Source organism: Aphelocoma coerulescens, chromosome 1 (genome assembly GCF_041296385.1).
Source record: "Aphelocoma coerulescens isolate FSJ_1873_10779 chromosome 1, UR_Acoe_1.0, whole genome shotgun sequence".
Taxonomy (NCBI): Eukaryota; Metazoa; Chordata; class Aves; order Passeriformes; family Corvidae; genus Aphelocoma; species Aphelocoma coerulescens.
Window position 1 is genome coordinate 62,665,453 of NC_091013.1, and position 288,358 is coordinate 62,953,810.

The 288,358-nt window shown below is 38.7% G+C and overlaps 2 protein-coding genes across 7 annotated transcripts; both read left to right on the plus strand.

Moving 5' to 3' along the window:
• Window positions 1-1,336: 1,336 nt before the first annotated feature.
• DGKH (diacylglycerol kinase eta) lies at window positions 1,337-164,361 on the plus strand. Of its 2 annotated transcripts, XM_069009793.1 has the most exons (31): window positions 1,337-1,414; window positions 7,796-7,981; window positions 85,354-85,464; window positions 87,656-87,736; window positions 103,831-103,935; window positions 104,263-104,395; window positions 111,082-111,188; window positions 112,290-112,415; window positions 113,577-113,679; window positions 115,388-115,550; window positions 117,961-118,069; window positions 118,374-118,513; window positions 120,039-120,123; window positions 122,492-122,577; window positions 123,992-124,091; window positions 125,342-125,615; window positions 126,065-126,193; window positions 129,617-129,751; window positions 131,536-131,653; window positions 132,098-132,208; window positions 132,365-132,461; window positions 134,937-135,044; window positions 137,963-138,076; window positions 138,367-138,501; window positions 139,619-139,785; window positions 140,922-141,027; window positions 141,707-141,799; window positions 146,019-146,138; window positions 146,538-146,646; window positions 148,031-148,161; window positions 153,914-164,361. In XM_069009793.1, the coding sequence occupies exons 1-31, from the start codon at window positions 1,358-1,360 to the stop codon at window positions 154,001-154,003; spliced, it is 3,729 nt and encodes a 1,242-aa protein (XP_068865894.1). In that variant the 5' UTR covers window positions 1,337-1,357; the 3' UTR covers window positions 154,004-164,361. The 2 variants fall into 2 exon arrangements, with proteins under 2 accessions (XP_068865894.1, XP_068865898.1); XM_069009797.1 differs by lacking the exon at window positions 148,031-148,161.
• Window positions 164,362-179,757: 15,396 nt separating this feature from the next.
• On the plus strand, window positions 179,758-224,687 carry AKAP11 (A-kinase anchoring protein 11). Of its 5 annotated transcripts, none has more exons than XM_069009850.1 (12): window positions 179,758-179,839; window positions 188,909-189,016; window positions 194,662-194,778; window positions 198,262-198,309; window positions 199,711-199,845; window positions 200,677-200,941; window positions 201,393-206,043; window positions 208,376-208,531; window positions 212,336-212,449; window positions 213,155-213,201; window positions 215,603-215,763; window positions 220,290-224,687. In XM_069009850.1, exons 2-12 carry the CDS (start codon window positions 188,957-188,959, stop codon window positions 220,434-220,436), a joined length of 5,901 nt encoding a protein of 1,966 aa, XP_068865951.1. In that variant the 5' UTR covers window positions 179,758-179,839; window positions 188,909-188,956; the 3' UTR covers window positions 220,437-224,687. The 5 variants fall into 5 exon arrangements, with proteins under 5 accessions (XP_068865951.1, XP_068865921.1, XP_068865934.1 ...); XM_069009820.1 differs by having other exon boundaries at window positions 212,366-212,449; XM_069009833.1 differs by lacking the exon at window positions 212,336-212,449.
• Window positions 224,688-288,358: the final 63,671 nt, after the last annotated feature.

The following is a 288,358-nucleotide window of genomic DNA, read 5'->3' on the forward strand; positions in this document are numbered from 1 at the left end:
AAATTCCTTCATTGTTTCTTGTGAAATACGATTTCTTTTCCATCTTTGCACTTACCACATAGATGATCTGAAGATAACTTTTTGTAATCAAACATGGTAGCTGCAAATTCAAAAGGGCAGACTGAAAGTGAAGGACACCATTATTCTGGATGGTGACTAAGCTTCATTTTTTCTCTCTCTCCTCCAGTCCTACTTTTTCACATATCCTGCAATTCCACAACAACAAGGAGAAACAAATGAGTGAAAGTGTTGAGTTCAGAGGAGATACAACATCCACTTGAAGAGTTGTAATGCTTTGGCTGGTGTTCAAGGGGATGCTGGTAGTAAACTGAGAAGGCTAGACTATACACACTGTGTATTAATAAAAGGTGTAATGGAGGGCAGAGAAATCTTGCTACTCCATAAGGTAGGCGTGGTGGCCCTGGGAATTAGAACCCCCTGTGTCAGACATGGCCTGCACATCCGTGCTCTCTGTTCCACAGTGGTTATGCCGTGTCCCAGCTCCCGGGAGTTTGTCTTAACGCGACCGTGGAACCACCCGGCGCCGCTGCGGGGGAACGAGGCACAGTTTAACACTCAATTTAACATCCAAAGGGTGTTAAAAGCCCAGTACTGCGCTCTCGGAGCCTTCGCGGAGGAGTGGGGCCAGAGGGCTGTCCCAACACCAGGACCTTGACCTTGGCCCCCTCCTGGCTCGGCTCGGGGCAGGGTAATGCGGGAGCAGCAATGCTCCCTCCGGGGCACCCCGCAACACGCAGCCGGGCCCGTCGGGGCCGCAGACCCCGCACTCCGGCCCCGCACCGAGGCCAGCGGGGCCAGCCTGGGGGCCAGGGGAGCCGGCGTGTCCCGGCGGGCCAGGAGCGGCTCCCGGGGCACCGAGGGGCTTTCCCCCCGCGCCGCGGGGCGCATCCTCGCCCGCCAGCCCCGCCGCGACGCCGATAGCAGGAGCGGCCGTAAACCGGCTTACGCCCAAGGCGATTTGCCCGTGATCCGCTGGGCTTCCCGGGCGGGAGGGGGCCGGGCGTGCGGGGCGCCCGGGACAGCGGCGGGCGGGCGTGCGGGGGGCGGCGATGATGTGAGCGGCGCGGCAGCTGCAGGCCGGCTCCCCCGGGAGCCGGGGCTGAGCCCGGTGGCCGTGGGAGGGAAAGGAGCCGGGCGGGGAGGGAGGAGGGGGCCTGGACAGGGCCGGGGGAGAAAAGGGAGGAGCGGGGCCGGGGGGGGGAGAGGACGAGCGGCGCCGGGGAAGCGTTGCCAGCCGGAGCAGCGGCAGCGGCGGGCGGGAGGTGCAGCCCGGCGGACCCAGCTCCGCTGCCCGTGGGCGCTCTCCCCGCGGAGGTTGAGGACCTGCTGCGGGGTGATGGAGGAGCATGGGTACCCTTCCTATAGCGCCCGCAGCCCCGCCTGGGAGGAGCTGGTAGGTACATGCGTGCCTTACACAGGCGTTTCCTACCCTTTTTCCTGCCTGTATTTTTCAGCCGGGGAGTCGGGCTATCATCCTCATCTGTGCCCTCCAGCCCCCCTCTTCCCTTCTTCCGAGCCCGCTCCATGCTAGAGCCCGGCCGCCGGCGCTCGTACCCTCCCCGCGGGGAGCGGGGGGTGGGAGCCTTTCGCCCCCGCCGTGTCTGGCCATTTGCTGACGAGGTCGTCCCTCTGGGAGACGGGGAGTTCATTGCCCGTTCTGAGTTTCACTGCCCGGGTGGAAAGCCTAGGATTAGCACCGAGAGCCTTGCCTTCAACTTTGCCGAGGGGGGTGGGTTGGATGTTGACACCATTAAACGCCTTCTCTTAGCACAGCAAAAGCAACGTGTCCGAGCAGAATTGGGGGGCAGTTTCCAGAAAGAGACACACACTTTTCTCCCTTTCTTCTTCCGTAGCTAGGCTGGAAATTGCTTCCACCGGGGCGGCAAAGCGGGACGGGGCTGGGGGTACACTGCTGCCACCATGGTCTGTGGGGTGTGGGGAAAGCGCGTTCCTTTGGGCCGCTACCAAGGGAGAGGAGTGCCCAAACTGGCCAGAAGGAAAGCTGCGCTGCGGTGCCTTTGCGGTTTGTTTAAGCAACTCGAAGACCCTCCTTCCAACCAAAGGAAATCATGTCACCGGCATCCTCAGCAGGCGATAAAATCAGATTTCCCTTTTCAGGGCAGTCTGCTCCCGCTCCTGGGCTTTTCTCCATTGTGCAAACACACACACGCACACATCAGGCGGGGAGGGCTAAAAATAGGCTTTGGGTAGTTGCTTGGGAGATTTCAGGCTATCTAAGAGGTCAAGGCTAGGCTGCGTCTGGCCCTGAACTTGGCGAGGCGACATGAAGCATGGATCCGTGCCACTGCCAAGCTCCCCTTTAGATGGCTGTACCATGTTTTGGTAACTCGTTTCGTTGTTCCAGGTTTTACTTGTAAACTCAGTTTTAAAGAGCAGATGGGGGAGACCCACACTTTGTGTGGCTTGGTGTGCTCACTCTCGGGAAAGCAGCAGCTGAGCCCTGGAGATACCCACAACGAATTAAGTTCACTCCCTTCCTTGTTAGGGTTTGTAGCCCTCACGAATATATTTTTACTATCCTCATTTTTGTTGTTAAGTTGAGCATCCCCCTTCGCTGCCCTCTGCAGTCCTCAAACCCTGAAACTGTTGCCGGAGATGCAGCTGTGATAGGGAAAACAGCTGTATGTGTGTGTTCCGGTAACATGGAGCTAACATTGAAAGGATCAGGGAAGGGAAACCCGAGATTTTTGCCTGAAGAGATGAAGACATCGTGGGAGGAAGGCAGCGAAGTCAATTCCTGCGAATGCGTTGTCCTATTAAACAGTGACATTTAAATTGCTGCCGTCATCCAAAACTCAGCTGAAACTCGGGAGGCAGATGGATTGCAGCCCCTCTCCACTTGGAAATGCAGAGTCCTGGCTGAAGCAACCAAGCCCGTTTCCTTCTGTATGCAGGGCTTAGATAAACAAGGAACACATCTTTTTATTTTTTTTCTCCATTTCCCCCTCCCCCAGTAAGGGCCAGGATTTGGGTCATGTTTATAATTTCACTGCTGCATTTGTTAGACAGTACATCCATGAATGCAGTTTTAAGGTTAACCACTGCACCGATTTCCTTTACAAGACTCTAATTTCAGCTGATCCACTCAATCCTTTACCCGGTAACCTGCTGGTAAAATACATGGTCTTTGTGGCAAGAGCCACATCGTTCTTTCCATCTGCTCATAAGCAGGCTTTTTATGATAATGGGGGCAAAGGGAGATTTAGGTGAAGAACTGAATGATGAAAGGGAAAAAAATAGTACACAAACCTCTCTCCCCTGCTCTTAAAACACAGAACAAAGAACAGAAGGATAGGGAAAACGATTTATTGCAGGTTTTGAATCTGTGCAAGTTAATAATCTATGTAAATTGTCAGATTATTGAGAAGTGCTCTTCCTATAGTTGTTCTGAGAAATGAGTGATGGACATTAAATGCAGCCACAAGTCCTTTGCCTATTGGGGTTGGACTTGTCTGTGTACTACTGCAAATTTCTATGAAATCCTTTCCTTAACTCACAGGGCACTTTTTAATGGAAAAACTCTTCCTGAATCCAGTAAGAGTTGTGTAAGACCCCATGACCGAGCTAAGTAAAAGTGACTTAAAATGTCAGGCTCACCCTGCATTCTTCCAAGAGAGGTTTGGTGCCTTTGTAGTAAAAATGTGCATAACACGACTTGCAAAGCTCTAGACTCAACTTTCATATCTTATATGAGATTTGAGTCTTGGCTTTACCTTTCTCTTGAAATGCATACATAAGTTCTAACACATTTGCAAAGCATCAGTCTATTTTTATGACCTGCACTGGTTTGGACCTTTTCACTCTGAAGCACACAAAATACTTTAATAATTTCCTTAACATTGCAGCCTACAGGTTACAGGATTCCCTTAGCTAATACCAACCCAGCCACAAGTGATGTAGTTACTTTCTTTATCAGTGGTGTGGATACATGTTGTTATATTCTGGCTTCCTCTTTGCTAAGTAAGGAAGTCAAGAAAGAATAGTATCGCTAACTCAATCTGCAGAGGGAGTTCAGACAGGCAAATCTGAAATGAACTTGTTCAGAGAGGTGAGCCCAGTTAAAAAACATAGTTATCACTAACCACCAAAATTAGGAAAGATTCAATAAAATCTTTTAAACATGATAAATAGTGCACTGTTAACCTGAGACACTATTGATTTAAATTCCCTCAGAACAACTTTCTGAGGTGAAGGATAGAAAAGTTTTACACTTTAGTTTATAGATACCAAAGTGACTTAGGAAAACAGAGGCAAGTATGCTTGTTACAAAGGGAATCAGTTTTAGGACTGGAATCAAATAGTGCAGTAATCTGTATTATAAAATATAATCTCCATTGCAGCTAGAGTGCATGTGTATTTGGATTTTTTTCTACATTGCATATGCATTTTAGCAACACATATCCTATTATTGGGACTCATTTTGGTTGAGTTAAAATGTTATCACAGTGTATATATGTATATTAAATGTATACAATATCACAGTGTAAATATGTATGTATATATTGAATATAAAGGTCAGCTCATCAGCTGATATTAACTGCAGTAGCACAAATGATGTCAGCAGTGCTGTGTTTTATCAGCTGAGTATCTTCTTTTAAATGCCAACCTTTCTTTATGCTTTCTACTCCCTTGCTTTAGTTAGGAAATTTAAGATCATTACTAAGAAGTGTGGAACTCTTAAGTGAAAGACACAGCGCATGCACATATTGTATGTGTTCTTAAGGGCTGCATATAGTTGCACACATTGTTCAAGAGCCCAGCTTGCACAAGTCCAGTGGTACCATTTGTGCCACAGTATTCGTAGCTGCGGGTCACTCAGCTGAAACGTGCTATCTGATATTTCTCATATTGAGTCCAACATCGATCACCTGGGAGAAATTCAGCTGTGAGATGAAGGGATAGAAGCCAAGTTGCAAGTCCTTATTGAGGTGAACTTCATGGCTACCTTAGGCAGCTTTATCTGAGTAAAGGCTGGACCTGGACCCTGATTATCTGTTAATACCTTTGAAAAGAAGAACAAGCGGAAATGGTGAGATCTTTAAAACTGTCTTTGTGCCTGGGCAATGTATATGTTTGTAGAAACAACCTTCTGTGCTAACATGAATGAGTAACTCATGTATTTTCAACAATGCTTAACACTTACTTGGTTTCTCCATTTTGGAGACCTCTGTAAACATTAGACCACTGCAGACTTTAGAGCCTGTAATTTCACAGAATCCACTATGTACTTCACAGAAACAATGTTCTCATATTCTCACTGAACTGTTCTTGTGGGACATTAACTATCATTTGCAGATTTATGTTATTGCTACTAAAATCTTCACATTACATAAGCTGAGAAAATATTCCTAGTACTTTTTTTTCCCCCATAGCACTCTAAAGTTTACCAATATATGATGAAACAGACTTGCTTGGTATTGAAAGGCTAGTGCCTTCTTTCCTAGTAACCACACTTTTATGTTTGGACAGTCAGGAGTGAGGAAGATCACAATGGGGTAGCCCAGGTGAAGATGCATGATGCCCTCTGCACAGTGCAGAAAGTGTGCAGCAACCAGTGCTCATAGTTAAACTTCAGAAGTGAACAGAAGCTGGAGAATTGTATTTATTCTAACAGTAACTACTATTGTTCAGCCAGCACTGTTTAATTCAGTTGAGTTAAATGTAGTCAGTCTTGCTTGTGTTCCGGTAGCACCAAGTGCTCCTCAAATCACAGTTACTATTAGGTGCAATACATGTTAGCATTAATTAGGAAACTATGTCTTGTTGTCCCCTTGTGATATTCAAGTGACATTTACCTTCAAAAGAATTAAGGAATTACAGCAAGACATGTTCTGGCACAATTTGCTATTCCCAAAATTAAGATGGGGAAGAGGAAGAAAGCAGGGTGGAAAGACAAAGTGTCCATAAACAATGCTCTTAACTATCTTTCTTCCTAGATGTGCCCTAAATTAACTCACTGAGAGCAATGCATACTTGCACCTGCTCAAGTTTGATCCCATGTTTTGAAAAAAGGTGAACTCCCTCTCAGGTGAAGAGTGAGGTAAGACAGAATTAGTCCTTAGTTCTTAATTAGAATTTAGTTCCTTAGCTGTGAAAGGACTAATTAGTCCTTTCACAATTCTTTTGAGATGTGGTATTAATTATATGATTTAGGCCTCATTAATATTTTAATAGGGCATGCAGGTAATTTGACCAAATTCCTTTAAAATATAACTTATTAGATAGTTCAAAATTTTAAATGTTACTTTAGATATTTTTAAAAATATAACCTCTAGATTTGGTCCTATGTGGAGGTGGGTAGTAGAAGTATATTTGAAGTATCTGGTGCAGGAACACAGAACTGAGCCACAAGAACTCCAAGGCTTCATGGAAATATTTGCTTACCCCTACACTACTACTAATAAAAAATCCCAATAAAAGAAATGGGACACTCTGGACTATATGAAATTCAGACTGTGGCAAGGTATCTGCAGTGTAGGATAGGTTGTACAGTTGTTTACTTTTCCTCAATAAATGTTTTGCATTTAGGTACTCTGGCATTATATTGGCATGTTAAGAGATGTCAGTTCCCTTTCTGGAAATATAAATAGCATTGTGGGAATATGGAAGCCACAAGTATTGATTACTTTCTTATTTTTAATCCGGTCCACGCAGCTAGGAGTTGTGTGTTTTATTTAGTATTGCTGTGCTTTAAACACTTATTTTGAACACTGACTACATACAAGCCACAATAATTTCGAAGTCCCACAATTCAGAACATGTGGTGACATTTCGAGATTGTGTGAGCTGCCAGAATCTGAGATGAAAAGGGAAAAGTGACCCTTTCTTTCCCCAGAAGTAAGGGCTGCTCTTTCACAAAGACAAAAATGAATAGAATAGTAAGAAAATTAAGCTATTAGGAGAAAACCGCTGGAAAGCAATAGATGCATTCACTAAAACTGTCCAGCGCTTTGGCGCTAATGGATAGTTACCATGGGGTTGACTGGCTGGAGGAATAGCATACAGATAAGGAGTCCGTCGCATCAGGTGCCATCCGTCCAGTCCCGAAGAGACATCCTGCGCTCCCAGGGGAGAGCGGCAGAGCCCTCGGCCGGGACGGGGCAGCGGCTGGGCACGCCACCCACGCCCGCAGCCGCCCGGTTTCGCTGTCCTTGCGTTCAGAACTCGGCATTCGCCCCTTCCGAGGGTCACCGGGTGGCACGGCGCGCACGGGGGGTCCCACCCTCCGGCCACGCCGGGACATCCGAAGAAGCACGGGCAGGTGCGGGGGCGCCGGGCGCCCTCCCCGCTCCCCGTCGCTTGTTTCGCCGCCAGGACTCGCCCCGGCGCTCACCTGAGGGGCGGGCACTCTCCTGCCCGGGGCAGCCCGGCCGGCACCGCCACCGGCGCCCCCTGCAGCCGGCCGCCGCCCCGGGCCGCTCCCCGTCGGCAGGGGCGCAGGGGGCCGGGCCCGTCCGCCCGGCTCCGCCCGCCGGCGGTGGCCGTGCCCCGGTCTCCACGAGCGGGCGGAGGCGGCCGGCGCGGCCCAGGACCCTCGCCCGTGGGAGGGGGCGGCGGAAGATGGCGGCCGGGTGGGCCGCCCCGCTCTGCTCAGCTCCGCCGGAGCCCCGGCCGCCACCGCCCCCGTCCCCGCCCTCCCGCACCGCCTCTTTCCCCACCCTCCCGCACCGCCTCCTCCTCCTCCTCCTCCCCGGGGAGGGGAGCGGCAGCGGCTGCCCTGGCTGAGCCGGGCTCGTGTGCTTTCTCTCGGTAGGAGTCCGGGAAGATGGCCGGGGCCGAGTCGGGGATGAGCGGCGCCGGGATCCCGCAGCAGCCCCAGCCCCAACCCCCGGCGGCGGCGGCGGGGCCGGCGGACGAGTCGTCGGACAGCGAAGGGGAGCACGAGGGCCCCCAGAAACTCATCCGGAAAGTGTCCACTTCGGGCCAGATCCGCAGCAAGGTAAGGGGGGCAGGAGCCGGCCAGCCCCGCCACCTTCACAGCCGGTTTTTCCATCCCCATCCCAAAGCGGGGCTAGCCCGGAGCCGGGGACGGCCGCTGCATCTCGCCCGCATCCCCGGGAGTGGCGGCGGGGGGGGGGGGGGGGGGGTGAGACAGCCGTGCCTCTTCCTTCCTTTCCTCTCCCCTCCTCCCCGTCCAGCTGTTGCGGCCACATCTGTCCCCGGCTGGCAGGAAGAGCCCCCCGGGGCGGCGGGGCTCCGCTTGGCCGGAGGGGAAGCTGCCTGCCCGGCAGCCGCCCTGCCCTGCCGGGCGTCCTGGGTGTGGGGGAAGCGGCGGGCTGCTTCCCTCCCTCCCTCCTTCCCTCCGGCTCCTCTTCCTCGGCGGCGGGCACCGCTGCCGCGGGGATCCCGCCCTGCCACCCCGCGGCGAGGGTGGGCTGGCTCAGCGAGCCCTTCCTCACCACTTTCCCTACCCGCCACCCACCCTTCCTAGTTCACCCTCGGTCCCGGGGGCCGCCGCCGTGCTCCCCGCCGGAGCGGCAGGCACCGAGCCCGCGGTGGCACGTCGGGCTCCCCTTCGGCAGCGGGAGTGCCGCCAAGGAGGGAAAGGCGGCTTCCACTTTGAAAGGCACCTCGCGGAAAGAGAAGTAAACTTCTATACATCCTCGCTCGTGGCACTGGATGCGTCAAGCAGCTGTCAAAATTTTAGGTTAATGCAGTTTTTTGGCTGTCTCGGGCTGTCGAAGTTGTCCCAGTGGAATTAACTTTTTTCATGGATGGTGTATTTATTTAAATTTTTTCCCCTGTAAAATCAACAACCAGGCATTTAAAAGCATAAAAATAATGAAACAGACTTACTTTCTGTGTAGAAGGATCCCATGACTTTCTACATAGTGTGGTCTACAGTCGGTGCTGGGGTCTGCACAAAACCCCATTGGGGAGAGCTTATTGATGCAATGACATCAAGATCAGGATTTTTCCTGGAGCTATCTGTTTTGAAGGGCAAAGTGACTTTATGCAGGCCCGGACTGATCACAACTTAGGGTTTGATTTCTGCACAATAAGTCATGTGGCATTGTTTCCTTTACCGAGCGTCCATTAAAGTTAGTAGTTTGTGAAGTCCTGTTGGGTTGGTGCTGTTCTTCCCTTGGGCTTTTGCTCCATGCACTACGTGCAAAAGGCAGCCACCTTTAAACAGAAAGCGTGATTGTTAAACAGTAATGTTATTCCGTTTTGTGAGGTGGAAAGCAGTTTTTTCCTGAAACCTCCTGAACAAGATGTGTCATTCCATTTTATTGCTAAATGTTAATTTTGCATTTGCAGATGTTAGGCCTGTCTGAAAGGTTACTATAGTAAATAATGATACAACTGTTGCATTGTGTTGGAAACATAGTCCTACACAAACTTTCGGCTTTAATGCCCTTCTGTGTGGCAGTCTTCAGAACGTTTTAAAAGTTACAGAATATGATGCCTTTATTAGCTGTAGTGGTATTAAGTGCATTTGACTTTGCTCTCATAGAGGTTGATACTTGAAGAAGGAAAACATGCCTATTGTGAATGTTATCGACACAGGTTTGTGAGATTGAGATCCCAGCCAATTCTTGCCAACTGTTACAGATGGGTGGGATATTCTGTATTTGAAGGCTGTGAATGAATGCTAAGCTGGGATCGCCTGAAGATCTAAGACAGCTCTGCAAGTCTTGCTTTTGCTTATCTTAGCTTGAGTCCCAGTTCTATTTCTGTGAATCAGATATATATAGGGAAAACTGACTGCTGACATAATTAAAGTCAAAATGTTTCTTTACTGGTTGCAATTTACAATACTTTGCAACTCCGAATATACACATCTTTCTTTCCATTTAATTAAAAGTGATATATCATTGTTAAAGATGAGACTCATGTTAAATAATTCAGTAGCACTTTATTTTATAACTCACAATGCATTATTTAAAAGTAGCTATATTTAGACAGACAACTCCCATTTAGTTTAAGGGTGTTGTATGTTTGCTGTTGTAGTAGTTGGTGATCAGTGGTTACATGAAACCACTAGAGCAAGGAACATCAGGGAGCTGCTCTTTTACCCAGCTAGTCCCTTTCATTCAAATTAGATTTGTTAAGCTTCACTTACTTAGTGGATGTGTTTGTAAGCTAAGGTTTTAATTAACTGGATTGGGTTTGTCTTACATCTAAGAATAGACTTTTGAAAGAACCCAAAGCATGTATATTACATTTATCATTGATGCTTGTGGGCCATTTAGGACTGTGCTATTTTTCTCCAGAGGTTGCTTATTTACTTACTTGAAGCATTTCAGCAACGTGGTATTGATTCCTTAGCTCAGAACTATACCCAAAAGTCTCTGGTGGTAATTGTTTTTATTTTACTTAAGGAAGATGTTATTTTTAGATGTTTTGGTACAGTTGATCATTTGTGAAAGCTACCATATGGTGATACTTTGCAGATAGAATCACTCAGGAGGGGATTTTTTTAAAGTGTGTATGACAAGATATAGGAAACCTTTCAATAGCACAAACGTAAGCCTAAAAACTTCTAACATCTGTAGTGCTCAAAGGAAGTTTTTAATCTTTGCTCTTTTCTTCCTGAATAAAAACAATTAATTACTTAGCTGGGGGCAGGGGATGAAAAAGAGAATGAGAAAATGAAAAATGAGAATACTATATTGGCAGATGTAATTACACCAAAGTTTATTACTTGTTTATGATACGCTAATGACTGGTTCACAGTTCTATTTAGGAGCCTGTTGTCCAGCTTTGCCATAGCTTATCCTCATTGGATAGCAACTTCCTTGGCAAACTGTTTACTTGATTTCAGTGGAACTACTTTTACAGTCAGTTGCTAGGAGAAACAGATTGGTGATATGGCCGGACATAATTGTAGCTTCTGTAATAGGTGTAGTTTTAGTTTATGCATATCTATCCCTCACATTTTTAGAGTACTTTTAAGGCATGTCTGCATCAAAGTGTGGCCACTGTTAATTACCCCAAACAGAAAATTTGAAGATGAACATATGTTGGTGCCTGCCAACTCGAGGAGGGAACAAGTTGTGGTGTAAAGGACTAAACTATTCTTTGGGCCTACATGTTGTTTGTCACTAGCCACTGTTTGCTAAAGCCCCATACTTGGCTGTAGAGTGGTGCTGTAGCAGTAGGTACCTTTAGGGGAATGAGGACCTAAACTGATTAGTGCTTCTGTGAGATTAAAGCTAGCATCTTTAAACCTCATCTGGGAAGCTTTTTGCATCTGTGGAGTTTGTGTGTGTTCCATGGAGACAACGCTAGTGAATAAATAGGTGACAGGTACCCTGTGAAGTTTGAGCACTTTTGAGCCAAAATCCCTAATGGAAACAATTCTTGGTTTTGTAATGTCTACACATCTTTCCCCCTCATTTTGGGAGACCTGAATATTTAGTACATAAAAAGTGTCTCAGTAAAAAAAACCATTCTAAGAATATACATTTTGGTTTTATGAGAACTTTGGAAAACTGTAGTCAGACAGTTTTGAAGTAGTATATATGATGATACTGGGTTACAAACAGGGTTATATTGGAGATTGAAGTAATGGAAAGTTTTCCATGCGTGTGTTAAATTTGGTTTCTTCATTTTTAAAGATGCTGGTTAAGGCAGGCAGAGTCAGTGCCTTCCTTAAACAGATGACTTCAGTTCTTGGGGCTACAGCCTGAAAACTGCCTGTCATCAGCTGGCTTCTAGTTGCTTTAAAGTTAATCACTCTAGTGCAAAGTACATTCCTTAAAAAGATGGCCTTGCTTCAGTTCTTTATAGCAGGAACATGTTGAGAATGGAAGGTTCAAATTAGAGCTCACACTTTTTCTCTTTAAATTCTTCTCACCTTGAGGATCAGCACAAGATTAATAAATGAAATAATCCCTGGATACTTGGAAGTAGAGTTGTCAGAGGAGCACAGTTACAGTTCCCACTTTTGTCTTGAGTACTCTGCAAAAAAACTGGATATGAAGAATAGCACTTTTATCACTGATCTGGCTTCCTATTTTAATGGGTCCATGTCCAGTTAATGCAAAAGCTCTGTTGGATATGTGTTTTGCTCTCAAATATGCATTGGGTATCTGGCCTGTGTTTATTTTTGGATGAAGCAGACATTCTGGAGCAGAAAATATAAATTAGGAAATGCAAGAAAATGTGGTGTATTGAGCAAGATAAATACACTTGTAAGGTATGTGGGACAAAGCTTTCTTCCTCTCTTTCACCCCCAGTGGTTTTTGTTAGTAATGAAATTGCTGTAACATGGGAGATTTTCAGAAGCATGAGTGTGTTATAATTAGTGGAGATAATATGATGTTGTTTAGTTAAATGGAAAGAGTTGTTACTTGAATTTTCTTATCTGAGTTATTAATATATTTTTTTAGAGATCCTAAATCATTATGGAGTAATAAAAGTAAATTAATTAAATTCCCCACTGTGGTTTTATTTGCCTTAGCGGGTAACACCAGCCATTTAGGAACTGAGCCTTCAAAAAGTTTCTAACCTTTTCCATATGGTGACATTTGACAGTGCCAAGTCCAAGCAGTCACTTCCTGTTTGTTTCTGGTATACATTTCTCTCAGATTACCATAGCTTGTTAATTCACCTAAAAGTAAGTGCTGTGAGTGATACCAGTGTTCAACTGCATGAGCATCATTCTTTGCAATGTAATCTGCTTTTCCTCGTTTTGATGTTTCCCAATTTACTCTGTTAAGTAGTGGTTCATTCCTTTCTGGTTAAGGAAACATAATTTTTTTATGCATCAGAAGTTCTCAGGAAAATGCCACGGTAGCAAAGTTTACCCCAGTGGAGATCCTTTATATGCATTAGTATTGTGTGAATCTGCACAGCTTCAAAATGCATTGTAATTTGTAATGTATTCTGCAACTGCAGTAATATGAATATTGTCACTAGCGAGGAAGTGCACAGCAATCATCCTCAAGTTCTTGGCACCTGGTAGTGTTCACAGAACAGACTGAAGGGTGCTGCATGCTGCAGGATATCTGTCTTCAGCATTCATATTTTCCATAATTTTCATTCTGCAATTAAATTGATTGTACTGTGTATCCATCCTTAGTAAAACATCTCAGCAGCTTTTTTTTCCCACAACTGTTGTAAAATCTGGCAAATTTGTTTCTCTCACCACATCCCGGGGACTTTAACCTATTTTTAAAGTGAAATATTCATTAATGTGTATTCCTGATACATGCAACATGCATATGTATGCACAGGGCAATATATTTGAGTTTTCATATACATATATATATATTATTCAGTTCTAGAGTATGCCTTGACAAAACATACAAGTTTTTAGCATGAAATGGTGTGCAATATTTGTTGCTTCTCATAAGTGCTGTGTGTCTACATAAGCTTTCAAAATAGAGTCCATTAAAGGAAAAATTCAGCCAAAGACATGATAGTTTGGGGAAGTTAAAAATGACTGAACACACTATGTAGAAGTAAGCAGGGTTAGAATGGAAAGAGTTACACTATTTAAGGCCCAGTGGTCATTACCACTCCAAATTCTGACACATGTTTGTATAAAACTGAAATGAAATGTGCTAAGGCATTTTAGTGATGCATTTATTGGCAAAGCTAAAATTGCTAGCTAAGAACCAGAAAGGAAGAGTTTGTAACATTTTGTTACAAAGGGTTTTGTAACAGCAGGTATTTGTAAGCAGGTCTTCGAAGAATGTTGCTTTTGGTGGTGTTTTTTTTTTTGTTTGTTTTTTTTTTTTTTTTTTTTTTTTCTGGAATCTTTAAAGTATTAGTGCTATTTTGTGCTGTGAGATAACATGAATTACCTTTTTTTTTTTTTCTCCACCAGCCAACTGGGTGAGCTGTGAAGGTGGAAAAAAGATAATCACACTTTCATCTTTAATACAAGATTTTGATTATTTTATGTTTTGTTCCAAGGAGCTGGAGAATGCTTTTTTTGTGAAAAAGATCAGGTTTATTTTGTACTTTAAGGAGAATTTATGTTTTTTTAAGAAGCACAAGAAGAGACTTAGTCAGGAATAGATGACAACTGGGAATCCCTTTCTGAAATACCTTATCTTGTGAACTTCATGTGCGGAGTCCTGGAGACACATAATAGCCATGCCAGAGCTCAAGAAAGGACTATTCTATAGCCTGTTCTTTATCCATGTAAGGCTATATAGATTATTGGCAAACATTTTGAATTGTTTCCAGCAGTTACGTCAGAATGCAGGATGCAAGACTGTTGTATGACTGCTGTATGACTACTGGATGACTAGCTGGACTAGCCAAATTAGTTTGGATATCTAAAGCAGAATACCTAGAATTACAGTGGTTTTGTATTTGAAGTAGTGATTAAAAGAACAGTCTGTCTGGCTATCACAAAGCCTTTTTCTAGATGGAAGTATTGAAATTCTCTTGACTAGCTGAAGACAATAAAAGGCAGCTTAGACCAATGTTCTTGCTCCGGAATACTCCAAAAGGCTATACATATATTTTTTAAAAAAACAAAGTTCCTCTCATTTTCTTTTGACTCTGACCAGCCATGCTTGTGGAAAGGAACCTATAGAAGAACATACATAGTTTGTAGACCTCAAAATCTTAGCAAAGCAAGAAGGTAATGTGTGGATTCATTGAAGCTCAGAATATGGAGCTTTGGGTATAAAAGAATGCTCTGTAGTCATGCTGTTTTGGTTGTTTTCCTCTGACAGGGTTAGTTAAGACATAGTTTGATGTCTTGTGAGAGTACTTCAGTAGCTTACTTGCAAAGGAACCACAAGACCAGTATTTTGTTCTGGTTGGCCATTAAATTTTTGAGATTTTTTTGTTTGTAAAGTAGGGGGAAATGATGTCAATAACTTTAAGAAGTTGTTGGCAGCATGGCTAGTTTTGTTTGGTGCTTTTTCAGTCTTATACTTCGGTATCTGAACTTTGTCTTTATTAAGAGAAAGAACTCTTTCTTTCACCTTTGTATTTGCCACTTTTTTACATTACTGTTTTATCCTTTCCCTTCCAGCCTTGAAAAAATCAATTGTGTTTTCCAAAATCTTTTAATAACCTAAGAACAGGCTACAAAGTGCTAAAGAACTACTACTAAGGTGCAGTAACTGTAGCTGTATAATACTAAGTTCAAGCCATGGCTCTCAATTTGCTAGTAATGGCAAAAAAAAAAAAAAAAAAAGCCTGCCTTGGGGACATCCATAAATTATATTTTCCATATCATACTGAAAAGAAACCTCATTCTTTCTTAATGCAAACACTGTATTTATTGCAGCAAGCAAGCTTAATGCTGACCCAAAATAAATATTATTTCATTGATATGCTAAAAATAAGACCACTACATTAGATGCTATTTAAAATGAATTAAGAGATTTGTTTTAGTACACCATTTGTACACATACTGAAACACTTCAGTCATTCTGTACACTTTTATGTGATTAATTACTTCTTAAAGTTAAGCTGGTGCTTAAGTGCTCATCGGATGTGGGCCATAAAAATTTTGTACATAAAGTCAGATCATAGTTGACTTAAAAAACTTCTACCATGTAGGAATTATCATGATATATTGCACAATTATGAAGAAAGAGCAAATAATTTATTTTTTTAGCCAAGTTTTGTGTTTGAATAATATCCCTGTTTAGGAATATTTCACCACTTAGATACTGAAAGCACATTAACAAAACCTGAGCTGTACTCTTGGGAGAGTTAGCATTATTGTAATGAATTCAGCAAGCTTTTACATTTGATGAGAATTTGTTTATTAGATGGGTAGCATCAGATTTATGATGATCTGGACAATTAATTTCCTTGCCTTTAAGCGCTTGGGGTTTGCAAATTGTGTGAGATCGCACTACTTTCTTGTCACTTAGCAACCTGAATAGGGTTTTGAAACTCAGTAGTAGCTTGTGGGTGGCAAGTCTCCCTATATATTTTCTGGGTGGGAAGCAACAGGAGCACATCTGTGGGCAGCCACCAGGAGGATGTGCGTCCAGCACTCGCCAGGGTGTTTCTAGATGTGCTCGCTGAGGAGAACCGGCTGTGTCCTCAGTGTCGTTTTGCACTTCTGGCATAGTTCCATGCTGGGAAGATCTGCTGAGGTTTTTCATGCCTGCAGAGATTTAAGTGGTTCTAAAGGACTGTCATGCTGCTCTGGTCAGTTATGTCCTGTTGTGTGGTTGCTTAAATTTAGTAACTGAGTTTGAATGGCTTCAGTTTGACTGCTGGTAGTCCTTACTGCTGCTGTGATACTCTGGAGTGAGAGGAAGGTCAGCAGCTTCTCTGCTTGTGAGACGGGTAGCTTGTTCTGGTTCAGCTAAGGATGTTGGAAAGGATAAGCATGGCTATCCAGAAGTCCCAGACGTCCATCAGGCAGCGACTTTTCCTCCCTGTGCGCACTCTCTGTTGACCGTGAGGATGGGCACATACTTCTGTGTTTGTTTTAATGCTCCCATAGAGACATCTTGCTTTGTGTTCTCTCCCTCCTTTCCTGCCTGCTGCTGTCACAGTTTCTTCAGGAATTTGAACAGAGAAAGGGTGACATCCCTTTTCCTTTTAATCTATGCCTCTGCAATATTTCTCCCAATAGTTCCCATAAGGAGAGGAACTGCCAAAGACCATGAAGTTTGTTGGGCGTGTAGTCTTGGAGAGGGTGCAGATATGAGTTTTCTCCTTTTAATAGCTTCACCCTTCACTGCCTTCTCTTGCAGTGGTACTGATCAATCCTGGGAGCAGATGGTTCACTGTGGAGCTATTGACTTGACAATTAATGCACTCTTTTTGCTGATTTTTCAGCTATTGTCATTTTTTGCCTGGAGCGTCAGGGAGCTTCACATGAGTTACTCTCTAGACAAATATTGATTGGCCTCAGTCGCAGAGACCTATTAAAGTGAATAAAAGAGAGCACAAAGGGTAAAAGGGGGTTTGTGAGTCAAGGATCTGAAAGAATATGGTGGTGATCAGGGTGTAAACAGTAATTTTTTTATTGTATATAATGATACATTTATAATATGTGGATTCTGCCTGGGATGAATGCAGATGGGATGCAGACCTGCAGTGGGGAGCTAGTGTGATTTACTTGGGTGTGAGATGAAGAACCAATGTTTCTGATTAAATCTGAACTTTTAAGGAAGTAAAAAATATTTTCCCCTTACACAGCTTCTCATAACAGACAAAAACAGGAATGACTTTCAGACCATCTACCTGATGTTGTTGAACTTGATTTTCTTTCCCCTGAGTGAAGTTGTTTAAGCAAACCTTCATATAACCTAACCTAGAAGTTTGCATTTATGAGGATTTTATAGAAGGAATTCAGAATTTAGGAAAACTTCTTCGTGTAGCTCAGTTGACTGCATCTTAGGTTTTTTTGTGTGTTTTGTTTGTCTTTTTATTTTTATTTTTTTTTTTTTGGTATGACTGAATGTTGGGCTAATAAACATGATTCTGTGGTGCTTCTGTAAGCAAAGAAAGAACTTTTACCTGTACAGAGTCCACTGGTTAACGTTCTGTAGAGAGAACATTGACCAAAGGTAATGTGCAGGTAAGATAAAATTTATACCTGAGCTGGTTTACTGCTTAGGCTGGTGGTCTGCAACCCTCCCTGATCTGCTGGCAAATAATCTTTCAGAAATTTAAAGGCAGATTGCACAGGTTAGGGTCTGTGCATGTATCCTGTCTACTAGATGGCAAATTTTTCTCTTGCCCAACTTGGTAATTCTATAAAAGGCATTAAAAATACTTCAGGCTTCAGAGGGTTGTCAGGTTTCTATCTATGCCTCTGATGCTGAATTGCAAGACTCTGTTCTGCTGCTTCTTCAGCATTTCAAAGGAACTGAAGATACTAGTAAGTACAGAACTTCTGACGAGCTCCTGTCAAAAGCAAGCTATTAAATGTGCTGGCAATGTCAAGCTGTATGTTTAAAGACCCATCAGTGCTTTTGTGTATTATCTCATGTTACCTGCTGTTGCCAGGTAAATGCAACTGCAGTGAATAGCTTTTTTTTTTTTTTTAAAGAATACATAATTTTTATTCCAGCTTCCTTAAACTTTGCATTTTTCCATAGTTTTGATCATATGTATGCTCCAGATGATCTTACTTCTTGCATAGAGACCAGTATTTAGAGCCCAGTTATACTTTGCATGTGTGCGTGTGCATGCTAACCAATGCTTTATATTTTTTTTTGCTTACACTGTTCTAGGTAAAAAAAAAGAAATAACTTTTTTCATATGATTGCTGTGTGCACCACTGAGGAGGAGATAAAAGGAGTTAACATCATAGGCTCTACTCCTTCATCAGCTGGGGATCTGCTGCCAACAGTTTTGCAAAGGGCTCATATTTCAAATTACCCTTTGAGATTTTGATAAGTCTGTGTCCCTGAGAGGTTGTCTCACAGTGAGGTGTTGGAAATGACAGGGAAATCTTATATTTTCTATTTGAGTAAAAAGAAATAAAAATATGTCAGAGACAGGGCAAGAGGCGTATGAGCTTCTGCTGAATTTTGTTACAGATGATTATATCTTTTCTTTAAAATATACCCCAAGGTTATATGTAGCTGATCTACAGTTTAAATTACTGTGTGTAGGTGTGAGAGGTTATAGAGAGGGACTTTTTATAGAAAAAAATATTTATTAATGTTGTTACAGGATCATGATAGTAATCTGGGTTGGAAGACATTTTGGGAGGTCATCTGTCCCACCCCCATGGTCAGAGCAGGGACATTTTTCAAGGCAACATTTTGTTGCCCAGAACCATGTTTCTCTGAATGTCTTACAGATCACTAGAATATGGTTCCTGATTTGTTTTAAATTAAGCATTCTCTCTTCCTTTTACACAACTGTTGAGGATAACCTGTGTCTGCTGAGGAAGATTTGTCAGTATTTAAAGGCCTGATTAAATACTTTCAGGAGCAAACCACCCCCTCTCCCCCCCCCCCAAAAAAAAAAAAAACAACCTAACCAAACCACCATGAGAAAACTTCATAGTACAACTTTAAGAAAGGTCTTAAAAAGGGAAGTGCCTTTCTTCTCCCCTCCCATACCTTATAACATGGGGCAGGAGTGAAATGATGTGGTTGCTGTCTATTTATAGATTCAGTAATGTGCCAGTGTATACTTATACCTAATTAGGAGTATTCTAAATAACTTGTTGTTTGCTTTACAGATACAGCTATATGATTGCAGATCAATGGCATGGAATTATGTCATGCCTTATCAAGGTCTAAAGTCTTTCTCCTCTCTCTAAATTAAACCTCCCTGTCCTGATTGCTTTTTTTGAAAAGTCTCCCTACTATGGCTGTGATTTATTTGCTGTGAGACTGTTTGTATGCTGATTTAGTTAATATTTGAAAGCTAGAATTTGAAGAGGGACTCAGGGCACAGGGGAGCTGGGATGTGCTATAAAAGGAAATTGCAAGAATTTAAATGATTGCCCCTTTTATTTTTTTGGTTTGTTTATTTGTTTGTTTCTGGTGTCATTCTGTATCCCATTTGATGACCTAGGATGTGACAGAGGTGCAGTTGATCAAGATGCAGTTGAAGGTGCCTACATGGAACTACCCCATCTTCACCGTTTTTCCGGCATCACTGGGTCTGGCCATGGAGGTGAATATTCACCTCTTTGAGGTGGTGACAGATGACTTGGAAGTCATGAGTATGGTACAAAAAAAGGCCCATATAAATGCAGCAAAAAAACGTGTGGCACAGGGACTTGATAAAATGTAGACTTCTTGACTTCTTGGCCATTCATGTTCTGGTTATGCTTTTAATGCTTTCCCTCTGGTACATTGTTTATCATGGAAATTATTATAAAGCTTTTCAATATGTGCAGTTTAGTTGATAGACTATGTCTCCTGTTTGAGCCCAAGCTTCATCTTTCATTTTATTTAACCTTCAACCACATAAACTTTGTCGGTTGTTGCTAACACCACGAGTCAGTTTTACCACAGCATATGATGATGGAGAAATAGTGATTCCAGCTCTTCTCCCCAAGGGGTTAAGTAATACTAAACCTGTGATTCTTGGTGTGCGCAAAATTTTGTCATGTACGGAAAAGCACTTTGGTTTTTTTTCTTTCATTGGAGAGATATGTAGTATAATTTAAACAAGAAGAAGTTTATACTAAGCTGTGTGACAAAAATATGCAGTATCCACAGAAAAAAAAAAAGTAGTTGGTAGCACTGAATTTTGCTTGAAAAATATGATCAATGATTAGGGCCTAAGAATGTATGCAAGGTTGTATTAGAAACATATCTAACAGAACTTTTGTTCTTTAGGTAGTACACAGTTTATAAAATTATTATTCATCTTGACAGTTACAAAAAGGAAAAATGTTCTGACACCTAAGGTTTAATGGTGGCTTTTGTTTTAATTGCTAAATTGCCTTATTCTTAGGTGGAAAGTTTGAAAATCTCTAGCAGTATCTTATAGTAGACTTAGTTTTTCTGTTCTTTAGAGCCTCCTAAATTTCATCTGCACTTAATTTTTACTCTAGGGAGTGGAGCTTACATAGGGAATTTCTATACATGCTATCCAAAAATTGCTTCATCTCAAAGTTGGTTTTTTTTTGCAATTAAGAGCATCATAGCATGTCTGTTAAAACTATCTGCTTTCATATATCGGCAATAAAACTAATTCCAAACTGAATCAAGAATGTGGTCTTGCATGTTTTATTGCTCAGAGTTAATATATAGTGAACGCTCATTTGAGAGTATTCAGGAATAAATGCTGCTCATCATTGCAGTCTCTTGGCAACCTGTGTCGGGTTCATTGCATGTAGGCAAGCAGCTGCCTGAGCATTGGTGGGAGGTTTTTATCTTTGTTATTTTCACAAGTTGCATAGAGGAGAGTTTGATTTGAAATGTCAGCATCCTGAGATATGAATAATGGGGATAGATATTCTTAACGTTCCTAAAAGCTTCAATGTAAAAGAGTGCAGGATGCAAGGGTCACTCTGCACATTTCATCAGTGCAGTTGAAATGGAATTTAATGTGTGGAACAGCTTCCTTTTGAAGGTAGATCAAAGCAGAGGCAGAGGATTGTTTGCAAACAAGAAAGTAATGTAAGAACAGATTTTTTGGAGCAATGTCTTGGAGACCTGGAAGTACACATCCCAGCAAGTGCTTAACTTGAGTATCTGTTTCAGTGACCTTTAAATCTTTTGTTTGGGCCTCTACATAGCCATAATGTTGCCAATGAACAAGACCATTCTTACAGCTTCTAAGGGTGCCTTCATGTGTGATCACTGCCAACAGAAGCTTAAGTGAAGGCTTAGTGAAGGAGAGAGTATTCGGTGCGTCAGCAAGGAAGGACGTTATACTTAAATCACTCATGTGTAAGCTCCTGCTTTGGGCAGGGGACCAGACACACAGAAAAAAGGAGTATCTGTGGAGTAGAAGTGAGAGTGAGAAGTGTGATTTTAGTGCTTCGTGAAGAGCTCTTAGTATGCACCTAACCTGTGCTCATAGTAAGCAGATCACACGTAAAATTCTATAGCAAATAGGAAGCAGGATTTAAGTGCCTGTAGATTTTGCTGGCCACTGCACATGTGTGCCTAGAAATACCATGGGGTGGCTTGCTCAGGACAATGACCTTTGGGAGTTCCCTCTCCAGTACCATATCAGGTACTGCATCTTGTAATGGCTTTGTGACAGCTTTTCTCCCAGAAGAGAGGTGCTTACAGGACAGCCTTAATTCTGTGGGTGGATCTTAAAAGGGACTATATTGCCTTGAGGGTAGTGTTTAGCCTCTAAAATTTTTTGTTTTTTTTCTGCAGTCTGTATCTTCTGAGACACTCCTTGTTTGTTTTCCTTATTTTCTTCAGGTTGGTGTTTTCCATGAATTTAGCATATTTCTAATTGCTGCTGTTGGAGGCCAAATAGTAAAATCCAACTACCCCTTTCCATCTTCCAGGAGTGAAATGATGATGTTCTAAGCTTTTATATGGGCTCTGAGGATAAGAACTTATTTTAATTTTTAAAACATTTATTCCCCTAATCATTTGCTACACAAACAGAGAAAGTGTAGTAGGCTAGTGGGATGAAAGGACTGGGATGTAGATTCAAGTTACTGGAAAGCCTTTTGTAACTATTAAGAAATTCTCATTTTGCCAGGCATGTGGTTCTGAAATGTATATTGTGATGCTATAATTATCTGTACTTAAGACTTGAAAGTTTATCTGTCAAACTAGAAAGGCCAATTTTTTTTTTCTCTTTTCTTTTTTTCACTTTTTTTTTTTTTTTCTTCTCTCAAATGAGCTTGGGGATTCTTCAGAAAACATTTTAATTCCTGAAGAAGGAGGTTATAACTCATAAGTTGGGATGACTACTATATAATCTATTGAACACTCGTTTAAAATGCCTTTTGATTATTTTCTTTAGTCAAATTGTGTACCAGTTAGTCATTATGTCAAATGCCTGTTTGACAGGCCTGTGTAAAACTGTTGGTTACAGTGGTGGGAAGAGGGGAGATACCTGCCGTGAGTGAGCTGTTTGAAGTTGTCTTATGTTCTTGTGGCTTGTCTTTTCTAAAACAACTGGATAGCTTCAAAGGGCTTGTGCTGCAGTGGACACCAGGGTAGGGTGTTGGGCCATAGTGATGATTAGACATGGCAGAACACCAATCAACAGCTGGCATGAACATTGTGGCCTGTGGCGAAAGCAGCAGTGTAGGAATCTGTGCTCAGTCAGGATCTGTGCTCTGCCTGCTCATCAAATGGAGGCTCTCTCTTCCAACTTTGTTGAAACAACCAGCCTTTTTGGGGTTTAAGTGGATGCTCTCACCTTTCTTTTTTACAGCATGTACTTCACGACTATTTTTCCACTGAAACTATGCATCTGCATGTGGCGGTGATGATGATGATGATTATTTTTATTGTATCATGCTTTACCACTTTAGCTGATAACATCAAGGAGGTGCCTCTCTGGAGGAGAGCAATGCTGCATTGAGGTGCCTTAGGTAGCCCTAAATGAACTGCTTGCCTTCTGGATCCAGTGGAGCCCTCCTGGGCTTTGTTCCTAACAGAGCTAATTAGTTGGGGTATTACATCATGCTAAAGCAGTTATTTTGCTTCCAGTTCCAATGTGCTTCATTTAGCGATAGCTCACATATCTCTGCAAAATACAGTGTTGTATTGTTTAGGCCTGTCCAAAATACTTAGAAGGAGAGATTTATAATGGGTGGTGAGTTCTGCTTCCTTATTTCTTTGGTGTTTGCACAGTGGTGAATTAGCTCTTCAGTTTGGGGGGATTACTTCTGTACTGCTTGCAGGCCTCTTTTCTACTCCTCTTCTTTTCTTGTTTGTCTTTGTTTGCATCACCACCAAACTCACCTTTCTGCATCCTAACCAGCCTTTGATGTTTTGCTCCCTCGCTCAAAGTAATGATTGCCCTAAGAGCTATTAATGCCTGCCTTCCCTTCTCTCTGTGCTTATTTTAGAAGTGTGGTATCTGAAAGATTACATGAGGAGGGAGAGGGTATTGTGTGCTTCTGCTTGACCTGGAGAGGAGAATCCAAAGACTTGCATGTTCTGTGTAGGAACGGTATTTGCCTTTTCCTACCTGCATGGTACAATGAAGTACTACTAAGCGATGTGCAGCAACACTTCAGAAGCATCCTGGTAGTCACCTTACTTCATTCAGGATCTGAGGTCAGTGGAAGTGGAAAATGGCAGGGGGGTTGGGTCTAGATAATCTTTAAAGTCCCCTCCAACCCAAGCCATTCTATGACTCTACGATTGAATGAAGAACTGTCTCCTGTTTTCAGCCTCTTCATTTTTTTTGTAATCTGTGTCCCCAGAAAATAGTTAGTGTAAAGCTGAAGCAGAAGGACATTCAAAGTGCCCTAGTCCAAGTAAAAATGCAGACACTTTGAGATGGTCTAATCAAGATCAGAACTTCCCTGGTACAGAATTTTCCAATGTGTGTTTGTTGTCTTTTTTTTTTGTTTGTTTTGTTTTTAATTGTCCATTGAACTAAGAAATACAGTTATTGTAGCTAACAATACTGTTATAATACACACTGACAAAATCCAGATAACTCGAAGTTGGTCTGACACTTGATCCTTTACTCATACTATTGTTCCATAATATTTTTTCCTCCATGACATCATGAACTATAAAAGTGCCAACATTTTTTTTTAACTGCTAAGCCTTTTCTTCCTTCATGCTATAACCTTTATGTTTAAAAATAGCTTTTTTCTTTTTTCTTTGTTTTTCTTTAATTTTTTAAAAATTTAGTGTACATTTCAAGAGGAACGTGGCAGCCATGTGAGAATGTTTAACATCAGTGATGGCTTTACCATCCTGTATTCCAAGCAGTTGTCACATGCACTTATCTGCAGGGGTACAATGACATTTTTCTCAGCAGCTGTATCCATGACAACAACTGGGAAGGTCCATGCCTCCCCTTTAGTTTTCAGAAGATGTGAGTTCTTACCTTCCTAATGAAAGGCCCAGAAGCAAAAGCTGTGTAATTTTAATTGCGGCATATTCTCTTTAGTCATTCGATGATGACCACTCCCAAGCGTTTTAGTATCAAGAAAGTATCAAATTAAAACACGTGTACCCACATGTACAGAGAAGAGCAAGTGTCTGTTTCATGACCTGCTAAAACCAAGGAGGATTTGTAGAAGTATTTGAGAAATGAGGGTACTCAGGAAGTTTATTTTATTTTCAGTATGGAAATCTGTACAAGGTATGTAATTTAAACAGTTAAGTTCAGAGATATGCAGAAGAGTGTGTCATTATGAAAGGCATTTTTGTATCACAACAGAACTGTTCTCCCTGTTTGCCTGATAATCACAGTTATTCCCAAGTAGCGCACTGTCTGTCTGTCAATGTCATCTTTAAATCCAGTGAACAGTATGTGAAGTGGTACAGAAGTAGTAGTTGGGTCAGCTCTTCAAGAACACACAGCATCCAGCAAATCCAAAGTGATTTATTTACTTGCCTAAATGGGAGTTGTTGGTACTGAATGCTTTTGAAAATTTGAGAGTGTTTAACATGAACAGAGAAGAAATTGGAGAATAAAACAAAGGGCCTGGGTAACTTTATTTTGCCTTAAACATAAATCTGAGTTCAAGGATAAGGCTAATATTCACATCCTGCTAATATATGGGCTGCCAAAATGAAGTAATGTCTTAGGAGATGAGATTTTGATTGCTGTGAAAATGAAGGTATAAGGCTTATTGCTTTGGGAGACTTAACATCCGTTTTGACACCTCTTCATGTACTTTGCTGTTCTCACAAGTAGTTTCTGGACCTCCAAGAAGAGCCAAATTATATCAGGTTTTCAGATCACTTATTGCTTTAGGAAACAAACACTATGACAGATGGTAGAAGTATTTAAATTGATTTATTCATAGTTACCTGTACAAATAATGTCTATTTTTTTCTCAGATGAATGGGAGTGTGGGAAGCAGGATAGAAGACAGCTTGCTTACTGTTTTCTGCGTCTTGCTTCCTGGTGAGGAGTGGGGAGGGGAATTGGTACCTTTAGTTTTTGGTAAATTGCAGGAGAACAGGGAAGCCATAGAAGTGATGGAATGAGATGGAAGGGCTTCTGAAGAACACGTGCAATTGAGGAAAGCCCTGACAATTGCCTATGTACAAAGAAATTTACCCTTACCTCTTTTGAGGTAGTTAAGGAGAGGTTTGCATGTAAAGCTTTTAAATGTTTCACTTGGTAGTTCTGAATTTTCACTATTTTTAGGTTTATTATATGTAATAATGCAGTATTATTTCAGGGTTCAGGGTTGTTTTGTGCCTTTTGCTATGTTCACCTGCAGGAAAAGGAGGTGGAGGCTGGCTGGCTAATGATTCTGTTATGCCACCAAACCTCGGTTCTTGACTGTTTAGGCGAAGATCAACAGCTTTTCCATTCCCAGCCAAGAAGAAGAGGCAGCTATGACAAACTCAGGAATCCCAAAGGACAACCTGGATCCTCCTCTAGAGAGAAATCATTCCCCAAAAGAGAGAACAGCATGTCTGGAGAGGCTGTTACAAAGCCATTACGTGGAAAATCTGCCTGTTTACCCATCAGGGCATACACAAGCCTGACTTACCTGATGATTTGTGAGAGAAGTTGGAGGCAAGATAGAAGCCCTTGGGAAGGGAAGAGAGAGCCAGATTTACATGGGTTTTGGAGTGGAATAGAGAGAGGTGTTTTCTGCCTCATTATGAAGCTTCTGAACTGTTCCATGAGAGGAAGATCAAAAGACTTCTTGCTGGAAGGGATGTTGGGATGATGTCTGTTTTGTTTTGAGCTCCCAGACTACCAGCAAAAGACTGCTGTAGATCTGCCCCAGTGATTCAAACTCCAAACCTTTAATCTTTTCTTGTGAACAGCTTCTTGTCAACTTTAGTGAATGAAGTAAATGGAAGATCTTAATCTTGGCAAATTCATGGATATGATAGAGAATATGACCCTCTTATCCTTGCAGGAAATGAAGAAAGCCTTGGAAACCAATTAATTGGAAAAGCAATTAAAAAGAGATCACTTCTGTTACATGAGCATAGTTGCCTCTAAGAGAACTTTGATTTTGCAAACAAAGGTAGCATGGTAAGAACTGGCTGTCCTTTTTGAAATCTCAGTTGCTTGAGTAGTTTATTATTGTGGGACTTACGAAATGTCCGTAGTCCTGGTTATGTGTCCGTGGACAGCTTCTCCTGTTGGAAGTGTTTAACCAGAAGAAAAGAATGTACAGTAAGTGTCGACGACTTTTCAGTAAGATGACCCCAGAGAATGACCTTTGGATTGTAGCACGTTGGCTGGGCATCTGCCAAGCATTTAAGGTTCCTCTCTGCTTCTCAGCTATGAGTGGCATGGCTGGAGGGGTCAGCTTCCCTTTCCTGGGGGGAACTGACAGGCAGCACCTGCCACAGTGAGTCAGCAGGGCAGGGCTGGCATTGGCCATGGCATTCTCACACCTGTCAGGAGCGGATGCCAGCCAACCTTTGACAGTGTCAAAGGAAATTACGATTCACGGAACAGTGGCACACTCCGCAATTGGTATTTTACTGCTGTGCCCTGAGTTAGTGCCCTAGGAATCTCTTCCCATCCCAGTGTTATTGGGAGCACTGTGCTTGCTTCTGTTCCACAGCTCCTTTTCCTTTTAGCCTCTGCATTTGTTACATCATTTCATTTCAAACGATGTTTGGTTTATGGTGAATGCATACCTGATGGAACTACTCATTTGAGTTCTTGGTCTCTATGCCAATAAACAATATACCTTGGCAGCACCCAGCATTTTTTCCCAGTGAATGTGTCAATGGTTTCAGGGACTGGATGGCAGTAAAAACTCATGGATAACCTTGGAATAGGTGTATTTTTAAGGATTGCTCCACTTCGTTGTTTTTTTTTTTTCCCCTTTGTAGCTTTTTGTCCAACAAATTTATCGACACCAGAACCATAGGTTTTCTGAGGTAAAACTGTATGGAGCCATAATTCAGCTGTTCAATGAACTTCTTAGTTTCAAACCTCAATATTACTTCAGTGAATCAATTTATCAAGAGAACAGGCTATTTCACTAGAAAGATCTGAAAGAGGGATAATTAACTCTGTAGCTGGTTCTGTCTGTCTGTCTTTTGTCCAATGGCGTCTGGAAGCAACTTAATAGAATATAAAGTATTTAAAATTTCATTATCTAAAATTGCTTTCCTTAATTCCATTCACTTTACATGTTGTAACACTGAATTAGTGTATATTCTGTTTGGAGCTGCTAATGAACTACATTCTATTTACCTGGTTACTCCTAGGCTTCTCTAATAAAGTCATGAACTAATAACCTTCAGAGTTGAGGTACAGCAGATGTATCTGGAAAGGTGTCTGGTAATAACGGTAATAATAAACAAAACAGATCATTATCTGTTTTGTTACAGATAACTAACAGTGTTACAGTGGAAAAAGAGTCTAAATTACGGTGGTTTTATTTTGTTTGATTTTGGTTTGCCTTTTTTTTTTGGTGTGTTTTTGGGGTTTTTTTGAGCAAAAGAGAGTCTTATTTTTTGATATCAATATAATTTTCCAGCTAAATTGTCTTGCCACTTATGTTCACACTGTCCACATATCATGCCCATGCAACATTTACTAAGAAGGCTTTTCTGAATAATTGCTTCATAAATACAAATATTAATACCTCTTTCATTAGAGAATTCATACTTTTGATCGTGCTTTGCCTTCAAGAAATTGCTTCATGATGCAAATAAATATAGATAATATCTGTCATCTGAAATGCTTTTAACCATCAGTCTGAATATAAAACTGTAGTGCTTTTTGAGGTGAAAATAGATTGTCATAAAAGCTATATGAAAAATTAATTAAAAAACTGTTCTGCTAAACCAAATTATTTTAGATAAAAGTTGTTCAGTACAAGTAACATAAGGTAATAGAGAAATGTAGCTTTTGTGTTGTGAATGTAATTATCTCTTTTTTATAATCTCTAGAAGGAGTAGTTAAGATGGAATTCATGTCTCTTCATTTCACTACAAAGGTTAGTCATCTACCACACACCCTTTAAAGCCAGTGGAAAGAAAAAGATGCTTCTCCAAAGCAATTACTCTCATTTCCAATCCCCATCCTTTGGGCATCCCTTTTCTTTTTCATCACTTTCTATAATCTGACCAGCTTCTACTTTTTCTGTCAGTAATGGGACTTGCTAACATGGAGCCTGATGGATGTCAGGGATTTTTGTAGGATATTGCTTCTTCCCTTATCTGTCTTCACAGTAATTTAGTTTGGGTGTGTACTAGCCGTTCTGGGGTGTATTCATTCTCTTCTGCTGTAATGTACATAACTGCTCCAGGTAGTTGGAGATTATCTATTCTGCTTCCAAAAAGGTGACAGGTTTGGTGCTCAGCAGGAAGGGAGCTACCAAGTCCTACCTAGCTTTTAGGTCACCTCTTAAAGTGCTGTATTAATTACCTTAGAAGAGCTGGTTAAATAAGGAACTGAACAAGGTAGCTGTGTATTTGGATAGCAAGTGCAATTCAATCACAAATAACTTTCTGAATGCTCACAGTCAGGATTTCACTCCCTATTCAAGGCAAATCTCACAGATCTAATCTTTCTCATGCCCTTTCCCACTAAATGAAAATGGCTTTTGATAGGGTAGTTCTACCAGTTAAGACTGCTGTGTAGAAGTACAGTGTCAAGTGTTTTGTGATTTATTTTGTTCATATCTTCATAGAAGGTATGAATCAAAATAGCATGGGAAAGAGAATTGCATTTTCATTTACTAAGTATATCAGTGAATTGAATTTACATGAGACTTAGGAGCTCAGCTGATTTCTGCAGAGGCAAGCGCTGTATATTAGGAATTAAAATTGTTGTTTGCAAAACAAGGAAAATTTATCTTGTAAAGAACACCTAAGCCATTATACTTTCCTTATGTATAAGTAAATAGATAGTATGTGTAGAAGAGGCACATTTAATGAGAACAAAGGCAAGTGCCATTCACTGGTGATGGAATATAAATAACTGATTTTTCTTTATTAGAAGGTTGCTTTAATCAACTCCTGGTTTAGACAAGAAGATATATGATTTTTTTTTTTTATATAGGCACTAGTTAAAGATATTAATAGAAGCTTTTAGGATGTGTAGACAAGTTATGGTGTTATGTCAAGTCGTTGAGGTGACCTGGGAAGGCGGAGGGCTTTTGTTCAGTAAATATTACAGTATTTTCACTTCTTCATGTTGCTTCCATGCTTTTTCTTACCCATCCTTTACTCCAATGCTTTTGGACTTCAGTCACTTGTGTTGTTCCATCCACCCTCCTTTTTTCTTCCTATATGTCATTATCTCCCCTCTTCTTTTGGGTTCCCACCTGTGTCACTTGTGCCTTTTATATTCCAGTCCTTAAATTACCCATGGGGTGGAGGTCATCCATTGCAAGAAGGCTTTTGTGTGAACATGAAAGGTGCTGGGAGATGAGCAGAAATGCTTTCTTTTCTCTGTTTCATCTACCTTCTTCACAACCCCCCCATCTCTTACCTGACCCTGGGCAGGCAGCGAGGAGGCAGGAGTGGCTGCTCCCTCCTTCAAGCTCTTGGATGGTTTCGTCTCATGTTTCCCTCCAGTTTGAACCACGCCAATGCTGATAAGAAATGCAGATGTTTAAAAATATCTCAAATAGCTGAAAATATTTGGAGTGTAGCTTTCTATTTACTCCTAGATGGAAATTCTCTTTTCCTTCAAAGTGTTGTGCTCATGGAACATCCCAAACTGGAAGCTCAAAATATTGCTTTATATAGCAACATTTCGCTCTGCAGTTTAACCAATCGAGTGAATTCTTTCTATATTAGATTATGCGGGAGTAATAAATCTGGCTGAGGGCAGTAGCTTACAAAAACCTTGAGAGGCAGAATAGCCACAGTACATACTTGAAATCTTCTATTTTGCAGATTTGTGGGAAAACTCCTGGGAAATAAGAGTTAGACTTTTGGTTTTGTCGAAGACATAGTTCTAGAGAATCAGTGAAGCAGTAAGTATTGTAAGAATATTAAGCTTGTTAACTCTTAAGTGTGTATCTGTAAAACCAGATTTCTCTATAAAGGCAAATGTGTCATAGAATGATAGATTTTAACAGAGCTAATATCAGCAGTAACATTTAAGTTCAGTAAACTTGTGCAGTGAGCATAATTTCTTCTAAAATGGATGTGTTTTATAATCATCACTACGTTGGAGGAAATCACACTGATATTAGTATTTCTCAGCTCTTCTGGTCTTATGTCTATTAATGCTTTATCTTTTGTTTAATTGTAATTTTTTATTATATTTTTTTATTAATCTACAGCTGTCTGTCTTTCTCTGTAATACATGCCATTATCTGTAACTGGTTTATCTTAGTAATATGCAGTGGATATTTTGTTATTTGTGTAGCACGAGTCTTCTTACATTTTCTTGAACTGCAGGTATATAAATTTCACTTACCTGAAACTATTTTACCCTCTTCCTCATGGTATTTTCTTCTCAAACTTTTCATACTCAACAACAACAGCAAAGATCCAGAATATTGCTGTGCAGAAGTCAAACTTATTTCTTTGTGTTGCTGCTGGAGGTACAAAAATATTATCCTAGTTTTATTTTGATCCCAATTTTTATGAAGATGAAAATTATTAGTGATGAATGTTTAGTGTAAAACATTGCATAATGCGTTATTACAAGAGAAATGCTCCATGGTTTGTGGCTGCCTTCATACTAATTTTCTTAATTATTATGTCAATTTAAAAAAATACATTTTGACAACAGCTAGATCATCAGCTTTCTCCTGAATCTTTTTACACAAAAGTCAGATACTTTAAATCTTTCTTTATTGAAATAACTGTGTACTTGACATTGTTGGAACAGGTATTTAAAACCTGTCAAGGAGAGTATTATACTGTGTTGCTGAATACTTACTGATGTGTACTTGTAGATAAATTGGTAATTTAAAATTCTTTATTTTCAAAGCACAAGGAAGCAAGATAAGTTGCCTGTTGAACACACAGCTGCATTCTTCTTTTATCTAAGTTACTTTTAAATGTGACAACTAAATGTCAGCTTTTAGCATTGTATAGTATTAAACAATTAAATAATTTTGGTTTATTGATGTTTCTATTATTATGCATATTCCACTGTCTGTGTTGCTATGAAGCAGGCATGTGCTCTGAATATCACCATCATCAAAAATATCTTCTTTAAATTGTTCATTTCATTAAAGAGTTCTAGTAAAAAACTGTAAAATACTAAACATAAGATAATATCAAAGAAAAAAAATTTCCCATCTCAGTCTTGACTAAGTTTCTCATGTAAGTACTACAAGAAATACTGTAAAAATGGGAAGCCCATTTGGAAACAGTGAAGTATCCCCACAGGAGAAGGATTTTGGTTTATATTATCATATCTTGTTATGTATTATAGATGAAAAGAAAGACTTCCAAAAGATTAAGGCAGATTAAGTACATGGTTGATGCTGTGATGTTTACATGTGATGGAAGATCATCCACTGTGATGGAAGATCAGCTTGCTAGGATGTAGAGTGAAAATGGTAGATAAGGAAACAAAGGAAAATCCTGAAATGAATCCGTCAAAAAAGTTCACAAGTAAATGCATTTCATTGTTTGCAGGAGATTTCGGTTAACTCAAACTTGTATCAAAGCTATGAAAACCATCAAGTTCCTTCTCCTGGTCCTGTGTTTGATACATCTGCCTTTCTAAAGAAGTTATGCCAGTGTTGTTAACTAATGAGGTTAAATTACTTGCTAATATATTTGAAAATTCTGTCTAGTTTTTTCTCATCTCAGCTTCACTGAAGAGCATATTTTATCAGCAAGCTTACAATTTTTCCCTGTTTTGGACAGAGTTTTGCAAAACCTTTAGGAATTGCACTTTATTCTGATTTCAAGTGAGGTTTTGCAAGTTCTTTTTCTTTCTTGTCTTCATTGCAATGTTTTTCACTCAAACTACTAGGACGGTGAAGCCATACTGATTCCATTAACTATTGGTATCTGCATTCAGAGATGGATCATAGACTCATACACCATTCTGAGTTTGTAGGAACTCTCAAATTAATGCCTCCTTATATGCTTTGCTTTGATGCGTTTTGCTTTGCTTTTCTTAAAATTTTATTTTATTTTGGTGTTGCCATTTGCTTCTCTTAATTATGCTGGTGCAGTTTTATGGTTTTCTCTGTACATGAGATCTTTGACATGAACTGATCTGAAAATAACTTAAAAATTAATTTTTTTTTTAACCTCAATTATTTCATTGATCCAGGCTGAATCATCATAGTTGACAGAGGGGTGGAATACAGGTCAGTATGTGGGTGATGGAGAATGGGTAAGAGAGTTTGCATGCAGGAGCCAACCAGTTGTGCAATCAAGTTAAGTTTCCTACCTTTTCAGGAGAAAGAGGAAGATGCCTCTGAAGGCCTCCAGAGGGAGATCCTGTCCACCTCAGTTGAAGTGCCTCAAGTTTAAAGGGGATTCCAAATAAAGCTTATAGTATAATTAAGATTACCAGTAAATTCCATACCGGCTGCTGCATCTCCATAATTAAAAATGTCTAAAATTAAATGGATTAATTTCCCATTAAAAAAAACTATTTAAATTTCCAAGTTATAATAATTATTTTTATTTTAACCTTGTGATGCTAGATTCCATCATTTCACTCCTGAGTTCAGATATTCCTGTTTATAAACATAAAATTCCATGTCCCTAAATATATGTGAAACAGGGAATATGTTTTATTTTTCATCTGTGCTCTATGTCAATATCCAGATTGCTGTTGAAGGAAATAAACTTTAAAGTAAGGCAAACCAGCTAAAAATAGGACCCACTAATACACAGCTCATCCAAGTAGAACATGTGGAAAACTTCTGTTGAGCATGCTGTAGATTAATTTTACAAAAAAAAAAAAAAGTTAGACTGAGGATAAACACAGCTTTTTAACAGAGGAGGGGAGCTACGTCAGTCTATTAGTTTAAAACCAGCAAGGAAATGGGGAAAGGAAGAGGGAGGTTTGTGCAGCCTGCGTGGTGAGCTTGGTCTGGCTCAGAAATAACTGGGGAAAAAAATTGGGAAGCAGAACCAACTGAGAAGAAAGCTGGGATGTCCTCTTAGGGTGTGTCTGTATATCCATTGTTCTCATGCCATGTCAACCCAATGGTGAACTTAGAGTATGTCCAGTTGAGTGATTGGAATTTGGGAAATAAATTGGAGATTTCATGGTGCCTTTCAACTGCACCATCAGAACAAATACTTTAATTCTGGTTTTTATGTTTTTTGCACACACATTTTTTAATCCTTTTTTTTTTTTTCTGTTGAAGCAAATGTTTTCATCTAGATAGTAGAGCATTTTCTACCCACTGGTTTTAAGTATTTCATTGGATTATTAAGTCTAATTAAAAAGGTCAGATAAAGGAGAAACAATCTGTTTTGAAATGAGATGGGGGAAAAAGATATTAGCAAAAAAAGTAAATACATTTTGTTGGAAAGGCAGAAGATTAGAGGGAATGAGTAAGAGAGAAAGGCATGATCTGTGCTACCAGTGTTGGTTGCTATAACTGAGCAAGTTGGAACAGACCTGCAGCGTACCAGGAAGTGAAGACCAATTATTTGTAGCGCATGAATTGTGTGGGAAGGAGAATAAAGTCCAATCTTTCTGCTTCATTTAACCCAAGTGCTGAAATTTCTACAAAGGCCTGGTTTAACTACCATCCTGGTCTATCACTAGAGCAAGGATGAGGTTAAAATTTCCATCAAAATAAGGTAGTATTTTGGCAATAGAGTAGATTCCAGTGTCTTGAATTGTGTTGTTAATTTAAATCACATTTTAATAAGCGTACCTCCTTATTTTGGGCCTCTCGGTAGTGTAATGTTTCTTCATCACAAGGTTCAGTTCTGCTTTTAGAAATACGAACGGTTCCTGCAATACGAGAAGCATAGAACCCCAGAATGGTTTGGGTTGGAAGGCACCTTAAAGATCATCAGTTCCAACCCCCCTGCCCTGGGCAGGCACACTTTCCACTAGACCAGGTTGTTCAAAGCTCCATCTAACCTGGCCTTGAAGACTTCCAGGGATGGGGCATCCACAGTTGCTCTGGGCAGCTGTACTGAGCAGCTGCACTGGACAGAGGTAAGAGTCCAGAGCAGGGCCAACAGGTTGATGTCTGTTCTGTGCTGAGGAGCCCAGAGCTGGATGCAGTATGAAAAAAGAGAAGAATTTTTGCCAACAGTTTTCATATCTTTGATTTTTTCAGAAAACTACTTTTGAAGAAGTTTTCATTTATACATTTTTATAGGATATTGACCTGTTATTCAGGGGAACAATTCAGCTTGTATGGGACATAAAACAGAGAGAAAAAATTATTTTCTAATTGAGAAAAAGATGCAGATTAGATGACTGTTAGGCATCAAGCAGATGACATTTGGGAACTGGGATATTTTATTTCCTATGAGATTTTTTTTTTAAGTTTAAAACCTGTCCTAACCAGATTACCAAGTAATGTTTCCTTATTCATCCAAAGGAGGACTGCATGCATGAGACCATATATAGAGTAACCGTACCTAAAATTCATATTGCACTGAAGCATTTTACAGTGTATGAAATTCTGATGCACAGAACTGAGCCAGTTGATTGTGCTGATCAATAAAAACATGAGATATGAATTGCTTGAGAAAGACTTGAGTGTTTACAATTTGTAGAAAAAAAAGTGATGAATGCAAGGAAAAAGCAGTAACTTGTAGGAAAGAGTCGGTCACTCTGGAGACAGGCAGCTCTTGCCATTTGTTGTGATTACTCTGTTTTAATAATTATAACTCACGTTAATCCAGAAACCAGATGTTAAGCTGATGAGAACAAATCCATTGTTATGTTTTGCCAGTTCTATTGTGAATTTTTAGTTCTACTTCAGTAAATAGTCCCAGTGCAGTCAGTGGAAACCCTGGGGTAAGAGTCAAATGAAGCCCCCAGACTCTGCTCAACTTCCCTCAGTGCATTACACAGCTGAATGAAACTCTGCATCAGTGAAACGGTGGTGATAACCCTTCTGTCTCCCAACAGAGTGGGAGCACAGCTGAAGTACATCAGATGGGATGGTCTAGTGAATTGGAGATAAATTGGTACTGCACCCAAATCTACTGCTTGGTTTCATTAAAAAAAATAGTTTATTTCTACTGTTCTTTGACTTGTCTACTTCACCTACTGTCTGTAGTGGGTGATGCACTTTATGATGAAAAGTAGGGGGTCAGCACCTGACGTGGATTAAAAAGCCTGTGTTGTCAAGAAAAAGGAAATTTAAAAAGATGGGGTGAGGAGTGAGATGTAAGGGTAGAATCTGAGAGCTTATTTTTTTTGAGGTGTAAGTAACAGTTAAAGCTGATGTTCCTTGTTTTGAAAGCACTTTCATTTTTGAGGTTTTTCTCATATGTTTTAATTGCTTTAGAAAATTTAGGAGTTGAATCAAATAATACAGTAAAGCAATTGTTAGAGATGTAAAGAGGCCAGTGAGTAATCCCTGTAAGTCAAAAAAGGTAGAGTTCTTTCGTTGCTTTAATTAAGTTTCAGATATTCACTTTCATAAATTTCTAAGCTATGGCCTATGAATTAATTAGTGCTTTTGGGGACTTTGGAGACAGGAATACAGTGTAGTAGCTCTCCTCATTTCCATGCTTGTCAGTATTGAGCAGCAGTGTGAAAAAGAGGACTAGAAATGAGTGGTTAATGTGCTCTGCTGTGGAAACAGGCCACAGTCCAAATTAAATTAATCACATTTTATTTTTCTATGTATGTATGTATGTATGTATTTATTTATTTACTATCTGGTTCTCTTCAGTCAAACTTGACCTTATTCCTGGGATGGAAATTTTGAGGAAGAGACGTGACTGAGATTTTGTCTGTGTGTGCATATATGTAAATACATTTATATACATATTCACATATACAGAAATATATACAAAATATGCATAGCTGTGCTGCTTTTGGCTGGGATAGAGTGTTTTTTGGACACCCAGTGTGGAGCTTGAAGGGTTTGAGATGACAACAGATTTGGTAGGAGTGTGCTAGATTGACTTTATATCTGTTATTGCTGTTTAGCTATCAATTGGCAGGCTTCTATGTTGGGGCTTGCTGGTCTGTTAGAATCTAGTGCTCATTAGTTGCTGCTTTTTGCAGTGACTGTCGTGGTTTACCTCCAGCCAACAACTGAGCACCGTGCAGCTGCTCGCACTCCTCTCCGGTGGAATTTGGAAGAGAATGAGAAGGCTAAACGTGAAGAAAACTCATGGGTTGAGACAAAAAGAGTTTAATAGGTGAAGTGAAAGGTGCATGCAAACAAAGCAGAACAAGGAATTCATTCACCACTTCCCACGGGCAGGCAGATTTTCAGCCATCTCCAGGAAAGTAGGGCTCCATCAAGTGTAGTGGTCACTTAACACCATCATTCTGAATTTCTGCCCCTTTCTCCTTCTTCCCCCAGGTTTCTATGCTGAGTGTGACACTGTAGAGAGCATCCAAAGGATGGCAACAAAAGTGGAGAGCCTTGAGGGGTGGCTGAGGTCACTTGGTCTGTTCAGCCTGGAAAAGACTGAGGGGGAGGCCTCATGGCAGTCTACAGCTTCCTTGTGAGGGGAAGAGGAGGGGCAGGCACTGATCTCTTCTCCCTGGTGACCACTGACAGGACCTGAGGCAATGGCCTGAAGTTGTGTCAGGGGAGGTTTAGGCTGGATATCAGGAAAAGGTTCTTCACCCAGAGGGTGGTTGGGCACTAGAACAGGCTCTCCAGGGAAGTGGTCACAGCCTTGACAGAGGCTGACAGAGACCAATTGGACAATGCTCTCAGGCACCTGGTGTGACTCTTGGGGATGTCCTGTGCAGGGCTGGGAATTGGACTCAATGATCCTTGAGTGTCCTTTCCAGCTCAGCATATTTCTGTGATTTTGTTATATGCTATGGGATACCCCTTTGGCCAGTTGGGGTCACCTCTCCGGGCTGTGTCCCCTCTCAGCTCCTTGTGCACCCTCAGCCCACTCTCTGTTGGGGGTGGGGTGAGAGGCAGAAAAGGCCTTTATGCAGTGTCAGTACTGCCCAGCTGTAACAAACACATCCCTGTGTTAATATTGTTTTCAGAAAAAAACTAAGGCGTAGCACCTTCCTAGCTACTGTGAAGGACATTAACTTTATCTCAGCCCAAACCAGCACATTCGTTTTTATAGATATTTATTTTTTGAGCTTTTTTTATATTATATGCATACATGGAGCCTTTTATACACATATAGACTGTACACAGACTGTACACATACATATATCTGCGCATGATAAATGTATGTATTAGGCATGCATGGAAATCTTTAGGGAATTTAGAGGTGTTAGGCGTTTTTGACATGTTTTTCCAGCAGAGAAGCATGTGAGGATTTTTTTGTTCTTCGTTTTCCCCACTCTTCTTTTTCACCCCAAAAAGTCATTGAGATGAATTGACATGTGGTGGCATCCCTGCTTTATCTCAAAGAGGAGAAAATTGTTTGGACATTAATGTTGGTTGGAAAGGCCATGTCTTCATTACAGTTTTTAAACAGATGTGTAATTGCTGGATAGGGTTGACTGCTTTCTGTCAGTATTCTGTGAGTCACTACAGTTGAAAGTTGACAGTATCTTCTGGATCATGGTTGTTTTCTAATTATCCATTTCCAGCATCTTGCCTTTAATTTAATTAGCTTTTTTTGTGTGTGTGTGTTGTAAATACTGAGTTATTAGAGGTATAACTGTCCCCTTAGTTTCTGAATTTTACTTGTAGATGTATATATCTTGTACATAAGAATCTGCTTAGGTACTATTCAATAATAAACAATTTTCCATCTGTTTTTGGGGTTGAATAGCGAGTTACATATGAGAACTGAAGGCTAGCTTTTCCTTTGAGTCTGGAAGGGAGAGAGTAAACAGAATGATGGTTTTAAATGATCTTACTGCATTAACTGGGATCCTGTCAGTTTGTTGTAAGAAAATATTAAAAACATTAAAGTGGGTCTGAGGGCAAATGCCTTTTCTTAAACAAACTGCTGATGAATACAGATATGAGATCCAGTGATGGAATCAGTTAAGAAGTATAATCAGACTTATAAATGGACATTTCCTTTTCATGTATTGACTTGATTGGTTATCTCCAATAATTTTAAGACATATGTTTGAGAAATAAGTCTTCAGTGCAGTATTTTTGTGAGGTCATTAGTGCAATGCTCCTTATAGTCCATACTAATCTTCATAGTTTAGCAATGTGCCTGCTTTCCATCTAAAACACCTTTACCTCCAGCCCACAGTTCTTTTCAAAACCAGCTGTGTGCTGAGTTAAAAGTTATGTAAACCTTGGTTTGATCTCTGGCTCAGATTTAATCTTAAATTCATTGTGCAGTGTATTCTGGGTGGTGTGAGAAGATAATTTGTGTTGTATAATTTTTATCCTGTCAAGTTTATTGTGCTCATAGTCTACTGAATGGTACTGCTCATATTCTACTTTGATTTTGCTTCTTTATTTTGCTCATAATCTACCTTGATAACTATTAGAGGGGAAAAACCCCAAACTTTTAAAAACTTGGTTTTATCTTTACCTGTTTTGGTTTGCTCAGTTAAGAACTGTAAGGCAGTGTGTACACTTCTAGCATTAGTCAGAGATATTAAACAAAAGTTTAATAGGTGGTCTGTTTCGCTGTTATCTGCTGTATTAATTTTGTCTTCTGTGTTACATTTGTATGTGTACAGCAGCAGGTACTTTCACCTAACAACTGGTAGGTAGCATCTGGAGGAGTCATCCATATAATACTAATGTTATCTTTTCTTCTCTAAGAAAAAATACATATTTAAATTGCTAGAATATTCAAACAGACTTATTTTCAAAATTAATTTCTTCTCACTGATGCTTGTGATTATTCTGCACAACATTCCTTTGATCTGAATGTTTTTTTAATGTCAAATTGATGTTTTGTAGAAAAGCTGCTTGTAAATACAGAATGACATAAAAATGTAAATTCTTGAATGTTAGAAAAAGCTATTTTTAAAACTCTGCTTTAATGTTTCGGTGATTTACTTTAAGGAACAAACAGTTCATTTTTAAACATCCTGCTAGATGCAACTTTTACCAAATGAGCTGGACTGAGATTTTTTATGTGTCTCTTCATTGCTGTCATATACTGGATGTCTGGATACCTTCCCTTTTGAGCATACAACTGTATTTCCAGCGTGTGTGAAAGCTGTCAGATTTCTTAAACTTGCCTGCAGTGATCTGAAGCACGAGATTAAAGGTTGACTGTCCCCAACAGAAGGAGTACTTGACATTCTTGGCTTTATTAGACATATGACTGTACATTTTGAAAAGAGTTAAATTGCATTGCTTTATATAGTCAATCCATCAGCTCATTTACTTGGCCCATGTAATATTTCTAATGATGAGAAAGTGCAAGAAATCAGAGGATGTATTTTTAACCATTGACCAAGTTAATCTTAGATTTCCAGCTCTTCAGAATTATTGTTGAGATATTTAGAGCTGTTTTCTTTTTTCTTAAAAATAATTCAGATCTATTTGATTTAACCACTGAAGCATATATAAAAAACCTTAAAATAATTTTTTTTCAGGTAGTTGTTTATGTATTTTTGTGGACGACTATTATATTCTCCCCTTCCTGTTTTCATTGTCTTTAACCACCAAATGTGGGCATTGATACAGTCACTCCCTTCTGGAAGTGTAGAGACCTCAGATAAAAACAACTTGCAGTTGTTAGCAATCTGCTGAGGCCTGACCACTAAGATACCTACAAATACTATTTTCAACTACTTCAATCCCAGTCTTAATACACTTTATCAAAGAAGCAGAATGTGAGAAATAAGTGGTTTGAGTCTGATCTTTCCTATGGATAATTTTCCTTATTCATTTTCAAAGGGAGGAAGTAGCCAGTCAACCTAGAAGCAAAGGAGAAATGAACATGTGTAATGTACATGCAAAAATCCCAGGAGTCAGAAATATAATGATGAATACCTAAAGTGGAGAGTAATAAATAAAGCCTAGATCTTTTTATTTATTTATCACTGTTTTGCAGTGACTCTAATCCCTGCATTGGGTGCATCATCAATCTATTTGGCAATTTGTATGCAGACAGAATTCTGCAAAAACAAGTCATCTGCTTGGATTTTCACTGTCAGGACTGGCTTTCATTTGCCCTGATCAAAACAAATCCTGAAGTTTGCTGTAACCTAACCTCTGGATCTAAATGTTACATTTATAATTAGCTTTTGTGTTTGTGAGTTGGGTTGGGGGTGGTGATGAGGATGGCTTGAGTTGGGTTGGGGGTGGTGATGAGGATGGCTTGTGTTTGATTGTTTGTTGTTTGCTTTTTAAATTTTATTTAACTAAGATATGGTATTTTTCATGCAGAGACTCCAACTGACATTTGGTAAACATGAATATCAGGGGGTGGAAAATAGATATTGGAGTTTGTAACTCAGAGAGAATTGGCAAAGAAAAGTAAACAGAATAAAAAAGGCAAAGTAGAAATGAGTCTAGACCAGCAAAAGTGACAGTCACAGCTAATTTTCATCTTTCCTGATATTGAGCCAGTCACTTCCACTTAATAATCAGCAGAGAGAAATGGGCACCATTAGGGTGATGTCTGGTCTGGTTTAGATACTTCAGGATAAAACACATCATATGTTTGTATTATATAAATATATCAAAGAATAGATTATAAATATATATATATAAAAAATATATAAGATATATTATAAATATATCAAAGAAAAGGGTTTTCTAACCTTTTCCTCACGGTCTACCCAGGCAGGCTAGGGGGAGTGGTTGGGACAGATCCCTCTGTGCTGCCTCCTACCTGCATCAACTTTTGCAAGGAGAACAAAAGCTTATCAAGAGAGGTGCTTTGTCCACACAGTCCAAGTGTAAGGTCCTGCACCTGCGTCGGGGCAGCCCCAGATATGAGTATGGACTGGGAGAAGAAGTCACTGAGAGTGGGTCTGCAGAGAAGGACTTGGAGATTGTTGTGGGTGAAAAGCTGGAAATGAGATGCTGGTAATGAGCCAACAGTGTGCACTTGCAGCCCAGAAGGCCAACCACATCCTGGGCTGCATCAAAAGCAGCGTGGCCAGCAAGTCGAGAGAGGTGATTCTCCCTCTCCTCTGCCCTTATGAGACCCTGCCTGGAGTGCTACATCCAGCTCTGGGGTCCTCAGCACAAAGTTGTGCACCTCTTAGAGTGGATTGAGAGGAGGGCCACTAAGATGGAAAACCTTCCCTACAACAGGGCAGGCTGTGAGAGCTAGGGTTGTTCAGAATGGAGAAGAGAAGGCTCCAAGGAGACTTTATTGAAGCCTTACAGTAACTCAAGGGGGCCTATAAAATGGAGAGAGAGGGACTTTTTATACAGGCAGAGAGTGACAGGACAAGAGGCAATGGTTTTAAATGAAAGAGGGCAGGTTTAGATTAGATGTTAGAAAGACATGTGGATGGTGAGGCAGTGGCACAGGTTGTCCAGAAAAGTTGTGGATGCCCCATGGCATATTCAAGGCCATATAGGACGGGGCTTTGAGCAACCTGATCTAGTGGAAGGTGTCCCTGCCCATGGCAGTGGGATTGGAACTAAATGGTCTTTAAGGTCCCTTCCAACCCACTCCATTCTATGATTTTTATTATATTGCTTCAAGTCAGGGCTGTGGTACAATCACAGGTAGGATTCTGAATTGCAAAGGAAGCAGCCTAATGACTCACAAAATGAAACTCATTAGAGGAAAAAGTTTTATAGCTTTCAACAATAGGGAGAAGTCTAATGAAGTGATGACAGAGGGTGAAATAACATTTTCCAGCTTCGTTGTGTTAGTAGAGTTCATCCCATCCTTCCAAAAGAGGATCCAGCTGTACTCTTCAGTACGTGTTGAAAGCACAGTTAAGCATCACCTAGTTTTTTTTCTTGGGTGTATTAGTCTAGAGAAAGAGTCTGTGTCTCTTTTATGACTGAATATTCTATTGACTAAATTATTTCTGTGCTTGATGTAAAGAATGAGAGGTGATTTCCCCTTGCATAGTGTTTGATAGATTTTCTTTCCCATACCACTGCTGGGGAATATTTATGAGAGGGATAATGGACATACTAGTCCCCTTTTTTTGTCTCCACCATTACATGTGGGCCGCTGATTGCCACAGGGGGAACAGCTATGTAGCATTTCTCCACATTGTGTCTGTGTCCAGCTGTGTCACTTCTGTGCTCTTCAATTCCTGTTGCGTGGAATCATAGAATGGTGTGTGTTGAAAGGGACCTTAAAGATCATCTGGCTCCAACCCCCCTGCCATGTGCAGGGACACCTTCCACCAGACCAGGTTGCTTGGGGCCCCATCCAACCTGGCCTTCAACACTTCCAGGAATGGGGCATCAGCAGCTTCTTTGGGCAACCTGTTCTAGTGCCTCACCACCCTCCCAGTAAAGAATATCTTCCTCATATCTCATCTCAACCTATTCTCTTTCTGTTTAAAGCCATTCTCCCTTGTCCTATTCAATTGGATATTCAACATCCCCAATTTATTTTTAGGGACAGCTGAGATCTTGATCACAGTTCTCAAAGACTTTAATAGACCAAGTCATAGTGGTATCAGAGACTGCCTTCTGTCTATGTTTAGCAAAGTAAGTTTAATTCTAGTAGCTAATCAGACATTGGAGGCAAAGTGCTTGAATTTGTAGAGGAGTTCTCTAGGAATTCTCCTAGAGGAGCTTCTAGGCTAAAGATGTGCATTTTGTCCTTGTGCCACGATATGACTAGATGTGCAGAGGAACACAAATCCCTCTTGAGTCATTAGCAACAGTGCTGTCTGTTTTAGGACAGTCTAATCCTGTAATTGACATTTCAGAGCAATGAATTCCTTCCAATTCAGAGCCAAATCAAACCTGTTGAAAACATTTAAATAATGAAAGTTTTGAAGAAAGATGCCTCTGTGTGGATGTTTTGTAATGCCAAGAGAATGATTTGACAGGATTACTTAAAAGTCATTTTTGAAACAATTACACACTCATTTTTTGAAACAATTAATCATCATCCTGTATAGTCCACGTTTTCTGGTGAAGAAGGGATGTTGCTTTTTTACTGTGTTTAGTATTTTGGACACAAGAACAAGGACATTTCAGTGTCACATGTTACATAAAGTTTGGAGACTTTGACTGTGTGTGACACCTCCCTCCCTTCCCCCTTTCCCTCCCTCCACCCCCCTCCCCCCCCGTCAAGCTGTTTGAAGCTGCATTGTAGAATATTTTCCATAGAAACCTCCATGGAGATGTCTTTGTGCACTTTTCTTTGTAGTTCAACACTTGGGATCAAAATTTTGCTGGTTGGCAGTGGCAGTGGGTGCACTTTTAGTAGCTACCAGTTCAGAGATTGTGTTTCTCTCATAGGTGCTTCTCTCTGCTTTTCCTGCCTTATCTTTGGGGGGAAAATATCAACCATATGCAAGAGTGATACAGCCTCAGGCAACCTTATTTTAATTGCATGTACTTGGTAGACCAGGAACAGTATGAGATGGGAAAGGAAGAAATTAGGTCAACATTGCACAGATGTGGAAGTATCATTTCACTGAGGTGAATTTGGGATTTGCACATTATGTGACTGCTGCTTTCTGATGAACTACACTTTTAATTATTTTTAAGGGCATTAAGGGTCTGCAGTTGATGTCCTTTTTTTCTAGTCTATGTTTTTTAACAATTTTCATTAAAAAAGATTTTTGTACCTCTATTAAGTCTATTATTTACTGCAGGGCTTTGGAAATCAGCAGAGATAACTGCAAAGCCAAAAAAAGTGCTTTTTCTTTGTTGCTTGAAATCCTAGAGTGTTTTTTTTAGCTGAGTTACAAAAGATTGAAAACAGATACTCTTTTTCTCTTGTTGCTTTTGTTGTCTGCAAAATTTTGGCAGCTTGTCAAAACACTGCCTGAGCTCAAATATTCTTATCAAAATCTGGTCCCACACCTTCTGTCAGCAGCGTACGGTGCTTTACTGGGAAGGAGGGAGGAAATAGTAGCACTTGGAAGAAGAAAGTTGTATCACTTCTCCAAGAAGGGCAGGGCTTTTTATTTATTTTATTTCACAATACATGGTTAACAGATGGACAGGACTAAGAAAGTTTGGTAAGAGTGATGGCAAGACGCTGGGGCTGTAGTCTGAAAGAGCCACGTCTGTAGGGAAGCCAGAGATTACAAGGATAGGAAGGCTGATCTTATGAATTGTGATAATGAGATGAGTGATATGTAGAGGAGGCTGTATATGAACCTCCCTTCCTCTTTAAAGGATTAGCTAAAACAGCTTTAGGATGGATGGCCACTAAAATTGCAAGTTCTCTGCTTTTTGGATGCTATTTATGCCAAAATTGGACTCTTGCCATTTCTTCTGAGGTACATGGGAACATTACAACATAAGTCCCTCAGTGAGCTACGGGAATCAGCAATCTGTAAATTTGTGACTGGAGACAAGTTCTGAAGTTCTGTCCCCAGCTCCATCAGTGATTCAGTGCCCTTAATTATACAAGAAAAAAGGTATGTTCTTATTCCACAGGGAAGAAGATAACATGCACTGATGCTTGAATGATGCAATGGTGAAAACTGTCTTATTAAAAGGAAATTAACAATTCTGAAGTCAACAGGAAGACTGGGTAGCATAGTATCCCCAAATGATCAGGATAAAAATGAATACATGATTTTCTTACTCTTTGAGCAGCTTATATCCTTTTCACTGTCTCACCTGCCTGGAGTTGAGGCTTCACTGGAAAGAAATAGTGTATCATTTTGTAATTGCAGTTCTGTAAAAATATTTTTGTCATTTATGGAGCTAAATAGCAATTGTTCAGCCAAACTATTCTGCTTCAGTTAGTTTCTTAGTGCTTGACTTTGTCACTTAAAAAATTGCTCAGTGAATGTAACGTGACAATATTTTTGAAATAAAGATAGAGCCAGTATAAATACTTGTTTCTTTGCTTCTCTTTTTTCCCCTTATAATTGCAAAATGCTTCTCATGGTCCAAATTGTAACATTTGTGTTTCTACTGCTGATTGTATAATTAGAGCTTTTAATTTCCTGTAAGAAAAGTGGGAGTGGATTTTTATTTAAGCTTTTTTTTAAAAAATTGTTTTGTGTAAATAGTAAAGTGCTACAGAGTATAATTAGATGTCTCTGCTGGCCTGTCTTATTTCAGGAGATAGCTTCTCTGTTTGGTTTTGGTGTTGTATTAAGTCTGGCTAGAAGTGGATATTTTGCAGGCTGCAAGGGGATTGTAGCAAACTTTCTCTCAGGCTTCTTTCAGCTGAAGCTCTTTACCAAGAAATTCTAGCAATAATTTTAGTAAGAAAAATTTCTATTTATAGCGCAGCTCTCTCTATTCACATGTTTTGGGGGTTTTTTGTTGTTAAGTTCCTAGAGAGCTCTAGGAATGAACGGAAAGTACATCTACCAAAGTCTTCCTTAAACAGACTTTTTATCTTCTGCTTATTCTGCAAAGAAGACATTACCTGTTTTTAGGCAGTCTTCTCCTAATGGTGTGAGCAACTTCCTGTTATAAACTCATGACCTCCTCACACTGTTTAGTGGAGAATGGGGCTGATATTCAGGATTTTCCAGTGTGTGCCCTGTATTGTAGGGTTGATCCTCCTCTTCTGTATTTTTAGTTGATTCTTAGAAAAGAAGTCTTTTGCTTAGCAAAAGAAAATAAAAGAAAATTTCCATGGAAGAGAAAAGATAATAAATACTTGAAATCATGCTTTGATTTAATCACTTTCTGGTCTCCCAGTGAAATGTCTGCTTGGAACATTGCACTGTGAAGAATTTTTTTGTGAGGCAGTTCTCCAAGCTGTACGTGGATATCCAAACCTCTTCAGCTGCTGAGCCACCATTTATTTTTTGACTAGACTAAATTTGTTTATAAACATCTTGGAATTTGGTTACTTACTGTATAATAAGAATTAGCCCTTTGCCTGGAGATGCAGAGGGGGGAGAATATTGTCTTCATGTCATTTTAATCTGATTTAAAATAGAATTTGATTCTTTAGATATGCACTTGTCCATGGCATCTTAACTGAATATTGGAAGACTTGTTCATTATAAGAAAGTGAGAGAGCACTTAATGTCTTTCTTTTTAATGGTTTTCATGTAATGAGTTCTCATCTGTGCAGCGTTCAAATTCTTTCAGTTCTCTTGGCTGAGTTAGAACTTTCTTTCAGTAGAAATTTGGGCACTTTGTAGCTGACAAACTACAGAGTGTGGATATGGGAAAGGAAAATGAAAGATGGAATAGAAAGGTTTCAAATTTTGCAGTTTGGCAACCAAGAGAACTGGCCCTTTGGAACTAAACCTTTGATAGCATCACTGAGCCACAGAAAAAAAAGTGTATTAATGAAATATGTTTGCCATTAGGGTGATGTCTTAAAACTTAATTTTGTTTAGCAATATTCTGCATTTTCTTCCTTTCCTTAAACACTTGACCCCTTTGTGCAGATGGCTGAATCAGCAAAATTTAAGTAACTGTAATCTGTTGGGTAGACTTAATTCAATTTTATCAGGTCTTTTAGAAGAAAATTATTTGGTTTTGTGACCAAAGGTTCAGGAAGATCTGCTTCACGAGAGCACAACATTTTTTTGGTACTTAACATGATCCAGGGTACAGGCTTCAGACTTTAAATATCAGTTGCATGTCTTAAATTGGTTATACATGACATACATACATGAAACTTTAGTCAATAAACTAAAGCACAACTTTCTAAAGATGTACCTTATTTTGTCAAAATTGCAGGACCAGACATTATGTGCAAATTAGCTCTACTTCTAACTCTAACCCGAGTAACTACTCGAAATATCATTCATTTTAAAATCTGGTGTCTTGTGGCTTGGCTTGTCGTCTGCCAATAGGAGAAGACTCCAAGGAAAATCATTTAAATCGCAGGTGAGATACCAAACATTGTTGATGTAATACAGTAAGTCTCTGTCTCTTAACAATCAGCTGTACATAGCAGGTGAATAGGATCATGCCAGCTCTTCAGTTCCTTCTTTTAGTGCTTAAAATCCTAAAATTCTTTTACAATCTCTGCAGGCACAGCTTATACCTTGTGTTCTCAGTCGAATCTGTAGAATGACACATCCTCTAGTGTATTTTGTTTATACTTGCTGTTGACATTTCAGTATTTGCTTGAAAATCTGTTCATATACCTGCTAATACTGGCTATTGTGAGAGCCCATTTTTCAGTTATGACCTTTGAAGTCTTAGAGTAACCCATATGAACTTTTTAAAAGTCACGTTTCCATTTCTGTTTTCCCCAAGCAAAGTTTCCCAGCCACTTTTACAATCATGCAAAACTAACTTCTTGTCTTGTGGTGAGCATGTCATGAGGGATTGTCAAAATGTTTTAGAACATGTTGCTTTTCTGTACCCATGGGTTTTGTATTTTTCTGAATTTTACTAAGAAAAATAATTTGACCATTATTCTTTGGTTCTTCTTTTACCCTCTTTTTAGCAACAGGGATGATGTTTTTCTCCTTGGTCTTCCTGAGGGATATTTCCTCCCTGGCTTCTCAGGGTTATTGCTGATCTTCTGTCATGAATTTTGTCATATCGCAAACAAACGTTAAAAGCAGATGTCTTTTGCCCCTTGTTTTTGGGATGGTGCGTGAAGGGATTTGGAGTCTTTACTTCTGCAGCCGCTGCTTGCCAGCTTTAATTTTCCTTTCTCCCCCTTCTCCAGCATGAGAAATCTTAATCTCTCTGGAGCAAAATAGGATCTACAGGGTTTTTGGTTTTTTTTCCTCATTGCAGTTTTTTTATCATGTATTAATTTTGTTTTAATGACTAGCTGCAAATAGGAAAAAAAATATCCAGTGGAAAAGCTTTCCATTTGAAGCAGAGTCTTGGTTAGAATTAGATTAAATGATGAAATGATTGTTCTTTAATGGCCCAACAATTTCAGGAATAAATGTCATGTTGCAAAAAATAACCTCTTTAGTGTCCTTTGGTTATGTTGAGGTTATAAGCTCATTTGCCTATGTCTCTGTAGTCTGCAAGTCAGTGTCAGCAGAGATAGCAAGTACAGGCCGTAATTACTGGTTTGTGGCAGGATGCTGAGTGTGAAAATAACTGGGTGTCATTGAAGAGGTTAGATTAACTGTTAGAGCTGACAAGATATAATTGCTTATGAGCCACTTTCTTTAACAATGAACATTGTGTTACTTGAGGCTGTTTCTTCTTAGCATAGTCTCTGTGTCTGGCTGTAGAACTGGATTTAATTAGAGCTTGAAACAGCTGAGAATTAAGTGCTCATTTATTTTTAGCCAGGATAAATATTAACTAAAAGAGATTTTTCCTCAGAATTATAAGAATAAAGGGCAATGTCAGAAAAATATTTGAAAAGGGAGATACTGGTAGCTTAATTGAGTTTGAAACTAAGGACGTCATAGTGTATATACATATATAGAATGTCTTTTAATTGATTTCACCTTGATAGTGCTGACCACAGAAATTATCACAGTTCAACACGATTTTCTAGATTGTGTCAGTATGTAGACTCGAAATAGGCCTTTTCAGTTGTCTGCTCTTGCATGGCAATCTGGGGTTCTTGGTAGTAAAGTTTAAGCCTCACATTGTCATAGCTGCCTTGCTAAGTGCAGGTTTTGGTATATCAGGGCTGCTGGTAGATGCCAGCAAAGTTCTGAGATTTTGAAGTTTTGACAGACGACATATACAAAGAGGACCCAGTTAATTTTGCATATTGTTCTGGACCAGATTTTATGATTACTAGCAATGCCTGTTTCTCCTTTGTTGTTTCCTTTTGTGGGTTAGTAGTCAATTTGCTACACTTCATAGGGGCTTGATTTCTTCTGAGAGATCAGTCACTGTGATGGCTCTCTTTGGGCATCCAGAATCTGTGAAGGTTTTGTGCCCATCTTGTGCTAGTGTCTTTGTACCAAAACTTGTGCAATGGGAAAGAACTACTGAAGGAAGCTATAAGCCCTTCCCATATTAGGAGTGGTGGCCAGAAATAGCTCACAACACAGATCCCTGTCTAGCTGGGTGCTACAAGAATTGTTCTGGAAGGTTGTTATGCTTTTTTCGTAGACCTGGGATGACTATGCCTGGCCAACAACATGAAAACTTCACCACACAGCCACATCCTATTTTGTATTTGGCATTAATTTGGTGGGTATACAATGCTTGAAACATTTCCTGTGATAGTCTGGAGTATGTAAGAAAGTTCGTGATGTCCAGCCCACACTCCATGGTCCAAATACAAATAAGCCTTGTGTTTTGATAAAAATGTACTATGGCAAGAAGTTTTGTCACTCCTTCTTGAGTTGATTGATTTTTATATGATGTTTTACAGACTGGTGAGCTAATGGTAAACATTTTTATATGTTATTTGCATTAATGTTTTATTCTATGGAATGTACCTATTTTGTTGAAAATCCGCTTTCTACTGGATTTTGAAGAAAATTTGTCAGTGCTTTTCAGAGCAAAACATCAATTTTGGACTTAGCCCTTTTTTCCTCAGTCTTTGGAACAACCAGTGAATCCAGAAACATCTTAAAAATTTTTCTTGGAGACCTTTGGAATGGGTTCAGGTCTGAAAGACTCCTTGGCCTGGTTTTACCTTTTCTTTCTTGCTCTGATCGATCTCTTCATCTCTCTGTATGTCGACTGTATCTTCCATTGTTGTATGTCATGGAGAAGTTAGTTAGGTCTTGAACCAGTTTTAGGAGAATTGTAGAGCCACAGAGTGATTTGGTTTGAATTGGAAGGGACCTTCTAAAGCTCACCTAGGTCCAACCCCCCTGCAATAAGCAGGGACTTCTCTCACTAGAGTGGGTTGCTCAAAGTCCCATCCAACCTGACCTTGAGCACTTACAGGGATGGGGCATCCACAGCTTCTTTGGGCAACCTGTGGCAGTGTCTCATCACCCTCATTGTAAAAAATTTCTTCTTCATTTCTAATCTAAGTCTACCCTTTTGTAATTTAAAATCATTATCCGATGTCCCACAATTTTTTTCAATACAACTTCATCAAAACTATATCTGACCCCCAATTTGTTTTGCTTTTGGGCTCAAAGAAAATAATAAAAGAAAGTGAAATCACTGAAGTCTAAAGTCCCAGTGTCTGAACTTGTAGACAACTTAATACAGATTAATACAAAACAGCATTTCAAAACAATATAGTTGAACTTGAGCAATCCTGTGCTCAGTTAAGTTTAAATTTGGTTCATTTTAATATATTTTATCTTAGTAAAAATACTGGTCTGAACAGAACATATGCATTCTAAACTAGTACACATCCTTGGCAAGATCCAAATTAGGGTTTACTTTGCACCTTAAATGAGATGTCACCTTTAAAAAAAGTCAATCTATGCTCAAGACATCAATGTAGCATATGTTGGCTGGTAGAGGAAGAACCTAGAGTGCGTAAAAAGCCACCAGGTCTGAAAAGTTGCCAGAAATTAATCTCCTCAATGCTGATTTTAACTAGGCAGCTGCAAGACTTGTGCACTGAGAACCAGAACAGCAGGGACTGGCAGAAAACTTGCAGTTCATCAGTGGATGCTGCTTTGGAGTTCTACTCTTAGTGAGTAGGTAGTCCTGAAAATGTGAGATGACTTTCACAGATACAAGAAACACTTTCCCAGAAACCTGATAGTGCCTTAGAAATACAGAAACAGGCTACCCATTAGTGCTTTAAGGCAGACAAAGAGCGTGAGACTTTTCACCTTGACATGTCTAATTTACTTTCCGTGTGCTTCTGATGAATAGCTGACCTGGTTAATGTTGATAGGTGGAAATTCAGAGCTACTGGATTGAGGAAGTCTGCATTGTTATCAAAGGATACTTTTCTTTCCTGGTCACAAGCTAGAGTACCATACAGAAAGTTTAACTGTTAGGATATTAAAGCTGAGCTTTCCAATTCTATTGGCACCATCGGCATGTCTTTTCCTGGGAAAGAATTTCAAGGTGAAATTTTTGAATGGTTTACATTTCCTTTGTAGTGACAAAATTATTCTTCTATAGCCTTTTGGTGAGGACACATGGGTGGGAGAAAAATGCTGCAGCTTAGTTGAGGAATTAGGATGGAATGTGCATTTGGAAAACTGAAAAGTGAACTAAGGTATTTGATGGCCACACTCTGATCTACCTTTCCCTGCATGCCTTCTGCTTTTTATGTTCTGTTTCATTAAGATTTTTCTGAGAGCAAGGAATCCAAGCCTGTGGATATTGGGAAAGATGGGTAGCATAATGAGCTGTTTAATGAATGTTTTGAGAGCCAAAGGGATTCTTCCTTAGGATCACTTGCCAGGAAACATCTTGCTTTGCTTGTGTGTGAAGCCTTATTGGCAACATTGCCTATGCTGGTGTGTGCACTGTGCAATGTTAGAAAGCTTGACGAGAGATTTACAAAGTCCTTCAGAACTGCTCCAGCCTGGGTTGCTTCCAAAGGAGACAGTCCTTTAGGAAGAGACTGCTCCAGCATAGGTCTCCCATGGGGTCACAAGTCTTGCCAGCAAACCTGGTCCAGCATGAGCTCCTCTCTCCATGAGGCCACAGGTCCTGCCTAGAGCCTGCACAAGTGTGGGCTTCCCACTGGATCACAGGACATCGACCTGCTCTGGTGTGGGGTCCTCCACAGGCTGCAGGTGGATCTCTGCTCCCCTGGGGACCTCCATGAGCTGCAGGGGCACAGCTGCCTCACCATGGTCTGCTCCAGGGGCTGAAGGGGAATCTCTGCTCTGGCTCCTGGAGCACCTTCTCCCTCTCCTTCTTCAGTGACCTGGGTGTGTTTGCAGGGCTCTTCCCCCACATTCTCACTCCTCTCTTCTGGGGAGTTCAAGCTAATGTTGCATCCATGATGACCTAATACAATGCATAAATTCTGTAGCTTTTATAATATTCAGGTAAAAAGCTAGGCTGTCCAGCTAGTCAGAAGAACATCGAGCCTAACAGTTGGAGGATATGACAAATAGCCAATCATTTCTTTAGGACAGCTAGACATAAATACTTGCTTTGCTGAAGTTGTTGGTGAAGGGGCTTCTGTGCCAAAATACACTTTCAAAATCATTATAACAATGTGTAAAAATTCAAATATTTTATAGTAAAAATCCTGTAAATTCAAATGACTGTACTGCAGGTTAAGTTGAGTGATTGCACTTTTGAAGTGTAGATAACCCTTTAATTTAAGGGGTATGTACTACTGGGAAAACCCCTAAGTCAGATACTTGATTTGATGCTTTGCTTTGGATTAAAACTCTGAGATTCTGTCTATCTGAGCTTTGTCCCATATATTACCTACATTAGATTGTCTGTCCTTGTTAAAATTTTTAAATTTCTGTTTAGATTTGAGCAGCTTTGCAGGTAATAATCTAAACAGTCTCAGAACATTCTTTCTGGGGGTCCTGAGGCTAAAATTGTGCTCTTCATCTAAACAGTTCAGGTGAAAATTGTCTGCTTTGTGTAAAATTTTTTTAAACATGAACAGAAAGGTTGTTTATTTAGAAATAAACTGTGTATTGTACTCTAGAATGTCTAGAAAGTTATACTTTCTCGCTTGTGTAAAGTAAAGCAATGCTCCCACATGGGTAGGCTATGTAGTAAATTAAGAAGCTGTTATCATATGTGCAAGCATTGAACTGATTTCCAGAACACAGAAGTATAAAACAACTTTATTAAATTATTTAGGAAGGTATATGAAAAATATTTAATAGGGCAAGATATGATTTAACACTGTATTAAATTCGTCATGCCATAGAGTGTGTTCATTTCTCATCTGATGTGAATGCTCTTTAAAAGAGCTCTTTTAAATGTTCAATAGACTGCAGTATATATTTATATTGCATAGGAATTGTTTGAAACTTCTGCCAATAACATCTGCCTGTCTTGCATTCTGGATATTAGAATGTCTCCCATGGCTATTGTATCTGAATGAATCATCAAAATAGCTAAATTTATCTTTTTCCTGTTCTATGAATAAAAAAGTATTTTTGCTATTTTTAACTCTAAAATGAAGGTATAAAAGAGAAGTGAAAAGTTACTTAATGCAATTATCAAGAAGCTTATACCATATGGGACCCGAGTTCCTGTTCCTGAATCATAAGTCATGCCTTTGCCACACTGGTCTTTACAGGCTCCTTACACAGTTTTGTAAAATTCATATTTTTTCAGTACTGTTTATATTCCATAAGAGGTCTGTAGTCATTAATTTACTTTCAGTTTTGACATGAGATTGGGCAGTGTATAAATTGTTTCCATCCACTCTGTCTTTCAGGTTCCTCTTTTGTGAGGTGACATTATGAAAAGCCACTGGAGCCTCTAAATTGACTCAAACACAGTTGTATGTGTGAGCATTTGGAAGAGGTGTGAGGTGTTATTTTTAGAAATATTGTGATAAAGACAAGTGCAGAATATAAAAACAAGTGCAGAATATAGAAACTATTTGCACAGTCTCTTTTTGAAATTTTTGTTCCTTAAGACCAAATGCCATGGAATAACAACTTTTGACATTCTTATGTTCTTGGATCAGATCTGATTCTACTGAGAATAACTTTTACATAAATATGTCAGCATTTTATTATCTACAACACAAGTGAAAGCAAGATGGCACAGTCCTAAAGGGTATCACTGGCAGAAATGTTAATGAAATAAAAACATAACAGTAATTTTGTTTCCTAATTATTTATGATTGACTTTTGGCCTTGGTTGCTTGCTGTTTAGAAGGAAGTTTGAGAAACATATTTCAGAAGATAGATACAATTTTTTCCTTCTTAAGAGTGTATACATGTAAACTGCTATTAAATATGCAGTGTAGTAGGTCTATTGTCTCCATCTCTGTTTAAAGAAAGAGGTAAAAAAGAAGAGTTTTTTTGAAATGCAATTATTTTTGCATTTCTTTATTTGTCTAGTGTATGGAACTTCCTTTTTATTTGGTTCTTGCAGACTACAAACAATTTAACAAGCACCATTTGCCAACCAGTAACTTTCCAAAGAAAATGTTTGCAACATTGTCTGAAACAGCTGTTCCTAACCCAGAAAACCATATGATTTTAGTCTGTTGCATTGTTTTTTTGTAATAAAAAAGAAATCATTCTGACTTTAGGTCACAAGAAAGTGAGATGTGACAAGCTGTTCTGGGCTAGTCTAAAGTACAGTAGGCAGCAGGTGGAGTAGCACAGATGGTTAATTCTTCATGAGTGTCTGAGTTAACATGAAGTTCTGGAGTGCTCCCAAATTTGCATCTAAGTGGGGTATGCAGAAATGGAGATTTTTCTGTTCATACACTTGAGCTGAGAATAGGAATGTGGGAAGATGAGATAGGATACTGTGAATAGCTGTGTATGTCCTGGGATGAAAAGGTGTTTAAAAGGGAAGCTGAACTGTGAATTCTTTGGGAACGCAGCCTTCCTCCTCCCATTGAAAAAAAAAAAAGGAATTTTTGCTATTGACTTGGAGAGGACCTTGAATCAGATCTGAGCATAACAGATTGCTGTGTCTGCCTTTGGGAGTGCTGTATCACTGCAGAAAAGGAAGAAGCTGTGTTTCCAGTTAGGAGTTCATGCTGGAAAAAAAGAGGAATTTGGCAGCTATACTCAGAATTGTTTCCCTGTTCATGACAGTAGTATCCAGATGTATAAAACAGGGTGTCATGTGCTTTTGTTGTGTCTTAAACAGATCTAATCCTCTCATTGTCATTAAATAGCTCTGTTACTCAGGGAAGCATCTATTTAGGATTGTCTGCAGCCTAGATATTAGTGTTGAACTGGTAGAAGGGGGTTGTGGGGTTTTTTGCCATAGTTCATTTTAAATAAAGAAAAATTTCAGCACCCAAAGTACTTGTAGAGATTAAAAGGGACTTGAGAAGTCAAAACTCATGTGCTAAAATCAGATTATTAATTGGTGAATGAGTATCGAATATAGCATTGAACATTCAAAACTAGTTATTTTTGGGTACTGGCGGTTATTTTAACGTAAGTGGCATGTTGACAGTGTAAGAACAATAGCCACAGGAAACTCAAAATGTACAGATGTAAAGCTGGTATGCTAATTCACAAGTTTTTGTGGTCTAAGTACGTCTATAAAACTATATTTTTATTTAATTCTGGAAGTAAAGCTGTGCTTTTTGTTTTTGATAGAACACTTTCTGGGGAAGTATCTTGTTGACTCATGGAGTCATGCTGATTTTTCAGAAGCCCTTTGGACATTGCTATGTATTTTTTGCCAAGTAGTGCACCTTCAGCTTTGCTGTAGGCAGTTGCTTCAAGACTAAACAGTTTGTAGTGAAGTTCCTCCCTTCAAAAGGAACATACAGCTTTGGGCCTCCTGCAGCTGAAGAATGGAGTGCAATCATGGGTTTCTTGCCTCATTGGACAACACATTAAACTGTGACCTACTGGACCATCAATGCTTTTGTATGTCCCTCAATATGAGTGCTAGTGATGGCTCTTCAGTGCTTTCCTGGGGGTATGTTCGTAGGCTTTGAGCAAATTTATGCTGATAACACCTGCCAGGTCAGACACTTCCAGGATATTATGGGAATCCCAAGCCTGCTTGGATATGTGCATCTGGACCAGGCAGACGTGGCGTAATGTGGGCACTTGTAAAATCAGGGCTGTAGCCCCCTATACTTCACCATTTGGAAGCTGAGGAGTCTGAAGAACCAGGTGGTGAGGGGTTTTATTCAATCTTATTTTTGGACCTTAAATAGAACTTATTTTGTCCCAAACCAGAAAAATTAGCTTCTTATTCCATCAGCTGAAATGTCTGTGGAGGGTATTTGTCAGCCATCAGGATCATGCTCTGGTTTGGTTTTGGTTTTCTTGGGAGAAAATCTCTCACTTTTTGGGTGCTTTTCACCCAAAGGCGCAATGTCTATGAGAAAGCTTTGCTTCCGTATGCCCCCCTTCATTCTTGATGGACATGAGGAGAGCAGAGACACTTCTTAAAACTTGGGTTGGACAATGTGTTTTAATGAACATAGATTTTAGAAATGTTTGGCATATAGGATAAGAGGATTTGAAAGCTATAAGGATGTGCTCCTTATTTATCTTCAGTGCCGATTGGTGTGGTTGTACTTTCGAAAGTGCAAAAACAGTATCTGCATCTGTTGTGGTACTTAGACATATGTTAAAGTAGCAGCTATAATTTCAATTTCTGCAGAAGTCTATTCCTTTGCCTCTTATGCTTCTGTAGTAGCACAGAGTGTTTTAGGAAAAAGCAATAAACAAATAACTTTGGAACATAACCTCCAGTATGGTCTAATTTGTTAGGAAACCCTTTATTTTGCTTGTCCCCATTAATTGGTCTTGTACTGTGATGAACAATCAGACATCATTGGGATGGGTGGAAGTGCAGATGTTTGCATCCTTCTGTATAACTTGTTTTAATTTTGATAACATATTTGTTCAGGCTGTTGCTCACCTGTAGGTTGAAATCTTTTATAACATTCAAGTTCTCTAGAATAATCTAGAATAATATCTTCTGTGGTTTTACTATATGGAAAAGTATTACAAGGATATCTTGAAGTTATGTTCATGGCTGAAAGTCAGCAGTTTTACTGAAATGTTTCATATTTAGGAAGCATATGTACGTGAGGTTTGTCTTAAAGTGTGTTTTACGCTTGTACTGTTGGTAGTGTGATTGTATGAATGTTGCTTTTGCCCTTGGGTGGTTTTTTTGAGGAGTTATTAATGCTCCTTCTTTCTTCTATGTCCCCATGTTTTTTAGTTGGTCACTTACCTTCCAGACCTATGAGGAAATCCAGTATCATGCCTGTTGCTATTTTTTTCCCCCTTAGAGAGATACATGTATGTAAGGTATGTAGCCTGTATACTGCTGCTAATATGTAGTTTCTGATGAAGAAAAGCTAGCTTTTCTTTTGATTATTTTTGACATTTATCCCTGTCTATGATCTTTGCTGAATGGGATTGTGCTTCTTGTCAAATGCTGTGGCTATTCACTGATGTAATGTTTCTAGATATGTCTGTATGGGACAACTAGAATTTCTGGAAGAAGTGTCCTCAGTGATGTGCCTGATTATTAAGCTCTGTTTTGTTAAATATTACTTTTTTCTGTATATTTCCTTATTGAAGTAATTTGTGTCAAAAATTTAACTCTTTTGCTGCCCTCACTTTTATTGGTACAACCATAAAAATGAAAGGTCCATATTAAACACTGAATTTTTGCAATAGGTTCTGTTGTATCTTTTTTTCATACTTGGATTTTCCAGGGCAGAGTAAGAGGGATCAATAACTTCTAGTTTATCACTTGAGAATGGCACATCAGTGTAATCAGAAACATGATTATGTGAATCATGAGCATTAAATAGACTTGAGATGTGCTTAGGGATTTGAGGGGGAGGTGCGTTTTTTTTTTTTTTTTTTTTTTTTTTTTTTTTTTTTTTTTGTTTTGTTTTTGTTTTTTTTTTTTTAGTTTTGCCTTTTTTCACTTTACCTTTGGCATTTTGGCTCTTAGCCATGTCAGAATTTTGCCCACTAGGAAACCTCTCTACATCACTAGTGACAGATTGTTTTTGTTTTGGAGTATTTACACATGCTGTGCATTCTTTGGGAGCTCAGTATTTATGATTCCCTTTACGGAGCCACGTTCTGTTCATGCTTACCCGCGCGTGCACCTTCGGTTAACAGGGCAGTGGGAGTGGCACAGCTGCAGAGGAGGAATGGTTTTTGTAAAGTGAAGAAGTGGAGGTTTTGGCAGCTGCTTTTGGTTCTTGCCTGCCAGCCTTCATCTTTAACCCTACGCTAGGCATGAACTCTGCTCTTTCTCCTAACCATGCAGGGGGGGTTTTCTTGCTCCCTGTATCCAGTGTTAGCTGAATTTGTAAATGTGTATAAGCAAACACTTCCAAACCCTCTGTTGAAAAGCTTGCTATTAAGCTTTAAGCATTACTAATGCATGTGTTAAAATGCCAGCTGTCCATAAGCAGTGGGTGTTTTCATGGGAATGAAAAAATCCTGCTTCTAAGAAATGTACAGTAGAGTCTCTGCCACTTGACTGTGGACAGAGTGGTGTTTTCCTGGCGAAGTTTGCTCTTCTTGAGTAACGAAGTTCAAAGCTTCATCTCACTTCTGACTGATCAGTTGAGGGGATATAGGTATGAGACATGCACATTGTCCCCCTTGTGGAAGTGTGACAGAGATTAGGAGTGGATATTTTATGGGTACTAAACAAATATAATATGACCTGTGCACTTCACTACTGATTTTTTTGTTTTGTTTTGGGGCTTTTTTGAGAAAGAAATTGCTCCACTTAAACTCAGAGCTTAAATAAATCCTCCCACAATGGGTCACATTTTAGCCTTGGCCTCTGTTTCCTGTGGCTGTGATGCTTAGAGATGTAAGGTTGAGTTATTCCATCATCTTGACATAGCCCTGTACTGCTGGCTATTATCCAGAAACCTTAAAGAAATATTTTTTCTCCTAAAAATAACTTGATTTTTAATTTTTTTTTTCCATGCAGAGATGTGATAATACAATCTGGTTGAGGCCAGATTGCATGTTGCCTGAATAAATTAGGTTTGGTATAGCATTGCTTAGCCCCATTTTTCTTGTACTGTGAGCTAATATTTTTTTGTTGTATACTTCAGAGTTGAACTGACTAAATGGTCTTGAAAGAACCCCTTATAACTTGGTGTTTCATGGCATGAAAAAAATTAAAATTTTACTTTTGATTGCAATTTTAATTGTGTTAAACATTTATAGCAGCTATTGAATGTGTTGGCTGGCCATTTAGAAGTGTTCTGAGGTGCCTGTTCTCTCTACAAAAGTTCACCTCCCACCACCAAAGTGAGTAGGTTATGGAATCTTGCCAGCGAGAAATCTTAAGGGAAAAACACAGTGTTCAGAAAATGCTGCTGTATTTGGAATCCTAGGACTTGTTCTAAAAATAAACTTAATTGAAAAGATTTGTTTTCTTTTCTAATGTGGTTTACATCACTGTTTTATTAATATTTAAATAACAGAATGTCGTAACCCGGAGTACAGAAATACTTCTGTACAGAGCTCCCACCAGAATCTTGGAAACCTTAGATGAAGCATTATGATGTTTATTTTGCCACTGGCAATTTTCTTGGTTTAATGTTGCAGTACAAAGGAAGATGAAACTCTGGGCTTTCTCCAGAATAAAAACCAGATGATTAATGGGTTAAAAAGGAAAGTAATTAATTTTACTAATTCAATGTGCATAGTTGTGAATAAGGCTTTATTTGCCAGGATTTACTTTTGAGAATCTCTGGAAATTACTTGGAAATTTTTTTTTTTTGCTTGAACCAAGCCTTACAACCTGACAAGAAGCTGAATATAGATTATGCAAATTTTGATAAATTATACTTTTTTGTTTGCAATTATTTTACTGTATTAAACACAAATTGCCTAGCTTCCTATCTGTTTCCAAATAATTATTGTTTTTCAGTACTTTGAAGTGAAATAATTGGATTGATGCAAAGTTCAATGACTGGCTTGTAAATGAAAATCAATTTTTCCGAAGGAAAACATTATTTTTAGTAACTTTGGAGTTGCAGCTTCAACTGAAAGCTCCTAGCAGACTGGCCTCTCTTCCAGTGGCTACCTATATTACTGTGTATCTGTTTAGTGTATTGATTTACTTTTCCTTTTCCCCCTGCTGTATTATCCTCCCATAACTTGCTATGCTTATTGTAAATGTGATCATGACAAAAATAGGCGCTTGATAAATTCAGATGCAATGATTCTAAGGTCAGTTTGACATTATCAGGAGCTTACTTATGAACAGGTTTATGACATAGGTTTTATCTTACAAAGCTTGAGTGGGAGTACAGAGCAATTTGGGGACTAGCCAGGGATTTCAATTTGTCTCTTGAGTATTAAAGTAACAGTAAAGTGGTGAGCAGTGGTGCTTTATAGTCATTCTTCAAACAGTTACTCTGTATGTGTGTACAGAAGTTTCAGTTTTGTTATTATTTGATAATTCAGTGTATAAACTTGAGGATTTTCTCTGAATCATTTTTAGCTATGTGAGGAAATTAGAGTAGACTAAAAATGATGGCAAAAGTGAAAGCTTTTCTTAAGGCCGAAAGAAATAACGTTAATTACTCTTTCTGAAGTAAATCATTACTTGAATGTGATAAAAATGGACCATTTGCAGACTGTAGATTTGTTTCAGCTCCAGGCATCTACCGTTGACTGTTCTATTTGAAGCGATGTTGAATGAAGTTGAGGCAAAACTTTTAATGGACTTTTTTCCCCATAAACACTCAGCTGTAATTCTGCTGATGTTAATGGAAGTTATGCCACCCTATTATATTTTAAAGACATTTTATCAGAGGTTTAAAATATTGAATTATGTAACTTGGCAATGTGACTTACAAGCAGATGGAGACAGAAAGTAAACCAGACTGCAGTCACCTCTACTTAAAAGGTATATTTTCATTTTCAGCTGGCCAGTGCTTCAGATGAGCTGCTATTTTTAGCAAAATATAGTAAAATATAGCTGTTTTCCAGAGATCTTATCTCTTCCTTCTCTTCCTGTGTAAGATTACTTAGGTGGAATCAATTAGATGATGCCCTTTCTTTTTCTTTTCATGCTCCCCCTCTTATGCTGTGTAGAAATTTCCCTGTCCTCTCCTGTTCATCTGCCTATTTTGAAGAGGGATCAATATGCATGATAGACAATGAGGAATGTTCTTCCTCTGATTTTTCATCTCATCCCCTCCCTAAAAACAGAATTTCTCTGCTTTTTGCAGCAGTAGGGTATATGTGCAGCTCCTTAAACTTGCCATGAAGTTGTCTACCACTTCTTGAAATTTCCAGGAAATTCCTCAAACTTCCCATAAAGTTGTCCATGGGTGGCTATTTTTGTCCCAGTTGCCACTTAGGATTTTTTGTTGAGTGGTTTGAACCTACTGACCCCAGATGAAGACAGGTGCCACAAAGAGAAGATATTCTTTTTTTGTGGAAAAAAAACCCCATCTGGTCTCCCAATGTCACTTGCCAAGAAGATGGAGATGTGGCTTCTCTGTGTGTAGGTACACCTGGAGCATAGAGGATTTTTGTAAGCATTAGGTGTATCACTTGTGCTCATGAACTCACACTCCTGTGTCCATATGAAAACTTCTTTTTCCATAGTTCAGCAACACTGTAAACTGTTTTCCGTGTTCACCATGTATGAATTTTACTTCAGCTTTTTAGTATGGATGTAAATGTTCAAAAGGCTGTATTTCCTTAGGAAACTATTATAACATTATTTTTTTATGGTTTTCTGATGAAGGATATTGTTAAGTTGAAGTAAAAACAATGAAATGCAGTTTCTGAAGATTTATTGAAGTAATAATCTGGCATAAAGCATCTGATTAGTGCAGGCATGGGGTGAAAGTTTCATTTGAAATTGTGATAAAAATGCACACATTGCATCCAAACTTTTCCAGTTTTTAAAAGGTTATTGAATTCTAATGTGCTCTATTTCACAAGTGGAAAGGAGTAATTAACTGAAGTGAAACACTTGTGTTTTTCAATGAAAAATAGGAAGAAGCATTAGAGCTTTCAGAATTTTCGGTGTGCTTTTGTACTCATTTTCCAAATAATGTTTTCTTGCTGATTCTAAATTAGGGGTTGGTTATTTGTTTTTAATTTAAAATGGCCTGATGGGTTGAAATTAGCCAAGTTACACAGAATTGCTATTGATTTCCTGGTTTCATAAGCCTACCAGGAAGGTTGTGAGAGGTCATGCTGCCGGGGAGAGCGTGGCTGCAGTTTGGGTGTGCTCTGGCTGAACTAATCAGAAAAAAAATGTTTATAAAGCAGGGAGTGGTTCTGTGTTAGTTTTTGCATGAGGAGAGGGACTACTTGCATCTATATTTCTGTTTTCTAAGGCAATGGGAGAAGGGTCAGTGAATCAGGTTATTTAGTGTCTCTTGCATTGCAATATGACTTTCATTTATAGGCACCTATAATATCTCTTTTTAGGTCCCTGTAGTGCCATAGGCACATAGTTTTATGAAATTTGCAGAAGCAGTTTTAGGTACCTGCTGTTCCACATATTTTTTTACAAGTAATGTAGCAATTAGAGGAAGTGATAAGTCTTTAAATGTAGTTCAATCCTATTCTTGTCTTTACTGTAATACTTTCAGCAAACTTCATGAAAAGCCCTCTGTGAGTGGGGATGTACTTGGACTTGTCTACTGCTTTTCCCTTGGAATCAGGAAATCCTTTTGAAGAGAGGGAAGATGGATAACCTAGGAATATATTCTTTCAGCTGTGAAAGGTAGATCTAGCTCTCTTGTGGATCAGAGATGGAGGAAGTGATTTAGCAAAGCAGCTGTCAACCCCTAATTTTATTGTGTAGATGGAGATGCAAATTTCTGATGGCAGTAAATAGAATATACTGATTTGTATATTCCACTGTTAGACACATGACACGTCAGTGGAAAAAACCCTGTTCTCTACATGTTTGAAGGCTTTTACTAACTAGTGCAGGAGTTTACATTATTGGGGTAACTGAGAAACAAGAGCAGAAAAATTGCACAAAGTCCAGTTTCGTTAGATGCCCCAGAATATGGAAATTATACGCAAACAAGATACTGACATTACACACTGATGGCTGTATCGCACATCTACTTCCTTCTGAAATTATGTTTGTTACAAACCCCACACACTTCTCATAATGTTTTTAGATTTTTTTTTTTATTACAAAATTTATCTTCCATTAGACTTTGTCAAACAGGACTGTCTTGTGATATGAGTAGTCCCACTTTTAGAACAATTGATCATAAAATATTTTAAACCAGCAATGAATAATCATTTATTTTGGTAAACTGTGGGTCATTTAACATTCTTTTTTAAACACATGGTAGTGTTCTGTGTTAGAAAAACACAGAAGGAGGTGTAAGAATAATATATCTGCTTTTGGAGAGCATGCCTATAAAGCTGGGTCTTCTAATAAGCAAAAAGTAGTGCTTTCCTCTATGAGTTATGATAATTTGGTTTGTATCCATTGCAGGATGCATTGAAAATAACCTGGCACACTGTAAAACGCAAGGAGATCAAAGGCTGTGTACAAAGGCTAAATAATGACTTCCTTGCCTTCTCTGATGGCAGAGGTGTTGTCCTCTCCTCAATGTCTACAATACATGTCATGGGAAATGCTGGTGTGAGAAGATGTCAGTTCGGAAGGCAGTCCAGGGTTACTAAATGAATCAGTAAGGGAGGGTTTTTGAATTGGGAAAGTTGATCCCAGTAGTTGTTTTCTAAAAAACCCCCAGTATTTCTCTACACCAAGATACATAACTGGAAATGCTTAAGTTTTTTAGATTTGTTTCAAAATTACTCCTGCCCAACCAATGAACAGTGTAATCACATCAATGCTCAGTTTGCTGGTCTAGGGTACTTTGTGCTCTGAGTCAGTTTATTTTTTAAAACAGGTATATTATTTCTGAGCAAGAGGAATACTTTTGCCACTATATTAAATAATGTAGTTAATTCAGAAGTATTTTTTATCTCTGTGGAAGAGTACAGTCTGCACTAGCATTTTATGGAGCTTATTTCAATGTTCTCACGTTAAATGCATCACATTTCTTAAAGATTTGTGGACAGTTGATATTGGAGTTGTGGTCCCAGAAATGGAATGTGAAGGTCTTTAAACTGGATACTGGCTCAAACTAATTAAAACCATTTCAAGCTATTTATAACTGAAACCACTCTGGCTATTTATAATTGTCAAGTGAGTGGAGTATACAGTCTGGTAATTCTTTACCATAGATTTAATTTGTCAAATTTGACAGTTCAAATAACCATTTCGGACCTGATTCCTTCAAGGGAAGGGTTGGACAAGTGCTCTTAGGGAATTCTTCAGCCAGTGTCTGCACATCTGCACAGAGGTTTGGGATCTGTGAAACCCAAGGGAAACTTCTGTCATTGTGAGGAAGGGATCAGAGGGTGATTGTTTTTTCATCAGGAACTTAAACAAACTATCAAAAACCACCAAAATCTTTCTAGTACAGTTTGTTAAAATTATTTCCTAGTACAGTTTATAATGCTTCAGACAACTGATGTAACTTACACTGGCAAAAATTCAGTTTGCTAATATACGTGTGACTTTCACAGCGTTTGTGAAAGTCTGTTGTCATACAGACACGTGTCATTACAGCTCTACTTCTTTCCTGTGTAACTAAAGTTGAGTGGTTTTAAAAGTGCTATTTTAAAACCTTGGTGGAAATTGTCAGTAGATTTTTCTTCTGTTCCTTTTCTTTCTTCTGGGTTTTGAATGCTTCCTGCTATAGCACCTACGAGTTCACAGCCCTCATGTGCTCCCAACTGGCAGCTAATTTTCAGCTCTTGAGCAATCGGTAACAGAAAGTTTCACACTGGTATCTTTAGAGGGGAGAAGAGGTGGTGTAAGAAGTGCATGCATTGGCCCCATAACCACTGCCTGTTCTCCACCATTCCAAATTTTGTGTTCTTTACCTTTCCTTGGTTCTATAAATTTTAATTTTCTCACCTACTGGGTTTGTTTTAAATATTTAAAAATATGTAAATATATTAAATATATTAATTATTTTATTATAGTCTTTCAGGTTCTTTAAGAGAGCTTCACACTCATGAGGATATTGTTTAAACAGTGCACTAACCACTTCATAGTCTCCAGACTGCTTAGCACAGGCAGGTGTATCATGCCTCTGATTTTTGCTCTAGCAATATAACATATGGCTCAAGAAGTCTTTGTGTGATGACCGTTTCCAGGCAGAATTTCACATCTTTCCTACTTCTCATAATGTGGCTGATAGTCTATGCTGGTGTACCCCTGGGAGGTATGAGGAAATTGCAACAGAAAGATAAGAAATTCGACTGTTTCCCACATGCAGCATTTAAATATATTAACAACTGAGAATTTTGTGCCTTCCTTTTGGATCATTTGTGAATGAAGATGTGAAAAGAGTTTTGAAATTGTAGCAAGGCTGGCCAATGCCTGCACTTAGGGCAATTCCAGTAAAGGCTATGTGACTCCCTAGTGCCCTTAAGAGTCAAGTTTTGGGTTCTTTCTTGATCTGGCTGGGCATGTCCTGGGTTACCTACCAACCAAATGGAATTGCCTTCTCCCAGCCTTAAGACCTAAATGGCTTCTGCTGTGCAGAGATGGCTTTGCTGCATTTATTACACTCCAGGGAAGCAGCTCTTGCCACTCTCAGTGAGGTTTGAAGCATGAAGGTTGACAGATTTAGATAAAATGTAGAAGGTAAGCCCTTGGCATTTGCGTAGACTCTTGATCTGAGTTGTTTCTAACAGCCTGAAGCAGAGTAAGACACTACCCTTACTTTCAGCAGGCAACACTGAAGCTTTCAGTGGTAGATCCAGGCTAAGATTTTCTTTTTTAACTTCTTAAATGCCTTTTTTTTTCTGCAAGAAACCTCTCATGAAGTTGGGAGAGCAACCTTAGGATCTTTGGCATAATTTATTAGGATCTTTTGGGATTTTGAAATGGTCATTTTGTATGAAAAAAATAAGGTATGTTGTTTTATTTTTTTTTCCTGAGCCAGAACACTAGATTCCCGAGCAATAGCATGTATTGATTTACAGATGTAATGATATCTATGTTTTAGCTAATGTATTTTGTGATCAGGGTCTTTTTTAGTAGAATTATACTCCTAAGAAGATGCATTAAAACGATTTCATATCAGTCATATGGAAGACCCAGCTTGACTCATTTATCTAGCATTAAGCAAGGATATCCAATATGACATGGGAAGTGAGATCACAGAAGTTCATTAAAAAGTAATGGAATGTCTTCTTGGTTGATTTACAAGAGTGGGCTGTAACACGAAAAATTCTACTTACAGAAGCAGCTTCATGATTTGAGTGGGTTATTGCATAAAATACAAGCAGAGTAACTGGATGTGGGAAGTGAGTCAATTCAGTAGTTTGAGAATGAGATTAGGATTTCGGTCCACTGTTCTGTTGGTGCTGACTCACTGTGACCTTACGCAAGTCAGTGAAGTTTTCTACGTATCAGCAGCTCAGCCTAAAAATATGCTATTCTACTCACTTTCTTTGCCTGCAAGCTTTGACTGTTGCAAGAGAAAGGGCAGAAGCACTTTAAAAATTATAAGAAATTCTCAAATCTTGTCATGTTCTTAAAACACTCTGTAGTTTCTCTAAATTGCATTTTCCTGTCTTATTACCATTTTGCAATGTCTTCTTCTGCTGCACTGTGGTAATTTTATAAAGGGAAAGAATTGTCTCTTTGCCTTATTTTACAATTAAGTAACTGTTTCATAAAATAATTAGCAAACACACAAACTAAAAACAAGAATAGCTATTTAATCCCCTTTGATAATATTTAACACAGACATTTCAGTTAGCATGTTATTTGGGCCAGAACAAACTGCTCAGCCTCATCTGGCTTATGGGGAGGTTATTAACTTAATAAGTTAGTTCCTAAGTGATATTATATTATATTATTTAATATTAATTGATATAATATTATGTTAAAACGTAAAATCATTCAGATAAAGTGAGATTACATTATATTTAACCAGGCAGTTGAAATTCCCAATTAAAAACCTCTCCTTTTTCAGAGAGAGTTAATGTGGCAAATAAGTTTTGTGCTTTTGAATTTTGTTGGTAACTGCTGCTACCCTCATTTGTCCACATCCAGTTTTTGTCATGAGATACCTTGCCCCATTCTGAGCTTTTTTGTTTCTTCCGGTGTTGATTTAATGAATCATTCTGACAGCAAAGAAGAAGTTCTTTAGCTGGGGATTAAGGCAAACAGGAATGTGATGCTTTTGCTTGGGGGTAAGAGTGACTGCACATTGGCTACTTCTCGGCGGTTACGCTTTTGTGTCAAACACTCCCATAATGTGCACCAACTTTCAAGTCTGGGCAAGCCCTTAACAATACTTCTTTCAATTTTAGTACAAATGCTGCCTGTTCACAGATTGTAGGAAGGCAGGAGTTTGACTTTGCAACATATTACTTGCGAAAGCATTGGAGAAAAATGGTTGGAGAGGAGCAAGTCTGTGGGCTATAGCTCAGCTTGGCTTGGCAACTTAAAGACTCCTTTCTTTTCCTGGCTGTATTCTCTTGGCAAGCTCTGACTGTAAAACAATGCTATCAAATGCATTTGGGGCCCCTATATGTGTAAAAATAATATGTATTTGCAATATATTCTATTATATATTAAAAATAGAATATATGAGAGTAAAGCAATAGAAAGTCTGTGAATCAATGTAGCTGAATAGCAACAAAAGATATGGCACAACCAATTTGTTACAATGCTTAGCTGAGCTGTATCCTCTATGTACTTAGAGCTATTTATACAGCAAGGAACCACTTTCACCTTTTTTTTTCTCTATTACGTTGTGTGCAGTACAAATCTAATAAATATTTATATCCTTATCTTAAAAAGGCAAGTGACTTTCACAAGACTAACTCTTTTGAGTTATTTATGATACTGGCTGATAAAACTAAGAGAAGAAAATATTGACCCTATTTTACAGACACACACAAAAAAAGAAATTAACTTGTCTTTTAATAACAGCAAAACCTGAGCATCTTCTTTCATGTATAGAAAATTCAAAAATATATGTACCACAGATAACTTAGCAACTTGCCTGAGCAAAAATGTTTGCACTTCTGTAATTTAGCAATTGAAAATGTCAACTTTCAGTAAATGACTGCCAAAGCTCTTCTATGTATGTTCTCGCTAAACGTTAATTTGAGACTGTTCTGGTTTTCTACAACAAAACCTGTGTAGAATGAAAGGATAATTTACATTTCTTCCTTGAGTCTCACAAATTTCAGATTTTGATGCTGCAGTTGGCCACGTGTATGTGTGTTCTGTAGTTAAAGTATTTATGCTATGAAGACTCAAAAACCCACTGCAGAAATGCACTTATTTCACCCAAGCCACGGTGCTCGCGCTGCTGAGGGCCGCTGGGCTGCACCTGAGCATTGCATCACACTGCTACCCCCGCGTGGTCATTTGCTGTAGAACAATTTCTATGAAAAGAAATTAAAGTTCTTGTCGATTACTTTAACTTAAAAGGCAGGGATAATTTTTAAAGGGACACTGTGTTTTTTGTTTTATCTTAATATTTGTTTAAGACATTAGATGGAGAGTGTTGGGAAACTGTAAAACTCAGCATGTGTTCTCCTTTTAGCTTAATAGTGTGACAAAATGTTGCTTAGGAAGTTGCTATAAAAAATACCTTTTCCAACAGTTTTTATTGCTTCGTTAGAGAAACAATATCTGGAAATTATAGGTATAGATTCTAAAGTAATTTTAATAAGCTGTAAAACATAAACCAGAATGTGTACAAACAACATTGACATGAGATTTCATTGGTATCAGCTATTTTTTATTAAAGTACTAGGCACGGTATTTGCTCTCAACGTAGTTTTTATGTGCAGAAACATTGTATGCATTGGAAGGGTCTGTGACATTCTGCTATGTGAAAGATTGGAGTAAAGAACAAGAGTACTCAGAAAGAGACTTCAAAAATGTTCAATGTTTCCTAGTCATTTCTTGCTCTCACTATGTGTAATAAATTTTGAAATAATTGCAATGTATTTTTTGAAACAGTGCAGAAAACTTCTGCTTTGTGGTGATTTGTTGCTTCATAATGATATACTTTAGAACTTATAAAGGATTAAATATTTTTTGTGCATGTTAATGGTGTTCCTTTTAAGTCCAAATCATCACTGTCATATTTAAATTTAAATCTTGTCAAAATTTGACTGCTGACAAGTAGTACTAAGTTTGGTAGTGGAGCTGTCTTTGTGCCTTGCATTGTAAGTGAACTCATTTGGTTATTGGGATTTGTATAGTCTCACCTATATGTGGGTCCCATGGAAAGGTGATATTTTGTTCTTTTCTCTAAATTCTTTCCATGCTATCTCCATCCTCATTATTAATGCAATTATAGAAGGTAATTTCTAGGATTAATTATGGTTTTTCTCAGCCATTGAGACCTGAACTAAATCTGCTGCATTTTGCATGTAAAAATTAGCATCGTGTACTCTGCCAGGGCACTTTGTGGAGAGGGATTTTTCTTCTGTCAGTTTCAAAAACCTGTCTTGATCTTCATTAAATACCAAAAGGTGGTCAGTGGTCATCATTTAATATTCATATCCTGATCTGTAGATAAGAATACATGAATCATACTTAAGAGACAGGAAAAAAAATCTGTATTTATATTATCCAACAATTGTTCTGAAATAAACAGTGCTTTCCACTTTTTCATTTTTTCCCCAGTTTTTACTGTTCGTATGTCCATTTATACTCTAATTGGACTCAGCTCATAGATTATTATTTTCCATACTAGAGGAATGTTAGTGGAATTTTAACATTGGTTGTATTTTTACTTTTTTTGTGGAACTTCTTCAGAGAACTGGTTAGAGCCAGTTATCCTTAGAACAGGAATGTTTTACCTTGATATAAAGTACATCTCCTCACTACTGGTAAGCAGTATCCTGTTTAACACTGGGGGGCTTGCTTATCCAGAAAGATGTCGCTCCTCTCGATCGTGCATGTTCTCTCTGTGGTTCAATATTGGTCTTGTTTGCTTATTGAAAATGTTTCTAGGTAGGTGAGTTAAACAGCTCAACTGAATTGTATGATTTCAGGGACACCATGTGTTCAATAAAAAATTTATGCAGGGACTCCAAAGTATAGTTTTTTTCAATCATTTATTATTCATAATGAATATTATTGTTCATATGAATAGCTCTTGATTATTCATTGCATATCTGAATGGTTGCTGTAAATTGGAGGATGTAGGCTCACACTGCAAGAGACCCTTGTTGATCTGTGTGTGGCTTTTTCCATCATTATCAATGATGCTCGACTTAATAATCTTTTTCTTACTTGCCCTTCTGTTGTGCCAGTTCTGCCTTAAGAATCCTCTTTCTCATTTCACTCATATCACACCACCTTTGTTTTTCCATTTAACTGTCTATGTCTCCTTTTGTCATTCAAACAGTAATACAACTTTTGTTGCTTCTTAGTTTAAAACTAAAATCCTTCCTCAGGGTGTTTTAGTAAGTCCTTTTCATATCTGGGTTGTTTAAAGTTGCTCTTTGGAGTGCTAACACCTTGTTTTGTGCCCTGGACCAGATTCAGCCCATTTTTGGTCCAAATATGAATTGCATCAAAAGGATACTTCAGTCACAGTAGGAGCATCTTGCCTTCATCTTTGGTGTTTAAGGCAGCAGAAAGTAAAACTACTATAAAACTTCTTTAAAAAAAACCACTAACCAGCAAAGAAAACATTTCCCTGCCTTCAGTCACTGTGCTTTATGTATCAGAATATTAATTTTTAGTTATATTTTTCATTAACCTATCACCCCATTAAAGTTGATTCTTAAATAGAGAGAGGATTATAAGTAATAGCAAAAAACAAAAAGGTCTGTATTGGAACTGTAAAAATTGCGACAGTAACCAGCCTGACTAGCAAGTTACAAAGTGTACAGATGGCTTAATTGTTTGAGAAGCATCTCTTTAGTGTAAAAAAAAAAGGGGGGGGGGAAGAAAAGGAGTATTAATCACATTTATTCCCAGACTTCTTGCTGGTAATAAGACCATATCAGGAATCTGATTGGAAGAGTTGAGTGGTAAGTTCAGGTGATTACTCAGGTGACTCAGAAATTGACTCTCAATATGGGTGCTTAGACTTTGTTGTCACCTCTCTTTCATCTAGGTCCTTGTGATCAGCACCTCTACCTACTGTCTGCAAGCAATTAATAAACTCACAGTACCCTTGTGCAAAGGACATTTTCAACTAGTCTTTTTTTCTTAAAATATTCCACTTAAAGGGGTTTTCTAACAAGAAAAGCATTAAAAAAAGTAGCTAGAATTATTTTTCTTGGAATTAGGATAGCATAAGACCACAATTACCTAGTCTAGTCTTTAGAGCCTGGCTAATTTAAAGGAGATTGAAGATCATCCTGCAGTTTTAAAATTTTCATCATACAGCTTAGATCTGATTAATGTATTTTTAATTGTTTTTAGCTGGTTTCCTATGGCTTTCTCTGCATGTGGAGAAAGTTCTAATGTATCTCAGCCTCCAGTGCAAAGATAATGGGATGCTCTGGCTCAGAAGTTTTGGTGGGTTTGGTGCTTGGGAGACCTGCCCTGCCTTTATGCTCCAAATTACTGGTCCCAAGACATATCTGTTGTGCATGTCATGTTGTACATGTCAGTCATTGCAGCATCTGGGGGTATTGTCTCAGCTCAGACTTAACTACTGTGGGCTGCTTGACCTGAAACAGTCCACAGTGGCTGCACCCTCCCTTCCATGACTGTCACAGCGTAGGAGACAGCATGAGCAAGATTTTCTAGGGTGTATCTTGCAAAGTCCTCCAGCTCTTGTCAGGGGGAAAAGGCAGCAACTCCAGACGTCCCTTAAGTACTTAATGCTTCGAAATGGGATGAATCTCAGAAGCTTATTGTACCTGTATTAAACATAAGTAAGCAATTATGAGGATAAAAGTATTTTAAGCAGAAGAGAGTAGATACCAAAGAAACATGATCAGGGAATATAAGAGGAAATCTGATCAACCATATCTATTTTTAAAAAAATATTTTCCATGCTTTTCACATTTATGTGAAGGGCCAGTAAAATAAATAGGACACTTGATCCGCATTCCAGAGGAAAGTAAAGCTTCTCACTCATAAATGCTGTTAAAGATGGTACTTCATTGAGAGGTTTCACAGAGCATAATCATGTTTACCTCTAGGGCTGTATGTTAAGCTTAATCTTAGTACATAACAGGATAGAAGACTTCCTTAACATACATCCATTGTGAAAACCATTTGCAATTTTCCATATTTGTTCTGTTTAAAAATACTTCTAGATGTAAGTTTGGTTTGGGCATTGATTGGTTGATTGTAAATTGCTATGGTCAAAAAGCAGAACAACCTTATTACTCATTTAATAGCTGTGTGTTCATATTATTTTCTCCTGCTGAAAAGTTAGTGTGATTTTAACAAAAGAGTGTACCAAGTTAAGAACAGTAACAATTGTCCTATTGAGTGCTTTGTCATTACAAAGTACTTAGCAACAGCCTTTGAGTTAATTTATTGATATTTTACCTCTGTATCATTGTCCTACCAAAGCACTTTAAAGTGCAACAAGAAAAGTTTACACGAGGCAATCCATTTTAGTGGTAGAGAACTCTGTAACCGAGGGCTTTACAAACATCTTAGGAAAATGTCTTCTGGGAATCATTCAAGGATAGCTGAAAAAGGCAGATGAAGACTTCATTCAAATAGAAAGAAAAGAAGGACGATGTATTTTTTTTAATGACAGGTCATGTGAAAACTCAGATTTTAGAGCCGCCATTATTCTGTCTAGGGATTCCGTGACTGCAAACTGACCATGTGAAGATTGTCTCTACAGAAGCAATGAAGGCAGGCTTATGAGATGCAGCCTCTTTACTGTTTGTGTGTTTCTGGCTTCTGATGCAGATGTTGGATGACACTGGGCCAGAAAAAGTTTCAAATAATAAAATGGGACACCTGAATGAGATGATAAATAGTTTGTTCTGGCAAATTTGTATAAAGTTAGCTTTACCTCGGAGGAGAATGTGTACTAAAAGATCTCTCTATGCCTCTTTTGGTCCTTTATGAGCCTTTGATTTTGTTAGTGGGAATGGAGAATACGCTATTAAACAAAGATTTCAGAATACTTTTAAAGTTTTATTGAAGCTGAAGTAGAATTTGCCTTTTTTAGCTCCCCTAGAAAGTAGCTGTTGCATCACAATCTGAAAGCAAGCACACTGTGAAACACATAAATGCTCTTGCCTTCAAGGTGCCAAATCCTCTTATAGGATGGATATACAAAGTGACAGGTTTTATAAAACCAAAAACTTCTTTATCTAGAAAGTACTTTCCTCAATAGGAAAAACCCCCAACACCTATAGTCAAGTTCTATTCTAGCACATTTATCACATGTTTCTAGTTTTACTTGGGTTTATATTAGGGCTATTTTGTTAATAGCAATTTAAAATTTTTAAATGGAAAAAAATTCCCATTAACCTGTTTAAAGGCAAAATTCATATTTAACAGCTCAACTCGTGAAAGGAGAAAAGTGAGTAACTACTGTATTTTTTGTATTTTAGCAATAAGAGCTGTTGAACAGCAAGCTGAATGGGATGTGCTATTCTACTGTATGATGCAGGAGTCTTAGAAAAGCTTCCCCAGTGTTCAGGCATGATTTACCTTTGGTATGTCCATGCTGTGTCTGGTTACCTCCTTCTCCTTCCTGTGCCCAGAAATATGTTTCGAGGGGATCCACTTTCTGATTTTCCTGTGGATTGAAGTGAAGTATTATGTTGTATTCACAGCTCAAGGGTTTGGACACGGAGTAAGAGCTGGAGCCTACATAGAGCCAGAGAAGAGGGTTCCTTGATGGATAGACAAGCATGAGCTGCAGTGTATAAAACTCTGAGAAATACTGATCTGCCCCATTCTGGTCAGAGCTGTTTGTTTTTGAAGAAGTAGCTTTACTGTGTTTTCTGAATGAGAGAAAATAGCATGTACATGAATGGGCCTGGTCACAAAGGGAATGTGAATTCAACAGTAATTTCAGGCTCTTATGCCCCATCAGTAAACAGAAGGGAAGGGAGGGTCTGGTGTATGTTATTCTTCTGCTTTCCAGTCTGGTTGTCTCAGAAGAGCAAATTTCTTCCACTCATTGTAATGTGAGAATTCTGTTTTCACCAAGGTTGCTGCTAATGATTTGGGAAGGACAATAAGGTTTTATCATCAGAATCACTAGAAACAGCTGAAACCCTGTCCTTGATTAAAAGCACCTTGCTGTTTTGAGGAATTCATAGGATTACAGAATGGTTTGGGTTGGAAGGGACCTTCAAGATCATCTAGTTCCAACGCCCCTGCCATGGGCAGAGTCACCTTCCATTAGACCAGGCTGCTCAAAGCCCCATCCAATCTGGCCTTGGACACTGCCAGGGATGGGGAATCTACAGCTTCTTTGGGCAACCTGTTCCAGTGTCTCACCACCCTCCCAGTAAAGAATTTCTTCCTTGTATCTACTCTAAATCTACCCTGTTTCAGTTTCAAGCCATTCCCCCTTGTCAGCCATGTCCTGACACTTCATGGCCTTGTAAAAAGTACCTCTTTCATACTCTTTAAATACTGAAACTCATTAGGTCTGGTAATAAGCTATTTCCTAAATTTAGAATGGTTCAGTAGGTATATGTGTAATGTTTATATGTAGCTGCATAAACAAGTGAAAGTATCAGCATAATGTCTCTGGTTACAGAAGACTGTTAGTGGCCTGGAAGTAAATTTCAGATCTGTTTGGCACTTATTTAGTACTACATCACAAACTTTAATTTTCTCCAGAATATACCAAACTATAAAATACTTACCTACTAAATTTAATAACTCCAAAAGTAATTACTCCAAATGTAATAACTCCAAAAAGTACAGTAACTGGGACTGGAATTTCTGGTGCCAATTTGGCCTCCAGACATTGTCTAGAACTTTTAGATTTTCACAGAAGAAAATCTGCATTGGGAAAAAATTGTGCAAGGTGTAGGTTCCTCAGTAAAATTTGTAAGGAATTCTAGGAAAAGCAGTCTTAGAAAAAAGTGTGGTTTTGCTGCAAGGGCTTTCACATTTAGAACTAACAGAAATTAAAGACAGAGAGTCAGAATCTGGCTGTTTGTGATAGTACTACAGTTTTAAGAGCAGTATGTTGGATGGGTGAACAGGACCTTAAAAAGGAATACATAAAAAGGAAGCGTACAAAAAGTGGAAACAACGACAAGTGATCCAGAAGGAATTTAGAGAAGCAGTCATGTGGAGTGGGATTAGGAAAGCCAAAGCCCATCTGCAGTGGAATCTAGCAAGGGATGTGAAGACCAGAAGAAGGTCTTCCATAGGTACTGGCAGAAGGAAGAAGACCAGGCGGGGCAAACTCGTAGCTGTTGCTGAATGAGGCAGGGAACCTGATGATGGAGGACATGGAAGATACTCAATGCCTTCTTCACCCTCATCTTTACTCTTCACACTAGCCCTCTGCAATCCCAGGTGCTTGAGACCAGCTGGAAAGTGGTGGAAGGTGAAGGAACATCAAGTTTGGGAACACTTAAACTACATGAACACTGGTCCTTCTGGGCTACACACCTAAGTGCTAAGGGAGCTGCTTGATGGCATTGCAAGGCCATTCTCCATTACCTTTCCACGGTCATAGTCACTAGGAGAGGTTCCTGAGGACTGGAAGAAAGCAAATGTCACTCATATTCAAGAAAAGGAAGAAGGAGGATCTGGGGAAGTACAGACCAGTCTGCCTCATCTCTATTACTTGGAAGGTGATGGAGCAAAATGTGTGGTGATTAGTGGCACAAAATCCAATTAGAGGTCAGTCACTGGTTTACCCTTGGGGTTGTTACTGGGGACAGTGCTGTGTAACATCTCCATTAAGGCCAGGGTGATAATGCAGAATGTATCTGCAGAGTGTATGGACAATACAAAATGAGGAAAAAGGTCTGATGTCCCAGATTGCAGTGCTCCCATTCAGGGAGGGTCAGCCTGTAGGAGTGGACCAACAGAAACCTCATGAAGTTCAGTAAAGGCAATGTCCTGAATCTGATGAGGAAGAGTCCCATCCCACTGTAGCAGTGGACAGGCTGGGGGCTGACTGGTTGGAAAGAAGTATGGCAGAGGAGGGTCATGGGGCAATGAAGACCAACAGTATGCTGGGCTGCATTGGGAGTATTGCCAGCAGGTCAAGGGAGGTGACCTTCTACTCATCCCTGGTGAGGACACACCCAGTGCTGTGCCCAGTTCTGGGCTGCTCAGTACAAGAGAGACATGGACATGCTGGAGAGAGTCCAGTGACAGGCCACAAAGGGGATTAAGAGGCCAGAGCATCTTTGATATGACAAGAGGCTGAGAGATCTGTGACTGCTTATACTGAAGAAGAGAAGGCTGAAGGGGATCATATGAACATATACAAATATCTGAGGAGGGTAAGGGAAACAGTCAAACTCAGTGGTACCCAGTGACAGGACAAGAGGCAATGGGCACAAATTTAAATACAGAACCACAACATTTAAACACAAGAAAAAACCCTATTTTTGACTTTTTTTCCTCCCTCCCTCTTTTGAGGGTGGTTGAACGCTCAAACAGGTTGAACATTTGCCCAGGAAAGTTGTGGAATCTCTGTCCTTGGAGATACTCAAAATTCTACTGAACATAGATATCCTTGGGTGAACTGCTACAGATGACTCTGCGTTAATGTCTTTTATTTTCACTCTTATTACTTCTGAAGTTCCTATCTTTCAAAAAGCCATTTATGAACATTTTCGATTAAAATGAAATGCCACCTCTAGTGAGATGCTCAGTAAAATGTAAGAAATCACAACAAGACTCATGTAGAGAAGAATAAAGATTTTTTTTCAGAGTGGAGATCATAGAACACATAGTAACTGATTTGCCTCAGGTCACACATAAAATCTATAGTCAAACCGGGATTAGATTTCCAGTCTCTGGAGTAGCTACTCGGTATTTCTGCTTTCTCTAAATATTTTTGATGATAAGCAAAAAGATTTTTCACTATCTGTAATAAATTAGCTCTGCTAAGTGCTGGCTGCTGGACATTATCAGTCTTTTCTGTGTGGTGTATTTCACTAGTATAATTTTACTGTCATCTCTAAAATTAGATTTCCAGCTTTCTCACTTAAGAATTATTTTTTTCATAGTGGGAAGTATATTGGTATTTGTCTCCATATATAGAGGTAAGTGAGAGAGCCTTACATTTGAGTTATTAGGCAATTAAAGGTTTTGTTGACTTAGCTATTCTAGAAGTAGAGTGTTAAGCTAAGACTGGTACTGGGAGAATAGTAGAAAATGTAACTCAAAACATGATTAATATGTATGCAGGACTTCAGGTACCATAGAGTAAACCAAAATTAGGACCAATATAGACTTCCAGTGGAGTGCAGCCACTGAATTAGATTAAAGTAGATAGTCTCTGTATCTGTGGGCATCAGTAACACTATAAAAATTCAGGGTATTCAATTAACAAACTTCTCTGTTTCTAATTCTAAACATAACAGGATTTTGCAGATCACAGGGCTACCGTGTCTGTGAAACTGGTGTCAATTATCTCTGTGGACTTGAGTACTGAGAAAGATACCTACTGCAATGACCAATCACTGTGTAACAATGACTGGTAATTTAGAAAAAGTTAAGGAGTGAATGGTTGGGATGGTATTCTTTGATTTTTCATCTCATCAAAGAAGTGATAAAGATGCTAAGAACTTACTTCTTTAAACCACATTTGTGTGATACTGAAAATTCCTGAAACTGTATCTTTACAATGTGTACGTTCTGGACTAAATGAAGCCTGTAGGTCCCTTCCAACTGGACTGCTCTATTCTATTCTACAGCTCTTCTTGGCCTTGTGTGACTTTTGTTGCTAAAAGCTCTTTCTCTTTCCTAACTTGATCAGTGAAATTCAGATAGAAGTGTGGAAAAAGCCTGCAAGAAGGAAATGAGTTGTTCCCCAGCTTTCCCTGAAGAGCTGCAAGCTCTAAATGACTCTGTGGAGGCTCCTCTCTATCGAGTGTAGCTCTTAGGAAGTCTGACAGCATAACTGGAATTAGTTTAAAGATTACCAAAATGGCAAGAATGAAAACTGCAAGAATTGAAGCACAGAAGGTTTGTTATGGCAAGCTTAACTTCGGGTTTGTTTTCAAGAAGGGATCACTTAAAAGTTTGTAGTGGTGTTTAGGTTTTTTAATTACATGATGCCTTTGTAATTTCCTCAAGTAATTGATCAACTATTATTTGCATATTAACAGTGGACAGAATTAGAGGAAGTTTGCTCTTTTCTGTGGAAGTGTATTGGGATTTTTTTTCTGTATCTTGCTGTATGAGGTGGCAAAATGGTTTCTTTTGGACATACACTGCATATACTTTACAGATTGGCAAGTGTGTTGGGTGCTCCTCCCCTCCAGTTGAGAGAGAGTCTAAATTACTCTGGTAAAGGAAAAAGTCTTTCCAGCTGAGTACTTTGACTCTTTATTATGGGTTTTATTTTTAATATTTTTTATTCCTGAAATATTTACCATGTATATTCTTCTGTCTCAAAACCAGTTAGGCTTAGTTGGTTTAAATATCTCTGCTCAGAGCATGTGTAATTTAAAAGGAACAGCTACTGAAGTTCCAAATGGTAGCAGTGAAATACTGCTCAAAGTTAGCTGAGCTGTGCTACAGCACCAAGACTTTTAAATCTTTGGCAGCTAGTTGCAATCCTATGAAGTGTTTTATCCTTTTTCAGTGTATTGCAGCTGTTTCATGCCCTGATTAATGAGAACAGAGTGAGAGCAACATGTTGTACAAGTGGAAATTAGGAGTTTAAATACTTGAACTGCACATTAAGTTTCTTCTCCATTCTCAATCTAGTATCAACTTTATATCTAAAATAGGTTTTGTTCGTTTTTTTTTTTTTTAATTCCCAGTGTAATATTTTATCCTAATATGGCAATATCTTACTCATTTTTGATATGTGCTACAAGCCCTATTTTTAAATCAGTCTGCTTAATTGCATTTCACATTGCTACTAAGATATTAGTATTATGGCAATTTCTCTGTAATTTCATATTTACTTCATGTCTTACTACATTACCATCTATTCCAATTAGATGAAGCTGAAAGCTTTTTGTTTTATTATTTATTTTAACAATAGTAGTGCAAAAATCTGTTTCCTTAGCGTAGACTGGAAGGGATCATGAAGGGAGAATGAGGTTGAGGAAGAAGGGCACTGCCTAAGCTGTATAATTGCATTTATTTGTATTACAGTTTCACTTGGGCTAGAATTCATCCGCATAAATGACTCCAAAAATATGGAGTATAACTTTGAAGAAACATACTGCTTATTATTACACAGAAATTGTGATGCTTAATCACAAGTTAGTGTTTTGGTGGGGTATGTGGCTGGCTTTCCTTCTGAGATTTTGGAAAGCTGTTTTCTCAAACTAGCTAGTGTGGTTTTTTTCTTCAGTAGGACAGGGATAACTGTCATTGACAGTGACAGACCGAGCATGTGCAACTTGCTGCATTTTGTGATGTCTGTCACTGATGTAACCTGGGGATGTGTTAGCAGCAGCAGCCTGGGGCATCTCAGTTGAGGCAAGTCTGGTGCTTTAGACACCCCAGGATACAGTTCCACTTGTTCCACTGAGCTACCAGTTCTTGGTGGTACTTGTTTTATTGTCTTGATATTAAAGCAATGTTACCTTGTCAACATACTGATTTTCAAATTTATTTTGATGCTTTTTAGCTGTTTAAATTCACAGATTCTTTGTTTGGTTTTAATTTTCAAATGTTAGTCTCCTTTCACTGTGAACAGGAATATTCAATAAAAATGTAACCTTGCAGTAAGATGCTGATGAAGTTTTTATTCTTGGTAGATAAAATCTATTTTTATTTTGACATAACTAATGAAAAATCTGTCAGCCTAAGTGACAGTAATGGAAGCTGCTATACAGAGATTGTCAAGAAAATCACAGGCTTGGAGTTCCCTAGTCATAATTATAATATAAATCAAGTGTTTGATTGTCACATTTTTAATAATAAAAATAATTTTCAATCCACTGAACACATTGAATATTTTAAGGGGCTCTGAGTTAATATGAGCTGTGAGATTTTACCTTGTAAAGTAATGAAGGCAATGTCTGCCTAAAGCCATACCTATGCAGATGGTGAAAATGTTCCAAACTGTCCATAATACTGCAGAGAGGGTTGGTTGTATTTTGGTACTCAACTTGGCAAAGTCATAGGAATAGGAAGTATTACAGGAGAGAGTTAATATCAAAGAGAATCATCATGTCATCTCTCTCTCTCTTTTTTTTCTTCTTTTCTTTAATTGCCTGGTCTGTCAACAATCCGAATACTAATTGTTTTGGTAAATGAGGGCCTAGGCCCACTTGCAAATACAAACATCAGGATTGAGAGCAGAAGAGATGCTGTCTACATAGCAGGAGAAATTCAACCTGTGAAATTTTTTGCTAGATCGCACAATGATCCACTTTCAGCAGTGGAATAGAAAAGGCTGTTCAGGAGCAGCATGTGAGTCTGGTGGCCATTCGTTCTCCTAGTACTTCCTCATGGCAAATTAAAGGGACCACGTACAGATACACTGTTCTTAAATTTGTCTGTTCCTTTTTTTTGCACTTGCTGATGCTGTCTGCCTGTACAATCTCTTGTGACAGCAAGCTTCATAAAATCACTGCTTGCTATGTAAGGATGTGCTACTTTTTATCTTTGTTAAGCTGATCTTGATACAGTTTTGTCACATTCCTCCTTGTTATAATATTGTGGGCTTTGGTGAGCTATAGTTCTGCAGTCACCTTATTTTCCTTAATGCTTTTTAAAACATTTTTCATATTGCCCTCTTGGTCTTCTGCTCTTCAATCTCTCTTGTTGTGAGGCAGCTACTGTTCTGTGAATCATTTGTGTTGCTCCTAACCCTGTTTCTTGAGTTAGAGAGAGCAGATCTGTCTGGTACAATGGTGTTGTAGAGCAGCAAAATTAAATTCTGTCTTGATTTGTTGCTTTTCTTAGTGATAGTCAAAATTTTATGGAATTTCTGGCTGTGATTGAGCTCAGAGAGCTGTGATCTGGCTCCCAGATCTCTTCTTTGCACAAAGCTGATGTGAGAATGTTAATGAGGTTTAGATTTTTCCTTGAAGCATCTTTCAGTTCACATGCCCCTTTTCCCAATTAAGTTCTAATAACATTTCTTCATTATCCTTTGGTGGGAAGCCTCATCAAAGGCTTTCTTAAAATCCAGGTCTGCAGGATCTTAATTTGTGTGCCTGCTTTCCTCTACACATCCTGAACTCATGGTAGGCAGCAGAGCAGTATTTTCCTTTACAAAAGGAATACTCTGTTGACTTTTTCCGGTTGGATATGTATGCGCACAGCAATATTCTTTTGTATGGACTCTACTGTTTTACCATGAGTAGCATCAGTGGTCCTTTTGGGACCTTCAAGGCTCCCAGGTCAATGCCACCTGGTGCACTTAGTGATTTGGCTGGTGTAGTACTTCCCATATGTGCCCTCCATGTTGACGAAGCCGTTCTGATGTTGTGGACAACATGCTGTGTGAGATACCATCTCATTATCCTCACTGGTAAAGACAGATGCTGAGGATTTGATGAGCTTCTTTCCTATGACCTTTTTTATCCTTGAATACCCTTTTCATACTTCTGTTGGAAAATGATCTGCCAACCAGCTAGCTGTGTTTCATCTTAAAAGTTTCATGAACATTTTAGTCTCAGCATGAGCATCTGTTGCAAGGTTATCTTAAAATTCTTCTTCATGCTTTTAATTTCCTGTTTGCATTTGACTGCCCTGTTATATGGCCTTTCCTGTTTTCATTTTCATCCTCCTCACTTTCAGAAATTTCCTCATGTTCTTTTTTTCACTCTCCTGACACATTTTGAGCAGCATGTCCACTTATTTACATGAAAAGAAGTAGAGGGTAGACTTTTATCTTTCATTATTTAGTGTTTTAGTTTGTAGTTGCCAATAATGGGTGCATAATCAGTTTATTATTTTTGAAATTTAGAATATTTTCTCCTTTCTTTCTGTCTTTCTAGCAGAAGTAAAAAATTTACCTCTGCAGAAATGTGAGGGTTTACAAAGTGAATGAATTAGAATACGGCAATGTGGCTGGCTTCCTTTGAAATAAAAACCATTTGACTTTTCAGGTGTTATATACTGGACATTTTTAAATCTGCTGATATAAAAATGGATGTTTTTCATTTTTAGTGATCCAAATACCCACAAATCAATTTTTTTTTTTTTGTCATTGAAATTTTGGAGATGCAGAGTTGCATTTGACATTCTTGGATAATTGAACACATACGTACTCCTTAATTTTATGAAAAATGGCTGTAATTTTTATAATTAGATTTCTTCTGGAAAATATATCACAGTGGAACACTGTGATGTTGTGACTGTAATGTTGTCAATCATTTTCCTTTACTAATGGCTAAAATGGTAAAGATTATTAGGGATTTGATTCTATTCTGTTCTGATACTAGTCCCATACTTCTGGAGGGACACTGTATTAGATGATACGAGATGCAGTATGGGGAAGTTCAGAGGTTTTGGCAAGCTGATGAGATGTGATTCTGTAAAAGTGAGAAGTAGCGTGGGATTGTGGGATCTGTACTTCTTGTTTCTCTTAAATTATAGTAGGAAAGTAGTTAATATAATTGGAGTGGTTATTGCTTATACTTCAGATTTAATGTCCAGCTGAGATGAATTATAAAAAGGCTTCTCAGAACAGTGAGATCTTGGAGCACTGTCTCAGTTGACATGGGGAGAAGAAAAGGAACCGAGTACTTTCTTAAGGTGTAGTTATAGCCTGATCAATGCTTTTGAAAAACTTAGCATGACCTGTGTGTAGGCAATAATGAGGACCCAAACTCAACAACCTGGGAGGTCCCTTCCAATCTTAAATGACTGGAAATGCTCTAACTTGGGTATAGACTCAGGAAAGCGTTATTAGCAGATTACTTAATGACTCAATTGGCAGGTGGAATTTTAAACATTTTAGAGTCTAAATTGAGTTAATTAAGGGTATTGGGCTAAATCTTTGTGCTCAGTTTTGATGCCTGCAGCCGTGGATTTTTCTATTTAAAATGCTCAAACCTCAGCCCAATATAGATATTTGTGGTAAAATATAAATTTAATGTGTGCACTTCGTTAAGTGCTTCTACTTGGGTAAATGTTTACAAGATTTTTTGAAAATTTTGATGCAAAAATAAATTCTGTAGAGCCCGAAAGGTTATCTACTGCCAGCTTAATTTAATTTCAAGTTCGAAGTTAATTTCAAATGGCTGACTTGCAAAATAGATTTAATTTTGAAGGTATTGGTTTGATATTAGGGATATTGTTTAAGGAGTGAGTAGAAATAGGAGACAATGGTTTAGTAGGCATAAAAATGACAAGAAAGAGTTCACTAATTCCTTAGTGAGTAATAGCTCAAGGTTTAGGGAGCTTTATGTTTTTTTAACAGAGTTGTAAATTCCCAAAAGTATTCAGCATAATATGTGTTCTGTGTCTCCTTGTACACCCAGTGTGTTTTAGGGAGTATGGATTTCCTTCCATTTTGGACATTTTCCCAGTAAGTCAGTGTCTGTCGTGAATGTGGAGTACCATTTCCTTGGAACTGAATTTCTCTGGTCTTGATATCTTCTGACACACGTCATCTACTCCCATCCTTGTGATGAGCTTCCAAAATCTCAGAGAGTGATATGAAGCACAGGTGCTTCATGGCTACAACAGACAGCTTTGAAGAAGTGCTTGTATTTACTAACTGATTAAATCTATTTATATCATGGAAAACTTGCTTATCTAGGTGTCTGATCAGAAAATTGCAAACTGTCTTAAAATAGTGTATGGTGAGCAGACCCTTTCCACTGGGAATTGCTACCCCTCAGCTTGAGCAGGAGGGCTGGCTGAATCCACTGGTCCAGGTTGTTGGCATGTGAAGCAAACTGTGACAAATCTAAACTTTCAGCTACGAGGTTCAATCTGAAAGAGTCGCTTTTTTGAGAGCATTAATTCAACTGCTTTGTGGTCGATGGACCACATTTTTGATTTGTGACATTAGGACTATCTAAATGGAGGGTGCAATCTCTGGGCATAACAGCAATGTTTCTCATTTCAAGGAAGTGGTAGGAACAGTAAAGTGCTCTCTGCTTTTTCTGTGTTTTTATTACTTGCATTAAAGTTAAGGAGAATTTCATATCTGATAATAGAAGTTGTTTATGAACTTTAGGTCAGGTCTTGGTTAGGTTTCTAGAAGTTCTAGAATAACTACAAATGATGTTTGTATCACATTGTCTAGAAATTGTATTATAAGATTCTCATCATGTTATTATATTACAAATTGGAAATATTCTGAAAAGAGTAATTTTGGAATACAATATCCAAAAGTACTTGCTTTTTCTCATCCCTCTTGTGTGCTTCAAAAATGAAGAAAAATTTTTTTGAGATTCATGAAATTAGTATGCTGTGTTCATGTAGTTTTGTCTGATTAAGTAAAGAATTTCTGTAATCGGATGAATCCCACACACAGCGGTGAAAACAGCATACACCTTTAAAATACACTAATTTGTCTCTTACTCATTGCAAAAATGGGCTATATATAGACAGGGTTCAGTCTGCAGTGGAAAGGTTTGGATCAGCGAGTCATTTTTTGCCTAAAAATATTTGCATGGTAAAAATATCCCTATCTGTTATTGTTCTCACACTTTCCAGATAATAATTATATCTAATGGTTAGCTGATTTCATGCTGAAGGCTTCAGCTCATCAACACACTCAAAGTCTTGCATTATACTGGATTATTCCCTCTATTTTGAAGAAATTCATGTGCCTGAATCAGAGACATTTAAGTACCTTGTTGAATTACTGTCTGTATGGAAATTGTTTTTCTCCTCAAAATAATCAGTTTTGGAACTGGAAATTACCTTCTATTGATGGTTTTAGTGTTTTTTTCTAAGTTGTGCCACCATCAGCTGTTGCTCACTTTAATGTTTGTGACTCTGCAGCTATCCAGACAATTGAATTATTTTGTGTGTATCTTCAGAATAATTATATGTCTCTTGACTGCCTTTTCAGTTTACATGTAAAATTAGCATTTTGCCAACATTGTCATTGTTTAAAAAATAGCAATGCAAAATCTGGTAGTCCAAAGAATTAGTCTCTTTTTAATGTAAATAAATAAAAGTTTAAATTCACAGTTATATGAGGTGTAACATAAATTTTAAAAAGCAAAACTTTAATCTATGTGTGTAGCTATTTCTACATGTATTTACCTTGGTTTCTGTATTTTAATATTTTTCAGACAAGTATAAAAGAAGGATTACTACTGAAGCAAACCAGCTCTTTTCAGAGGTGGAAAAAGCGCTATTTCAAACTTCGAGGTCGTACCCTTTACTATGCTAAGGATTCAAAGGTAATTCTATGCTATTAGTGTCTAAAGCCATTTTCTTGTGACTTCAATTTTGTTTAGGTTTATAAGTTCAGTAATAATAATAATAATGTAATGATTTCTTCATGGTTGTTTTATGTAAAAACTGCTGTATATAGGATGTAGTGTGTTAAATCAACTTCAAGGAAGATTAGTAATTTCTCTTGTTTTTTTTGATGAAGTTTGTCACAGTTATTTTAACCTTTTTGACTATTCAGACAAATAATAAAGTAATTTTAACGAGTTGTGGAGTTTTTTTGTGGCTCTCAGACAGTCAAAACCAGTAAAAACTGGATAAGGCTTAGAAGTTATCCCTAAGACCAAATTCTCTTAAAACTCTTCCACTCTGATGCCCATAGTAATAGTTATGTGAAATCAAGATAGGCTGATTTTCTGCCAAAACTGATATATAAGGGAAAAAGCTGTTTCCCTTCAACTGAATTTTTTGGTGGGAGAATTGGGGATGGGCAGTGAGGAATACTTCTCTTGTCTTTGAAAGGTTTTTCCTTCCTCTCCCCCAAGGCCACGGCCAAGAGCATTTTGTCTTGTTGGGCTGACTCAGACTGTGCTGTTTCATAGCTGTGGGTGTTACTTTCCTTTACCCTGTGGGGTTGTAGCATCTCATGGGAGGCGTAGGTGAGGTGCTTCAGGTCTCCATCATCTTCTATAGCTTGGCTTTCTCAACAAAACTCTGTCAGTAAAGGCACAGAGACCTCTCTGGAGCTGTAAGACTGTAGCTGCACAGTGCACAGTTGTGTGGCTATAATGAATCAAGGGAGCCCAGCACTACAGTACCTCTGTTGTCAAACCTCTCTGCACTTGGTGCTACCATGAGCAGTTTACATCAAGGATAAACATTGCAAATAAGAGCTCTGAGAAGGACAACCTCAAATCACAAATATGATGCTGAGATGTTTTGAAAATGTGAGCCTACCATGTTAGATGAGGAATATGGGGTATTTGCACACCTTTGGATCTGTGTTGGTCTCACCCCAACAAGGTCTGTGCCCTTGCTATCTTGGGAGCCACAGAACTGTTGTAGAATGTCCAGAGGAGGAGCACAAAGATGATCAGCCGGCTGGAGCACCTCTCTTATGAAGACAGGCTGAGAGATCTGGGACCTTATGGCAGCCTTCTAGTATCTAAAAAGGGTCCAAGGGAGCTGGAGAGGGGCTTTTTACAAGGGCATGTGGTGGTAGGACATAGGGGGAATGACTTTTAGCTGAAAGAGGAGAGATTTGGACATTAGGTAGGAAGATACTCTTTACTGTGATGGTGGTGAGACACTGGCACAGGCTGCTCAGAGAAGCTGTGGATACCCCACCCCTGGAAACATTCAAGGCCAGGTTGGATGGAGCTCTGAGCAACTTGGACCATAGCAGGGGGTTTGGAGCTAGATGATCTTTAGGGTCCCTTCCAACTAAAACCATTCTGTGATTCTATGGTAAAGATGAGAGAAGAAGGTCTTATGAGTAGGCAAATTGTGCCAATACTCTAATGCTGAATCCAGACATGCTGAAACTCCCCCAACATCGATTCTCCTTCCTGTGGCATGGAAGAGGAAATACATGGTAGGACTAAAAAAATAGGTATTTTTGTTAGGCTGTTCTTCTGTGCTACAAAACCATGAGCATAACAGAACTTAACTGATCCTTTGCCAGAGGCGAGCATTTAGAGTAGACATGTATTTCTCTTGTTGGAACATCAAACAAAGGAGTGGAAGGGATCCCTTCAGGTCTTTGAGATACATCTTCTCATATGGATACTATATCATAGCTACATGACTTTAGAGTTCCATCCTAAAACTAAATAATTAGTTTACATTTTGCTGTGTGTGAATCTCTCTCCTCTGACACCACATTTATACTACACACGACACTCTAAAGCTTCATCTGTGTAAAAAAAACCCCTTATTTTAAAAGACATTTTAAAGCAATGTAATTATGGGGCCTTTAGATATAATCATGTACCACTTCGATAGCAAGTAGAACTGTGTTTAGAGGCCAGCTATGAAATTTTATCACATCATCATTGTGTTCTATTTTTTCCACTACTTTTATTTTCTATTTTTATTTTTGTTTTCATAGACACAATGACATTAAAGCACATTTTGTAAGCCTACCTGAAACTAGACTCATACTTAATTTAATGCTTCTATGTTCTTTTCCCTTCACAGTCTCTAATATTTGATGAAGTTGACCTGTCAGATGCCAGTGTAGCTGAATCAAGCACAAAAAATGTCAACAACAGCTTCACGGTATGGAAAAATTTAAATACTGTTTTTGAAAGCTGTGGATAGACTGTTACTAAGAAAATCAAGAGTCTTCTCAATTGCTTATTTTCCTCTGTTTGGAAATAAAATGTCTTTTTTTGGAAATGGTTTAGCATATGAGAACAATGCCACATCAGCTATAGAACATTTTATTTCAGTGAGAAGAAATGTCAGATGACACTTGCTTCAAAAGATGATGATACAAGGCCTTAAAAATACAAGAAAATTCAGTATCAGTACTTTCTTAGTACTTATTAGTACAGCTTGGGTTTGTGCTGTAGTTTCTCTCTAAGGTGACATGCTGAATTAAATCAAATGTAATTGTGTTTTTGTTTTAATTTTCCTAATCATAACATTTTTCATTTCCTCTCATATTGAAATGCATTTTATTTTTTCCACTGCCAATCATACCCATGTATGTTTCCAAGTCATGTGGAAAAGCTGTCCCTACAGTTGCACCTTGGCTCTGATAATGCTGTAAAAAACGTGTTCATAAATCCCCATTCCTGCAAGTTCACAGGTGTGTTTTGCATACACAAATGGTCTTCCATTTATTGTTCAGCTGTCTGTTATAACCAAGTGATAATGTCTGACACAATTCCTCTGCTGAGTCTTAACATCTGGAAAAAAAATTTTGAATATGAACTAGTTATGAGTAAGACCAAGGGTGAAGTTATCCTTTTGAAGGTCTCGAGATGTCCCGCTGACTGTAATGGCATCATTTTTCTTAACCTGCATGTCCCTTTTTTCTCTATTAAAATGTTGCTTTTTCATTTTCCTGATGTTTTTAATTCCACCGGTGAACATTATTAGTCCATTTTACCAGTCTTGTTTTTTCTTCTCCAGAGCAGTCAAATGCAAGCCTCATGAGAGTTTCATAGTTCTTGCTTGCTGTGGTACTTCCCAGGCAGCTGCACAAGCAGTCAGAGCACTTCAAAGATGTGCTCCTGTTGGCCATGACAGTCCAGTGTGTTGTGTCAATCTAAGCTGCTCTATGGACTAAGAACACAATTAAAAAGCCTGCTTTGATGGAAGGTCTCAGATGAAGTGGTGGCTGTGTAAGGTACCAGCCTGTCTTTTGGAAAGGTTCTTTCTGTTGCCTAGAAGTTCTGCTTATTCAGAAAAGTGAGATACTTGGGCTCTTCCCTGGTTTTTGGTTTTATTTGGATTTTTTTGGACTCGTTCAGTATTTGGTGTTTTGGTATCCTTTATAATCCTTTAGGCCCATTCAGCATCTCATTCTTCATCAAAAGCATGTTTTGCTTCTAGGATCAAGACTTCTGGGGAAGACAGTAGTGAAAAAAGAAATCTCTGGCTACAGCTTTAACAGCTTCAGAGACACTGTTTATTTTCATGTCCTGAGTACTTTAGGGCAAGCAGTGTTTTCTCTAAGGAGTCTTCAAATTAATTTTGAAAAATTATTTGGATGTAAAGCTCTCCTGGATTGAAGAGTCATCTGATTTGACTGTGAAATATGGTAATAGTCGTCATCTTGCTTAATCTTTTGGCTTCTTTCTTTGTGTTTGCCTAACCCAGTCTCCCAGCAACACAGCTTTGTGAAGTGAGACATCTCTGACCTTGCCTGCACTGGGTTGGACTCAGGGACTGGGGGTGGAGTGGGTGGTTAGATCTCCAGCAATACTCCTTATAAATAAAAGGAAACATTTCTTTTTGCTTTTTTATTTTCTTCCATCTTAAAAAGGTAATTCTGCCTCTCTTAAAATGGTGAGTATTTTTATTTAAGTTTTAAGTGATCTGTAAGCATTCTCTTTGTTAAAAAAAACCAAAAAATAATCTTTAGCCTTCTCAAGTTATTGTAATCCTCTTGTTTCTTTGTCCCAGTAGATAATGTTTTTAACACAAAGTGACGCAGATGAAATATACAACAAATGACAATTTTTCTGGGAAAACACACCTTTAAAAATTTATATATTTTTTTTCTTTAAAAATTGTTTTGTCATTTCATTTAAATCCCACCCTCTCCCCTCAATTTCCCACCCCCAACTTGTAGAAGTTACTGTTTTGCTGTCTTTTGCCCTTTCTAGTTTGTCTGTTTGAAGGCAGAGGTGTGTGTGTCAAGTATTTCCATGCTCTTTTTTTGGATAAAATTCAAGTCCTAAAATTAGTCATAACACACAGATTTAAAGTTGAGTTTATTTGTAATGCACAAGCTTGCAGAATATTTTATGTAACTAAATACCACTGTTTGTTCACTGGAATTACTCTTCCTATCTTTCTGCAAACAAGTTGAGGTTAAAGGGAAAGTTGAGGTACATAATATCTGCTAATTAAAATGCAAAGCCGATAAATCAGCTCATTTGTTTCATTTTTTTCTTACTGCTGATGATATTACCTTTCAATGAACAATCAACTCACTTCTAGCAATTGGTTTCTAGTGCACAAGCTTGCCTTTTAAGACATTATAGGTATTTTGTAGCTTTGAGCATCCTTACCTAGAGGTTAATAGGTAACCTAGACGGAAAGGTGTCCCTCGACTTCAGAGCCTTTACCTAAGACACTCAAGGCCAGATTCTTCCTATTGCCTTGTTAGGTACCAGTCTCCCAAGTCTGTGGGAAGAGAGAGAAGAGATTTAAGCAGCCAATTCAGCCCATGAGAGATTTGCACCACCCTCTCCATCAGCCACATCAGGAGCTCATGGGGGGTTTTTGCTCAGCCCATGGGCTGAGTTCAGTGGTGTGGGTGAAGGCTGACTCCTTGTAATGATATTGGGTACTCTGCTGAACAAGTTTTTCCCCAGCATTTTGCTTCTGCCTCAGAGGGTGTTTTATGTTGTCTCTGCACAGCCAGAGGAGTGTAGTTGCTCAGCATGTTACCTCTTTGGGGAGGCTCCCAGGATGAATCAGTCTCCCACCCTTATTGCACAGAAGCAGATGGGGCAGTGACCAGTTCTGCTGAGAGCTGTAATTCCTTGTTCATTTTGGTTTGCAGGGATGGAAGATGGCTTGTTGATACCTAGAGTGCATTTAGGAAAACCTCTTTATTGTTCTCAGAACAAGACTTGAGACCAAATGAGGCTGAAGAGTGCTCTCTGGCTTGCAAGCGTGGGCTTTTAGAGCAGTGATGGTGTGCTTTTGTTCTAACACATATAAGGAATGGGATTTTTAAATACTAAAAGGATTCTTGAACAGGCCTATTCAGATAATGTTGCCTTAAGGCAACAAAGGTGATTATGGATTGTGATTTCAAAGGAAATTATCTTCGGTGAACTTTGGGTCGAAGTTTCTACCTCTGCCTTGCTTTTGATGATGAAGAACTGATGCACATTGCTGAGCAAAAATAATCTGTAGATATTAAGCATGCTGCCTCTCAGTAGTTGAGCCACATGGTTGTACAAAATTCCCTGGGTTACTATAAGCCTATGCTGGAGTCTCATGTTAAATGCACAGGCATCATGTGATAGCACGTGTATTTTAATCCATCCAAACTTTTGTTTGAAACTTTTAATTCAGTTATGGTTTTTTTGATGGTAAATGTGGTGGAAGACAATAATTTTATGGGAAAATACTGGCTTTCAGGCAGTACTTTGTATAGCTGGCTTTATCTAATTGCATTTAAGAGTAACAGAGGAAATAATTTCACTGTCATTCTGGAAGGTGTCCTCCAGGAATATGGGAGTTAACATACTACATGATATTCAGGGTGGGGATTCAGCTTCTCCTAACTTCTGTGTGGGACTCAGTGATGGGTTTATAGGCCCCTAAATGTAGGTATCTAAAAGAAAATTAATAGGTCTTTAAAGCAGATTTCTGTAATTGCTCAGTTCAGTTTAAGACTCCAGTGACTATTAACTACTTCTCCCTTAGCTACAATAGGAGCTTTGTCATACAGGGCACCTAAAACATAGGCACTTGCTTTCAGCTTTCTGAATCAGGTGCTGAATCAAGTGCTTTTTGTTGAATATGCATCTTCTGAAAGTTGTCATCTTGAGAGGGAGGAAGCTGCAGTAGGCAGATCTGCTATCCTGGAAAGCCTACTGCGATTTTCAGTAATTAGAAACTGGCTGGAAAGGAGACTTTATGTTCCAGCTAATAACACTGATTACTAGGATTCTGGATATGCTTGCAGAAATGTCTAACATAATAGATTTTTGCTGATTTATTGGTTTTAGCAATGCTTTAGACCATATAGACCACAGGGTCTTGATTATTTATTGTGTGAAAAAAATACTTCCTTGGAGAACTTTTAAAGTGCTGGGCTTCAATAAAGTTTTCTCACCTAGTGTTATGATGCAAAGGCAGTAGAAACTTATAAACCATCTGGCTTTATTATTTTGTATTTTTTATTACCTCCATTTGATTTGACTGTTTTCCAAGGTAAATAATCTTTGTCAACATTCTTCTATACTCTTGCCTATTCTTGCTGTTGTCCTAATTGTTATTCTGCAGCATCATCTTGTAGGTGAAGTGACATGCTTGACACTCAGGGAAGCCCAAGTCACAGACATCTGGGATTATTTTATAAATTAACACTCATTTACATTCCTTATGGACCCCATGTTTTGTCTGTTTTCTGCAGTGGCATATTGTGCATTTTTGTGTCCCCTACATTGATAAGATCCTTCTTCTATTAATTTGGAGCTGTCTGTAATTCATAAATATTTCATCTATTCTTCTGTGGTATGTATTTCTTTGTTTTTACCAGTACTGAAATTTTTCAAGTTACTGTACTTTCTACTTAATACATTGCTTGGCTCACTTTGAAGTGCCTTAGAGATCAAGGGGGGGAACTGAGTAATCAAAATTTTGTGCTGTCTGCAAATATTTCTGTATCTCTGCTTTACACTTCTCTTCCAGTTTAGGAATCACACCATAAAATTTTGTTGGAGAATAATAAGCTGCTTATTATCTATTAAACTTTTTTTCATATTACAAATTCTTCTTATTCCTTCTTACTTTTATACATCCCTTAGTTTTTCATCTCATTGCATGATGGTGAATAAAATAATTGGTCTTTCAGTTCAACGTTTCAATTAAACATGATTATGGATCAGCCTGATGTTTTAGCTTTTCTGAACAGAAGTACTTAATTTTGTTCAAATTAATCCTTTAATTAATTAATCCCCTTATGGGTTAATTTTTTAAAGTATTATGTTAAAAAAAACCCAAAGAAAACATGAATGGCATTTCATTAAAGTTAGTCCCTGAATGTATTTTTGTTACAAAAAATTAAATAGTTTTTTCTCTGATTTCCACTTCTTTGGTCAGACTTACAAGTTCACTTGGACTGTAAAACAGGCGATTAGCTTAATATATTTTTAAAGAACAATAACAAATCTTTATGCAGCTGTCTGTGGTTTTATTGATATTCTGTAAATTTGGATACATTTTGTAAAAACTAAATATTTATACATGCTGATTTTCCTTGGACATATTATTTTGAGATGATTAGGGTTTTTTATAGGTTAGTGAAGCCAAATATTCTATTGGAGCAACTGTGCTTCAAATGTGGTTAAAGTATATTGTTTTCTTCTAGTTTATATTGTTTTCTTACAGACCTCTGATTACCTTATTTCCTATCCGTAGTTCTGAATGTTGCGTATCCTGTGTCTTGGTTGGGGATGTAAAGTTTATTGGCATATAATTTGTGTGGAACCAGCTCAAAGGATAAACTAATTCTTTTCACCTTTGAATCCTCTTGTACAGCTGCTGTTTTTAATGGGAGGTGGCCCAGTTGTACTGGAAGCCTAATTCTTACAATGTGTCAGGATTTCAAGTTGAATATTGCAAGCAGTCCTGAAAAGCATATTGCTTTTAGCAGTTTATTTCAGTCCTGCTGCTTCTGACAGCAGTCAGCTCTGTGCTCATCATGGAGATTATCTGCTTCTAATTGATTTGAGGGAACTAACTTTTAATATTCACTCTGGGCTTGGGAGACAGAATGCATTGCCAGAGTTTTGCAGTGTGTTTCAGAGACAGTTTTAATTTCTCTGGACTTGGACATACTTTGCTTCCTTTCTTGCCACTCTGATTTTTTCAGAGTTGTTATTGAGTCTTTTCTTCAGGGACTACAAAAATTTCAGGGAATGTGAGAACTGCTTAACCTCCCTCAAGCCACATCAGGAAGAAATGAGAAGAGCCTTTTCCCAAAAGAGTTTAAAACCCTTCATTGTCAGGTTTGGGCACTCCAGTATTCTGTCTTTTCAAATATTACAGGCAAAGAGTGGTATTCCTAAAGCTGGGAATAATTATCCTAAAACTTGGGTTTTTTTTTCTTTATTTAAATAATCTAACATCAATTTTATTACTGACTCTTGATCTGTCCAAAGTTCAGGGACCTGAGCTTTATTTAAATGCAGAAAGCTTATGAATGCTAGTGGAGGTATTTCTCTGTTGCTGTCTTGCATGTTTACAAAATCCAATTTACTGCAGTTCCATCTGAGTGAACATCAGGAGATGGTTTCTTAGCTGATAGCCTCAAGCCTCTTTCAGATGCTCTTCTGCCTCAGTCTGGTTTAGTTTTTTTCCAAAGGGCTGCTCACCTAAAAGTTACACAAGCATTTTCTGTTCTTTCTGCTGCTTTTCTTTCACTGTCTTTCTTACTTCTTCAGTTTGGCGAAATCATCTTGCTACTCCTGTGTTGGTAGTCTCCTAGGATCATGGGGTCAGCAACTACCTTCAAAGATCCAAACTTCAGGTGAATTCCCCTGGTTTCAGCTATTGCTAAGCCAAACATTACCTTGTTTGTAGCCTGGATAGATTAATCTTTCTGGTTTGCTCTGTAGGAATACTCTGGAACACAGCTATCTGCAATTTTTTTCCTTTGTAAAAATATATTTTGAGTAAATGTCTATATATAATCTGTGTTGATGTTCCCTTGAAGGGAGACACTCTAGCTTGACTTCTCCCTTTAATAAACCACAGGGACATAAAAGGAATGGGTTTGTGTTTGGAACCTTTCTGTTGTATATCCTTTAGATCTGCAAGAATCTCTTGGGTTTGGGTATGTTTTGAAATTTCCTGTGCATTCCAGTTGTGTGCTGATGTTGTTAACAGTATATACTGAAGATACTAGAGTTCAAACACATTTGCTGAAGTCTACTTTAAGTACTTTCCTCTGTGAGCTGAATCCCAGTCTCAGAGGCATTGTATTTTAAATTTTGCCCTTGGTGTTATCAGAAGGGTCAGTGCATGGCACTGTTTCAGGATGAGGGAATGGCATATCCAGACATTCCCCTTGCCCTGCTGGCAGTGTAGAGCAGGGCTGACAGGTCCTGCAGTGATCTGCAAAGGTCCTGGGGCCTCTTGTCTCCGGGAGGTAGACCATGGCTGGAAATGGCTCAGGTTCCTGTGCTGGCTTCACCGGCATGACTCAGCTTTGCACAAGGAGCTAACTCTTGGAATGGATTTAGTTTTTCCTTGGTTGTGAACTATCTGCTGTTTCATACAGATGGTGATTAGCCTCTAAGTGATGGAGGCTTTTTGATGCTCCCAGCCTGAGCAATACCCAAACCACAGAAAGAGAGGGGAAGTGCTTTGAATTCCATTTTGTTCAATTTTCCACTCAAGGTTGGTGGATTTTTGGTTGATTTTTTTTTTCTTTTTCCTATATTCAGGCAGCTTAGAAGTAAGACAAAAACTGAAATAGCAAATTAATATGCTGAGGAAAAGAAAAATTAGACAAAAGCAATTAGTGTGCACTTGTGATGCATTTAGGGTTTTTTCCTCCATTTAGCACTTGCTTATTTCCCCCCACCTCCCATCCTCTGACAGTGACAAGAAAATGTAATGAAGCTGAGAGCTCTTTGGGTGCGACTTCCAAGTTTTAAGCTCCCTATATCTGACTTGATGCACTGACTGCTTTTCCCTAGAGTGTCTGGAGATGTTGAAGTTTTAAGTTTCATTATGAAAAAGCAATAAAGCATTTCAGCTGTGATGCTAAAAATCCATAGATAATTTGCTTGAGATTGATCTGTTACAAGGAAGTTGAACACTTTTCAGAAGAGGGAAAAAAGGGGGATGCTTAAAAATGTGACCATTCTGGACTATATTGTACATTTTGATTCTAGTTACATTTTCCTGGAGCTTGTTTTCCACACATTTCATGCTTAGCAGAAATTTTTCAAAAACAGATTGCAGAAAATTTTTCTTTTTCACTGGTGAACCATTTGGGATGTGTGGAGAATAAGCACTGAGGATTGCCAGATTTCATTCTTCCTGCACTTTCACACTTAACCTATTCTCTGATGTTTCTTTCTCTTTGTGCTTTAAAAGTGGTTAAAATACCTAGATAAACCTCAGAAAGTATCCCTCACTGCAGTTCCCGTTTACCAAATAATTTTATAAATAAATAACTGGTGTAAACTTTGCAAAAAATTTCCTGTTTCTAGTGAACAAGGATCCCTGGCTTCAGGCAGCTGGACGATGTTTAAACAAGAATCTGTTATTACAGACAAAAAAATAAATAGTCCTTTTCTGGTTTATTTTGTGTAACTTTGCACCTGATTCCATTAAACATATAACTACATGTTTTCCTTAAAGCACAGAAAGCCATCCCATCTGATAGATGTAGTGAGCTGGTGAGACCAGAGCTAAGGGCACAGCAGTGTGAAGTAATGTGCTTAACAAATCTTTATGTAAGGACTTTAAAGAAACATGCAGGCCTTGAACTATATATAGCAGTTTCCACTTCACATTTACAAGAATGCTTTATTGGTTTTATTATATTTAAATGCTGATTTAAAATAAATTTCTAATTCTTTGGTCCAAATTCATGGAACTTTCCTACCCTGCTTCTTGTAACTGTGTCTTTATATAAAGTTATACTTCTGCAGGAATAATGTTCTGTTAGCAGTTGGTTGATGTTGAATACATGAGGTCGATTTGGGAAACTGGATTTCTGACAAAGCAACCTTTGCTGGATACTTTTGCAGTTCAAAGCTGGACAAGTAGCTGGATGACTTAATTTACTTGGATTCTGTTTTCACAGAATCATGGAGTTATTTGGAGTTTGGAAGGGAACTCTGAAGGTCATCTGGTCCACCACCTTTGTTGAAGCAGGGCCACCTAGTCCAGGCTGCCCAGGATCATGTGTAGGTGGCTTTTCAGTATCTCCAAGGACAGAGACTTCACAACTGCTGTGAGCAGCCTGTGCCAGTGCTCAGTGACCCTCACTATAAAACACTGTTTCCTGATACTCACAGAGAGCCTCTGTGTGTGCCCATTACCTACTAACTTTTCACTGGGCACCACTGGAGAGAACCCGGCTCTGTCATCTCTGCACCTTCCCTTCAGGGATTTACATATATAAGATCCCTCTGAACCTTCTCCTGGCTAAAGAGTTATAGGTCCCTCAGGCTCTGCTCACATATCACATACTCCAGTCCCTTCACTGGAATGTCTACAGTATGTCCATGTCTCTCTTGTACTGAGGAACACAGAACCGGACACAGCACTCCAGGGGAGGCCTCACCAGCGCTGAGTAGAGGGGCAGGTTCACTCCCTGGACCTGCAGCCCAGGATGCCACTGGCCTACTTTGCTGCAAGGGCATGGAGCTGGCTTATGCTCCATCTATTGTGTAGCAGCGCCCCAGGTCCTTTTCTGCCAAGTTCCTTTCCAGCTGGGTGGCCCCCAGGGTGCACTGATGCCTGGGTTTTTCCTTCCCAGGTGCAGGACTTGGGATTTCTCCTTGTTGAACTTAATGAGTTACAGTCAGCTTATTTCTCTAGCCTGTTGAAGTCCCTCTGGATGGCTGTGTGACCCTAGGATGTATCAGCCACTCCTTCCCAGTTTTCTATCATCAGTAAACCTACAGCGGATATACTCTGCCACATCATCCAGATCATTAAACAAGCCTGGATACAGTATTGTCTCATGGGGTACACTGCTAGTTACTGGCCTTCAGCCATGCTCTGTGCCACTGATCACCACCCTCTGGGCCCAGCCATGCAACCAGTTTTCAATGCACCTCACAGTCTGCTCATCCAGCCTATACTTCATCAGCTTCTCTAGGAGGATCTTAAGGGATAGTGCTGAAAGCCTGACTATAGGCAAGGTGAACAATATCCACCGTTGTTGCTTCATCTATCAGGCCAGTCATTTCATCAGAGGTTGGTTGAACATGACTTCCCCTTGGTGAATGAATCCATGCTGACTATTCCCAACTACTTTCTTGTCCATGTGCCTGATTGTATTCTGGGAGATGCTCCTTCATTTTTGCTCAGTGTGGTGTAAAATAAGCCACCTAAATTACCCAGGCTGGATTCTACTGCAGACTGAAGTCCTTTTACCTTTTTCAGTGATGTAATGGTTTTTGTTCTGTCTTTTAGCTAAGCTCACTGGTTCTGGTGTTGTACTGGTACAGGAGATGCTGTGTGGGACTAACCTTTTTCTTTTTACTCCTAGGAGTTTTTACTGTGGGAGCCAAAACCACACATTACATCAATATTTGTGAGCTTGGGAACAGTGAAATAGGAGAAGGCCAGGAAAAAGAGGGAAGCAACATTTTAGTGGAGAAGACAGAGCTAATTGTTCTGATTATAAATTATCTGTTGTACTCAGGCAAATATAATAACCATTTATTAACCACCTTACTTTTAAATCCTCCACTCTCTTTGTAATTTATACTTTTGCCTGACTTGACTCATCATGAAAAATAATAGCGACGACTCACTATAAAACACCAACTAACTACACCTTTTAGAGTGACGGCACTGTTATAATTTATAATTTACTGGATACTTTAGTATCCAGAAACCAAGAAATTATGACTACTATAGAAAGCTGTCCAGCTGTTAGCACTGTGATTTTTACAGACAAGTTCTGGTAGTTGTGGGACCATCAATGACCCCAGCAGTCTACTCTGATAGTGGTGCATTCACCTGCCACACTCATACAGACCCACCTGCACAAGGACAGGGGAATGGAGGGGCAGACAGAGAGCAAGGGAGGCATAGCGTGTTATCCTAGTATTTTCCAGGGCTGACTTGGCAACATCTATAAGCCCAGAGAAGTTAGAAAGCATTTATTTATGCTCCTGCCCCAGGCATTGAATATGGTCCCCAAGAAGAGAGTTGGGGTGCTCTCTCTGTATCATCCTCTCTTCATTATTTCCAAAAAGATATTTTAAAACTACATGTCCAAAGAGCAGGAAAACCATTTCCCCACCCCTTTGAGAGTCTAAGTGATACTCCTACATTACTAATTTAATTCAAGTTCAGCCATACAAAGTGCTATTAGTGTAATGCCTGATAATAGTTCAGAGTAGCAGAAGGTGCTTTAATGCAAATATCATGTTGCAGGAAGCAGAGTGCTTTACAATAGCTGCTATGTTGATACTTAGGTATAGACCACTGTTCTCTTGATTAGCAAACACTGTGTCTGCATTTTGAATTGGTAAAAGAAACCAGAATTGGAGACACCAAGCTTTGGGAACTGTATTTTCTTATATATTGCTGATAGTAAAAAAGTAGATAAAAATTAGACAATAGGCTTTAATTGAACTCTTTGTGATTTTATTTTACAGATCATAAGTCTAAACCCACTGGGCTGAAGGCATATAGAATGATACTGGTTAAGTTATTGCCACTGAAAGAAGAAAGGGCTTTCAAATTTACTCTGAATTTGATGACAATTCTATTGCGTTTCAAGGTGTTAAGCTTGTTCCTAATTAGTGTTGTCCGAAAGAAAAGTTGCAGTAGTGGCCCCAAAATTAACTGTAGAAATGTCATCCAAGTAGTTTCAAGATGTGTACATACATATATAGATATGTGGGTATTTGTATATTTTTAGAAGCCAAATTATTGCAGTGTTTGTGTGAAAATCCCAATTTAAGGCAAGACCTGTGTGGTGGCAGGGTGAACAGTGGTCTCTTGTTCTATCCTTCATTCCCCACTCAAAAAAGCCCCCTACTTTTCTGAACAGAACAGGAACATTATTGCAGTAATGGGTAATTGCAGTTCCTGTTCAGAAATTCTTTATTCCCTGGGATGTTTTAGGGTTTGTGTTGGTTATCTTCAACTTTTAAGACTGTATATGCTCATTCTTTCCCAATGCCTACTGCATCAAAAGAGTTTTTAATTCCAACTACCTCTATTTCATTACTTTCTAATATACTGCAGTATCTGCTTTTGGTAAGTCTCTTTTCCAAAATCAGCAATGACTTCTTGGCTACTTGACAATGATGAAAATTCTCAAAGGATCTTAATCTTATTTATTTTTTAAGACCTTTTGACTGTCTTCATCTTTCTTGATTTGTCTCTTGCTTTGTCAGCATGTGAACCATTGGCACCTGAGTTCCTTCAAAACTTAGGAGTTTTCTTATTCTTATGTTACCTCAGTGGTCTTCCAGCGGTTCCTGTAAAACTTCCTTTGCATTGTATTATACAGCTTCTTTCTTTCTTCTTGTATGTTGAGAGTTGAGCATATTCAGAGTGATATACAAATAGTAATATTTGGAGCAGCGAAGATTAAAAAAGCAATATGTAATTGAAGAAAAGATGCTGACTTGGGCCAGTAGAAGAGAATATACAGGAGTCTGAATATGAATACATGCAATGAGATAAGTTTACTTGTCAAATCCGAATTTACATGGCAGGAAAATTGTTTAAGGTCAATTACATCCATTTAATTTTTATTATGTCTGTATACAGGTTCAGCAGTCTTTAATGAATGAACTTTAAACATCCCAGTTAGTTAATAATAGCATTGTGTAAGCATTCAGAAGAAAGCATACTGTCTGTATAAATGCAAATAAGACGGTTTAGGAAGCCATTCTCAGTTTAAGAAAAGCAGGAGAAGTTATACTGAGTTAGCGTAAAGCTCATAAAACCATGTTGAATCAAAGAATGAGAATAATAGTAGCAGATACTAAAGAAAGAAGTCAAAACATCAGAGAATATACAGTGATTCTTACCCTTGAGTCACTTCCCAACATTGACTCGTTGGATTTTTGAGGACCCGATAAGTTGAAGATTTCAGACATTGTCTTTTATAGTATATGATGCATTATTTGTGATGAATTTTTCAAATGCTTTTTTGGACATTTTTACTTTTCCTCTCCTCAGCATCCTTTGGAATATGTTTCAAGCCTAAATAATGCTTTGCATTTAGGGAAAAACACTTCTTGTTTGCTAACAGTTTCCTTGGTTCCCCAAGTTCTTATGTTACATGAAATATCTAAAAAGTAATGAGAGTACATTTTCTCCATGATTTTGTAGACTTGTGGATACAGAAATGCTGTTGGTGGGAAGTTTTCCTGCTTCTTTCTAAGCCCATGGGATACTTTTCTCTCTCATGAGGATGTTTGCTGAGTTCTGAGGGCTATGAACACCTGCAACCTTGTAGAGCTATGTTTGTGGTACCGTGGAGAAGTATTTTGACAATGGATGTTTTGGGATTCTGGCCAGTTACCCCAGGGGGTGGCTGATCCTTTGTCCAATTAGACTGTGAAGAGGGAGGTCTGTAGAGGAGTTTGTAAAATAATTAAATAAATCAATATTGCTGCACAATTCCTGCCTGCTGGATCTCTCTCCTCTCCTCCCTACAGCTGTGGGATACAGTCATATAGACTGAAATAGATGAGAAGCTAAATGGGTTTCTTAGTTCTTATTTTATGTTATGTTATGTTATTTGAAAAATTCCAAGCCTTGTTGATACTTCTTGCATATAATGCATTTTGTCTTTTGTCATGGTGTTTTTTATCAGGTACCTTCTTGAAGTTTGTTGTTGCAAATATGTAAATCAAAGAGAATATGTAGCTTAATCATATCACAGATGCTATATTTACAAATATGTATGTCTTCCAACTTCTCACTTTATTTTTGTAGCACTAATAATAATTGATCCTACATTTGTGTGATTGACAGAATCCAATTTAGCTGTTAGACTGTTACAATGCAGTGAACTTCATTAAGTTTGTTGCACTCTGATTTTAGTAAGAAGCTGGAATGTATGAATTTCTGGTATGCTCATGTGCATTGGTTAGCAGTGTTTGGTGATGTGATTTGATTGCCAATAAATGGGTGTGCAGTGCCTTTTGAGATGAGGTTTGGTGTCCCACCTTGGTTATTTATAGCTACTGTTCTGGTCCTCTGTCATACTTACCCCCCACCAAAACTTTGGATACTCTTTTGGAAGGGTGTCTTCATTGGCACTAGGTAACTAGGTGTGACTAGTTAGTAACTAAACCAGGGCCTTAATTTTGGAGGGGGAGGGTGAAGGGATGCACAGTGGATTTCTGTGACCAGCAGTATTGAAGACATGAGTAATATATATAAATATTACTTGAAAAGATCAAGATTAGTCATGAGTTTTCAGCAATAAATGCAGCTGTTGTTGCTTAATGACATTTCACAATATCTGGTTACAGGTTAGAATCAGTAATAACTGGCAGAAGGATGGACGCAATGTGCCAAGTCTTGGGTGGATTTATCACTATTTAATCTGTATTATAATCTCATGCTATATAACAGGAAATAATCTGTGGTTTGTATTTGCCCAAATAAGATTTCTGCATCCACTTAAACCTGGAAATTTCAGTAGAATGCTGACTGTTGTTGGAGCCAGCATTATATTATGATTTAATGACTTTTCTTGGCTTCATTGGATGACCTGACCTAGAAAAACGTTTTGAAGTAATAAAGCGTCTGTTTGGCTCCAAACTAATGAGAGAAGCATTGCTCTTTGCATAAACTGTTCTTTAGGAAAAGCCATGGAGAGCTACTAATAAACCTTACTAAATAGCTTAAGTGAGATTGAAGGAACAGAAAACAAAGAAACCGTTCCCTTCCATGTGAAGTGAGTACATCAAAAAAAAAAAAAAAAAAAAAGGCAAAGGCAAGCCCAAAGGGTTTTTGCCTCCCCTCCATGTGACTTGCAGCCTGCTGCACTTCAGTTACGTCGCCTCTGAGATATGTTAAAGTGCAGCTCAGTTTAATGAAGGAGTGGATAGGACAAATCAAGGCTAGAGACAATTTACAGCAGGGATTGGGTAAGTAACTGCTGCTGTTTACCAATATTGTGCAAATGTTGTAATGTCTAGCTTGTAGCATTTAAAAGAATACTCAGAATTATCATTTTTTGTAGGTCCTTTCTCTATTTTATTTAAGTAATTTGCAAGTGTTGGTGGTACATACTATGCAATAGACTAGTGCATAATACTGATACAGGATTTAATTTTATTTTTCAGACTTTCTACAACAAAACAAATAACTTTCCTTATTTTCTTGTACTTGTTTTAAATTCTTTGCTATGTAAGTAACTGCTTTGTCTATTTTAATGCAGTGCTCAAAATAATTTCAGTGGGAGTTAGCTGATAGTTTCTGCTGCCTTCCTGTTGATTATTTTTCTACTGTTTAGGGAGAGGGGAGAGCAGCTTGTATTCTTGAATCTCCTTGGTACAATATTTTCAGATTTCTAGACTCCAGCTCCAGACCACTGAAAAATTCCCAGCATCAACTTGTTCCAGGAATTCATTCAATTGTCCTAGTAGGATATGATTCAAACTGTTTGCTTTCGTTCTCTGTGCCTTTTTATAAAGATTTGTATGTGTTCTTATACTGAGTTGATATAGTTGGATATAAAAAGTGCTCTATTAAATTTTTGTATGTATAAATTTGTGCAAATATAATATCAATATACAAGATAGAGAAATATTATGGCAGCTTTTGTGGTTGTTTAAGACTTCCAGGCTTTTGATTTTGGTATGTTTTAGTCTCTAGCAATTGGAATGGACCTTGCAGTTGCTATGATGGTGTTATGAAATAGAATTGCAGTTTTAGTAAATTAGTAATTTCCTGAATGGTTGTTTTAGCAGTTTCAGTGCCTGCCATTTTGGCATTTAAATCTCAGTGCATAGACAAAGAGCTGAGAAGGGGTAATGATCAATGTAGATTCCAGAGACCTATACCAAAGCCGGATTTGAATCTTGGGAACTGTAAAAGGAAAAGCAAACTCTTTTGTTGTTGGTAGTGCATTAAAGAAAATATTTTTAAGTGTTTAATCTCTTGTCTTGTAGGGCGTGCCATCCTTTTGCATCATCTCACAGGAAAGAGTACATAAATATCATAGTCTATCATGATTTTTACTATCTGGATTAATCAGGACGTGTTATCTTTTTCAGATAATCACTCCATTTAGGAGGCTAATATTGTGTGCCGAGAACAGAAAAGAAATGGAGGACTGGATAAGCTCCCTGAAGTCCGTTCAGTCCAGAGAACACTATGAGGTAAGCTTTCATCCCTCTTGGTGCAACCTGTTCTAGCCCAACAGATCAAGCTACAGGACACAGAACTGGACTATTCACCCTCCTCAGTGTGAAAAGTGCGTCTAATGTCGGAGTGAAGCTTCACATTAAGAACTTCACTAGCAAAATGAGAGCTTATTATCACACTTTGGTTTAGAATTTTGGAGGGAGAGCAAGCTAAATACCCTTTGGAAAATCCTTTTGGTGAGCATTGCACTGTCGTCCCCTGTAGTATGGAAGCGTACGTAATGTCAGTCACTGTAGCTGTGTTCTGTACTTGCAAATTTGTCTTAACTTCTCCTTTACTAGACCGCACAGTTTAATGTGGAACATTTCTCAGGGATGCATAACTGGTACGCCTGCTCCCACGCCCGACCCACCTTCTGCAACGTGTGCAGAGAGAGCCTCTCTGGAGTCACTTCTCACGGCCTGTCCTGTGAAGGTAAAACAATGCTTTCTTCCCCTTGGTTATCATGCTATGTGTGTAGACAGATGGCTGCAAGTTCAGTACAAGTAATGATCCTGAAAACAATGAGTAACAAAAGAGCCTGAAGGGAGAAATCTCTTCGTGAGAGCGACCCTCCTCCGGGAGGAGGGACTGCTAATGGTCTGCCTCACCTTCCTGTTGCTCCAGGTGCCTTTTTCAATAGAACACCTTTTTCTGTTGCAGCACCCAGTTTGGAGTGTTAAGAAAAGATAGGATTTATTTGATTTGCACATCAAAAATGTGGAAAAATAGTCTTACTGGTTTGCAGAACCAGCATTTCTGAGAAAAAAATCATGATGGTATTTTCTGCCCCAAATCTAAAAACATTCTTAACATTGAAAAAAGTGTTGTGACCCTTCCCCTCCAGTTCTTTGCTCTATTGCTGCTGCCTGATCCTGCAGTACACACTGATTTGTTGCTTTAAAAATTCTCTCATGCTGTGAGGGGGTAGATATGTAGATGCCTGCATTTTGATAGTTGAACAGGGGAAATCCAGCACAAAGGAAAAGGAAGTGTGGCTAAGACTTTAGCATTTAGATTATCTGGAGAAATGATACTTCATGAACAAATAATTATGGTATGTCTGAAACAGCTTGTTTCTTTTTTTCCTGAAAGTTCTGTGGAAAAGTGGTAACAAGTCTGCTTGTGTTAGAATCCAGCAGAAAATAAAGCATATCTTAGGAGAGATATGAAACGTAGAGATACTTAATTACTAAAATAGCTGACTGCCCAGAAAAGAGTTACAGTTACACCATTCATAATTTGATTTCTTTGGATGTATGTAACCCAACTGCAAATGGATTGCTGTTATTGATGCTGTTAGAGTACTTGAGGTCTGAGCATAATAATGTGTGTTAAGGAAATCTTACAAAGGAAACATTAACCCACTGTCCTGAATTGTCCATACTTTTAATGTAGCTAATGGTGCAGTTTCCAAGGACAGGACAAACCCGTTTTGTAGAAATTAGAAGTAGCATGGTTAATTCCAACTTCTCTGGTGTATATTTTCTACTGTGTATAAGTCCTTTGGACGGTTTTAAGGCAATTATGGTATTCTCAATGTCTGATATTGGCAGATGAAATTATCATGTGCTTAACTAAAATGCAGTTGTATTGCCTCTGTGTACAAATACAGTTACTTTCCTTTAGGCAAAAGAAAGGAACTAGTTTCATAAAGAATTTATCCATTCATGAGTTAATATTATAGCTATTTTAAAAGGCTGTTTAATAAGAATTATTAGTGTATGATTATCAGTGTTAATCTCTGCAGTTCACCATTTTATGTTTTTTCAGTGTCTAATTTTACATCTAAGTATGTTTTTAATATACAGAGTGTTGGCATTAACTCTACATTAGGGAAGTTTCCATAATTTCCAGATTTGGAGTTTGTCACCTTTCTGCATAACTTATGACAAACTAACACAACATTTATCCACATTTCTGTGTCAGTTAATCTTTCAGCAGTTTTTACAAATAGCTTCTGAAAGCTGTTCAGATTTGCTTTTGCTTTTCCACAGTTTCATAATCGTGTATGACCTGGAATGTTTTATACGTAGATACTATGACATTCTTTTGTCTATTAATAAGTTTACCTCCTCTTACTTCTTAGGTACTATTTTTGATCTATTTTCTTTTTTTTTTTTTTTTTAGTTAAAGAAGATCTTTAGTTATATATCTAATTTAAACTGCTCAACATTTCACTCTTTTACTGGAATACTTCATACTTTGTCCACAATTATGTATACATGTTAAAAAACATATTAATCATCCTTAATTTCTTCATCTAAAAACTGCATTTTGGTTTGATACTTGCTTCTGCCATGTGCACTTCTAATGCATTTAATAATTTATATTATATTTATAATATATAATATTAATAAATATTATAATATTTATATTATATTAATAATTTTTATATATATATATATCTTTAGCTTATCTGTGTTAGCAGTATATATGGTTTGAGAGGACAATCTAGGAAGTTTGGAGTCTTAAAATTCCCCAGACTTGTTCTGTGTTGCTTTTTCCCATTACATAATTTAAAAAACCTGTTTAAATATTCATGCCTGGCATCTCAAACCTTCAGCACTGCTTTACACTGGGAATCCATTTATATCTATACTAAATTCAATTATTTGTGTGGTCATTGATCCCAGGCTACTCTGTTATGCCTTGTACTGAGAAGCAGGAGAGGCTCCTTCTCAAAAGATAATTGAGCTCTTCCTCCTGTTAGTGGTTTGGGTTACTGACACACCAAGTTGTCTTGAAACTAGCCTAGAGTCTTTGTGGTCTGATTCTTGACTGTTAACTATAGGTAAAAATAAACCCCATTGCTGGTATCTTGCAGCTTTTGATAGTTCAGTTGTCCTGTAACATCTAATTCTCTGAGAACTGCTGTTTGTCAGGAGCCCTGCACAACTGTTTTTTTTACGTCTGACCACAAATCAAGCCGTGTTTCTTTTGGAGATGATGGGTGACATTTTTTTTCAGGGCACCTTCGTTCCCAGCAGCCTTTGTCAAAGGTTGGCCAAATTAATTCCAGGCCACCATGAAGATATTCTAAGTCTGGGAAACCAGTGTAGAAAAAGAGGGTGGTCTAATGCCTTTTCTAGGTAAAAAAACTACTGTGAACTTCCATCTTTTTAGAAGTCAAAGAATTGATATGTATGTCAATCTTAAGATGTAAGTTATAACAAACCATACTTCATTCTTGCTGCTGCTCAAAAAACAACTGATTTGTAATAAAAATTGATCATACTCTCCTTTGAGATGCAATGCTATTCTTCCCATGGGTTCTTTCTTTTGTGTCTTCTCAAAAGATAATCTACTTTTCCAATGTTGTTTGTGTGTTGTGTTGCTCTAGCTAGCACTAAAGGACTGACCTCTGCCAATGTTTATCCACAGTCTTTACTAGGACAGAGTAATTATGATCTTTTTGCCTTGCTTTAGAAATTATTCCAAACTAGCTGAATCAAGGAAGGGTTTTGGTTTTTATGCTCCTCAGAGTTTAGCTTCAGCATGGAAGAAGCCTAAAGAATGGTATATCATTATCTACAGAAACTCTTCCAGAGCTCTCTAACATCAGTTACTCTGTATTAATACTGCATTTCTATCTAAGTCATTTCCAGTGGAACACTGTCTTTATGATTATTCTCAAAAATTTATTTCTTCATGTAGCATTTGTTTATCTTGATTGTTGAATATCAAGTATAGCTAATAAGTGGGAGAAAGCCTCTCTCTTAAACTGCATTCTCCTGCGATGAATTGCACTAACAAACAATGTTGTAAGAGCACTCTAGGATCATGAAGTCAATCAGTAAGAAAATACTGGGTTTAAATTACCTCTGCAAATGCACTTTGTGCACTTAGTCTTCTTCCATTATGATTGTGGGGTTTTGCCCACAAAACCCAGTTGTTCTTACCCATTGCCCAGGGAATTGTTGGATTGTACGGGTACTACTTGCACAGTCATTGTCTCTGATACTTTTGCCACATTTTTGGCTTGGTCTGGAGAATGAAGAGTGAATGAAGCAGTCAGAAGGACAAGGGATGTTTTTTGTTAAAGAATGAAGGAGTAATAGAAAACTGTTCTGTGGCTTTATATCACATGTACCTTTCTGTGATGCTGGGGAAAACATTTATATAAGATTTTTTAATCAAATCAGTAGTTGTGCATTGTTTATAACCTGCAATCTGTATCACAGAAATGCTGTTTTCTATAACTGCAAAAATTACTTGAAGCTGTTCTGAAGTCCTTGATAGTTTGAAGATATACAGTATTGAAAAAATGTCTTCATGGTAGTAGTATTATTACTGGCTGTAATAACATCAACAGCAACAACAACAACAATAATAATGACAATAATAATAATAATTTTAAAAGGCCATGAAGAAATTCATATTGGTGTCTAAAAAGCACTATTTCATTAGCTATTGGTCGATAAGGAAAACACCTGTTGAAAATTATTACGAAGCAGAGTATGGCACAGCCCCATACTAATCAGGAACCATCCATTGCATGCAGTGACTGATGGTCCAGTTCTCTAAAAGCATATGGTCATACAACCAAACCCTTCACACCTGCATTCAGAAACTATATTGCAGTGTTAAGTTTCCTGAGTCACTTAACTTTTCTCGTATTTTAGCTTTTGTTGGAGGAGCAATGGCAGTTGATGTCTAGCTGTGTGTCTGCATGTTTTCCAAAAGACTTCAGATACCAGACTGATTCATGAATGGGATTCAGTGTAATCTGAGACAAAAAACCAGGGGATAGTGGTAACTAATACTGAGATTTGATTTAAATTTTTCCTTTCTTTTCTTGCAAGTTACATCTGTGTCTTAAGGTTATTGTTGTTGGTAATGTTTAATGCTCAGACCAACATAAATCTTGTTTTTGTGGTACTGAGGTTGCAGGGGGGTGACCCAAAGAGTCTGATCTGAGATTTGGTAGGTAGGTTATTTACAGTACTTACAAATCAGACATTATCTGTCACTTGCCATCTATAGTGTAGCTTGCTGCAGCTCTTCAGAGCCTGGGATTGAATTTGTCCTTGCCTTGTTGCGAGAGAAGTTGAGTACAGGGTTCCTAAGATCAAGCTGAATCATAGCTCAGTAGGACTTGAACGTTCTATTACTTTGTTATCACTTTGTAATTTGCAATTTCTTAATCCCCCTCATCTCTGATTTGTTGTATTTTGATCTGTGTGGCAAAGCAAGTGCATATGATTTATGAGTAGGAAGCTGAATTCAGTGGCATATCTTCTCTGAAACATTCAAATGGTGAAAACTGCTCATGGTCCATCACTTGAAAACGCAGACTTTATTTCTGTGCTTCTGTGAGAGCTGGGTTCTGTAGATGCTCAGGACCAGCTTAGGTTGGCAAACACACAATGTGATGTTGAGCTGTTTAGAAAAAGTGATTCTACCCTGTTAGCTGAAAGTTATGGGATATTTGCACACTTTGGATCTGTGTTGGTCTTGCTCCAACAGGTCCATGCCCTTCTTAGGTTGGGGGCCATTGACGTATTGGAGTGAGTCCATATGAGTGCCATGGAGATGATCAGAGGGCTGAACCACCTCTCCAGTGAGAAAAGGCTGAGAGAGTCGGGATTGTTCAGCCTGGAAAAAAAGAAGGCTTTGGAGTGATGTAATTGCGGCCTTCCAGTATCTGGAGGGAGCCTACAAGAAAGATGGAGAGAGACTTTTTACAATGACATGGAGGGACAGGACAAGGGGAAATATGGCTTCAAACTGAGAGTAGCTGAGATTAGATAGTAGGAAAAAATTCTTTGCTGTGACAATGGTGAGACACTGGTTGCCCAGAGAAGTCATGAAGACTCCATCCCTGGAATTGTTCAAGGCCAGACGGGATGGAAATCTGAGAAACCTGGTCTAGTAAAAGACATCCCAGTCCACATCAGAGGGGCTTGGAGCTAAATGATCTTTAAATGTCCATTTCAACCCAAATAATTCTATGATTTTATGAATGATGCTTTTTGAAATGACTGGTAGAGTTACTGTAAAAGCAATGAAACTTTTTGTTGTTTCCTTCTCTTTCTTTCTAGAAAGTAAGAAAGTGAGAGCTGAGCACTTAGTTTCATGCATCTCCCAGAACACTGAGGATTGCTCTCAAACTCAGATGTTGCTTACATAGTCTCAATTCACTTTTTAAATTATCTGGCAATGGGTCAGTGGAATTAAAATGGGAAATCTATTATTCACAAGACATTTTGTACTATGGCTTAATGTTTTTTAATGGTAGATAAGCGATGGGCCAAAGCCTTGATAATTTCCTGTCAAATATTTGTTTGAAAAGAGGCTACTACTTCTGATCTGCTGGCTACTTCTCATAAACCTTTAATGGTCTTTGCCAAAATAATTTATATAATGCACTCTAAATAGAATTACATCATGCACTTCCAGTAGAAGAAATACCCACAGTTGGGCGCGTCAGTCTGTTTGGTCTAATATGTTATCATTAGCTAGGCATATTAATTGAGTTGAACAAAATTCAAATAGTTATTAGGTTGTCAAAATGTCTGCCTGTACTACATGCTTGTGCTGGGTATTCCAGTTAGTGGACTTCTGAAAAAGAACAAAAAGTAAGGTTTTTCCTGATTTAAGTTCTTGGAAAATTCTGTAATCCCTGGTATCCTGAATAAAAATATCACCACATAAAAATATCACTTTCTCACCTTCTGAGAAAAATAGGCCCAGCATGTTGCTGCAAAGGCATCTTTTGAGCAAAGAAACAGAGTTCCTGATTCAAAATACTTCTGTAAAACACTCTCCCATCACTTCTTGCAAATTTAAACCAGGTATCTGAGTTAAGTTACTGGAGGAATGGAAAAGGCAAACCCATAGTTAAAGATACATTGTACCTTGCACATGAATAAATGGGGACCAATGTGGATTTCAGGGCATGCTTAGTGTGGGCTACAGCTTAGCAGTTAAACCTAGTTTAGAGACTTAAAGCACGAGTGATTATGAGCTGAATTTTCTTTGTTGTTTTGTGTCGTGTGCAACACTAAGTGACACGTACTTGACTCTTTTATGGGGTATCTGTGTTTAATTTTTTAAAAGGTGTGTATCACTGAAGTACAACACATAACACAGGATATATGTTTATCTGTGTCTTGCAGTGTGTAAGTTTAAAGCACATAAAAGGTGTGCTGTCCGAGCAACAAATAACTGCAAATGGACTACATTAGCCTCGATTGGAAAAGACATCATTGAAGATGAAGATGGTGTAAGTACTATTCATGTTTCCAGTCTTTTCCAAAGCTGTTTCTTTTTTGTGGAAAAAAGAAAAAAAAGACCAACCATAGAAATATTGCCATGTGATCCATTGAAGTCAATGGTAGGTGGCTATTTTCCTGAACACTTTTCAAAGATTAACATGGTATTGAGAACAAAAGTTGTATTCCTATCCCACAACACAAGTCTAGCAACTGCAAGCACTAGATTGCAGATGTGTTACAAGATTTTAAAGGCCACATGTGGAGAAACTCTGCAGCTGGAGAATTGCTCCCAGAAGTTCCTAGTGCTCTGAAGCAAAGATAGTATTTTGCACTGTTGCCATGCTGTATTTGCAATCTTTTTTTTGCCCTCATTACATAGAGCTGTTTCCCAGGAAGCCTGTTTGGAATTCACTGAAATGGGAGGGGTTTTTAGCGATGAAAGCAGGAATTTTAAAATTAGCAGGAGAAACAACAAAAGCTTTTGTGAGGTTGATTGTGATAAACGGACTATTTTTACAAACACAACTATGTATGAACCACTGGTGTGAAGATACTTGCTAGAAGGCTTGTTCTAAGTTGTACACCTGCGTGTCCTGAGTTGGCCATGGTATTAGTGGGACAAAGAGTGCACTGAGAAAAGCTTTGCACTGCATTTGGGACTGCTTTATAGAGCTGTGACTTACCAGCCATGGTGAGTGGGTAAGTGAAGCAACAGAAGTGTTCTGCTGTCCTGCCTATTCGTATGAATTTTAGGTATATTTAATTGGTTTGTGTCATGTAGTCAACATAACTGAGTGGGAACTTGTTTATATGATGGAGTCTCTGGACTTAACTGCCCCGTTGTGTTATAGTTAGTTTCTACCATGAGTGAGACGTCTCCCTTCTTCAGGGGTCACGTTTTCTGCCTAGCATGTGGAACACCAAAGTAGTCCATTCATTGCTGTTGCCTTGTGAGCATCAGTGCCCCTTATCCTGGCTGACTAGCATACTTGCTTCTTTGATGAAAGGGTACAGCTCTGAGAAATAGTTGAAATCCACCTATATTTGAGAGACAGAAGCCTTTAATTTATCTTTCTGGGTATTTAACTTTAATGACTCCTTCTCCACAGATAGCTATGCCTCACCAGTGGTTAGAGGGAAACCTGCCGGTCAGTGCCAAGTGCGCAGTCTGCGACAAGACTTGTGGCAGTGTTCTACGCCTGCAAGATTGGAAGTGCCTTTGGTGTAAAGCTATGGTAGGTGCACTGAACCACATCCAAGCAGCTCGCATTTTGACAGCTTTATTGCTTACCAGTATTTTTGTTTTGTCATTTCACAACCTGCTTTTGGATTAAGTAGGAGCAGGCAGCTTCTGCAAACTCAGGTCTCTCTAGCATTCAGAATTTCTGATGACTGTCCTACTTGCACGGTTAATTTTTAATACACCCACAGATGCAGTTTTTCTTTAATAGGTGTTGTCATCCAATGTGTTTTCTCTGCTTTCTCCTAGCTGATAACTGAATTTTCAGATGCCTGTTCCTTATACCTAATAATCATATGTTACTTTCTTGCATTTTTATTGTAGCTATTGCTCTATTAATATTTTAGTAATATGTTACATTAATATTTATTAATGTATTAGCATGTTTATTTCTGCAAAAGCTTGACTTTCTCTTCTTCAGGGCAATCTTTCGGTTACTGATTGAAATTCTTTAGCATACTACTGCCATTTCCCCAATATATAGTTTTCTTTTAATTTTATCAACTTGTCTAATAAGATGGGTTTTTTATGCATGTCAGCAGTTTATTTACTGTCGAAGGTTCTGGCATATAGGTGTCCAGGGCTCTGTGTGTAAGCAGTAGGAAGTGATTGGCATCTCCAGAGGTGACTTGAAATTTAGGTGAATTGAAGCCACCTGTGCATGTGCCTCACTTTCCAATATCCATAGAAGAGACCTCTACAACATGGAATTTATGGGATCCAACTTTGGCAGATGGGTCTGGCTTGGTAGGTGTGCTAGCTTTAATGCAAATACGTCTTCCAGAAATGTCTTCCAGAACAGCCCAGTGGACCAGGCAGGTACAGAGTTGGTGTTCTGCTTGCTGCAACAAGCACAGATGCTGGCTGCTGGGAACTTGGTTCTTCGTTCCTTGTGGATGGGGGCAAGCGATTCCCTTGAAAGAATGAGTCATATCTGCTCTTGGGGTAGCTGAAGTTCTCCAAAATAATGTTTTGTTGAATTAGTAATAATCCTCTGTGGTTGAACATTTGGGATTTTTTCCTAGTCTCATTCCTTTTCCCTCTACACCTAAATGTTATATATCAATCCATTATTGTTACACAGATAACATAGTATCAGTTGTGTTTTCACCTCAAAATTCCACTGAAGGAAAATATTTTTTTGTTTTTTTTGTAGGTTCACACGGCCTGTAAAGATCTGTACCCTCGTAAATGTCCACTTGGCCAATGTAAGGTATCGATCATCCCTCCAACAGCACTAAACAGTATAGACTCCGATGGTACGTAGTACTCTAGTGGGTTCAGTGGTACCTCTGGGCTTCCAGTGCCTATTGAGATCCATACAAATAAACAAAGCTAAAATCCTTCTGCCGAGCAGGGGAATGCAGTCTGCAAATTTAGAGAGAAGTATAATTTTCTGTGTAGGTTTTTCTAGAATTATTTAACTGTCATGTTTTAAAAATGTTTTTTAAAGTTGCCCCAGTAGAACTTTTCTTCCATTTTACTTATGACCCTTAGAAACATTTCAAGTAAATGATCACAGTCCTCAGATGAAGGGGACTGATGCCTGCCTGACATACACCACTCCTGTGAGTTCTCAGATTTTGGATAATTTTGCATTATGCAGAGATAAGGTTGCTAAACATCTCAGAGCCTACAGCTACTTTACCAGGCTTAAGAGAGGAATTGCTTCCATAGCTTCTCTAATTTATGTTTTTTAAAATACAAGCAGTGTAAGAATCCTGCAACACACAGCTAAAAACCCAGCAAATGCTCAAAACTCAGAGGTGCTTTCTGGTGGTTCAGGATGAAGACACATCAGCAGTGGGAGACCGTAATTCCAGGCAGAGAGTGGACTTTAAAATGAAGTAATCATGAAATCTTAACTGCTTTAATTTTATAGTTTGTGTTGATGGCAAACATAGACCAACAACTTTAATGTAATTCAATGAATTTTGTTACATGATGTTTGTAAAAGTGATTGTGTATGCTGTATATATTCACTCTATTTACTTGCTTTGTGGTGTCTTAGACATCATGTAGTCATTTATTATTCATGCTAGGAAGATTTTTCAATATGTGAAATTATTTTTCTTGGCATTTAAATTAATTAATCAAACCTTATTTGAAATTAGACATTATGATAATGTGGAATTAAATTAGCATCCTTTAATGCCAATTTTTTATTTGTAGCTTTAATATTTTTTTAGTAATTGAAAACAACAGAATCATTTTAATACTGCCAGAGACAAATGTCAAAACCTATACATGTGAGGTCTGATTTTGAAGTGTTGCTGGGAAACCATTACCTCCATGGACTGGTTGTGTCAGTGACAACAGTGCCCATTAGTGCTTCTGACTAAGGACCTTGTAGAAATCCTACTGTAATTAGTTAAGACCTGAATTTGCTTTAATAAGTTGTGAATCACAGCTGAAGGTCTTCTGTTGTTCTGTTATACTTAATAGTATAACCTCAGTCTGAAAAGAAGGCTCTTATGCAAAGTCTCACCTGGGAGGAACTGAGTACAAGTAATTTTTAAAATCCGAGTACTCTTAGAAAGCTCATATAGACGTGGATGATCCAGCTCAAGCCAGTAAAGTTAAAGCAAAATAAGATTGAAAACCAAACACTTGTAACTGATATATATATTGAGTTATGTGATAATAAACTATGAAGATGAGATTTAAGAAGTATTCTAAAAGGTTAATAAATTTTCACTGTTAAAAAACAATAAAGCTATTGTCTTCAGGATTTTACTAAATCTAGGCACTGAAAATACCAGAAACAAACAAAAAAAATGAACTGGAAATTCTTGTGCAATTATGTTTTCCTTGCAGGACTAATACTCAGTTTAGCATTTACATTATGCATGATAAAATGTACTCCTTTTGTCCTTCATCCCTTTCTTCCTCTTTCCCATGATTTCTTTTTGTGTTGTTCATATTAGAAAACCTTATTTATTTCATTCTTTCTAACTATGTTTACAGGTTTCTGGAAAGCCACATGCCCGCCATCCTGTGCCAGTCCTCTTTTAGTTTTTGTTAACTCAAAGAGTGGAGACAATCAGGGAGTAAAGTTTCTTCGTCGATTCAAACAGTCGTTAAATCCAGCTCAGGTCTTCGATTTAATGAATGGAGGACCTCACTTAGGGTAATGATCTTGGAAATCTTGAGCAAGCCCTTCTAAAAGGGAATTTAGTGCAAAGTGTAGTGTTGTGTTCCCCTTGTTTTATAGTGTTATATCCCTTTGTTGCTATAATTCTATCACCAATATCTACTCTGACTTCCTAATTAAAATCTAAGAGGCAACAGAATCTCAAGATAAATTCCGGTGGGTGAAGGGATTGTAGGATAACATTTTCCTTCTAGAAAAGCTTGACAATTCAAAACCAAAAGCTCTTGGCTAGCTTTGACTTCTGTTAACTGGTAAGGCTCAGAACTGTTATAAATGTATAGATGTTTTCCTGAATCACAGGAACTTTGATTTTGCCTTTATGCACTGTTGCCCATGTGCTTTCCTTCCATTTCAAATGCATAATTCAGATATTCCTCTGACCTTTTTGTGTATAGCTATGGAATAAAATTGTTGTCTAAATGTGCTCTGTATCTTTTTAAATTCTGAACACAAGTGTCAGCAGGGGGGTGTGCAGTGGGTAATGGACAAGTACATGAAAAAATTTTCATCTTCAAAGTACATCCAAAATATGGTTTAGGCAACATATGCAGATGGTCAAGAAAATGACCATCCCACAGAATTTGGAGCAAGAACACAGTTAAAACCACCGGGCATTTCTCCCCAAAATCTGAGGGTTGATTGTTGGAGAGATAGGGAAGGAATTTGCATAATGGTGGCCACAACCCAAGCATCTTTGCACATTCATGAAGATTAAATTCATGCCCATTTTTCTGTTCTCCATTAATTCCACTCAGATATAGTGATGTGGTTAAATGGCCTAATAGTACCAGTCATAGCAACTAGAAGCACTAATTTTTGTACTCTTTAAGATGCAGAATTATACTTAATGATAAAAATGTAGATTAAACAAATTCACAAATATTCAGTTCAAACAGTGTGCAAATAGTACAAATATAATTGAATACAGCTGTGGATTATAATAATTAGTACTGTGTACTGGACATGTCATATTAACTCTTTGAGCTGTAATATTCCTTTCATTATAACCCCGATTATATGAGCTCAATCTAAGTCACTTTTAGCTAGCATTTTGTATGTGTAATTATAATGGCATATTTGTCTTGTTGATGAGAAAGTCTTTGAAAGGAGACAGTCTGAAAAATATTTTTGCAAGCTCTCTTCCTTCGGATAGCTGTACCATGGCTGAAGAGGCTCACTTTGATTTCGTACAGTAATTGCAGTTCATGTTGGTTGCTTTTAAGTACTCCTCCCGAACAGTTTCCAAGGAGAGGTCCCTAGCAGTTATTCCATCAGGTCACACTGATGTCTTTTTTTTTCTTTAGTTGATCTAAAAAGCAGAGGTGCATTCCATAAGTGTTTTTCTAGGGGTTTAGGATAGGATAAATTGTTTGGTATCAACATTTTTTTCCCTTAAATATCTGCTTCTTTTTTTCTGAATAGGTATGTGCCCATCATATTGAAGTGATATTATTTTCTTTAGAAAAAGTATAAATGCTTCAAAAATTTGTGATCCTGATATGTTGCTTGTTAGAAATGGTTCATAAATTATACATATTCTGGAAAATAACATGCGTTAGAAATAAATATCTTTGTTTTAATACTTTAAGAATTTATACTTTCCAATTCTTTTATTTTCTTTTCTTTTTCTTTTTTTTTTTAGTTTAAGTCCCTGTTGTTTTTACATCTTGGCTGTTTCTGCACATCTCACTCCCATTTCCTCTGTGTCTCACCTTTCTGCTTTTCCTGTCTCTCTTGTCCTCCTTTTCTGTACTGTCCAAGTATTGTGTCCTGGAGGTGTTAAAAGTCTGAGAGAACGAGAAGAAAAGCCATAGGAAGTGAGAGCAGCATACGACTTTAAGGATATAATATGAAATACTTGTATTATTTGTCTTATATTGTTGTGATCACCTTATGTTTAAGAATTGCCCTCAATGGTCTTTATATTTAGTTAGCCCTGTGTTGACAAAAGCCCACCCGTATTGTGGAGCACATCCTGTCATTGTGTCTTAACCTCTTCTCGTTTAAAATTCCCAGTGGTGTGTTATGCTTCTGGCTGAAGTGAGAAGCATAGAGCAGTTGCAATTTTATCACTTAAATTTTTGTTTTCTTTTTAAATATTAATAAAATCTATAAAATCAGACTTCTAAAATCCTGAAAACAATATCAAGGGAATTTTTTAAAGAAAAACTTGGCATGTTATTTATCAGAAATGTCAGTGTAAGTGGAATATACAGCGACAGATGGGCTGCAGATAGGTTAATTAAGTAGATGTTTGTATCCACATACCCTGGAAAAATAAAAGGATCATAAAGATGCTGTGCACACTATTTTCCTGTAACAATTGCTAATGAAGGTCACTGCCCTCTTGCTAATGGACATAACTAGCTCTGCATTTTCTCTGCAGTTTGCGGTTATTTCAGAAGTTTGACAACTTCAGGATTCTTGTGTGTGGTGGCGATGGAAGCGTGGGTTGGGTCTTGTCAGAAATTGATAAGCTCAGCTTGCACAAGCAGGCAAGTGTGTATATTTATTTTCCTTGCCTAGACTGACTATGCCTAATTTTGTGTGCTTACCTTTTCTTTGACTTGGTTCTTTGTTGTATCTCTTTCTATGGGCCAAACGTAATAGTTACTCTTTAATGAAAGTTCTCACTGTTATAAACAGGATGAGTGGTATCGAAACAGCACAATTTGACTTACAGGCTTTAGACATCAGCTATAAAATTAACATTTGTTGATTGAAATAACAAGCATTTGTAACCATTTGTATTTTCTTTCTAGTTTTCAATAGTAGATTTGTTCCTGTGTTGTGTTTCAGTGTCAGCTAGGAGTGTTACCCCTTGGTACTGGAAATGACCTTGCTCGTGTCCTTGGTTGGGGAGGATCCTGTGATGATGACACACAGCTTCCCCAGATTTTGGAAAAACTAGAACGAGCCAGCACAAAAATGTTAGACAGGTAAACCTAAATGTGCATATATATGACTTACCATGAGATTTATATTGTATTTATTTGGGTTTCTGATGGCCTAAAATCCACCTTAGAGACTTGGTGTTCACTGGGTTTGTTTTTTGAGTGCAGGTCATAATCATAAAGGAAGCTGCAATCGTAATGGGGACAGCTCTTTAGACTGCTTTTTAAACTAAAGAGTCAAAAGGATAAGTGGTTGATGGAACTGGGAAGTGTGCTGTCCAAACACGTTCAAAAGTTGACAGTTTATTGCATGACTGAAGGAGCTGTTACAAGAAGTTGTGAGCATTAAGAAATTGTGTAGATTCAAAAATGGTTTGAGCAATTTTATGGACTCCGTGCATAATTATTAAACACCATTAGTGGTAGCATCTTTATTTAGAAAACACCTGAGCTCTTTGTCCTTGGATGTGGAGAAAACTCACTTTGCGTGCTTTCACTCTTTCCTAAGGCATCTGCTCTTGACAAGATGCTGGGCTAATTGGATCCATAACTAATATTTCTGTTTGAGGCATTTGCTTAGTCAAAAAAATGAAATCTTCCCACTCCTTGTGTTATGTAGTTTTCATCCATAAAGGAAAGCAGAAATCCCCATTTAAAAAAAAAGTCAGAGATGATGATGGTCATGTTGTTCCAATGGAAGTCTAGCACTGCTTTTGAGAGGAGTATTTCTTATGCTGTTCCTTTCTCTCAGTTCCTTTTTCTCTTCTTGCCCTAGTTACAAACACTTGAATGTCATCATAAGAGATTTTACTTTAAGTTATTTTTGTGAAATAGAGGGAAAAAGTCCTCTTTTATTTTATGCTTTTCTGCAGACTACTTGATTGCTTTACAGCAAAGTATGTAGAGAAATGCTTGTTACTGATCCTCAGATTCTGAAGAACTTATAGATTAGCTCATGTTTCCCTTTTTCTGTAGTGGAAACATGCTCTGTTTTGTTTTTTGATCTAATTTCAGCAGACTTGCTCCCAAGGCCCATCTGCAATGATTACTTGTTCTTTTCAGTGGGCTTTGAAGGATGTTGTTTCTATTAGTGGTTTCATACTATCTATGCTGTCAAATGCTGTCCTGTACCAGAGAAAAAAAATATATATGTCAGGGAAGACACTTCATCATTTGCTTTGTTTTCATGCCTGACTCCACTAGTTGAGATGGAAAGCTAATGCCACCTTAAAGCTTTTTCTCTAGGAAGATGTCTAGTTTCCTTGGACTTCTGCTGTATGTTTGCACAAATTCTTTTATAGTCTGCATGTTTTTTCCAGAAAATCCTTATTGCCTATATTGAATGTCCCACGATTTTTTCACAAATGAGACTGATAATTAAATCACTAAAAAATAATCTCAGCAATAAAACCTTTAATCTTAATTATTTCACCCATATAGTTTACAATTACAAATTAAGCTGCTTTTTTAATATATATAAATATTCTGTGGTGTGACAATGAATTTTCTTTTTGCTAATATATTGGAGAGAAAGTAAAACTAACAGTCTGGAAACTTATGTTTCTTTCAGGTGGAGTATAATGTCATATGAACTGAAATTACCAGCAAAGCCTTCTATTCTTCCAGTGACTGCAGAAGAGTCAGAGGAGTGCCAGGTGCACTTTTAGTTTTGTTTTGTTGTTTCATGTACTTAACTTGGAGCTTCTGGGATGAAAATAGCTATAACTGAAGCATTTGTGTGAAAAATAGATGTTTTATGATCTGCTAACTGAATTAGGGCCTGTTCATACTGTGCATCTCAAGTAAGTAAGGTTTCCCATTCTGTATTATTTACCTAGAAGTAATGAAGGTAAGGAGTCTCCAGCAAAGCTGTCGGAAAAATTTCTTCCTGAATATATATGTATATTTTAATATGTATTAGAAAGTGTATTTATATAACATGTTAGACAAGAATGTAATCTAGTGTCATGTTATTATGTAATATAGTAATGCTATGTATTTTAGGTAATTCTTATATATGAGTATATAGTATATATAATTTTGTGTATAATAGTATAATTTAGTGCTATGTTACTGTATAATATTATATATACTATGATAATATATGTAAATATTTAAAATACATTTTTTAATATATAAAAGCAAATGTCTGCTATGTTGAGTTTGGATTAAGCATTGAAACAAAGTCCCCAGCATTCTGCAGACACGGGTTGTATTCCTAAAGAAAGAGAGAATCTTTTTGCAGCTTGAGTTTGATCAGGTCATATGACCAAACTTTCTCTTTGTTCTTTTAGAGAGCTCAAAATCCTAAGTATCATCAAAGTAAAGCTTAGTCTGTCTTCCAGACTAGATTTGTGCTTGTACTAGCTGATGAGGTTTCAATTTTGAGAGCGGGAGATGCTTTAATCAAATTAATTGGCATGAAAAGTCTGACTGAAAATGAGAAAATAATATATTCCCAAGAAAGTTAAGGCATATCAACTGTAGCTCAAAAGTACTTGAGAAGCCATAATTAATCAGCAGTCTCTTGAACAATTTAATAATTCAGGATCTTTTAATTGGCAAGGAGGTTATAACCTTTGATGGATTGCTGGATATAGAGATGGAAAAAGGCTGGGATTTTAAGGGGGTTGCTTTGCACACAGTTCTACTTCTGTTGTCAGCAATGCAGATCAAGGCTTTATCATCTATCATCTCTAATTTTTCAAGGCAGTTAAAATTTTCAAGTGTGCCTTCATCGTAATTTTGTTCTAGTTATTTCTGTCTTGGAAATTTTTTTTAGCCCCTTCTGAAAATGGAAGGAACTGCTTGCTCATAGAAAACTTCTTTTTTGGAAAATGTATTCTGTAGGCTATATTACCTGTCATTACTTGGGTTGGACAAAACCATTTGCTTTTGAGTATCATGTTCAATCTCTATTTCAATGTGTTTTTTACATTGCTTACTAAGTTAGGATATTTCAGAAAAAATAATAATTAACCTTACAGTAGATATTGGATTATATCACAGTTTGAAAAGCAAATGGAAGTACACATCTGATTATTTTTTTTTCCCTTCTCTCCTCCAGTAGTTTCAAGAGACTAATGCCATTTGGTTTCCAGAAATCTTGTACTGGTGTTTGAAAAACAGTAGTTCATTCTTACAGATCAGATGTTTATGTTTTGTTTTCTCCTTTGAAATGAAAACTGATTCAATGTCAGAGTCCTAAAGTGAAGGCTGGGTTTTTAGGAAAAAAACTGAAGTGGTATATCTGCGTTCTCAGAATCAAAGACAAAAGCGTGCTAAGAGATTTTAAGTGATTCTTAAAGGAAGCTGTCAGAACTGCATTTATTTTTAGATTTAGATTTGGAATTTGATTAGAATTTGCTTTTAAAATTGAGATCTGGATCCACAGCTACGTTGAGATAGGATGTGGTATGTGAGGATGAATTTTTGATCCATTCCAAATATTCTCCTGAATATTTCATAATTTGTAGTTTTTAATGCTCTTGTAAAGACTAAGCCCTAAATGGTTTGCTCCTTGAGGATTGGTTTTGATAACATTATACCAATTTGGCAGCCTTTGTCAGTTGTGGTTCTTGGGGAGTAAGAGGCCACCTGACAGTAAAGTGAAAATTCCAGGTTATAACTGCAAACTTTAGGTTTATTCTTATTGACCAATTTGTTTGAGGAAAGCTTCGCTTATTTTAGAAGTAAAAGATATTAGATTATAATACTGTAGGTTGTTATAAATCTGAGAAGGTAAATTTTTTCTGCCTCACAGACTGATTTTAGCCTAGAAATAACTTACTCTTTTCTCTGGAGGAGGAAAAGAGCTGTGGATCAAGTTCTCAGAGGCAGTCTTACTTTGAAGATTAAAAATCAGGTACATAAAATACAGTATGCAGGTAGAGTCTGCATTGCCAGCCACTTGGCCTTGTATTAGATCTGAAATGGAAATCCTGCTATTTTTGAGGTGTTTAAACTCACTACTTGGTGTTAAACTGCTGGAATGTGTGGAAATTGAAGTCTCTTTTTTTTCAGATATCTGCTTATGAGGATTCAGTTGCTGCTCATCTTGCAAAAATTCTCAATTCTGATCAGCATTCAGTTGTCATATCATCTGCCAAGTGAGTCAATCAGTTTTATATACAATGTGGGGGATAAATTCCCTGTGTAACATCATCACCATAATAGCCTTCTGTCTAAGCCTGATTTTCTTATGGATGGCCAACTGGCTTGGCTTAATATATCTTGATTTATATTTTTCAGAGTGGATGTTCTTTTCTGCAAAATTTTTAGATGATTCAGTTGTAATGGATGGCTCAATACTAAATTTAAAAAATAATCACACAGTATCAATATAAATTGATTTTAAATCATTCCAAATACAAAACTTATGGTTAGTAATGCAAAGATGTGATCTACTTCACACTGCATTTCTTCAGGCTTTTTTTGTAATGCATATATTTAGACGACAAACAACTCCACCAGTGTGAAGCAGAACTTCAGCTTAGGTAGCTTTATTGTAGCCCTGTCTGTATCAGTTCAATCAATAGTGATCTAAGACAGCAGTGGGATTTTCTCCCCAAACTGAAACATTTCAAAATGAGAGAAATTTGGCAAATCATGGACATCATCTGAAATCAGAACTGTTCTGTGTATACCATCTCTCCAAAAAAACCCTATGTTTTGTGATATGCAAAAGACCTGTCATAGAATCTTTAAAAATACATCTGAATATCATTACATCTTTCTTTTTCTCCTAAAAGCAAGTTAACGAAATTTCATTTTTAAGCTATACAGAGCACATGTGGAAAATGACACTGCAGGATATTATTAACTGCCGATTCTAAATTGGTTCTGTACCATGTTAAATCTGTTTAATTTCTGTCAGAAACATGTCAACCAAATGAACAGTACTAAGCAATTATACTCACCTCATTAGTAAGTTTGCTGTCTATCTGCAGTGCAGGTAACAAGAACCTGCAAGTCTTTTTCTGATTTACACAGTGAAAATTCATTGCAGCCACTGTAGTTTGCACAGATATGCTTCAGGGTCGGTTCAAAAGCACGAGCTGTGCAATGGGATGTGTGTGGCCATATGCTTTCATCTAAGAAGGGCTCCATTAAAGTCAGTAGATTTTCTCCATGGTTTCTAAGCTCCAGCTTTGCATGGGAATTTGCATGACTGTGTTTGAAGTTACCAAAATGAATGCAAGTTTGCTAAGTCCTCTCACAGGGAAGGTGTACAAGCAAGGGATTTGATAAAATCAGTCATGTTTATTTCGGATAAGAGGCTGAGATACAGTGTATGCCAAGGCTTAAGTGAAAGAGTTTTGGTTTCAAAGCTTATCACCTCAATTTTGGAAGCTATGGAAAAGAGTGTCGTCTGATTTACAAGTATGATCACAGACTTCAGTTTCCAATAAGAATAATTTATAGCAGTGTACATATAAATAAAATGCCATAAGAATTTAATATTCAAAACATATCTATTTTATTTGATTTGATTTCTTCCCTCTCCTTTTTTTTTATGTGAAGAGTATTATGTGAAACTGTAAAGGACTTTGTTGCCAAAATAGGGAAGACTTACGAAAAACCAGTGGAAAATGCAGAGGAAGCTGATGCCATGGCCATTAAAGTAAGACTATGACTATGTTCAGGTTTAAAGTTGTTGGGTTCTTAAAGTTTATAGCTCATGGATGTTTAATTTTCACATTGCTCTAGGATGCCCAGTTTGGCTTTAATTTCAACCAGTGACTTTAAAATTCTCTCTTCTTATTGCATAGAGTAATTATTTCCAAACCATCTTTAAACTCTGAGATCTGTTTATACTTTCTTTCTTCATAAAGGATAAAGTTCATGGTAGCATACATATAGATAAATGGATTTTTTTTTGCGTTGGTTCTGCTTCTAGGGATTAAGTTAGCTACGGGGAAACAATGGGATAATGAAGAGTATACTGTGAGAAAGAAGGGGATACAGACCACAATTTTAAAAATAGTAGTTTAAGCAGCAAAATATAGAGATCATGTTGCAAAAACATTGGGAAAGAAAAACAACAGAAGGATTTTGTATGAGACACAAAATTTACATGAGCTGAAAAGAAGAAACAATCCCTGACAATCCCAGAGTCGGAAAAAGGACTTTCTAAGTGGCAATTTGTGGTTCGTGTTTCTATCCAGGGCACATTTTAGAAAATTAGTTTTTCTTTTTAACTGTCCACAGCCAGAGAGTATTTTCTTTCTCTTAGGCACAGAAAATCCCTTCTTTTCTACTGTACCTAGGGATAACAACTGCTTAGTGTTGGGTAGAAGCATTTGACAGCATCTGATTCTGGCTTGAGCTGCTTGCTCTGTGACAGCTCACTTGCTTAAATGTACAGCTGTATTGCAAAAACAACCCCATGTGTCTCAGTCTAACAGCTGGGCATGTCTCCATAGATACCTCTCAAAATTGGCATACTGAACACCCATGTGTGGGCAAATCTCTGGTGGTTTTCTGTGCTGCAAGTCATTGGGAGAGGGGTAGGATGTAATCCATAACCTAGTTGTGGGACAGGCTGAGTTTATCACGGAGTGTTACCTGAATCTGAGTGTAGGGGGTTTGCTCTAATCTCTAATCTGCTAGAGTGTCACAGGGTCTGCAGAAAGCCCATGCAGGCCTACTCATAATCTGATATTCCAAAATGTTGAACCTTGGTTTGGGTTTTACGTAAGGAATTACATAGACACTAAAGACACCTAGAGTTTCAAATATAATCTGGTACCGTATTTCCTGAAAATATTCACATGTTCACTATTGAATTTTTTTTTTTTTTTTTTTTTTTTTTTTTTTTTTTTTTTTTTTTTTTTTATGTGTGTGTGTGCACTCTTTTCCACTTTGTCTTAGTGCTCAGAGTTAAATGAGAAGCTGGACCTATTGCTCCAGGCTCTTCACACAGAAGCCCAGGCTGCTCCCATTCTCCCAGACATTGCTCCCCCTATTGTGGAAGAAGAACCAGAGGAGTTTTCAAGTGAAGAATCCTTGTCTGAAAGTAAAGAGCAATTAGTGGAGTGTGTCTCAAAGTCTTCCCAGAAACTCTTCAAACCAAGGGAACAGTTAATGCTCCGAGCAAACAGCTTGAAGAAGGCTGTGAGGCAGATCATTGAACAAGCAGAAAAAGGTGCACATCAGCATTTTGATCCAGACTGGTAGAATAGGATAGGATAATGATGTTTGTTTGTTTGTTTCCTTGTTAAACTGGAATAAGTTTTCATTATAAAATTTGATTTCTACATTCTTACATAGATAAAATTATTGTGCTTATTACAAGCTGCAAAGAAAAGAAATGCAGCTTGTTTGAATATTGATGTCTGCAGGTGTGAGTACTTATGGATGTACGTTTGCACATATAAAAGTGCATTTCTTTTAACTGTTAGCCTCCACAAAATGAAAATTTCTGACAGCAAATCTTTATCAACTGGCAAAGGATTGACTGACTCTTTCACTGAATTGACAATAGAACTCTTTTGTTAATATTTTTAAACTAAAAGCTACAAAAAAGTGCTAATTTTGATGTATGCAGTTTTTCTTTAGAAACCTTGAAACTTTGTCTTTGCTCTTAATGAACAGTTGTGGATGAGCAGAATGCTCATAGTGAAGAACAAGTGAACCAGTCTCCAGTAGAATACAGCAAAGAATTGGATGAATCCAAAGAAGAGGAAAAAGAGGAAGATACAAAGGAACTTGAGTCCCCATCAAGTGAGTCAATTAGGAATAAAATAGAAATATGCTATCTCCTTATAGTTGTATTTGGAGCATAATTGGCTCCATTCTTAAGATTACTTGCACTACTATAATATAAAAATAATTTGTGGAAACTACTCACAAATTGTAATAGATTTGGATAAATAAAAGTTAAGGGGAAAATGAGGGAAATAACAGATAAACAGTCTTTTGGAATGTATTTACAAGGCTGAGAAGGCACTTGTTGGGGAGAGAAGTGCCTGAATTTAATGCAGTGTTTACACTCACCTTTCTACATGAACCTGAGCAAAAGCTAGAGTCTAGGCGATGGTGGCAGTATAATGTCTCAGTTGTAGACTGAGATTCTCAAGCTACATAGTACTTTTAGGAAAGCTGCTTCTTAGTGTAGGTGGATATTTCAGTCTTTCCCATGTTACTGAAGGACAGCTTTTGAGGATTTTAGTGTGGGTTAGGGTAACAAAAGGAGATGCAAATCCCAAAATGCTGTTCTCATTTTGCTCCAAGAAGTTTCTCATCAACTATCTAGAGGATGGGCTTTGCTGCCCACCAGCTACCACTGTTTCTCTGTGACTCACAGATCATCTTGTGACCTCACCCACAGTGCATCACTATCCTCACAAGGCTCTTCTCTGAAGCTGGTGCCTGTGTTGGTAGCTCCTACCTTGGAAATAAGACTTTAGGCTTTTGGGGCTTCTGTTGACCCGGGATCTCACGTTTTCTCCAGAAACACATCAGGCTTTCTCCAGTGATTGTCTCTTCACTGGTTCCTTTTAGTTTCTCTTGGTTATAGGAATTAATTTATTTGGTTGTCCTTTTTCAAAAGTTGCTCATAGAGGATGCTGGCCCTACAGAATACCCAATCCTACTGCCATAGCTGTATAATAAAGATATACACGTCTAGAAATTTATTAAGCTCCTTGTTTCTTGATGGTATAATTTCTGCATCTAATGGGGAGCTGTATTATTCTTATATGTGTGGAATAGAGTGCATATTAATGCTGTCACTGGACGATAGATGTTTAGGGACAGAGCATGAAACATTAATTCAATTATCTGCTCTAAAACATCAGTTTTACTCATTAGGGATGTGTTGTTTTTATCAGAGCATTCACAGCAAAAGTTTATCTTTATTGCAGTTATTCCCATGAGTCTCATCTGTCAAATAAAGAGCAGCTGCTCTGCTGATTTTCCTATTTAATACAACTGCCTTGTTTGCAAGTACAGAGAGAACAGACTGTGTGAACAGTGTTGTGAATTTTTCAGTAGTATTATGAAAAATGAATGTTAATTTTGTTCTGAGTATTATATTTTACCCTCAGAGGATCTTCCTGGTCATTTGATGAAGATAATGTTTTTCCATATGTTAATATCTTCATCTAAATATTTAATGACTCTTGTTAGATATCACTTGCCGTTTTTATTCCTTTTTATTTTTTGACATTATTACGGTGTTTTGTCATGCACAGATACAAATAATTGAGTTGTATTGCAATCATGCAATATCACTTTTGTGATAAGTGCTATGGCTGTCATGCAGGTGTTAAAGTCCCAAGGAGCTGTTAGTCCACTTGATCAGCCCTTTCATATAAAACAATCCAGAAAAATTCACCCACTTTTCTTTGTCCTGTGTATAATAATTTCTGTTTGATTTCAGCAAGTCAGCCAGAAAGATGTATAATCTTACTCCTGGGATACAAGAAAGTGAAGAATTTGCTATTGCATTTACTGTTCTCTGCCAGATTATCATAATTTAAAAAAAACCCTGTGAATGTGCAAATCCTGGCCTGAAGTGATTTGAACACAATGTCTAAACCCTTGTTCTAGTTATTCCTTTTGTCTCTAGATTTTCCCATTCAACATTTTCTTTCCATTAGTGTCCTCATACAGTACACCCACATTCCTCTCAGGCTAAGCTATGATAGACATGACCTGATTTGTCCCAATCCTGCCACTGAAAATGATGTATTCTATCCTTCCCACCCCATTCCTGGTGCTGTTTCCCCACCGTTGTCTTGGTGCTAGTCCTACTAATTCTATTTTTGCTGGATTAGTTTTTATGTTTTGAGAGGAAAAATCAGAGCATCTTGAAATAATTTCATTTTTTTGTTCTGAGCTTCTTCAGATGGTCAAGGTTGAAGTTGTCCTAAGCTGAAGTAGTTTTAACATGTGACATAATTTGGAGCAGAGGTAGCCAAGAAGTGTCTGTCTGTGACCATCTGTTGTGTGAGAGCTTTCTACATGAACATGGAAATGCTATAACAAAGCATTTGGTAATACCCAACTTTTTTTCTTTGGGGCACCAGTTTCTGGCTTTGTCTGAGGGGGCTGAATTGCACAGAGATTGACTTCCCCAGGATAAAGCAGGCACTGGCATACTCTCTCAGGCTGCATGAAACAAGTTCTGCCAAGAAAGTAAATTACAGCTCCTGTGGTCAGCCCTCTGCAAAGCCCATCCTTCTTCATCGCCTCTGGAGGCAGCCAAAGAACAACTGGCCTCACTGAGCTACTGGTTACTCTTTGTGAATATCTTCTCTTTCTTCTTGATTTTCTTCCCTTTCCTTTTCCTGAGCCTTTGTCAATAACAGTTACATCAGCTACCAAACATTGCTGTCTGTCAAGGTTTCACTGATCCATCTTCCAGAAAATTTTAATAAATAAGTTAATTATTTGGGAAATTGCTGGTTTTTTGTTTTCTGGTTTTTTTCTGTGAAAAAAGATGATGGAAAACTGATGACCCCCACTATCTCTCTAAATGTAGAAGACAAAGGTGAACATGGCTTTTTTCCTTCCCTTGCAGTTTTCAGTTTTGCTGTAAATAAAGATGTCAGTTTTCTCTAATGTTTTCAGAAATCTGATGCAGGCATGGGGGTCATTTTAGCTGCTTGAAGAAAATTTTGTGGGTGTTGATGAGACAGGTATTCTAACCTACAGGCCATGGAATTATCTGTATTAAAATTGTTATAAATAGTAATATACTATGTAATATATCTATATTTATAAGTAAAGATAGATTAAATTTAAGTTGTTTTATTATTTCAGTAATATGTTTATCAGAAGCTTACTGCACCATTAAATACTATTGCATTTAAAGGTGGATACAATATGTTTTATGAATATATTTACATTTAATACGTGTAATACTTTTGCTGGTAGCTTGAAGTGTGAGTTGGGAACTCCTCATGTTGAGTGCCATGCACACTTGCTCATTTTAATTTGAGTTCGTCACTTGATCTGTTTCTGAGTTTTCTTCCCATATTTAGAAGAAAAACTGTGGTGGGAGGGGGAAGGACTATTGTCATGGAGTGGTAACAGATTAAATTAATGCTTTTGATGCATTTTCTGGGCTGTAAAAACTATGTGGTTGGTAATGTTATAATAGGTCTGATTAGTGTTGTTACTTCTGTTTTTTCTGCACAGCTAAAACTGCACCAAGGTCTCCTGATAGGCGCACAAGCCGAGGTATCCATTCTCAGACAGGTTCTTTCTCTGCTCCAGCTTTAGCAGCAAGCAAGGAAAACCTCCCAGTACTTAACACGAGGATTATCTGCCCAGGTAATTATGATTTTGAAATCTGCTGTTCCTACCTTACTTTAATATGATCTTCCAGTCTCCTGCTTGCTGTCAAATAATGACTTTTACTTCATGCCCTGAATTTGTTTGAACCAACATACACGTCTTTGTGTTGTATTATATAGGAAGAAATGCATAATAGTGTAGAAGATTTCTGATCATTTGGCAGAACACCAGAGGTAGCATAAGTGTTGCATTTGATTCCAGAGGGTGAAAAGTAAAATTCAGAATCACAGAACTGCGGAGTGGTTTGGGTCAGAAGGGACCTCCAAAGATCATCTAGTACAGCCCTCTGTCATGAGCATTGGCATCTTTCACTAGATCAGGTTGCTCAAAAAAGCATTCAGCCTGACCTTGGACACTTCCAGTGGTGGGGCTTGTACAGCTCCCCTGGCCAACTTCTTCCTGTGTCTCACTACCCTCATCACAGACATTTTCCTCTTTTGTCCCATCTAAATGTGCTGTCTTTTTGTTTAAAACCATTGCCCTTTCTCCTGTCACTGCAGGCCCTGGTGAAAAGTCTCTCAGTCTTTCTTATAAACCTGCTCTATATTTTGAAAGGGCACAATAAATTCTCCCTGGAGCCTTCTCCACTCCAAGCTGAACAACTCCAGCTCTCTCAGCCTGTCTTCACAGGAGAGGTGCTCCAGCGTCTGATCATCTTTATGGTCCTCTGTGGACTCGTTATGTCCTTCTTATGTTGGGGCCCCCAGAGCTGGACACAGCACTCCAGGTGGGATCTCACCAGAGCAGGGCAGAGGGGCAGAATCCCTTCCCTTTCCCTCCTGGCCATGCTGCTTTTGATGCAGGTCAGGATGCATTTAGGTTTGTGGGCCACAAGCTCACATTGCCAGGTCACATCCAATTTTACATCCATAGGTACACCCAAAACCTTCTATCATTTCTCCTAATCAATGGATTAGGATGAAGGGGCTGAGAGACAAAGCTGTGTAAAGTTCAACCCTCTGAATAAGAGCTGTCTGTGGACATCTCTCTGGAACTGGATAACTGAAACCACACAAAGCTGCTCTATAAAACAGTTGGAAAAAAAAATCTGTTCTGCTCCAAATGTAATAAATACTAGAGAGCACTAGTAAAACGCTGTTTTAATTAACTTTATTAGTATAGCTAAAACACAGTGGAACCGAGCTTACATTTTTTCTTTAGGCAAATTTAAGTGAAAGCTTTTAGTATTTTGCTTTGTTTACATGCATTACAGAGTATTTTGTTGAGTGAAATTGATATTAGTCAAAGCAGGCATGCTGAGGCCATGACCTTTCCACAAATTAAGTTAAGCTACAGCTCTGCCAGTTGTAAAAATGGCAGAATAAAGAATATTTCTTATGAATACTTCCAAAGGATAGGACAAAAGAAAAATCATGAACAGTTAGGAGATGAAGATTAAACTGAATGAAAACCTCTAACAGTCTTTTTGGATGCTAGGTCACCAATTTGGTTACTATACCAGCCAGTGAGTGTTGGCCTGAAACCCTAAATTTTCTTCAATTTTTTCTTTTTCAATGGTGGTATCTGAAGAGAGCTACCACAATGTGGCGTAGCTGCCTTTCTGCTTAAGGAAGCCAGAGACCTGAAAAGATAAACAATATAGGTAAAAATTGAGATAGAATCCCAATCATTCCCTGTACATATTTAATGAATTTTGTTTCCCAGTATGTGGCTTATATTACATGTTTGTCTATTTATCAAATAAATTTTTTTTTTTTATTATGTTCTGTTTTGTTTTGTTTATTTTCTTTTTTAATCAGGTTTAAGGGCTGGTCTAGCTGCTTCCATTGCAGGAAGTTCAATTATTAGCAAAATGTTGCTAGCAAACATCGATCCTTTTGGTGCTACACCATTTATTGACCCGGATCCAGATTCCTTGTAAGAAATGTTTTTTCTTCCAAATGTACTGTTTTGCTTTACTTTGCTTTCCTTAACGGCATCCTTCTTATGTTTTTGTAGTCTCTTATTATTTTGCATGATGAAGTTCTTGTTTGCTGTCATTTGGCAGTAGACCTCAATGTCTGAAAACAAGCTGGATTGTGCTGGTTAGGTTATGAATAGTGCAAATTTTTTGCAGCAGCTGAAAATAAGGGGAGAGATTTTTTCTCTTATTGCTTCCTCACCAGGAGGGGGAGGACAGTAGTCTTTCAGAGCTGGGTTTTTCAGCCCAAACCAGTTTACTCAGGAAGATTCAGAGGAAAGATCTCTTGAATTGTCTTAGTTCGTATTCCATTCTGGGACCAATCACAGTCTTGGTCAAAGATGTTTGTGTGTCCAGGTTCTGTACAAATGTACACCTAATTTTGTCTGTTCCTCTAACAGGGAGGGATATTCAGAAAAATGTGTCATGAACAACTATTTTGGTATTGGATTAGATGCAAAAATTTCACTAGAATTTAATAACAAGCGAGAAGAGCACCCTGAAAAGTGCAGGTAATCTAAATGTCAGTAACAGAGCCAAGATGTTTCCATTCTTTTCTTTTCCTTACTTCTTTGTATGAATTTCTTAATTTCTTTTCTTCTTCTACAAGTACAAGACACAATAATGTGTATATGTCAATAAGTGAATCTTGTTTTGCCTCCTTTCAGAAGTCGGACGAAAAATATGATGTGGTATGGAGTTCTTGGCACAAAAGAGCTACTGCAGAGAACTTACAAGAACTTAGAACAAAAAGTTCAACTTGAGGTAAATTTTATTTATGAAGGGAGTTGCTTGCACAATGTGTAGTGAAGAATTAGTGCTTGTTTTTGAAACCTGTTAGTGTTCTTGTGTCAACCCAAGCTGACCTCAAAGGCACTGTGTAAAAGATGTGCTATGTGAAAGTTGGTTCTCCAAGTCATGTTTTTGAGTAAAATGTCAGTACTTTAAAATCACAAAATACCCAGAATTATGTTTCTTGTAATTACTGGGTTGAAAAAAAAAATAAATTGTATAGTTAGGATATATTTCTTAATATTCACTGCATCAAAAGAGAGACCAGGTTTTAAGGGCAACAACAGAAATGACCATAAAATAAGAAGAAAAGAGATAAGGAGTCTTAATCTTTCAGGTTGAATTTAAAGTATCTGAAAGCTACACATATAGGGAGAGCACATAAATAGTAAAAAATTCCTGGCAAAAGAGAGGAGATTCTGAATATGCATCACAAGAAGCCCAGCTGCACCAGTAGGGACTTTCTCTAGTAGTCACACAAAAGAAGCACAGTGTTATTACAGCAACAACAAATTACATGTCTAAACATAGTTATTCTTCAGCTTTTAAGTTCTAACATAAAATCTAAGTCTTCCACCTGGTACTAGGAACTTAAAGGAGATATAAATGATTCCCAAATGCAGAAAAAGACTACAAGATGGTTACTGTGATTTTCACCCAAAGAATATCTAAGGTGGATTTTGACAGAGAACATATATAATTTCTCTTTTTATTTCATGCTAAGTATTTCATATAGAAGTTTATTATATTTGTATGAGGGTAATTTTTTAAGTTGAAAGAATAATTTTAGGTTACTGGAGCTCTTTCTCACTTTGAGATTTAGGAGGATTTTGTCTGGTAGCAGCAGATTGCTGTTAGCTAAGGATTGAGTAATTATCAAGGAATTATGCAGTAGTTAGCAAATATAATGACGGGAAAGAACGTTATGTATACTGCAGATTGAATTCTAATTTAAGGATCTTTTGAATTGGATTCAAATAAGATTCAATAATACTGCTGACCTTTACAAAATTATTTATCAGTATTTCTGGAAGTAAAAATTTCATATTTACTGTTGCCTTGCACAATATTACGTATATTGTGCCTACATATTCAGGCATTAGAGGCAGACCTTTACTATAACACAAATGGCTGTGCAGCATCTATTAATATCACACCATATTTTGGATACTGTCACATCTTGATTAAAATGTTACAGTGTGTCTTGTTCCTAAGATTAAATCACAAAAAGAGAACACTAAGCACGTTCTGGAAATAATTTGCATCTCTTTCTCCTCCTGATAAAGGTGCTACAGATTTTGTCCTTATTTCTTTAGATTTTCTATTTCATTTGTATAATTTTAATATCCTTCTGTGGGACTGGTAGTGTGAAGTAATCCAGCAATCTTCATTAAAGGCAGCTTGACCTGCAACTTCATGGTCCATAAAGTGACACCTGGGTCCGGAATTTACCACCTTGTGTTTCTAATTTGCTTCAATTCTATGCCTGTGGCACTGCTGGAGGATTTGACTTTTGACTCCCAGTGGAATGGTTTGAGATCATTGGGCTCCCCTCTGCAGGCAGTTGTACTGCTGTAAGTCAAGAGTGATTTCACTGATGTCCGTAAATTTACTCTTGACCAAAAGTGAGATTGACTTATGTCATCCCAAGATTGTGTTGAGTAGGACATGGAGTTGTTTATGGGTTTTGGGAGATAAAGAAGTAAGAAAGAAGGACTGAATGGTCAGACATAAGACCGACCTCTTATCTGCAAAATCTACAACTCCCATCCACAGCCAGGGTGACACCTGTGGGGCCAGTCCTAGATTTGTCTTTGCACTTTTGGAGGAGACTGAAATTATTTTTACAGGAAGTCAGCAATACATGCAAACACTGACATCTAACCACATGTTTGTGACTATGCCAGAAATATTCTTGGATATTCCTGACACAACCCCCACCGCCCCTGGCCTTAAATGGACTTGACTAAATAACAAGTCTGTTGCAATTTTGGGAATGCTGACATAGGATGGAAGACTAGTTACTGACTGTATAAATGAATCTTTTTGTTATGTCCTTGGCAACGTTACTGTGTGCACTCAGGGAGATTGATTTTTTTCTGCAAAAAGATTTTTAATCCTTGATGGTCTGACTATGGTCTAGGTGCATAAGAAATTTCCTAACAAGGGATGTGAAAATGTTTCTTTCAAGACTCATTGAACACCAGTGCTGTAGATACTACAGCATGTAGATCTACATATTTTTTAGCTCTGCAAAAATCAGTGCTAAGATTGGAAAGAAGAGGTTCGTTTTACAGGTGCTTCTTTGCATGCAGGGAGTAGTCTTGTGTCAGACCTCTTAATGACTTTGCTCTCCCCTGCCAGCTCTGTTGAAGCTTTGTGTGCTACAAATGGCTGATTACTTTTGTCATATTATTTATGTACTGAAGGAGCTTTTATCCATTACAGTGTGATGGACAGTACATCCCCCTTCCAAGCCTGCAGGGCATAGCTGTGTTAAACATTCCCAGCTACGCTGGTGGGACTAATTTCTGGGGTGGAACCAAAGAAGATGATGTAAGTAGCATTTAAGAGACTTAACCTTCTGGGCAAAGCCAGCAATAAATATAGTGAACTGCTTTCCTCACTTGATTTTAATAGTACTAGCATATAGATTGGATAACAACTTTTATTTGAGAAGGCTGTTTCAGTTCAAAATGTATTGTCTTGCTGTTTTTTTTTTTTACTGAAAATATATTCCATGATGTTTTACTGTCCATTGTCTTCTGTCATGTCCATTCTAGCAGAAATGTTCATAATAAAGCATAATTATTTTGTTTTTTAAATGGTTCTATGAATATTTTTAGAAACTAATTTTATAAACAGAGACACAAATAATTTCTCTCTAAATTGTTTTACAGACGCCTGTAAATAAGGTTTCTGAAAGCATAGATTCCTCTGTTTGCCATAGTCTAACAACAAGCAAGGTAGACAGGATAATCATTCAAAGTTTATACCTTAATTTTCTTCCTGTTCTTCAAACAGCTTTGCTGTGAGGGATGGTGTTTCAGAAAATGAAGACTGATGCATTTAGTGACTGATAATTTAGTGGGGGTAGTAAACTGGTTTTTGAATATTTTTTTCAATGAACCTTTAAAATACTTTAAGATACCTTTTCCCCCTTCTTTCTTTCCCAAGAAAAGTTTAGTTTCTTCCTAACTCCTAAGAAACATTTCACCACATGGATACCTAAATGCCTTACAACCTGGAACAGTGTTACTGCCTCTATCCACTTCAGTCACAGTGCACCAACTGTAATTACGAGCAGATTATCCTAATCTGCATGTCCTGATTTAGTGTGTGATGTCTGAATCACCTAAAACTGTAGTTGCAAACTGGCTTGTGATTTTAGTGTAGACAATCCATTATTTTTTTGCCAAAAAGTTTTGGGTTTCTAGTGAGTTGTTATCCTTTCATTTTTTAATACACACATACATATATATAATATACATAATTTAATATATTACAAAATCTATTATATATAATTGCCTGTTTATATTATAATACATATATAATTGCATACATATATGTATGTTTTATACATGTGTGTATATATATAGGCACACATATAAAAGTGAAAAAAGAATTTTAGACATGTTTTAGTGTCCTTTTCTTATTTTTGGTATGTGACAGAGGATGGAAATTTTGTTTATATCTGGCAATGGATATCTAAAATTTTTTATGTATACTCCATGTTCATAGTCATACCTTGAAAACTGCTCTAATATCTGCTCAGCCCCTGTTCAGGAGTTTATTTTTCTCCCTGGACTGCTTCAGTGAGAGAGAAGATCTGTCCTAGCTTTCATACTGGTATACAGCAAATGTGTAAGTCCTGGAGCAGTTTTACTGATATTATTAGTCTTCTAGTGAGCAGATGTGGCAGCAGAATGACATTTTTGTTCTGGACAGAGATGGGAGCATAATTTACTGCTTTAGTTCAGTCTTGAGTGACTCTTCATCAAAAGGTGGTGGTGGTGGTGGTCTGAAGTGCTGCTGGTTTTTCTTGTCTGGACAAATGAAAGATGTTGCCTTGACAGCTGTGATTATTGCTGAAACATTAGCAGTGAGCCAGGCAGGGCATCTGTACCCTGACTGGCTTGAGCAAGACTTGTTAAGGCATGTTATTTTGGTGTCCAGAAGACAGGCTGGAAACATGACCTGCAACAGGAAAGAAGTAAATTTGAATGTTGATCCATAGAGACTGGTTTGCCTTTAAAGGAAAAAAAAGGAGGAAAAAAGAGATTGGTTTTCAGTACAGATATTACTGGTGGAGAGACACAGAAGAAGACTGTGTTGTGTTTTTCCTGCCCTTTTGCTGAAATGGCAACACAGAGTAAATGAAATTTTACAACTACTTTTTCTTAACACATGCCAGAACTAGCCCTGTAAATGTCAGTTACTGGATCAAGAACTCTCCACACTTTTTCTCATGGAATAACATAATCACCATCTTGGTTCTTTTCAAGATGTTCATATGCTCATGCAAAAAATGGAAAAAATTCCATGGAAACTGCAAAAAAAAGTCAGATGGAGAAACTGGGATTTTCTCATCTGGTCTCAGGTGTTTCTGATGCAGCTTGCTCTGCCTAAGGTGCCAAGTGAGGGAGTCCAAGTACTGCTCAGAGACACGCTCTCCCTACCCATTAAACTCTTCCTGGAGTGATTTCTCCTGTTGATTTTTCACCCTCATTGCTCCCTATTGCATATCAAGATGAAATGGCCAAGCTCCCAGTGACCTTAGTGTGGTATCACCCACCAGACCCAGCTGAAGTCCAGCCTGAGATCTGTCCTGTGGCTGAATTCCCTGGCAGGACACCAGGTGGCAAGACTTCCTGCACTTTATGTGAGCGTGTGGAAATTCAGCACCTTGGCTGCACAGGAGGACATGTGTTCCATACAGAAGTGGTTTTCCTATTTACAGTGGATAATTATACACAGCACAAACAAGATTGTCTTCAGTATCAAAGCTGTGTTAAACAAAGTACAGCGTGGACTTGGATGTTGGTTTCCAGAGAATTCACTATACAAACATAGAAGCGCTTCTGAGAAGAAAAAGACAGAAAATTACTTCTCTTACCTTCAAGAACCTCTTAGATATTAAGTACATTAACCAAGCAGAGATTTGAATTGGCCTTTCATCTTGTCTTGAAAAACATTTTTTAATCTGCATGCTGAAACATGCCATCCTTCCTATATAAGGATATATGCCTTGTAATTCAGATATTTTAAATGCTATCAGCATTGCTGTTTTAAATAATATTTGCCTGTTGTCTGTGGTATCTTACTCATGTGACTTTGGAGAGACAGTGTAGTTATTGTATAATAAAGTTAGAGCATTTAAATGTTGGAAACAAATCTGTAAATGAATCTGTGTTTCATTGCAATCTAAGCACTGGATTTGCCATCAAAAATGGAATACTTTCTTTTCCTCACAGATATTTGGAGCTCCATCGTTTGATGATAAAATCTTAGAAGTTGTTGCTGTATTTGGCAGCATGCAGATGGCAGTGTCCAGAGTCATCAAACTGCAGCACCACAGGATAGCTCAGGTTTGTTGCTTACTTGCCAGCATGCAGGATAGTTGGGCAGCAGTTTGGGATTCTGGCAAGTAGCAGGACTCTTGATGACCGCCTCTCTATACATTAATAAAGTGCTGACATTGTTTGGTTTTTAGTGGGTAACAAATTGTCTTCAATGATGAATGAAGTATAGGAGGGCTTAATTCCTGAGACAGTTCTGGAGAGAAGCCACAGCTCCTCGTAATCAACAGATTACAGGTGGCCTGTCAGTCTCACCAGTATTTATTGCCCTGTAAAATAACGTGTTTGTTCTTTTCCAGTGTCGGTCAGTAAAGATCACCATACTTGGTGATGAAGGGGTTCCAGTGCAAGTCGATGGAGAGGCGTGGATCCAGCCCCCGGGAGTTATTAAGATCATACATAAAAACAGAGCTCAGATGCTAACACGAGACAGAGTATGTTGCAGAAAGAGCTACCACTGATAACATTGGTTTCTGTAATAATTTGTTTCAGTTACAGTGTGAACAAAACAGTGCTTACAAAAATGTTTTATAACTATTTATATAATTCATACAGTTAGTTACAGTTGTATAATTTCTATAATGAGCCGGATAGAGAATTATTCTTTTGTGTAAGTGGCAAAGATTTGTTAATTTTTATTGGGTTTATTTATAGTGCTGTTCCTATATTCTTATTAATATATAGTAAGAATGGTCAACATTTTTTCTATTCCTTCCTTTCTGCCCTCCTCCCTCCCTCCCTTCCTCCCCTTCTACTGCTGCTTTCTTTTTCTCTAGGTGTGTTATACCAGTCACATACTGGAAGTTTTAGCTCAGTTGGATAAATAGCAAAGTTCTACACTGTCCATTTTCCAGAATAGCTTTCTGCAGATTTCTCTCCTGTATCTCTCTGTCCTACTAATCCCCCTCTCCCCCATGAGCCAGTCTCAGACAGAAGAGACACAAACAGAACCTAGTCGCAAAGCCACTGGAGAGTTCACACTTGTCTAGGATTATTGTGTGAAAGGTACAACTGCCCCTCAGTTCTCCATCCACTAACTGGATCTTGGATTTAGGGTGGAGTTAATGGAATTTGAACTCTATTTTAGTAAATTTGTTTTTTTTCTCCACCATTTTTAATATTAGAATCCTGTGTCAGTTTTGGATTTCAATCTTGCTATCCACACAAAATGTGCTTGCATTAGGGAATCACAAAATTCTGGAATTACTGGGGTTGGAAAAGACCTCTGAGATCATTGAGTCCAACCATTATCACTGTCTTTGTGTTCTTATTGGTTTGGAAGACACATTTTTAGGATAAAAGGGCAGAGATGGAGCAAAAAGCTTTCAGAAGTGATTTATTCTCTGTACTAAATTAAAAAAATTTTGAATGTAAAGTTATTATTTAATCAGGTTGTATTATTTATATAAAATTAAATCATGCAGTTGTTTATTTGTTAATTTTAACTAAAATAATTATAATTTAAATTTATGTAAAATGTAAAACTAAAATTTTTAATGAGTAAGAATACTCCAAGTACTGTGAATTGAATGTGTAATTCATTTTGATTAGGCCTTTGAAAACACCCTGAAGTCTTGGGAGGACAAACAGAAGTATGATTCCTGCAAACCTGTCATTCGATCTCCCTTGTACCCTCAGCAAGCTGTTGAGTTGGCCACAGAAGAAGAAGTTGCACAGATCCAGCTGTGCTCACAAGCTGCAGAAGAACTTATTACCAGGTACAGTAAAATTAATAAATTGGATTGGCAACCTAGACAACAAGACTGAATTATTGATGCAAATTCACACATACACTTAGAAGTGTACATTTTCCCTGGTTTTAGATTGTTTTGTTGCCACTACATCAGTTGTTTTTTTCCAATTTAAAAATTTTATTTTCTTTTTAAGACTCAACTTCTTTTTGTGTGCTTTTCCTATGTATTTTTTAAAATTTTATTTATGTGTTTTTCTGTTGTTTTTTTCCTTTTTTTGTGTGTGAAAACCAACTTTCTGAAGTAGCAACAGAAATGGAAAACTGGAAAGCTTCTTTGCAAAAATTGAAGCTTCTCTTTCTATGAAAAAACAAAAATACAATTATTGGAAAAAACCCTTTGGAAGTCAACTCTAGAAGTCAACAGGATGGACACTTCAGTCATTCATATGAGCTGAGATAAAGAAAAGCTTTTTTTTTTAAATCAGACCATTTTATAATGCTGCTATTCATTTTATCATAACAACAAATTATCTTTAGCATCAAAATCACCAAAAATATAAGAAAGGAAGAGTACATACTCTATACTGCAGACATAGAAGAATAATTTAGTTTACCAATTACCCAAAGTGAAGTTTAGCCAAGGCAGCTTAAAACCTTTACTGTTCTTGAGATGATCTGGAGGTTGTAGTTACAACTGGACCTCCCACAATCTTAAATGATTGCAGAAAATTTTCATGCCAAATCTGAAGGATATGCCTTGTGAAATAGGTGTAAATGTTTTTAGGATAATTTCAGGTAAGTTAGTGTAATGTGCTAGATTTTTCCTCTGTAATTTATTTGAATTAATAGAGCAACATTTTTTGGTCCTTTTTTTTTTTTTTTTTTTTTTTTGTATAGCATTAGTGTTCTAAAACAAATAAATGTATCTCAATATTTGTACCATCATAAATAATCTGTGTGATGGATATAATTTATATGAGGTGCTCTATTGCTTGAAGAGATGCTTGACTTTCAATTTTTGTTAAAAAGGACTATATTTTTCTAAGAGTGTTTTGTGAAACACATCTTTGTGTACTTTGTCATCTGATGAAGTTGTGTACTCAAGTATTATTCTTTAAAGAAATTAAGAAATATTATTCTCCTTTTAAAATGTTTTTGTAGGATCTGTGAAGCTGCAAAAGTACATGGCCTCTTGGAGCAGGAGCTTGCTCATGCTGTTAATGCATGTTCACATGCATTAAATAAAGCCAACCCAAGGTTTCCTGAGGTAAGGAAGAACAGAGATTTATGTATAAGTAAATAAGCTATAACAAGGGTGCACAAGCTTGTAGCTTGGGGGCTGTATTATAATTCCTGTCTGTGGATGCATTCACAGACATTTTCAGGCTTAATTGCTATCTAAGAGCTATATAGAGAAGGCAAAGGGGCTGAGGGGAAATGAGTTTCCTGGTTCCTCTCTTCACACTAGATAAATCTGGGTGTTTTTAGGGATTGGACCCAGAAAAGATTAATTAGGTAGAGGCTGTCCATATCTAACCTAAATTGACACATGGTAAACATATTAGTTGACATTTGCTTCTTTAAGTATGGTTAGTAGCTTACTTCTGCTAAGGATAAGGTGAAAATTTGGAATCGACAGTCATTGTAAATGAGATTCACAACTTTTCTGCTGGCCTTTGTCATATGTGGATTGATATGGTGGCTGGTCACTTGATGATCTTCAGGATTGTGTTACTGTTATTCTAAATGAAGTTGAGGAAAAGACAGAAGATAGATACCACATTTTTGGTTTCTATTCTCAGTGCTGAACAGGTTGTCAGTTTAAAGCTAAACTGATGTATTTCTCCTAGGAGAAGGCACTTAAGAGCTGTGCTGTAAACCGAGAGTACTTACTCTCAGTCTGACTTGCATCACTTCAAAGAATGTTTATGCTTCTTATTCCCCAGAGCCTTACCAGAAACACTGCCATGGAGATTGCTGTCAATGTGAAGGCCTTACACAACGAAACAGAATCTCTGCTAGTAGGAAGAGTTTCTTTGGTAAGGTCACAAAACACATGGTTTTATTCCTTCATTCACATTATCTGTGATTTGTTCATTGCTGATTTTTGTAAATTGGTGCCAAAGTGAGGACACGCTGCAAAAAGATCTATAAGGCTGATAGGAGGAGATTACACTGGAGGATTTTGTGGTTGGATGAGAATGAGTTTTGAAATCTTGTGCTAGGCTGGCATCCATCTTGCCTTGCTTCAGACAGCTAAGTCATTGCTTGGACTCTTGTTAATAGTCAGAGGAGAGAAGTAAGTATCCTTGTGAGGCTGATCCACACTCAGCTGTCTTGGAGGCCTATGTTAGAAAAAGATGATTTATCTTCTAGAGATGTAGCATTTAAGAGAACTTCTGTTGCACTATTATGTGATTATCTTCAGAGTTTGAGGAGAGCCTGGGGTGAGAGCTATTTAGACTCATACACTCAGCTTCTACAGATATAATCTGGGCAAGTAAATATCACTCTTTAATACCTGTCAGGAGGTATTTTATAATCTTTAACTGGTAAGTGTTTAGTAAACCCCTACTAGTACTTGAAGACTTTGCATCTTCTTTGGCAAGTGTTTCTGTGCCTAAAATGATGAAGATTTCTCAACAATTGTATCTGGATGTATAATTAGAAAACTTCTGTAATGACACTGTGAAGAAGAGAAAGATGTCAGGTTTTCTATGCAGGTCCAGTTTTACATTAAGAAGATACTCAGTAGGAGCAGTTACATTTTCTTTAGATTCAAAAGCATATTTATTACTAACTTGTTTATTTAAATGTTGTAATTAAAAATGTATATTAATAGGAATATTTTCCTTTAGCTGAGTTAGGGTATGAAACTTACTGCAGGTTCACATACCTTTTTAAACAAGTGATAAATGGTATGAGTCTATTTTAGAGTAACCAAAAGTGAATATAGTCTAAAGGCTAATAATCATTTAAGTTATAGAAATAGTCAAAGATTAGGTTCACGTTTTATTTTCCAGTTTTTCAAAGGGAAAATTAGTTCGTTAGATGTTTTTGTCCAAGTAAAGGAAAAAAAATCTGCTGGTATTTTTTTCAAATTGCTATTGCTAATTCCATATATTTCAGGTTTAGTGGGGAATTAAAATAAAATTTTTAATTACAAAAATTAAAATAATTTTGGAAAAGGAATTAGAAGAAAAAATTTAAGTTGGTGATGCCATACTAGGACTGGTGATATTTATTGAGACAGTCTGGAAATAATGTTATTATGGAACCCTTCCCATGGAAACATTACCTTTTCTGCAGCAGGTTGTGATCTCATTGTGTTGTTGAACTGGGCCCTTGTTCAGGCTCCAAAGCTTGATTTCAGTAATTTTTCCATTTCTGAATTTTTACATGTTGTACTTGAATTTTTACATGTTGTACTTCTGCTTCTCATTATGGTTGTGCAAATATCTTCACAAGGCTACATCAAGCCCTTTTTTTAATAAAAGGGCTGTTTGGAACATACCAAGATAATATTCCAGAGGTGTCCATTATGCTCATTTGACATCAAGCTCCCTTAGAACAGTATTTCACAGTCACAGTACAAGGCACTCTGGTTAACCTTATTGCCACGTATTTTATAAGTGCTGAGGCTGCCTGTATGTTGGTCCCTCATTCTGCTAAAACAGAGACAGATGAAGTGTAAGATGTTGCTTGATGCATCGGCCGCTCCCATCATAAACTGTTCTCCTAAGGATCTTTCTTCTCTGACGACAGACATTCTTTCTCTCAGATCTCTTCACTTCTCCCTCATCCCTCTTTCCTATGATCAAAGCTCTTGAGAGCAGTAAAATCATGTCTTTGTTGCTTATAATACTTGGTTTAACCTCAACCAGCAACTAAGCTAGGACACTTGGAAAGCTGCTGCTTCAGTTGCCATTTACTGGCTATTGAGTTTTGCTGTTACAGCTCCTCAGGAAAAGAAAAAACTTTAAATGCATATAAAACAAGTCTGTGATTCCTGCCGCTTCCTGTAAGAACTGTGATCAACAAAGTTCATACAACAGTATGAGCATTAGATCACAACGAATGGTAAAATACAATTTTTAGTGAACTGATAATATCATAAGGTCACAGAATGATTTGAGGTGGATGGGACCTTAAGGATCTTCTGGTTTCAACTCCCCTTTCATGGACAGGGACAACTTCTATGAGACCAGGCTGCTCAAGATGGGACAATGAAGCTGACTTGTGGAATCTCACAGATGCTTATGGCTAGAATACAGTTTGCAAAATTTAAAAATGCTATCTTTTATCTAGATAATTTCCAAATGCACTGTTTCCATTTCTTAATTTTAAAAAGCATTCCAGTCTGAAACAGGGCACAGTTTTCAAATGTATTAAGGGAAAAGTATGATAGAATGTTTCATTCCAACTGAATAAAGTTATCTGAACTCACTGAAATAAAATATTTTCATATCAAAAATTTAAATAGGGAAGGATTTAAAAAATGTTTTATTTTTATTTCATCATTCATAGTGTGAATTTTTATCTTGGAAATACGATTTTCCAAGATGTTGTAGGAGGAGAATTTGCCCTGAATTGCTAATTCTTTCTGTACCAAAATTATTATTTTGGCTTTATTTCAGGAGCACCATCAGATGAGCATTTTTTTTCCCCAGGCAAAACATTCTCCTCTGAGAATCAAGCAATTAGATACGTACTTGTTGAGAGAGACTGAATTCTTTGCTTCGTTCATTTATAGAAAATAGATGACTTGAGTAATTTCTCAGAATTGAAAACACAAGAAAAGTTGTAACTTCTTCAAAGAAAAGTGGCTCTTTCCCTGTGCTCCAAATTAACTGAACTGTTCGCATGGAAAAAAAAAAGACAAGACGAAAGATCAAAGTCTGCTTAAGGACACCTGATTCTCTGAGCTTTAGCAGAGAAAATAACATGACAGCAAAGGGAGCTTATATTTCCAGTATCCCTATACTAGACAGTAAGATCTTACCAAAGATGGTCTCTTCTTTGAAAGATGGGAACAGATGCAAACTACTGAAGCAAAGGAAAGAAGTTTTTGTTAGGTAGGATAAATTAATGGGGTTTGTAATTTATCATCAAACTCCAAGAATGTCAAAATATTCTTCTGGCACTGGAGATCCAAGATTTTCTTAAAACTCCATTTAAAAAATGCATTCACTAGGATGTAACAGAACTAGATTCTTTCAGAAGGATATTCTTCACTGCTTTGGGACTACTTTTACTTTAAAGAGAGAAATAGATGTTCAGATTGCTTTATTAATGATTCCAAGCAACTTGGTCTAGGATTCAACTCTTTTCCTCAAAATGGTATTTCAGCAATCCCATATATGCTCAAAACATATTTTCAGAGGATCAGCTGCCTGCCTTACCTCTTCCACACAGGTTCACTCACACAACAGCTGCAGAACAATTTTCAGACTGGAGTTTTAAAGGAAATAGGTATCTCTGTAGGGTTCTCAAAGTCTTAATAGAGCCAAATTAACGTAGGTCATGAAGTCCCAATGTTTTTAAACAGCCACCCCTTTCTTTTCCTCTTTGATCTTTACTGATGTCCTTGTCTTCTTGTCTCCTGCCAGGGAGTCCTTCCCACCCTCAGCCAGCAGCAGTGCCTATTGGTCCCTGTCTCACCTATTTAGAATGGGAAGTGCAGGTATCAGACCACCACTGGAAGACCTTTGGGAAAGGAGCATCTTCAACAAGATCCATTTCCTCTTACTTGAACATGAGAGAGTGATCTACCATCTGAACACATTTGCAAAAAATAACTAAGGCTTACTACCATCTACTCAATTTTTTTACACCACTTTTCGTACAAAGATTTTCCAGATGCTTGCTCTTCTCAGCAGGTTTTCTCTCCCTTGTGTTGGTAGTTTCCATTTCTAGTGTGTCCTCATGGTGGTGTTTTCAAGTAACTCTTGCTCCGTAAAGACTCGGGAGAGTAGTGAAGGATGACAGAGATTGACAGCTATGTCCAACTGGTCTGCACCAAAAGTCTCAGCTATCTTAGTCATCCCTTTGTGATTGGGACCATACTAAATGTAGTGTCAGGGTGGTCTTACACATCTCTGAAGGAAAGTCTAATTTTGGAAGATTATTTGTTCTTCACCATTTGTTGACACTCACCATGAAGTAGTTATCTGTGTGTGTGGTAACAAGGTATCTAGATTTAAATGTTAAATCTCAATGAAACTAAAAGTCTTATTTTTCTGGCCTGTTTATGAACAGCAGTTAGAAGCTCCCCATGAAGAACTGTTGTCTGATGCTTTGCACAGTGTGGAAATAGAGTTGAGAAAACTTGCTGAGATTCCTTGGCTTTATTATGTTTTTCAACCAAATGATGATGAGGTAAGTTTGATTAATACATCCTGATTTTTATTGAACTTAGTTTTCTTTTGAAACGGAAAATTAAGTTACAGCCTTTCATGATCTGGTGAGGAACTTTCAGTAGTGATGCTGGATCATTTCTGTCTGTGAACAAACTTCTAAGCTTAGGGCTTTTTTTTGGTGTTTTGTTCCCTTTTGTGAATGTAAAGGTTTTGACTGATAAATGAATAAATGAAACATGTATATTTAATTTATATTTAATAATTCAAACATGTATAGAGTTAAATCCTGACATTATTCTTTACACAAGTAAATTTGGGTCTTGCTTTTTGAGATTAACTATGAATTAACATCACAAGTATATTATTTAACTGTTGTTTTCTCTTAATTAAAGGTAACTATGCCTCTTTTGTCATGCAGGATCCCCCTCTGGATTATGCTAAAAGAAACAACAGAAGTACAGTGTTTCGTATCGTGCCAAAGTTTAAAAAAGAAAAAGTTCAGAAACATAAGACCAGCCCTCAGCCTGGTATGTGTTTTGAAATTGCAAGAAAAGTAGTAGTATTTGCAGAAAATGTGATTTAATGGGATTTTTTGGTAAGGGGTGACATGACTTACCTAAGACAAAGTAAAAGTGAAAAGCAGCTGAGCTAACTGGCATCTTCATTAGGATAAATATTCCTTTCAGTGCATTTAGAAAGCATTCAATAGGACCCCAATACTTCCAAGTGAACCAAAGAACTACTGTGAAAATACTTAGAAGTTTTATCATGCAACAGGATCTGTGTCTTTGCTGGTGGTTACATTTGATTTACTCATAGGCATACAAGCCATGGGTAAACACATTGTTTCCCTGTGAAGATCCAATTCAGGTTTTTCAGGTTAGTTTTAGGTGTGAAATAGTTTTTAGCACACTGGTTTAATTAACCAGTTATTCTTAAATTTTGGATGGGTTATATGCTCAATAAACGAGACAGATCAAACAAAAAATCATGATAGTCAATACTGATTTTTTAATTAGAAGTTGAACAAACTCCACTCTCCTCTCTTCCCATTTTTTATTTGTGAACTTACTTCCTTAAGATTATGTCCAGGAGGTAATCAGTGATTAGATGGTCTTAAAACTGTTTCTACATCTTTATTTTTCAAGTGAACTGTTGATCACAATCTGCAAAATCTTGCAGTTGTTGATCAGATGTAAGTTTCAGATAAGATGTCAGATTTCTCTTCGTTTTAAAGTGAAGCGATTAGCATTGAATGAAGTTGCAAAATTATAGCAATAAGTAGCAAAACTTTTTTTTTAATATGTGTGGTCTTAATAGGACTAATGTGGGCAACTAACCTTAGAGAACAATGTTTTACAGAGAGCTTCTTAATGGCCTTTGTAACAGTAGCTTAAAGAGTACTTTTTGTCTTAAGAATACTAGAATCTGTTAATTAAAACTGGACTTGCTTGCTGCCATTGCTATATTTGAGGTATGGTTGCTATTTTAATTTTACAAAGGTAATTAGTTTTTGAAGGCTTCTCCTCTCCTTGGATGACTACTAATAAATTAATGGCATAAAGCTGAACAACATTAGACTTTGCGTCACTGATCCTAAGCTGGTTTAATGTGAATTTATTGGGACATGAGGTTTTAAAGGCTTTAATGAAGAAACAGGAGTAAAGCTGAAAGCATGGCTGCAAAGCAAAGAACCCCAACTTTGTTTAGATACTTTCTCATGTTAACTGCTAACCTGTAACCTGCATGTAAAAAAGGAAATTGTCAGTTTTTGTGGAAAAGACACCTCTAACCTTTCCCTTTGCTAGCACGGCAATTCTACTCTGTTTTCCACTCTCTTTGGCCTAACCTTTGCTTGTGATGCATTTGAGCATGTAGAAATTAAGGGGGTTTTGCTCTTAACTTTGGTAGTTCAAAAATGGGGCACAGATGAAGTTGCTGCTTGGCTGGATCTGCTCAGTTTGGGAGAGTACAAAGAAATCTTCATCAGCCATGACATCCGAGGCTCTGAGCTTTTACATCTGGAAAGGCGAGATCTTAAGGTATTTCCTTTGTGCTACTTTTCTGCTATTGACCATTTTCTTTGAAACAACAACAACAAACTTTTCTTCTTTCCCTGCACTTGTCATTGCTTGTAGCTTGGCTTACACTGTGCAAATATGCAATAAACTAATATGCGCTGTCCTTGGGCCTGACTTTCTGAAGTGCTGACTTGAACTCATAACCAAGAATATCTGTGTTATCCAAAATTTCCTTCTTTTTTTTTTTCCACTTTATGTAGAATAATACTGTTGCAGTTTATGTCAGAAGGCATAGGAGAAGCACATTTGATACCTTACTGGCATCTGTGTAATATAATGTTTTCTTCAAGAGTTCACTGTTTCCTTTAAACATGGTCAGTATGGATCATAATAATTTTGAATCTATTTCTTGCAAAGGCTGATCTACTCCACATGATTTATTGTGTATATATTGGATATGGTGGATATGAGAGAGAAAAGAAGCTTAATAAATTGCAGCATTGGGCTTACATGGCGTTGGTGTTTGTGTGTCAAAATAGGTTTTCTCATCCCTGGCCGACCTCTGATTTTGGCTGCATAAATTCTTAAAAAAGAGTATTTTATTTTGACTCCAAAATTGTAAAACTTTTCTCCGCTGAGGTCAGATAGATAAGTTTTGCAGGGAGAAATGTTATCCAGCAGTTTCAGGCTGTTATTTAAGCTTGCTGGTCCTTTTCAGGAATGACTTAAGTGCATCCATTATATGTAATAGCAGCTATATCCTTGGGGATTCATTACATTACTTTTTCCAGGAACTAGGTAGTAATGAGTTCTTGGTAATGTGTTTTGCAACTGCTTTCAGCACATAGGAGAGGAAATAGGATATTGTATAAATTGCAAACATTTACATTTAGAGTGCAAGTCATTGCTCTAGCCACAGTGCAGTAGTCTCCAGGTAGAGGCAATATTTTCATACAAATGTGTTATTTTATGTAAAGTTTTTTTATACAGTGTGAAATCCTGGTGTTATAAGGTAGTGCTTGCATTGTGTGGCTGTTGCAGTAGAAAGCTGTTTCTGAAAACAGCTGTGTTTGAGATAATCTGTTTGGCTGGTGTGTATTATTTTACTCTTTGGTATTAGATTGCCTAAGCTTCTTCCCATGGAAGTTAAATTCCTTTCTTTCAGAGTAGTTCTGGACAGAGAGGGACAGCTTCAGGACAGTCCCTCCCTGCAAAAATTTAGAAATAGAAGAATGTCCAAGCAATCCACCACAGTGTTCCAGTGATGGATGTTGCAAGTCCCTGTTCTGAATGGGTGCTGCACAATCTTAAAATTCAACTGAGAAACTCAGCATCACACAATGCATAGGTTTGCTAAGATGTTAAGAAAATTTTAAAAGTCCAACTCGTTGGAATAAATGATGGGTGGGTAAGATCAGTGTTAAACTAGACATGGCTTCTGGCCATGCCTTATTTCTTATAGGTACCAATTTGACTGCATGCCCAGAGGACTGGCACTTAAACCAGGTAAATATCTGCAGCAGGATAATTATCAACCCGTTATCCCTGTTGCTAAGGCTCATGCTGATTCAGTGTAAATAAAACCCCATCACAAAGGTCTATACCATGAAATATCTGAAGGCTTGTCTTAGAGGGCCTACAGAGAGCCTGCTGTCTCCTCTACTAGTGCTGCCTGAAGACACGTAGGACAAGGAGTTGCTCTACAGAGGTTGCCAAGGGCATGTCCTGAGCTAACCAAAATCTTGCTCTGGAATCACCCCATGTGCTTGTTAGCAGATGCTGAGAGCTTCCAAATCAGTGCTGTTCGTAAGCTAGGCCAGGCTCTTGGCTGGGCATGGCTTGTGCTCTGTGTAAGTGCACTGAAGTTAAATAGCAGAGTTTAGTGCTCATCCTGCTGATTGTGTGCAGGTCTCTGCAGGGAGCCAATCAAAGATAGCTCAGGCAGCCTGCATTTTGCTGCCAGCGACCTGAATTGGTGCCAAGATGTGGTACTTGGGAAACGAGTAACATGTCACAAGCTGCCCTGTGAATCTTTCCTCCTTTTGGCTATCGAGATGTGCAGATGAGCCTTCAGTGCTCTTGCAGGCTATAATCTGTCTACAGCCTCTCCTCCACTGCCAGGCCTGTGCTTCCTGACAAGCTAAATGGGGTTACCATTGATTCATGAGCTCTTAACTCATGTGCAATAGATTTACCTCTATTACCTTTCATGTCTGCAGAAGGAAACATTGCTGCCTGTTTTAATTGAATCCTCTGGGCCCACCTTTCTTTCTGTGGTCAAAAGTAGAGATAAAAAGCAATATGGAAAAGGATTTGATGAAACACTTTTCCTTTGCACACATTGCTGGAACAGATTGATATGCTGACAGAAGAATCGGGCACCTCTAATTAAATTTCTGCATAGCTTGTGAATCCCATTCTCAGGGAGCTCTGTGTGGTGACTGGCTAATGAAGAACCAGAATGCCTCTTTCCACTCAGTCCTTGCAGTAATGCCCTTTCTACAGCCTCCTATGCCTGATTTAATTTTAAGGGGATCTTAGAAATTTACACCCATATGATTTTCCTTTGTTTGAAGAATGGCTGGGCAGTGAATTGTGAATTTTTCTGTGGAAACTGTAGAAAGAAGGCTTGGTGTGACTTTTATTTAACTTTATTTTACAAGCAAACTTGTTGAAAACTAGACTGATTTTTCTGAAATAAATACTGGCCTTCTTAGCACTGATAACCATGTTTCTATGAATGCAACTTAGTCAGAACTGCAACACATTTTGTAGAACGAGGGGATGATGTCACCTTAAAACTCCATAGCAATGTTGCTTTCCTTGGAGAAAGGGTTTCCATGCCACAGATCAGCTTGATAAGCAGTGCCAGTCAAGCTAAAATCTGTGCTGAGGACTATGACGCTTCATCCTGTGTTTTGCAGTAGCATGTTTTGAAAAGTTTTTTTCATGGAAAAGGTTTTGTAAGACTTGTTAGACTTCAGACATACTAGATGGGGATGTAAGTAAGGTAGATTTCTCATTTAGAAGATGTTATTGTTAAGGAGTGTTTATGTAACTTGTTTGCTAGTGGTGGTACATTTGGCCAAAAAATGGCCAGGAAATGGCACAGTGGTTAGGGAGAGCAGGAGAGGTGATGCTGTAGTTCTAAGGCTGTAGCTGGGAAAAAAGAAAGGCTATTTTTTTTCTTCAGACTCTGGATAGAGTCTCTTCTTCAAAACCGTATTTTAGTCAAATTGAGGTTTTTTATTAGATATCAAATATATATGAACAGATTATGTAGAGAATGATGAAATCCATGCATACACAAAAATGCAGAGACATTTGAGAATCTTCTTCTTTGATGGATGATTTGCTGATGTAGCAGATCCTTTTAGTCTGAGATGAGAGAATTTCAGCAAACTTCTGTGCACGAGCAGTAAACTGAGAATACTAGATAGCATCTAGTATCAGAATAGTATAAATTCTGGTTTCCACCAAACAAAAACTATTATAAAAGCATAAAAATTCAGAGTTTCTGGTTGGGGATTTTTCCCCCTGAAGTGTAGCAGAAAGTGGTCCCCCAAATTTTTTGATGAGGCTCTGAGACTTGCTGTTCTGATATGAGTTACAGCAACTTCAGCTGGAACAGAAATAAACCCAAAATCTCTTGCCTCTAAATCAAAGGTGTTGTGAAATGCTTTACAAAGGCTGGTGGGAAAAGTGGCTGAGTTTTATGGGAATTTCGTAGTATGTTTCTTTCCTTTGATTTTGAAGTCTGGCAGCATCTCACTATGTTGTTTATCCAACAGAAGTTCTACTCATGAAAAAATATTTTTTCTGAAGAATTTGTAAGTTCTTTAAATTGTCAGGTTTATTGTGGTTTGGAAAGTGTCCTTATGGGTTTTCCCTTATGTAGAATTTCTTCCACATAGCAACTAGGCTATTTCATTGGTTTCAGTAGTCATGTGTGGTTTTGATTTACTTGAAAATTAAGTTTAACATAAAAAGAACAGTATTACAGAAATGTAAAATTATAAATATTACTGTCATTTTAGGATGAATTTGACTACTACCTACATTAACTCTCTTAACTTAAAACTTATTACTACATTTGTTTATAAGAGAGATGACTATTAGAGAAAATAAAATATAAATTGGATGTGATGTGGAAAATCAGGAGTTTTTTTCAGGTAGGTTTATGAACAGCACTTGATTTGGGAACTCTTGTGGACAAATCTTGAACTCCTTAATGCTGACACCTTTGTGCCAAAGTTCTGTGAAGGACGATGATCTATTTATAGTGCTGATAGTTTTCAACTGAAGAAACAACCAAGTATTTTTTCTCTCTAACGTAACCAGAATTCAGTCTTGACTCTGAAAATTAAACCATCTGTTTAATCTTGGCTGTGCTACCTTTATAATAAAATAATTAATTAATGCCCATTTTACCACCTCTTTCTTTCAAAATTAAATACATGCTAACTTTTTATAGTAATATGGAATACAGATTTTCTGAGGTCTCTGTAGAAATGTAGATACAGTCTGCGTAGAGTACGTACAGAATAATATATATGGTTTCATTTTCCACTCTGTATGAGAAAATTTTTTTCAAGCTGCCTAATTACACTCCTTTCTTTTTGATGTCTTTGTAGTGGAAAAATCTTCCTATTAAAATGAAATGGTTTCTATTTCAGAAAAATAGTGAAACTTTTCTAAGTTTTTTTTTTTTTTTTGTTATTTAGCCACAATCTATTTATATAAGGATTTTTGTACAACTAAGTAGTGTTTGACTCTGCTGATTGCTCAACACATGCATTTTAAAGACTTTTTCATAGCTGGGTTTTACAGATAAGGGAAGCAGATTTCCACCAAACTGAAGTGAAAATTCATTAGTGTGGTGGGGGATCATTAGCACAGCTGGGCATCCCATTGTGCTTCTCTGATCATTGGACCAGTCAAAATTGAAAAAGGATGCTGCTAAAGCTATTACTAATACTGGGAGAAGTTTGCTACGAAAAATTCTTGTCTGTTGTTGCATATAGACATGGGTCTGGAAACCAATAATGGAAACATTTCAGCTGATGTGAATGATTTAGTGGTGGCTACAAGGAGATTTACTCTTGTGCTTTTTATATTTTCCTTTGGGATATGACGATCATGTTTCTGAGAATTTTTCTTCCAGCTCTCTAATCAGGAACATCCATGCTAGGAGATGTAACCTTTTTGGAATGAAAAACAAATGCTTACTCTTTCTATTGCTCTCTAAAGGGAAGTTGTCCTACATGCCTGTAGCCATTACATCCACTTTCCCTTGAGAAACTGGGGATATGTGTGTTTGTTGATTAAAGCAGACATCATAGGGCCTCAGATCAAGTGACATTGCTGGACAGAAGTTATAATCCATCACATCCTACCAAGCATTTGATTGCTGTGTTAGAGAGGAGGCGGAGATTGTTCTCTTTATTTTGCCAGAAATTGTGAAAGATGTTTGTATTTAGAAGTCAAGCCAGAGATGTTTTTGATATATATTGAATTGCCCTGGGTTGTCACTGTTGCAGGTAAGTAATTTTTTGTCTGCCAGACAGAGAGGGATTCATTGTATGCTCTGAGCAGTCTTTTTGTAAAGCAACTCTTGCTAACACTTCCTGGTTAGTGTTGATTGCAGTGAGCACATTTCTAGACATCTGTTGCATGGATAGATCATAATCAATGGGGTTTCTTTTCCCCTTTTTTAAAGTAAACGTCCTTCTTTTTATTTTTTTTTCTTTTTCTGTTTTTAAATTTTCTGCAGGACCTGGGGATAACGAAAGTGGGTCATATGAAGCGAATTCTCCAGGGAATTAAAGAGCTCAGCAAGAACACCCCTTTGTCTGAAGTGTAATTATGCTGGTGCTTTCCTTAAAGAGAGAAGAGAAGTTTGCTGGAGAAGCAAAGCTGTTGCAGGCACTTGGCTGTTGTTGTAGTTTACTCTATGGAAGAATAAGCACTGGTGTTTGTACAGGCTAGCATCTCTGAATTCTTGTGTGGTGAAGAACTTTGCAGAAAGAGTATGAAAGGATTTGTGCCAAAAAAAAAAGGAAAAGGTGATGCATTCTGCAAAGACATTTTCTTGGTGTGTGAATTGGCCAGTTTGGATAAGCCCAGTTTGGTAAATTGAGTGGTTGATGGTGAACTGCACTGACTGGAAAATATAATCAAGATATGATTGCTTTGCTTACATGCAGCTCAGTATGCCTCTCTTTATGCTGCAGCAAGATGCCACTGTACAGCATGAGGTCAGCTGGTTATCCTTCCGAGGCGTAGCTCTGTAAAACCTCCTGTGCAGGAGACCAGGATGTTTGGAAAGTTCAACACGTGAGCCTGGCAGTGCCGCAGGTATCCAGCACTCACTGGCCATGCTAAAAGAGGGGAGAGATACCTTGTGATACCATGAATGCAAACTATAATGCATGGTGTGCCTGCCTGAATTGTCTGTTGTTCTGTTGCATGACACATCTGATACTCTAAACACTTGAACAACTTTTTTATTGGTTTGAATGAGATTTAATTTATTGCTACTTGAGTGTCTTTTTTTTTTTTTTCTTTTCAGTTTCAGGCACTTTTCTATTCTTCAGTGTTGTGTTATGCCTAAAATGTGTTCTACGACAAAGGGTGTGTGGGTGTGGAAACTTAGCATTTGTGCCATATTCAGCAGATTATATATGATTGAAACACTGTACAGTTAGATTTTTAAATATATCATGTACAGAAAGTTTATCAGGTAACTAACTTATAAGAATTTTTGAAAGACTGGTACCTCACAAAAATATCAATTGGCTTCCTGCATGGAAAATGATAAAGAATCTTCTCATGGTGCATTTTAATGTAGTTATTCAGTTATCTTAAACATCTGTAGCATATTTGAATTTTTAGACACTAATGGTTTTATTTATTCTATTGTTCAAAAGCAGGTTTAAAGATTAACGAAATTTTCTTAAAGGAAGATTTAATTTTATTTATCATACATAAGAAGATATTTAAAATGTAGCAGCTGATTTGATTTTTGTGGGGTAAACTTTTATTTGTTGCTAATTAACTATTAATTTAAAAATGCATCTGTGTGCATTTCTTTAAAAAGGTGTCAATTTGTTTCTTGACAGCACTCCTACATCAATAGACCGTAGAAATTAAAAAACCCCAGACTCTACGGTTTTACACTAGGCATGCTAAGATGAATCACATGCAAGATAGTAATCCATGAGTGTAAACAGTTTAAAACAATTAAAACTGTCTTTGGTTAGAAATTGCTCTAGACCAGAGTTTGTAAGGTTATTTACAATTTACTTAAATGAAACAGGTTCATAATTTAATTTCCTGGTTAACTTTTCACAAAAGTATTAATCTAGTTGGAAAATAATTTTTAGATATCAACAAAAAAAATCCTAATTAAGTGTTTGAGATGAGATGATGTTGCACCACCTGCCAGAAAACTTGCACAGAATCGCTGTCTCCTTGCTGCTCCTAGCAATGTATCATTGCAGCACAAGGAACATTTGACTTTTACTTAATCAAGTAGCTTTGAGGTTTCTTGCACGTTAAAGAGATCTTAACATCTATTTCTGTTTTCCTCATGGGCAGCAGAGTAAGGTTTCATTTGATTTTTACCAAAACTTATTTCCTCATACAAAGGGGCCAGTGTCAAGTACAGCATCCTGGTTTTGCCCTCCATTTCTCATGCATATGACAGGAGCTGTTCCATGGCAAGTAGATGGGACTCATCCCTTGGAAAGTAAAATCTATTCTCTTCATTGTTTTATTGGAGAAAAAAAAAAAAATCAAAAGAAGCAAACCAGGTTTAATTTATATCTTATTGTAGTTCTTTGTGTTCTTGCTGCTGTAGGTTCAACAGGCACCACTCTGGGAGTTCTGTGGACATAATGATTATTCTGGTTAAAAAAAAACAAGTAAAAGGCTATTTGCTCTTATGTTTTCCATAAAAAACAAACAAAAATGTTTTTGCCAAATGATAGGATTTATATGCTGTTGTATAAAAAGCATATGCAAAAAATGGAAAGTTAGGCAAACAATGGAAAGTTTGTTGGTTTTGGTTTTATTTTAATGTACTTGATATTCACCCCTTTAATGACATTCAGGTGACATCTGCCAAGTCTTTGTAGGTTTTATTTCCTTTTCTCTTTGGTTCTCCATAAGCTACACTGTATTTTAACATATGGCAGCATTCTAGCATATTGATATTACAGTAGAAAACACATTTAATCTTCTGGTCTATTCAAGGATATAATACATACAACTTTCTTTGCTTTCCTGATTGTGGGATGCAATCTCTTTACAACTTTCAGCCTTGCTGTATGCAAGGCATTAAGATGGGCTATGGAACAGGATCTCTTCAAGTCACTGTAGACATCTACGCTGGGTATATTAAAAAATGGGAGCTGCTTTTAGGCAGGGAAAATGGGCAAATGTTTGTAACACGACTTTCTCATGGCACTCCTCAAATTACCTCAGTATAGGACAACTGATCAATGATCATTTTTCTAAATGACCACCAAAGAATTCAACTTTGATTGTCCTAAGCATTTTTTTTTAAATGCATGAGTAGAAAAAAAACCAAAACTGTAAGCATCATTTATGCTGTATTTATTAGAAGCCCAGGAAAGCAAATTTTATGCAACTCTATGCCTTAGATGAGTGTTGGCTATGAAGTGCAAATGTGTCTGACAGGGAGGCTCAAAATATTTTACAGAGGTTCTCTGTGGAGGTCATGGGTTATAACTGTGTTTAAGAGATTTGGCTTTTCTGAAGGCTTTTGAACACAGTCTTACTCTCTCATGATTATTCTAAGTATTGAGATTTTTTCCTTACTGATGTAAAAGTCCCAGCTCCTAGAACTAAGTACATAAATAGCTACATTTTTTAATGAACTGTATTCTCCCTAATTTAATCCTGCTGTTAAAAAGTGCTTCAAAGCACACATCCCAATATTTCAACAAAACCAAGGTAAACACATCCCTAACAGCAGTTAGTTTTTTAGAAAACAAGATCCTGTGGAGCCTGATTCAACATGCTAGATTTATCAAGACAATCTCTATACAAGTTTACTGGATGAATTTTTTTTGCCCAAGTCGAATACACATGATTTCTGTGGTCAGTATACATTAAAGTCTGAAAGGAATGCAGAGTAATCTGCATTTTTTTGTAGTGGCTCCCATTCATATAGATGAAAAGCTCTGCACCTCAGAGAAAGGAACATGAGAAATGCATGTTTTAAAATGGCAGCAGGTTGCTAAATGTATGTTTCTGTTTTGTCATTTTCAAATAGGATTTTCTCAGTTCCCTGTATTTGATTGCTGTAGCAACCTCTGATTTAGGTTACACAAGTTATGCCTTTATAAAGCCTCATGCCTTCTTCTTAGAAACGTAATGAAATCAAGCAAACTCAAGGTTATAGGTAGGTGTTGGAGATGTTTTGCAATACTTCAAAGAAAAGAAGGTTCAAAAATCAATTTTTTTTTACATGATGGCAAGTGCAAGTTTTCTTTGATACATTTTTATGTATCTCCCCTTAACCACTATTCTTTCCTCCTGAATGTCTCTTTCTTTCAAAGAAAAATACTTTGAACTTGGAAGAGCAGTAAAGTGTAAAGCATATGATCAAAAACCCCCCCACACTATTTCATTCCAGTATTTCTTGTTTTGGGACTGGAATTAACATGCTTGGTCCTGTAAATAATAAATAGAAATCATCTTTCTCTCTCTATCCCTGCCCAAAGAAATTAATACTGCAATATTGCATAGCTGTAATTCAAAGGAGAGGTATTGATTTTTTCGTAATAAACATCCATTTTATATCTTCCTATGCTTTTTGTAGAGAAATAGATAACCTGCCAATTTTACTTTTTAACTGAACTCACTCATGCTAATTTAATGAAAATGTCATGAAGCTTTGATAATGAGCATGGCTTACTTCAAGGGTAAAATTATCAGTGTTTTTCAATGCATCTGGTCTTCATTTTGGGAAGACTGGCAGGAGACCTTTTTCACATGTAATGGAAAATTAATATATAAAACAAATATGAGAGGATGTTCCATAGTCCTACTTTAAAAACAGTTATAATAATGGAGATGTAAGACAAAACCCCCCACGGTGATTCCATTTTGCTTGATGCTTCCTGTTTATGATTGCATTAGTAGTGTTTACAGCTGTTTCTGCAGTGCTCTCTCTGTGCCCCTAAATATTGAGTTCTTGCCTATGAGTTCAACTGTTCTGGTAATTAATAATTAACAGTGCAAAAAGTCTTTGTGAAAGGTAAAGTCACAAGGAATGTATATGGTTGAGGCTAACTGAGCTGGAGCAATTTATTTACTTTACAACCAGGAAATCATCTTGTCACTTGTATGAGTAAGTGAGAGAGACACACAGAAAATAAGATTAAATAAGTCACTCTAAATTTATTTTTTCACCCCAATAACTTAAGTACCTCTCAACTGCAGCATCCTGTATACATTTATAACACAGGCTGTCCCATATTTTTGATTCTATTTTCATGGATTGTACATTTTGTGGTATGATTTTCATATCATCAAGGGTTGATGCTGCTTATTCTAACTACAAAGATTTAATGTTTGCAAGAACTGTACCTGACTGTCTTAAGTAAAGGAACAAGTTTTTGATGACTTGAGGAAGCTGAGGAGTTTGGACAGGACTTAAAATATCTCTGCTTCCTCTTCAGAGATGAATGGTAGCATCAGCAGGATTGATAAAGCATCATTTGGTAATTATCAGTATAAAATCTTTACTGGTTGTATAAATTCCTGTATTTATATCTAGAGTATAGTGTGGAATGGATCTTTTTTACAAAAAGAAAAAAGTTTTCTAGTTGTTTTCTACTACTGTAGCATTAGGTTTCATAGCTCTTTTAAGTGTTAGGTTATGTACTTGAAATGTTTGTTTCTGCCATACAGAAGTCCAGTCTGTTTCTCAGAAATTATAATCCATTTAGAAGCCATCTGGAGACCTTGAGAAGACTCTTCCTGTAGCCAGTTGCTTGTATTAGTGGGGCAGAAGAAGCTGGTGCCTCATTTATGTTTAACACCAGTCATGACTTTACTAATGTTTTTTCATCGCTTCTCTGCTTCTGGCAAGATGAGACCCTTGCATTTCTCTCCATGGTTTCCACTCAGAAGAGCTGGACAGGCAGGCTGGGAAAAAGTTGTAGGATCCTTGAAGAGAGCAAGATAGACCAAGGCTTCAGGCTCCAAAGCCTAGAATAGCCATGGTGGACTAAAATCCTTTAAGTTATAGTTTTGCAATTCCTGCTGGAAGCTCTAACAATTAACACTAGCTACTGAAATGCCCTTGGAAAGAGAAGTGTTTTGGCAAGCTCTACCAGCTGTGTAAGACATTGAAAATACTGAACATTATGATAGCTATTAGTAGGACAAATATCCAAGTGACCAATGAATATTTTATTCTATGGAACAAATACTTTGGAAAAATACAGTTTGTAGGATTATTCAAAGACTAGTGTAAGGATTGAAAAGCTCATGAATACAAAAGCAATGTGGTGCAAAGTTTAAAGTAATTTGCTACTATCTTTTTCCAAATTCATTGGAAACAACTATTTTAGGGAGCTGTGTTTGATCCAGGTATAGCTATACAAGAGCATGTGAACTGGAAAGTGGAAACAGGAAGAAATGAACTAAAAGTAAAATTGGATAGTTTGTTTTTGTTATGGAAACTGTGTGAAAAGCCAAAAATAAAATCTCCTCAGCGCCCCAAATCCCTTCTATGACTTTTTAAAGTGAATTAGCATTTTAAGTCCTAATTTTATTAAACTAAAGCATTAATTGGATAAAACATATTTTAGTTTCATTAATAACCTGACAGTGCCATTAACTGGGAAAGAGTTAGAGACATAACTATGTTTTTCTCCTGGTGTTAGTTGAAGTAAGCTCTGTTTGAGACTAATACTCATTGCAGTCACAGTCAATTATTTTGTGAATGGGGAGGTTGAGGAAAGCCATTCAAAGCTGCTTGGTCTTGCTTTTCAGGGAGGGGTAGAGCACGTGTGCTGAAAAGTAGGGCCTGGAAGCTCTTAATGAGAATTTTAAGGATACAAGATTTTCTAGATGGACAGTTTAGGAAGATTTACAATGAGCACACAGGCATGCAGATACTCACTGTGAAGGTTCCTGGTAGCACTGTCCTCTCACAAGATGCCATGGCTATACATTGAATCAGGCATTTGGACTGTGTGCTTAGCCAGATTCCAGAAGATTTTCTACAGGCATCTGTCACTTGTGGTGTCTGTACTTTCTGTCTTGGTTTTATGTCTCCTTAAATCCTTCACCTTGAAAAATGCAGTTGTTCATATACAATAAAAATTACCAATTTTCCAACTCAAGGAGCACAGCTTGTGAACCTGTCCTGAAATAATCTGTTTCATTAGCCACCTTTTTACATCACAGCCTTTGAATCCTAAAAGATCTGAAACTATGGCACCTTCCTAGAGCTGCCAGTTACCTTAGGAATTAATATGTTTGTATGTTGACAGGATCATCAAAGGGCAAGGTGGTATGCACAGTGGCAGATGAGACATGCAATAGATGGGATTTGTACATAAAGTATACAAGCTGTTGAGGTGCTCCTGAAAGGTGAAGAGGGCCTGATCTCTGCACCTCCCCTCTGGCCTTTCCTCATTGCTGTCATTGCACACAAATAATTTAATGTCATCTGATATTAGCAGCTTTTTGTCTTAATTCATGGTGACAGCAAACCTATCCATCACTACTAATGAAACTTCTCACTGTCACGTCTGTCTGTCTAGAGCAGGTATCTTCAAGTGTTGAGTACTGTGGAATTGCATTAATGTATTTTTAGTGATGTTCTGGCATTTAAGAAAGGTAAGTTTCATCTAAAGGTATTTCAAAGGTTCTGAGAGGATGCCAGTCCAGCATGGGTGGTTTCTGTCATTAGCCAGGCTTGTAACTTACACTGGTATTTCAGTCAAGTACAACTGTTAGGTAATTCTGTAGTAACATCCACTTACATGCATGTGTGGATGCATGAAGTACACATGGAAGCCTTGCAGAGATGTGACACTGTCTAGTTCTCTGCATAACTCATATTTGTGTCTAAATAGCAGTTTGTAGCAAAGAGCTGAAGCACATGATTTCCACTCAATCCAAACCTATATTCAATTGAAAATGAAAACATCTAACATGGTTTGTCCGGGTTTAGGTAAAAACTGGTGTGTATTCAGTAGTTTCTGCCCCTTGTTTCCCCTTCTTCCTGCTCGTTCCACAAGGAAGTTCATCATCTTTGCAATCATATAGATCTGTTGGGACTCAGGCATATGCTGTGCTTTAAACAGAACTTTAGGCCCCTTGGAGATTGTTCTTGTATTTCAGTTTTAGCATTTACATGTAACCCTACAGATGATTTGGGTGGAGAGAAATTTCTCCTCACACAAAAGTGATCCTCAGATTGATCATGGGTAGACTTTTAAATGCCATATTTGTGAATGTTGTTCTCTTGCCAGTATTTGTGTGGATGTGTGTAGATACGTAGTATCTAGTTAGTAGTGTGTATGTGAGAGCACACCTGTACATAGAGATGTATATACATACCCTGGTTTTGCCCAATATAACAATGCCAACTTGTGTGTAGAGCCAAAAAAACCTTAAAACTATACAGTGCTTGAGATGCTGCATTGTTTTTATTATAGTATTTTTTATATCAGATGAATTGCAGGATGTTTACAGATGCTTATTAATATTTAACTTATACAATGGGGAGGCAGGATGTTTATGATTGTTGTCAGCTAAAGAATTGTATATGATTCTGGGTGAAATTTTGGCTTTTTTGAAATCCTTGGCAAAACTCCCATTGATCGCACTGGGGCCAAGATTAAACCCCTCTGAATCTATTGTTTACTGGCTATTTTCCTACTGTGATAATTTTTTTAAAATGAGTGAAATGTATTTATTTTTTCCCAATGTGAAATCTGCAGTTTCTATTTGGATTTTTCTACGGAACCTGCAAACTACAACACAGGTGGGAATATATGCCTCAGAGAATGTATAGAATTTTTCATTGATCTGGTCCTTGAATATGTCTAAGAAAATACCTTCTAAAATAACTTTTGTAAGATTTAATACAGAATCATCTAAAAAGAGATCACCTTTCATGCCTCTCTCCACAAAGAGGGAATGCAATGTGGCAGGTGAATGTGAAGAAGTATTCACTGATAAATAAAAAGTAGTCCTGTCTGTTTTCTATACCTACTGATCTCATGCAGCTCACCTGTCTCTGCAGATCTGGTATGAGACACTTGAAGTACCTTATCCAAAAGTACCTTATTGGGAAAAAAAAGTTACATAGTAAATATGTGGCTTTAAGCTTCTTATCAAGATGTGGAGGTATCTTCAGAGCCAGTGTGTTGAATAACTTTTAATATTCCATGGATGAGTTAAAATGATGAAAATGTTAAGTGGTAAGGCAAGCTGGACAACTGCTGTCAAGAAATCGCTTGTCTAGAGGCAGAAGGATCAGTTCTTTAATAGCACAATGGAGGAAAAATACCGTAATGCAGCGCTTCCTAAATCCCTTTCCAGGGTGTCTTTTAATCGTGTATGCTTGAAGTGTATTCTTCCTGTAAAAAAACCATTTGGCTGTGAAACAGCTAAACAGATGCATCCTAATTTCTTCATCTAAGGCTAAAATATCATTTTCAAACAAGAGCTGTGGTGCACTTTGAAATACATGTGTTGGGAACAGGTAAGTTTATATTCATCATAGATAGCTGTCCCAGGGATAGTCGGACTTGTAAAGTGAGGTAGTTATGTTAGGGTTATCAAAAGCTGAAGAAATAGCAAAGCAGACACAGTCCTTCATGAGGCTCTTTCTGAAGACATCTGTGCAAATGCCCACCACTTCCTGGAATCTTTTCCTTGAATTTTGTTTAAGAAAGGATCATATTCAGATTCCTACTCTTCCCCTTCCTAATAAGACAGGTAGTATGCACCTTGGTTGAACTTTCTAGGAGTTTGCTGGCTGTAGAAACGGACCTCAAAAGAATAAAAATTCGAGGCAGTCAGTAGGCTTGTGAAGGATACACAGGGCTCTGTCTGGGCTCGTTAGACTGCGAATGTGGATCTGATCACAGATTACTGGGGGAAAAGCTCCTGTGGTGCTCCTGCTGCACTTGGTGGCAAGGCTCCATGGTTGTTAGTGGGAGCAGATGGGTGCCCAAGTGAGCAGACAGCTTTCCTTTGCATGTTGATTGTCTTTCTTCAATTCTAATCAGGACTGGAGTTCAGGACACACCTTTATTTGTCTGCAAAGCTTGTGATATCTGAGAAAATGAGGAGGAAGTGGCTGAAGGTCTGGATTCTGCCTTTGGTTTCCTGCCAATGGAGCTGGTGTAAGACTGGGGGCAGTTTAGTTAACCTTTGAGTGCCTCACTTTCTCCACCCATGAGAATAGGGATGCTCACCCCCTCTGTACAGCCCCCTTGAGTCCTGTAGGAGAGCAGTGTTATATAAACAGCTGAGTTTTACCCACACTATTATATGTAATAGAAATAAATGACTTCTGTCCATAACACTGCAAGAATTGCTTTTCCTAGTTCCAGTTCCCTTTGATGACCTACATCCTGACTACATCCTAGGTAGTCAGTTTTGAAGCTTAGCAATTGCTCTAATACTTAGAATTACACACACAGCAGGCTCTGTTGCTGCAGAAAAGAGTAAAACTTTAAACTGCCTGACAAAACTTGCCAATGAAGTATATCTAACAGAGCAGGGGTGTAACTTTTGGCTTTATTTACTTGTAATAATGGTAAGGAACAGTGAATTTTGTTTGTTTACATACTGTTTACAATGGCACAGTTTTATTTTTAATATATAAAAACAATTGAGGTATTTATTGCATATACTATTTTAAAGATGTTTTATGTGTTTTCACCTTTGGAATATATTGTTACATTTCCTTGTACAGATAATTTGGGTGGCTTTGTTAATATAGTTAGTAATTTTTATGACTACTAAGTGACCAGTTTTCCGTGCCTTTTTATTGTTGGATGCATGATTACATATTTATTATTGTATGGAAGTCACTGAGATGTGTATTTTTGTATTCTGCTGGAAGCAATGGTTGATTTTATTGTACATGATAAGAGATGCCTTCCATAACAGGCACTCGTATGAGATCTTCCTTCTCAAATAAACAGAATGCATTCAATGTATATAAGTCCTTGAATTTATTTTGTGTCTAGAAATCAGTGGAAATGCTTGAACATCATGACACTGAATTTTAGATGTTACCCATTCAAAATGTGGGCTGCTACCAATGTCATCAAATCTAAACCAGAATTCCCCATCAAAATCAATACAATCTCAAGTCCTTTGGCACAGTACAAGACTTTGGAATTTAAAAGAAAACTCTGTGTGTTAAAACTACATAAAATTTGGATGAATGGCTATCGAGCATTATTTCTACTCAGTCTGCCAGGGACTGCCTGAAAATTGTTTTAAATTAGAGCCTTTGAACACAGCTTTTTTACATCCTCTAAATGGCTATGTGCAAACCCAGATGTAAGTAGGTCACTGTGCATACAGGTGTTTACATTTGTAGGGATCTTCCACTGGATCTTGCTGCCACACAGCGTATTAAGTGCGAAAACAGATTTGCATTTGCATCCATGGTAACAGCAGTCATTAAAACAGAACATTCAGTAGCACCTGTTTTTCTACAGGTAAGTGGCAGTAAAGCAAACACATTTCTCCTCAGCAGTATGGACTGTGCCTTGCTAGCACAAACCCTGATAAACACTCACGGGGTTGATTCCAGAGGGCCGTTCTGCAGGCAAGCATCAGCTGCTGTGTTGTAGGTCAGTGAGCTACTAAGCTGTTCTTAGCACAAGATGTGATGTGAAAGTAACCACAATCAGTGGCATATACAGAAGGAAAATTATAGTGTACAGGAACCTAAGTCAGTTCATGAAGGCTGTAATCTTGTGATCGATGAAGTTGTCTCGTGGTTGGGATTCCATTGTCCTGGATGATCATAGCCTGGAGAGGCAAATTTATGGATAACCCAGAAAGCTTAAAGGTCAGTGCTGGGGGGTTTAATGAATTCCAGGTGCTTACAGTTCTCTTAGGATTGAAGCCTGTACTTTAATTCAAGGTGTGTTTTGGGAGTCTTTAAACTGAAATGGTTGGTTTCAATAATCAAAGCAGTGGTATAAATGAGAGACTGCAGTAGGAGAAATAACTCATGGGGTAAAGTAGGGGACACCACTAGGAATGGCACTCTGCAGTACATGGGGAGACTGGGTGTGATAGTGCTTGGACACCAGGAACTGTCTAGAATTTCTTCTAGTAGTTAGACTGCACAATAAGGTAGGCTTCCCACAGTTCATCTTGACCATAAATTAGATTTCTGGGAATAAGAAGTCAAAGAATGTGAAAAAAAGTAGTTGGATTATAAACCTTAAGCTGGGAGATGCACTGAGGGAACTTTTTAATAATTTTAAGAAAAGTTTGGTAAATGAGTGAACTGTTCATACCACATGTTAATACTTGTGGCCTATAATCAATCCGTTCATGTCAGTGGCACCAAACAGCTGATTAAGAGGTCTGAAACTGTGCTTTTAACTCCTATAACTAAATTAATAAAAATCTGAAAAACAGAAGGTAGTAGACAGGCAAGCACTGAAATTGGACGTGCTGAAGCAAATCTAACACAGTTATTTCCCAGAGTTATTTTATCAAAAAGGGCTGTCTAAAACAGCCCTTGTCTAATACAAAATCTAAATGTCTTGTCTAAACCAAAATCTAGTAGCAAATTATTTCAAAAGGTTTAGTGGGGATGGCGTGATCAACTACAAGGGCAAAAATGAAACAGGTGCAGTATTAACATTCCATGTTAATACTAAAATATTGGAACAGTGAGCATAGTAAAAAGTGATAAACAAAAATTATTTTTAAATTATGCCATTCAGGCCACTAAAAGTTTGTGTTTAGATTAAAATCTGCCCATTCTGGAGGCAGATATAGAAGTATGGCATTAGCCTGAATTGGCTGTGTATTTAGTTGTTTGCCCCATTTCCTTCTGAGTTACTGCAGACTGCTTCCTAATTACATAAATGCAGTTCTGATCATATTTATAACTATACTTTTTGAAAATAAAATATGTCAGTAGAGCCATGGCCTTGATCATCTGCAGCCGTCTAATGGTGGGAAGATGTCATGGATTGAATCTGTCTTGAAAGCATGACAAAACACAAGGCAGGTGCAATAGCTTCTGTCCTGGCCAAATGCACACAGATGAGTGAAAGCAGCAGCTGGCCCATGCCCTCCTGCTTCAGATGGGAACTGAGGGGATCTACACGGAAGTGCATCTTTCTTTTTATAGAGGGAGAGATGAGACATGTCATGGTGATGAAATGGGTCATCCTGGGATGTGGCAGATGCCTCACTGAGGCACCAGGATTTTTTGCTCTAGCTTTAGTTTGCATTTCCTTTCCCTGATAGGAGTGCACAGCTGTGCCTCCACTTGCCCCTCTGAACTCATTCCTCCCCTCTGCCCTTTTGCTGTTATTTGCATCTCCCATGGCTCAAAGGCTTCAGCCCTTCTCAGGTACCTACCATAATTTCCCAATTACACTCTGCCAACTGCAATTTCCTTTCTTCAATTTCATTAAAAAAAAAAAAAATCCATCTGCTGCCTAGCGACATTAATGTAACTGCAGATATGAGTTCTCCTGGCAGTCAGGCTATCCTCTGAGTAGAGCAGTCCATTAATTAGAATCAGATATGTAATACCTCTGAATCCCTAATGCATGTCCCTGGTAGGAATAATAAAAAAAAAAAAAAAAAAAAAAAAAAAAAAAAAAAAAAAAAAGTAATAATAATATGCTAATGGTGTAATGATTCAACTGATGGGGTGTTTTCCCTCCCTCTGAGGGAACAGTGCTTTGCTCAGACTTCCTGGGCACAGCATTTCCAACCTGCTGTTGAAGCCATCAGTACTCTGAAGGTCAAGTCACACAGGAGCCTGCAAGTGGTGTAAGAGTATGTACTTGTGATTTATGCTTGATGACTTATTTTCCAACTAACTTGCATAAAAGCATTAATCCAGTCAATCAGAAATTTTAGGGGGCTATTTTCAGGTGAATAAAAAAGGAAAAAAGCTCAGGAAGTTGAAGATGCCATGGAGCTGTTCCCAAACATGGGTTTTTTGGAGTAAGGGGAAGTTGTTTTCATATGGATCGTAGGTTCAGAGGTCACTTCAGAGTACCTGCACTGAAAGCTCAGTACTAATGCTTTCAGGCTATCCTTTCTCCTTCACCAGCTTCTATAAACTCTGGGAGGAGCAGGTGGATTCTGGGGCCAATTCCTCATCCAAGGCAGAGCAACAGTTCAGAGGAGAGTGCCATACCTGGAGTGTGTGGGCAAACTCTTCCTGAAATTAAAACCCACACACGTGAATAAAACAGGAAGTTACAAAGTGAGTTTTTCTTTTTTAAGCACTGACTGTCTGTGAAGATGAGCCTTATGTGATTCTGCTCTGGCATTCCATCTCTCACTTCCTCTCTTCTGGGCCTTCACTTTCCACACCAGCATGTTTTGAGCATCTTCTTTCAGGTACTCCACAGACTGTAAACCCAAGGAAATGTAGGTACAGAGGTGACACTCCAGATGAAGAGGAGGGAAAGCACCAAACAGCATTGACTGCCTTGTAGAATCCAGTTGAAGTACAAAATTATTTTTCCAGATGCCAGTTGAAGTCCCATCTTTCATTTGTTGTCTTACTTATCAGAAGAAAATAATTGAATGAGTTTATATATGAATAAAAATCAAATATGTTCCTTAAAGAATTTAGAAAGAAAGGCTACACAGGGAGAGATGGAGGAGACAACACCTGTGCAAGCTCTGCTCTATCACAACATCAAGAAATAACCAGCATAAATTTTATAGTTGCAGTGTGAAACCTTCACAGAGTTATCTTAGGGAGGTATATATTGCTTTTCAAATAAAATGTCCTCAGAATTAAAATTTTCAATATAATTTTATCTACCTGTGACCACTGAACCATAAAAACAATTACACTCTCATTCCCAGAATCTTAAGCCTATTTAAATTATTGATAGGAGTATTAATTAAATCTTTCAAACATTGTGGAAAGAGTAGTCAAGGCAAATGATCTTAAATTGTTGAAAAGTACAATAACAGTTATGTCAGGACAATCAATCATGATTTATTTCTCAGTCAATAAGAACCATTGTTAATGGCTGATTAAGCTCAATTAAGGTTTGATGGAAGCACTAGTTTTTAAATAGAAGTTAAATTATTGCATCATTTGCTAGCAGGATCAACAATACATCATGGCTTCTCTTTTCAATATAAATCCCCTCTCAAAACGTATTTATTTTGAAAACAAGATTCAATGTGCTGTGTTTTCTTAGATGGCTGGGCAATCTGGGTTTTTATTAGAGTTTTTCCCTTGCTGGATTAATTGGAGAAAAATTGGGAACTTAAACCCTTGCGGTTCTTTTACATCTGTTTAGCTACTACCCAGTTTAAATGCTTCTGATATCCAGACTAATCCCAGGAGGAGTGGAAAGAAATAATACTTTTCCTTAATTTAGAGAGGACTCCTATCCTCTGTAGACCTACTTGCTTTGTGATTTTGGGAATCTGACCATCAGGTTGCCTTTGGGTTCGTAGAGGGGTTTTGCCTCAAGGAATCACAGTGCTGAAAAGATATTACATGACATTTTACCAATCCGTTAATATTCCGATTCTGGCTTCCAGGTTCACTTGTTGGTGCCATCAGTTTCCCACCTCCCAAACTAAACAGAGAAAAATGAGAATTTTAGGGTGCGTGTCATGTTAAAATTCTGTTGCACCTTAGTTTTGGGCACTGAGTGACTCTGGTGTGTAAGGCATCAGTGATCCTAAGATGCGTGTAATGATGCTGTTGAAATTTCTTGTTAAATCACTTACTATTTCACCAAAGCTTTGTTTGCTTTCAATATGATCTAATTTTTTCTTTTGTTTATTTAGTGGTTCAAGGCCTGTATAGTAAATCAAAGTTTTTCTTTTGCATTGACTCTTTTTACTGGCCCAGAATAGAAGTTATTCTCTTTTAGAGATACACAAATTACAACTGTTAGGAGGACTTTCCCAGAAGATATTCAATACTACAGCTGAAATACAGTTTCTCTGTCTGAATCCCACACTTTGCAGGGCAGCTGCATCTCTTGCCTTCCATTTTCCTTTGGCCTCGGTTTCCTTGAGGGCACCTAACGCCAGCACTGGTGGTGTCTCTTCCTTTTGACAGAGGATTAGCATTTTACAGAGGCAATGAAGTTTTAGCATGACTAGCATGATGTATAAAAAACATGCACAGCTTGTGCAAATTGTACTTTTCCTATTCTCTTTCACACAAAAACGGATGGGATTGCCCATTTCCTTTTAAAGCAGGCCACCTAGTGCTTGCAGAGCTTCAGCACAGAGAGAAGACCACTGCCAACACTTGGTTTCCTCTCTCCCTCATTTGCACTCCCTTCAAACCATGGAGCTGCTCACCCACTTTTCAAAACACACTGTGCCACCATGCAACTTAAATGAACAGAAACTTTAGCTTGTTGATTTCACAGGCCTGTTCCCTGTCTGGCTCTGTGCTACTTGCTTTGCTTCAGCGCTGGGTTTTGTCAGACCCCTCTGTCAACCAGCATTAACGGCCTAATATGGCCAAGAGGCATCAAGGAACGTGACAGTATGGTTGGGATCAGCTGGATTAATGAACTAAGCCAAGGGTAGAAGGATCTAGCACCAGGACTGGCCCAATGAGGAGGCAGTACTGAGAGAAAAGAGGAAAGACAAAAAGGAAAGAGAGGACAATATTCCCCTTTCACCACCACCAGCAAGTTGGCAGAAATCACATCTCAGGTTCACCAGAGAAAAAGAGAATTAAGGTAGAAACACTGACAGGTTCTCGTCCTCCAGACTGACACCAGGGCACTATAAGAGGAAAAAAATATGCCCCAGTCCTTTACACAGGCTATTAAAAAATGATGAGCCAGTAGTATCCATACTGGAATGTGACATCTCTAAAGACAGCAGAAAAGAACAGCCTAGAATGATGTTAACTTGTATGCCTAGACATGTAACCAGTGTCCCAGGAAGATACTTCATCCCAGCATTTTGCTGGAGCTTCCTTTCCTCCTCCTAGTGAGACAAGAAGACCCAGACACCTGCTGTTACTATTGGTCCTGTGGCACTTCTCATAGAATGTCTAAATTCTGGTGAAGGTAAATCCTGTCTGAATTTTGTTTTGGATAAATTGGTTAAATCTCCTGGTGAGAGGTGAGCTTGGGGTGTTTTCTGCATATGTAAGAAGTGTAAATACTGAGCTATGCAGCCCTGTATATTGTATAGCACAGCTAAATTCAGTCCTGCATGGCTGCCAATGTATTTGGCAATATTCTCCTTTTATTGTATGGGTTTAGCCTTTTAGTTAAAGTGAAAAATCAGTAATTTTTCATTCTAATCTGCTTTTAAAGAAGTGCAGAGCTCTTATTTTTATTTAAAAAAAAAAAAGGAAATTTAACACTAGCTAAACTAGCTAAATTAACACTAGAGGATCAATCTGTATCACTAATAAGAAAATTCCTGGAAAAGCTGTGTCTTAGACTGTAAATTTTGAGAAAATTACGAAATGACAGAAGTGATAAATAAGTGTTTTCTATATTTGTTCTGCATTGGATAATGGGCCCCTTCTTATATCTTTTGTAAACTACTGTCAAGAATACAGGCTGGACTGTCGGATCTGGGATGGAAATGCTGACATTTCTATAGTGGTAGGAAATTTAATAGAGAAAGAATTCTAAACAAGCTTCTTTCAAAACAGAAAAAAGCTGTAATCTTGCTCCTCAGTGCTTTGTCTTGTTGGCAGAACTTTACTTTTGACTTAGGATCATTTCACATTAGCTCTGTATCATCCTGACAAGTCTCCTTCACCTGCAGTGTGCATCATTATCTTTCCTGAGAAGAACTGGAGAATACCCGCACTAAAAGGCCTCAGCAGAACACTTTATTTTAATGAATATAATGTATTTTCTCTAGCACAGTGTGTATTTTTCACTCACATACACATATATACTACCCTCAAATATACCATATAGCTATGCTAAGTTGCAACTTATTATTTATATTAACTACAAATATTAATTTCAAATTTTCAAATAATATCTTAAAACTCACCACCTGTAAAACTGTAATTAACTTTACTTGGAAATCCAGCCCTATAATCAATCATCAATATATATCAGGTTTCTGCAATCTCATCAAGTGAATTTACATAGAAAATTATCCTCCCCTGGCACACCTGAGACAGAAGGGGACAAAAAAGAAAAGCAGCCTTGAATTAAAAGCAAGCTAAAAGAGAAAAAGCTATAATTTGTACTCTGGATCCTGGCACATTTCTCATTTCACATACCAGCTAGCAGGAGTGGCCTTGTGTGTTCTAATACTGTCCCTCATAAAAGACGCCAAACTTCTATTTTTGTGATGGGGAAAAATGAGCCCCAAAGCTGCAAAGCTGCAACATGCTCCTCCTCCCTGGATAATGAAGGAGACAGCAGGAGAAAGGCTGCCTTCAAGCAAACCTGTCTTGCCAGAGCCTGAGGGAACCAAGATGGGAGAACAAAACATTGGATTGTTTCCTAACAGGAGCCACATTCAAAGTCCTCTGTGATTCTTCTGAAACCCTGCAGTTCTTCCCCACACAAATCATTCATATCCATCAGCTCTCAACCACAAAAAAATCCTTTTGATGCCCTGAAAAATCAACACATTTTGCCAATGAATAAACTAAATCAGATGAATAAACTAAATCAGATCAATGTAACTTTGTTTTCTGGTATAAAAATGGTAAAGTTGGGCTTGTAGGGGAATGGAAATCCATTTCCATTTTTCTCCTTTGGTATGATGTGTTTTAAAGGGTATATTACTAAAGAATCCATTATCAGTACGTTATTGTAACTTATCCTTCAGTGGCTTTATTATACTCATTAAGAATTCTTAATGAGTACTAATTAAGAATTACAACTATCATACAGCTTTTAGCATAAAGGTATGAGATATAAGTATTACTGATGCTTCAGCCACTAATTTCTTTCCTGTTCCCCATCTTCATTGCCCCTAGAGAACAGAAAATCACAGTTGGTCAATCCTTACCTTAGCAGCAGGAAAATATTCAATAAAGCTTTTCACTGCAATCTCTCAAGATAACCAATTTGCAGGGGCAAGCCTTAACATTTCCATGTATTCAAAGCTGATGAAATTAAAAGATACTGGTAATTCTGGAAACTTTTTGGCAGATAAGTGAAAAAAACAAACTAATACTTTTACAACACAGCTTTCAGGGTCAGATTCTGATTTATCTATAGCACATCTGTTTTATTATGCAACATATGACCCGGGCAGTTATCTAAAAGCAAATACTAATTCTCATTTTCCATTCACTTATAGGCAGAACAGCGTCTTATCAGTTGTAAATGATGACACATTGTTGAAGCTCAAACAATTTGATTTTAAAACACTTTTTTTATATTTTCAAATATTCCTATTGAAGTTTCTTGCACCTAAGCAAACAGGCAACAGATTAGTCCCCTTTTGACTGATGAAAAAGATTTTGACTTTATATATTAAAATATATATTTATATGTAGATATATTTATATTTATCTCCACAGCTTCAAAGCATAAGTGACCACAAAGAAGATACTTTCCTTTCAATGAAGTTAAAAATTAAATTTCTTAATTACAAGAATAACTAATACTTCAATGGTACAGGGTCTAAAGTACCCAGTAAAATACAATGTTACCAAGATGTATAATTTTAGGCTACATTTTGACTCTTGACAAACTCAATTTACTGTCACAATCGAGTAAGCTTCAGTTTAAAAATGTTTTAATTAAATTTACTTGGTTCTCAGTAGGCCATGTAAACGTGACATTTCTGAGCTGAGAAGTGTACCTAGAAAAATTTGACTGGGAAAATGAAATTGCCTTGAGTGAAGATAGCTAAGAAACAGCTACTCAGAAATCTTACAGTAGCAGGGAAGAACTCAGCATTTTTTTCATGTATTTGTGTTCTGTGTTTCATTTTGGCCAAGATTTTGTGTCTGCAAACAGTGATTTGCAAAGAAGTCATTGAAAAGGAGTGTACAGTAACTTTTTCACAATGGCAACCCCACATGGTAAAAATCCCCTCTCTCTGACATGATGTTTTTATACAACCATGTGGATGGAGGAATGAGAGACTTCTACTTTGTCTTAGGTGATGGTTTCCTTTTTTTTTTTTTTTTTTTGAGAGAGAGAGAGAACTGAAAACAAAGTTTGGGAGAAGCTATTAATATTCCTGCTTTGCTGAAAAGGTATCACCAACACATGTAAGGACTTGGTACTTTCCAGTCAATATTTTGATGGAAATAGACATAACATTATAATTAAAGTGTGCTCATGTTTAAAGAGCATTTCTACTATAGACTGAATCAGAGGGAAAATTTAATAATCTCTGAGTATGTGGCAACACTGAGAAAACTGAGAATCAGAAGGACTTGAATGACACACAGCAGCAGTTATTCATGTGTGGAATATAAACAAGGCAAGTCAAATGGTCATATTGAGACTGACTTAAACCTTAAACATATGCTCAAGTTACTTCATCTGAGATGAAAAGCACATTTCAAGATAAGTTGCAGCAGCACACAGCAAACTGTGTAACAACTCCAGCAGAAATGAAGGAGAAAGTGCATCATGAACATTTTCATTGTGGAAAAATACTATGAAAATGATTTCCAGTTCATGAATAAACTCTGTAAAACCAGCAATAAACTGGGCCATGCTTAGAAAATATACAGGTCAATGAAAACTGATATTGAATTCATCTGGAATCTAGATGCTGTAGCATCTCCACAGTAGTTGAATTCGAGAGAGAAAATAAGTCACATTTGTTTACATGTGGAAGGCACAAGATTTGAAATGTGTCTCAGTAAAGCATCTGGTTTTCCTCTAATTTCACAGCAGGAATATTAGAGACTACTTAAAGAGATGAAGCTGAAGAAAATTTAATTACCACTGAACACTTACAAGGAAATTCATTGTTCCCTGGAGTTCCCACAGTTGTAGTAAGGATGTTATATGACATCTCTGGGCTTTAAAGAGGAAGTATAGGCAGCAACTGGTTGTAAACAGACAAGAGATGTGTATAGCATGTATATTGTCTGCAGATTTAAGGAATTATAAGATTTTTCCTATAATAGAAATTATCTAAACATTTGAAAAAAGCAGATGATACCCTTCATGATGATAGCCATAAACTGCAGCAAGATGAAGATGTAATTTTTTTTACAAACTGGTCTGATACCTTTCCAGACATACATCAAAAGGGAAAAATAACTGGGGCATTACAAGAACTCTACAGTAATGTTTAGGTTTAGGGTTACAGAGAGCAAACAGCTGAGTACTTGAGCACAGTTCTGACAGAGAAGGGTGCTCTCCATATCAGTGTTGACCTTCACGTTACCAACTTCCCAGTACAGATCAGTATGACTTCCCGAGTTCAGAAGATGTTTTTGCCTCATCATTGCATTTTGGCAAGTTCATCTTAAATTTATCTGCAAATATGGGCTGAAGACAAGGAGACAGTGTGTTATCTGATAGCAGACGAGTTTATTCCAATCTCATAGTGTACTGCCTGCAGTAACTGTGTAACTCTGGTTAGCAGGGCATACACAGGCAGATACCATGAGGTATTGCTGGCACACAAGGTTATTTGAATGACAATCACAAAACTAGCAATGAGGGACACTCTGAAAACTCCCTCAGGGGCTTGGGTGTCATCATTAATTCTTAAGGAAAATTCTTTGATTGAATCTGCTCATACAAGCAATAGATACGTGCTTAAGTCACAAGGCAAAAGCTGAAGGAGGAAACACACAAGGAACAGAAATTGCAGTTACATCCTTTTCTGACAGGAGTCAATTATTGAGAGGGTGTTTGGCCATCCTCTAATTGAACAGATTGGCACTGGAAATTCTGGATTGTCCTGGTTCCATCAAAACTTTCTACAGAAGCTCTAGCCATGATCTGGCTGTGGCTGCTGGCCAGGCTGGCTTCTTACCATAGCTCAGCTGACTGGCTATCCAGCTCTCTGGCATCAGGCTGACTGCTCAGTTGGTTTCTTGGCTTCCCAAGCTTGTCAGCTGGCAAAGAAATAGATTGTCCCATTTTTGCCAAAAGGGCTGCAGAGCCAACATGTTTTGTTCCAGCACTCAATGAAACAAAATATTGACAAGCTGGAATTTCCTGTAGAGTAAGAATTTCACTTCCCAGCCAGCTCCAATTATTATTGTATGGTCTTGTGTAACACAGTGACGGCATTTATCGCATCCTCTAATAAACACAATGCACAGAAAGGATGTGAATTCAGAGAGCTTTCCAAGGCTTTGGATAATAATCTCATAGCATCTGCAACTGTCTCTATGGAGTACAATGCATCTTTTGATAATGTTAGTGTGTGATGCTTTCCATTCTGCATTAAAAGACCTCCTAGGCTGGCTCTGAGAACTTGTTTGTCAGCAGGACATAACTGGCCAGTTCAGTATAGAATCCTTTATGCATATTGTTTTGGAAACTTACATAGGTAACAGATCCAACTCTAGGGAAAGCAGAACCAGTAATAACTGCAGCATAGTTACATATAGGAAGATTATTAGGTTTCCTAAAAAAATTATTAGGTTTGCTAAAAAAAGAAGTTAAAATATCCATAAATATGCAAATAAAAATGACTCCTCAAAGATGTCACTGGAAACAATGGATTTGTGAAGCATTTGGTGAATAGAAACCAAAAAATGTCATCACATTATACCATAATGCCATAAACACAACCCTTGTTGGAGACAAACACCATGGTCCAGCCCAGGTTCATGACAAGGTGACTCATAGAACTACCCACTGAGACAGAGAGTTCCAGTTTTGGAGGTGGTAGGGGTGTCAGGAGTGTTTTTAAGGAGACACTGAATAGGCACTAAATAGCAAAGCAAGTCAACACCTGCGTGTGCACTTGCAGCAGAACAAGACTATTTAAGCTGTGTCTGTTCTCAGTTGTGTCTGTGCTGTCCTCAGTGCCACGCTGACACATTTATTATGTTGGTGAACTGGATCAGCAAAATGGAAGGAAAGCAGGTTGTACTCTGGTCCTCTCAGTTCAATCTCATTTACCGCTTGATTTCACAAATGTTCATGCTGGCACGGGCCAGAAGCAGTGCAGTCGCAGGAGCAGGGAGCTGGGAGCTGGGCTGGAGAGCTGAAGGGTGTGTTATAAACAGATAAGCCACTAGAAGTCATTCATGAAATTATTACATTATGAGCTATAAGCTTTAGATTTTTTTTGGGGGGGGAGAGGGGAGGGAGAGGGGAGGGAGAGGGGAGGAGGAGGGTGGAATATATTTCAAGCATGGCAGATCCTTCTCAGCTTGCTACAAGGGATCAATGGAAAAGGCTTACACAGGTTTTAAGACAGGAAGAATATGCTATGCCTCCTGTTAAAGGTAGGAATACATGGACTGTAAATTACCCATCTGCCCTTGAGAAGGCTATCCTTATTATTATAAGTGTAGCTCACAGGATGTAATTCCAGGTCTTGCCTGAACTTAATAAAGCTTTAGTTATAGAGGGACATTTTCCAGAGGCAGTATACTCAAAAAAACCCCAACAGAACAACACTGACACAATCATGCAACTGTGTAGGCTTCACATACAGAGGGGGAAAAATGTAAGTAAGTGACTAGTAAGAAAATGGGCAAAATAAAAGTCACATAAAGCCACAGACCATTTATTCAACACCCTTCATAGATCTTCAACACCTTTCATAGAACTGGCATTCAGGACCTGAGAGAGATGACATATAACTCAGTCTGAGCCAGTTTTTGAACAAGTTCTTCCAAGCCAGTGATCCTGAAATACCAAGCTTAATAGACAGGTGCAGTCAGTGAGTCAGGATAGTACCAGGGATATGACAGTAGTTTAGACAAAAAGATTCTAAAGATACCTATTTTTCATACCAAATGAGCAGGCAGAAGACATCAGAGGTGCATGGTGCACTCTGCCTGATGCTGGTTCCCTTCATGGGGCCTGATCCTGGCCCCCACACATGGACTGATGTTCCAGCCTGGCCTAGACCCCTCCCTGTCCCCACAGGTGCCTGATGCCCCAGGGCTGGGGCTGTCCTGAGTTTGGCCTCCTCCCTGGCTGGGGTCAGTAGGATGGGCTCTGACTGGCCAGACTGTGCACTGAAAAAGGTAAAAATTAATGGGACAGAAAATACCAGAGCTCAGAAACTAACACTGTATTTCTTCATAATTAATATTAATGTTAAGAAGTGTTGGCTGACCAGACAAGTTTCCTGTGCTTTTACATAGGCAGTCCTTAAATCAATTGTTAAAAAAAAAAAATCAAAAAAAAATATCACTATTTCAAAGCTATCCCCATTTTTATTATTATATAAAAAAGAACATTTTTTTGTGACAAACAATGGCATGCCATGGGTTGTGTTTCATAGTTTCCTGATGAGGGTAAACCTTGATTTTTCTCAAGGTTTTGGCAGGGAGCCATAGGAACTCATTATTCTGAACAGTCTAAGGGGAATTCTAAAACAAAGGGAATATAAGGCTTGAATTTATTTTTAAAGCATGTTTTCTCATGCTTACACTGTTTCCATAGCTATTTTGTTTTGGAAATTTTTTACTTACTGTTGATACGTAAAAACCAATGATACATTAAAAACAACAAAACTTTTAGCTTTCACGAAAACTGAAAAGTGTATTTAATGATGCAGTTGGTCAAAAGGAGGTATTTTGTTCTTAGACTGAAGATGAGCAAACTGTTAAAATGTCTTTACTCAAACGACAGTGTATTTCCAAATCAGGCTGGTCTCAATGGGCACTGAAATGACGACTAGCTTGAGTTAAATTTGATGCTATTATTCATTTACTTTCTCTCCCTCCCATAGAGACCTGCAGTCCCTATGGGAGGGAGAGAAATATTTTATTTGTTCCACTTATGCCACACACTGTGACACAGTTTAGAACCAATCTTCTGTTTCTTTTATCTGTGTAGCCTTTGCATGGCTTCGCTGCACAGCTTAGTAGTTTTTACGGTAAACGAAAATGTAGTTCACCCACAAAAATGAACATGCACCCCCTGACTTCTGAAGTGTCTAAAATGATTGTAGAACCCAGAAACAGCCCTTCATTAAAGACTAAACAGAAATAAAAGCCACAGTTTAAGTAAAAAGAGATGGTAGGCAGAAGCAGGAATTATCTAGAAAAGTAAAGGAGATCTAGCAGCAAAAAAAAATCTCATATCCTTTATAGGTCGTAGGTGGTGCCCAGAAGAAAAGTGCAATTTATGAGGGGGTCAGGGTAGTTTCCCTCTTTCTTTCAGTAAAATGGGGCAGGCTAGCGTTTGAAACCACCCAGGACTGAAAAAGCTACAAGGGTAGAATTTTTCTTATTTTTTTTCTTCCCTAACCCCTTCCCTAGTATACGAAGTTGGGGATTTTGTCTGAATGCAGCTTTGGGGGCTCTTTCTTTTCTGTGTTGCAGAAGCTGCTCAGGCACAGGCTGCCCCATCTCCGCCGGTGGAACTCTGGTTCTGTCGTTCCTCCCCGAGCTTCCCCCTCACATGCCGGGTCTCAGGAACACCTGTCCCGATTCCCGGAGTCTCTCCTTTGTGGGGGGACAGAGTTGTCAGCCCACACTGCTCAGACGATCCATTGTGTATTGCTCAACACACCTCCTCGCTGTGTCCCTGCTGCCAGGTTAGTGCCTGCACGAGCTGCAGCTGCTGCTGGAGCGGAGTTATGCTGGGAAGCTACGTTACCTCTTCCACCCGAACGAAAAGAAATCCCAGGCCCCGACAGCACCTACACTTGCACACACATCAGAACAGCTCATGAGGAGGTGAAAATCAGTTGCGCATCTGCTGAGCTAAAAGCACACCTGATGTCCCGAGGAACCCGGCGGCATTGAGTTTAAGACGGAAGCGTGAAGGGAGGGAGGGCACGGAATTCTCAGGCAGGGTCTTACAGTCTTGTCTGCGCCTCGTCTGACTAAAACCAGGCTGCAGCCTCCAACCCACGTCCCGTGCTGAGGCCGCCGGTCGGCCCCGAAGGCGACCTCGAGCAAGCGAGCGGCAGCCCCCAACCCCGACGGAGCAGGCACGAGCAGCCCAGCCCCCTTGTCGGGCCCACGGCTCCCGGGGACTTCCCAAGGACCGTGCCCACCCCCACGCCCACGCCCGGCGGGGAGGGGCCGGGGCCGGGGCCGGGGCGAGCGAAGCGCGCACCACCCCTGCGCGCGCCCTGCTGCCGTGGCTGCTTCCGGGGCGGCCGCCGCTTTCCCGCCAATGGGAGCGCGCGGCGGCGGCGGCGGCCGCGGGGGCGGGGCTGGGCGGAAAGCGTCGCGAGAGCGGGGGCGCGCGCCGGGGGCGGGGCGGGGCCGGAGGGGGCGGGGCCCGCTGGGGCGGGGGCGGCGGGTCCGGTCGGGCGCTCCGGGGCCGCGGCGCTGCGGGGCCATGGCTGCGGGCGCCGGGCTCTGAGGAGGCGGTGGCGGTGGTGGAGGCGGCGGTCGCAGCCACAGGTACGGATAGCTCGCTCTTCTTCCCACCCCCTCCGGCCGCTCCCCCACGGGCCGCCCTGCTGGGGAGCTCGGGCGCAGGGCGGGGCGCCGCCGCCGGCCTGTCAGTTGGGGCTCGCTGCCACAGGTGGCCCGGGGGCTCCCGGGAAGGCGCGGGGCAGCGCATCCTCCGCCGCCCTTCCCAGGGAAGGTTCCCCTGGGGCAGCGCAGCTCCCGCGGGCCCCACCGGTCACCTGGGGGGGGGCCGGGGGCGAGGCCGGGGCCGCTCTGCACCGCAGCGCGGGGGTGACACGAGGTGGGGAGGGGGGAGCGCAGCGCTTCGGCCCCGGGACCCGCGGGGCGTGCGGGGTTCGCGATCGCAGGTCGCCCCGGTGCCCCCGTGGGCCAGGGCTGTCCGTCTGCAGTCTCGGTTGGGGACTGACTGACCCGTGCTGGTGCTGTCGTGGTCGGTGCACGGAGGCTCCGTGAGTTCGCGTTCCTTCCTACGTTGTTTGGGTTGTGGTCGATGCGCACGGGTTAAGTAAGTTCAGCCTATTCTCAGCATTTCGCTGTAAAAGTGTCTCCTCGCCCTCCCCTCCCTCCCGCCGCACGTCCTCCTCCCAGTTCCTTTTCTCCCTCAAGGGAGGAGGAACAAGGAGCGTTCCTCCTTTGCTTTCTTGGCTCTTTTGAGGGGCTTTCTGTGTCTTTCTTATAACAACTGAAGTACTTCTCTCTGGTTTTCAAAGAGAAATCCAATATGCAAAAGGAAAAAGAAAGGGTGAGCTGTAGATCCGAACTGTATTTAGTGATGTACTGCTGGAGTGAGATAGGGAGGAAAAAATCCCACTTACATTGTATCTGGAAAAGATCAGTGATACTGAAATAAATGGTAACAATGCTCGAAATTTATCCATTTTACACATGGGAAGAGTCTTACATTGTTTCATGTTTGTAAGATTATTTCAGATTTGTACAGTTAGACTTTGGTGATAGATACCACCAATATTTAATTAATCCTTGAGAACTAAACAAGGTATTCTCTGGTGAAATTTTCTCTAGGGCGGAATAAGTTTGCCTGAGAAAATGCTGCAGCATAGTCACTTACTTTTATTAGAAAATAATAGTCCCACCTTACTTGGTGTAGTACTGTTATGTACACAACAGAATGAAGTACAGAAACTTAAAGTTTATTGCATAAGCCACAAAATCTGGGCTAATGGATATCCCTAGTACATAACATTTTTTTCCTGGGAAGTGTTTGAGAATCCAAACCCAGGACTGGGGGGAAGTGGGTGATTACTTTCTAGTGATGATCTAGGAAAAGAAAATGAAGGATTCTTTTGAAATTGCTGCTTCTATGTGACAAAAATAGTATGTAAGAGAATTAAAACCAAACAAGAAAAAGAGGACCCAGCCGGTCATTAATGCTCACCATAAATTATGTATTTTGCTCTCTTCTTAGTGTGGGTCTGGCTATAGTTAAGACAACTTGTATTTCATAACTGGACTTCTTGAAGACTGGCGACCTGATCACTGAAACTGATAAATCATTAGAAATGAGAAATAGAGAAGGATCCGTTAGACTATTCTGCCTGATTGTCAGCATAGACTTGCTTAATTTGGTTTTCAATAGCAATTGTTTGGTAAGGTTATAAATACACATGCAGGACAACCAGGGAATCAGGCCCAACCAATATGGATTTATGAAAGGAAGGATCTGCTTGACCAACCTGATCTCCTTCTATGACAAAGTGACCCGCTTAGTAGATGAGGGAAAGCCTGTGGATGATGTCTGTCTTGACTTCAGTAAAGCATTTGACACCATCTCCCACAGCATCCTCTTAAAAAAACTGGCTGCTCACGGCTTGAATGGGAGTACTCTTCAGTGGATAAAAAACAAGCTTAATGGCTAGGCCCAGAGAGTGGTGGTGAATGGAGCTAAACCGTGCGGGAGGCCAGTCACTAGTGGTGTCCCCAGGGGTCAGTTCTGGGACAAGTCCTGTTTAACATCTTTATTGATGATCTGGACATGGGGATTGAGTGCACCCTCAGTAAATTTGCAGACAGCACCAAACTGGATGGGAGTGTTGATCTGATTGAGAGTAGGAGGGCACGTGGAGACCTGGACAGGCTGGATCAGTGGGCTGAGACCAGTGGTATGAGGTTCAACAAAGCCAAGTGCCAGGTCTTGCATTTGAGTCACAACAACCGCTGCAGCGCTACAGGCTGGGGTAAGACTGGCTGTATGTTCAATAGAAAGGTACTTGAGGGTTCTGGTTGACAGTGTCTGAACATGAGCCAGCTGTGCCCAGGTGGCCAAGAAGGCCAATGGCAGCCTGGCCTGTATCAGCAATAGTGTGGCCAGCAGGACCAGGCCAGTGACTGTCCCCTGTACTCGGCACTGGTGAGGCCACACCTCAAATCCTGTGTCCAGTTCTGAGCCCCTCACTTCTGTACATGAAACCTACACAGTTGCATGATTGTGTCAGAGTTGTCACTTCCAAAAGGACATTGATACACTGGAGCATGTCTGAAGAAGGGTAACAAGGCCCATGTATGAGGAGTGGCTGAGGGTGTTTAGCCTGGAGAAGAGGAGGCTCAGGGGAGACCTCATTGCTCTCTATAACCACCTGAAAGGAAGGTGTAGTGAGTGAGGGCCAGTCTCTTCTGCCATGCCTGCAGTGAGTGGACCAGAGGAAATGGATGGTTGAACTAGATAATCTTGTAGGCCTCTTCCAACCTTGATGATTTTATGATTCTAAAAAGTGTTGTTTTTAAATTTCGTATTTGGAATGAATCATTCAAAGCTCAGTGTTTGATTAAGCCTAGCTTTTGCAAATCATCATCACAGTTCTCTGGGCTGCTTCAGGTCAGTGTGTTGAAGACAAAAAACCCATACTTTTTCTTCAAAACAAAGATGTCTATTTTTGCTCTAGTACTACTAAAAAACTTCCTTTTTAAAACATAATATTGATACACCTAGAATCTTTTATTTGAAGTTTAATTTTAATAAGAACATACTACATATATTTTAAATTAGTGCCTGTATAGTTCAAATTTCTCATAACCTATATGTGTTTAACACAGGTGTGCAGATGTCCACATACGCCCCTATAACAATTGAAGAGATTTACTCACCACATTCACAGAAAAAAAAAAAAAATTTCTTCTTTTCTGCCAGCTAAGGTGTGTCAATATAGACTGACTTAGAGTGAATTTAGGCATGGGATAGATTTACACAAAGAGATTAAATCTATGGAAAATTTCCTATTGGATTCCCTTAAGTTGATTATTTAATTTTGCTCCTTACATATATTCAAACGAGGATACATGTATATGAAAAAGCTAGCTAAATGCTTATTACATGCTCTGATGAGAAGAGTGTTCCTCAGCAAATCACTGGAAAAATGGGTTTATAAATTCATAGAATGCTTTGGGTGGGCTAGAAGGGACCTTTAAAGGCCATCTAGTCCCAACTACCCTGCAGTGAGCAAGGACATCTACAACTAGATCAGGTTGCTCAGAGCTCTGTCCTTGAATGTTTCCGGGGATGGGGCACCTACAACCTCTGGACAGCCTGTGTCACTGCCTCACCACCCTCATTGTAGAAGATTTTTTGTATCTAATCTAAACCTACCCTCTTCTAGTTTAAAGCCGTTCCCCCTTATTCTAATACAACAGGTGCTGCTAAAATGTTTGTCCCTGTCATTCTTATAAGCCCCATTTAAATATTGAAAGGCTTCTGTAAGGTCTTCCCAGAGCCTTCTCCAGGCTGAACAACTCCCACTCTCCCAGGCTGTCTTCATAGCAGAGATGCCCCATCTCTCTGATCGTTTTTGTGACCCTCCTTTGGACCCGCTCCAGCAGGTCCATGTCTTTCCTGTGCTGAGGACCCCAGAGCTGGACGCCGCACTGCAGGTGGGCTCTCACCAGAGCAGAGAATCACCCTGCTGGCTGTGCTGCTTTTGATGCAGCCTAGGACGTGGTTGGCTTTTTGGGTTGCAGTCGCACGTTGCTGGGTCATGTCCACTTTCTTGTCCATCACCACCCCCAAGTCATTCTTCTCAGGGCTGCTCTTAATCAGTTCATCCTGCAGCTTGTATTGATAGTGGGAATTTTCCCAACCCAGATGCAGGACCTTGCATATGGTCTTGTTGAACCTCATGAGCTTCATATGACTCCACTGCTTGAGCTTATCCAGCTCCTTCTGGAAAGTATCCCATCCCTTAGGCACGTCAACCACACTGATGCCTTAGGTTTTAACTTTCATATTTTTCAAGTCCTGTACTGCCTAGTGTGTAACTCTAGAGTTTCTTGTAGCCTGTTCAATTCTGCTCTCTCATGCTAGGTAGACATAACAAAGCCTCTCTGGGCCTGCTCTCCAAGGACGCTCGGACCATCCTAGGCCCAAAAAGTATAAACCAAAAGCCTCTAAAGGGAGGGGCAAGCTTGGGGAAGCTACATTATTAACTGAAGCTTTAAGTGGAGAATTAACCCTGATATGCAAATGAACAGAACCTATAAAAGTGTGAAGAACTCATGACCTGTCGTCCATCTTGGGGTCCATTTTGGCAGTAGCCTCTGGCTCCCAAGGGTGTACCTTTGAAGGCCCTTCGAATAAATACCTACCTTTATTCCCTTACTCCTGTCTAGTCTATGTTTTTAGGTGGCCTCTCAAGGGATCAACATCACTCACCTTGGTGTTGTCTGCAAGTTTGCTGAGGGTGCACTCGATTAACTAGGTCTATGTCATTAATGAAGATACTAGGTAACACTGGTCCCACTGCGAACTGCTGAGGGACACCACTTGTCACCAGTGTTCATCTGGACATTGAGCTGTTGGCTGCTCTCTTCTGGATGGGTCCATCCAACCAGCTGCTTATCCACTGAACATTCCACCCATCAAATCCATATCTCTCCAATTTAGAGAGAAGGATGTTTTGGGGGGTTGTGTCGAAAGCCTTGCGGATGTTCAGATAGATGACATCTGTAGCTCTTTCCTTGCCCACTGATGTAGTCACCCCATCACAGAAGGCCACTGGGCTGGTTAGGCAGGACTTGCCCTTGGTGACGCTGTGCTGGCTGTCCTGAATGACCTCCCTGTTTCTATGTGTCTTAGCACAGCTTCTAGGAGCGTCTGTGCCATGATCTTCTCAGGCACAGAGGTTAGACCGACTGGTCAGTAGTTCAGCCTTTCTACCCTTTGTTAAGGTGGGTAAAACGTTTCCTGTTTTCCAGTCACCTGATTGCCATGACTTTTCAGATATGATGGAGTGACTTGATAACTACATCAGCCAGTTATTTCAGGACTCTGGGATGTGTCTCAACAGGTCCTTTTGACTTTTGTACATTGAGATTCCTCAGGTGGTTGCAGACCTGATCTTCTCTTTGCTCCCCCAGTCCATCCACTGGAGAGGTGTGGGAAGAAAGGTTGTCAGTGAAGACTGAGGCAAAAAAGTTGTTGAGTATCTCAGCCATCTCATCTTTTGTTACCAGTTTGCCAGTTGTGTTTGTCAGTGGGAGTGCATTTTCTTTGACCTTCCATTTCTCTCTGACATACCTGTAGAAGCCCCTCTTATTCTTTGCATCCCTTGCCAAGTTCAGCTTCATCTTCACCTTGGCCTTCTGACCTCATCCCTGCAAAACTGGGCAGTGTCCTCTGTCCCTGCTTCTGCTGCCTGTTCATCTCCTACTTACCCTTTAGTTTGACCTCAGCTAGTCTTAGTTTGGTCTCAACTCAGCAATGCCTGTCCTGTGCCTTCCTTTCCTGATTTGTTACACCCAGGGATTGGTAGCTCTTGTGCTTTATGGAAAGTATCCTTAAAGATCTGCCAGCTCTGTCCTGCTCCCACGTCTCTGAGGGCAGTTTCCCAAGGGGTCCTATGGATTTAGCTCCTTGAACAGCCAGAAGTATGCTATTCCAAAGTTGAGGATCCAGAACTTATTTTTTTGCCTATTCCGTGTCCCTCAGGGCTGCAAACACCACAAATGCATGACTCCTATGGCCCAGGCTTTCACCAGTCCTGTCGTCAGTGATTAGCTCACTTAGGTTGGTGATCAGCAGAACCAGTGTTGCATCCCCTCTGGTCAGGATTGTCTGTGTCTTAAGCTATCCTCTATGCATTCCAGGAGTCTTCTTCTGAAATAGCTTGCTGTGCTACTTTTTGAATACATTTGGGGTTGGTTGAAGTCCCCCAGCAGGACAAGAGCCCGTGAGTGTGATGCTTCCTGTAGCTGGAGCAAGAAGGCTTTCTCAGTAGGCTTCCCTGGATCAACTACAAGGTTCTCTTGATACCTTGTTTTGTTCTTTTTGCCACGGTGCTTTCAGGCTGTTGGTGGCTGTTCTTCAGAGACAGCTCTTCACACTATCCATTTCTTGTTGTAGAGGGCAACATTCTGCCACTCCTTCCCAGTCTGTCCTTTCTTAACAGCCTGTAGCTGTCCACAGTCACACTCCAACTGTGGGATTTTTCCCTCCAAGTTTTAGTAATGGCAGCTAAGTTGTAGCTTTCTAGCAGCACAGAGGCTTCCAACTCCTCCTGTGTGTTGTCCATGCTGTGTGCATTTAAGGTGATCCAACTTGCTAAAAAGGTAAAGATGGTGTGGGTGTTCATTAATTAGTTGCGTGATCAATTTTTTCCTTTTTTTGGGTGTCTGACGATAGTTGTTCAAGACAGGAAAGTCCTGTTCCTCTTATATCTGATACTTCTGCCATTGATTCCCTTTTTTGAGTTAACAATAGGAGGAAATTAGATTTAGTAGTCAAATTTAATATCCAGAAGTAAAAGCAATTTTAAACAGTAGGTTTTATTTATACAAATGAGGTATTTCCAGGCTGTTTTGTTGTCAGTGCTTTCACTTCCTTTTCAGTTAGTTTTAATGTTTGTGTACTTCTCAGATGATTGGACCATTGTTGTATTGAAAATGGATAATAATTTTATATATTAAAAAGAAAACCTTCAGGTTTTGCTGCATTGTTGGACAAGTGGGACCCTTTAGATTTCTCTGAAATGCATGATGGAGAGCAGAGATGCTGTAGGTAGTATAACATAGGTATATATTAGGACCTCTATAATTCAAGTGCTGAAGGACAGGATGCAGACAAGACAAAATGGTTATGGTGTTATGTTGATAAACCTGCATGGTTTCTGTGCAGTGTCTTTCAGAGTCTTCATACTGTGATTTACAAGTCTGTTGGTTTCATAGGTAGGGGATCCTGCAGGTTGATGTTCAGGTCTCCAGTGTTTAGTAGCAGATGACATAGGAAAATACTTAACCTGAAGGCAGTTTATGGTATAACTGTGACCTATTGTACCTGAGTAAACACTGCAGTGCCCAACAGGGTTAAAAGGTCATCTCCATAGTGTGGTGTGTTGGGCTTTGTTAAAATTGCTGCAAGGAGGGATCCATCCAAAAATGTAGAGCTGAAGTACCTGATCATGTGTGAAAACCCAACTTTTCCTATAGATGGCTTTTCTTAGGACAAGGAGTGTCTAAGAGTATTTCCCCAGTATGGTTTGTATTTTTAGTGGATTAGCCATTTAAGATAGAGCAGCAGGGACAAGTGAAGTGGATTTCATTTTATTGCCTGATACTGTTTTGTGGATTTTTTTTCTTTTAAACGCAGTGCAGAAGCATTGTTGTGTTTAGTCTTCTAGCCATAGTTTACTGTGAAATGATTTTTTATTTGTATTTATTATATTTATATATAATATATATAACCTGTGGAACATGCGCCTGGCTACTTCATGTAATTGTCTTAATCTTCCAAACTTCAAACATCCAGTTGAGAGAAGCTCTGCTCTAGAGATGAAAATGTTGCAGTTTATTTGCCCAAGTGTAACAACTTCTCTAAGATTCTAGCAAGTTCATCTTTGTGAAGGAAAGCAGAAGTCAAACTGAAATGTGAATAGATGTACCTAATAATAATCTCTTGCTATTGTATTCTTGAAAAGGTTTTACTTTTAGAGGTGCTGGGGTGGAGGAAGATGAAAAATACAGTTACTTGATGACACTACTAATCTTCTTATTTAAATTACTTATACTGAAGACCAAACCCATAAAAATATTTGTTTCCCATATAAAGGTTAAATATGTGCTTGAGATGAGATCAACAAGACCAGTCTGGTTAGTTGTGTGGAAAAGACCCATACTCTGATGTCATGGTGTTTATTTTCTTTATCTTTGCAGTAATTTTTACATGCACTTGCTCCTTGCCCGGTTTATTTTGTATAGTCTAGGAGCTCTTTTTCCTGATTAAATGGTGTGACCATGGGAAAAGATGAAGTATTAAAACTTCTATAGAACTTAAAAGCCCACCACATACTTTCTGTCTTTATTAGCGCTCTATATTTATTGCCTGTTTGGGAGGACGCGGACAAGAATGAAACAAACTGGATCCATTGCTGCTGATTAAAGAGAGAAACTTGAAAAAGATACTGTTATAGCTGTTTTTCTATCTTGTTGTTGTTAGAATTAGGCTTAGGATAAATAAGAGCAGCTGACTCGAGCAGAAACTCTTGTCACCTACTTGGTTGCAAGTGCTGGTTAATGCATGTGGTCTTGCTGTGTTTTGCCAGCAGAGACTGGGCTGCCCAGAGCAGAACCAGAGGACAAGAGTGAGGATCCATGTTAGCCTGTAGTACCTCAGGGTGACAGGCATGACCAGGCCAGTTGGTTGTGTGGGTGAGTTGTACATTTGCCTCCCAAGATAGTTAAAGGGTGGTTGCAGTGCATTTTATAGTACAGGAGCCTGCTGAAAAACTTTCCAGAGTGTAAGTGATAGTGAAGCAATATTTAATGTAATGTTCCTCCCCACCCCCAATGCAGCCTTGAAATTCTAGTTAAAATAAAATGATGAAACTTACTGCAAGGTGTCTGTGTTCTGCATTTCATGCCTGGTTTTGAAGGTCATTTGGCAGTACTTTTTTAAAGGCAGCTGTCAGTATGGATGGTGTGCTGTTTAATATTTCCCAGTTTTAAACTGCTTTTTAATTGTTTTTATTGGTTCTTGTTTTGTCTACTTGCATTTTCAGGGTGGATGCAAACTAAATGGATAAACATAAAATAATCAAATATAAATGTTTTTTGTAGGTATTTTTGAACTGACATCTTTCATCGAATACCAAGATTGGTAAGACCATGGATATGTATGCCAGGGCTCAGGGCAATCGCATGAAGTCCAGAATATCTGTTGAAAAGGTAATTATCTGCATTTAAATTTAAAAAAAGTATTTCAGAGCTTTGTGATCTAGTAATGAACCAAATAAACTGGTTTATTTAGGTTTTTTGAGTGTGGGGATTTTTTTACTATGTTTTAATTTTGGCTGTCTGCCATTTCAAGGAGGCAAAGAAATTGCTTTTGCTTTACACTTTGGCATACTTAGTGTAATTGAACTAGGAGACAGCATAATTTTAAGGGAAGAGTGCACGCTTTTGTCTTTCAGGGTGATGTGATAAAATCATGATGTATGAATTTCCTAGAATTTGCCTTGTTTATTGGAGTATATCTTTTATTTTAGAGCAGATTTTTTTGAGTTTGTTTTATGTAATAAATGAATATATGATGATATAGCCTTCATTGAATTCTGTGAAGCCTGTGTAAGGGCTTACTTGTAATATCTTTATTTTTAGATCTTGGTGTCTTGTCTGGTTTACCATTGTGTTTACATGAACATTTAGGAAGTGCCTTTGTGAAAAAGAAAATATGTCTAGCACTTATGAAGGATATTAGTGGGGATTTCTAATATTAAATTAAGTTTATGTATCCTTTTAAATTTTGTGAATTTAACTTGGAGAACATAAATACTGTTCCTAAAATTTTCTTGCAACTTCTATAAGCACTTAATGAAATGAAAGTTGCAGTTTATCCTGAAGGAACAAATTTATTTATCTAACCATGTTTCTCTAGGAAGTTGAACACGAGTAATTTTCTAGGTCTTTCTTGATTATTAATAACTTCCTTATTTGCAAGTTGCTGCAACAGTAAGAGGAGAAACTGATCAAGGAAGCATCTTATCATGTGAAAATTGCATTATTTTGTTTCATAAGCAGATTTTGTTGTTTTAAGGAAACAGTGTCTATGGTATATGTCCTGTTTGAAGGCAGAGGAAAGTGTTATGAGACAGCCAGGCAGGTAGTCAGTTGTTCCAGGTCCTAACATGGAGTGTTACCTGCCATATATTAAGCAGTTTGTAATTATGGATGATAATTCTTCACTTTAAGATATGTGGTATAAAACCTTGTATTTTATTGGTTTATGAGAACTTTCCAGCTCAGATGGAGATCTTCCACTACAGTCAAGTAATTTTGCATCCTTAACATGAACATAAACTTACTTTTAAAGGACTTTTAAAATCTGCCCTTTATTTGGTTTTCTGTTTCAATTTACTAAACAAAACACACCCCCCCCCCCCGCCCCACGAGGTTTTTAGACCTTACAGAAACAACTTTCTAATAATGACAGTAACCAGTGATTCCTCATTGATTCTAATAGTTGCTTAAAATATTACCTCTGTGAACTGCTCCATTAATGGCTATTAAGCATTCTGAACTCTGTGGTTCTAGAAACATGAATTGAACCCTTCTTTCAGAATTCTGCATTTTTCTACAGCCAGACTCCATTGTTTTGATCTGTGGCTGCCTCCTCTGTATGTTTACCTGTGAAGAGTCTACCTAGGTTATGAGGTGGAACTTTCATTCTCATAGAACCAGGCAGTAGGGTGGTCAGAATTGCACTGTGTTTCACTTTCTGTTGATTTACAGAAGATTGCAGTCTGATTCCTGTCCTTTTCATAATACTTTGTCACAGCTAACAGGAATTGTTGCAGTAGTAGCTCTTAAAAGTCAGTGCACAGTTACGGCATGCATATTTAAAGCCTGAGTTTCTATTTTTACAAAATTACCTTAAAATATTCAATCCATTTTAATCTTACAGTAGGTGAAATCAAGAAGAGCTGCTTTGTTACTTAAGAGCAGAGTAAGCATGACTGTCCAGCACTGCACTTTGTTTCTCTAGATACTGTGGCATCTTGCAGGTTGTTTGGAATATTAGAAAACAGTTGTTTTTTAAAACATTTCATGAGACCAAATACATCCTCCAATGTACTGTGATGGATCCTTAGATAATGACTTCCTGATTTGCTGGAATGAAGAGACAATGCAGATCTTTGAATTCCTCAGTTGAGCTAGAGGTGTGACAAGGATTTGCACTGTTCATGTCTGAGCAGCCTGACAATATTTGTGGTTTTCCCCTGGCACAACTTAGTAAATTTGAAGTCTGTGCTTGGGAATGAAATAGGGTTTCTTGCAAGACATGACTTTTGAATTTCTGTGAGGAAGGAGTACCAAGTCCTACAGGCCTACCAAGCAGCGCTTTATAGATTGCTTGGGTGTCTTTTGCCCATATGTCGATGTACACTGGAAGTAGTTGTACTATTTATAAAAACAAGTTACATCCTTTTGTTGAAGATGACCCCTTGTCCTTACCTGAACTGCGCTGATAGTCTTGGGAACTTGTTAGATTTTAGTTTTTAATGTAGTTGCATCTCCTAGTTCGGGATTGTGAGAGAACTTGCATCATTGTCTGTTGGATAGAAGGATTTCTCTGAAATTGAGTCCAGTCCTCTGCTGTCACAAGCACAATTTTGCTAAGGATAAGAATATGAAGAAGTTACTAAATATAGCCTCTCAGTTAATGAGGGGTTTAAAACACCTCCCCCAAACCTACTGCTGGTTTTATCTTTTTAAGCCACACTGCACTAATAACTAAGACTTAAGAATTTCAGGCAGAAGCTACTCACAGCAAATTTGTACCTGTTTGTTCATCAATATCCTTATTCTTTTACTTAAATGATTTCTTTTGCTGATGTTCACCCTTCTTATTTTTTGACAGTTGGTGATCTGTCCTCTGTTAGCCTTGGTTTTTGGAAACTGTAAACTGAGGTTTTAGTCTGCTTTTGTATGAAAGCCTCTTCATTCCAGTGATTATCCTTCATAGTCCTACTTTCTGTGCTTGTTGTGAGTTAATCTTCTTTTTATATGTGGGTAATACTGTATGTGCAATTACACAGGATGTCCTTCTGAGTGACTCTGATGTCAGTTCTTTCACTAAAGGATGCATGTTTGCTATTTTCAGTGCAGTATCATATTGACTATTCATTCGTTGCTATGCCATGATCAAGAAGTCAGCTCAGGTCTTTTATTTCCCAGCTTGTGAATTTGCAATTCAATTTTAAAGCTTGCTTTTGGTTTTTAAGGACATAAATTTGTGTTCCTTGTGGTTGCTTTTTAAAACACTCATGCTTAGCAAGTTCTTCCTGTATGATTTGCTATTCTTTGCCTTAGCTGATGACACCTGCTTACTTCAAATTATCAATAGTCTTCATCTCGTATTTCTTTCCTCATTATATTTATTAAGGATGATGATGCTTGGTATCAGTCCCAAGATAAATTTTGAAGAAGTTGCTTACTGACCTATATCAACTATTCTCAAAACCCCCTCCTTACTATCTCCATCCAGGCAAAGTCTTCATTTCCAAAACCAGCTCTTTTAGTTAATTGTCTTTATCTGTTTTTGTTAGCTCTTCATATGTTTAAGTGATCCACAGAAGTCCAGATAGATGGGATTTTTTCTTCTGTGTATGTAGTGTTCCTGTTAATTTCCATATCATTATTATTTTCACATTCAGAACTTTTTTATATTCATTAATATGATCTGAAAAACAAATGTCATTTCATTCCTCCTCATTTTAACTGTGGATATTTTATCTCTTCAGTTGCATAGTGCCACCATGGGCTGCATATAGTCTTGTATGCTGGTCCTCCCAGACCTTAGGGAGATGTTTCCAGTTGTTTCACCTTTCTTCTTCTCCCGCTTCAACTTAAAATTCTCCAAAATGTTGAATTGTCCTTTACCTCAGTAGTTCCTCATACCACGCTCTGGTTCTTACTTACCAATTCTGCCTTTCAGGTGTTAAGCTAGGGTAAAGTACTTGTTTATAAATAACATGTGTGTAATAGTTTGTAGCTTTAGAAAAGCCAACTAGAGAATAACAATGATCCCTTCTCAAACTGGAGCACTGTTGGCTTGCAGAAAATTAGGTCATGTCATATGACTTCTTTTCTTTCCCTAATTACTATTTTGAATGTTGTGACTGATTAAATTATTGTAGAAGCTGAAAATGAGACATTTCAACGTTTGCTTGGCTTCACAAATTAACTTTTGTACAAGATGAATGAAGGAATTACTGGGGAACAGTCTTTGAGCAATAATTGGTATTGCATCCACTTGTAAATTTGGAAAATCCAGATAATCAGAGAAAGGCACTGACAGCATATTTTGGAAAGTACAAAGATGTCATACTAAACTGTGGAAGCAAATTGCAACCTAACAAGTGGGGGCAAGGGAATAGATAAAAGTGGAAATTGGGTGAATGGTTCATTAATTCATTTCAAATGACCCAACAGCTGCCTAACGTACTTTTTAAAATAGTTAAGCTGTTAGTTTTCTATAAAAGTTACTGTTTTGACTTCTTTAGTGTCACTTGACCTTGGCTGTCAGTATGGCAGTCTTGTTGGCTAGCATTCTGAAATGTATTTTGGCAATTTCAAAGATCCTGAAGTTCTGTTTTGCTTTTGTCTGTTGATTCTAGAAGTGCTTTCCTAATTCTGTGTTGCCATGAGCACAACCACGGTGACACCGGCCCTGCTCTAGTAATTTGACTTTCAACATAGTAGTATTTGACACTGCTTTTTATACAGAGAAAAAATAAAATCTTTCTTGAGGTTTAACTGTAGTATGTAAGAACCCCTTTTACTATAAAGGGATTGTTTTTGTTGTGGGAGTACCAGAAATGCAAAACATTCTCTGTCTAAATTTGGCTATCTAGCACTTCTGCTATTGTTTGAGAAACTATGCAAATTTGAAATACTTTGTCATAAGTTGGACACACTGATTCCTCATGTCATTTTTAACAGGGCAGTCTTATAGAGAATAATTAACGGGATTAATAATTTTTAACCGTATGATGTTCTTATTTGTGTTCTTAACCTTACAATTTGCTAGAGAAGATGAAAATTTTAAATTAAAAAAAGAAAAGATTGCCGACTTCCTAAAACAATTGAGAGGATATTGTGTATTTTTACAAGCTGGGTGAGCCAGTTTTTGTTGTTCTGTAGTCTTATTTGCCTTCATAATGGTGATTCTTTTGTTCTGCTACGCTTTGTTACACTGGGAGAAAGTCTTGGATTCTTCAGCCTTTTTTAGCCATCCCTGGGTGCTTGCATGTCACCATAAGTGTAATTACAAGAAATATTTACATGGGATTAAGTTACAGTTGTTTTATATCCTTCATAGAATGCGAAAGAGTGTATGTGGATTTTCTTGGGGATTTTTGCTTGTTTGTTTGTTTTCTTCCCCTCTGACTTTTGAAGCCACCTCCATTACTTTTCTTGGCTAAACTTCATCCTGTTTAAAGAAAAGCTGAGGGCTTTTCCTTATACAGGCTACAATGCAAGGAAGCAAGGAATAGATGGGGTTTGGATTTCTTCTTGGATTCATCTGTTCTTTTTTTTCCAAGTCTGTGTGTTCTCATCTTTTCTTTTTGTTTTAAATACAGAATGTCAAACTATTTTTGAATAAAAGTATTGCTTGAAAAAAATGTACCTGCTTCAGCTTCATATCCTGAAGTAAATTTAAACTTCAAACCTGGTGATTTGTGTAAAAAATAATTTGAAGTAATAATCAGAGTAGCAAAACTTGTGGGGAGCAGAGAATAGATGGATGGACTATGTATCTAATACTAAAAATACATTGTTTTCTTAAATTTTTTTTCATTGTTTTTCAGAGTTTTGGTGAAAGTATCCTGCACTCCATGAAGTCACTGCTACACAGCAGGAAAGAGTTATGCAGTGTATCAGCAGAAGAATGCTTAAATCAGGAAGAACAAGATAATTTTATTGAGGTTTGCTGTAATATTCCCACTTACATATATTTTGTGGCTATGATAGAAAATAATTTCTCGTGACACAGTATGGAAAGCTGCAGGATAGTAAATAGGAACAATGCTGCAAGTTACTGGACTTAAAATCTGTGCCCCCTATTGTCATTCTTGAATTTAGTCACTGAAGCCTTAAAAAGAGCTGTGACATTTCAAGGTGACATTTCTCTGCTTTGGAGGATTTGTGAAACTAGAAAACCAAGATGTGTAAAATAGATGACTTGGGTGTACTGCATTTGTGAGCGCTGCTGTGATCAAGGTTGTAGGGATGGTATCCTCACAAAATAGCAGAACACTTTGATTCAGATCTGAAGATAAAAGCTGAAGCCTCAGAATTGCAGATCTAGACTTGTTTTATGTGATTATTGATGGGCTGAAAGCTGGACAGGGTCTGGAGAGAAGTAGACCTGACAGAATGTAGGACTATCTAGGTAAATGTCAAGCTATAAGGAGGAATTACTAGAACTGTTTGAGTTACAAGGCTAACAACAATTTCTCCAAAGGGAAAAGAAAAAAAATAAAAGCAATGTGTACCATGTAACTTGTAGTATGGGTTTTACAAGACTTCTAATGAGTAGTTGACAGGCCTGACGAGGAGCTTAGACAAGGAGAGGATGACCTGAAAAGGCCATGCAGAGGAGCTGAGATAGGGAGAATTGCAGCAATGACAATTGAGGAAGTGGTTAGGGGAGACTGCTAATTGCATAAGCAGTAGTAAGAGGCAGATTGTGTGACCAGCAGAGATGAGTTAGGATTGCCTGGATAGCACGAGAGGTTTTGTAACTGAATGGGTACAGTCAGAGGTTGTGACTCTAAAACATTTGGGGAGCAGGCAAGAAGCTGAATTTGTGAAAGATGAAAGCTGTGGCAGATTAACATAAGAAGGAAGAGCTATGCAGTGGAGGTGTGAGCAAAGCCTTGTCTTTATTTGATCAGGCAGACCATGCTTTAGTAACTAGGAAGGTGTTTTTTTCTTGTAGCAAATACCTGACAAGTAGCTGGGAAATGTTTTATATGCCTGCAGTGATGGTCTCTGTGGAGAAAGAGAGCTGACTATATTTAGTTACCTTATTAGATCAAGCAATTAAGAGCCTCTGGTTGAAATGTAAGAGGGTCAATATCCTGTCACAGAACAAGTATTTTTTTCTTATGAAAATACAGAAAAAGATACTTATATGGAGAATGATGTTAAAAAAACTGAGACTTGAGAAAACCAGAATTTAGGTTTGCCTGTACCATTTCCTTTGTACCCATGGCTTAAGATAGCCTTCGAATACAGTGTCTCATGCGCTTATTTTTAGTTGAAAGAAAGGGCTTGTGTTACTGATGACCTTTTTATTTCCTTGGCCTACTCCCCAGCAACTTTTGAACTGATATGCTAACTTCAAACATGTTCAAGGTATTAAAAGGTGATTTTTTTTCTGTGAAAACTGGAGTTTGACCACAATAAAGAAATCCAGATTAGCCTTGTCATCAAGGAAAAAATATACAGACTCAGTAGTGGTGTGGTCTTTTTGACAGCTGTCTGCTGACCTCACAGTGTAATATTGCCCTTCATTTGTGTGAAGCTATGACTCCTGCTCACTGCCCTGTCTTGCACAATGAGTTATCCCATGGGAGAAGATAAGGGTTGGAATCATTATCTTGAGGAAGAGGAAGGGGCATGTAAGAAGACAAAAAAACCCCACCCATTAAAAAACCAAAGCAAAACTGCCAAAAAACCCCAAACAGCAACAAATTCTAGAGCCGCTCAAAATGTTCTTTAAGAGAGCTATTTTTTTTCCCAGGTAGTTTAAATTGTTTGGTATTTTGCCCCTTCTGTGGAGGAATTCAGTTCATATTGTAGATATTGTACAGATGATAAAATGTAGTGTCCTGCAGATATTGTGCAGATGAATTGTGTAGGAGTTGAAGAGAAGGTTTAAGAGTTGAAGAGTAACATTGCTCAAACAGGATTATGTCACAGTTAACACAGTGAATATGGTACTGGAGAGGTGTAATTTGTCTGGAGCTCTTTGGAATGCTACTGAGGAGCATTGTTTCATTTATGATCTTATCATACATGACATAAGGATAAGTGGATGTAAGCAGGAAGGCATTTACTGGAAGCATGAGATCTTTTTCTGAGACCCCCTGAAATAAACAAGTCAGAATTTTTCATAGTATGATTTCAGTTGAAAATAAAGCTTGGGGTTTCTTTTTTGGTCACACTTCAAAAGAACATATTCAAAGCACAAGTACAGTTCAAAATAGAATTCCGGCCATTTCTTTTTTCTAGCTCTTTAGTTACGGAGAATCTGTGTATGTACAAGCAGTAGCTGAACCAGTTAATAATATATCAATATAAACATAGTGATGTTCTTTGGAGGAACTGGAGTAGTTGCTACAAATTTATGAGTTATGCCTTAGAAATCAGTATGTTGCATAGTGCTCTGAAAAAATGGAACCCAAGCCATGTAAAACTGAATTTCAAACATTGGTAGAAGTATTTAGTCTCTGTGCTTTATTCCATATCTACAAAAAGGAAGCAAAGTTTATTTTCTGACACCCTTGTTTTGAATGTTTTGAAAATAAATGCCTTGGGATTTTTTTTATTTTTCAGTATGCAGATGGCCTGTTGATTTGTTGTTAGGAAAATAATAAATGAGAACTAAGGAAGTCTGATGTTTGAAACAAAGTTTGAGTAGTGACTGACTCTCTTCGGTCTGTTCATGCTGAATGGTACAAAGCACCTGTAGACAGAAGAGAGGGACAGTGTGTGATAAAATATCTCCCTTGTCCACAGGCACAAGAACCTGAGGTAAAACTGATATTTCTGGCATACTCAAGGTTCCTGAGCCTGGCAAGACTTTTTTTTTTTGCTAGGTTGGATATTTTAATTCTTTTATGTTAGGGTTTGTTTACTTGGTGCTGGTATGCAAACATGTGGCTTAAGTAATCCATTGAGTTTTGGCCTTAGGCTAATCAATTTACATGGCAAATTGCATAATGTGTTGGCACTATACTTACTCAGTATATCCAAATGTGTAACAGTTTGTCAGCATGGACAGATTTCAGACTGGAACTGTTTTATATGTGCCCAGCCTGAAGCAAGGACAGATGAGCACTGATCTTTGCAAAATCGTCTTTATTTTAACAGCTGTAATGAGGCTTGTATGTGTTGCTCTGTATATACCAGCCACTAGAATAATTCCTGTGTAGTGGTTTTTCAATGTTGTGTATGCTCTTCAGTCTAATCTGACCTTTCTCAAGTCAAATAGTATAGCATTACCATTCTTTATGTATGACCGTGTGCTACGTTTGAGCTAGCTGTGCTACCCTAAGGTATGGTTTTTGTGGCAGTAGAATAAAGCTTTAAGTTAAAGTCTGCTGAATTTTTAACTCTTAAGTATCTGCAGGAAACAAATCTTTACTGTACTTGACTATATTAATGTATTTATTTTACAGATTACATTTATATGTTTTGCAGAAGAGATGGGTACTGCTTGCTTGCAGGTACAATATATATCTATTTATATTGGAAAATTTCTTCTAAGTAGCACCTAGGTTTTTAAATGGAGGAAATTTGGTGTTCAAGAAATGAAATAGATGTATCTTTAGTATTTAAAAGCCTAAGTTTCAAATGTCATTGAAAGTTTGAAAATAATTATTTTAGTATGATAATCAGTGTTTGATATGTATTTACAGTGTTACCTGGGTCAGTCTTTGTGTTAGGATGGTCTGGAACAAATGCAGTGGAGGGGGTTGATTGGGTGGGGGGGGGTGGTGTTTGGGTGGGAAGAGGCTTGGTTGATTGTGGTTTTTGTGGGTGCTTTTTTTTGGTTTGGGTGTTGTTAAACACTTAAATGTATCAGAATTTTGGTGTGTTATCCTTAGTTGAATTGTGCTTATTAATATGGTGCAGTATCATATGTGAAACTAAAACTTTACTGAACTGACCACTAGCTGTGAGGGTTTAGGAGTCAGTATTATGGTTATGCCTTAAGATGTTATTCTGGAGATTTAGATAAGGAAATATTATTTTAAAAGGTGGAGTATAGCAAGCTAGGAGGGTTATGATGTGCCATTTTAATAAGTTAAGGGTTTAGTCTTCCTGTGCAATTTACGTATCAGTATCATTCATAACCTACATTTTCACAATAAATTTCTATGTTTCTACTCTGCCTAGATCTTAGTAGATAGAGATTGCTTGTAACAGTTTGCTGATGTTTTAAAATGTAAAACAGAAACTCTGAATCCACTTGTGTTCCATATTAGATCAATGTTGCTAATTCATCAAATTATAATACTAGACATTTTTTCAAGTATGGGTAGGAACTGTTTGATTGTTTTGAATTAGATGGAATTTAGAGAAAGTTGGACAGAACAGGTTTATGGAGTTTTGCTTTGACCCATAAGGATCAGTAGTGTTTGGATGGTTGGGGAAAAAAAAGCGTAAATCTTTCATAGGCCTCTTCTGTATTAGATAGATCTAAAGGTTGTCCAAGGTCATGTTAAAGACCATGCTTTTGTAATAGGGATATAGAACGCTGTTCCAGTAAAGCACACAAGGAGCATGTGGAGGTCCATTGAGAACCATCATTAGCTGAGGTCAGTGTAGTTGGGTATTTTGTAGGATGTACAGCTGCTTTTCAGCACATACGAGATTCTGCTTTATGACTTTTAAGCATTCTTCCAAGTATGGACTGAATTAAATCTTGTTTACACAAGCTTTACATCACAGTTTGAGAGAGTACGTGGGGGATAGAGCAAGAAATACAAGAAAGAAAAGAAAAACTTCACCAGAATTAGCAGCTGTTAGGATTTAGGGGAGGTATGAGATCAAAACCATTGTTATTTGCATGCTGTTTCTTTGACTTTATATTCTCAATGTTTTTTTATTTAAATTTAAATCAGGAGTTGTCAGCTGTTTCTGTAGAGCTTCCAGATGTTCTGAAATCGCTCCAGTTGCACAAACTAAAAGAAAATGAGGCTGTATTTCTAAAAGACATAAAGAAAACCTTGGCAAAACCTTACATCATGAAACATCAGGTAAAATTTGTGTGTCTCCTTGCATGTCAGAAGCATTACATTTTGCCTCCTAAAGAGCTTAGTCTTATTACACCCTGGCTTGCTTTTGGTTTTGGGCCATCTTAGCCAATTTCTGTTGTTTCATGAAAATAAACGGTGCTGTATTGTTTACAGAAAATAATTAACAAATATTTAATTATGGTGCTGATCCCATGCTTCTGCTAGGCTACAGTCCCTTTCACGGGCAATTTGGAAAGAATATGAAATTTGTCACTGTACCTATCTCTGCTCAGATAGCTTTCATCTTCAGCAGACTTTTTTTGTTGAAACAGGGGTGCCAGAAATTAAGGGTACGTCTGGTGTTCGTAAAACTCAGTGATCGCTTTTCTTAAAAAAGAAAGTATAAATGCTGTTAATGATGTAATTTCCATTATTTTTATTTTTATATTGTTCCCATTATTACCATGCTACTTGTATTCTTTCCAATTACAGACATTGCATGTTAGATAAAAGGTACCTCGAAGAAACAGATACCCTATAAACTGAAGTATTATACAGCATAAACCTGCTCTGAAATACTGTGTTCCTCCACAAATCCACAAATTTTTAACATGCATTCTTTAATAGATTCTTGGCTACATGTTATCATAGTTGTATTACATTATTGTAATGATTTATACAGAATGCAGAAGTTACAAAAATGAGTAGGTCATTTTGGCTATCACTTTACACAAACTGTTGAATTTATTTTCATGTACTGAATATATTTTTAAATTATTTACTCTTCATAAAAATGCATTGAAGGGATCCCTTGAAGATTGCTGTGTTTGTTTTCTTGTTCTCTTTTTCAAGAATCAGCTCCCTGAAGTGTTTTGTGTGATGAGACTGTCTCCTTCATTCCCAAGGATCAAAGTTGATTATATATTTAACTTGCTAAGCAAGTACACCACAGGCATAAGGTATGCTGTGGAAATAAACTCTTCACAAAAACATCAAACAGAGACAACCCATGGAGAAGATGACGACACCAATCAGTCAGTTTCTTCAATTGAGGATGATTTTGTCACTGCTTTTGAACACTTAGATGAAGATGAATCTTCAAAGATACAAAGTGCTGGTAAATTCTTGCACGCTTTTAGAAATTGGTATTTGAAATTTAGGCTGTTGGGATTTAATAAGAAAGTAAATGTAAATAAATTGTAATTTTTTTTACTTTAATCATGCTTTGTAAAGGGATATTATGCGATTGAAAAATTAATTTTTTGCTCTTTTCACTACAGTTTACCAACTCATAAACCAAAGATTCTTATCTCAGTGTCAAATGGATATCAAATAAAATCTTGTTCTACTTTGTGTAGATACATTAAATACATTAATTTGTCAGTGATTAAATTTGTATAATAGGATTTAAAGAAAATGGAAGATTGCTTTAATCATGAAAGATAAGCTAGCATTTTGCAACAATAGTAAACCCAGTAGCTGCCATTAAAATCTGTCCAGTTTGCTGTAGTTCTGTGGACATTCTTGGTTTTGAAGCAATCTCTTTTTACCTTTTTTTTTCCCTTCAGGTACATGCAGCTTTACTTCTCAAAACCATCGAGATGCTGCTTCACAGACCATCCCTGCTCAAAGTATAGAAGCTGTTGACTCAAAGATTCTTGTGGGTTCTGCACATCAAAAGTCATCTGCCAGATCTTCTACTTTGATTGATATCTTTGGACTTAAGGACCTGTCCTCAGTAAAGAATTCAGTTACAACCTCAATTTCTGATCCTTGGATACAAAGGAGTTTCTATAAGCCATATAATCCTTCTGAACAAGGTGTTAATTTTTTACGTAAAACATTGTTTTCTTCCTCTCCAGCTGAATCCTCTGAGTCAGATTGCTCCAGCCCAAGCCCCATCATCTTCTTAGATGAAGAAGGATATCAAAAAAGTTTGAAGGCAAAACTTCAGCTGCCAAAAATTCCAGTAGTAAAAGATGGTATAGAGGATTCAGACTCAGAAGTAAGTGAATTTTTTGATAGTTTTGATCAGTTTGATGAGCTGGAACAAACCTTGGAAAACTCTTGTAAAATTACTAGGAATCCCATCCTAGGGAATCCTGCCCAGAAAAGGAGGACTGCACATGAAAAATTGTCTTCTGCAAGCATTACAATGAATCCTCAGAAATTCAAGTTTGATCGTCCCACTCTCCCAGCCAATGTAAAGAAACCAACTCCTCGTAAGCCAGAATCACCATACAGCAGCATCTTTGAGGTCCCAGATTCCCCTCGCCCGGTTAAAACATCAGGGGAAGAGAATGGAAGCTTCTTCAGCCCTATTAGAACATCGGCCTTCAGCCCACTAGGGAGCTGCGGTTCTTCTGAATGTTTGTGTCGAATTAATCTTGGTGGAGATGGGACAGGTCCGAGTCACCGTGATGCAGCTTATAGCAGTTACTCAGCATATGCTGACAGTGTTTCATTTGAAATACTGGGTTCTGTTTTTTTTTCTGAGTCCTCACCAGAACAAGTGTGTGTAGAGACTGATTCGAAGCACAAAAGGGTTACTTTGAAAGAGAAGAAGAGGCAGGCTGCAGATCTCAAAATGAAAACTGGTAAGGAACCAGAGAAGCAAGCAAAATCTAAACATAAGTCACTAATGATCAGAGATAGCATTCAAAAATTTGCAACTGAATTGGTTGAAAAAAGTTTTGGCAGTGCATTTAAAGACCTCCAGAAAGGTGTTTCTTCATGCACAAATGCACTTTGCCATTTGGCTGCTAGGTTGACTTCTTCAGTCTTTCAAATGGCTTTTTATGAGATTGGAAGACGTAGAGCAATCTCGCTGAAGGAGCGTGCCATTAATGGCATAGCAAACTTTTTGGTGAGCGAAGCTATAACTGGTGCTTTGAAAGAATTGCGTCAGGTAAAGAAACAAATATTTACCAATACCGTTGCACGGTTTGCAGCTGACCTTGCTGAAGAACTTGTGTTTGAAGGAATCATGGAAGTATGCCAGTTTTCATATCCATCAACACCTACTGCACAGCCCTCATCATTTGATTATGAAAACAAAGTGGTAAGATCCTATGCCCGAGATTTGTCTGAATCTGTCATTCAGGAGGCATTTATTGAACTATCTCAGGTTGATGTGACCTTCACCACACAAGCAGCCATTAGTGTTTCCATGGACAATATCAAATATGTAAGTGCAGAAAGTATGTTAGAGTCAACACAGACTTCCACAGTTTCTCCTAATTTTAATGATAGAGTAGCACTAAAGCCAATCCAAGACTCCAAGGAAGAATATACAGTACAGCAAGCTCTATTTTGTACCTCTGGTGTTGTGAGTTCGATACCTGTGCCTTTAGCTGGAAGAGCTCTTTGTCAGCAACAGGTTTCCTCTGATGCTTACAAAGCAAAAGCATCTGCTGTTCCAAATGCTGATGACAATATGAAAGTATTGAAAGACTCCACTCATCCATTTTTCACTAGCAGAAAGAGAGAGGAGGAAGTCGCTTCTTTCAGAAATATTTATCTAACTTCAGATCACAGTCAAAGTACTGAAAGTACTCCATCACTCTTTTGTAACCAGAATGATACCAAACTAACAAATAACAGATCTGGAATGAACAATAATTCAGAATTAACAAGTGGGTCAAAAGGCATTAATACTTTCTCTGGAACTATGGTAGATATGATAGTAAATGAAGCTTATGAAGCCATAACCTCATGTAGAGTAACAAAAGCAGTAGAAGAGTATTCAGATTTTTTAACAAGAAAAGTTATAGATAAGAAAACTTATGTGCAAGGTATTGGTGAAGACTCCCCCAAGAGCATGTTTGCAGATCATTTGGCAAAGTATGTCATAAAACAATCTGTGGAAGAAAGTAAAACTCTGTTATGCAACACCAGTGAGAATTTAACGTGTAATGTGAACTCACAGACTTACAGAGAGACCAATCAAAAAGAACAATGTGTGATAAAGAAGCAAGAGGCTGAGAAACAAAGTAATGTTTCTATAATTGTGGAACAACAACAGTTGCCTTCAAATAATCCATGTAAATTTCTTACTCCAACTCATTCTGTTCAGAGTTTTTTAGAATCTAAAGATTGTTGGCAGGAACAAAAAAGGAACAAATTTTCTTCAAAATCACCGCCGCCTTGTTCTACTGTGACTTTTGCTAAGCATGTTCTAGAGGACTGTACTGACACAGGAAGCTGTTCAATAACATGCTTAAACAAGCCTTCCAGAAAAAGTGATACCCAGAAACTATCAGCAGGAGCTTTGAATTACAGGCAGACTGATTGTTTTCTGCATGCAAATAGCTTTTCTTCTGAGATGTTTGGCAGTGAAGGTGCTTTGCAGATGGAAGAAAAATCAAGCCTGAAACTTGGAAATACTTGTCTAATGCCCAATACACCCCCACCGACTCCTTTAGTACCATGTCTAGGTAGTTCTGAAACAAACCTAAGAAAACTGTCCAAGAAACTCAAGGGAGAATTAGCAAAAGAATTTGCACCTGCAACACCACCTTCTACACCCTACAATCCATCCATTACTGATTTGTCTGGAACTGAACACGACTCTTTGGAAAATGAGGAATTTATGCTGAAACTCATGCGGTCGCTTTCTGAAGAAGTGGAAAGTAGTGAAGATGAAGATCATTCTGAAATGCCTGTTGAGAAAGAGGAGCATTCAGCAAAAACAATTCATTATGCAGATTGCCTAGCTAGCCACATAATTTCAGTAGCGACTGAAATGGCTGCTTCCCATTTAGGTGGTAAAACAAATGAAAGAGAAGCTGGTAGGCAGGCTCAGTTAGGTATGCAAAAGAAAATATGTGGATGTACTGCATTTGTAAATATCCCAGAAGAGACATGCAATTCCTTGTGGAATTATGCAGGTGATATGGCAGGAAAAGTCATCAATGAGGCCAAGAAAGTAGTGAAATCAAGGCATTGTAAGCTGTTGAGGTTGAAGCGAGTTAACTGCCAGGTGGATTGCTTTTATTTGAGAAAAGGTGATAAAGATGGCAGTTCAAAAGAATGGTGTGGCCCAATGCGGGACCAGTGGCCCGGGGAGAGAGATTCATCTGTGCTTTCTTTACCACAAGGTTCAGGCACGACAGGTTTAACTTCCAAGTACCCGAGCTGTGAAAGTGTGACTGACGAATACGCAGATCATGTTATCCGGGTTCTGAAAAGAGAAGGAGGTAACGCTGAGCTGTTGGTGGATCAGTATGCCAGCAGACTTGCTTACAGGTCTATCAAATCGGGCTTGCAGCAAGCTGCTAGAAAAACCAAATTCAGATACAGCAGAAAGACATTTCCTGGACAAAATGCACAGGTAAATGGTAAGCTGGAGCTGATCAAAGCAGAGAATAAAGATGCAGTACAGCAAGGGAAAAGCAGCATTCATCGCTGTGAAGGCCAAACGTTCGAGAGGAGCGCACAGAGAATGGAATGTTCAGAGTTGTTGTATTTTTCCGAATCCCTTGCTCACAGTATCACTTGTGATGTCAGGAAGAAACTGAGAATGTCAGGAGCGTGTTTGCCAAAGTCTCTAACAGATTCCTGTCTATATAAAAAGACTGAATTTGATGAAGTCACAGGGGATCTCATTAAAAGAAGGTTTTCTAGGACATTTCTTCCTTTCTCCCCAGATCATAAACTTTATCATAGTACAGGTAATATAAATGAAAATGGCTACAGTGAAGGCATAATTCAAGCTATAGAACAATATGCTAGGAAAGTAGCAGATGATACTCTAGAAATGAGTTTAGAGTCAGCTGTTCTCCATGTGGCTGATAACAGAAAAAGTGGGGATAAGGTCTCATATACTGAGAAACTGTCTCCTTTTTCTGGAACTGTCTGTAGATGCTGCAGTATGAAGGAACATCGGTACTGTACAGAAAGTATATCCCATCATCTACCTGCACAAGAATCCTGCATTGCAATGCGGCATTTTCTTCATACTGGATTGGGTGGTGCCTGTCAAAATTCAAGAGTGTTTCAGCTTGATATTCCCAAAATTCACGTTGATGTAGAACAGAGGACAGTGTTTTCTGACAAGGGGGCTATTGCAGCTGTAGAGAAAGCAGAAAGAGAGCTGAGTTACACAAGTCTGACAGCTGACAGTGGTATTGGACAAGATGGAGTCAGTTTTGCTGGAAGCCTTACTACTGAAATAATGACATCAGCTATGACTAATATTGGTCAGGCAGTTACCACAAGGTAATATTAATTTTCTCTTCTTTGTTGCATTTTGAACCAGTAAAAGGATTGTTAATACAAATATATGCTCAGAAGGAATTTTAATATATTTTCTTAGAAAGATACACTTTATGTTCTGAATATTTTCTTTTTATTCTTCTGGTTTTATTTAAATTACTCAGAACTAGGGGGAAGAAGCTTTTTTCCACCTGTGTGAGCTTGAAACTGAGGATACTATGTATATCAGCACACATATGTTCCAGAAGGTGACTAATAAGTGGAACTTACTGTTTCAACTTGAAAATAGTACCTACGGTAGTGAATACTAGTCCTTACAGGTTTTGTTGATCTGTGAGCAGTGACAAAATCCAGATTTGTTCCCTATTGGTACTTCCTCTTCAACATCTGATGCTGGCCACATGAGTCATTGCTTTGTAGCATGAAAACTTCATTTTTTATTATGGCTGTGTTGTGATATTGTCTTTACTACTGAAAAAAAAAATAACCTGTTGCTTTAAGAAAAAAAAAAAACTAACTAAACCACACTTTAGCTTATAGAATAGTAGTACAATAACGAAGGAATAATTGACTTTGAAGTTCTCGTGTATTTAGCAAAGGGTAACATACTTTAGTAGGCCTATAAATAGGAAATACTTGTCACAATAAATTTGTGGCAAACTACTCTTTTCTAAAACAGAGTATGCTTTGATCAGAGTGAAATCTCTTCAGGTTCAAGAGCAATCCTTACCATTTTGTTTTTTAAATTTTGAAATAATATTTATATTCCTACTTTTTTTTTTTTGGTTGGTTGTTTTGGGTGGTTTTTTTGGTTTGGTTTTTTTTTTTTTTTTGAGGGGAATTCCTCACACTGGTTTCTTTCTCTGGTGTTTAGAGGGGCATCATGATGAATAATAATATTGATCTTTATATGTTGAGTGGCTAAAGGCCACAGTGGGATTGAACTAAATTTTTCAAGTTTGATATGAAACACATACGTACTAACAGCATAAAAGTGCTATTGGGTAATATATTGTTGGTCTTTGCACAGCAGGGTTGAGTCCTTACTCAATGTGTGACAAAAAAAAGAAAGTAGTCATGTGGTGATGTTTTTCTATACCTATGGTATCAAAGATGACATTTTGTTTAAAAATTCTAGTTAGAATATGCCAACGACAAAATGCAGGGTTCAAAGAGATGCTGTTTATTATTAAGTTTGTGGCAAGAAGATTATATTAGAATTTTGCTGTGACAGAATTTATAAATGTTTCTTATATTGTCATCTAGTGTGTGATATGTAATGCATGTGTTTCTTGAGAAACTGCCTTGTGTAAAGTAGAGAACTGGTGCTGGTATAACGAAATAAAAATGAGGAAAATGACCTTTTTTATTACCCTGATGGGGTCCAGTTCAGCTACATATTTGTACAAATTCATGCTCACTGGAGCAAAGTGTTAGGAATGATGTGGTTAAGGGTGTCTTTTTAAATAGTGAATGTTACTGTGGCTGCTTGCTATGTGTGAGTAGGATGATAGTTTTTCTTGAACTTCCTACTGTTTCATGTATATATAGATAATCACAGTGTGCACATGAAAGTTAGTTCATAACTGCATGTTCCCATTTTGTAAGTTGTTTTTGGTTTTGGTTTTTTGGGTTTTTTTTTGTTTTTTTAATGAGGAGTTCACACATCTTTAAATGAATTTAAGTGTCTTCTAAAGATTCACTATTATGGGGTATGGTTGCTTGATTGGTTTTTGGATAAAAAATCAAACTTACTTCCTGAGGGGAAAAATTCTGTACAAGCCATGCATTGCTACACTTTCTTGAAGGAGAAAACCAGATCTTTTTATGCAGAAAGCTTTTTTTAAAAAATGGAATCCTAATATTTTAGACACCAGTTTATACTTAAGCACTTTGCCTGCAGTAGCAGACCACTTAGCTGCTTGCACTGAAGGCAGGCCAGGGAAAATAGCCAAACTGTCCTATGGTGAGCAAGTTCAGAAATGGTAAGTCTTCTGCTTGAAAAGTGTACCTCAGTACAGAGTCTGCAAGGCTACGATGCCTTCTGTGCTGTATAGCAAAAAATTTTCCAAATGAGAAAATTCTTTGTGCCACTCCCTTAGACTTCTGGTGAAAGAATTCTAAATAGCAATCCCTGACCTAAGCCTGTTGTTGTTGCAGATTCATTTGGTTGCACTATTTCTTGTGTTAAGAATAGGGCACAGATTAAGGGATTCTGCACCTTTTCTTTTCCAATGGAATTTATTGTCTTTGGAATGGTGTTAAATTGCTGTGAATGAACTAACACTGATCAGCATGAAATGCAGTGATGCTTTTGTCTTAAATTTTTGTTTAGCTCTGTTGGAAGAGAAGGATTTCACTCTGTTGAATCAGTTGTTAGCCAGCAGATGAGTCTTAGTATTGGTGATGATAGCACTGGGAGTTGGTCCAATCTAAGTTTTGAAGATGAACATCCTGATGAGAGCAGCAGTTTTCTTCACCTAAGTGACAGGTAATTATAAAGATGTTAGTATAGTTAAACAGTTACCTTGGCATCAAATAACTTATCATCAAGTGTATTTCTCCTAGGGTTTGGGGGAGAAGAGATTATTTTTTTCTTCAACACACAATGACTTTTTTTGTTAAAAATGGCTCTGATATTATGATTTTGTTATCTTACAGAATGCTGTTGGCCATGAATGTTCCTACTCTGTAAAATATATGGAGTGTGCATTGTCATTGATGCCAGGGAGTCACATCAAGTAAAATTGTGCATATAAAGTTTAAGTATTAGCAAAAGGTGTAAGCATTTTAAAAACAACCACCTGGTGTAAAATACAGTTTGAGAGTACAGTTTATAAGTTGTGCTCTAAAATATTAAAACTTAATCCTTGAGAAAGTGTTTTATATAGATTATTTTTGAAAAGAAGTAATAGTAGCTTGATTTGCATGATGAGCTTTTACAGCTATTTTTGTCTTTTTGGAGACTGGAATTTATAAGCTGCTCTCATTGACATTGGTGGAGTAATTATATACTGCTAACCATGGTTATGCGGGTGTGTGATATTGGAACTTAACCTGTTCAGGGTAGTAATGTTTTCTGCAGAGCTTCTCACTGCACTGTCTCTGGCCGATTGATAACTAACAAAGATTAGAATGGAAATTCTAAAATCTGCAATGTCTCTGTCTGTTTCCAGGGAGAATTATATTCAGAGCTGTGGCCCAAGCTTCTATATAAGGAATGTGTGAGGAATGAGTAAACTTAGTTTTTTATGATTGATATAACAAAGTTCATCATTTCTGTTGAAGAATAGCAGAAATGGGAGAGATTTTTTTCTTTAGTTTGTACTTCCAGTATTGCTGAGATTAAAGAAAGTATGGGAGACGTGCTTGCTTAAGTAATGTACAAATAGGTTATTTGGTTCCAATGTGAAACTACTCAAATAAATGTCTGCAATATTTGTCATGTTTTGGTTAACTAAATAATTTAATCAAACCACTACTATAATTTATCACTCATACAGCTTAATAATTTTGTAAAAGAATACATTAACTTAGAGTTATTTTAGTAAAACATTATCTCTTGAACAAGTGAAAATGATGATGAAAATCCAAGTATGAGGAGGAATATTCTCTATATTGGCAGTCACAAATACACAATAAAATATAGGTTAGTTGATAATGGAAAAAAGTATAAAAAAATTTCTGGACCATTAGTGCCTATGTTGTGTTTGTTATTTGTTATTTGTTTATCATTCCCAAAACAGATGTAAATGAAAGAAGGTAATTTATATAACTTGGAAGAAAATCTGTGGCTCATTAGAGGAGTGACCGGAATTAACATGTTACTCATAGAAGGGAGGCCATAATTTGGATAGCAAGGTATTGATGGAGGAAATAGGCACGTGCAGATTGATCAGCTGGTTTTAAAGAACTAATTGTGGTAAAATTGGTAACACCACCTTTGTTCATTTGTGTTGCTGAGGTTTATCAGGTGGAAGGAAGGATCTCAGGATTTGCCCTGAGTCAAAAATGATACCCAGGGGGAGATCTATAACAAGACGAGATTCGGTAATAAAGCCCTGTTTTGGTTTAACCCCAGCTGACAACTAAGCCCCACCCAGCCAGTCAGTCACTCCTCCCAAGGTGAGATGGGGGAGAGAATTGGGAGAGTAAAAGTGAGAACACTCATGGTTTGAGATAAAGACAGTTTAACAGGTAAAGCAAAAGCCATGCACAAGCAAAGCAAAACAAGAAATTAATTCACTGCTTCCTGTGGGCAGCTCCATCAAGATGAAAGTTATTTAGAGAACTTGGTAGTTAGTTATGTAGGAAAGTGCTTGTGTCTTCTGCTTTTCATGCCTAAATCTAGTGACTTAAATTTAGAATTAAAAAGGTCTTAAGCTTTCTCTCTTGTGTAGGTGTAAGCATAGGTGTGGACATAGGCTTTTCATCCAGCATCCAGTTTGGGTTATAAGTCAGAGCAGAAGCCTCTTGCTTTTCTTGTTGTTCTTCTGCTGGCTCATTGAAGAGCTGCATGAACCATTACAGAGGCATTATAATGCCTTTGTATGCTCATTGCTTGTTTTGTGATTACAGGAGTTTATTTTAAAGACTGTTAATTTGGCTGTTAATTTAAAGGCTATTAATTACAAAAAGGTCTCATCCCTTTCTCACACCTCATTGTAATCATATGGTTCAATATATATGATTATTTCAGACCAAGACTGATCTCTGTAAAGTGTATTAAGTCTCTTACCTAACCAGAACAGTAGTGTGCAGAGGTTACTCTGTTAGATTGCAAATTCTTTATCTTTTAGTCTGAGAACCAGGGCAGCTTTTACTTCTATTTATGTTCTGCATCTGTAACTTTCAGTGAAAGTGGCTGTGTGAGTGCAAAGTATTGGTATCAGTAGGCTATATTAAATTTTTTTATACCTGTAATTTAACCATTTTAAGCCAAATTTAATACTTCATATTGAGTGTGAAAGTCTCACACAGTAGCTTGAGAAATGTTGTTTAGACCAGGTTTTCATTCTCTGCAAGTTGGTTTCTTCAGAAGCTTCTGCTCTTTGATTTTTTTTCATATTTGTGTAACCAGAGAACTCTGAATTTTCTTTGGACATGTAGTCTAAATAAGCAACAATGTACTGAGCGAAGCACCTGAATCTTCTTAGACTTTTTTTCATGTTATTTGGGTGTGTTTATATTGTAGGATTGCTAACCTGCTGTTACTTCACTGTTTTGAAATTAGGATCCAAGCAGGCATGCTGGAGAGCAAGGGACACTGATAGGTGATAATGTTACTGGCAAACACTTGGAAGAGATTAGTGTCTGTCTCTTGAAATATTTTCTTCCACCATTTTGCTATTTGCCTTGAGTGGTATGAGCAGAAAAGAGCTTTAACAGTCACATAAAACTTAGGTGAAGAAAACATTTTCTTGCAGCAGTTGTTCTCTGCAGTTACTCCGTGGCTTCTCGTGCCATCTCTAGCAGACAGTGTACTTTCTTGAAGAATGCTGGATATTTGGAAGTCCTGTTCTTGGAAGGCTTCCAGACATGCTCTGGGGGAGGTATGAAGTTGAAGAACAGAGATTTGATCACATGAGTTGCTCAATCTTGTACATATTGACAGGCTTAACAAACTGTTATGTATAATGACTAAAATTAACGAGTGTAGGATCATGCTCAGTTTTTCCAGTTCTTTGCATTGGGTTGAATGTAGTCATAGAATAAATGCAGTATTTTTGTAATGGGGAGTGAAATAATCTTTTCAGTATTGCTTTCAACCTCCTTTTTTTAAAAAAGATCAACTTGCAGAACAATATTCAAAATTAAAAAAAAAATATATATTTACTGTAGGAATTCCTTCTCATCAGGCTGTTGGAGATTGTTACTGGATTTTTTGGCATGAGATGAAAGGACTTGGTATGTGAAGTTGTCTTCACAATGCATAATTTTATTAACTCTTAGCTGTTCCTTAAGCAAATAATACAGATGTAATCCATATTCCTATGAGTAATCCTTTGAAATTGTTGAGCTTCTTTAAATAATGAGCAATGTGCTTAGACCTGAGGACAGAATTCCTGCTAGCATTGACCTGGAAAATTAATGAGTACGAATTAATAGTTTAACCTGTGTGCTGAAACCTGCTAGTTTTGTATTATTGTGCACATTGCTGCTCTGGATAGCACTGGGAGTCATGTTTGTTCCAGCAAACCTATCTAGAAAGTTTCAGTGCTCTTGCATTAAATGTCTTGACAAAAAAGTTGTAAGGAAAATGAAGGTTCTAGTTTGAGCTATTGTTCTTTTCTAGTTCAGCTGTCTTTTCTTCTTCTCCTGGCAGTAATGGTAACAGCAGTAGCTGGAGCAGTCTTGGTTTAGAAGGGGATATGTATGAGGAGAATTTATCCTTTCCAACATCAGACAGGTTGGTTGAGTTGAGAAATATAAACCAGATGGGTTCCTCATAATTAATGCATGAAATCATCATTTTTGAAAATAAAAATACAGTGCATTTTTTATGCTGATACATTATTCACAGTCTTCTCACTTAATCACAATATGATTTTTTCATTAATTAATCCACGCTGAATGATTAAATTTTGCTGTGCTAAAACTGATGAATGTGTTTTGCTTGCAAAAAGGTCCCTTTTTTGCATGTTTTTGCCTGCAGTTTTACAAGTCTTTAGATTTACTTTTTTCATGCAAACTAGAGCTTGCTTCCTACAGGATTTCTTGTTTTTTTCCCTTTAGCTTGTGTAAACTTTCAAAATTGCTTAATAATTAGTTTTTATAGACCACTTATGGCTTACCTATAGTGTTCATATCTGGGACATAAGATAGCTCAACCTTTTCACATATGAAGCAAAACTATTAAAATCAATAAGTAACACCTTTAACACCTTTCTCTTGTTTCTCTCTTCTCCCTTCTTTTCCTAAGAGCAAATCTTGTGAAGTTGATGATAAGTCTGTTTACAACATGAAATGGTGTGAGAAGCAAAGCTGCTTTTCATGATCACTCCTTAATTCTTTTATGATCTTCCTGTTGTTTAACCTTCATTACAGTCTTAGGATTTACTACCTTTAGTACATATATTGGATTCATATTTTTGTTTTCTTAATTAAAATACAGTGATGGAACAGAAGATAAAGATGAAGATTCCAAGGATCCTGTAGAAGGTAATGTCAATTCCAGCATATACTTCTGTTCTTGTCCTCTGCACGCTCCATTAGTTATTTTGTTAATTCTTTGCCTTTGTAGTCTGCAAAACAAGATGACAACTCTATTATCCCTATTCATCATATGAATGTTAGTCAAGTGTCAGAATGTATTCTTAGATTAATGCCCTACATAATCCTCTTAATGCACTGAAATTTACAGCCTTTGGGAAGTGCTAGTTACTGATGCTCATATGAATTAATGAGTATAAGGTAGGGAACTTTGATCAGCTTGTTGAAAGTGGGAATTTATATGCACAGCTTAACTTTTTTTAATAATATTTGATAAGGAGCCATGGCAATGCATCTGCAAGGCTGCGTTCAACATGCTGAAGAATTTACTCAAACTGAACACATTGATCTTGGGAGAGAGTAATGAAAAAGAATAAAAATCTTGGATTCGATGCATTTGCTATTCTCTCTTTCTTCTTAGTGAAGTGTGACATATGGTCTATCCAGAACCTTGGTATGACTTTGTGGTTTGTAGAAGTTTTCTGTACTTTGGTTCCAGTCTGATTGATGTGCCAGAGGTTGTTAACTGAAAACAGCCTGAATACACAGTGTGTGAAGATGGTTTTAAGATGAGCTAATGTTAGAACAAGTTGTAACAGAGCTCTTCTTTGTGTTGGGTATATTTTGAAGTGTTTCCAGAAACCTCTGCTACTTCCTTACAGAGGATATTCAGCCTTGTTGCACATCTTCAAGTAGTTTTGATGTAAGCAGAAAGATGTGTGGGTTTAGGGTTTTTTTGGTTTGTTTGGGTTTTTTCCCTCTCCTTTTAAACTCCTGGAAAATGTATGTAAATGACCAACATCTCTTAATTTTATTAAATCAGATGTGACTGTAAGGATATAAGAAAAGAAAACTAAATTATTGATTATTTTTTCCTCAGAATAATTACAATTAAAATAGTTTCTGCTCTGTAGGTTTCATCTACTTTATTAGTATGTCATTGCTTTCTTTTGGTCTCAAAAAAGTTCTGGCATCTAAAATATTCAAATTGCTCAATTATAATAGTGATTGGATTTTTTCTTTACATGCTTTAGATGTCACCTGCTGTCTGTAGTGCAACAGGCTGCTTTATACTGTATTTAGGATTTTCTAGTGAAATTTTTCCCGTATAAGTTCCTCACCTTCTCACTATTGTTTTGAAAAGGCTCTTTCTGTTTGTCATTGTAGGACTGTTGCTAGGTAGAAAACCTTTGTACCTGGTCTTTCACGTTTGGAAGTTCTGTTCATGTCATACCTGAAAGTGTCTGGCTTTTTCTAAAGTGACTGTGCCTTGTTCACCAAAGACTTTGAATCAAAGCCTTATTGCCAAATGTACATCTATTTTATAAGACTAAAAAAATGTACCAAAATTTCCCAGCAATGTTACCACAATTCTTTCCACCCACTGTCATAATTTTTTAAAAATTGTTCTTTCCCCTATTAATAAGTTAAATTTTGGGGCTCCTAGACAAATACTCAGTTATCCATTAAAAGCACAGTTTTGTTTGACAGTTTTACTAGTTAATTTTCTCTTTCTTTTACTTCCTGGGGGAATCTGTTTCAACTTGCTTGACTTGCCAGTTAGGAATGAATACCTTATGTACCTCAGTTTTCATAATCTTAGTTGGAGGAGTAGTGAGATTGAGATAAACTCAACATGGATATATGTTTTTGTTGCAAATACATTCCATGTTTCTAGAGTCAAGTTCAGTAGTTTGGAAGTAGTGACTTCAACTTGGAAAGCACTGTGTATGTGCCTAGTTGTTTCTGGGAGTGTGACAAAGGATCACTGTGGTAGCTGGATACAGAAACACAGCTTGGGAACAGAAGGTGACAATATTGTAGTTCCTAAGTGTTATTAGCACAACTGCTCTTCCAATACTAATTTTTGGAACTTCTCTTAAAAGAAGTGTTGAAAAACTGGATATGCCTTGGTAAAACCAGCAATATATTTTGGAGAAGTTCAAGAGGCAGGAAAGAATTCAGAAGTACACACTTTTTAAAATCACTAGATGAAGGCATAGCAAAAAATAGCAGCTGGAAGAAGAAGTAACTGATGGACCATGTGAGAGCCATTGCTGTTCAGTTTATGAAAGTCTGTGCTAAATTCCTTGTCATTTGGAATATACATTGTAGTTTAGTATCTTTTAATACTCAGCTATGTTTGCACACTGTTGTAAATGGGATAAACGGTCCTTCCGAATAGGAAAGTGCTGAAACACTTGAGACCAGTGTAATTTTTTCCTTTCATATTATCTGTGTATACTAAATGGAGTTTTTCTAAGATAACATAGTGTATGAACAGGAACTACAGAGATTATTTTGAAACAATTTGAAGCTATAGATTTGACGATTTTATATTTAATGTTAGGTTTGGAGCAAATCCGAAAGACTTTATCAATAATGAATATTGATCTGGAACCAAATCTAGTGGACCCCCAGCTCAGAGCAGCACTCCAGTGGTTGGCAGCTTCTGAAACAGAGGTGTCTGATCTTCACTTTTGTGACACTGCTGCAAGGGAATTTGTCTTTGTAAGTACTTGGGTTTGATGGATGGTGGGAAAGGGGACTTCCATTTGCTGTGATGTACCAGCTGCTATTACTTTATTTGCTGTTCACTGCTGAGGAAAATCATTGTCTAAATCCTGAGAGGTCAAAGTGGAACAGCCTGTTTAATACTATACATAAACCGGTATTCATCAAAGCTGTTTGTTTCATTTCTTTTACTCCAAAAAGGATGCAATTACAACTTTTTTTTGTTAGTGAAAACTATCTTTTTTAAAGCATTTTTTATTTAGTATTTAATTCTCTATAAATTGAATCTTTCTGAGAACTTGGTCATGCAATTTTTTTCTAACTTAACATGTTCTGCCTAGGGTTTGTTTTTTTTTTTTTTTTTGATAGCAAAGACACATTTTCTTGTTAGAAAGAAGTTCAGTTTATAAGGAAATATTATGTCTTTATTCCATCAGCAACTGAAACCAAAACTATTAAAAAGCAATCTCAATAAGATTGTTTTATTCTTAGGTGCCTTTATTTTGGTTTTATAGATCAAACTTCCAAAGCACTGGGCTTTAGCAATTTGTATCTCTTTGGAAAGGCTCAGTATTTTGGTATGCGTGCTATCTTGAGTAATTATATCAGAAACATGTAAGAGAAACTTTTTATTCCTATAAAATCATAAAAACTATTTCATGGCTGCACACCAAACTACACATGATAATCTGGAACTTCTTACATTAAACCTGTATTTTTTTAATCAACCAAGAAATTACTTTATCATTACCTGGTTATTGAAAGGCTAACTTAATAGATATATAGGCATTGTGTCTAATGATGAGGCTCATAGGAGTGATAATTATCAAATATTTATATTTTGTGACCTGGTAATGTGAAAAAGCATTAATGTGATGCCATTATTATGATTTTAACAATTAAGATCTTGGCAAAAACGACTTAACATACTTACCAGTATATTTAGGAAGAAAAAGCTTACTCTCAGTTCTGAAATTTAATATTGACTCTTCAGCTTGGGGCTTTCCAAAGCTTACATCATAATTTCAGAGTAAAGGGGAGTTACTGGGAGGTAAAGGTCAGTATGACAAAACAGACTCCCAGAGTTGGATGGATGTGTGCACCTATGGTGCTTAGTTACTGGAGACTTGTGGTAAGAATGTGAAAGGTACCTGGAGGCCAGTCCAGATTGTACCTGCTGTGAATTTTCCTAAGAGAGGCTCCTCCCTTCCTACCACTCAAAGAGAATGATAACTTTGGGGTGTTTTTCTGCCTCTGTAACTGTGGAATGTGTATTTGATTTTGAGAGTAGGAAGTTTTGCATTCTTATTTGAAAGCACCCAGAGAGTTTGGAAATGTGTTTTGGGCATATAGAAATATCTGTCCTCTTCTCTTTTCCTGGAGCTTGGTATGTTTGATTTAGAATTATTGCAGGAATATGTTTTGTTGCACATTAGTTCTGACAGAGTGGACTTTGTGCTTTTGTAAGCTGGAAGGCAGTTTGAGAATACTTCTGTGCTATTTGAAATGCTATTTGAAATTGTTTGTTTTAATCCTTATATTCATATGTTTTTTCTCGGTTATGGTTTATAAGTGCCTTAACACAAAGAAGAAAATAAATCACTTTTTCTGTTCTCTCATGCTTGGCTGAGCATTCTCTGAAGGTTTTTTCAGGTGAATGAGTTGGGGTTAGGGATTACAGTAATTCTGACCTCTGAGGTTTTTTGCTTTCTTTTGAAGATCTGTTCATCTGTTTCATGCTTATTGCAAATACTCAGGTAGGATAGTGGTAGGACCCACAAGTGTTGATAATAATTTATTTTTTGTGCATGTGAGACAGCGGTATCTTCCATTCCAATATCATATGTAAGAGAAAACAATGGCAGGTGCCTCTTTTTTTAATTTTTGCTTGAGTGTCTTGTTCTTTCAGCCAGCTCTGAGTTAAGAGACTGCAAAGTTGTGGTGCTGAGGTTTGAGCCAATGCTGCAGGACACACAGAAAAGATGTTATTAGCTGGCTGTGTATCTGAGCATGACTCCAGCTACCTTAATAAGAGGACATACCGCAAAGAGCACTCTGGAAAATAGCGGTGTCTGTTATGTGTGTCCTCTTTAAAAATGATAATATTTTTCTACTTGACGCTTCAGTCATAAATTGATACTGAGTTGACACCTGAAGGTAAGACCTTTAGGCTGGCAGTAGTCAGGCAGTCTTGAAAATGCTACAGTAGTTAATTGTTTCACTTAGTTTTATAGATTATTTTTAGTTCTGCAGATGCAGTTATGTTAAAATAAATGGAAATTTTGTTTCCCTCCCCGGAGGCAGAGAATGATTACCTGTTTTTTATTCCGTTGCACTTCCAATTGGAATGATCTCTGACCCGGACCGAATTAAATTGGAAATAGCGGTGCCCGGGTCTGTCTCTTGTAAAGCTGCGCGAGCCCCTCCAGAGGGCGCTGCAGCCCAGCAGGAAACCATCGGCGGTGTCCTGGTCCCGCGGCAGCCGCGGGCTTGGGGCATCTCCTGGCTACCCTCGGGAGTTACCTCGGCTCCCTGGGGAACCCGCCCGGGGTCAGGGCACATCGCAAACAGATGGGTCCTATATGAGCAGGTGGTGAGTTCTGGAAGGGAGGAAAGGCTTGTCTTAGCTGATCGCAGCAGGGTAACGAGCCACCCATGGGATGTGGCTGCATAAAAGGCACAAGTACTGCTAGCAGGTATCAGGCAGGCTATTTATTACTTCCTGCAGCTGGGTATGAACTCTTACTTAAGGGTACATGTTATCGTCAGCAAGGCAGAAAGAAGTTAAATACCTGTGTTTGAAACAAAATACGTTTGTTAGGAGGGATAACAAGAAACCAGTAAATTAGAATAGATAGTTCTTGACTTCTTTGAGATGCCTGACCATGTGGATATGCAAGTGCCTGGAGTAAAAGATCTTATGTATTCGGTTTTTAATCAGACCTTACCTAGCTGTTTTAAGATTCCTATTTTGGATAAACGCTAGTATTTCATTTGTCTGGCAGTAAGAAACGGATTGGTCATCTAAAGAAATAGTGAGATTAAACATAAAATTAAAATTTAGGTGCCAGCTCTGTAGTTTTACCATGGTGGAAAACTTCTTTGGACAGAAGTTTTGTACTGTATTTGCTGAAGTAGGTATTTGGACATTAGCCACACTTTCCTCTGGCAGAGGAAAGAAAAATGACCATTCTTTTATAAACCAACAAACATCATTTACAAAATTGCATGTTGTAGACTATAAAACTCCTACTTCCTGTGCTCTGCTTTAAAATTCACAGAAATAGCTACAGATTTTGGTCCGCTCTTATATAGAAAAGATGGTTGTTTCTTTTTTTCCACTGAGAAAAGTTTCCAGTGTTCAGAATAAATTATACTCAGGATTAGAGAGGATTTTTTTTTGCTTGTTCAAATTAATGGTTTTCTCAAGAAGTTAATTGTTTGATACATGTTTTTATGCCCGTGTTTTTTCTGTCAGTTCTATCACCTGCCGTGCTGCAGTTGGAACATCAGCTAGGTAAAGAAGCAGGGAAAGATTGTCTTCCGTTTTATTTTTTATAGAACTTTGTATTGCAATCTGACAGGTCTCATAGTAGAAACTATATGAATTTTTAATTTTGTAGCTGTGAAAAATATTTCCCTGAACACTGTGTATGACTTTTTTAATATATGGAATGTCTTGGTAGGGACTCTAAAAGGGAATAAAAATCTACAGCTCCAAAGAATAAGGAGGGTGTCTAAACTGTGTTTACTAAATGCAGCATTGACAGGTGTCCAGAAAACTACAGAGAATAGGGTTTGTTTGTGTGGGTGTTTTATATACTTATTTATTTATTTATTTATTCAAACTCAAAGTTGTTAGGTTTTTTACTCCTGGGCAAGCTGTCAAATTCATTCTTTCCTTAGGGTAGGCTTTCTTACACATATAGCTGAGCTTGACACATCAGCAGTGGAAGATTTTTTTATTTGGATCCTGGTGGAAAAGAAATGTTTTCAGCTACACTGATCTCTGCTCCTGAATGGTAGTTTAACTTAATCATCACCTTTTCCTCTTCCCCAAGATGTTATAATTTCCCAACTCTGAAGACACTGTTTTCATTGAGGGTAGTGTCTGTGCCACCCCAACCACACTATATGTTGTGAAAGGAAAATCCACATCCTTTTATTAAGACAGAGTTTTGTCTTTTTATACATGCATTATTGGCGTGGGAGGGGTGGCAAATGTCTTAATCTTGTGTTCAGAATTTCCTGTTTTCTGCAGTCTTGATGAACCACAGCCCTCATACCTGTGGCACCACATAATTTGAAAATGGTGCTCCCTCCAGAAGAAGGTTTTGTAAAGACTGCCGTTAAGAAAAGTGCTTGATTCTTGAGGAAGTTTTTGTTTTTATAGATGTGGGAATAATGATTAACTCATTACAACTGATCTCTTATGACCTAATGTTTCGAGAATAACTTCTGTAACTTAATCAGGATGTCCCAATGAAAATATTTTGTTTTGTGTTCTCCTGTCTCCCCCTTAGCTTTCCAGAAGACTGAGAGAAAGAGATTGGAAAGTTGGAGATCTCTTGCAAGCAGTGCTGAAATATTGTGAAATGATAGAGAAAGCATCTGATGGAGATCAAGCTCTAAGTAAATCTTTGGTCAATTGGCTTCTGGAAAATGTCTGAAAAATCCAAAGATGCAACACTCTTCACTTCATTCCTCTTCTGAAAGGAGACAGAAAGAACACAGATGTGTAAAGTAAAATTCAACTAGTGAATGTCTAAGTAATAGTCAGCATTAAAAGACTTTGAGGTGAAAGTCAAAATAGCTGTGCTGTGCTTTGTGATACTGTGCACATGGTATGTTTATTCAGTCCATAATCGGTGTTGTCCACCCACGCATAACTTGTATTTACTGCTGTGTTCATACCACTGAGATATTTATGAACAGCCCTTGTCAATGATAGTAGTCCGCAGGAGACAGTCTCAGACATGATATTCAGGATTCCCATTGTGCCAGGATAGCTTTTTCTCCCACTCCTATGTGTGCTACATTCACAGCAGGACTAAGAGCACTGATTTCAGCAAGAATCTGCTCTGGAATACCTTGCTGCAGATAATGGAAAAAATTATCCATCTTGGCCAGGTATTATGTGCCCAAGAACAGCATTGCCAGGAAGAAAATTGTGACCTACCCGCTTAATACAGTCTTCATAGCCACCTTTATCAGTTTTAACTTTATGTGAAGATGGGAGAGTCTGCTCTGAAATTGCTGAGGAACAAATGCATGTTCCCTTTGTTGACCCCTGTAGACCTGGTAACTTCTGGTAGAAGGGCAGAGTGGGAAGTTGAGCATAATTTCGTATGTAATTCTTCAGGAAGGTTTCCCAAAGCTTGCCAATCAAATTTAAATTGCTACATTTTTTACTGAGGCTTTTTGTATGCAGATACTTCTATGACACTAGTTCCATGTCAAAGCATTTGTACATCAGTCTCTCACACAGATGCGTTAAAAGTAGAAGAGAGAAGTTTCTGAGGATTTTGGCCATCTTTTTGACTAGTTTTAATTCTTTATTTCAAAGCAGCCACACATGAATTTTCTTTTCAGTAATATAGACAACTTTGTTCCTCAGCAAGCATGTGTTTAGCAAAGAAAGTTAATAAAAATGTAAAGGGGAAATTTCTTGCAAATTGATTTTTCATTTTTGTTAACTACCTTCACTGAATTTTTTTTAAAGGCACTTTTAATTGAATATTTTTAGCAGTCTTGTCAGGTTTCTCACCAATGCTGCTGATTTGCCTTTCTGTCTGAAGGGAAATCTGGACCTTTACTGACCCTGTGGTTTCAAAGTGGTTTTTGGGATTTGTTATTTATATATCCTTTGAGAGAAAAAGGCACGTGCTGGTCATTACCAGGTTGACACCTAAAACTTGGCAAATAATCATAGAGCATTACTGATTTTGGATGAACAAAAAAACCTTAATAGCTTTTTCACAGAAAAATATACTGTTGATACAGTGTTGTACACTTGTACACTTGTACAGGTGTACAAGTTTGTGATCCCAAACAAGGAGATATGTGGTCTCCAAATCTATTCCTGAGTTTTAATGGCATATGTACAATTCTGATTTCCCCTATTCCAGGAATTACTATGAAGTGGCACAGTGGTAAACTCAAGAGCACTGTTCTTGCGGTGTCTTTGTGTTCAGGAAAGCATTCCACTGGCCTTTTTGCAGAGACCTGGTTGGTTTTAGTCCTCTTTTGTCATCTGGATTTCTGCCTTGGATCTCACAAAGTTCACCTCTCTCACAGAGCCAAAGATTTTTCATGTTTTTATATGTGCACATACATGTGTTCACACATGTGAATACACACAGAGATATGTATGTTTGTCTATCTGTGTATGAGATCTCACCGATGTGAACTCCTAGTGCAGACTTCCACCACTAGATTAAAATTCTGTTATGCTCCGTTTATTTCCTCACTTCATGTATCATTTCACTGATTGAAAAATCTATGTATGTGACAAAAAGACCAAAAGCCATTTCAAGGTTTTTTGTATTGTTATAGGTAATATAGTCCAGGCATCAGGAATGATTTTTCTCCAGAGCCCAAAGCATGTCAGGGGAAGTTATCTTAATACCTGTATTTGGAAGATGGGCCTAGTAGCAAATATTTTTAAAGAATTGTATTAAAGCTGTCTGGATTTTTTTTTTCCTCTCCCAATCCCCATATTCCTTCTTTTTTTTTTTTGTTTTTAAAGTTTGATTTTCAACATTGTTTTAGACAAAAATTTAAAACAGTTCTCTGGGTGTAGCACCTTCCCCTTAACACAGCAATAATATACTTGGACAAATTTACCTATAAAATTGAAATGTCAAGGAAATAAAATGCTAAAAGCAGAGCCTCATGACTAAATTTTGCTCACCAAGAGGAATGTCAGGGCATGAGGATAGAGTATAGTAAAGTGTTTCTGTACCTTGAGAAAGATATTGAAGGTATTGTAAATGTACAAAACTGTACATTTAAAAAAACCTACAACACAACTAACAAAAACCACCGCAGGAACAGCTATTTTTTAGCTGATTTATTCAGAATGTTGGATTTTATAAAGTTGGTGAAGTGCTTTTTATTTTCATTTACTTTTGTGGAGAAAGGCAGAAGATTGCACCATTCACAAAGCTTACAATTATTCAGAAATTTAAGTAGATAACAGTTGCACTGAAAATTATTTTTATAAATGGAATCTTGTTTTCAGACTGGATCAAATATGTTGTGTAACTATTGATTGGTGTTATATTAAGGAAGAGATTGTTTTATTAGCCTTTGAGGAAAGTAGCATAGTTTCAAAATTTTTGTGAGAAAAGTGTTATAAAATACTTCATTTTTACTGAAAACAAGCAACAAAATCAAACCAGTTTTCTACACAAATTGTTTTAAATTTGTTCTGAATGACTTGACTTTTCTCTTTCTGTATGGAATTAGGAAAGCATTAAACTAGCCTGGCAAAATTATTACAATTTAATAGTTGGAATAATCTTTGAAAACCTTACTCTGACTATATCTAACTGGTGCTGTCTGCCATATTAGTGAAAAAGCTGTTCTTTGCTAATGCAAGTCTTAAATTACACTTTTACTGAGTTTGTTTAAAACTCCTGACTACAAATACAGAAATGTAAGTGAAAACTGTAAAAACACGCAGGGCCACATTCTGGTCCCTTTAAAGCAGACAACTCTGCTTTATAAACAAACATAATAAGGTGGAGTTTGTTTCATCTTGCATTTTTTCTGGATGGGAAACCCTGAAAAGAATTTTAATTTTTATGTTGAGAAAAATATATCCTAGGATGTTATTGTTTCAGAAATCACCCAAACACTTCATAAATATATTTGGTGTTCTAAAAAACTGAAGTGTTGTTATGTTTTGTAAGATTCTGTAGAAAAAGCACTTTTGAGAAATAGACCCTCTATAAAGCAAGAGTTAGAACTGGCCATATTTAAAACTAGTTTAAACATTCACAACGGGTGCATAAATAATATAAAGTATGCATAAAGCCTTAAAATAAAAACCAAACAAAACTCAAACCCATACTCTAAAATCAAGGAGGATTTTCTGTCTCAAAACAAGGATGTGAAAAGGTGGCTCAGGCGATAGACATGAATGCAATTTCTGCAGTATCTTTGTTCTTGAGTTTTCAAAGATTGCATAAGCTTTTTAGAAAAAAGCCAACCAAAACCCCAAAACCCAGCAACCCACATTCCGAGACAAATTAGGTCTCTCAAAAATGGTGTCATATTTTAAATGTTACATTTTCTAATGTAACTTTGTCTGGGACCTTTTCTATGAAGAGCAACATATTGATGGAGATGGGAGCACAGTGAGTAGTAAACACCAGCGCAAACCCCTGTAGTTCTAGACAGTTGATTTGCAAAGAGAAATACAAGATTCAGGAATGATTTTTATTGTAAGAATTCTGGCTTTTCATCAAGAGCCACCACTGTCAAGCATTTACTGTACTTGAACTCTGAAGAGGCAGGTACAGAGCCCAGCCACTGTAGTCACTTTATTTTGTACCATCTTTGTACATTCCTGTTGTATAGCTGGTGTTGTAGTTCTAGAGGGCCTTTGTTCTAATGTCTGAATAGTATTTAATACTAAAATTTATTATAATTTGCTGGAACTGCTGCTTATTTGTGCAGTGTTACAGTAATTCACAGCCCAGTTAGTGATGCAATTGTATACCAAAAGCAGTTTGAATAACTAAATGTTTATGTAACTGTACTCAATGAATATGAAGGTCTTGTACTGTATCATGGTGACAAGTTTTGCCATTTTAGTAATTTAACTATATTCAGTTTTCAGATTACGAACTCCAGGTTGCACTAAATTTGTCCTTGTTTTAGCAGTGGCTTAAAATAAAACACATTTCACTGGCTTCGAGAGTGCTGTTATTTCTTGTAAATTCATGGAATATTATTTTTCTTTTCAGCAAACACAGCTAAGACTGGTTCTTGTCAGCAGCTGTGTGAAGGCACTTGAGGAAGGGTATAGTAAACAGTGCATCAGTAGATGGCATACTTCCTACAGAGTTAAATTGGAGTCCTGCAAGGTGTGAGGATGCTGCTTTACTGTCTTTGGGTTGAAAGGTAAACCTGCAGTTCCACTGACATGCAGTAAAGTTTCACACGGACTCTACTCAACAGTACAGGTGGGATGCAAGAACCAGTCAGCTTCATCTTGCCTGGAAGCTGCGTTAGTAATATGCCGTGATATTTCCGTGTGGACTGAGGTTGGACTTTGGCACTTTGTCCAGTATTTGGGAAACTAGCTTAGAACTTGGCTTTAGTCTTCTGGACAAATGCAAGAATGCTCATGAAAATGTATGAAACAGGACATTTCACAGGCTTCTTCAAAATCCTCAAGTGTTTTGGTGTCCTGTGAAATTCACCAACCAGCTTATTGTCAAGTACCGCAAAATAGTAATGCTGAGCAGAAACAATGTACCATTTCTAAGATTTAGAGGTACTGCTGTTGCAAATAGCTGTCCTAATGTCTTTTGCTGTATAAGCTGTGAATCTACTAATTGCAGCTGGGTTTCATTTCAAGGATTAGGAAATTTTTGCTAAAGTTACTTTAAAACCAGTGAGCATGAGTAACTCTCCTTGATTATTTTTGCAATGGTTGTTTAAAGGAGGTTTCTTTAGTATTTTGAGATTGCTTCCAAAAGGAGCATTCTTTTGTTTCATTACCATATCTGTTTCAAAGATTTTTTGTTTGGGTAATGCCTCATGGTCAATTACATGGAAAATATATGTTAACTGAAGCAAGTAAATAACTTATTCTTCAAATATTGTATGTTCAAAAAAAAGACAAGTAGTGAGTTGGAAACAAAAGATTTTCATGAAGGGAAAGAAGACATTCATGTGGAAGATAGATCTGAGTTTTTTTCTTCCTGCCTCGGACTTTATTTTTCTTTCATTCAGCAGTCTGGTTCTGGCTGGCTTTATTCAACCACAAAACACTATCCATGCACTTTGTTTAACCTTGGTGTATTAAATTGAGAGTTAAGTCTCCAGCTAGTCCATAGTCTTCGCCCAACATGTGTGCTACTCCATCTCTTGCTGCTGTTGGTCAGGCCTTTCTCTCAGTCCCTAGCCTGAGCTTCTGGTGTGACTGAATTCCATGCTGGCTATTGCTTCGAGCCTCCAATTGGAAGGTGGCTACGGAAAGTGAGTCATGCCAAGGCTGCAGAAATGTACCCAGATCACTGACCTTACTGGTTATTGAGCACCATATTAATCAAATGCTGTTTCCTTCCCCTGCTGTTGAGGCAAACCATGAAGCGTGTGACTGCTTGGGGCAAGGGAACCAACAGTGACAAGCATGAGGGCATGTCTGTGGTCAGGGTACTGGCTATCTAGTCCATGACCACACAACACCTTTCCACAGAAATTACAAAAATTGAAATTAGGACCTTTATTTAGTCAGAACATAGAGTCTGCATTGCCTTTATCCCTCTGAAAATTGCTTCTGCTTGTGGGACTGTGAGGGAGCTTTGCATGCATTTACTTGGGGTGGTTTGTGTGTTTTTAATTAAGAAAGGGCAAAAGAGAACACTTGTGCAACTCATTTGACTTAGTTTTTTGAAATTCCAGTGCTTCAACCAGGAATAAGATGAATATTGAGAAAAGAAAGGGTGTGATAATGTGGTACTCTTCTGCTATTTGCCCTGTAGCCCACTTAATGCCAATCTCTTATTTTGTACAGCCGCCACCTCATTTGACTTCTAAGTTGAATCAGAGGCTCTTCCTACACTTGTCTTGTGGCTGTTGCTGGTTTCTACCTTTTTCCTGTCCTTTGTTAAGCCTTGTAGTGCAGCTGTCATCTTCAGCTTCTCTTTTGACCCTGCTCTGTTGTCCTGATGTGACTTCTGGCTTTCTCATTCTTGTCTGGTGGAAGTGGTTAAAAACCAGCAAGGGGAGTCTTAGCTGTGAGGCTATGGAATAAGGCTTGCCTACCAGAAATCATCAAGCAGTGAAGAAGAGCTAAACTTGCTTTTGGCTGAGTTTTTCACTCCTGTAGGAAAGTAATCTGTGGTTGCTTTGGTTTGGAACCCAATTTACTGCTTGCAAAACCCTTGAATTTTATGCTGATCTAAAAGTAACTTTTAAGCTGATACTGAAGTATAATGTAACTCTGACATACTCCATAATTCATGCTGCTGTATGTGCAGCATGCTGCTGGTTGGCTTCCAGACACAGGGAAGAACTTGGTCCATTTGAAAGCTCGCAAAACCCCAGTTGTCTCACCCAGTTGCATCAGGTCTCAATTTAGATAGACAGTAACCTTTAACAGCAGATAGTCAAGTGTTGGAGAATGGTTAGAGGAGCAGGGACATGGCTCATTGATAGAATTATTGGATCAATAATTCAACTGTACAAGTAAAAAGGCCTGTGTGAGAAACCAGGCTGGGAACCAGAAGGGAGTTTTGAGAAGGTGCAGCTGTGCTGATAAGATGGACTGTCCCTAAGAAGGGAGGAAGATCTTTGATCTCTCAAGACAAAACATTAATAAGAAGCTTGCCAAATGTAGTTTTTTATCTAACCCAATTATGTAGAGGTAAGAATGCGCTTTTGTAAGTTTCAACTAATTAAAGAACTGATAAGCTTGTATTCAATACACTATATAAGTGCCTTTGTATTGCTAATAAACGGAGCTTGCTTATATCAATCGTATCGGTTGCCTGCAATGTCTCTCCTCGCCTAAGTCATCGATCATTTGCAACAGTCAAGACCTAGGAAGGTCGTGTTTCCGTATTATTGCCCCCTAATATGCTGCTGTGAACAGATGCTGCAACTGGATTGATTAACCACACAAAATCAGGCATGATGCTACAAAAATGCTAACAATATGGACAGAAATACAGCAAAGAACCATCTGCTTCTGCCAGAAGTTGTAGTTCAGAGGAGATGCGTGATGTTTCTGTAGGAAATAAAAATATGGCTCAGTGGAAACCAAGTTGTAAAAGCAGAGAAATTATGTTAAGAGAAATGACAATACTCAGGTGTCCTGTTGAACTCTTTACACTATGTTATGCAGTATGTATCAGAGAGTTAGAGTTCACAGCTAAATCCATTGGAGTTAAAAGGCACTGGGAATAGGAGAGCATCCAAGCTAGCTGCTGCAGGACTGTGAGATGCTTAAGTAATATTTCTGTGGCAACAGATCATACACGTTTTTCATTCTTTTAGCTTAGGAGGTTCAGAATTTGACTTGCGTCTTAATTTATTGCAGTAAACCATGATGTGAATATTGTATCTTCAGGGCAATCAGAGTCTTCAAAAGGTTAAGCCTGAAATATCTTGACAAGCCTAGTATATGCTGGCATCTTCAACAAAACCTCTTTTCCTTTGACTGCCTGAGAAAATAAAGAGGTGAGTGTTGGAAATTCCCCAAGGAGTCCTCATCAGTATGATCGAAGTGCTTTTCAGAAGTTCCTAGAGATATGGTTTCAGAGAATTTGGTAATTTTTGTTTAAAATTATCTTGTGAGATTTTTTTCATCCTCTGCAAGTGTTGCAATGGCATGGCTTATGGAATATGCCCAGCTTGTAGTCTGCGTGTTTAAAATTTGACAGACTTTTTCTCATGTATTATCTTGCCACCACTGCTAAGAAAAAATTTAAGTACACGAAAAAATCATCCTTCCTGCTGCCATCCAAATTACACTGGATGAGTGATTTAGATTAATTAGGGAAATAACCATTAATCTGAATACATGGCAGCAATGAGAAGGTTAGTTGTTTCCGTTGTTCATTTTCAATTTTCTTTCTTAAAAAGTAAACATTTTTCAGTAATTAGACTGGAAGTGCAGTAAAGCTAAAGCTCATGAAATTGTATCTAATTAAAAAGGAGAAAATGAAAGAGAATGAACTGTGGTCATAACACAGTCTTGACCCTGGAGCTCACTTAATTTGAACTGAAATTAATTTTCTACCGTCTTTTCTTTGCAACTCAAATGTTCAAACACATTTGTGTCCTAAATTCAGTATCTGTTTTTAAATGTGGAGTTTCTACAGTCTTGGGATGTTGAGAAGAGCAATGGTTCCAAAGGTTTTCTTTCTTTTTGGTTGTAGTGTCCTTACTGGGTGGGATGTTTTAACTAGTCCACCTTCTCAGTCTAGTAACTTTTAGCAAGGGCTGTGGATTGTATTGACCCCACATAGCAATCCTTGGGACCTAGTCCATGGAATTTTGCTTCCCTGACTTGATTTCGATACTACTTTCTGCTCCTAAAAGGTCTACCAACCTCAAGTCCTGTGCTGCAGACACGTCATTGACCCTGAAGAAGGTTTGATATCCTCAAAGAAGGTGAAATCTGTTCAAAGGAGTCAGTCTGTAAAACAGAACAATGATCCTCGGCTCTTCTGAAAAGTTTTGGACATTCACAATGACTCCTTGTATTTGCCAAATCCCACAATAGTTACCATTTTTATTACTCTCCCAAATATGATCAAACAAATGCTTCACAATTTCAGATACATTCATGTAATAAAGCTTGAAAACTGTGGGCCTTTTCAGGCAAATCTGGAAATCACGCAGGGACTGTCCCAAACTGGTTGCATGTAGAAAAATCCTCATAATTTGGAAGTTAATCACTTTGTAAGTTCAGCTCTGGGGCCCTCAACATAAGAACATGGACCTGCTGAAGTAGGTGCAGAGGAGGCCACTAACATGATCAGATGGCTGGAGCACCTCTCCTGAAGACAGAACGAGAGAGCTGTAGCTGTTCAGCCTGGAGAAGAGGAGGCTCTGGGGAGGCCTTACAGCACCTTCCTAAATAAGAGAGCCGGGAGGGGGGCTTTTTACAAGGACATGTAGTGATAGGAAAAAGGGGAATGGCTTTAAAGTGAAAAGAGGAGAGATTGAATCAGATATTCAGAAGAAATTTTTCCCTGTGAGAGTGGAACAGGTTGCCCAGAGAATTTGCGGATGCCCCTTCCCTGGAATTGTTCAAGGCCAAGCTGAGCAACCTGGTCTAGTGGAAGGTGTTTCTACCCACGGCAGAGGGCTTGAAACTACATGAGTTTTAAGGTCCCTTGAAACCCAAACCATCTTATCATTCTAAGTACCTGACTGTTTTTTTGACCTTTTCGTGGGGAGTCAAAAGGATGAAATGTCTCTCCCTGTTCTAGATGATGACTCACCTTCAAGGCAGTAGCAAACCCATGACTATGTGAAAGTCTAGGAATTCCCAAAGATAACACTAGAAATGCAAGGATATAATGTTCCACATGATATTATCCCTCTTTGTTTTGCTTTTCCAAGGGCATGACTTTGTAATAAAAGCCACAACAGCAAAGACTGCATTAAGATGCATGATGTTTATAACACTGTGATTGCCTGGAATAAGGGAATTCTCTGCTCAGCTCTGACATGGGGCTTCTGGAGGTTCTTTTGGGTAGGTCTCCTGTCTTACTCTTCTTTGTTTCTCATTTTCTGAAGCTGACTGATGCTTCCTGCCCTTTGCACAGGGAGATGGTGGGAATTGTCTCCCTTTCTCCTCTACATGAACAAGAAGTCTCTTGCCAAGCTGAATTTGATTGATGAGGCTCCAGGGAAAGAGGTCAGTAGCAGAGGATTATGTGTGGCAGATGGATGTTAACAGGCATGTTAGGTGGTCATGTATTAATTTAGGTGCAGAGAGCTAATTCAACAGCTAATTAACTACCTCTTGAGAAGATCTCAAGTCAACATTTCAGAATTGCAGTCTTCTCCCATTGAGAAAGTATTGGTCATGGACTGACATGATTGAAAATTGCAGCTTAAAAGGTAAAAATGTTCTTTGAATTATGTTTGAAAGAAATAAAAAGTACTTTAAGTAGAGTTACATAAGTAACTGGGTATTTCCTCTTGGTGTATGGGAGTTCAGACTGAAAATACTCCTTGTTAGCCTTAAAATGTGTTCTGATGCCTGCAGCCCCTCCAGAGAATGGTTCTTCATACACTCTAGTTACAGCTGAGCAGAAGAGAAGTCTCTGGGAGGGTACTGAAGCACATGTAATGGCAACAAGGCAATAAAACCATCCTGGTTGTGCTACTCACCTGACAAACACCGTGCTCTCAAGAGAGCCACAAAAATGTTTTGAAGAAAGCAGCATAACCACTCTCCTGCTGGTGGTTTGGTGAACCTCACGGGCGGCCCGCAGTCAGATGTCAGCCATACTTTCCAAGCGGCAGCAGTGGTTTGACATAAAATGCAGCCAGGCTTCTGCTCTGACTCCAGGTAACGCCACCACAACCTGTTTAGAATGTTTGCTCTGTTCATGGTTAGCGATGGATGTTTTGGCCAGGCTGGACTGTCAGAAGCACCTTCACAATGCACTACTTTACACAAATTGCCCCAGTTGTAGTCTTTCTGGCTGAATCTCATGTAAATGCTAAATACTTGAATTTTCACCCTCACAGAAATACAGGGCTTTGGTGCTATGGGCTTGCATGGTAGCAAATCTTGCCAGGTTTCCAGGCAAGGCCAGTATGTTAAATTATAGTAAATGTAGTGCATGCTTCTCTCTGTAGCTTGATAGCTGTAATTTGTTAGCTAGAAATGCACTATTACATACATACTGAGGTTTTGTGGATTTCCTGGCTTCGTTGTTACAATGAGGACAAGTGATTAATCATGTAACATGTCTAGTGATGAGTGAGTGCATCCGGTCCAGTTTTTATTGCTGTTTTATATTACTCCCTTCTTCTGTACCTCTCTAGCTTACACATAATTTTATATCAGTTCTTCTATTCAGCTTTAATCTTTGTACTAATCACTGACAGTTTCAACAGCCTTTTAAGGAAAAGAATGACACAAAAATAAGACTTTTAAATGCTATAGAAAATTGTCTATACTCAGGTCTTTTTTTTTTTTTTTTGAGATATATTCTCTTAGTAGGTAAAAAGTTTCAAATGTTCATTCTCTTACATTAAGTAAGGATGAGCATACAAGCCCTGGAAGCTTAAGGTACTGTTGTGGGTTTTGGCATCTTATGAAATAAGTCTTTCCTATCACGTCCTTACATGTGAACTGTATCTGTGAGATAGATGCATCTTTATTTTCAGCAGCCTTAAGTGATCTTCCACATCTTCCACCTGCCTCCCGCCCTCACTCGACCAAAAACACTGTCAGAGAGACTCAGCATCAGCAATATCCCACAATTAATGTTCTGGGACCATTTAGAGGATGTTGGCCCATTTTTAGTTCTTTACATTTTTCTGCATCTCCTTTTAATAACTTTGCTCTGGAAATTACAGTAAAACCTGGCTCATACCTGAATTTACTTTAAAAAATCTTTGCTTTGCTTTAAAACCCTGTCACCTTTCTCCTCACCACAGTAGGAGTGGCAACTCCAAATTATAGGAAATTTGTTATGGTTTTGTGATTTCAATGCTGGAGTCAAAGAAAATGCAGATTTACCCAGCTGTGAAGATGACAGAGGTGGGTTTCTGCAAAGGGGATTTTCCCATTTGATAAGTGTTGCAAGAGAGTGAGAAGAGCAGTTGACCAAGAGGTGAATGAGGTTACCCACAGGCACCAGTGGTGCACCCAATATGGCTCAGTTACTGAACTGTGGGTATATGGGTCAGCGAAAAGGCAGAAATTACTGGAAAAACAAAGAGGTGTTGGAGCTGGGGAATTCTAAGTAGCAGCAAAAATAGGCAACATAATGTGTTGGAGTTTTAATGCAAAAAATTAAACCAGACAACTTTGCTCTAAGGTGAGTACTCGATAATAAATCTATGGAGAAAGGCATGGATCTCTTAGCTTGTGTATGTGCACCTCCAGCCAGTGTGCAACCAAAGAAGAAAACATCACACTTTGCAGAAGTAGAAATAAAAGTCCAGACAGAGGTAAAACTACAGGCTGACTGAAGTCCAATAGTAGTTACAGATTTTCAAAGATGGGTGTGCTTACTCACAGTCATCAAATTTGGCATTGTCCACGTTATGCCTGTCTGCTTGTTCCTCAAACTGGCTATAAGCAGAAGCTCACATTTAGCTGAACACCTGAACTGCTATGAATGTGCGAATACCCAGGTTTAAGCCCAGCTGAAGTTGTGTACATGGTATAAACACAGTTCTGCATATCTACCTCTAGGATATGGACTCTGCAGTTGGAAGCTCAGCAGTCCACAGTTTTTAGCTCTTCACAGAATGTGTGCAGTGTCACCAATCCCAGCTTTTGGCAGGATTTTTTAGATGGAGAGAGAAGGAAGATAAACTGTTCTCAAGTTTGCAGTTTCACAAAGCTTTTGAGTTACTTGGAGACATTCATTTGTGTAGACATCACAGATGGCTGCAGTCTAAGGATTTTAATGCTGAAAATCCTGGTCCTAATTTCCAGTTAGGCAATTATTTAAACTATGTAATTCATAGTTATTGGAAAACCTTTTAAGACTGATGGCATTATGTAAATACAGGAAGATTTTTGGAAGTAAAAGAGTCATTTGGGAAGATGACACCTTTGCTATTGACTGTTGGTAGAAACATAGAATGAAGCTGAGGAGGCTTGTTATTCCTATGGCTATTCTTACCTTGAACTTTTATAAAAGCCAATGCATCTGGCTAATCAAGATGAGTCATGGATGGCTGAGATGGGGACATCCGGCATCCTTACTCTTAACAGTGAGGTAATTTTCTTCAGAAACTTCTACATATCCTCCAGGGTCTGGCCTCTGTAAAAGGGGTCACTAAAATGCATTTGTCAAAATGAATGCCTGTTTGGAAAATTGCCACTTTGATATACTAATGTGTAAGAATCAAGAGGAAAATAAATAGCTAGGACTCCTTACTGGGTTATTGGCTTTTTTGAGGTTTCAGAGTCAGAAATAAATACACAGTGGTGTCATTAGATTTATTTTATGAGACCGAAAAATTACTATCGGAATTTAAAAGCAGTGTATTTATGTAGGCAAAATCTATTTCTTCTGTTGGGGGCTAATTTTACAGCACTTAACATTTGCTTCCCAGAAACATGCAGGACAATGTCCTTGGCCTGTGTATAAAAATCAGTATTTGACAATATAGTAGCACATACTGCTTCATGCTGAAAATGATCTTATCAGCCCATTAGAGGAATACAGATGTCTCTCAGCCCAAAGCCCACTGCTGACTACCTCTGTTGGTTTTTGTCTTTCCTCAGGTATGAAGTCAGCTTGACACCACTGATGGACAGGCTGAGGACATGCCATGAGTCCTGTTCAGATGTGTGCCCACTGCAGACTTCTGCAGCGAACTTCTGAAGGGCTGAGAGGATGAAATACCTGATCTGCTGCTAGATAGCTTTATTTTCTAATGACATCTCCCTTTCATTCCTTTTGGCATGGCTGACAGCATAAAGCTCCAGCCAATGAATAGTCAGGCCAAGATTTGTATGCTAAGGAGGACATGGAAAGACATTTTCCAAAGCATTTAAGGCTTAATAGCAGGAATGGGCCTGAGACCCCCTTTTGGCAGCTCTAATACAACTCTTTATGCCTTTTCTCCAAAGCAGCTTAAATGGGATGCGTAAAATGCATAAGTAGGCCTAGAAGAGAGGCCGAGACATCTCCTGTATTTAGGGAAGAAGCCAATTTATAGTATTACAGTCAGAATGCTCCTCTTATTTCTATTGCTCCCTCTGACATTCACAGGGTATTTTGCAGCAAGGCTTAGTTAGAACTGTAAAGTAAAATTTTGCTGTCGAGTGTAGCAGTGAGGAGCAGCTCTTGGAGTGCAAGTGCCTTGGTGGCACTTAAACCCCCCTCAGAAGAGACAGGCACAGTAGCAGGTGTATCCTTTCTGGGAGCAATGTTCCTACCAAGCAAGTATGTGAGCAACAAGAGGTGTCTCAGTTGTCTAGGGATTTCCTGTGAGTCCATGTCCTTCAGACATTGCTTGAACAGAATGATACTAGCTCCCTTCCCTCTCCAGTCTGGAATTGCAGCAGAGATTTGGGGTATAGCTGAGACCGCAACCATAAAACCGGCAATGTAATAGAAGACTCCTGCTTCATATCAGAGCTGAAATGTCATTTATGAGAAATGTATGCACATAAGGTGATTCACCTTGCTGGAGGACTGCACTTACGTGGGAATCAGCTGGTCTAAGTTCCCTGTAGGACTCACAGGAAACAAAACCTCCTTCTGTAGCATGATTTGTGTCATTTCATGTAAACATTTGAAAACAGAGTAAATGTCTCTATTTCTTTTAACAATCACAGAAGCAGAAAATCATAGAATTGTTAAGGTTGAAAAAGACCTCTAAGATCACAGAGTCCCAATATTAACCCACTACTGTCAAGTCCATCACTAAACCATGTCCCTAAGTGCCAGATCCAGACATTTTTGAATGCTTCTGGGGATGGAAATTCCACCACTTTCCTGGGCAATGCTTGACCATCCTTCCAGTGAAGAAACTTATCCTCATATCCAGTCTAAACCTTTCCAGGCACAACTTGGGGCCATTTACTCTTGTCCTGTTGCTTGTTACCTAGGAGAAGAGACTGACTCCCACCTTCCTACAGCTTCCTTTCAGGTGGTTGTAGAGAGTGATAAGATCTCCCTTGAGCCTCCTTTTCTTCAGGCTAAACAGCCCCAACTCCCTCAGTCACTCCTCGTAAAACTTGTTTTCTAGTCCTTTCACCAGCTTAAAACCATAAAGGAATCTGGATTACTAGTTAATGTGTTTATATGTATCATAGAATCACAAAACAGTCCAGGTTGAAAGGGAACTTGAAAGATCATCTGGTCCAATGTTTTGGGGGAAAGGGAGCTTAATGAGGTTATCTAGCACTCTGTCCAGTCGTAACTGGAAAACCTCCAGTGATGGGAACACCTCCATGCCCCTGTGGAGGTTGTTCCAGTGAGTGACTACACTCACTGTAAAATTTTTCTTATTTGTATTGGGATGATTATATAGTAGCTGTTTGCTCTTAGTAGGGTTGAGTCCCACTCGGCATCTGGCCCTTTGGCTTAACTGCTCAGTCCCATAAGATATTTGTACTAAATTTCTGTCTATATTACTTGCTTGTAGAACTATTTTTTTGAGTAGTTCTGAGATTACCATATTCCTGGAAGAAGCTGGGAGGAGGGAATGGACACCAGTTGTAGTCAGTGCTTGAAGTGGACTTGTTTGTTCGTGCAGAGATGCTGCCAAGCAGAAAGTGGACTGGGGTATTTTCTTATGGGAGCTTCTTCCTACAATGGCTGCCATAGAAAGACTCTGCATTGCCTGCTCTGGGTCAGGTGGTATTTGTGCACTGTCTGAATCTGCCTGTACGAGGCAATATAGAAAACCAAGTTACTAATCTTGAGACTGTTCTATCAGGAAGACCGTAGATAATTAAAACACATTAGAAAATGCAATTTACCTGGGCACTTCTGAAGAATGTACCTTTGTTTACCAGACAACTCAATACAAATCTAAACTCATCCTGTGTTACTTTTTCCCCAACCCTTATGACTCAGCTAAGTATTTTGATAGAAAAGCCCAACTGCCTAACTTTATTTCCACCAAGAAGATAATTCCAGAAGTCTCTAGCCATAGCAGAGAAAACAATTAAAACAAAACAAACAGCAGGCTGCATGTACTTGTGTTCTTTTCCATCCTGCTCAGTTATCAGTGGTCTTGAAACATTGCAAAAGTTCTGTGGCTAACAAAGTTAATCTTAAAAAAAATAAAAATCATAATGTCTATCAAGGGAAAGACCTATTTGTTTTACAATTGATGCTTAAAAATATAAAATATTCCGATAATGCGGAAGAACATGTCTTGGACCTGGGAGAGGCTGTCTCACCGAGGAACCCCAGCCCCTAGCATTGGAGGCCTGGCATGAGACAGTAAACCACATGTTCCTTGGGATGAGTGATTATTAGTGACAAACAAAAGCAGTTTTGGCAACCCCAAATTTTCAACACTCATGAGTCAGGACCCCAACCAGTCAAAACTGAGAGATGTACAAAGAATGTGTTTTCTGTTGTTTTTATTTTCTTGCTGGTGGTTGAGCATTCAGGGCTCACATTTTTGTTTTCTTTGAGATGTGGGACAGTGAACAAATTCTTGCTGTTGGGTGTTAGGGGTAAAAGGGCTGGTTATCATGATACCTACAATGAAACCACAAAAGGTTGCAGACCCACATTGTTTATTTTGAACCTGAGCTTTCTTTCCATTTGCTAACCAACGATTCCTGATGGCTGTGGATATGTTTTTTAGCCATACTTTAGAGTTGCTTGGAAATTCTATCTTAAAAATGGAAAATGTGGTTCTCATAAAAATCAAAATTTACCACAGGAAGATGGTTTAACATTTTTTTTCTGACAAGTTTCCATCAACATGTAACATTTGTTGCCTCAAGTTGGGAGGATCCAGGGTGCTTGGTGAGTTGCTTGATAAAATCAAAATGAAAAAAAAAAGGGATTAACTTAGTATTAATATTAACCCATGTCCTCCAAAGTGCTAATGGATTCTTTTTTGGGTTCTAGGGCCTCATTTTTTTTCCGAGTAGAGCTTTCCAGTTGCCATTCCAGGCTTTTGACATACTATTTGTCTTCTGTATGAGATGCATCATAGATATCTGTGGCTGTCATACAGCATGGAGGTATGATCTGACCTGATAGCCTAGATAGTTGCCTGAGCTATAACCTCCCTAAAAAACTGAATTCATGTTTCTTCCCATATTAGGAAGTGTGATGAGATTTGGACATACTCAGTTTTCTCATTAGACAGAAATTCCTCTTTTTCATTAGCTATGTTCATAGGCATTATTGAAGTTGTTTGCATAAAAGCATTTCTGCATATAGATTGTTGAGAAAAGGTTTGTTTTGCCTCCTCACAATATAGTTTTGTTATACAAAATGCTTTTTTTTTTTTTCCTGATTACAAACACAACCAGATAATAATTAAAGCAAATAATGTATTTCTGGATGAAATTTAAGGTAAGCTAATGTGTTCCAAAGTGCTTGAAATGTACTTGACTTTTTAACATCTTCGTAAACATGTGATGGTTTTTTGTTAAGGAAACTTCCCACTGAGCATCTGGAAGGCACTGGCAGTCACATTCCAAGACAAGAGGCTGCTACTGCTGGGACCGAAGCCGCTTCACAGTGGGTGGCTCCAGTGACTGACATGACCCCCCTTGGCTCCCCATACACCCCACTCACACAGTCAGACCAGGTTTCCTCAACAGTTCTAACCCATATTTCCCACAGCAGAGTCTCAAGCCTCTGGCTCTTTTTAGAAATTTTATCGTGGTGCAGCAACAACTCAAGCAGATGCCTTTGAGGAGGGACCTTGAACAAAGGAAACCCTGTGTTTTTATACACATAGTGTCGATGTGCCCAAAATTCTGGGTTCTTCCAGCTGAGTCCTTGGCTCCTACCACGTGTCTGAGTGATTGGTCACCTGACTGGTGCCACAGGTCCCTGTGTCCTTTGTTATGCAAGGGATCAGCAGTCCATGGCCTCTTGCCCCAGCTCCTACCACCCAGAGCTCAACCTGCAGCTCCCACTGGATCTTCACACAGCCACCTGGATTGAATGTATTCCTCAGTAATCTTCAAATATTTTAGAAAAAAAAAAAATCCCACAAGAATCTCAGTTTGTTTATCTCTTTTGTAAATGGCTAGATTTACAAGAAGATTTAGTCACCAAATTGCCTTGGCTCTCACTATACCCAACGGAGGGATAGAGGCATATCCAAAAGAAGATAAGGCAGCTCTCCCAAGTTTGAATTGGCTTCTGTATGTACTTGTCCAGTTGCAGAGACAGTGGAAGGATTCTAAGGGTATGTCTACACTGCCAAATAAAAAAGAGTTGGGAAGTGAGCCCCAGTTATCCACAGTGCTGAAGAGCTGGCTTGCTCTCTCATGGTTTCAGACATCCCTCAGAGGTTGTCTCTGGGGCAAACCTGCTATAAAGAGGGGGTTAGATTTGTGCGGTGAGGACAAAGACCCATCTGGACCTCAGATCCCAGTTCAGGCATTTGCCTTCCTTCATTTATCTCTTAGAACACCAAATTGTACAGAAGAGATAGAAATCTAACACTGAAATGTGGCAAAAATCAATGCTCTTTGAAAAACCAGCCCCACATATGAGTAAAGCCCTATTTGTGCTGGATCAACAATTCAGTTTCCTTCTAATCAAATTTTTCTGAACATTTGTCTAATTTGACATGATGGGTAGATCTAGACTATTAATGAAAAACTCATCTGACAACAATGGCCTCTCATTTTCAGTGCCTCAGATATTTGAAGGATTGACTAGAGACCAAGAATTTAAATGAATCTGCAATCAAAGTCAAAGGGAATTGCCCTTACCTTTAAGGTAAGAAGTTCTTACCTTTAAAAGCTTTGCTTGGGAAGTAACATGTTAGATGGGCATGAGTGGGAAGGCACCTTATATTTAAAATGCCCAGATTTTTAAAATCTTGGAAGACTTGGGCTACAAAAACACTCAAGCAAAGGAGGATGAGAATGGTGATTCAGAAACACAGTTCCACCCCAGTGGTTCTGTCAAGAAGAGACAAAGTGATACATAATCCTAATCTGTTGGGTTTTCTATTGCCTGGCCATCCCTAAAGAAGAGCAGCAAGTGGTCTTTGACAGTATTTGAGATCAGACTCTCCTTTCATTTTTTAGTCAATTAAATTAGTCGGAGTTCTGTTTCACCATAACAAAATTGCTACACAGTTTCAACATGAATTGTTTTGAAATCAGTTTTGTTGTTCTTTGGACTGGTCCCCTGAACTTCCTTCTTATTCCTCCTTCTCTCTTGTTGTCATGTGCAATTATGTTACAGCAATTAGTAGACATTGGCCTGGCAATCATTATAAATTGCAAGTGCTTCTTATGCTTGGCAATTACATGCTGGTTAAGCCAAACCAGGCAGGACTGTGTGACAAACCCATAACATCTGTGTCCTGCCCCATCATATCATTAGAATGTATATATTCACGGAGTATGGTGCGCTGTTGGCTGGGAGTCTGAACAACAAACCATAAATAGGATAATGGCTTTCCTCAGTACATTATCATTATTCAAAAAACAAAACCTCACTTGTTTTTGAGGACCTTTTTGGTTTCTCTAAATTTCTCCATGGATATGGCTTTCTACTAGGGATTGATGACAGAGGTGCGCATTTGTTGTCATCTTAACCACTAAAAGCCCTGTGCCCTGTCTGCGGTACAGGACATCCTCCCCGTGTCTCCTGTTACGTTTTCCGCCCTGTGCTGCACAGTCAGTCCTGGCTCTCTGTCAGGGGGACAGGCAGTCGCCAGCAGGTCATCTCCTCTCTGCTCGGGCGAGTTATTTCAGCTATATAAGGGTGCTCTGTAAACAAGAACAAGCCCTGTTTCCTTGAGGCATGAAGAATGAATGCCTGTTACTTATTAGTGTATTTTCACTCCTACAAATTTAACCTCTGATGCAACCAGGCACCTGTTAATTCCAGGGCTAAATGTAACATGATTTTTAGACTCTGAACAAGGAGATAATGAAGAGGTTGCTCAGCTTATTAGGTGGGAGGTGCTGGCTATGGAAGCCTTGGTGCATATGCATTCCCATACTTTCATTGGTAGGAAGCATTTTAGACTTTGTATATACAGGAAGACGTGGGTACATTGATGTCAAACAGGTAAGAGGAATTTAAACAAAAGCTTTTCTATTAATTCCCTAGGTTTTGATGATATTCAGTTTCTTTCAAGATTCATTTTGTAGAAAGTTACTCAGTGTATTACGGGTGTCCACAAACTACTCCATAGATTTTAAATAATACTGTAAATAATTACAGTAGCCAAACACCAACGTTCTGACTGTAATCTGCCATTCAGCTTTGGGCCTCACACTGGCATGTGTATATAGCCCATACAGCAGCAACTGAAAATCAGATTAAAGCCTTTAAATATATATATATATTTTTTTTTTCACTCAGGGAATCCAAGGGAAGGTTCACAAATGTGTGTTATATCACTAAATTGATATGACAACAGTCCTGCTGTCTGATCCCTAGCATTTAGGTCCCAAACTTTCCCTTCTATGAGCAGATGTCAGAGTGTATATTGCTCTGTCTCATCTCTTGTTGACCTGGCATGGATAGCTGGAGCCTTTATGCAGCTGAGTACACTTTATGTTATCAAAAAACCTGGGCTCTTGCCTTCCTCAGCAGGAGCAGAAGTCCTCGCTTCAGCCTCGAGCTTCGATTTCACAGGCTGTGGCTGAGTTTGTGCACTTAGCTGAGCCTTTGCTCTCCTTTCTCAGTGCATACTTGGGAACCAAATGGTTTTGTCTTTGAGTCTCATACCTTTACTGAACAGAAGAGTAATGGTATTACATAGTATATTGCCCATGATTCACACACACAGTTAGGTACTTGAATTAAACCCATAGGGAAAGATGCATCTCTTTTGGGTGGAGCTCTGTAGTAATCCTTGAGGCCTGTTTTCATCACTAGCTATTGGCAGTTTGGAAATCAAAAGGGAAAGGTTAAAAAATGCCACCTGGGCTCTACCAACTAGCAACACTGGTACCAGTAGTTAGCACATACTGTGCAGGCACTGGTGGGTGGTGTGGCTGAGGGACCCTTCCAAATGGAGGGTATAGAAGAAGCAGTGCCATTGTGGGATGGAAGGGTTCATAGGTGCAGAGATTAACTGTGCCGTGCTTCTTGTCTTTGGACTGACAGAACTAGTAGAGATGTACCTGGGCATACAGTAATTTAGAGAAATATTTAGTATCCTGGGCAGAAAATGCTTCCTATCACAGCCCTTACACAACATTCAGATTTTGAGAGAACATGCATTTCAGCTTGACCTTCATCAGAACATTTTAGAGACTTCTTTAATCAGATGGTATTGCCTGTAACAAAAGAAATATTCAAATATTCAGGAATATTTTAGACAGCCTATTCTAAGGATGATGTTTAGAGGAGATGACCTGCAGATTGCCTAAGTGCTTTTGGGGGAATTACATACTTGTATGCCTTGTTTTTACCATTGTGTTTCAGTAACAACAGTTTACTTGGTTCATTCTTGAAAACCCTCCTACTTACTCTTCCCTGCCACCAGCATTGCTGGCTCCTGATGGTGGGCAGCTATTCTGTTTGCTTGCTGATAAATATTGTGAAAAAAGATGAGTCTGAAGTGCCAGATTGAAGAGCAAATGCATTTACTCATCTGCAAAGATGACAGAAGTAAACTCTTGACACAAGCAAAATGAATCATGCATAGGAATGATTTTTTTTAAACTGCAGTCTTTCACAGAGTTTAGTCCCACAAGAGAGAATTAAAAAGCACTTGGATGAGATGGAGAAAAGGCCATTTACTTACCTATAGACACCATCAGCACACTGGGCATGGCCTGATGGCTGAACTGAAGGAATGTGGGTCACAGAATAAGGCTGAGCTGCCAGGACAAGAAGTGGAATAGGAAGAGGGGATTGAGAGCAGCTGAGAGCACTTGAGAGTGGTTTTCAGGCAGAAACTGGAGTGAAAAACTGGCTGGAGCAGAGGAGAGAGAGAAAAAGAGAGAAAGATGTTCTCAACTCCAAAAAATATTAATGGCATGTGACTATGGGGGCAGCTGGCATCAAAGCCAGCAAATGCAGATGTGAAGATAATTGTGTGCCTCAGAGGAAAGACAATGACGTAATTGGTCAGAACCTCATGCACCCCAGAAGGCTGTGGAGGACATCAGAAGGGATTGCAATGAGGTATGGGAACCCTGAGAGAAGCAAGTGGATGGGGAGGCCTTTGTTTTGTCCTGTCTTGGTATTCTGTAAATAGAAAATATGTTCACAAGCCTTGGCAAAGCCAGTACTGTTGGCTCTGGTAGCGTGCATGAAAAGAGATGACTGAGAGCCTTCAAGGGCTTGCACAGTGGGTGCATTCAGGTGGGATGTGCTGAGTGGACCTAGGGAAGCTGTAAATTTGGGGTTTCACATCAGTGTTTGCTCCTGACACACTACAGCCCTGCCCCCTGCCAAGGCCTCTCTGCACCCTCTGTTATGCTGGTGTTGGGTCTTGCAGCCCTGTGGCTGCTCCCTTCTGCTGCTTGAAAATTACTTTAGCAAACATAGTTTAAAAGAACACGATTTGCTGTGGCAGAGCACACTTTCATACTGGCTTGGTGCCCTCACAGAGCTGGGCTGGGGGTTGCTACCAGGAAGGCAGAAGGCTATCAGTTGCTGGGGAGCAAATTAAGTTTCCAAAGAGAAACTTTTGGCCCATCAATATAGGCTTCCAGTGACACAGCAAATGCAAAGTTACTGGTAGTGGAGCAAGAAACCAAGCCACCAGGCAGACTTTTAAACTTTTTTTCAGAAAACTTTCAAATGGTTGTTTTTTAAGGCCAGGCATGCACTCTTAGCCCTTTTGTTGTCAGAGTGAGCTGCCAATAAAACATGGCTCTCAAGATAGATAGCCCATTTGAGACATTGAGGTCCTTTTGGAGCACAAAGTGATAAAATTTCAGGACAGGGTTCAAGGTTATTATTTTTCTTGAGGCTTTGAATGGCAAACTGTGGATTTATTGTTCTGTATCTTCAGTCAGCACTTTTCAATGCACTTGGAGGCAGCTATCACAAAACCAGATGGATGGAAGACACACTCTTCTTATGTTATGATATATCCTGCCCATGCCAGGAAATTTCCATGCCAAAACAGCTATATCCAGGCTCTAGCAGTTCAGGAGATCACAATGCTGTATCTGGAAGTTGGGATGGACAAGGTTTTCTGATATGAATGAACACTAACCATCTCATGCTCAGTTTCTAGGTATCTTAATTCCTACCCTATCCACCCACCCCATCCCACTCTGCCTTTGCTTGAAACCTGCCTAGTCACACTATCGGTCAGATTTACTCAGATTGAAAGCAAGCAGTGGAGGGCAGGGGGCGGAAATTCAGAAAATAGCATGTGCCCACCACCCCAAGGCAATAGCGATGTGTGATCCCTCATGGCAGGAAACCTGGAAACTTTCTGTCCTTGATGTGCCACTTCCTTCACTGCATGAGATTTGTTCATAGCAGTTCATGCTCACATGCAAAAAGAGACCTTGGGTCAGCACAAGAATCATTCTGGGCAAACAACTTCCAAACTGGTCTCAATGAAATTAATCATTTAGACTCTCCATGGATATTAATTTTGAAGAAAAGTTGGCTAATATGGAAGAACATGTTTCTCAGGTGCACACCTTCATCTTTGGAAGCCTGAGAGAAGGCTGGAGATTACAAAAATCCTCAGAACTTGAAGAACCAGTCAAATTAATGGTGATAAGCAATAGCCCAATTTGCTCAAAACATGGGTCATACTCCAGCAAATCAAGACACTTGCTCAAGAGTCATCAGGCTCCCAATATCATTACTACTGAACTACTTTAGTTTTTGTCCTTTTATACTCACATGCTTTCCCCTTTGTTCCCTTGTGGTTTTCCTCCTGTGATCTCCCTGTGATTACAAGGGCTTCCAGATGAAAGTAGATGGAATTCTCAGGTAATAAATAACCTGATTCTAGAGTCTAGGGCTTTAAGAAAACAACCAAACATGCTCAGTCCCAACCATTAAACCACAAATACTGGCCACACTTCAAGAGTAATTTAGGAGTTTGGATTTTTGTTTCCAAGTTGTCAGAAAGTGACGTTGAAGCCCTCTGCAACAGAACACTGTCCAAATAACTCCTCAGAAACTGCCAAGAAAAGCCATTAGGAAAGTCTGGGGATAGGCATATCTGAACTTTCTCTGATTCCACCATCCCCAAGTTGGATAACCAAGAGCTTGGATAACCAATGCCATCACACTTTTGGACAGATGAATCTTCATCTCTCTGTTTAGATTTTGTGTTAGCTGATCTCAGTCATCTTCATCACCCCTGACTCACTCTGTGATCAATGAAGAAGCACTTCTATGGAGATATTAATCTCCATGACACTTAAAATAGGTCAAAAGAAGAGGGTGGATAACAGTAATGGGAGCCTAACTCAAAAGTTGACTACTACATGGAACTGATGTAAAGCTAGGCGAGATGCAAGGCACAGCCAGTGTCTGTATTTCCATTACTGAAAGCAGGTGAGAAAGCACAGGATGCTTTGTGAGGAGTTATAAACACTGAAATTTTTCTTGTGTTCATTTCTGTTGTGCAGACATGGTGTGCTTGCAAAATACCACGTTGCTTCTGAGTGGCAATATCTGGCTGATAGCTGTTGATGGAATTTGTGAATTTTGTTTCAACAGCCCTGCAGATACTACCCATCCCTTGCAGATGTTTTCAGTTAAATTGGTTGGCTCTTCACCTGGCCAAATGAAACACACTAAGTGTCCTGACATTTTTAGCTGCTGTTCTCTTAAATTTGAGTTCTTGTTTCTTGGAACAGGTTTGCAAAGCCTCCTTTGGACCATCTTACAGAATTAAAACCCTGCAAGTTAGCTGATACTGGCCTGGCTTTCAGTAAAGTTCTAACTGATTTTGTGTACTCGGTGAGTACACCCTAGTTCAAACAAACTGTACAGGACTGTATGACAAACCCACAGAGGTGGCCCAACCTGTTACAGCATTACAACCTGTATTTCTCAATATACAGTACCATGTCCGCTCTGACCCTGAAAAAACAAACCTTGTAAATAAGATAATGGATTTCCTCAGTGCTTACATGATTACAGAGACAAAACCTCTTATTTTGAGGACCTTTTAGTTTCTCTAAATTACCTCATAGACACTTTGGTCTTTTGACTGGCATTTTCTGCTAAGAACTGATGACAGAGGTGTGTATTTTAACCACCAAAAACTCCCCAGGCTCTCTTTGGTACATCACATCCTCCCTAAGTTTCCTCTTAGCGGGTCTGCCCCATGATGCACACACAGCTTGCCCTTCTGTATGCAGGCAGGAAGAGGCATGACAAATTACTTTCTTTGGCTTTTGCTTGATACTTTTGGGAAACAGGCCACAAAATCATACCACAATGAGAAAGAAGAACCTCATCCTTTCTTATCTATTTCACCAAGGGGGAATCACCCATCTCCTCTTTAGGTCCCTCCTTCACATCCATGGTTCACCAGCAGAAGCCCCTGATTTCACCTTATCTGGGGATTGAGCCTTGGAAAAAAAGGAGAACTCCATGTTGGGGAGGTATTAAAAAACAGAAGTGGAAAGGGATACAGATGTTTGTGAGCTTTTGGTCCTTAGGAGAGGGGCCCAAACTCCGAGGTGATCACTCTGGACATTCTCTATTATGGAGTTACAGGCCTTTTCTTGGCATCAAGGATCAAACATGCTCTTGGGAAGCCACTTCCACCTAGTCAGCAGGAAGGACTAGGGATGCCGGGGTGCCTTAGAATCCCTACTCACCGTAACCTTAATCTATTTTTTTTCTAAATCTGTGTTATTTCTGTAACACAGCCAGAGGGTTGTGGGATCAATGGCTAAGTCAAGAGATCTTCAGTCAAGGGTGGCAGGGAGCTACATAAATAATGATCATTGAACCCTGGGTTGGAGAAATCATCAGTGTCAGTATAATACAGGCTGTGGAATGAAGAGATTGGGAGTGTCCCTGAGGAAAAGGACTTGGGGATGTTGCTGGATGAAAAATTGAACATAAGCCAGCAACATGTGCTTGCAGCCTACAAAGCAACTGTGTTGTGGGGTGCATCAAAAGGAGACATACCAGCAGGGTGGGGAGGAAATTCTGGCCCTCCGTGTTGCTCTCATGAGTTCTGTGTTGAGTATGGTGTCTAGCTCTGGCTTTGCCAGCACAAAAAGGACATGGACCTGTTAGAGTGAGTGCAGAGGAGGGTCACTAAGATGATCTGAGGAATAGAACACTTTGCTCATGAGGAAAGGCTGAGACAATTTGGTTTCTTCAGCCTGGAGAAGAAAAGACTCCAGGGAGACCTTATAGTAGTCTTTCAGCCCCTAAAGGGGGCTAATAAGAAAGACAGGGAAAAAAATTTTAGCAGAGTCTGTTGAGATAGGACATGGGTTAATGGTTTTGATCAAAAAGAGGGTCAATTTAGACTGCATATAAGGAAGAAATGTTTTATGATGAGGGTGGACAAATGTTGAAACATGTTGCCCAGAGAAGTTCAGGATGCACCATCACTGGAAATTATGGGAATTGAATAGAAAAGAAAAGAACAGGATAGATTGTTCAGTTGGAAGGGACCTGCAATGATCATCTACACAACCGCCTGACCAGTTCAGGGCTGACCAAAAGTTAAAGCATACAATTAAGGGCATTGTCAAAATGCTTCTTAAACTAAGACAGGCTTGAGGAATCGACCACCTCTTTAGGAAGCCCATTCCAGGGTTTGATTACTCTTTTGGTAAATAAATGCTTCCTAATGTCTAGTCTAAACCTCCCCTGACACAGCTTTCAACCATTTCCACACATTCTATTATTAGATCCCAGGCAGAAAAGCTCAGACCTCCCTCTCCCGTTCCCCTGCTCAGGGAGCTGTAGAGAGCAGTGAGGTCACACCTCAGTGTCCTTCTCTCCAAATCAGGCAAGCCCAAATATTCATAGCTGCTCCTCATAGGACATTCCTTCCAGCCCTTTTATCAGTTTTGTTGCCCTCCTCTGGGTGCATTCAAGTACCTTCATGTACTTCTTAAGTTGTGGGGCCCAGTACCCCCAGGTGGGGCTGCACCAAGACTGAATACAGTGGGATAATCACCTCTCCTGCCTGGTTGGAGATGCCATATTTGATGCACCCCAGGATATGTTTTGCCCTCTTGGCTGCCAGGACACAGCTGGCTCACACTACACCTGCTGCCAGTTAGCATCCCCAGATTCCTTTCTGCAGGGCTGCTCCCCAAAAAAGTGTTCAAGGTCAGGTTAGATGGGGCTTTAAGCAACCAGACTGAGTGGAAAGTGCCCCTGCCCACATGGGGGTGTTGGATTTAGATGATTTTTAAAGGTCCCTACCAACACAAACCATTCAGGTTCCATGGTTCTGTGATCCTTGCCTGCAGCGCTCTCTTCCAATGCCCTAGCACAGGAGAGAGGACTAAAATCTAACTCTGTAGCTTCCTAAGTTACTGCTTTACTATTTGCTATTGTCCTCTGAACCCAGACCAGTGTGCTACACCAGGACCCTTGCTGTCTGTGCCCAAGGGAGGACCTGCATGCTGTGCTGGTGGAACAGCACCTCTTGTCGTGCCCCAGGTGGGCCCTGGTGCCTGTGACCCATTCAGCAGTTCTCTATCGTAGCCTTGTCTGGCTGAGAGGTGGAAACCCCTCCTTTTGCCCATTTAAGACATGAGGCTGAGAGAGCAGTTCCTCCCTGGCTCAGCCTCCTCAGTCCGGGAACAGGCATTCAGTCAGCCAGCCGCTCGGGTCATGGAGTAAAGCTCTGGCAAAGTTTTTAATGAGCAAAAACTCAACAAATTGCTGTTGCAAACACTTGGGTCGGCATCCTTCTAGGCTGGAGTCATCTGCTGAAGGCAGCAAGAAGGGGAAGATTTTTCCTTTTTTATCGTCAAGCTTCTGTCTGAAGAATGTGAGAGTTCTAACTGGTGTGCTGACTCTGGCAACAAGTCAGCCCCAGTGTCTGCATAGCTGTTGGCAGAAGGCAACTGGGCTCACAAGTTTTCAAAATATTTTCTTTTTCTCTTCTCCTCATGATTTTCTTTGTTTACCCAGGAGAAAGAGATTTGTTGGTAACCTCTGAAGATATAATAGGGTCACATTTCAATTGAGATCAGGATATACAAGCCATTTACTCCATTTAAAGTTATTGTATTCCAAGATCCATGGAGTACTGTATAGATTATAATTGCTTTCAACAAATATGTTAGTGAAATTGCAGTGTTTCAGGGTGAACCATATAATCAGTCTTCTTGGAAGTTTTGGAGACAGGAGTTAATAATGGGTTATCTTCTCAGTTATGCTATGATAGACCATTTCCTATCTGGAAATAGGTCATGTCAAATAGTAGCAGCAGTTTATTTTTGCTATTATTTGCAACCATCAGTAGTGGCTATCAAAACAGGAACCTCATTTTGCTTTGTGGATTGAACACGTGAGAAGCAGAAGCAGCCCTTAGCCTACAAACTTTGCTAAAAGTAAAATGCAGTAAGTGCATGGACCAAATAGTCTGTGGTGGATTAGATGTAGCAGAAATAATATCAGAGAAGTATTGTTATGGATGCTGACTGCATGTGCAAAGCAGTTTTCCAGCTGCTTATCCGCTTTCCAACAGCTGAGTGGTCTGGTGGTGTGGACATTTGGTTGGAGAACACCCGCATGGCTCGATGATCCGGCCATGGCTGGCAGGAAGCTCCACTACCCTTTGAAAACTTTGCCTGATGCACTTCATATTTCTGCATATATGAAGGACTGCCTTGAAGTGAGCTTTGAGCTTCTGGTATTAAAGGGGCAAACAGTTTATTGAAATGATTTTAGGATTGGGGTAGTGTCTTTGGGTGGGGTCTCCATAATTGTCCTTGTTGATCAGAGGGTAAGTCAAGAGCTGTGGGACTCAGCGCTGCTTTCCAAACCTACATTTCTGACGCTGAGGCAGGATATCTGTCACTCAACTAAGACCAGTCACAATTTTTCCACATTTCTCAGAAATGTGACCTCCCCACCGTGACCAGACAATCCATAGGCTTTCCTGGTAAATTGGTTGATGGGAGATGAGCTCAGGCTACCTAAAAATGTTTGGAATATTTTTTTCAGCATGTAAAGATGAAAGTGCACTGCTCACACTAATTTACCAGGGGGATACTTTTACTTCTTTTTGTCCTTCCATTTTTTTTTTAATATTCTGAGAAAAAAAAGAGGTTTAAAGGGATTCAGAATTCTCAAATTAATGTGAAGTCATTGTGCCTAAATTGTGCTTCTGCTTTGACATATGATGCTATAAAACCAGCGATGTGCAGTCCCTTGTTAAAAGTGTCTTTCTGACTCAATGTCATTCACACTCCCAGGGAAGCAGTTTTATATGGTAATACAGGAAAGGACGAGAATGCTCTCTCACAAAGCCATTCTTAGAGACATTCTAAGCAGAAATCCTCTTCTCAGAAAATTTTGCCACCTCATCTTACTGTAACTACATTCTAGCACAAAACACAGTGGTGGAGGTGGCATCTTCCCTTGAACCACTTGTCACTGCTTAGGTAATTTCTAATGTTAGAAATACCAAAGCATAAATCAAATCACAATATAAAACCAAATGCTGATATAGTAAGGGAGGAAAAGTCCCACACCATCTAGTCATGAGTCACATTGCATTGTTTCTAAAAGCTTTGTGCACACCAGCAGTTAACCACAGCCAGGCACAGCCAGTCACCCTTGCCAAGAGCATTTCCAGTCATCTACCTCTACCAACTCAGGTTAAACTGAATCCTCAGAAGGCTGCAAATGCCACACAGAGCCGATATGTATGTGACATATCACCATAGAAGTGGTGGTACGATTCCACACTGAGGACCTCCTTACTAAGTGCAGCCGAATGAAAGAAGTAGAGCTGCTAGAGAATTGCAATGCTGCCTGACTTCATGCTCTGTGTTATTACTGCCCTTCAGATTCTGTAGAGAGTGATCATTCCCTCCAGCAATGTAAGCAAACAAGTGAGTAATTTTTTTGAAGACAATACTGAACAGGAAACAAATAGAGAAAACCACTATGTATTAGTTCATCATAGTAAAAATATAATGCACAGTAGGCTACTTGTGGCTTTGAGCAGTTCAGGATTTCCTGATGTGCTTTGACATCTTGGTATGTGGATGAGGTTTTCTGATGCAAGTAAGTGCAATTCCCTAGCTTGATGTTAATCTCTTTTAACAGAAGGTGGGGAATAGTAAAAAGTCATTCAGAAGCCTCAGTGTTTGCTCTCTTGACTTAAGGAAATTCCCATGTGGAATACTATAGATTTTTCCCGTACACATCAAAATTTTATCAAAATGCAATGTTCACTTATGAAGGAAAGTTTCTTTTGTTCAGCAAAAATATGACCCTTTCCACTTTGTTGTATCAGATATCCCCAACTTGTCTTTTATAATGGATCTTTTATGGACCCCAGGATCCCATAAAATCCTGGCCAAAATGTCAGCTCATGGTTCTAAAACTTGGAAATACATTTTTTTTTCCCTATTAAGAGAAATTCCCTTTTCCCCAAGCACCTCAGTCTTTCCTGGATCAGAAACATTTCCAGCTGGAACACTTGAGGGCTCGTCTGAACAGCAGCTGGCACGCAGGTGTTTTAATAATATAAACTGAAATTGTCATTTGGGCATCCTCAGTCTTGTCATTATGCTGTTACCACCTTCAGATATTTGGAGATCAGCCTTAAAATCCAGGATATGAGAAGGAAATGAGCAAATGCATCCTACTGTTGTTCTGCCTGCTTAGGGATTGCGAGGTAAACGTGTCCATGCAGGTCCAGCCATTTCACCCGCTCTTTAGGAAAGAAGATCCTATTCACGGCTTGTAATTCAGACTGTAAATCTGTCATTTCTTCCCGCATTGCTCTCACTCAGCTGTCACTTTTCAGCTGCTCTGGCAGCTTGGTCCTGCCCCCACCAAATCATTCTACTCGCTTCTTGCCGGAGCTCCATCCGCTTTCCCTTGTGCAATCTGTTTCCTTGCTCCACACATCCCTGTGTCCCTAAATCCTGTTCTCTCTTGCCCAGCTATTTCCCTGTCCCCTCTTGGTTCCTCCTTCCTTCCACCCAGTCAACACTTCTGGATCAAGCCAGCATCCAGCTGTGGTTTTCTGCTGACTTTTTCATCCTTGTCGGGAATGGACATAGAAAAGGGGGAAGTGTCATCCTAACCGAGACAGCGGGATAGGATTTCTTCTCGTTGGAAACAAGCAGAGACAGAAACCTCCTCAGAGGCAGCTCTTTCAGTTATTCCTTCAAACGTTTGGGAAAGCAGGCAGTGATCTTCCTCTGGACACACTTACTCCTACACTGCAGTTCATGGAAACTGTTGACCATTGTGGATGAAAATCACAAATTCATGAGAATATTTCTGGATTTAAGACTATTAAAGGCTCTTTGAAAATTCCCATGTGAACAGAGCTGCCAGAAAAATTTGCTGTGTGGCAACTCCTGAGGTTTCAATTGTTGTTTCCATTCTACGCTCACAGGAAAATAAGTCTTCATTAAAAATGGGAGGTGGTGGGATACAGTCTAGAGACTGGCAGCTGATAGACAGCTTGGAATAAGGTGAGCACAAGCTCAAGTGATTCATCTGTTTTAGCAAAATCAGAACTGTATAGAGAAGGAGCTAGAATGTGCCTCCCACAAGAAGTTGGCTGTCTCCTCCCCTCTCCCTCCACAGATGCAGGAAACTCCCAGGAAACCGGTTCTGCAGTAAACGTGAGTCTTGGAAATGCAGAGTAAATTGCCAAGTCTATATGGCAGCAATAATAAATTCAGTCCTAGCATCTGCCAGAAGGGCGGGGCAGTATTTCTTGATTAATCCAGAAATATTGGGGAAAATGCATGAAAGGGGTAAGATGCTTCCAAAATTTGTAAATATTTTGCACATCTTAAGAATTCATACCTTTTTAGCTTTATAACTCGAATCTTTCTATTGAGTAAGTGCACAAAATCAAACCTTTCACTAAAAAAAACCACATTGAGAAGTCCAAGTCCTTAGAGCTGCATAAAAAGCCATATTAAACTGGGAACCCCAAGAGCCTGAAATGTTGAATAAAGAGAATTAAATTAGATAACTTTTTAAAATTTTGGGTTTCTTTTAAAGCTGTTGTAATTTTGGGGTCACACCTTATGATTCTCAAATGTCTGAGGTTAACACGTTATGGGTTCCTAGTGGAGGGTAGCTTTCCAGTACAGCCACATGTCACTGGGTGGGTGGAATATCAGAAAATGAGGGAGTAACTCAAGCTTGTGCACGAGGCATACACAAGGGAGTGAAACAGTGGGAGAAAACGCCATTGGTAGCTGGTAAGAGAAACTTCCTGGCAGTAAGAGCTGGTATTTTGTTGTTATTTTGTCTGACATTAGCAGTGAGATGAACTGAGTGATCTAGGAGTGTTTTGTTATCTCTTACTTCTAGGAACCCTGGAGCCACAATGCCACTTGGACAGGGTTTATGGACAGCTTTTCAAAACAAGTAGGCGAAATATGAATGTGCATCCAAAGGAAGCTTGAGCAGAGCTGGCTTTGGTTTTCTTCTTTCTTTTCGTTTACTAGTCTAAAGATGAACTTTTAGATAAAAGAATAGTTAGGCATCAATTTAAATGTTTCATGCACTACAGTGTTAAGGTTTATGTGCTACACGCCCTTTTCAATTAATTTAAAACCCCACAAGTGTCTCTGTACCTTTTGAAAGGGAGATGCCATTTAAAAAATAGGAAAAGAACCTAAAATATGATATTTTGAAAGTGCTGGAGTTTCCGTCAGCTCTTTGTCACTTTTCCCAGAGGTCGCTGATTTTTCAGCTGCAGCTTAAAGTAGTGAAGAGATTTGACTCTGCAATTGCATATTTGAAAAAAGCAGAGGTTTAAATGTGCATGTGCCTCAACTGATCATTTTCTATGCTCTATATTTGTGTGTGCACTTATGAAGGGGATACAACTATTTTCAGTTTTTGCAAATCCTCTTTAGGCACTCTTTTTTTGCTACTGTAATTGTTCTGTTGTTATGGTAAAGCTTGCAGTTTTACAGCTTAAGCCTCAGAAATTTAAACAGTTAATCAAAAAATAACCTCACTGGGATAGCATAGATGTATTTAACGTCCATGATAAAATTTACTCCCATTGTCCACTGCTTGTAATGCAAACATGTACCTATAAAATTACTCACTGCCTTGCTCCTTAATATTTCATTAAACTAAAATTTGGACAATGAATAGCTAGAACTGCTTGAATGGAATTTATCCATTTAGGCAACAAAGCCCAACTAGCAGTGGGTATTTAATTCCAGATATTACATACCAACATACCTATTCTATGCTTCTCAATTTAAGCATGATGGACATTTATTTTTTTTGCCATACATTTATTAATTTTGAAAACCGTAGTGACTTGGCACTTATCAAAATAAACATGTTATCATTGTACAGTATTTTCACTGCACTTAAAAATATTTACACTATTGGGACTGGAAATCTTCTTGCTTAGTTAGAGAATTCAGACTCTTGGGGTTTTTGGGGCAGATAGCAATTTTCAGTGGCTTTCTTTCAAGCTCAGCAGTAAATATTTTCATGGGCTTCTTTACATCTCTTGACTTCATGTTGTAGCTGTAGCTTGTTGCCTTTGTCTGTATTTTCTTTGGCTGAGGAAAGGTGGACTACAGAGTATTTTTCCTTTCTTATGATCATTGCTATTAAATCCTTGAAGCTTATCATGCTTTGTCAAAGCAATTTTCATTTTGATTACAGATTTGATTCTCTTAAGCATTTACGTATAGTCTTGGGGACTATATTTTAATTCCCTTTTAATGCATTAATACATCTGCTTTTTAATGCCATTCCAACTGAATGTGTGGGGTTTGTGGTGCTTTTGCATCCAGCACACATAAATGAGTGATTTTATATGTGCATGTAGGAATGGCTTAGCTCTTCTTCTTACAGTGTTTATGTAAGCTTCCTATTAAATATGTCTAGGAAATTCAAAGGCTGCAAATTATCCAGATTAATTGCTTTCCTTTTGCATTGACTTCTCATACTCCTACTGTATTCAGAATGAGCTTTATGGCACGTGGAGTATACTGCTAGGAAATTGCTGTATGGAAAATACATCCATCCTTTGGCAGAGGAAAGCACATGCTGCATCACATGGGTTGGGGTAATTACAGTGTATCTGGAGCTGTAGGCGTTCAAGATGGCCACAAGCAAAATCCGTCTGAGATGCTGCAGGGCGTAATACCCTGTGCCATCTACAAATTTAGAATATTTACAGTTGCCTTCTTTTTTCTTTTTTAATTTAAAACCAGAACAGAACATTCTTTCCTGCATTTGGGCCCCAACCCCCCAAAACCCTTATGTAAGGCATTCCATAGGCTTGGAAAACTTCTGTTTTCTGCTTTGTTTGTTTGTTTTTCTTTTCTTTCTCTCTTTTGTTTTTTTGTTTCTTTTAACATATAACATTCACATAGTAAATACCAAAGGACAAAATACAGCTTGTACAGACCGTGTCTGTGCTGTTAAAGTAATTACAGGCATAGGCTGACCGCCTTTGTGGCCTCTTGGCTGCTTTAGGGGTTCTGCACACGCAGTCACCTGGTTCACACATGCCAAGGCAATTTTGTTAAATTAGCCATGCAATTTCACTTGGTATTTAAACACACCACTGGAAATGCCATGGTGATTTGTGAAAAAACATTGAGTCTAAAAGGATCAGTATGAAAATTTGGTGTATTTAATTCTTCCCAGGCTGTACACTGGTAAACTTTGACTTTATGCTTCTTTCTGGAAAGCACTGGGCTGGCTCCAGTATTACCTCACCTGTGCACTTGGCACACAATGGAGCAACACTAGAGATGATCAGTCTGCTGTATTTCTGCACCTCTGTCCATCAGCTGCATCACACTTAATTCTGTAGCTTTTGGCAGCGTGGATTATTCCTGTTTTGGAGCTACATTGTATCACCAATCTGAATGCCACAAATACACAGTTCATTGCCTCCCCTCTCTGGAGTAACCTCATGCTTCCTACCAAAATTAGGCAGTTGATGTTGGACTCACAAATCTCCTTTTTAAAAAGAATTTAAACTCTGTGGAGAGCTCTGCATTTATTTATTTTTGTGCCACTGATTAGTCCCTTCATTTGGTATAATGTGGTTGAAAAATCTGGCCAAGACAGGAACCAAAGGTTTGTCAGTAAAGGAAGTCAAGCCAAGAGAGGTGAGGCTCTTACCTGAAAGGAAATTGACTCCCCAAACCTGTTCATCTAAATCCTGGAATAGAAACTGGAAATGGCTGCATTCATTCTGGCATCTGGAAAGGGGATACAGAATACAACAGGGAATTATATCTCAGAGTCTTTCAAAATAAGTGTATTTTGTGGTATCCAAGGTCATAGAGAAAAGCAAAACTGATGCTTCACAATTTAGCTCCTAAGTTTAGTTCTGAGTGGGATGAGCTGCTTCAGTACTGATAAAAGGCTTCTTGTTTGGAAGACATCCCCTCAATCATTTCTCTGGTCTTTTTGCAAAGCATGTGCCTGTATTCGGTTTGCATAACAAGGTTGTGGTAGTGGGGGGCTACAGGGGTGGCTTCTGTGAGAAGCGTCCAGAAGCTCCTGCTATGTCCAACAGAGCCAATGCCGGGTGGGTCCAAGATGGACACACCACTGGCCCAGTCCAAGCCTATCAGAGATGGTGGCAGTGCCTCTGGGACAAGAGAGTTATAAAGACGAAAAAATGCTGCACAGCAGCAGCTGGGAACAGGAATGAGAATATGTGAGAGAAACAGCCCTACAGACACACACAGGTCAGGGAAGAAGGAGGAGAAAGAGATGCTCCAGGCACTGGTGCAGACTGTGGTGAGGCAGCTGTGCCCCTGCAGACCATGGACATCTCAGGGGCAGCAGAGATCCACCTGCCACCTGTGGAGGGCCTCACACCAGAGCAGGTAGATGCATGAGAAGTTGTGAACTCATGGGAAGTCCATGCTGGAACAGAAATCTGGAAGGACCTGTGGTCCTATGGAGAGAGGACCCAACACTAGACCAGGTTTGCTGTCAATCCTATGAGGACTGTGATCCTATGGGGGACCCTCACTCTACCCCATGAGAGGGACCCACGCTGAAACAGTTCATGCAAAACTACAGCCAGGAGGAGGATGTACACTGGAGAAGTTTTTGGAGTTCTGTCTCCTGCGGGAGGGATCCATGCTGGAGGAGGGCCAGAGGAGTCCACCCCTTTGGGAAAAAGGAGCAGCAGAGACAACATGTGATGAAATGTGACCACAATTCCCATTCCCCATATCCCTGTGCTGTGGGGCAAGAGGAGGGAGAGGATTCGGATGTGAAGTTGAGCCTGGGAAGAAGGGAGGGTTGGGGGCAAGTCGTTTTAATATTTGCTTTTATTTCTCATTATCCTCCTCTGATTTGACTGGTAATAAATACAATCAATTTTCCCAAGTTGAGTCTGTTTTTCCCGTGATGGTAACTGGTGACAGATCTCCCCCTGCCCTTATCATGACCCATGATAAGGGTGTTATATTTGTCAGGTTTTCTCTCCCCTGTCCAGCTGAAGAGGAGAGCAATGGAACAGCTTTAGTGGACACCTGGCATCCAGCCAGGGTCAACCCACCACAGTCCATCAACTGTGGAGATATATCCCACCAGACCCATCTGCTCTTACCTTTGAACAACCTTATTTTTTTTGGCAAAGGAAGTTGGAGCAGCTCCAGGAGAGAAGATCGTATCCTGAATGTCACAGCCACCTAACTGCATTCTAGTAAATGGAGAATACTTTATCTGGTGCTGGCCTTACTCCGTACTCACTCGAGGCTCTATGGATTTATGTGTCCATGTATGTAGACACTAAATCCTGAACAGAGACTCTAGGAGCACTTTGCAGTTCTCAGATCCGGATGTGCATCCAGCCACGTCCCAACTAAAATTTTGAGTGAGATTCTGCCTTTCCTGTGTCTCTTCCTTCTCACTCCTCAGAAATGTTGGTTTCCCCTTGGGAAAAGGTTTTCTTTGAGAAAAAAGAAATTTAGTGAGGTGAAGCCTTTGAGAGCCAACAGCATTCTTCATTTGGTCCTGTGTCTGGAGTAATTTGGAATATTTCTGCAAACAAAGATTATTCGCATGGGGGTGGGGGGTAACATAACACGTATCCTGTCTGCAAGAATAAAGAAAATATGTATTTTCTGTGGTTTTTTCTTTTATTATTATTTTAAAAATCTGTGTGCCCCATTCTTGCTTTCTTTGCCAATAATAATAATGCCACAGATATTACAAGTTTATTTTTCTGTGCTGTAGATACTTGCATATCATATCACTTTAAAATAAAATTAAAATGAAGAAATGGAGAGTAAAACTTCAAAGAAGCTTCCAAGGACTTGTTTGTGATTTTCTTTAGTATCTTAGTATGTTTTCAAGAAAAAATAATATTCCTTAAACATATTACTTTTTGCCATAAAGATTAAAAACAGACTAAATGAGATAATTGTTTTATTTTTCTTTTCAAGTAAAAGATTTACAGAATGAGGTTGGAAAATTGTGTGTAGGCTGATGTTTTATGTTGTAGCTGGTTATTACTCAATGAGTCACTAAGTTTCCAGAGCTTGCCACACCTTAAGGTTAAACTGCCTCAAACCAGGCAGCAAACTGTTAGCCAAGGTGCTTTGAATGATTCTTTTTTAATGTAAAAAGGCATATATTTAAACAATGTGTAAAACTTTGCTGAGACAACTCAAATCCTGTTTCCTTAGGAAGTTTTCTCTGCTCACTCTCTGTTTGCTCCGACAGAATTAAGAATGAACAAAATAATTACTTAATTGTCACAGTTATTAGTATTTCCTAGGAAGAGTTAGAGGCCTCTCTATTGATGGGAAGGAAGCCAGTGTTCAATAGCACAGCCACGTCAAGCTGTCTTTTGGGAGTTTAGAAAGACATGTCAGAAATCCACCGTGAACAGAGTAAGCATGTGCATGTGTTAAGGTGTGAAACAGAGGAAAGGAAGCAGGTGGAGTGGACATTCATCTTTTCAGTTTAATGCTGATGCCTCAGTGTCTGCCTGGCTGAACATTGCATGTGGTACTCAGAATAAATACTGAAGCAGGCAGTTCTGAAAACAGCATATTAAAAGAAATGTGGTATCAAAATAATTATTAAATATGGATTCAATATCATATACTGTCATGCACTTATTTTCAGTGGAGGCTTCATTCTGAAAATTGAATGCTTCAGTAACCAGCCAAACACAGAATATGGATCAGCTTAAAGCATATGAGCCACTCCCCTGGGCTCTGAGCAAGACAAGGATTGTGCTTGTTCTCCTTTGGGTGCTGTATTCTCAAATGTGAGGTATATTTTGAAGGCATTTTCAAATGCAGTAGAAACCCCCCAGATTTCCTTTCCCTATTAAAAAACAATGTTCATAAACTTTCCATTTGAAGTTACCTTAATAATTAAAAAAAAAATTAAAAAAGAAGAGTAAGTAAATAGGTGTTAGGAATATTGTCAGACTAGGTGAAAAGTGTATTAAATTTATGAAAACAGAGGAAGAGATTCACAAGACAAAATTCTGTAGTCTGTCACAGTAAAGAGTCCACAAGAATGGGTACCTAAGAAATCACTAAAATACATAGGGAGAAAATTAAACACTTTCCCCCTCTCCCTTTTTTCTTTTTCTTTTTTTCCCCCTGGATATTGTAATGTTTTTTGCTTGGACTGGCAGAGTAATGTAATTTCAGAGGAGTTGCAGAAGCTTTTTGGAAATTGTTTATTTGATTGTTGATGTGCAGGTGTTGGATGTTGGTATTCACACTAGTTTCAAGTAGCTACACAGATATGTAAATCATGTGAACTAGTAAGTGAAACAAGGAAAAAAAAAACCCATTCTTCCCAGCAACTTACCATGTTTCTTCTCTTTGCACATTTAATGGTAGGTACTGACTGTCTTTTAGCACCCAATACTGCAAGCCTTTCCTCTGTACAGCAGGAGATGGACAACAGGAAATGTTTTCTTTTTCTTTCCCCCTTTTTGTCCTGTTCAGTTGCTGTCAATGTCTCTTGCTGCACCTTGGAGAACTTGTTCTGAAAATGAGAGTGTGGGTAATGGTTTTGAATTAGCTTTCAGTTAGTGGTAAACATTTTTTACTTTGGGCTATGGGTTAGCCCTTAATTTTCTGGGCTTTTTAAATGTATCTCAAATTTTAAGAAATGACCCTCTTAGGCATAGAACAGTTGGAAATTAATGAAGAGAAATCTTAGCTGGTCCTGTGGAAGGGGTGTTATAAGTAAACACATACTAATGACTTGCTTTTGTAACTTGTTACATCTTGCCCAAGGGTTTTCTTGGTGATGTTAATAGAGCTAATACAGTTTCACAGGGACCCTGCAGATATGATGCATTGCACTAGATCAGTGGAATGCCAAGAAAAGCAGTGATGCCTTTGAAGAACCCTGGAGAACGGATTCGTTGAGTGGAAAACAGGTTTTAGCAGCTTTTCTGTCTGTGTGAATTAAAAGAATACTTTAAATAGCCCCTGCCAGGTCTGCAATCTTCTGTTAATGGCAGCTGAAGTCAAGACCCCTGGAGCTGCTGTGTTGTACTGGGTGCCTTCTCTATGCTGTACTTGCCATGTTTGACTTGAGGCTCTTTCACTGGAGGATGTGTACATGGGCATCTCATGTCATCCCAGACCCTCTACCTCTATTTCTGTGGCATATTGCAAAGCTCACCTAGTGCAATCTGTCAGGAAATACTTGCAGAGACCTCTTCAGGGACTCAACTCATCACAGCCGATGTCACCAAAATTCAGAAAAGTCTGAGACTGTGTGGAACAAAGGTTTCAGACTGGAATCTTCCTTCTCACCAACAGCTTCTCACAAAAAAAAAAGATTGAGTTTTCAGGTTTATTTCTTGGCTGTGAACACTTCCTAGGTCTAAGCACTGATCTCCCAGCCGTGAGCAGGCTGCTGGTTGGCAAAGTGAGCTAGTCAGCCCCATCCTCACAGTCAGGGGCGCTGCTCAACCAGCCAGACACAGGTGTCTGCTTTAGGGAGAGCAGAACAGCTCTCCAGACTCCTCTGCCCCTATGAGTCTCCACCTGCTATAATGAGAGATGGATCACATGAAGACACCCACATTTAGAAAGTATATTTATGTGTCTACAGTCTCGACCTGAATATCAAACTCTTGTGGCTTAGGGATTAGGCTGCCTAAACATAGATGCCTTGTGGTGTCTGAGACCTCCAAGGTGGACTGAGGGGTAGGGCACAAAGCTTTTGAGGGAGCTGTAGGCCAGGAGATGGAGTCCAGGCAGGACTCTACAGGGAACATCAAGTGCCTCTAAATATCTGTGCGTGGGCAACAGACCTGAGCCTTTAGTGATAATTCACATTTACAGAGACCTTCTAATCCTGCTTCTTCTGTTTATTCTTCTGTTGGCTTTTTTTTTTTTTAAATTCCCAATTTTCCATGTGAAGTGGCCATGTAGTCATCAGTAAAGCCAGGAATTTAGTGTGAGCAACTAAAAAGAGGAAGCTAGAACTTTATTTTACCTGATGCACATTTATTAGAGGCTCAGTGAATGACTGACTCATGCCCCTCAAAATAGAAGTCTCTTTCCTTGACCTTTACTGTCTTTCCCTCACAGAAAAATCAACGGAGAAAAAGACAGCAGAGGAATGATAAGGCTCCAAAGAGAGATTGCTCTGTAATTTATACTGAGCCATAACTATTTACTAAGTTTGTTGTTTTAAAATACTTTCCTGATGCATCTGCAACACTACCCATCAGATATTGAGAAACAGGATAACCCTTGCTTAAGTGGTTTAAGAAACCTCTCAGAACATCTGACATAAGTGAACACATTGTACAGAAAAACAGATGTGGAGTTTCCCCCATCAACAGCCTTTCATCTGGGACCCTACAGCTGGGGATGGAGGAAATGTTGAATGGTAATGTGACAACTACTCGTATGCTTCCTGATCTGCCAAATGGCCAGTTGCAGCCTGTATGATTTTCCACGTGGTGGGAGGAGCAGAGCAAACAGTCTGATAATTTGAGGTCATTTCAATCACGCCAGAAGTGAGGTAAAAAGGTGTGTAAGAGTGGCGTGGAAGGGGTGATGAGGTGTTAAGGCTCAGCAACACCTGTAAACATCTTGCTTTGCCCTGAGAAGTTGGAGTTTTTCTTTCTATGCTTTAAAAAGTGCCTTAAGTAAAGGTACCTCCATGGCAAGCAGCTGTAAAAAGAAGCAGAACACAAAATTTAACAGTCTGCTATTGGGATTAATGCATCTTCTGTTTGTGTGGTGGACAGTCCCAGACTTTTTGAAAGACTGAGATATGATTAGAAACATGACAGATCTATCAATGAGAGCCCAAAAAGGTGGGTTAAATTTGCTGCTGTATGACTGTTATCAATAGAAAGACTAAAAGCTGTGTAGTTTTTTCCTTCTTACAATGCTTTTTTTTATTCCCTGGTGTTCTTGTTCTCTCACAGTTTAATATTCTGTTCACATAGAAAGGAGTAGGCACAGCCTGAAATTTCCTTTCTATAGTTGTTTTACAGAAAGCATTAGGCCTGAAAGGAGGACAGGATTTCAACATTCACAATAGACTATAGAATGGAAACATGAAAAGCTCACATCCATAATAGGAGACTCTACAGGCAATTTCTGAGACAAGATAACTCTAATTTTCCAAAGGCTGTATTTTCTGTGTTGGTGCTCTCATCATGGGGTCCAGAGCTTCACAGCACTTGTCTCCAGGCCATGAGAGGGCTGAAGCTCAATGCCATAAATACATGGTGCCTCACTGCTGAGGGTATCTCTTTGAATAAAAATGCAGTCATTGTTCGAGTAAGACTGAAACTGAGTACCCCAGTAATGCCTTGATCCTTGATTTAATGCCACACAGGCAGATTGCACTAGGACCAGGACTGGAGGTGTTGGCTGGGTCCATTGACATTACATAGTTTACATACAGGTGTACTCTTGTGAGTGACTATACAAAACAGATAAATATCTGTATGAATGTTTTTTTGCAGCTCAAAATGGAATCTCTTTTGCAACATCTGTGATGACAGTTCTAAAGTTAAAGATTGGTTACCAGGAAAAAAAAAGGCTACTTGTTTTCAAGCTTGTAAAAGACCTCAGCACAACAGGGGCCAGCTAATTAAGATGAAGAAGGTAAAACCTTGTATGTGTAACAATCAGAGAGGTCAGACAACAAGCGGGTCTAAAACCAGCTTGTTCTGTGACACATGCCTGTGACAGATTCTGCTGCAGTTTGGAGAAGCAATTATGTAAATATAGATTTGCAAACAATTCCACAAAGTGACAAAAACAGTGTTAATTACCAAAAATGTTAGTGATCTGTCTAGCCAACCACAGAGTGATGAAATCATGGCCATGTTAAAAATGAAAGCCTGATGTAACCCCCCGGGTTGTTTGTTTTTTTTCTTCAGGAACTATCTTTCTTCATATCTTTGACTTTTAGCTCTCAAAAGCATCTGGATTTATGTATTTTTTTAAACTAGGCCCAGGAAAATGACATACATGCGCACAGTGAAAATAATGTCTACTCCTGCTGGCAGATGGGAATGGCATGAGTAGTGCTGCCACAAATCTTCATAGACCTAAAAATCAGTTAATTTGTGTTGAGATTCTCATCCTGAGCTAAATAAGATTTTTACTTTGCTTTTGATAGAAAAAAATCCAGTCTATTTTCTTTCAACAAATGAAAAAGCAATGTTGATAGTAACTTTTTCACGTTTTTGAGTTGCATAGTTTCTCACATCACATTGTAATCACAATACAATGAAGCTCTTCTTTATCTGTCTGCCTCTAAGCTCAGCCGTTCGGCATTACAATTTAAAAGGCTCATTTCTCAAGAATGTAATCAGTATCTTTATTGTACTCATTGGTTACTGGGGCATTATAAACATAATTGATAAATAGTAAGAGACGGAGTAGATCCTACTAGTACTAAATACTGGTATCCAGTTACTCTACTTTCCCCAGATTATGGCTATAGATGTCATACAGGATTGACTAAAAACATTCTTTGGAAGGATTGCAGAAGTTCACATCAAGTTTAGAAAAGGTTCTGGATGCAGTTAACCATAAATAATGGTTATTTTGTAATATTCAGAAACATCTTATTTCCATGGATAAATTACTACCTTCTCTTTCTCTGGTGAAAATTTAAATAGTAGCTTCAAACAAAAGCTGCTTCTATTCCTGCCACACGCTTATACAACACAGTGTTGATACAATTTAAAGGAGCTGACATACTGCTTAAAATATGGATGCTGCATATGACTTAAATAATACGAATTATATGCTGAAGTCATTACTGAGTTGTTACCCAGGGAAAACATAGTGTTGCTTCAATAAATATTTCAGGATTCAACACTATAATTCTTAGGAGATATTTTACAGAAATAGGATAGATAGTAACTTTAAAAATGCTGTGGAATTAGTATTTCAGTGTTTAAATATTTAGCCAGCATTCACTAAAATAGGATTGTTTCTCCATATATTTGTTAACCACAAAGTAAATTTACAAAGGACAGATCATATCTTCTCCCTCCCCCATTCAATAAATGTAAAATAAGAATTCATTCCCATTCTCATAAAACTCTGGGCAAATCATTCTTGCTGCCTATGTCATAGCATGAGAGTGAAGTTATGATGAGAACATGTCTATGAACAAAAGTCCCTTTCTAATCCAGTCTGACCTTTAATCTAAGACATGAAATAAAGTTCTATCCTTTAATCAGAAATGATTTTCTGTAAAAAACATTTGAAAGACCTCACAGAACATTTAACACAACTTTTATTTCTGTCATACTCAGAAGAGGTTCCTTTTCTACAGAAGTGGAAATTCAGGTGCACAGAGACAGTGTGTGTTTGATGATAGTCCAAACTTCTGAGCTCCTGATTTTCAGTCTCTGTGCTAAGGGGCACAAGTTTGAATCACAAGATATGCTTAAGATTTCCAAATGCTTTACAGCCAGTGAAGTGCAGAGCCCAGGAAAAATAGGTTTGGCCTTTCCATGGCTTGTGGTCTATAACTACCAAATTGACTAGTAAGGGATGTAACTGGCAGGCAATAGCAGTCAGTGTATAGCAGTAAATTTGTCATGCTACAGAGTGGGGTTACTCCTCAAAAGATTCTAGGATGCACATCCAAAATGCACATTAACTCCTGCCTTAGCTCCTACCTACAACACTTATATGAGTGCCAAAGACATAACTTTCAGCTGAAAATGTGTTAATATTTATAGGGGATCAGACTCTTACCTTGTATCTATATATGCATTTCCCATAGTGACCAGGTTAGTGGGATTTGCAATCTCCAATTATAAAGATAACTGTTATAAAACATCTCCTTATTTTGAGACTAGTAATGGAAGGCGGCAACTTTTAAACTTCACTGTTTAACATATTAAAGAATCCTGGCTCTCATCCAAAACTAAGTAATTCAGCAGAAAGGCTCCTGCTGATTTCAATGAGCTTTGAACCAGGGAATGGTCTTTAAAATGTTCCATGCCTCCTGCTCAGATATGAGAAGCAAAAAATGAAGGGAGAGACCTTTTATTCCTTTAGTGTTTGGGATGACTCAGACACAGCAGACTGCTAGGAAATTGTATTTATACCACAAGGACAACACTTATTGCAACTCCTTAGTCATCAGAGAGTGGCAAAACTCAGCCGTAAGGTCTGGTACAGGGTCACAGTATGCAGCTTTTGGATTGTAAATTTACTTATTTAAACATATGGATTTTTAAAATTAATCTTATCTAGGCATCAAAGATTAAGGTGTTTCTAAAATTTACCTAATCCAGAGTGTTGTGGACTAGTGAGTTACTTCAGCAACAGCCATTGATTCCAAAAGCTGGTGAAGTGAATCACACAAATGAATCTGACATAACACTGTTGCCAAACACCACCACATGAAATACTTACCAAGCATCAGGGATAAGAAACTTCCTCTGAAAATTGCCTAACAGAGAAACGATCCTCCTATTTAATCTCGATATTAATTCTGTTTGGGTCCTGCTACTCAAAAAGAAAAGCTGCAACATTTTAACTGTCTTCGGCACTTGTGCAGCTGCCCATCACTTTGGTGCCACATTCACATCTCCTGAGATGGATGCACTACAAATCTTTGCACATCTGAAACCTTTAATTTAGTGGAGTGAGCTCAGCCTTTGGGCTGGGTGCAGACTCAAGGATTTCTTTTTAAAAACCCCTCCTGATTTTAATATCTTTTTGATATTCACAAAGAGCATTTTGCCTGTGTCATGCTGTGTTAATAAGCCACAAGATTTCTTGGTTGGTTTGACATTCTCCTGCCCCTAGGTAGCAAAACGCTGCGGTCTCCGAGGACAACCCTCAAAACTCCAAAGAGCTGGGTACCAACTCCCAGAGGGCTTCCTTTATGTGAACTCAGCCAACCAACAACTCCATGACTCCAGCAGATGTTTTTGGCCTTCAGACCAGTGGGTGAATTTATCCATCTTCCCTCATTCCCTCAGTAATCTATCTGGCTGAAGCCAGCATGGTTAAACCTGGATCCATGCCAAGGACAATCAGGAATGAAGGGCTGGCCCGGTGAGGTTTTCCAGCATGTATCAGGCAGATTGTATTCGGGGGCAGAGGGTCCGTGCCATGGAAGTGCCATAGAGCCCATACCAGTGTTCTTTGCTCCCCACTGGGCTCTCTTTGATTGCAGGTTTTAAATATATCATGTATTTCCAGATGCATTATTTCTGTTTCGTTGTGTTGTTGTGCAACTTGTGGCAGAGTGAGGGGTCTACTGGGAAGCAGCCCTTGGTTTAGTGGGCAGCCCTGTAGCAAAATATTAGTAATACAGAAATCTGCTGCTCTAAGTGAAATTTGATTTAAACATAGATGACAGAAAGTATTCAAATAATTTATTATTTTTTTAAAATGTTGGCTACATTCAAAAGTGGTTAGCTAGAAGTATAGCTATTTCTATCTTGCTCTTGTTTCTTGTTCTATCTTGCCTCTTCTTTCTTCCCTTTCCCTTTCCCTTTCCCTTTCCCTTTCCCTTTCCCTTTCCCTTTCCCTTTCCCTTTCCCTTTCCCTTTCCCTTTCCCTTTCCCTTTCCCTTTCCCTTTCCCTTTCCCTTTTCTTTTCATTATGCTTCATGATAAGAATGAGGACACAAACTGTGGCTTGATCGGGCAATGCCTGAGCACTACCAGATGGGGAGAAGTGGGTGGTGGCTCTTCATCCCTGTGGCAGTGGCTCAAATAAATAACTTTTTTTCAGCCAGTCTGGGTAGGAGGCTGTGTCTGCTTCTGAGTCTAGACTCAGATACCAAGAGCTGTGTACACACCAGCTGGAGTTTAGGCAGTTCTCCTGCCATAAAACTGTACCTTCACCCCTTCCAGAAAGTGAAGCAAAGCACAATCAACAGGTGGTGTAATTTAGTGCCAGCTCGTGACACTGGTGTTTCACAGTCAGTCATCCCAGAGTTTATGGTTTCCAGCATAGTTATGGTTTCCAGCATAGTTAACTCTATTTGCATTCTGGTTTGATTTGCTCTGTTGAAAAATGGATTCTTGCTTCATGCCATACTGCCTTGCAATCAGAGGCATTTAACCTGGACTATCCTGACTTTAAAGAAGTACATTCTCCATGTTATATTCTAAATTAGAGCTCTTCCTTTCCCAGACCAAATAGTTTTAGGGTAAATGCTTGTTTATACGTTTGTGTCTAAGTTCCAGGAGTTTAGAAGCAAATGTGTACTTAAGGCGAGATAATTTGTGGTGGAACATGGTAACTAGCCTTGAACTTAATATTTTCCAAGAATGATTTCATTATTGGTGCAATTCAAGTTTTGGGATACCCTAAAGCGCTTTGTTTAGGAATCGGAACAATCTGTGAAGTTACAGGAGTGATAAGTGATCATTGCATGATCATGACAATTTTTTTTTTACTTGGCTGACCATTAATTTGCCTTAACTATCAACTTTGTGATCATCCTGCTCTGAATGTTATGTATTGTATACTGAAATTTACCCTACTCATCTGTGTGACCACAGAAGGAATCCCCAGGGCCATCTTTAATTTCACAGTCAAATACACTGCTTGACTAGCAGCCTTGAAACCAGTGTGTATCCTACAGTTTGGATCTCCTCTGGGAACAGTACTGAACAGTTAATTTAGCTATTTTGCTTTGTACATGAATCCCAGCAGGAAGATTTTGGAGAGGTGGTGCTGGAGGAAGGAGAGGGATTGGGAAAAAAAATATACGTGCAAGTTAAAAAAAAAATAGAAAAAGGAGATAGAGCAAGACCCTTAATGGTTTTTTGAATGCAATGTAATCAGTTGCCATAATACTGTACTGTTTGTTTGACTTTTTTTCAGTGTGGTTCCTGTTACTTCACCCCTGAAACGTTTCCAAGAGAAACAAGGGATTGTCCACAAGATAATCACCGCTGTGTCTGACTCCTCTGTGTGTAGTATGGTGTGTCACTAAGAGAGAAGTATTATCTACATGCAGCCTGCGAAGAAAAATCAAGAATACTCTCTGGGGATAAAACTTGAGGTGCACATTGTTCTGCAAATGGATGGTTTCTCAAAAAAAAGTTGCTGCTAGGTAAAAGTAGTACCCTGTGTTTTCCAATATCAGTATTTCAGTGTCTGCTCTGTTGAATGTGATGACACTTTCAATCTCTTCAGGGGTAGTTTAGGTAGTTTGAGGACAGTAAATGATTTCTGAACTGATTGCCTGCACATTGGGGACCAAGTCCCCTTGTGGGGCTGAGCTGGTGTCAGCTTAGTCCAAGAGAGGTGCCCATGCTCCTGTGCTCTCAGAGGCAGCCAGATCCAGCCATGGTGCCTGCTGTGAGCTGGACTGTCCCCAGGGCTCATTTAATTGTTGTCTTGCCTGCAATAACCAGCATGGGTGAATCTCCCATCCTACGAAATGAAAGGCAAAGTTTACCAATGCAGTGTTCCCATTCTGACATATAACCTTCTTCTCCTCAGGTGTAAATCCACACTATAAAAATGGATGTTATGAAACTGTCATCTTTGAGACGGGGACAGTCCCCCAGCTTGGGGTGTCATCTGGAAGGGGCTTCAATCTCTAAGAAATACTGAGGATCTCACACACGCTACAAGAGTCACCAGAGCCAGCTTTCAGGTGGGCATGTTCACTCATTGCAGCACCCAGAGTAAACTTACATGAGTAAAGAGTTTTCTATTAATGTTCAGTTTGTATATTTATGTGGGATCTATTCTGCCCAGCTTAGCAGGGGATCTAAATTTGACTTGCTTGATGAAATATTCTTTCCTAACAGGGTTTTAAAATTCTCTCTACAGTCACCAAGAAGAGGAAAGTACCTCTGGAGACATTCAGAAGATTGAGGTGTCACCCAAAGTAGTTTCGAAAACGCAGGCTGGGTCGTAGCATGTATCAATATACCAGCACTGGTGTATTAGGGGAATTTTTTTAAATTGGGGTTCTCATTAACTAAATAAAATGGAATCATGCTTGTCAGTTCATGCTCAAAAGTCCTTCCCTTCACATCAACAGTTTACTTGACTGTCAAATAAGTATCCTTCCAGAATTAGATCTACTAGAAATCTTATGTGTTTTGCTACCATTTTGACAAGAATTATTTATGTTTCAGCATCATGGAGGAGCTTGTTTTTACAGTCATAGTAGAAATTGGTGTAATGAGAGATGAGTAGTTGATGGGTCTGCTAGTAAAATCTACAGCTATTCAATTTTAGAGTGATTATTTTTCAAAAACTGTGATGTTGGTATTAGAAAAAACATGTATATTTTTGATATTTTTAATACTTATTGGATGGAGAGTATCTGAAGTCCAGCATGTAACAAGATGGCATTTATACCCAGTGCCAGGTCTTTATAGCTTTACTAGTTTGAGTAGGTTTTTGCTTCACAGCTGATGTCATCAGAGCAAATTTCTGCTTGCTGTGCATCATCTAGCAAGGTCTGAAGGGTGATGGCTGTTGGCTACTAATATAAAATTGGACAAGAGTTAGTAGCAATCAATTAATAGGTAATCAACCAGCTTCAATAAATCCATATAAATGATGAAATCCAGTCTTCCAGTGTCTGAACACCTTGCAAAAGGTTTTCTGTGCCTCTTGCTTTTATTAGATTTTCTATGGACCACTGAAGAGGGTAATATGTTTGATGCATTTTATGCATGTCAGCACTTTTGGCTAGAATTGAATAATTAAATACCCTCACAGAGAAAATTTGCTTCTGTGCTATGAAAATGTCCTCACAAGTTGTTAATTCTGTGCAAAAATTGAGTGATGCTAATTAGCAGAAGTGAGTAAAAAATAGCAAAAAGCAATTATGCAAATTAGCAAAAAAGCTTGTAAAATGTTGCGTAGGTGCAGCAGCTTGGAAAGAAACCCTTGACTTTGTTATTTCTTTTCTATCCCATGACTTAAAATACAAGCCATTGCTCCTACGTTGATGGGAAAAGTCAAAACATATGCTTTTCAGCTAACAAAAAACAACATACAAGGCACAATGTTATTGCAAGTGTAAAACTAAATGGAACTTTTCCATAAGCCATATTCAGAGCACTGTTGATGGCCACAAGGCCAGCTTCAGCTTGCTTCTGGGGGTGTTGGAGCCCACATGGGCCAGCATCCAAACACAGTAGAAATACAATACAACAACGTTTTCGCCTTCCGATGCTTTTCATGAAACCACCAGAAGTCCTGCATCAGGATCACAGTGTATTAGTCTAGCTCAGAAGTTCAGGCTCGGGAAAACAGCTGGTAAAACTGCTCCATGCATCATGCTTTACAAAACTTGACTACTTTGCATTTGAAGAGGCATAATTACCCGTGTTAAATATCACTGGTTAGAAGCTGCACTGAAAAAGAAGTGACATTTTGATGGGTTGTTAGGGCAGGGAGGAAGATGAATAATTTTCAGCATTTTGACAAAAAATAATCGTGTAATTCAGTACCTCAAATTGCATTCTTCAGAGCGACTCCGTGAAAATGGTGTTTCTCACCCAGCGTACTTACCCTCGATGTGAATTTAGTCATCGCTGCCTTTATTAATCAAAAGAAATGTTTGGCAGTTCTACATATAGAAACTCTGCTGAGCCAGAACTGAACGGGGAGGGAGAGCTGAAGGCTTTTGGATTCATTGTCTGTCAGCAGCACTGTTAAATAAGCAGTGACTGACAGTGTCTCAGCCCTTCACCTACAGGCAGAATACTCACATCCCCAGGTGAAATCCTGTGGAATGGGATGGAACACAACGGCAAGGAGCATTTCCCCTGTAACATTGCCACTAGTGGCGTTAATCAGCAAGCCAGGAAAAACATGGCTTGGCTTCTGACTCCTCAGATGTGTTGACAGAGCTGACAGTTAAGAGTTCTCTCTTTTTTTAAGTTGTGAAACGTGTGTGTTTTACCTGGAATTACTGAGTCACGACAAATACGGAAAAACCGCTCCCATGCCATTTCCCAGAGATGAGCAGTCATTTAATAACATCATGTTTATACAATATTTGTTTCCACTGTCCATGTTAGAGCCTCAAAGTACTTTGCAAACATTAATAAAACTGTTCATAATCCTTTCTAGCTAAGCAATTTATTTCCTCTTTATTGACCAGAGCCACGAAGACACTGTTAATAGCTTTTATCTGTTACATGAAGGACTTCTGAGCTGTGGCTTTCCATGTTCTTTGAAAAAAACAAAACAAACAAAACTCAAACCATGTTACTATTAAGCCTGTTTTACAGGTGAAGAAATAAGGCTTTCAAAAGAACCAGGACTGACTGCTGTATGTATAACCAATGATACCCATATGCCACGTACATGCAGTTTGTTCATCGTGCAAATTGTTTTCACTGGTCATGGGGGATTTCTGGGGCAGGGGGAAGGACTGGAGGACCAGTGGAGGAGAAGCAGCCCTCCTGTGGTCACGTCAGTGTGGTTTTTTAGGCTGCTTCCAAGGACTTGTTCAGTGAGCACATCCCAAAGTAGACAGTCCCATGTATGTCCACATGGTGGGCTGCTGCCCACGTTCTCATAGCAGTGAAAGCCCAGGTGCATTGCACATTTGTGCTGCAGGGCCTCTGGTACTGACACAGCCCTGCACCAATTTCTTCAGAGCTGATTTGCTTACAAAATATACATACATACATACATACTATATATATATGTATATATATATACACACATATATATATATATGCATACACATACACACACACATATATGTACACTTTAAAAAAATAATATATGCATATACCTCAACTATGCAGCCACATCTATCTTCTCTATCTCCAAAGGCTTTGGGGGTAGGATTGCTTTGCGGACATGGGAAGCTCCCTCCAACTTTCTATCTTTTGGCTCTAGTCTGAGGGTCTTCTCTTTGGAGATGGCCCTGAGAGCTGGTTTGGGATCTGTAGCATTCACCACAAGCCCAAAAAACCCCAAGCATAGCCCAAAAAACTGCAGAAGACAGGTGCGAGGGCACTGTTCTTGGACTGAGGGATTGTAAGCGGGGGACTTTGGTCACTGAAGATTTTACCTCAGGCGTTGAGTCAGAGGAAAAGTCCCTCACCATCAAGTGACACACACTTTATTCCTGGCAGGAAGCAAGAAATGTTGTTGTCTTGGACAATATCAATGTTATTCCAGGCTGTTGGCAATGGTCAGGTTTTTGAGCCAATGGTTTGGTGCCTTGTTGTAGTCTAGACATCACCTGAAGCACCAGTCAGAGATGGCTTTGCCTCCCCATTTTGAATTGCTCTCAGCAACCTCTGTGGTATGTAACTGAAGTATCCTTTTATTTATTTTTTTTTAATTATGATATACAGAAGTGGGTTGTCACCAATACCCATTCTTGCCATACTTTTGCCTTCACTGCTGTAGATTCACTGGCATTGTCAATGCCTCTTGGAGAAAAGAAACTCTAATGAGTGTCTATGGTTCATTTTCTTGACCCTCTGTAATGCATTTTGACTTCTCTAGCAGCACTGTGTAGGTATGCCTTGATCCTCTTACACTGACAATTGTCCCTAAAGTCTTTCTCTAAACTCATAGAACCACAGGAAGGTTTGGGTTGGAGGGGACATTAAAGATCACATGGTTCCAGCCCCACTATGGGCAGGGACACCTTCCACTACACCAGGTAGTAGAAGGTGCTCAGGGTCCCATCCAATCTGGCTTGGAACTCTTCCAGTGATGGGGCACCCACAACTTGTCTGGGCAACCTCTGACAGTGCCTCACCACCCTCTGGGTAGAAATTTTTTTCCTGATAGCTAATCTAACTCACTTCTCCCTTCTTTTAAAATGGTTTTCCCTTGTCCCTTCACTATCTGCCTGTGTAAAAAGTAACTCATTAGACAACAGGAGAAATTCTCTCTTTAAATTTATGCTTTACTGTATGATTTTCATAAAGTCAGGCTGTATTAGCATCTCTCTCTGTGCTGGAGAACCATGCTAAGCAGTCTTGAGACTGAAATATTTCAGGCTCCTGGTTTCACCTTAGAGTGTTTTGAATGACTCTGTCTCACTGCTGCTGCCTAAAAGAAAATTGAAAGAATGGCCCTTCAATTAATACCTGTCAGAAAGAGCTGATAGGTGTGGATCCAAGATATCTTCACAGAATCACCACTCCACCATGAGTCCATGAGTCAATAAACTTTAAATACAATTACTGGATTTTGAGCTCATGGTCTGTTGGTCACGGAAATGTGCAGAGAAATACTGATGCTCCTGATTGCAAAGTTCACATGATACTGATAAATCTCCATTCAACTCCTCCACCTCCCCCACCCCCCCAAAAAAGGAGAAAGAGATACATATCGGCTTTTAAAATTATATTACACTTTTCATATAGATTTATTCATTGAATTTTAGGTTTATACAGCCGAATCTACAGATGTAAACAGAGGCATCATAACGGAGGTGGAAAGTAATCCGTTGGCAAGATCTTCATGGATTGCTTTTATTCCTGCCCTTTGCAGATTTTCAAGAATAATTTCACTTGCTAAAAATGCCCACAAGATGGCAGTGCTCAGTTCATTAACAACCGAAAGCAAAATAACTACTTTGCTGTACAGTGAAAATGAAATAAAGAAAAAAATATTATCACACACAAGAGCAGTGGCTTCTTAACCTTTTCTGCCCATCCCACACTAAGACAATTTCCCCCTAAAGCGTACAAGAATGTGTCAGTAAAATCCACAGTGAACACCCACAACCCTGAAGAGCTGCCACATCTTGCTTTGTTACCCAGATACAGAAGTGTTTTGCTTAGCCAGCTAATCTTCCAAACAGAGAGGGAAAGTGAAAATGACACCTGAATTTTTCCCATTTCTTGTCTGTGCCTGAGGCTCAGAGCTTCCAAGATTACACATACTCAAACTGCAGGATTTCTTTTCTTTTTCCAAACAGTGTATAAGATAACAAATAGACAGGCTTAGCCTCCTCTATGAGTCTCTTTCTGCTTGTTTGGCTATGCAGCAAATGCAAGGACTTCCTGCATCATTGCAGTGCAGTATTTTATTACAGCATTTTTAAAGAACTGTTTTCTTTAATGGATTTTCCCAGTGAGTGCACAACATCTCTATTTGAAAACAGTTTCGTTATTTAGCTTGAGAGCCGTTCATGTCATGCCAAGTTAAATATCTAAAAATAGAGAGTATGACTTCTCCTTGTTCAGAGCATCATTTCACAGATGCAGCTAACCAGCTGCTGACAAAACAAAACCCAGTCCAGGCCCCTGGACACCCACGCTTCTACCCAAGATCAGTGCTTGGCTTCAGTTTCCAACTTCTTAGGTTATACTCAGTGGCAGGTAAAGGAACAGAGGAGCCAGAAAACCTCCTGCCTGTCTTTGTGCTGAGAGGACAAGGGTTCAACCCTGCCTGGCTGAAACTATGCTGCCCTATAAAACTGTGCCACCATGCCCCATCCCCTGCCTGCGGTGTGCCCAAGACCAAATGGCATAGGCCAGTCCCTTTCTTGTAGGCACACCCACAAGCTGAGTCAGGCAGTGGCACATCTGATGCTTTCATCAGCATCAGTGTTAAGCCATCAAGGGACCACAGCAAGGTCTCCTGAGAAGAATGGGACCATGATTTTGGGGAAAAAAAACGCCAAACCACAAACCCAATATAAAATGATTACAGGTACTCAGAGATTTCTGCCTGGTGCCAGGGGGAAAAAGGGGGCAAAACCATATGACAAAATCCCAGGAGAGACCTGATTTCTCTGAGTGACCACACCCAAGTGTGTGTGGGCATCCTTGCCTTCGGCAGGGGAGAGGGTAAGGTATTCCTGGGCCCCCAGGATACTTCCAGAGACATGAAACATCTAGCTACTTAATGGTGACTCCCCTTAATTGGAAACACAGTACTGGGAAGTGAGAAATTGCCCTTCTTCAGTATCATCCCTCCCCTCACTACAGGCCTCACCTGGCAATGGGCTGCAGCTGGCATGGCATTTAGTGGTGTTCTTCACTTGACAGGGAGCTACTGTTCCCAAAGTCATCGGCTTTCCCAGCCTTTTCCTCCTGGCAGCAAGCCACCACTTTCAATCTTCAGGCAGACATGGTAGCCAGACCTTCTTGCAGGAAGAGCCTGCTGCCTTCAGCCCCATCCTTGCAGGGTGGAAATGCTCCCTCTGACTGTGGCAGCCTGTTCTGAGTGCCAGAGAAGACTTTGGGCAGATGTTGAGCCAGCATTCTGGCAGAGTATTTCTCCAAATTATTTAACTTCTGTGCTACCTTGCTTTGCAGCAAATCCCAGCTCTTCACAGGTGCAGAAAGAGGCCAGAACTGTGCTGTTCCCCTTTGCTGCACCATGGTTTGGAACCAGGAGTAGACAGATACCCTGGGAGCTGCATTGAGATCCAAAACCTTGCATCTTTGAGTGATTAAAATAATCCTTTTTTATGCTGGAGCAGACAAACGGTGCATCTGGAATAACATGAAAAGATTTGTTTGTGCTTTTTATTTTTGCTGTGCTAACAAAAATGGTTAAAATAAAAATAGGTCCTGTAACAAAAATATATTGTTTAAAACTCCTACCAGACCTACCAGACCTACCAGACCTACCAGACCTTCAGCTTTCTTTTAAAGTTCTATTAAATACATTTCTTGTTTTATTCAGATTTATTCAAAAGTATCATGCTATTTCAGTTTGCCAAAAAGAAATAAATAAAAAAGGCAAATTGAGTCACCTGGCACACCTATAGAACATTGGCAAAGTAGTAACAGATTTTAAAAATGAAAAGACAACTGTTCCAAAGTCAGCACCTGCTGCTGTGAGTTTGGCATTATTGTTTTTGCTGGTACTTCTATTTCTCATGGTTTGTCGAAGCAGATGTTGCCATTTGGGAAGGTCTCTAGTTAACAAGACCACCCTTAATCAATCACATCATTTTTCCAGCAGATTTATTCTCTATGGCAAGGTGTCCAGTTGCACAGAATGTTCACTATGTGCAGAGTCAGAGCTGAATGAATGTAACATAGTTCCCCAACCCTCCAAGCAATAATACCAAATGACACAGTTAATGTGGTTCCTCATTACAAAAATGCAATGAGTGATTAACACTTCACTTCTTCACATCCGAGATCACCCACATTCCCACAGGACATCTGAGTATTTCATTTTTATCCTTGTCAAAACTGTACAGTGGGAAGGGAACGCAGCTGTCTCCCACAGGCTGCTCGGTGATGTTGGCAATGCTTTAACACGAGAGGCCGTGCTACAGTGGCTCCTGCTGCAGTACTGCTCTGCTCATATGGTGGGATTATGGGGCTCACTTTTGCATGGACAAAGTGAACCTGAGCACCCACTCACTGTTCAGAAACAACACAGCAAATCAGTGCTGGGATACATGGAAGCTGAATTTGAGGGAGCGCACAATGTCAATCTCCTTCGTGGGATTTTAGGACTGCTTGATTGGGCTGCACGGAGAGGTGCTGAGCTTGTCTGGAAAATCCATGACCACACAGAGGAAATGAAACCTAGAGAGTCATTTGTGGTTCTTACCACTGCAAGTAAGCGTGGCATGAAATTAATTGTTTAAAAATTGCACCTTGCCCTAATAGTGGTTATTCACCATAATAGTGACATTCACCAGACCAGATGATGTACTCAGAGACGGCGATGCAGGTGTGTGCCTTGCTCTAAGCCCTCTCCCACAGCCACAGCTCTTACACTGTAAGTTGAAGCTCACATGAGCTGAAGATGGTGTGGTCAAGCTCCCCTTCCCCTGCCCTTGAATGTCCTTTCCCACCCATTTCCAGTGCTGTTACCACTGAGTGTGAACAGTGGCAGGCCAGTTCCGGATATAACTAAAACCTGACCTGGCATGGTTGTGTGGCAACTTCTCCTGGTGAGAAACCCTGTACAAGTCATTATTTTATGGCTTGTTTCTCCTAAGCAGTAGCACTAGTCACAAACATGGCTTTGCAAGACTTTCCCCTCCTCTGCATCTTCTATACCAGTCCCTCTTTGCCTTGGGGTGGCTGAGCTGTCATGACACTGGTCAGATCCTAGGTTTAGCCTTTGTATCAGCTTCCAAATCCCCAAACTCAATTTTCCCTACTCTGCTGAAAGACTTAAGCTGATATTGAAGCCAATCTGTGGAAATCCTAAAAAGAAGCATAAAAAGAAGAAAATAAAAAGGTCTTAATGAATGCAGGGAAGTGTGATTCAGTAGTAAGTTACTTGTGTAGGGATGTTCTAACATTTTATATCAAACGAGTTTCTTTTTATTCAACCTATCCTTTTCAAATTACAGTTCTCTGTATGGTGGTAGGAAATCTCCACTTCTCCCACTGATCCTAACAATTCACAGCCACTCTTCTATTCTTTCCCTTCTTAAAAAGTCATTTTATTCAAGGTAACACTGCTCCTCCTAAACCCAAAGTTAAAATCAAATGCCCAGTTTGCTACTTTTGGCCACTCTTCAGAAGAAATCAGTATGGCCAAATTTTGGGGCAAGGAGTAACTCTTCACTGAGAGGGTGGTCAGTCCCTGGAACAGGCTCTCCAGGGAAGTGGTCACAAACACTGAGCTTGTCAGAGTTCAAGGAGTGTCTGGATGATGCTCTGAGTTGTATGGCTTAGTTTTAGGTAGTCCTAACTAATAGCAGGGAGTTGGGCTCAATGATCCTTAGGGGTGCCTTCTAACTTAAGATACTCTGTGATTCTGCTTCTGTGAACTCTGGTTCAGGCTTTTGTGGACAAACCTGGAAAGTATAAAATACCAGAAAAATCTAATTTTAAATAACTAAGGGATAACCTGATATTATACTGATGGGAAACAAACAGTCTCCATGGCCAGAGACACACCATGAAAATGTACTCTGTTATCCTGTATTGACAGGACTGCTGGGCTGGATCAACTTTTTTTGGTATTGAAATGATGCGTTCCCCCCTTCTTCTCTCATTTTACTACCTAACAACTTTGCAGCCCCAGGCCTGGATAAAAGAAGTCAGACTTTATGCCTTTTTAGCTTATGTATTTCCATCAAGACTGAAGATTGCATGCCTGGGACTTGGCAATAACAGTATAGAACAAGAAGAGAAGCAATAAACTTATTATGTGTGTCAATAAAGTCAGCAAGTAAGTCTTGGAACACACACATGGAGCAAAACTGCTGAGTAAGGGAGAGAGACTTTTCCAATTATAACACCACATTAACACCCATGTCAGAGGTTGAAATATTAAAAAGCAGTTAACAGATCTCTTGAGAAGCCCCAGTAATGCACAGCAGCTCTGCATACTTGCAGACAATATAAAAAGCCACAACATTATCCCTTAATACCGCACACTTAATGTGCAGAGCTCAATTAGTGAAAGCTGCTCAGGAACTGCAATGTTAGTTCTGCTGGGAGATGCCCTGCCTGCAAACAGAAGTAACAGCACTGTGCACCCCAGGACACAAAGGTGTACTGCCAGGCTGGGGCACTGCTAAAGGCTGTCTGAAAGCCAGCAGCTGGAGGAAAAATAAATGGTGCTGCTGCCTTTTTACGCAGACAAACATCCTTACTCATGACTGGCCTTGGCTTGTCTATTGCCGCCCACCACTGCTTGATGTAGCAACACTTTGGTTCTGACAATCTTGCACCCAGTTTCAAGCATGCCACGCACCTCCAACTAGAGCTAGATTTTCTATAGCAAGATCTACCCTCAGTTAGTTATTAAAATTCTGTATCTCTTATGGCTCTTATGTAATTCATTACTCTCAACCTACAGACTCTTCTACTGAGTGCCGTTGGGAAACACAGTACGTGCCCTTTCCAACCTCTAGCTGAAATGTTCTTATCAAATACATTTTCCAGCATGGATGGCTTAGTGTAAGGGGTGCAAGAGCTGTCAAAATTACCCCAGACTCCGGGCACACTCAGTTGTCCCACCTATCTCACATTCCCATGCTACAGATGAGCCCATTGCCTGCTTCTCTGCCTTACAGTATTTCATGATCTTCTCATTTGGCCTATGGGACACATGTTGATGGACTAAGGTGAGCATGGAAGTCCATGATTGTTTCCAGCTTATCTGCTGACCTTGAATCACTATTGTACTGCATCCATGCTTGGCCTGTCGTTAGGCACACATGTGTGAAGTGACTGTCTTTCTAACCATTCACTGGTTTAGGGGAGAAACAAAGTCCTTACTAAACAATATTTGCTTGCTTAGTATTATACTATAATTGCATCTAAGTCACTGGAGAAGAGGCTTTAGCTGGTCTGTAAACTCCATGGCTTTTGTGGTTTTGTTGCAATGATTTCATACCCTGAATTTAAATAAATTGGGAAATAAGAGACTGTTGTAGAGCCCACCCAAAAGATTGGTGGTCTTCCCAGTGCACTGATCAGGCAATAAGAAGGGAATGTAAAACCTACATCTGACCAAAACAATATGAAACCAAAGTTTCTGCATGCGCCATGCCAAACAAACAAACAAATGCTGAGCCTAGCGATTTTTGCAGTCAATATGCTCCATCATCTGCATGATAACGTGGTAGATGCAGTCAGATCAAAAGTTTCCTTTCAGTCCCAAAGCAGAGGAGGTTAGACAGCAAAATCACGACAGCTGCTTCTGCTAAGCAAAGCAGCGCCTGGCTCTGCCTGAGATGCAGCTCTGGCTGTTGGGAGAAAATCTCAGTCACTGCGGCGATGTCATCCTCGCTCTGGGGGGAAGCTGCTCTGATGGGTAACAGCTGTTATTTTCATTGAAATCTGAAAGACCTGTCTACATGTTTTGGGGTTGGTTTTTTTCTCCCAGTATAGGATGTGAGGGAGGGAAAAATAACTAAATTGACCTTTCAATTGACAGAGATGCAGTGTAAAAAGAACTCCAAGAAATGAATATCCTTACAATTGTGCATAGTAAGGCATTCTGACTCAGTTTTTCTCATGTAAAGAAAACCAAGAAAAACAGAGCTATTATGACTTTACCCACCTACAGACAAAGATCTTCTGAGAAGATCTTATTTCTCAGACCTTTGTCAAATTTTCAGTCTATCTGGTGGGAATTCTTTTTCCTCCCTTAGAAGATAAATATGCTAAGTATTCTCAAAGGACAACAGCTTTTCATCTGAGAAAACAAATGTCATCACTGTCTCTCATTCTCTAACCTTGTCTTCCTTCCCCTGCTCCATGTTTTATCCCTATCCCTCTGGCCACGGGAATACATATTCTTCCTTGCCATTAGCCTCTTCCTGAGATCTTAAAACATTTGGGGACAGTATATATTGAGACAAAAATTGCACTTTAGGAAAATTGCTACAACTGTAGCCTATCCTTCTGTTTGCTTTTAAGAAAAATGTAGTAGGAAAACATTAAAAGAATGAGAGTCTGGTGGCAAGGCAAGGGAAAGGGAAAGGACCTCTAGGAGCCACATCTAGGAGATATTTAGAGATCTCCCCTCTCACTCTGAAATAGACTGGGTGCACAGTTGAGGCCCAGAGGACTGAAAAAATTGTGGAGGTACATTTCTGCCCACTTCCATGAGGTCACACAACACATTTTCGTTGTGGGAACTGGTCTGGAATTGCTTGAGACTCTAGAGAGAGAGTATGGGCAGTTCTGTACAACACTGTCTTTTGATGCCTTGCCCAAAATATTTATATCTCCAAATAAGGCTTGCCAGAAAAGAAACAATAACAAAATAGTCTAGAGATGAAATTTGTGTATGATTCTGATATATACAGAACATATTATAGTGTCTATATGCCTACCGTGTTTCCTAACTTCCTTTGCTTTTTTTGTGCTCTTAACAGATTTGTGTGTTTCCCTCCTAGATTTTAAAAACAGAAAATGAAAGGATAGAGCTCCCAGTGCTCAGCATCATTGTGCAATGTGAATTTGAAGGACTGGAACACTTCAATCCAGTACATGGGCTTCTGTCATTTGAACTAAGGGAAAAACTGCATTTGTGGGTAGGGTAACATAATTGCAGGGAAAAACCTTTTAAAGCCAGATCCTGAAACATCTGTAGAAAAATGACTTCTTGTCTGCTAGCTGATAATACCTCATTAACCATTTCCAAAATAAATGGGTTTGACTTTTTTTTTTTTTAAATTACCCTTGTCATATCCAACATCAACAATTTCAACCTGGAGAATGAAAGATCTACTGACTGATAAGAAGTTTGATTAAATCTGAATGTTATAACAAACAGCATTGAGTGAGACTAGAGATAGGCAGAACCACCTTTGGCATCTACCTAGGTGAGGAAACAAACCCAACTGCACTTCAAATTTGGTAATAAGTCATAAGAATGCTGCTTTGTGCAAGAATCTCAATGAGCCTGTTTACTTTTTCTTTCTTGACCTCTCTCACTTCTGTTCTCTTGAATTCTTTGATAATCATTGCAACATACCTAAAACTGGACTACAAAACTGGTGTTGGTGAGTCCGGCTCACATTCAGATTTCTTGGTACAGCTGCCTTGTTTTGGTGTAGTAGTGATCATAGTTTCTGAGTTCAAGAAGTATGATTTAGGCTGTTACCTAAGAGGGTTAAACTATGACTTCATATTCAAGAAACAGAATGATGCACAGGCCCCTACTGCAGGTACCTGACTTGGCATTGACTTCACACAGAGAGCCACAAAATTGCAGCCCAGTCTTCAAGTATTACTCTTTGTATCCTTGTGGTGCTGTAGACAAAGCTGATTTCTCCTTGCAGCCTTATAAACCAGCAAGCTCAGGGTGAGATCTAGAAGAAAAGTTATGTTTGGGCATTTTAGGTAATCAGCTGTCTTCCCACTGCCCCTTCCTTGCCTTCTGGCTTGTGCATGGAAAATGGGAACTTTCCTCCATGCAATTCCTCCCTGCTGTCAGCTGTCTTTAAGCTGGCTCCTGCAGCTGTACTGCGGGACGTGCAGGGCTGCAGGCTCATCGGCACCATGCAAATCCACCCCGTAAGTAGATTACCTGTTGCTGTGGGAACAGACTAACCTGCATCTGCCGATTTGCTTTCGCTTTTACTGGACAAGGTTAATGATGAAAATAAGCTCAATCTTGTAAGAGGTTAAGCAATTTATTGCTTAGAACAGGAAACTGAGTTACAAAGAACTACAAAAATAAAACAGCGGTGCTGCTGTCTTTACTTGGTTCCTTCTGGGTTTCTTTTCAGCAGTTTGAATTTGGTTACTACTTGGGGTTTGGGAAAGTAGTATTTCCTCATTTTGGCAGATGGATATTCTTCATATTGGCTGGTAGATATTCTATGCTAGTAAAAAACAGATTTAGTTAATTTCTATGATAAATGCCACTAATTATAAATGTATCAAAGAAAATGACTTGCCCACTCCATCTTGTTTGTTGGTTTTTGGTTGTTTTTTTTTTTAGTGTGTTGACTGTACCTTGCAGAACTACTTTCAGGTTAATTTTAAGCTTAATCCACCTCTTATCCCTCCACATTCTACTAACAGTGACTCCCATACAGACCGTATAATGCAACTTCTAAAACCCGTACCTGAAACTTAAATTTTAACACAGTATTAGAGTGAAAAAGGCTCAACCTTTGGGAAACTCTTACTGGAATGGAGAGCTATGCTTCTTTTTGATAACTAACACCCCAGGTATTGAGGTCTAATACTGAAAACGGTGTATTGCAAGCAAGTGAAAAGAGCAAATGGAAACTGCACAAACCAATTCACACTTTTCACTTATGTTTCAGAGCTCTGAATGTCACCTTGGGTTGAAAATGTCTTAGCAGTTTTCTCTAGCCATCTGAAACCATTCTAACATATTGAAAAATGACAGTGACATTTCCCCAAGATACTTTTATGTGCAATACTTGGTCAATCCTAAGTGAGAAGAGTTATAAACAACAGAAACAGTGTCCTCAGTAGAACTGCTCTTTTTTCCCCCTCACAATATATAGATGTTGTTCTGGGTATTTTTCCTAGAAAAATAATTTTTAAGTATTAAAAATACTGTATTAAAAGTACTGTATTTTTAATTCAGAAATATAACTGAAGTAATAAACCCCCTCCTCTCCTCTATTCTTTTTTTTTTTTCCTTCATGTAGACAAAACAACAGTTGCAGTTACAATCCACTCGCCATTCTCTGGTCAGACTGAACAGAGCCTCTGAGTGCAACCTCTTCAATATCAGCAAAGGCATTTGGACTGGCAGACAAAGGGCCTAATTAAATGGATATTTCCTTTCTCCCCTCATGATAGTGACTGAGCTTCAAACAAGCCAGTGAACTTCAGCTGAACTATAAACTTTAGGTGCATATAGAAACTGGGAAATAGATCCAAACCAGCCCTGGAGTAGCCATTTACAAACATGCCAGGTTTTATAGTGTCTTGGGATGTTGCCTTGTGTGAAGTGTGGAACAATGTTTTACCCAGCACCAGACTGACTAAGGAAAGCTTTTTTCAGGTTTCACCTTCTCTAGGAGTAGCTGGAGTAATGCTGGGTATATCACGATATGCTGTTCATGATGTCACAGCTGAGCAGGCAACACGTAGCAACACAGAGTGCTATAAATACTTTTTGCTATGAAGATCCACACACAGCCCCTAGAATCAAGGTGGATTTAGAGCAAAACAGGTCCTGGAGAAGCTGAATGCTTACATACTCCTCTTCTGGTAGAGCAAGATGACTCCACAGTCCCATGAGCATCTGGTGGAAACTCTCCTATTTGTGAAGATAGAAATGATTTAAGATGAGACCATGTCCTGTTCTGTAAGAATTATTGCTACTACCTCTCAGATGATGCAAGCTAATACATTTCTTGATGAATTAAGCTACAACCCTCAAGCTTTTTTTTTTTTTTTTTTTTTTTTGCATATATATTTTAAGAAAATAAAGGAGTAATCTCTACTGTCAAAAAGAGTCTTAAATTATTATTTTTCAAGTGATATTTTATTTTGGACTGGGACCAAGTAGGAATTACTTTTATTTCTGTGTTTCTCATGTAAAATCAGATATAGGCTTCCACCTTTAATGAACAAGAGGGAATATTTATGACATAGCCAGGAAAGTCTACGACCTAAAACCAGAGGTGCTGTTCATGGATGTATGATTTTTCATGTATGTGTATGACCTCCAGTCTGTAAAGAGCAGAAAAAGCAGCTGCAAGAGGAGTGGGAAGAGGACAAAGCTTCTGTGTATCACTTCAGAGGGTGAAGCTGAGAAATGGGCACCAGCACCTTCAGTGCTGTCATTGCCTGTATTACCTCATATACATAATGTCCTGCCACCTTGATGTCTGTAGTGTAAATAGACCATGGATACAAAGTAAGGTCAGCAGGTGGGAGAATGCATCCACACCCGTAAAAAAACCCAGGTAAAGCACAGAAATGTCCAAATGTAAGTGATATGCAGCCTTGTCTGAAAGCAGCAGTGAGAGCTGGAAGACCAAATAGCTCACTTTGAACTCACTTTGAAAGTCTCAGATGTGAGGTTGTTCCTTATTTGTTGTTTGGGTTTGGTTTTTTGGTTTTGTTTTGATTTTGGTTGGGTTGGTTTTGTTGTTTTTTTTTTTTTTTTTTTCCTTCAGGGATGTACATGATAATTGGTGTTTATTCAGATAATCATCTTCACAGACAAGATTGGGAGCATAAGCTGGACTTTTATCCTGGCTAGCACGTTTTTGAGAGAATCACTAAAGTGATTGTAAGAAAGCACTGGAAACACAATTCCTGGAAGTAATTCCCAGCTGTCATGTTGAATTATAGAGAGACTTAGAGCTGCTAAGTTTTCTATGTCTCTGTTTAATCCTCTGTAAAGTGAGCAAAGTAAAACATATCTCAGAAGGATGTAGTAAGTTACTAAAATGATATTGTGAAAGATTTCCTGCCTCTTTGGAAGAGGTGAGCTGTCTAGTGCAAGGTATTAGTGTTCATCTGTGATGAAGCAATCTCTCTTCTAGATAAAACAAGGCAAATTCCTGTAATTTGGTGCTTCACTACTGATGACTGACAGCTCACTTTCAATTCATAATTATAGTCAAAACCCACATCCATTTCTTCATAATAAGTGTTTGGATTTGTGTAATTGTGATGTAAGAAGAAAATGTTTAGACCACTTCTTTAATTTCTGTAAAGAGGAATAAAGGAATAGGATGAAATAATGCACCAGTTTCAAAGAAAAAACATCAAAAACATACTTGCATTTTGCTTTCCTATATGTTACACATTTTCCAGGTTATGTTAGAAATACATATTCACTTCATATGTAACGTATTTGTTATTTTCTGGTCTTCTTCCAAGACATTTTGCCTTTATCCTGCCAGGACTGTATGTTGTCTGACCACTTCCCCATTGCAATTAAGGATTGAAACCACTTGCTTACGCACAACGGAGACCATCATACCTAACCCCAAAGGAGGCCAGAAACTCCTAGCACACTGCATTTCCCAGACCAACCAGGAGGCCCAGGGCACAGAAGGACAGCATGCTATTTGCAACAAGGGCTGGCACACTGACAATCCACATGAGTGCAGCTATTCAAAATAAATTTTAAAAACCCCAAAACTTGTGTGTGTGGGGATTTAACACATCTCATAAAGAGATACTGCCTGAACTTCCATAATAAAATGAGATAAACTGCTTCAAAATCAGTTGTAAAGAAGAAGCTATGGAAGAACCAGCCTCAAGGAATGATGTTTAACCAGACGTTTTTCTTCAAATCATGCAGTATATGTTCAGTAGATAATGGGCAGGATTGCAGGCTTGATTTGAACAGGCATCAGAATATGAAGCTTGCACAAGAAACATAGCCTTTCTTAGGAATTTCACTTTGTCCCTCCTATCCCTTCCCTGCTTTTCCTCCTTCCTTTCTCCAGTGCCAAAGCTAAAGAGGAGGAGAGATGATGCCTTGGGGTGCTGGAGGTGGGGTGTAAAAGAGAAGGAAGCAGTCTCTGACTCTAAATGAAAATACTTCATTGACTTCAGTGTGTTTTGAATCAGACCCATTGTACTCAAAGAACTTGAATGTGACCACAATTCATTAATGTAAGATTCAGATTCATACCATCGGGAAGATGAAAGTGATTGCTGAGTCCTGACTGCAGTTTTCATGTGTATGTGTGTGTGCATGTGTTTGGGGCCAGGGATAGTACTAATAAATCATGTTTACCAATCCATTGGATTAATCTTTAGTTTTCATAAGGCAGAACTTGTCATATTACAGAGCAACAGTGAAGTGTGTGTGAATCTGGTAATCCATGCTGAAAACAATCTTTGCAGCCATCTCTGCTTCAAGCCTAATATTTAAGAACTTTAAAGTGAAAATTGGTTTGGATCACCAGAGAATACATGAAAAACTGAGAAGGAACAAATTGTATTTGATATCTAAGTCCACGTGGCAACATTTTTGAAATGCTCTTGCACAGTTATAACGTGAGGACATGGTATTTTCTTAGGATTAGGTAACACTGGGAAAGGAAGAACCCTCTCAAATGACATTCTGGCACAGACATGCATACATACAGACAGAGACCTTAGGTGGGGGAGTGCTCTGTCTGTGTGCTTATTAAGTTTGAAAGTGGTTCTATAAGAAAGTTCCAATCCAACAGTTAAGAGGAAAGATCTTGTTTACCCTCTAAATTTTCATATTAGTCTGAAGTGAGCCACAGATAGAAAATAAGAAGCTGTTTGGATTTATTGTGTTCTGGAGCCATTAATTACAGTGAGTCCTGTTTCTGTTTATTTGTCTTAGTTCTTCTTGGTGTTGAAACACTGACCCTCATGGACATAAAAAAGATTATCTAGCTTCATCTGTCTCACCATCCTCTGTGGCTTAAGTCCTTGTGGTAGAGCACTTCCCCAGACTACATGACACAGCCAGATGTAGCAACCAGATACGAGGCTATGAAATAGCACTAATTTCAAATGTCAGCCTTCACACTCCATAAAACAGGGAGCATATTACAGTGTACATTAAATTCCAGAACAAATAATACTTAACATCTATGTGGATGCATTGTAGATTTGAATAATCTGGCAGACTGTATTTGGAAATATTCTCTAAATTTCCTCTGTCCCTACCCTGGGACTGTGGTAAGTAGCACAGAGACCAGCTGTCCAGCCTTGTTTTTCTAAGCCATTGACTAAACAGTGAGTTCATGTTCAAGATAACTGTGGGGAACCAGTTCATGAACTTCTTGAACTCTGCTGTCCATAAGTGTGGTGATGGGCTTGAAAAGCTGCCATTTAATTAATGATGAGTCTTGCAGCTAGAAATGAACCTTGAGTCAAATGTTGTTTGTTGTTTTGTTTGCCTTTTTTTTTTTTTTTTTTTAATTAAAAGATGTCTGGAGAGCAAAAGTAAGTAAAACCCACTGACTTGTTGCCAGGGAAAGTCATTGCTCCGTAAAACAGGAAGATAAAACCATCACCTGTATAAACAGTCCAAGGACTTGCAGTGCATGTCAGCTGAAATGCCAGAGCATTAGTATGGAGCAGAATATGTGCTCCTTTCCAGATTCACTTCCCAATTTGCAAGATTGTTAACATGGAAGTCTTTCTGCTAGTGGCATCTATTTTGCTGCTAGAGTTTGAAACTTTCCCTTTTCTTTGTGGGATTCAGTTTTCTGCTAATTACAGGCAGAATAGGTACTCGTCTCCGAGAGAAGGAAGCTGCACAGAACTTAAAACTGAAATCTGTTATTGCAGTTTCATTCTCTAAACCTCTCTATTCATGTCAATAACAACACCTAGATGTTGACCCTTTGTCCCATAAAACTCTTCACTATTATGATTTTAAAACTGCATGAGTAACAGCCTTATTTTATAGATCTAAGGTAGAAACGACTTAATTCCTCTGTGCTTCAAGGTACACACATCTTGCACAAGCAGAGGAGCATCTTCTCCTTTGTATTTGAAAGTTCTTTATATCCAGAAGCAGAAGTCACCACAGGAGGAGGACTGGAAAAGACATTTCAAGATAGGTGCCTGCTATTGCAAGACTTACAAAAAACTTAAATAACCCATTTCACAGATAAAGACTATCTGGTGAGGTTTCTGGAGATACTCCTTGCTCCATTTACTCTAACTAACAGGTTATTCCAGAACATTATTCCTTAAATGCATAAAAATGGAGCTATGAAGCTGGTGAAGGGTCTGGAGCACAAGTCTTACGAGGAGCAGCTGAGGGAGCTGGGGTTTAGCCTGGAAACAAAGGGCCTCAGGGAGACCTTATCATTCTCTACAACTGCCTGACAGGAGAGTATAGTGAGGTGGGGGTTGGCCTCTTCTCTGAAGCAACTAGCAATTGGACAAGAGGAAATGGCCTCAAACTGTAAGAGGAGAGGTTTAGATTAGATATTGGGAAAAATTTCTTGAACAAAAGGATTGTCAAGTGTTGGAACAGGCTGCCCAGGAAAGTGTTTCAGTCACCATTCCTATAGGTACTAAAAGACATGTACATGTGGTGCTTAGGGACAAGGCTTAGTGGTGGAATTGGCAGTGTTAGGGTAATGGTTCGACTCGATGAACTCAA

Coding starts and splice junctions, on each gene's coding strand:
- DGKH (XM_069009793.1), top strand. CDS start 1,358: ATGGAGGAGCATGGGTACCCTTCCTATAGCGCCCGCAGCCCCGCCTGG. Junction 135,045..137,962: donor GTGGAACCAAAGAAGATGAT/GTAAGTAGCATT, acceptor TTTTCCTCACAG/ATATTTGGAGCTCCATCGTT. Junction 148,162..153,913: donor TGGAAAGGCGAGATCTTAAG/GTATTTCCTTTG, acceptor AATTTTCTGCAG/GACCTGGGGATAACGAAAGT.
- AKAP11 (XM_069009850.1), top strand. CDS start 188,957: ATGGATATGTATGCCAGGGCTCAGGGCAATCGCATGAAGTCCAGAATA. Junction 198,310..199,710: donor TGGGTACTGCTTGCTTGCAG/GTACAATATATA, acceptor AATTTAAATCAG/GAGTTGTCAGCTGTTTCTGT. Junction 213,202..215,602: donor TTCCAAGGATCCTGTAGAAG/GTAATGTCAATT, acceptor ATTTAATGTTAG/GTTTGGAGCAAATCCGAAAG.